Here is a 243,963-nt window from a genome sequence, read left to right on the forward strand (position 1 = left end):
ACTTGAATAAAAATGTATAGTTGCGATGTTTTATTGTACTTTCCTCTGCTTGTTACAACTACATTAAATAATGATGCTCACCCAACTAATGAATTTCATTTTCATATCTATTTTATATACTTAGGAGCGCATCGTGGTCGCGGCCAGCCGCACTTCCGCGTTCCACGATGCGTTCCATAGTCCGGAAATGGGCTGCGATCACGTGACCGCTGCTTCCTTTCTCACAAGGAGCAGAGTGGCCGATCAACGTGATCGCGCCCTGTTAGCTTCATGCGCCTCAGGATGCGTTCCAGCACCCGGAAATCAGCCGCGGGCACGTGACAGACATCCTCCCCTTTCACGGGGAATGATGCTTACCGTGTCCCGGTTGCCAGGCAACAACAGAAACAGAAAGGGGGATATAATGATGGATCTCGCATTGCGTTCCAGTAACCGGAAATAGATAGTGAACACTGCTCCTTCTTACCCTTTCACAGCAAATAAATATACATATATGTCTAAATCACTTTCATTCAATATAATACAATTGTGAGCCTTGCTCTAAGACTGCCGATTATAAAAATAATATTAATTTAAAATAATGCTGTTAAAAATACTATGATAAATAGACACGGCAAGATTACATGCACCTCTAATTGATATACAGTATAATTAAAATGGAGATATATTCTACAGATGTAAACATACAACCTATCAGTGAACATACTTTATGAGCAGTTTAAGAAGATGATGGTGACAGGACAGATTAATTACATAAACCATTTAAGCTCGAAGTCTGAATTCAAGCCGCAAGGGACAAGTGTATTTAATTTAAAAATCCACTGCATCTCAGCCTTTGCGAGGTTAGTCTCTAAGTCCCTGTCCCTCCAATTAGATTTAATTTGCTGAATTCCCATAAATGATAATATTTTTGATGTTGCACAGTTATGTTTTTTAGCAAAATGGTCAGAGAGGGAGTGGGTCTGCAATCCCTTTTTTACATTACGTATATGCTCAGCGATCCTTGTTTTTAATGCTCTCCCTGTCCTGCCTACATACAACAAACCACAATCGCATTTTATTAAATAAATGACATTAATTGTGTGGCACGTAATGAAATTATTTATCTCGTAATTTACGTTATTGACTGAAAAACTGGTTATTTTTGATTTTTCTGAAGATATCGTTCTACATGCGATGCATGTGCCGCACCTATGAAAGCCTTTAGTGCGTATGGGATTGGAAGAGGTGAATGGTAATGCACTTCTTACCAATGCACTCTTTAGGTTATTTCCTCTTCTATAAATAAATCTCGGTTGGGTAGGGATAATGTCTTTCAACACTGGATCCCTTAAAAGCAGATGCCAGTGCTGGCGAATTATATACTCCTGTTTTTTATAGTTCGCCCCAAAACCGGATATAAAGGCCCATTCCGCATGGTTATTGGTGGATTTATTTTTTTCTTTTTTCAAGATTTCTTTCCTGTCAAGCCTTTCTACTTCTTCTTCCGCCTTCAAAAGCAGCTTTGGATCATAGCCCTTTTTCAAAAATTTATTTTTCATTTCTTTCTTCTGATTAATGTAGTGCTGGGGTTCGCTGCAATTCCTTTTTAACCTCAGGAATTGTCCTTTTGGGATTCCTCTAATCCATTGAGGATGATGTTGACTTGAAAATGGTAGGAGGCTATTTGAGTCCGTTGGTTTCGTGTAACCCTTTGTATGTATGGCGTCATCCTTAATATAGATGGTCAAGTCTAGGAAATTGATTTTCTCTTGACTTATATCAAAGGTTAACGTTATATTCACAATGTTGGTATTCAAATCTTTGCATAGTTTTTCCAAATTCTCTCGATCTCCTTTCCATACAAAGATGATATCGTCGATGTACCTAAACCATGACACCAAGTCCGCACCGGCCAGCGAATGGTTGTATACTGAATCTTCCTCCCACTTAGACATGAAGAGGTTCGCATAGCTCGGTGCGAACTTGGTGCCCATGGCAGTCCCGACTTTCTGCAAAAAATATTCCCCATTGAAAAAGAAATAGTTATTTTCAAGTACAAATTGAATACTTTCTAAAATAAATTCTATCTTTTCTTGTTCCATTTCAGATTTTTCCAAATGCCATTTTACTGCATCCAGACCGTCACTGTGGTTAATTATGGTATACAGTGACGTGACGTCCGCTGTAACCAAAAAAGAATCATGTTGCCACTCTATCTCTGATAATTTATTAATTGTATCAGTTGTATCTTTGAGGTGTGATTTACCTTTTATTACAAGTGGTTGTAGGTAGAAATCGATCATCTCTGAGAGATTTGTGGTTATACTACCTACCCCAGAAATGATAGGCCGACCCGGCGGTCGTGCCGGGTTTTTGTGTATTTTCGGAAGAGTATATATGGTGGGGGTTTTTGGATGCTCAACATTCAAAAATTCAAACTCCTTTTTTGTCAAGGTGCCCTTTTCCAGATATTTAGTGATGAGTTTTAAATAATTGCTTTTGATCTTTGTAGTCGGGTCTATCTTTAATTTTTGATAAGTCCCATTTGAATTCAATTGGGCCATGATTTCTTCGATGTAATCTGATTTATTTTGAACTGTTATACCCCCACCCTTATCACAGGGTTTTATGATTATGTTTTTATCATCCTTCAATGATTTTATTGCTAATCTTTCTTTTTTGGTGATGTTTTGTTTCATTCGTGGTTTCTTCGTTTTTGAGGTTTTAATTTTCTTGAAGTCTTCTGCAACTGATTTGGTGAAGCTTTCTACCATACATCCCCTCACATGTGTTGGACAAAAGGTAGATTTTTTTCTAAACGGTGTTTCGACTACTGGATCCACATTAGTGGTATTTTTCTCCGTATTGAGTGCAAAAAATTTTTTTAAGGTGAGTTTCCTTGAAAACTTTTGAACATCAATGTAGGCGTCAAATGCATCTGTAGTAGAAGTCGGGGCAAATTTTAGTCCCTTCTTTAAAATGCTGTGTTCCTCTTTGGTTAATTCGTGAGAACTTAAATTGAATATTTTGATCTCATCAGCACTTCCCGTGTCCTCTTTTTCACATTCTTCATTTTTCTTTTTCTTTTTTCTTTTTTTCTTTCTCTTTTTTTGTCCGCCCCTTTTTCCCCGACTATTTGGTTTGATTATCTCATGTTTCTCCAATTGTCTCGCCGTTCTAAAAAAGGCCCTCTGTTCACTCTAAAGTTATCAAATGCCTCAAATCTATTGTAGGTGTCCACTGGTGGTCTATTATTCCATCTGTTATATCTGAAATTCCTTCTAGCGAATCTCCTTGGGTATGACCAATTGTTTTGTTGGAAATTATCTTCATCTCTATTCCTTAATGGGTATCTCCCTCCTCCTTGTCTTGGATAATTTTCATAGATCGATGGATCTTTATGTTGATGATCATCTATATCTTGATGGAATCTAACTTTTTTCTTTTTCCAATCTTCACACTCTTCTTTATCCATAGACGGTGATTGATGTTCCCCTTTATTTCTATTTTTATTTTTATTTTTTCTGTTTTTTGTTTTTAACTTCTTCTCACCATCATTCCCTCCATTCCTATAGAATTTATGATCCCTTTTTAATTTCTTCTGTTTCTTCTCAATTAACTCTTTCGTATGTTTGCTAATGTTAATTTCCATCTCCTTATCTAGAATTACAAATTCTGGTAGTTGCTGATATGGTTGAACCATTGTTTGTAAAGTTTTTATTTTATCATTAAGATTAAGTAATTTATCTCTCCTTTCTTTTATTATTAATTTTATCAGGGAGAAAGAGCAGATTTCTAGAATTTTTTCCCATTCCCTTTTGAACTGTTCACTGGAATCTGTGAAGCTTGGGGATTTTTTAATCCTCAAGCCTTTTGGTATGATGTCATCCGCTTGATATTTCTCAAGGGTTGCCACCTCCCACCAGAGGGAATTCTCTTTTAATAATAGAGACTCTAGTTTACTCATGGCCGTTTCTAAGTCATCATCCGTTAATTCCTCATTCTCTAAACAACAATCCAATTTAAATACTTCTTTTAAGGATTCTTGTCTTTCTTTCAGATGTCTAAACATATTTGCAGCCTAAACTCACACTCCTGGGAATATGAAACACAAAATTATAAATGTGTGTGAGTTCTGGCGCAAAAGCTAGCTGCCCAATCCTAACCTTCCTATGATCTGCCCAAATCCAGATCACAAAAGGGATACAAGTGAAGAAATAACAAGTGGAAGGGAGATCAAAGGCGCTGCTATACAAGTGACAAATATAATAAACAAAATTTGTATAATATACTTGCAAAACCTTGTGGTCCTTCGTTAATCTTTTTTTCATATAAATCCAGTAATTACCAGATGTTTACATGCAAAGAACAAAAATAAACAACAAATGTGTAGTAATATCTACAATAAGTTCAATTTTTTGTGTGTTCTCCGATGAAGCAGAGCCCTGTGATGTGGAAGTTTTTCTTGATAGGAGATAAGGATAGTTTCTCACCACCACTTCACAAACATAGGTACACGTACCAAAACTCACTTAGAGTTAAATATCACCATACGCATAAAGGTTTCTTTTATACTTCTACTTAAGACACGTGAAACAAGATCCGTTCAACGAAAACGTACCACACTCACGTTTTCAGCAGATGGTATCCCACACGTAGCGGTTTCTTTGAATAGATGAATAACTCTTCTCTTCCATAAAGAATTAGTTTATTGGTGCGTGATAACAAATTTTAAAAATAATTCATAAAAACAAATCTCCTTAAATAATTACCAAAAAAATCAGGATAGAGCAAAATGTGTGTCAGAATGGAAAATGACAATCACAAGTGAATTCCGGACTTACACTTGCGAACACAAATGCTGCATATTACCTTGATTTGGTATCGATATAGGAGAATTAAAAAGCACTGTCTGATATCACCAACGCCGTTTCGACACAAGGTCTTTTTCAAGGTGGATGCTCAGACAGTGACTGACAAACATATTTATACCAGTGAACAGGAAATGGAAATGCATCATGGGTAACTTGAATAAAAATGTATAGTTGCGATGTTTTATTGTACTTTCCTCTGCTTGTTACAACTACATTAAATAATGATGCTCACCCAACTAATGAATTTCATTTTCATATCTATTTTATATACTTAGGAGCGCATCGTGGTCGCGGCCAGCCGCACTTCCGCGTTCCACGATGCGTTCCATAGTCCGGAAATGGGCTGCGATCACGTGACCGCTGCTTCCTTTCTCACAAGGAGCAGAGTGGCCGATCAACGTGATCGCGCCCTGTTAGCTTCATGCGCCTCAGGATGCGTTCCAGCACCCGGAAATCAGCCGCGGGCACGTGACAGACATCCTCCCCTTTCACGGGGAATGATGCTTACCGTGTCCCGGTTGCCAGGCAACAACAGAAACAGAAAGGGGGATATAATGATGGATCTCGCATTGCGTTCCAGTAACCGGAAATAGATAGTGAACACTGCTCCTTCTTACCCTTTCACAGCAAATAAATATACATATATGTCTAAATCACTTTCATTCAATATAATACAATTATGAGCCTTGCTCTAAGACTGCCGATTATAAAAATAATATTAATTTAAAATAATGCTGTTAAAAATACTATGATAAATAGACACGGCAAGATTACATGCACCTCTAATTGATATACAGTATAATTAAAATGGAGATATATTCTACAGATGTAAACATACAACCTATCAGTGAACATACTTTATGAGCAGTTTAAGAAGATGATGGTGACAGGACAGATTAATTACATAAACCATTTAAGCTCGAAGTCTGAATTCAAGCCGCAAGGGACAAGTGTATTTAATTTAAAAATCCACTGCATCTCAGCCTTTGCGAGGTTAGTCTCTAAGTCCCTGTCCCTCCAATTAGATTTAATTTGCTGAATTCCCATAAATGATAATATTTTTGATGTTGCACAGTTATGTTTTTTAGCAAAATGGTCAGAGAGGGAGTGGGTCTGCAATCCCTTTTTTACATTACGAATATGCTCAGCGATCCTTGTTTTTAATGCTCTCCCTGTCCTGCCTACATACAACAAACCACAATCGCATTTTATTAAATAAATGACATTAATTGTGTGGCACGTAATGAAATTATTTATCTCGTAATTTACGTTATTGACTGAAAAACTGGTTATTTTTGATTTTTCTGAAGATATCGTTCTACATGCGATGCATGTGCCGCACCTATGAAAGCCTTTAGTGCGTATGGGATTGGAAGAGGTGAATGGTAATGCACTTCTTACCAATGCACTCTTTAGGTTATTTCCTCTTCTATAAATAAATCTCGGTTGGGTAGGGATAATGTCTTTCAACACTGGATCCCTTAAAAGCAGATGCCAGTGCTGGCGAATTATATACTCCTGTTTTTTATAGTTCGCCCCAAAACCGGATATAAAGGCCCATTCCGCATGGTTATTGGTGGATTTATTTTTTTCTTTTTTCAAGATTTCTTTCCTGTCAAGCCTTTCTACTTCTTCTTCCGCCTTCAAAAGCAGCTTTGGATCATAGCCCTTTTTCAAAAATTTATTTTTCATTTCTTTCTTCTGATTAATGTAGTGCTGGGGTTCGCTGCAATTCCTTTTTAACCTCAGGAATTGTCCTTTTGGGATTCCTCTAATCCATTGAGGATGATGTTGACTTGAAAATGGTAGGAGGCTATTTGAGTCCGTTGGTTTCGTGTAACCCTTTGTATGTATGGCGTCATCCTTAATATAGATGGTCAAGTCTAGGAAATTGATTTTCTCTTGACTTATATCAAAGGTTAACGTTATATTCACAATGTTGGTATTCAAATCTTTGCATAGTTTTTCCAAATTCTCTCGATCTCCTTTCCATACAAAGATGATATCGTCGATGTACCTAAACCATGACACCAAGTCCGCACCGGCCAGCGAATGGTTGTATACTGAATCTTCCTCCCACTTAGACATGAAGAGGTTCGCATAGCTCGGTGCGAACTTGGTGCCCATGGCAGTCCCGACTTTCTGCAAAAAATATTCCCCATTGAAAAAGAAATAGTTATTTTCAAGTACAAATTGAATACTTTCTAAAATAAATTCTATCTTTTCTTGTTCCATTTCAGATTTTTCCAAATGCCATTTTACTGCATCCAGACCGTCACTGTGGTTAATTATGGTATACAGTGACGTGACGTCCGCTGTAACCAAAAAAGAATCATGTTGCCACTCTATCTCTGATAATTTATTAATTGTATCAGTTGTATCTTTGAGGTGTGATTTACCTTTTATTACAAGTGGTTGTAGGTAGAAATCGATCATCTCTGAGAGATTTGTGGTTATACTACCTACCCCAGAAATGATAGGCCGACCCGGCGGTCGTGCCGGGTTTTTGTGTATTTTCGGAAGAGTATATATGGTGGGGGTTTTTGGATGCTCAACATTCAAAAATTCAAACTCCTTTTTTGTCAAGGTGCCCTTTTCCAGATATTTAGTGATGAGTTTTAAATAATTGCTTTTGATCTTTGTAGTCGGGTCTATCTTTAATTTTTGATAATTTTTGATAAGTCCCATTTGAATTCAATTTTTGAAAAAGGGCTATGATCCAAAGCTGCTTTTGAAGGCGGAAGAAGAAGTAGAAAGGCTTGACAGGAAAGAAATCTTGAAAAAAGAAAAAAATAAATCCACCAATAACCATGCGGAATGGGCCTTTATATCCGGTTTTGGGGCGAACTATAAAAAACAGGAGTATATAATTCGCCAGCACTGGCATCTGCTTTTAAGGGATCCAGTGTTGAAAGACATTATCCCTACCCAACCGAGATTTATTTATAGAAGAGGAAATAACCTAAAGAGTGCATTGGTAAGAAGTGCATTACCATTCACCTCTTCCAATCCCATACGCACTAAAGGCTTTCATAGTTGCGGCACATGCATCGCATGTAGAACGATATCTTCAGAAAAATCAAAAATAACCAGTTTTTCAGTCAATAACGTAAATTACGAGATAAATAATTTCATTACGTGCCACACAATTAATGTCATTTATTTAATAAAATGCGATTGTGGTTTGTTGTATGTAGGCAGGACAGGGAGAGCATTAAAAACAAGGATCGCTGAGCATATTCGTAATGTAAAAAAGGGATTGCAGACCCACTCCCTCTCTGACCATTTTGCTAAAAAACATAACTGTGCAACATCAAAAATATTATCATTTATGGGAATTCAGCAAATTAAATCTAATTGGAGGGACAGGGACTTAGAGACTAACCTCGCAAAGGCTGAGATGCAGTGGATTTTTAAATTAAATACACTTGTCCCTTGCGGCTTGAATTCAGACTTCGAGCTTAAATGGTTTATGTAATTAATCTGTCCTGTCACCATCATCTTCTTAAACTGCTCATAAAGTATGTTCACTGATAGGTTGTATGTTTACATCTGTAGAATATATCTCCATTTTAATTATACTGTATATCAATTAGAGGTGCATGTAATCTTGCCGTGTCTATTTATCATAGTATTTTTAACAGCATTATTTTAAATTAATATTATTTTTATAATCGGCAGTCTTAGAGCAAGGCTCACAATTGTATTATATTGAATGAAAGTGATTTAGACATATATGTATATTTATTTGCTGTGAAAGGGTAAGAAGGAGCAGTGTTCACTATCTATTTCCGGTTACTGGAACGCAATGCGAGATCCATCATTATATCCCCCTTTCTGTTTCTGTTGTTGCCTGGCAACCGGGACACGGTAAGCATCATTCCCCGTGAAAGGGGAGGATGTCTGTCACGTGCCCGCGGCTGATTTCCGGGTGCTGGAACGCATCCTGAGGCGCATGAAGCTAACAGGGCGCGATCACGTTGATCGGCCACTCTGCTCCTTGTGAGAAAGGAAGCAGCGGTCACGTGATCGCAGCCCATTTCCGGACTATGGAACGCATCGTGGAACGCGGAAGTGCGGCTGGCCGCGACCACGATGCGCTCCTAAGTATATAAAATAGATATGAAAATGAAATTCATTAGTTGGGTGAGCATCATTATTTAATGTAGTTGTAACAAGCAGAGGAAAGTACAATAAAACATCGCAACTATACATTTTTATTCAAGTTACCCATGATGCATTTCCATTTCCTGTTCACTGGTATAAATATGTTTGTCAGTCACTGTCTGAGCATCCACCTTGAAAAAGACCTTGTGTCGAAACGGCGTTGGTGATATCAGACAGTGCTTTTTAATTCTCCTATATCGATACCAAATCAAGGTAATATGCAGCATTTGTGTTCGCAAGTGTAAGTCCGGAATTCACTTGTGATTGTCATTTTCCATTCTGACACACATTTTGCTCTATCCTGATTTTTTTGGTAATTATTTAAGGAGATTTGTTTTTATGAATTATTTTTAAAATTTGTTATCACGCACCAATAAACTAATTCTTTATGGAAGAGAAGAGTTATTCATCTATTCAAAGAAACCGCTACGTGTGGGATACCATCTGCTGAAAACGTGAGTGTGGTACGTTTTCGTTGAACGGATCTTGTTTCACGTGTCTTAAGTAGAAGTATAAAAGAAACCTTTATGCGTATGGTGATATTTAACTCTAAGTGAGTTTTGGTACGTGTACCTATGTTTGTGAAGTGGTGGTGAGAAACTATCCTTATCTCCTATCAAGAAAAACTTCCACATCACAGGGCTCTGCTTCATCGGAGAACACACAAAAAATTGAACTTATTGTAGATATTACTACACATTTGTTGTTTATTTTTGTTCTTTGCATGTAAACATCTGGTAATTACTGGATTTATATGAAAAAAAGATTAACGAAGGACCACAAGGTTTTGCAAGTATATTATACAAATTTTGTTTATTATATTTGTCACTTGTATAGCAGCGCCTTTGATCTCCCTTCCACTTGTTATTTCTTCACTTGTATCCCTTTTGTGATCTGGATTTGGGCAGATCATAGGAAGGTTAGGATTGGGCAGCTAGCTTTTGCGCCAGAACTCACACACATTTATAATTTTGTGTTTCATATTCCCAGGAGTGTGAGTTTAGGCTGCAAATATGTTTAGACATCTGAAAGAAAGACAAGAATCCTTAAAAGAAGTATTTAAATTGGATTGTTGTTTAGAGAATGAGGAATTAACGGATGATGACTTAGAAACGGCCATGAGTAAACTAGAGTCTCTATTATTAAAAGAGAATTCCCTCTGGTGGGAGGTGGCAACCCTTGAGAAATATCAAGCGGATGACATCATACCAAAAGGCTTGAGGATTAAAAAATCCCCAAGCTTCACAGATTCCAGTGAACAGTTCAAAAGGGAATGGGAAAAAAATTCTAGAAATCTGCTCTTTCTCCCTGATAAAATTAATAATAAAAGAAAGGAGAGATAAATTACTTAATCTTAATGATAAAATAAAAACTTTACAAACAATGGTTCAACCATATCAGCAACTACCAGAATTTGTAATTCTAGATAAGGAGATGGAAATTAACATTAGCAAACATACGAAAGAGTTAATTGAGAAGAAACAGAAGAAATTAAAAAGGGATCATAAATTCTATAGGAATGGAGGGAATGATGGTGAGAAGAAGTTAAAAACAAAAAACAGAAAAAATAAAAATAAAAATAGAAATAAAGGGGAACATCAATCACCGTCTATGGATAAAGAAGAGTGTGAAGATTGGAAAAAGAAAAAAGTTAGATTCCATCAAGATATAGATGATCATCAACATAAAGATCCATCGATCTATGAAAATTATCCAAGACAAGGAGGAGGGAGATACCCATTAAGGAATAGAGATGAAGATAATTTCCAACAAAACAATTGGTCATACCCAAGGAGATTCGCTAGAAGGAATTTCAGATATAACAGATGGAATAATAGACCACCAGTGGACACCTACAATAGATTTGAGGCATTTGATAACTTTAGAGAGAACAGAGGGCCTTTTTTAGAACGGCGAGACAATTGGAGAAACATGAGATAATCAAACCAAATAGTCGGGGAAAAAGGGGCGGACAAAAAAAGAGAAAGAAAAAAAGAAAAAAGAAAAAGAAAAATGAAGAATGTGAAAAAGAGGACACGGGAAGTGCTGATGAGATCAAAATATTCAATTTAAGTTCTCACGAATTAACCAAAGAGGAACACAGCATTTTAAAGAAGGGACTAAAATTTGCCCCGACTTCTACTACAGATGCATTTGACGCCTACATTGATGTTCAAAAGTTTTCAAGGAAACTCACCTTAAAAAAATTTTTTGCACTCAATACGGAGAAAAATACCACTAATGTGGATCCAGTAGTCGAAACACCGTTTAGAAAAAAATCTACCTTTTGTCCAACACATGTGAGGGGATGTATGGTAGAAAGCTTCACCAAATCAGTTGCAGAAGACTTCAAGAAAATTAAAACCTCAAAAACGAAGAAACCACGAATGAAACAAAACATCACCAAAAAAGAAAGATTAGCAATAAAATCATTGAAGGATGATAAAAACATAATCATAAAACCCTGTGATAAGGGTGGGGGTATAACAGTTCAAAATAAATCAGATTACATCGAAGAAATCATGGCCCAATTGAATTCAAATGGGACTTATCAAAAATTAAAGATAGACCCGACTACAAAGATCAAAAGCAATTATTTAAAACTCATCACTAAATATCTGGAAAAGGGCACCTTGACAAAAAAGGAGTTTGAATTTTTGAATGTTGAGCATCCAAAAACCCCCACCATATATACTCTTCCGAAAATACACAAAAACCCGGCACGACCGCCGGGTCGGCCTATCATTTCTGGGGTAGGTAGTATAACCACAAATCTCTCAGAGATGATCGATTTCTACCTACAACCACTTGTAATAAAAGGTAAATCACACCTCAAAGATACAACTGATACAATTAATAAATTATCAGAGATAGAGTGGCAACATGATTCTTTTTTGGTTACAGCGGACGTCACGTCACTGTATACCATAATTAACCACAGTGACGGTCTGGATGCAGTAAAATGGCATTTGGAAAAATCTGAAATGGAACAAGAAAAGATAGAATTTATTTTAGAAAGTATTCAATTTGTACTTGAAAATAACTATTTCTTTTTCAATGGGGAATATTTTTTGCAGAAAGTCGGGACTGCCATGGGCACCAAGTTCGCACCGAGCTATGCGAACCTCTTCATGTCTAAGTGGGAGGAAGATTCAGTATACAACCATTCGCTGGCCGGTGCGGACTTGGTGTCATGGTTTAGGTACATCGACGATATCATCTTTGTATGGAAAGGAGATCGAGAGAATTTGGAAAAACTATGCAAAGATTTGAATACCAACATTGTGAATATAACGTTAACCTTTGATATAAGTCAAGAGAAAATCAATTTCCTAGACTTGACCATCTATATTAAGGATGACGCCATACATACAAAGGGTTACACGAAACCAACGGACTCAAATAGCCTCCTACCATTTTCAAGTCAACATCATCCTCAATGGATTAGAGGAATCCCAAAAGGACAATTCCTGAGGTTAAAAAGGAATTGCAGCGAACCCCAGCACTACATTAATCAGAAGAAAGAAATGAAAAATAAATTTTTGAAAAAGGGCTATGATCCAAAGCTGCTTTTGAAGGCGGAAGAAGAAGTAGAAAGGCTTGACAGGAAAGAAATCTTGAAAAAAGAAAAAAATAAATCCACCAATAACCATGCGGAATGGGCCTTTATATCCGGTTTTGGGGCGAACTATAAAAAACAGGAGTATATAATTCGCCAGCACTGGCATCTGCTTTTAAGGGATCCAGTGTTGAAAGACATTATCCCTACCCAACCGAGATTTATTTATAGAAGAGGAAATAACCTAAAGAGTGCATTGGTAAGAAGTGCATTACCATTCACCTCTTCCAATCCCATACGCACTAAAGGCTTTCATAGGTGCGGCACATGCATCGCATGTAGAACGATATCTTCAGAAAAATCAAAAATAACCAGTTTTTCAGTCAATAACGTAAATTACGAGATAAATAATTTCATTACGTGCCACACAATTAATGTCATTTATTTAATAAAATGCGATTGTGGTTTGTTGTATGTAGGCAGGACAGGGAGAGCATTAAAAACAAGGATCGCTGAGCATATTCGTAATGTAAAAAAGGGATTGCAGACCCACTCCCTCTCTGACCATTTTGCTAAAAAACATAACTGTGCAACATCAAAAATATTATCATTTATGGGAATTCAGCAAATTAAATCTAATTGGAGGGACAGGGACTTAGAGACTAACCTCGCAAAGGCTGAGATGCAGTGGATTTTTAAATTAAATACACTTGTCCCTTGCGGCTTGAATTCAGACTTCGAGCTTAAATGGTTTATGTAATTAATCTGTCCTGTCACCATCATCTTCTTAAACTGCTCATAAAGTATGTTCACTGATAGGTTGTATGTTTACATCTGTAGAATATATCTCCATTTTAATTATACTGTATATCAATTAGAGGTGCATGTAATCTTGCCGTGTCTATTTATCATAGTATTTTTAACAGCATTATTTTAAATTAATATTATTTTTATAATCGGCAGTCTTAGAGCAAGGCTCACAATTGTATTATATTGAATGAAAGTGATTTAGACATATATGTATATTTATTTGCTGTGAAAGGGTAAGAAGGAGCAGTGTTCACTATCTATTTCCGGTTACTGGAACGCAATGCGAGATCCATCATTATATCCCCCTTTCTGTTTCTGTTGTTGCCTGGCAACCGGGACACGGTAAGCATCATTCCCCGTGAAAGGGGAGGATGTCTGTCACGTGCCCGCGGCTGATTTCCGGGTGCTGGAACGCATCCTGAGGCGCATGAAGCTAACAGGGCGCGATCACGTTGATCGGCCACTCTGCTCCTTGTGAGAAAGGAAGCAGCGGTCACGTGATCGCAGCCCATTTCCGGACTATGGAACGCATCGTGGAACGCGGAAGTGCGGCTGGCCGCGACCACGATGCGCTCCTAAGTATATAAAATAGATATGAAAATGAAATTCATTAGTTGGGTGAGCATCATTATTTAATGTAGTTGTAACAAGCAGAGGAAAGTACAATAAAACATCGCAACTATACATTTTTATTCAAGTTACCCATGATGCATTTCCATTTCCTGTTCACTGGTATAAATATGTTTGTCAGTCACTGTCTGAGCATCCACCTTGAAAAAGACCTTGTGTCGAAACGGCGTTGGTGATATCAGACAGTGCTTTTTAATTCTCCTATATCGATACCAAATCAAGGTAATATGCAGCATTTGTGTTCGCAAGTGTAAGTCCGGAATTCACTTGTGATTGTCATTTTCCATTCTGACACACATTTTGCTCTATCCTGATTTTTTTGGTAATTATTTAAGGAGATTTGTTTTTATGAATTATTTTTAAAATTTGTTATCACGCACCAATAAACTAATTCTTTATGGAAGAGAAGAGTTATTCATCTATTCAAAGAAACCGCTACGTGTGGGATACCATCTGCTGAAAACGTGAGTGTGGTACGTTTTCGTTGAACGGATCTTGTTTCACGTGTCTTAAGTAGAAGTATAAAAGAAACCTTTATGCGTATGGTGATATTTAACTCTAAGTGAGTTTTGGTACGTGTACCTATGTTTGTGAAGTGGTGGTGAGAAACTATCCTTATCTCCTATCAAGAAAAACTTCCACATCACAGGGCTCTGCTTCATCGGAGAACACACAAAAAATTGAACTTATTGTAGATATTACTACACATTTGTTGTTTATTTTTGTTCTTTGCATGTAAACATCTGGTAATTACTGGATTTATATGAAAAAAAGATTAACGAAGGACCACAAGGTTTTGCAAGTATATTATACAAATTTTGTTTATTATATTTGTCACTTGTATAGCAGCGCCTTTGATCTCCCTTCCACTTGTTATTTCTTCACTTGTATCCCTTTTGTGATCTGGATTTGGGCAGATCATAGGAAGGTTAGGATTGGGCAGCTAGCTTTTGCGCCAGAACTCACACACATTTATAATTTTGTGTTTCATATTCCCAGGAGTGTGAGTTTAGGCTGCAAATATGTTTAGACATCTGAAAGAAAGACAAGAATCCTTAAAAGAAGTATTTAAATTGGATTGTTGTTTAGAGAATGAGGAATTAACGGATGATGACTTAGAAACGGCCATGAGTAAACTAGAGTCTCTATTATTAAAAGAGAATTCCCTCTGGTGGGAGGTGGCAACCCTTGAGAAATATCAAGCGGATGACATCATACCAAAAGGCTTGAGGATTAAAAAATCCCCAAGCTTCACAGATTCCAGTGAACAGTTCAAAAGGGAATGGGAAAAAATTCTAGAAATCTGCTCTTTCTCCCTGATAAAATTAATAATAAAAGAAAGGAGAGATAAATTACTTAATCTTAATGATAAAATAAAAACTTTACAAACAATGGTTCAACCATATCAGCAACTACCAGAATTTGTAATTCTAGATAAGGAGATGGAAATTAACATTAGCAAACATACGAAAGAGTTAATTGAGAAGAAACAGAAGAAATTAAAAAGGGATCATAAATTCTATAGGAATGGAGGGAATGATGGTGAGAAGAAGTTAAAAACAAAAAACAGAAAAAATAAAAATAGAAATAAAGGGGAACATCAATCACCGTCTATGGATAAAGAAGAGTGTGAAGATTGGAAAAAGAAAAAAGTTAGATTCCATCAAGATATAGATGATCATCAACATAAAGATCCATCGATCTATGAAAATTATCCAAGACAAGGAGGAGGGAGATACCCATTAAGGAATAGAGATGAAGATAATTTCCAACAAAACAATTGGTCATACCCAAGGAGATTCGCTAGAAGGAATTTCAGATATAACAGATGGAATAATAGACCACCAGTGGACACCTACAATAGATTTGAGGCATTTGATAACTTTAGAGAGAACAGAGGGCCTTTTTTAGAACGGCGAGACAATTGGAGAAACATGAGATAATCAAACCAAATAGTCGGGGAAAAAGGGGCGGACAAAAAAAGAGAAAGAAAAAAAGAAAAAAGAAAAAGAAAAATGAAGAATGTGAAAAAGAGGACACGGGAAGTGCTGATGAGATCAAAATATTCAATTTAAGTTCTCACGAATTAACCAAAGAGGAACACAGCATTTTAAAGAAGGGACTAAAATTTGCCCCGACTTCTACTACAGATGCATTTGACGCCTACATTGATGTTCAAAAGTTTTCAAGGAAACTCACCTTAAAAAAATTTTTTGCACTCAATACGGAGAAAAATACCACTAATGTGGATCCAGTAGTCGAAACACCGTTTAGAAAAAAATCTACCTTTTGTCCAACACATGTGAGGGGATGTATGGTAGAAAGCTTCACCAAATCAGTTGCAGAAGACTTCAAGAAAATTAAAACCTCAAAAACGAAGAAACCACGAATGAAACAAAACATCACCAAAAAAGAAAGATTAGCAATAAAATCATTGAAGGATGATAAAAACATAATCATAAAACCCTGTGATAAGGGTGGGGGTATAACAGTTCAAAATAAATCAGATTACATCGAAGAAATCATGGCCCAATTGAATTCAAATGGGACTTATCAAAAATTAAAGATAGACCCGACTACAAAGATCAAAAGCAATTATTTAAAACTCATCACTAAATATCTGGAAAAGGGCACCTTGACAAAAAAGGAGTTTGAATTTTTGAATGTTGAGCATCCAAAAACCCCCACCATATATACTCTTCCGAAAATACACAAAAACCCGGCACGACCGCCGGGTCGGCCTATCATTTCTGGGGTAGGTAGTATAACCACAAATCTCTCAGAGATGATCGATTTCTACCTACAACCACTTGTAATAAAAGGTAAATCACACCTCAAAGATACAACTGATACAATTAATAAATTATCAGAGATAGAGTGGCAACATGATTCTTTTTTGGTTACAGCGGACGTCACGTCACTGTATACCATAATTAACCACAGTGACGGTCTGGATGCAGTAAAATGGCATTTGGAAAAATCTGAAATGGAACAAGAAAAGATAGAATTTATTTTAGAAAGTATTCAATTTGTACTTGAAAATAACTATTTCTTTTTCAATGGGGAATATTTTTTGCAGAAAGTCGGGACTGCCATGGGCACCAAGTTCGCACCGAGCTATGCGAACCTCTTCATGTCTAAGTGGGAGGAAGATTCAGTATACAACCATTCGCTGGCCGGTGCGGACTTGGTGTCATGGTTTAGGTACATCGACGATATCATCTTTGTATGGAAAGGAGATCGAGAGAATTTGGAAAAACTATGCAAAGATTTGAATACCAACATTGTGAATATAACGTTAACCTTTGATATAAGTCAAGAGAAAATCAATTTCCTAGACTTGACCATCTATATTAAGGATGACGCCATACATACAAAGGGTTACACGAAACCAACGGACTCAAATAGCCTCCTACCATTTTCAAGTCAACATCATCCTCAATGGATTAGAGGAATCCCAAAAGGACAATTCCTGAGGTTAAAAAGGAATTGCAGCGAACCCCAGCACTACATTAATCAGAAGAAAGAAATGAAAAATAAATTTTTGAAAAAGGGCTATGATCCAAAGCTGCTTTTGAAGGCGGAAGAAGAAGTAGAAAGGCTTGACAGGAAAGAAATCTTGAAAAAATAAAAAAATAAATCCACCAATAACCATGCGGAATGGGCCTTTATATCCGGTTTTGGGGCGAACTATAAAAAACAGGAGTATATAATTCGCCAGCACTGGCATCTGCTTTTAAGGGATCCAGTGTTGAAAGACATTATCCCTACCCAACCGAGATTTATTTATAGAAGAGGAAATAACCTAAAGAGTGCATTGGTAAGAAGTGCATTACCATTCACCTCTTCCAATCCCATACGCACTAAAGGCTTTCATAGGTGCGGCACATGCATCGCATGTAGAACGATATCTTCAGAAAAATCAAAAATAACCAGTTTTTCAGTCAATAACGTAAATTACGAGATAAATAATTTCATTACGTGCCACACAATGTCATTTATTTAATAAAATGCGATTGTGGTTTGTTGTATGTAGGCAGGACAGGGAGAGCATTAAAAACAAGGATCGCTGAGCATATTCGTAATGTAAAAAAGGGATTGCAGACCCACTCCCTCTCTGACCATTTTGCTAAAAAACATAACTGTGCAACATCAAAAATATTATCATTTATGGGAATTCAGCAAATTAAATCTAATTGGAGGGACAGGGACTTAGAGACTAACCTCGCAAAGGCTGAGATGCAGTGGATTTTTAAATTAAATACACTTGTCCCTTGCGGCTTGAATTCAGACTTCGAGCTTAAATGGTTTATGTAATTAATCTGTCCTGTCACCATCATCTTCTTAAACTGCTCATAAAGTATGTTCACTGATAGGTTGTATGTTTACATCTGTAGAATATATCTCCATTTTAATTATACTGTATATCAATTAGAGGTGCATGTAATCTTGCCGTGTCTATTTATCATAGTATTTTTAACAGCATTATTTTAAATTAATATTATTTTTATAATCGGCAGTCTTAGAGCAAGGCTCACAATTGTATTATATTGAATGAAAGTGATTTAGACATATATGTATATTTATTTGCTGTGAAAGGGTAAGAAGGAGCAGTGTTCACTATCTATTTCCGGTTACTGGAACGCAATGCGAGATCCATCATTATATCCCCCTTTCTGTTTCTGTTGTTGCCTGGCAACCGGGACACGGTAAGCATCATTCCCCGTGAAAGGGGAGGATGTCTGTCACGTGCCCGCGGCTGATTTCCGGGTGCTGGAACGCATCCTGAGGCGCATGAAGCTAACAGGGCGCGATCACGTTGATCGGCCACTCTGCTCCTTGTGAGAAAGGAAGCAGCGGTCACGTGATCGCAGCCCATTTCCGGACTATGGAACGCATCGTGGAACGCGGAAGTGCGGCTGGCCGCGACCACGATGCGCTCCTAAGTATATAAAATAGATATGAAAATGAAATTCATTAGTTGGGTGAGCATCATTATTTAATGTAGTTGTAACAAGCAGAGGAAAGTACAATAAAACATCGCAACTATACATTTTTATTCAAGTTACCCATGATGCATTTCCATTTCCTGTTCACTGGTATAAATATGTTTGTCAGTCACTGTCTGAGCATCCACCTTGAAAAAGACCTTGTGTCGAAACGGCGTTGGTGATATCAGACAGTGCTTTTTAATTCTCCTATATCGATACCAAATCAAGGTAATATGCAGCATTTGTGTTCGCAAGTGTAAGTCCGGAATTCACTTGTGATTGTCATTTTCCATTCTGACACACATTTTGCTCTATCCTGATTTTTTTGGTAATTATTTAAGGAGATTTGTTTTTATGAATTATTTTTAAAATTTGTTATCACGCACCAATAAACTAATTCTTTATGGAAGAGAAGAGTTATTCATCTATTCAAAGAAACCGCTACGTGTGGGATACCATCTGCTGAAAACGTGAGTGTGGTACGTTTTCGTTGAACGGATCTTGTTTCACGTGTCTTAAGTAGAAGTATAAAAGAAACCTTTATGCGTATGGTGATATTTAACTCTAAGTGAGTTTTGGTACGTGTACCTATGTTTGTGAAGTGGTGGTGAGAAACTATCCTTATCTCCTATCAAGAAAAACTTCCACATCACAGGGCTCTGCTTCATCGGAGAACACACAAAAAATTGAACTTATTGTAGATATTACTACACATTTGTTGTTTATTTTTGTTCTTTGCATGTAAACATCTGGTAATTACTGGATTTATATGAAAAAAAGATTAACGAAGGACCACAAGGTTTTGCAAGTATATTATACAAATTTTGTTTATTATATTTGTCACTTGTATAGCAGCGCCTTTGATCTCCCTTCCACTTGTTATTTCTTCACTTGTATCCCTTTTGTGATCTGGATTTGGGCAGATCATAGGAAGGTTAGGATTGGGCAGCTAGCTTTTGCGCCAGAACTCACACACATTTATAATTTTGTTGTTCAAGCTCCTGTCTACAGTACTATGATATTTTCTGACATTGCTGCATTCCATGATTTCCATCAGATTCCCTGTAGCCAATCACAGCCCAGCAGGGGGTTTAAAGGAAGTCCAGCTGCTTCATTCTGGGCCTGAGCAACTCGGTCACAACCCTATTGTGACTACAGAAGTCCTGCTTCCTGAGTTACAGCATTCACCATCTATGCACCAGTCTCTCTCTAGTTCCAGTCCGGTTCTACCAGCCTCAGCGGTTCCAGTCCGGTTCTACCAGCCTCACCTGTTTCAATCCGGTTCTACAAGGCTCACCGGTTCCAGTCCAGTTTTACTAGCCTCACCAGTTCCAGTCCGGTTCTACAAGTCTTTTCGGTTCCAGTCTGTCACGATCCGGGTATCTGTACGCCATTTCTTACCCATCAGATGCCTCCTAAGGCTGGCTCAGCGCTCCAGGACCGGATCCCATCTGTTATCCTGATGTGCATATTCCCGCATCCTCTCCTGTCTCTCTGGACGCTGTCACAGTAACGCCTTATACATCTGGCATGGCGTCTCCCGCGGCCTCCGCCGCCGTTCTTGAGCTTCTGCATTCAGAGTGGCGATTACGTCAGCCGCGGCCTCCGCTGTGTCCGCGTGGTTGGATGTGCACCTGTCAGCCTGGCGTCTCCTGTCTCCGGTGGCCGGCGCCGCCATTACTGTTTTCCAGACCACATGGATTACAAACCAAACTTCCCTCCAAGTGTCTGCATGGGCGCAGCCATCTTGGATTCTGTCATCTGATCATATTCACCAATCTGCTGTCTGTATTATTAATTTGCATAATTGCCTAGCCAATGCCTTCCTTGCTGCAGGTATAAATAGGTTGTGCCTGAGCAAGGAAGGCGTCAGTGCTTTGGTTGTCAAACCTAGTTCCAGTTTGTCTCTCTCCTGTGAATGTCTTCCAGGTTCCAGCTCCTGTCTCCAGACTTCTGCTATAGAGATCCGCACCAGCATTCCATCTGCGGTGTAGCCTGACTCTCCAATCCATTCTGGACTCACCTGTTTCCAGCTACAACATCACCTGCTTCCAGCTCAGCTTCCAGCAGTGTACAGCTTCTCTTAAAGGGCCGGTGTCCTTTCTGCAGTTTACCACTCTCCACCGGTATTATTATTTCTCCGCTCTCAAATTCTACATTTCATCTATATTGCATCGCTCTCAAGCTTTATCTATTATTTAACTGGTTCCAGCCAGTATCCACTCCGTGCCAACACCTGTCTGGTTCTAACCAGTACCCACAGCAGCATTTTATCTACAGCAGTCCAGCTTTCCCTGGAACACCAGCTGGTACGACCCTGGGCTTTCCTCATTGCTACAGTTGAGCCTGGTAAGGACTTTCCATCTTGCAGATAATAAGAACTGTCTCATACCACCAGAGCTCTGTGGCCCCTGCCACCCTGTAGTACCCAGGAACTGTATTATTATTTCTCTGCTGATTTTTATGTTTCTTTTTACTGCTACTGTGATGCATGGAGTTTGTCATAAATAAATATCATTGACATTTACTCAAGTTGTCGTGGTCACGCCTTCGGGCGGTTTCTCTTCATGTTACTTACATGTCCAGGGGTCTGATACAACCTCCCAGGTTCCGGTACATCTCAGCCCCTACAACTGAGGCTGCCTTCCGTCAGCTCAGGCCCTCAGTTGTGACAGTAAGCACTGACCAAATGAATCCAGCCGGAGACCAGGATCAAGCGGCCAGGCCGATGCAAGAACTGGCAGCCCGACTTGAACATCAGGAGGCTGCACAGGGCCACATCATCCGCTGTCTCCAGGATCTCTCTACTCGGCTGGATGGGATTCAGACAACTCTCCGTGGATCAGACGCGTCCGGTGCGTCAACCACAGTGACTCCAGCTATAACCCCATCCACCTTACCCGTTTCTGCTCCACGTCTTCATCTTCCAACGCCAGCAAAATTTGACGGTTCTCCAAGATTCTGCAGGCGATTTCTCAACCAGTGTGAGATTCAGTTTGAGCTACAACCTGGCAATTTTCCCAGTGACCGTACAAAAATTGCCTACATCATCTCTCTTCTCAGTGGCTCAGCCCTTGATTGGGCATCACCGTTATGGGAGAGGTCCGACACCCTGCTATCTTCTTACACTGCATTCGTGTCAACATTCAGGCGCATCTTCGACGAGCCAGGCCGGGTAACTTCAGCTTCGTCTGAGATTCTCAGTTTACGCCAGGGATCACGTACTGTAGGACAATATCTTATACAGTTCCAGATCCTGGCATCCGAACTGGCATGGAACGACGAGGCCCTGTATGCTGCATTCTGGCATGGTTTATCTGAGTGTATTAAAGACGAGTTAGCTACCAGAGACTTACCCTCCAAGTTAGATGAGCTAATCTCACTTTGTACAAAAGTTGACTTACGTTTCAGAGAGAGAGCAACTGAGCGTGGAAGATCATCTGCTCCAAAATCTTCTGCTCCTCCTCCTCGCCAACTGTCACCAACTAAAGATGAGCCCATGCAAATTGGCCGTTCCCGTTTAACTCCTGCTGAGCGCCGAAGACGTCTCTCCGAGTCTCTCTGTCTTTATTGTGCAGCTCCGTCTCACACCATTAATGCTTGTCCCAAACGTCCGGGACTCCAGACCCTAGCTCGCCAAGGAGAGGGCCGGCTAGGAGTAATGATCTCCTCTCCATCCCCTCAAGATTGTAATCTCCCAGTCTCGCTTCAAGTTGCTCAACGTTATCAGAACGTCATTGCCCTCCTTGATTCCGGAGCAGCTGGGAACTTTATTACCGAAGCCTATGTTAAACGGTGGTCCCTACCCACCGAGAGACTTCCTTCCTCCTTTTCCTTAACTGCCGTGGATGGCAGTAAAATTTTTGATACAGTTATTGCTCTAAGGACTCTACCAGTTCGTCTGAGAGTGGGAGTTCTTCATTCCGAACTTATTTCACTTTTAGTGATTCCAAGAGCCACACATCCTGTGGTCCTGGGCCTTCCATGGCTCCGTCTTCACAATCCTACAATTGATTGGACGACTACGCAAATCCTGGCATGGGATCCCTCCTGTGCTGAGACATGTTTGTTTAAAGTGTTGCCTGTCTGTTCTTCCTCCCCCAGGTCGTCTGATGTTCCACCTCCTCCATATCAAGATTTCACGGATGTGTTCAGTAAGGCTTCTGCTGATATCCTTCCTCCTCATAGAGAATGGGACTGCCCGATTGATCTCGTTCCAGGGAAGGTTCCACCTCGAGGCCGAACTTATCCGTTGTCTCTGCCCGAGACGCATTCTATGGAGGAATACATTAAAGAGAACCTAGCAAAGGGGTTCATTCGACCTTCTTCTTCTCCAGCCGGCGCAGGCTTCTTTTTTGTAAAAAAGAAAGATGGTGGTCTGCGGCCGTGCATCGACTACAGAGGTTTGAACGACATTACCATCAAGAACCGCTATCCTTTACCCCTGATTACTGAGCTCTTTGACAGAGTTAGCGGAGCTACCATCTTTACAAAGCTGGACTTGAGAGGTGCATACAATCTCATCCGGATCCGTGAGGGTGACGAGTGGAAGACCGCATTTAACACCCGTGACGGACATTATGAGTACCTCGTCATGCCCTTCGGATTGAGCAATGCTCCAGCTGTCTTCCAGCATTTCGTCAATGAGATCTTCAGAGACATTCTATACCGTCATGTCGTGGTCTATCTAGATGATATCCTCATTTTTGCCAACAATTTAGAGGAACATCGTTTTTGGGTAAAGGAGGTTCTGTCCCGTCTCCGTGTCAATCATCTCTATTGCAAATTAGAGAAATGCGTCTTTGAAGTCAAGTCCATTCCGTTTCTAGGGTACATTGTGTCCGGTTCCGGACTAGAGATGGATCCTGAGAAACTACAAGCAATCCAGAATTGGCCGGTACCCTTAACCCTCAAAGGGGTCCAGAGGTTCTTAGGGTTCGCCAATTATTACCGAAAGTTTATACGAGACTTTTCCACCATTGTGGCGCCTATTACTGCTTTCACCAAGAAGGGTGCTAACCCGTCCAAGTGGTCTGAAGAAGCCATGCAAGCTTTTCATCTTTTAAAACAGAGGTTCATCTCTGCGCCTGTCCTGAAAGAGCCTGACATCGACTCTCCTTTCATCTTAGAGGTGGATGCCTCCTCCGTTGGAGTAGGAGCGGTGTTATCTCAGAGGGCTAAAGATGGCCATTTACATCCTTGCAGTTTCTTCTCACGGAAGTTCTCCCCAGCGGAACGCAACTATGCCATTGGCGACCAGGAGTTGCTAGCCATCAAGCTCGCTCTAGAGGAGTGGAGATATCTGTTGGAGGGAGCCTCTCATTCAATCACCATCCTTACAGACCACAAGAACCTTCTATATCTGAAAGGCGCACAATGTCTCAACCCTCGTCAGGCCAGATGGGCACTTTTCTTTTCCAGGTTCGACTTTAAACTCCAGTTCTGTCCGGGCTCTCAGAATCGCAAGGCCGATGCCCTTTCCCGCTCATGGGAGCAAGAAAATGAGTCAGAGTCTTCAGACAAGCATCCTATTATAAATCCGTTGGCATTCTCCACGGTAGGGATGGACTCTACGCCCCCATCAGGGAAAAGTTTTGTGAAGCCGACACTAAGGAAGAAGCTCATGCATTGGGCCCATGCTTCCCGCTTTGCCGGACATACAGGTATCCAAAAAACCCTGGAGTTTATCTCTAGGTCCTATTGGTGGCCAACTCTGAAAAAGGACGTTTTAGAGTTTATTGCATCTTGCCCAAAGTGTGCTCAACATAAAGTATCCCGCCAGTCGCCTGCGGGGCAACTGGTTCCACTATCTGTTCCCCGTCGACCATGGACCCATTTGTCGATGGATTTTATTACTGATTTGCCCATGTGCAACAAGTTCAATACCATCTGGGTGGTAGTTGACCGGTTCACCAAGATGGCACACTTCATTCCTCTCACCGGTCTTCCGTCAGCTTCCAAGTTGGCTCAAGTATTCATACAAGAGATCTTCCGACTCCACGGTCTTCCAGAAGAAATTATCGCAGATCGAGGAGTTCAGTTCACAGCCAAATTCTGGCGAAGTTTATGTCAAGTCCTCCAAGTCAAGCTAAAGTTTTCCACGGCTTACCATCCTCAGACCAATGGTCAAACTGAGAGGGTGAATCAGGACTTGGAGTCCTTCCACCGCATCTATGTGTCCTCCTCTCAAGATGACTGGGTTCAATTACTTCCCTGGGCCGAGTTCTGTCATAACAACCAGTATCATTCTTCATCTTCTTCAACACCATTCTTCACCAACTTTGGATTCCACCCTAAAGTCCCTGAGTTCCAACCGCTTCCAGCAACTTCTGTTCCAGCAGTGGATATCACCTTGCATCAGTTTGCCAATATCTGGAAGAGCGTACGATCAGCTCTGCTCAAGGCATCGTTCAGGTACAAGAAGTTTGCGGATAAGAAGCGTCGAGCAGTTCCTGCTCTCAAGGTGGGTGATCGGGTATGGTTATCCACGAAGAATTTGAGGTTGAGAGTTCCCAGTATGAAGTTTGCACCTCGCTTCATCGGTCCTTTTAAAATTGATCAAGTCATCAATCCTGTTGCTTACAGACTCCAGTTACCTCCTTTCTTAAAAATACCCAGGACATTCCATGTTTCCCTGTTGAAACCGTTAATCTTGAATCGGTTTCATTCCTCACTTCCTCCAACTCCGAAAGTCCAAACTCAACGAGGCGTTGAGTATGAAGTGGCCAAGATCCTGGACTCACGTCACCGTTACGGTCAACTTCAGTATCTTATTGACTGGAAGGGTTATGGCCCTGAGGAACGTTCATGGACCAATGCTTCTGATGTCCATGCTCCTGCCTTGGTCCGGAGATTCCATTCCAAGTTTCCTCAAAAGCCAAAGAAGTGTCCTGGGGCCACTCCTAAAGGGGGGGGTGCTGTCACGATCCGGGTATCTGGACGCCATTTCTTACCCATCAGATGCCTCCTAAGGCTGGCTCAGCGCTCCAGGACCGGATCCCATCTGTTATCCTGATGTGCATATTCCCGCATCCTCTCCTGTCTCTCTGGACGCTGTCACAGTAACGCCTTATACATCTGGCATGGCGTCTCCCGCGGCCTCCGCCGCCGTTCCTGAGCTTCTGCATTCAGAGTGGCGATTACGTCAGCCGCGGCCTCCGCTGTGTCTGCGTGGTTGGATGTGCACCTGTCAGCCTGGCGTCTCCTGTCTCCGGTGGCCGGCGCCGCCATTACTGTTTTCCAGACCACATGGATTACAAACCAAACTTCCCTCCAAGTGTCTGCATGGGCGCAGCCATCTTGGATTCTGTCATCTGATCATATTCACCAATCTGCTGTCTGTATTATTAATTTGCATAATTGCCTAGCCAATGCCTTCCTTGCTGCAGGTATAAATAGGTTGTGCCTGAGCAAGGAAGGCGTCAGTGCTTTGGTTGTCAAACCTAGTTCCAGTTTGTCTCTCTCCTGTGAATGTCTTCCAGGTTCCAGCTCCTGTCTCCAGACTTCTGCTATAGAGATCCGCACCAGCATTCCATCTGCGGTGTAGCCTGACTCTCCGATCCATTCTGGACTCACCTGTTTCCAGCTACAACATCACCTGCTTCCAGCTCAGCTTCCAGCAGTGTACAGCTTCTCTTAAAGGGCCGGTGTCCTTTCTGCAGTTTACCACTCTCCACCGGTATTATTATTTCTCCGCTCTCAAATTCTACATTTCATCTATATTGCATCGCTCTCAAGCTTTATCTATTATTTAACTGGTTCCAGCCAGTATCCACTCCGTGCCAACACCTGTCTGGTTCTAACCAGTACCCACAGCAGCATTTTATCTACAGCAGTCCAGCTTTCCCTGGAACACCAGCTGGTACGACCCTGGGCTTTCCTCATTGCTACAGTTGAGCCTGGTAAGGACTTTCCAACTTGCAGATAATAAGAACTGTCTCATACCACCAGAGCTCTGTGGCCCCTGCCACCCTGTAGTACCCAGGAACTGTATTATTATTTCTCTGCTGATTTTTATGTTTCTTTTTACTGCTACTGTGATGCATGGAGTTTGTCATAAATAAATATCATTGACTTTTACTCAAGTTGTCGTGGTCACGCCTTCGGGCGGTTTCTCTTCATGTTACTTACATGTCCAGGGGTCTGATACAACCTCCCAGGTTCCGGTACATCTCAGCCCCTACAACTGAGGCTGCCTTCCGTCAGCTCAGGCCCTCAGTTGTGACACAGTCCGGTTCTCCAAGCCTCACTGGTTCCAGTCCTGTTCTCTAAGTCTCACCAGTTTCACTCTGGTTCTGCTAAGTCTCATCAGTTCCAGTCCAGTTCTACCAAGCTTCACCAGTTCCAGTCCAGAATTTCCAGAGTCTCATCCAAAGTGTCATCATCCCGGTACTAGCCCGGTCAGCACTTCAGTATTAATCCACTTCAGCTCGGAACCTCTTTAAAAGTGATCCAGTATCTCTAGTATCACCTACTGCAATACCTTACCAGATTCCTCAAGCTTAAATATTAAAAGGTAGTTTTCACTGCCACCACCCATTCATGCAAAAGAGCTATATTCTGCCTCATCTTTTCATTCCAGTTCCGGTGTCCACAAACCCCATGCCGAAGCCACTCACAGGTAAGCCTGAGTCACATGTCGTGACACTGTACTTAGAGTACCACTGGACTCGTGGAATTTTGTTTGCAGCCCCATAGGGCTGTGTAGAAAAATCTGTGAATGCGGGGTGAGATTGAGCAGCGTGAGATTGTGGAAACTGCAGAACTATATATTAATGGCAGCATGATTAAGCAAACCAAGGATAAATGGTAATTGCAAGGAATTTTCTTAAAGCCAGCTTGAGTGATTTAAAAACATTTTTTTTCCAATGAGATTGCTGATTTGTAACTAGCTGAATACCCATGCTTCTCTACGGAATTTCAAGTATTTCCATGCGTGTAACTAGAATTCTGAAGGACTTTCTGGTAAACTAAATTTTTTGTCTTTCCTTCAGGCTGGAGAATGGCCATGCTGCCAGAGGAACTGACTCTGGAACAGGCAACATGTATCTTGACAGACGAAAGGATGCTAAGAAAGTGATTAGACGTGCAAAGGCAGAAGCTGAGGAGAAAATGGCCCAGTCAGTAGATAAAGGGGGCAAAACTTTTTTTAAGTATATAAGTGAAAGGAGAAAATCAAATGGAGGAATAATAAGACTTAAGACAGAGAGTGAGTATTTGGTGGAGGGAGACAAGGCAATAGCAGATCACCTAAATAATTATTTTTGCTCAGTATTTACTACAGAAGAAGGAATGGGGCCACCGTTAAGTTGCAAGGACATTCATAAAAATAAGGTAGATGAAAGTACATTAACAGAGGAGAAGGTCCTAACAGAACTTTCAAAATTAAGAGTGGATAAATCAATGGGACCAGATGGGATACACCCAAGGATACTCAAAGAGTTAAAAGATGTGCTGGTTACACCTTTAACAGAATTATTTAACCAGTCACTAAATACAGGTGCTATTCCAGAGGACTGGAAAAGAGCAAATGTAGTTCCACTGCACAAAAGTGGAAGCAGGGAAGAAGCAAGTAACTACAGACCAGTAAGCCTTACATCAGTAGTAGGGAAAGTAATGGAAAAACTATTAAAAGAAAGAGTTGTGGAATATCTTAAATCAAACAACTTTCAGGATCCAAAACATGGATTTACTGGTGGGAGATCATGTCAAACAAATCTTATTGACTTTTTTGACTCTGACGAAATAATAGATCAAGGGGTAGCTGTAGATGTAACATATCTAGACTTTAGTAAGGCATTTGACACTGTCCCACATCGCAGACTGCTAAATAAACTTGAAAGCGTGGGGTTGGATTATAAAACAGTTAAATGGATAAGAACCTGGTTGCAGAATAGGAAACAGTTGTAGTTAATGGAGTGCAATCTATGGAGGGAAATGTTACCAGTGGAGTACCCCAGGGTTCTATACTTGGTCCAGTTCTCTCTAATATCTTTGTTGGTGACATTGCAGATGGTATTGAAGGGAAGGTATGCCATTTGGTATCTGTTCACATGGTCGACCACTATTGGTCGACATTGACATGGTCGACATGGGCACATGGTCGACACATGAAAATGGTCGACGCATGAAAATGGTCGACACATGAAAAGGTCGACATGAGTTTTTTAACTTTTTTTCCTTTTGGGGAACTTTTCCATACTTTACGATCCACATGGACTACGATTGGAACGGTAAAGTGTGCCGAGCAAAGCGGTAGCGGAGCGAAGGCACCATGCCCGAAGCATGGCGAGCGAAGCGAGCCATGCGAGGGGACGCGGTGCACTAATTGGGGTTCCCAGTCACTTTACGCAAAAAACGACACCAAAAAAAGTTAAAAAACTCATGTCGACCTTTTAATATGTTGATCTTTCATGTGTCGACCATTTTCATGTGTCGACCATGTCAATGTCGACCAATAGTGGTCTACCTAATGACTGTCGACCATAACATGGTCGACCATTCATACCGGAACCATGCCATTTTGCAGCTGATACAAAGATATGCAACAGGGTAGACACACCGGGAGGGGTAAAACAAATGATTGATGACCTAGGTAGACTTGAGAAATGGTCAAGAACGTGGCAACTACAGTTTAATGCTAAAAAATGCAAAATCATGCAATTGGGTCTCAAAAACCCAAAGGCTAAATATAGTATCAAGGGTACTATAATGGAAATTACTGAGGAGGAAAGGGATGTAGGAGTCACTATTTCAAGTGACTTGAAGGCAGGAAAGCAATGCAACAAAGAAATGAGAAAGGCAAGTCAGATGCTTGGTTGTATAGGGAGAGGAATCAGTAGCAGGAAAAAATAAATGATAATGCCACTGTATAGGTCATTGGTGCGGCCCCATCTGGAATACTGTGTCCAGTTCTGAAGACCATATCTCCAGAAAGATATAAATACATTAGAGAGCGTACAAAGAAGGGCAACTAAAATGGTGCATGGCCTACATCACAAAACTTACCCGGAAAGGCTAAAAGATCTTAACATGTATAGTTTGGAGGAGAGAAGGGAAAGGGGGGACATGATAGAAACTTTCAAATATATCAAGGGTCTTAAAGTTCAGGAGGGAAACATTCTTCAAAGGAAGAGAAGTATTAGAACTCGTGGACATACACTGAGACTGGAGGGGGGGGGGGGGAGGTTCAGGGGAAATTTAAGGAAAAACTACTTCACCGAAAGGGTAGTGGATAATTGGAATAGCCTCCCATCAGAGGTGGTAGAGGCTAAGACTGTAGAGCAATTTAAACATGCTTGGTATAGGCATATGAATATCCTTACAAAGAATTAAGGTTCAAAAAGGGTTGAGATTGCCTAAAGGATTAAAAAAAGGGGCAGACTAGATGGGCCAAGTGGTTCTTATCTGCCGTCAAATTCTATGGGGTAAATTTACTAAGATGGGAGTTCTATTTAAGATGGGATGTTGCCCATAGCAACCAATCAGATTCCAGGTATTATCTTTTAGAAGATGCTAGGTAAATGAGAAGTAGAATCTGATTGGTTGCTATGGGCAACATCCCATCTTAAATAGAACTCCCATCTTAGTAAATTTAACCCTATGTTTCTATGTCCATGGGAGAAGCAATCACTCCTCAAATCCACACTGTCACAACTGAGGGTTTTAGCTGACAGGAGGAAGCCTCAGTTGTAGGGGCTGAGAAGAACTTAAACCGGGGAGGTTTAATCAGACCCCTGGACATGTAAGTGTTAAAAGGAAACCCGAAGGTGTGACCATGACAAACAGGTAAAAGTAAATTAAAAGTTTATTGACAAACTCCGTGTAACAACAGACAGCAAATGATGACAGTGGCAATAAATAATATTCCTGGAACACTTTGACCATGGAAGGTGTAACAGAGCACTGGTAGGTTAAGAACAGCTGTTAAAGTCCTTGATGGAAAAACCTTACCAGGCCTGGCTATAGTAGTGCAGATAACCAAGGAACATGCCAGTAGATGGAATAGATGAAGTTGGTAACTTGAATCAGCTGTTGTGTTTGCTGGATAGAACCAGCCAGGTGGTAAGAAACGGAGTGGATGCTGAGTGGGATCAGCCAGGTGATAAAGTCACTGAGTGAATGCTGGATGGAACCAGCCAGGTAATGATACACGGAGTGGAAACTGTAAGATGCTAGGGAGCGTGGAAACAGAGGAGTTAAAGGAAGGTTACCGGTGGTAGTGGATACTGCTGATAAGTAGGAATCCGCTGGAACAACACCGGCACTTTAAGGATACTGGAAACTGCTGGAAGCAGATGGGTTAATTGCTGGAAGCTGGATCAGCCACGGAGGACTGCAGAGTCAGGCTGCACCGCAGGATGGTAGGCAGGTGCGGGTCTCTTAGTGGATGCTGGAGACAGGAGCTGGAACCTGGAAAAACAACCACAGGAGAGAGACTGGAACAAGGTATGACAAACAAAGCACTGACCATTTCCTGGCCCAGGCACATGATACTTATACCTGCAGCAATGCAGGCATTGGCTGGGCAATTATGCAGATTTCCAGAGGCAGTGGATTGGTGGAACTGAGACATGTGATTGGATCCAACATGGCTGCGCCCATGTTAGAACTTGGAGGGAAAGCTGGTTTGGAAACCATGTGGAAACATAACAGTAATGGCGGCCCAGGCCGCAGAGGACAGGAGACGCCATGCAGGATTCAAACATGGCGCCGCTGTGACAGCGTCTCAGCGTGACAGGAGGGATATGCAGAATGTGGACACAGATGAGATCCGGCCTTGGAACGCTGAGCCAGCCTCAGGAGACATCTGAGGATCAGGAGGACAGAGCACCCCCCCCCCCTTTAGGAGTGGCCCCAGGACACTTCTTAGGCTTTAGAGGAAACTTCGAGTGGGAATTCCGGACCAAGACAGGAGCATGGACGTCTGAGGCATTGGTCCAAGAGCGTTCTTCAGGACCATAGCCCTTCCAGTCAATAAGATACTGCAACTGACCGTAACGGAAACGTGAGTCCAGAATCTTGGCCACCTCATACTCGACTCCCCGTTGAGTCTGAACTTTAGGAGCTGGAGGAAGTGCAGAATGAAACTGATTCAGGATCAGCGGTTTCAACAGGGAAACATGGAATGTCCTGGGTATTTTCAAGAAGGGAGGTAACTGGAGTCTGTAAGCAACGGGATTGATGACTTGTTCAATTTTAAAAGGACCGATGAAACGAGGTGCAAATTTCATGCTGGGAACTCTCAACCTCAAATTCTTCGTGGACAACCATACACGATCACCCACTTTGAGAGCAGGAACCGCTCTACGCTTCCTATCGGCAAACTTCTTGTACCTGAATGAGGCTTTAAGCAGGGCCGCGCGGACATTCTTCCAGTTATTTGAAAACTGACGCAAGGTGACATCCACTGCTGGAACAGAAGTTGCTGGAAGCGGTTGGAATTCTGGAACTTTAGGGTGGAATCCATAGTTGATGAAGAATGGTGTTGAAGAAGATGAGGAATGGTATTGATTGTTGTGGCTAAACTCGGCCCAAGGAAGGAGTTGAACCCAGTCATCTTGGGAGGAAGACACATAAATGCGAAGGAAGGCCTCCAAGTCCTGATTCACCCTCTCGGTCTGACCATTGGTCTGAGGATGGTAAGCTGTAGAAAACTTTAACTTGACTTGGAGGGCTTGACACAAACTTCGCCAAAATTTGGCTACGAATTGTACTCCACGATCGGAGATGATCTCTTCAGGAAGACCGTGAAGTCGGAAGATCTCTTGGATAAACACTTGAGCCAACTTGGAAGCTGACGGAAGACCGGTGAGGGGTATGAAATGTGCCATCTTGGTGAACCGGTCAACTACCACCCAGATGGTATTAAACTTGTTGCACATAGGCAGGTCTGTAACAAAGTCCATCAAAAATGGGTCCACGGTGAACGGGGAACAGATAATGGAACCAATTGCCCTGCAGGCGACTGGCGGGAGACTTTTGTGTTGGGCACACTTCGGGCAAGAAGCAATAAACTCCATGACGTCCTTCTTCAGAGTTGGCCACCAGTAGGACCTAGAAATAAATTCAAGGGTTTTCTGAATGCCTGTATGTCCGGCAAAACGGGAAGCATGGGTCCAATGCATGAGCTTCTTCCTTAACACCGGGTTCACAAAACTTTTCCCTGGTGGAGGCGTAGAGTCCATCCCTACCGTGGAGAATGCCAACGGATTAATAATAGGATGCTTGTCCGCAGACTCCGACTCATTTTCTTGCTCCCATGAGCGGGAAAGGGCATCGGCCTTGCGATTCTGAGAACCCGGACAGAACTGGAGTTTAAAGTCAAACCTGGAAAAGAAAAGTGCCCATCTGGCCTGACGAGGGTTAAGACATTGTGCACTTTTCAGATATAAAAGATTCTTGTGGTCGTTAAGTATAGTAATTGAATGAGAAGCTCCCTCCAACAGATATCTCCACTCCTCTAGAGCGAGCTTGATGGCTAGCAACTCCTGGTCGCCAATGGCATAGTTGCGCTCAGCTGGGGAGAACTTCCGGGAGAAGAAACTGCAAGGATGTAGATGGCCATCTTTAGCCTCTGGGATAACACCGCTCCTACTCCAACGGAGGAGGCATCCACCTCTAAGATGAAAGGAGAGTCAATGTCGGGCTGTTTCAGAACTGGTGCAGAGATGAAACGTTGCTTTAGGAGATGAAAAGCTTGCGTAGCTTCTTCAGACCACTTGGACGGGTTAGCACCCTTCTTGGTAAATGCAGTGATAGGCGCCACAATGGTGGAAAAGTCTCGTATAAACTTTCTGTAATAATTGGCGAACCCTAAGAACCTCTGGACCCCTTTGAGGGTTAAGGGTATCGGCCAATTCTGGATTGCTTGTAGTTTCTCAGGATCCATCTCTAGTCCGGAACCGGACACAATGTAACCTAGAAACGGAATGGATTTAACTTCAAAGACACATTTCTCCAATTTGCAATAGAGATGATTGACACGGAGACGGGGCAGAACCTCCTTTACCCAAAAACGATGTTCCTCTAGATTATTGGCAAAGATGAGGATATCATCTAGATATACCACGACATGGCGGTATAAGATGTCTCTGAAGATCTCATTGACGAAATGCTGGAAGACAGCTGAAGCATTGCTCAACCCGAAGGGCATGACAAGGTACTCATAATGTCCATCACGGGTGTTAAAGGCGGTCTTCCACTCGTCACCCTCACGGATCCGGATGAGATTGTAGGCACCCCTCAAATCCAACTTTGTAAAGATGGTTGCTCCGCTGACTCTATCGAAGAGCTCTGTAATCAAGGGTAAAGGATACCGGTTCTTGACGGTAATGTCATTCAGGCCTCTGTAGTCGATGCACGGCCGCAGACCACCGTCTTTCTTCTTAACGAAGAAGAAGCCTGCACCAGCTGGAGAAGAAGAAGGTCGGATAAAACCCTTCGCCAGGTTCTCTTTGATGTACTCCTCCATGGAGTGCGTCTCAGGCAGAGACAACGGATAAGTTCGGCCTCGAGGTGGAACCTTCCCTGGAATGAGATCAATTGGGCAGTCCCATTCTCTTTGAGGAGGAAGGATATCAGCAGAAGCTTTACTGAACACGTCCGTGTAGTCTTGATATGGAGGAGGTGGAACATCAGACGACCTGGGGAAAGAAGAACAAACAGGAAGCACTGTGGACAAACAGGTCTCAGCACAGCAGGGATCCCATGCTAGTATCTGCGTAGTCGTCCAGTCAATCGATGGATTGTGGAGGCGGAGCCATGGAAGGCCCAAAACCACTGGATGTGTGGCTCTTGGAATCACTAGGAAGGAAATAAATTCTGCATGAAGAACTCCCACTCTCAGACGAACTGGTAGAGTCCTTAGAGAAATAACTGCGTCAAATATCTTGCTGCCATCCACGGCAGTCAAGGAGATGGACGAGGAAAGTCTCTCGGTGGGTAGGGACCACCGTTTAACATAAGCTTCGGTTATGAAATTCCCAGCTGCTCCGGAATCAAGGAGGGCAATGATGTTCCTGTAACGTTGAGCAATTTGAAGCGAGACTGGGAGATTACAATCACGAGGAGATGGAGAGGAGAGCATTACTCCTAGCCGGCCCTCTCCTTGGCGAGCTAGGACTTGAAGTCCCGGACGTTTGGGACAGGCATTGATTGCGTGAGACGGAGCTGCACAGTAGAGACAGAGGAACTCGGAAAGACTTCTTCGGCGCTCAGCAGGGGATAGACTGGAATGACCAATTTGCATGGGCTCATCTTCGGACGGAGACGGTTGACGAGGAGGAGGAGCAGAAGATTTTGGAGTGGATGACCTTCCCCGCTCAATTGCTCTTTCACTGAACCGTAGATCAACCTTCGTGCATAATGAAATTAGCTCATCCAACTTAGAGGGCAAGTCTCTGGTAGCTAACTCATCCTTGATGCGCTCAGATAAGCCATGCCAGAATGCAGCATACAGGGCCTCGTCGTTCCATGCCAGTTCGGATGCCAGGATTTGGAACTGTATTAGATACTGTCCCACAGTACGTGTTCCCTGGCGTAAACGGAGAATCTCAGATGAAGCAGAGGTTACCCGGCCTGGCTCGTCGAAGATGCGCCTGAATGTTGCCACAAAGTCAGTATAGGAGGACAGCAGGGGATCAGACTTCTCCCATAAAGGTGATGCCCAGTCAAGGGCTGAGCTGCTGAGAAGGGAGATGATATAGGCAATTTTAGTACGGTCACAGGGGAAATTGCCAGGTCGAAGCTCAAAATGGATTTCGCATTGGTTGAGAAATCCCCTGCAGAACCTTGAAGATCCGTCAAATTTTGCTGGCGTTGGAAGATGAAGACGTGGAATGGAAATGGGCAAGGTGGGTGGGGTTACAGCTGGTGTCACTGTGGTGGACGCACCGGACGTGTCAGGTTCACGGAGGGTCGTTTGAATCCCATCCAGCCGCGTAGAGAGATCCTGGAGACAGCAGATGATATGGCCTTGTGCAGCCTCCTGATGTTCAAGTCGGGCTGCCAGTTCTTGCATCGGCCTAGCCGCTTGATCCTGGTCTCCGGCTGGATTCATATGGTCAGTGCTTACTGTCACAACTGAGGGTTTTAGCTGACAGGAGGAAGCCTCAGTTGTAGGGGCTGAGAAGAACTTAAACCGGGGAGGTTTAATCAGACCCCTGGACATGTAAGTGTTAAAAGGAAACCCGAAGGTGTGACCATGACAAACAGGTAAAAGTAAATTAAAAGTTTATTGACAAACTCCGTGTAACAACAGACAGCAAATGATGACAGTGGCAATAAATAATATTCCTGGAACACTTTGACCATGGAAGGTGTAACAGAGCACTGGTAGGTTAAGAACAGCTGTTAAAGTCCTTGATGGAAAAACCTTACCAGGCCTGGCTGTAGTAGTGCAGATAACCAAGGAACATGCCAGTAGATGGAATAGATGAAGTTGGTAACTTGAATCAGCTGTTGTGTTTGCTGGATAGAACCAGCCAGGTGGTAAGACACGGAGTGGATGCTGAGTGGGATCAGCCAGGTGATAAAGTCACTGAGTGAATGCTGGATGGAACCAGCCAGGTAATGATACACGGAGTGGAAACTGTAAGATGCTAGGGAGCGTGGAAACAGAGGAGTTAAAGGAAGGTTACCGGTGGTAGTGGATACTGCTGATAAGTAGGAATCCGCTGGAACAACACCGGCACTTTAAGGATACTGGAAACTGCTGGAAGCAGATGGGTTAATTGCTGGAAGCTGGATCAGCCACGGAGGACTGCAGAGTCAGGCTGCACCGCAGGATGGTAGGCAGGTGCGGGTCTCTTAGTGGATGCTGGAGACAGGAGCTGGAACCTGGAAAAACAACCACAGGAGAGAGACTGGAACAAGGTATGACAAACAAAGCAGTGACCATTTCCTGGCCCAGGCACAGGATACTTATACCTGCAGCAATGCAGGCATTGGCTGGGCAATTATGCAGATTTCCAGAGGCAGTGGATTGGTGGAACTGAGACATGTGATTGGATCCAACATGGCTGCGCCCATGTTAGAACTTGGAGGGAAAGCTGGTTTGGAAACCATGTGGAAACATAACAGTAATAGCGGCGCCGGCCGCAGAGGACAGGAGACGCCATGCAGGATTCAAACATGGCGCCGCTGTGACAGCGTCTCAGCGTGACAGGAGGGATATGCAGAATGTGGACACAGATGAGATCCGGCCTTGGAACGCTGAGCCAGCCTCAGGAGACATCTGAAAGGCAAGTAATGGCGTCCAGATACCCGGATCGTGACACACACCAGCCAATTTTAAATTCTGCCCATGAGCTTTATTAATGGTCCTGGCGTAGCAGACCTTTACCGGGAACTACAGCCGTTTGAACTGGAAAGGGTAGTCTAATGGGATCAGGGGAATTCTCGGAATGAAGACAGTTTCTCCCTGGCCAACATTTGTGAATATTGTAACTTCAATTACATGTTTGTGCAGAGTCTTCACCTGCAGCCTGGTACCATTGCACAGTTTGGGTGGATTGAAATTACGTAAAAGCATTTAAAGGGGTGCCGACCTTGAGATAGAATACATGAGGTGATATTTCCAGTGGGTTCAGAGTAAGTAGAAGCTGTAAAGGGTAATAATGAATTGTGTCCTCCACCTCTACCACGGAATCAACCGACTTGTACCTAACCATTAGTAGCCAGCTTCTTTAACAGAGTGTTGTTGATGTTAACTGTTGAGTCATTTGTTGGAGTGATACTAGCCCTCCCCCTCAGCCAGGAGATGCTTTTACCTCCATGCTCATTCAAGCCCAGGTAGATCCTCTCAGTCAAAGCATTCAAGTCATAGACTAAATCACAGACGGTTTCCAGAATATGGACTCTTCCCCATTCCCCCTCCAACAACTTGTCATCCCATATTTTCAGAAGTAATTCAGAAAACGCCTCTGCTTTCAAGTCGCCTTTAAAGTGCAGTCGCATGTTGACCCTCAAGGAAAGGACCGTAACTCTCTGCCATGGGTAGGATGACTTGAGACATGCCTTGACCTCGTCTGCGCGTGTCCCCTACAGCGCAACAGGTACTTAGGAACTGAACTTGGTAACGTCTGTATGCAAAAACCAAATGTAAATCTTATCTGGATTAAGAGATAATGAAGAATTTATTTAAAAAAAACACATTTTACCCCTTTGGAAGTTGAATTTTGACAAATCCCTGTCCAAATTTCAAGTTCCTAGTCCTCATGGTTCCAGAGATTTCGTGATGAGTCAGTTAGGGGTATTTGGCTTTTATATATGTAGATAAATGGTATTATGAATACATTTTAAAATAATAATAATAATGTTATTACGTTATTAGGGCTGGCCAGTTTGAAACAAAAAAATCTATCTACCCAAATTGCCACTGAAGTCTAAACATAGAAGAATACATGAATTTATAGAGCCAGTTACTTTAAAATCAAACCACATTGGGTGACATATCCTGGATTAGAATGAAGTAAGATGCTGTCGCTAATAATATCCTTATTGATGGCCTCATTCAGGGCCTGATTCTGATTTGCACACAATGCCAATGTGAGATGTAGTTGAGAATTTGTATTACTACACATGTGTCTAAGTTGCACTGTGCATGCATCCCAGTTGTGTTCTTACAGAGTCGCTGATCAAAATTATTGTGTGACTTACATAAAAGCTCTGTGCCTGAGATGAGCAGCTCGCTCACATGTCAGAGAAGGGGGGCCTCCTCTCCTCCAGCTGGACCACCTCCTGTTCTTCATTAGGGCCCACAGTAGGCTGCGGTGTACTGTAATGAGTCATTTTTCATTACTACGGGCCTAGGTGCAATACAATGGCTGCACCACCACTGGTTCCGACTCTGATTTAATTTGATGCAGTACTGCCAACCCCAGGCACCCTTGCAGGTGCCCTGTGGCAGCCAAAGGTGCCAAGTTGGAGAATCCACTTAAGAAATATTATACTTATCTTTTAAATCGGCATACCAAATATATTTGGAATCTGCCAGAGAATTACAGGCAATTTTCAGTGGCCCAAATTCTGCAGGCCTGTGTTATTGACCATTAACATTTTATTACACAAAAAAATAGCATGTAGCATTAGTAAACAGAATTAGCTAATTATTAAAACAGGACATACATAAAACAGAGACATTTAAGATCTAGTTTGAAGATAGCTTAAACAAGAGAAGTGAGTGTGGTTCAGTTGAGATATTTTGATGGATGTGTTTTAACTAGTATTACAGAACGTACACACTACACTATGTTTATTGTCACTTAATTCTTATTACTTTTTCTTTATTTTGGTAACTTATGATCCTGTTAGCATGATGAATCTTATTGATAGTTCCATAAGCACAGCTATTTACCTGCAGCCTATTCCTTAGCTCGCAGTCATGTTCTAAAACTCGAGAAAATGGTCTACCTTTGAAATATAAGAATGATATAGAGTAACATATGTAATTCTGGGAGGGGGGAAGGGGGCGGGGAGACAAATTCCCTGTTGCTTGTGTACTTTCACCTAAATCTATGTGCAGTTCTATGATTACTATTGTTGGGAAATAAACCACTTAATCTATAGGGTTTCATCATTTACAACATAATACAAAATTAACTATGTTATATAATTTGTTTATATTAATTGGCCACTGTAAAAAAAATGTTGAATAATAGATTGCATTTTTTCCTCGAAGAGCAATAGCTATTATCTTCTTTTATAACTTAGTTTATAGGTTTCAGCTAGAGATATCAAGTAATATTTCCTGTTAATCATTCTTATTGCTGTTATACTTCAATATTTAGTCCTTCAAACACATTCGCTGTTCACAGCTATCCTAACCTATTCTTTACCTGCTAATTCAGAACTTTCTATGTGCATTTTATTATATTATTCTAGCAACTTTTTGCTATGGACACTTGACAAACGTAGAAACCGTTGACTTTGAAGCAATGTATGGAGATGCTTGAAACTGCTTTTAAGTTGTTCTTGAAAACATATTAAAGTTCAAAATCTACAATAAATTCTTACACTAGTGACCAAAAAGGTCAATCTAAAGTTAGGCAACTAAATTTGAGCATCAGTATATAAAATGGAAAAATATACAGATATGGGCGCTGAGTGGTAAAAACAATGACTGACATATAGTAAATAAAAGGACACTATGGGGTATATTCAATTAAAGTCTGATCCATTCCGACATGCATTTGTCGGAATGGATCTGACAAGCCCTATTCAATTGAGTGGCCAAATTCGACTGTCGGATTTGAGCCTAATCCGACTGTCGGATTTGGCCGGCGTCCATGCCGCTGCTGTCAGCAGCTCTCTGTGTGTGAGATCACAGGGAGCTGCTGATGGGAGCCGCACATCACGGCACTCAGCCATGTAGCCCAGTGCCGGCCGGGGGGCACTGCAGGGAGAGAGGTGCCTGGCCGAGGGGATGCCCATCAGGTACCTGCCTGCCCTGCTACCCCGCCGCACCACTACCCTGTCTCCTCACCTCAATCTGACTTTTTTTAAAGTTGGATTGAGATTGTTGGTCCCGTTTCCGACAGAAGCAAGTGGATCGGCGGCTGTTCCGCTGATCCACGTGTTTTCCGACAAGTCAAATTTCCCGACTTCTTGGAAAGTTGAGGGGAAATTGAATAGGTCAGAACCCCTTCCGACCTTAAAAAGTCGAAAACTGCTGACTTTCAGACAAGATGGCAGTTTTGACTGTAATTGATTATACTCTTATAGATTCCTTGTTCGATAACAATTGTATCCCTGAGTTGTCTTTTTCTTCACCATTTACTCCATGTAACCTAACAAGATAATTAAAATAACCAATGTGTAGTATTCAAAAATATTTCCGATATTGGTCAAGCATAAAGCTCCCACCAAATCAGGAGAGTAACCCGCACCGAGATAGAATCATTTAATTTATACTGTTGGGGTGCCTTCCATAATATCAATTCCACCCTTATTTTGGGGTCTCATATATGTATATGTGAGACAGGGATTAAGGCTCACAAGGTGCTACCAATTGGTTTGAACAGGGATATAGAATCAAATCCCCATAGAGAGGGGAAAGGAAGGAGAAACCAGGTACAATTTAAGGTGCACTCAACCCAACTTAACAAATTTCAATATATTTATTCTCAAAGATGTATAGCCACACTGTAATATCAAATAAAGGCTCAAATGCACATTACCTAAATGAATACTGAAGATTATTGTTATTCATGGGACAAAGAAATGTCCTTTATTAATAACAGAGCAAAATATTAAAATCCCCCCCAAAAAAGGGGGGGGGAGAGAAAAATTAGATGTGACAGAAATACAACAAATGTGAATAAAGATTCAGAAACAATGCTAATGTGTCGTGTCCTTTATATATTTCCTTGGGAATTGTTCTAAATGTACATGAACGTATGTATATTTATAATGCACTGTAACAGTGCTAGATTTAATCGAGATCAATATTTTCCGTATTATTGGAGCTTGTATCATATGCCACAGAGGGAGATATGTTATCTTGCTTTTTAAATCACAAGCTACTGCAATGAGTGGCAGCAAATATAGCGAGATGATACTTAGTATTATATTTTAGAATAAATGAAACACTGTTTCTAAATATGTGACTCCTGCATTGAGTCCAGAGCACAGTATGACAGAGAGAGCTAGTTAGAGATGTGTCTGATGAAGACAGAATTTGTCAAATCATGTGCAAGTACGTGAATAAATATCCTGTTTGTAATATCAATACTGGATAATTGGCTGCCTTGTTACCCAATATTAGATTATATCTGCCCTGTGAATCACAGCAACATTAAATAGCTATGGATCTTGTTAGTAATTAACATGTAGAAAGGATGAATTGATGTTTCCTATATATTGTAGGGGTGTGGTTCGTTTTATCGACAGTATCTAGGTCGACAATGTTTAGGTCGACCACTATAGGTCGACAGTCACTAGGTCGACATGGATGGAAGGTCGACAGGGTTTCTAGGTCGACATGTGCTAGGTCGACAGGTCTAAAGGTCGACATGAGGATTTTTTTTTTGTCGTTTTCTTCGTAGAGTGACCGGGATCCCAAATTAGTGCACCGCGTCCCCTCGCATGGCTCGCTTCGCTCGCCATGCTTCGGGCATGGTGCCTTCGCTCCGCTACCGCTTCGCTCGGCACACTTTACCGTTCCAATCGTAGTCCGCGTGGATCGTTAAGTATGAAAAAATCCCACAAAAAAAAAAAGGTGAAAAACTCATGTCGACCTTTAGACCTGTCGACCTAGCACATGTCGACCTAGAAACCCTGTCGACCTTCCATCCATGTCGACCTAGTGACTGTCGACCTATAGTGGTCGACCTAAACATTGTCGACCTAGACACTGTCGATCTTCAGACCGGATCCCATATTGTAGATCCACACTGATTGATGGTTAAATTACACTGAATTAGATTATATCTAATCAGTGTCTCACAGCAGCACTATATATGTGTTTGCCACACTTCTAATAATATGCAAAAATGCCTTGTAAGTGTGCAAGGTAGGTATAAACCATTTATTTAAATATTGCCTGTGTACGTGAGCATTTAATATACAGCACGAATCAGCAATGGTTGTTTCTCATACCCTGAGGTATCAAATTATGTTTAAACAAGGCATATAAACAGCCCGTCAGGATCACTGACCGTACTTGAATGTATGTACACCTGTAACACTAATTGTGGCTACCAGAGAACAATATCCCTTAATGTAGATTAATAAACCGGGAAGGTTTGTATATATATACAGCACTATGTATTGCAGGTATGTAGTTATAAACACATAGACAATCACACTAAAGGTGCATACACACGGAGAGATTTTGGCTATGAGAGATTTTGACTAACTTTTCCCTTGAACTGGCAGTAGGAGATTTTGACTAACTTTACCAGAGATTTTGTCTAACTATGCAAGAGATTTTGGCTATGGGAGATTTTGGCTATGGGAGATTTTGACTATCTCATTTAAATAAGGGGATGAGTGTCATATATAGGACGATTTTACAGGGTGGCTGGTATTTAAATAGCTGAAAGTTAAAAAAAAAATTTGCGTGGGGTCCCCCCTCCTATGTAAAACCAGCCTCGGGCTCTTTGAGCCAGTCCTGGTTGTTAAAATACAGAGGAAAAAATGAGTAGGGTTCCCCCATATTTAGACAACCAGCACCGGGCTCTGCGTCCGGTCCTGGTTTAAAAAATACGGGGGACAAAAGACATAGGGGTCCCCCGTATTTTCCAAACCAGCACCGGGCTCCACTAGCCAGGGAGATAATGCCACAGCCGGGGGACACTTTTATATTGGTCCCTGCGGCCGTGCCATTACCCCCCCAACTAGTCACCCCTGGCCGGGGTACACTGGAGGAGTGAGGACCCCTTAAATCAAGGAGTCCCCCCCTCCAGCCACCCAAGGGCCAGGGGTGAAGCCCGAGGCTGTCCCCCCCATCCGTGGCCCGGTGGATGGGAGGCTGATAGCCTTTCAATAGTAATATTGTTCTTTACAGGAGGCCTACAGGTCCCAGCAAGCCTGCCCCAGCATGTTGGCACTTGGAGAACCACAAGTGCCAGCATGCCCGGACATAAAGGGCCCGCTGGCACCTGTAGTCCACCTGTAAAGAAAATATAAAAAAAAAAACCACAACACATTCTTTTAAAAATCCTTTATTAAACTGGGTCTTCACCTGGGGGCGGCGGCCTTTAAGCTCTTTTGCATGGCCACCGCCTTCCCAGGGCTTCCGGCGTCTTCACCTGGGGGGGCGCCACCTCCCCAGGGCTTCTGGGGTCTTGCTCCGGCGTCTTCACCTGGTGGGCGGCGGCTGCTAAGCTCTTTTGCATAGCCGCCGCCCATCCAGGACTTCCACGACGTCTTCACCTGGGAGGCGGCGGCCTTTAAGCTCTTTTGCATGGCCGCCGCCTTCCCAGGACTTCCAGCATCTTCACCTGGTGGGCGGCGGCTGCTAAGCTCTTTTGCATAGCCGCCGCCCATCCAGGACTTCCACGGCGTCTTCAGGAGCTCTTCTCCGCTCCTCCTCCGCCGTCGGACTGACAGCCGCTGCCTCGCGCTGACTTATATAAGTCAGCGGGAGGGGGCGGGGCGATGACGCGGCGAGCCGTGATTGGCTCGCGGCGGCCATTTTGAATTTCAAAAATGACGCTGAGGCGCCATTTTTGAAACTGGTACCGCTCCGCTGCCAAACTCTGCAATAGAAAGGTAAATTTCCCCCGCCCGCACCGCTGCCGCAACCCGCCGCCGCCCACACCGCCACCGCAACCCACCGCCGCCCACACCGCCGCCGCAACCCGCCGTCGCCCACACCGCCACCGCAACCCGCCCCCGCCCGCACCGCCGCCACAACCCGCCGCCGCCCGCACCACCGCCGCCTGCACATCGCTATCGCTGGGAAAAATCGCTGGCCTCTTCAAGTGTTAGCGATTTTGACTAACTTTTGCAGCGACATAGCCAAAATTGACTTGCCTGCACTGACTATTTTTCCCAGCGATAGCAACCTAGCGGGGACGCGCATCGCTATCGCTGGCTGTGTACACACGGAGCGATCTGCACTAACTTTCTGAGCGATTTTGACTATATAGTCAAAATCGCTCAGTTATATCGCTCCGTGTGTATGCACCTTAAGTGATTGCTAGGCATAGAGGTGGTGGCATGACATACACACAGTGTTTGGAATAGAGATTACGTAATTCTCTTTTAATAGCGTAGCTGCACAAAAAATTACCAAAATGGAAATCACTTAGTTCTCATTTACATTTAATACATTCTCTAGCTATCTCTCATATAAAAGCTTTGAAGGATCGTAATCCACCACACGTGTACAGAGTGCTAATGCTTATGAAAAACACGCATTCAATTGTCTCTCTATAATTGTGGCATATTTGGCTCCTAATAGAATCTCTAAAGTCTAAAATACATTCATGTATCATTGACATATTGGAATATTTTTATATAATAACAAGGGGACACATAGCAACAGCCTATGCGCATCTTCCTCAGGGCACTATAGTTGCAATGTGCAATGTGTAGTATTGTCATCCATAGGCGTGCGCAGAACATTTTATTAGTGGGTACACCATCGGAGGGGTGTTTAGCACCACCTACTGGGCCTGTCCAAGACCACCTATTGGGCGTGTCTAGCACCGCCTATTGGCACTCAATGCAATAAAAATCATATACCACAAGGGGCATGGCCACTGCAAATGGCCAACTGTTTCTAATCACTCTGGGAGCATTCATTTCCATTCTATATGCACCTTACCTATATGGTGGTTTCTTACAACAGGGAACCTATGAAGAAATGTGCTCCCTGGGGAGACAGCATCTTAAGTCAGCAAATCACTATTCATGAAGGAAAATACATGGTCCAGAAGATGCCTGTTTGTGTAGGAATATAACCAAGCTCATCACCATGCAACAGAAATTCAACCGGGCTCGTGTCACCTCCTGCCCCCCTGTGTCTCTAAGCCCCACCATCATCTCCTCCCTGTATCTCTTAGCCATACCCTTATCTCCCGGCTGCATCTCTCAGCCACACCATCTCCTCCCCTCCCTGCCTCATCTCTCAACCCCACCATCATCCCCTCCCTATGTCATCTCTCATCCACTTTATCATCTCCCACCTGCGTCTCCCTGCCAAGCATCTCTCACAATCCACCTCACTTTGTGTCTCGGAGTCTCCCCCTTTCAGCCTCCACCTTCCTTTTTTCTGTGTCTAGTGCCACCTACAGACAGTGCCCACAGTAGTAGTGCCCCTTACACAATACTCACAGTGGTTGTGCCCCTTACACTATGCCCATAGTTGTGCCCATTACACAATGCCCATAGTAGTAGTGTCACTTACACAGTGGCTATAGTTGTGGCCCTTACACAATGCCCATATTAGGGCCCCTTTCACAATGCCCAATTGTAGTAGTGCCCCTTACACAATGGCCATTTGTAGTAGTGCCCTTTACACAATGCCCAGAGTTGTGCCCATTACACAATGTCCATAGTAGTAGTGTCACTTACACAATGCCCATAGTTGTGTCCCTTACACAATGCCCATTTGTAGTATGTGCCCCTTACACATGCTAATTTGTAGTAGTGCCCCCTTACACAATGGCCATTTTTAGTGGTGCCCCCTTACACAATGCACATTTTTAGTAGTACCCCCTTACAAAATGCACATTTGTAATAGTGCCCCCTTATACATGCTAATTTGTAGTAGTGCCCCCTTACACAATGGCCATTTGTAGTGGTGCCCCCTTACACAATGGCCATTTTTAGTGGTGCCCCCTTACACAATGCACATTTTTAGTAGTGCCCTCTTACAAAATGCCCATTTGTAATAGTGCCCCCTTACACAATGCACATTTGTAGTAGTGCCCCCTTACACAATGCACATTTGTAGTTTTGCCCCTTACACAATGGCCATTTGTAGTAGTGCCCCCTTACAAAATGCTCATTTGTAGTAGTGCCCCCTTACACAATGCCCATTTGTAGTTGGGCCCCCTTACAAAATGCCCATTTGTAGTAGTGCCCCCTTACACAATGCACATTTATAGTAGTGCCCCTTACACAATGCTCATTTGTAGCAGTGTCCCCTTACACATGCCCATTTGTAGTAGTGCCCCTTACACATGCCCATTGGTAGTAGTACCCCTTGCACACTGCCCATTTGTAGTAGTGTCCCCTTGCACAATGCCCTTTGGTAGTAGTGCCCCCTTGCACAATGCCCTTTGGTAGTAGTGCCCCCTTGCACAATGCCCACTGGTAGTAGTACCCCTTGCACAATGCCCTTTGGTAGTAGTGCCCCCTTGCACAATGCCCACATTCCCAAGTGTAGACCGCACAATACTTACTTATTCCCCGCTCCAGCGCCCGCCGCCTTCCGTCCTCTGAAGCTCCTCGTGCTTGGTACGATGGGAGAGATGTCATGACGTTATGACGTCTCTGTCTTCACTGACTCACTGCGGGAGCCGGAAAGTGGAAAGCTCCAGCCTCCAGCAGCGGCTGCAGTGCACGGAGTGGCGGGAAGGAGCCGGAGGAAGGGAATCGGCACACTGCTGCTGATCACTGCGTGCTACGTGTGTGACGGGGGTGCCGGACATTAGGGGTTGCCTGTGCGCATCAGGAACCTCCCGTGCGCACGCCAATGTTCATATCATTGAACAGTTAAAACTGTGTCTAAAATGAAGAGTGTATGTTAAACAGATCCAGGTGGAACTTGGATTCGGACCCAGGTTGGAATAAGATAGCGTACCCAACTCACAATAAGACCCCAATCTTTATGTGTATAAAGGTTTCTTTATCTTCTATTTGTGTATAAATTCTTCTCCAAATATAAGAGGGAAGATTGCATACCCCACTCATTTAAAAAAGAGGAGAGTTAGATAGGTTAGGCTTCTTCAATACATAGGTCTATGGCGTAATGGCTAATGGTTGGCGTACCACACTCACAATTCTGGATGTGTTTGTACTCCTATCTCTTTTTCTTTAATCCAACAGATGTTTAATCACAATTTCCCAATGTTTCCAATTTGGTGCATAAAATCCAGACCAGAAAATCTGAGTGTAATCCAATATGTATCGATAAAAAAATTTTTGAGCATTAATTTGAGTTAGTTTGAACCTGCCCAATCTTAAAAAGCTGTTTGGCTTAATTTTTTTTTTAACACTTTACCGAGTGAAATTCAAACTTGAACTTGAACACAGTAATGGTCACTATTCAAGAAAAACTTTTTCTAAAAGATAATCATTTAAACTTGAATAGGTAGAAAATATATTTAAGTTAAACAATGCAGATAACAACTGTTGGGTAATAAAAATAGATTTGTTTCACTCTAAAGGGGGGTACTCACGGAGAGATCCATGCTTAAAATCTAAGCAATCTGATTAGATTGCTTAGATTTTAAGCACAGATCACTCGTGTGTAGCCCCCTCAGCGATAGCGATGCGCGGCCCCGCACATCACTATTGCCGGTGCTAGATTGGCCTGCATGCAGGCCAATCTAGCACGTCGCTCATTTCACCTGCTGGGTGAAATGAGCGGCCCCCGTCCTCCCCCGCATCGCTCAGCACACATCGCGTTGTGCTGAGTGGCGGGAGAGATGTGTGCTGAGCGGCTCGCTCAGCACACATCTCTCCTGTGTATATTGGGCTTAAAGGAGGGTACACACAGAGAGATCAGTGCTTAAATTCTAAGCAATCTGACTAGATTGCTTAGAATTTAAGCAAAGATTTCTCCGTGTGTACGCCCCACGGCAATAGCTATCGTCGGTGCTAGATTGGCCTGCATGCAGGTCGCACATTTCACCGCTGGGTGAAATGAGCACCCCCTACCCCATCCGCCCCCCTCACTCAGCACACATCGCGCTGTGCTGAGCGGGGAGAGAGAAGTGTGCTGAGCAGTCACTGATAGATCGCTCAGCACACATCTCTCCCCATGTGTACAGGACTTAAAAGTTTTCTGGGTAAAAAGACTGACACAGAGTGGAATGTGTGTCTGCATGTGCAGCATATCTTACGGTCTTTATGCAGTACTCTAAAACAAGCATGTATGGGCAACACATAGCCATACTCCTTTTGATCACATTTAATCCTATTAACGGAGAGCTGTAACATGTAAGCACTTCGGCAAAATTCAGGAAGGATGTGTTTTTTTAAATGCTTCTTATTCAGACCTTAATGTAAGTGAAAATATTCCGGTGTGGCATATCTGTTGCACCTAGTATTCATAGCACAAGTGCTCCATGATGTTGATATGTCTACAGATATGCAGGTATTTTTTTCTGTGCACTGTTATTTTGAGCAATTTACACCTGATAAACTGCCACCACTAATCATTTGTAGAGCCTTAGTCCCAGCCTGTGGTTACCCTTCACCTGAAATGTTTGTAAATCATGACTGATATGTGCCCCCCGATCATATTATGCCACATTATAGTGCCTCCATTTCATATTGTGCCACATTAACGTGCCCCAGTTCAAATTATGTAACATTATAGTGCCTTCTGTATTACAATGAGCAGATCAGATTATGCTACTGATAATGTCGATATTATCTTAAACCATAAAGCTATACCTTTAAACACACCTTTACCATTGATAAAGCCTAATATTTCTCTTATTTAAAACATTCTAAAAGGTTAAAGAACACAGTACGCAATTGGCGCACGAGGTACCGTAAGGGTACGCTCTTAGCGTAGCGGACGCTGTATCGGGAGCGAGCCGCTCGAGCGACACAAACGCTCGCGAGAATACGCTGTTGGTATCGGGCACACTATAGGTGAGCGACTACCGTAATGCTACGCTATCAGCGTAGCGGACGCTCGAGACCACGAGGAGATCACGAGCGGCGCAGACGCTCACAAGATAACAATCAGTAGACCTTGAATGTAACACACAGAAAGGATTTTCTTATACTGTAGACCTTGTACTGAAACACTGTAGCGATATAACGCTGCTTAACCTTGTTTACACTAAAGCTGTTTGAGCGATAGAGACGCTCCTATTACCCTCTGCAATATAATGAACACACAATACCGGTCTAAGGGTCTAACGCCTTTTAAGGAAATGAATGAACGTTCAATTGCAAAAGAATAATACAATACAAGTTATACACTACCAAGATAACATAAAATACCTAACCAAGTAACTACACATAAAATACAATAAAGATACAATTACTTTAAAAAGGGAAAAGAAGAGAGAGAGAGAGAGAGAGAGAGAGAGAGAAAACGAGAGAGAATGGCTTATAACAATAAAGACAATATGATTGCAGAGAAACATACGCACAAAGGGAAACAATCGCATGCGCCTTCTGGATATCCAGCTCCCGATTATCAGCAATGAGAACCGTTGAAGAGAATAGAGAGCTGGCCCAGATCGGCTTGTCCTTTTATACACTACACACAATACAGTACAATGGTCCCTATATTCTTATTGTTCATTGGACACAGGAATTCGTCTTCGCATTATAACAAAAGGTCATAGGTTGATTCATACAGGTGGGCTGTGACTATTTCCAACTGCTCAGGTGGGTGGGAAACTAGGTTTCCCGCCGCATGGATAATAAAGTGCAAATAATAGTAAATGTCCATAAACTTCTTATGTCCATAACTATTCGCACGAGCGTTTAATCTGCTTCAAACCAACACCGGAATATTGCTAATTAAATACTCTTCCGATGGATACTAAACACCACTGTATAACCCCTGTCTGACCCTTCGTATCAAACAAAGAGGGATCTCTTTGTCTATGAACATGCTACATTAACTAAACTTTCAGATTCTATCAAAGGGACCATAATTTACAAAATACATTATATGGTTAAAATATGTTACGATTGAGTCGCACGCTAGACGCATACAAACTCTACCGTAAATGTGCATACCGTGCCCCTGCGGGTGCACGCAACAGCAAGTATGCGCACGCACGGGAGAGCTCATGCACACGCAGCGGGGACACGCATGAGGTGCAAATATGGCAGTGTGTAGCGTGATATTTTTCTGACTTTGACAGTCCACCCTTTGGCAGTCACCAATAACTGCCACCTTCTAAAACATTTCAAAAAGAGAAAAATATATGTCATGTATAATACATTTCTATGATTGGGTAGGGGAGGAGAGGAGAAGGTAGGAAAAGGGTATGACCTAGTGAGATAGCAGAAGCATGTGTGTATGAATCCATGTTTGGGGGGGGTCATGTATCATCGTGCCGTACGTGTTTTAAATCAAGCTTCGAGGTATTGCGAAGTATACATTTGAATTCCTTCTTATCCCGTATTAAGGGTCTGTGGATGGGCTGTCAAACTTTACCGAGCTCTTTACGGCTTTTGGTTGCAACAAAATGGGGGAGCACATTTTAGTTGATGATACATGAATGGGGGAATATGTGAGTGCTGATATCTGTGCCTGTATTCCCTATCGACTATGTGTGTCATTACCTGATGGTTGCAGAGATGAAGATAAGAAACAATTATGGTAAATGCAGTGATATTCTATGTGAGGTTAATATACATTTGTTGATTGAAGTCTTGTCTGAAGTCTTGTCTGATGTACATGTTGACTGTAGTCTCTTTGTGCTTTTGCCAATAAACGCAAGCAAAGCTTTATCAATGTCCATAGACTTACAAAAAGTGTTGGGCTAGCGTAAAATTAAAAGTACTAGGGATATGGGGGTCTATGGCATAGTCCATCAGTTGTCTGTGTACAAGGTTGTCAGACTTCTTCTTTAGTCCATCTGTTGTCTGTATACAAGGCTGTCAAAATCCTCTTCCAAGCGGGTCTTTTTACCTTGGAGAAAAACAAAGGAGAAACGGGTGAAAGAAACGGACCGTAGAATCACATTTTCATCACATCATTGTCTCTATCGTTGGGTCATAAATCACATCAGTCGTTGTTATTACAGTATCTTCACTCCTTAAACTCATCACTCGGGCGCTACGTTTACACTTTGTTAAAACCCGAACGCATCTAAATATCAGACCGACTAATATGATGACACCCAGAACACACAAAAGGAATTTCCCTACATCCATGATAATACCTTGGGTCCATTCTCCTAAACCAGAGAACCAATTTCGCGGGTTCAACCATGACACCCAACTGGTCAGCTCATTACCCACAGCGGCAAGGGTGAGATTGTGTTTCCTTCGGAACTCCCATTTTAATTGGAGAATGTCGTCCATCTTTTGGTCTATGACCTCGACCGGGTCCTCGGTGCTGTTTGTGATATACGTGCAGCACTTTATTCCATACTGAGTTGCTAGGGTGACACAATACCCACCCGTCACAGCTGTGAGATAATTGAGAATCATCCTATGCTGAACCAGTTCTGTTTTATAAGCTTGGAGCTCCCTTCCAGTATACCTGAATGTGTCATCATACATTTCAGTGATGTTGTCTAATAAATTTGCAAGCGCAGATATATATTTATAATTTATCACTCCTCTGGCGGTACGAGTGATATCTAACGCGATTAGGAATTGAATCCCGGTGGATTCATTGATCAGGTCAGAGGCCGGATGCTCTGTTCTCTCTATCAGGTGCCGTTTCACGATGTGCTCGTAATTAGTGTGAGTATAAGGAGCTTGGGCACTGCGGTGAATATCTTTCATTTTAGTATGTGATACAGTCATTACTTCAGGCAGTACTTTTCCAATATAACACAACCCTTCTGAGTTTGGGGCAAGCCACTTATACGCCTTCCTCCCGCATATGAAATATGCATCATCGGGGAGAACATATGGGACGGAGTAGGACATTACCATATTACACATTTTCCATATGAAATTTCCTAACCCTAATTCTCCCATCTGTTTAGTACACGTATCGGTTTGTACGATATGTGCACAGTATCCTGGTGATACCTCCCCAACTCTCATGGTTCTACTTCCTAGGGTATACCTATATCGGAATTTTTTTTTTTTCACTACCGGCTATGTGGCGTATAAGTTCTGTATCTGTTGGCATTCTATCGGCTCTGTATGAAAAGGTCATGGTTTGGTTATTCCATGACACTTCCCAATTTCCCGGCTTTCGGGGATTGGAAATGTTAAAACATACTAGGGATCTATCCACATGATATTGGTGGAGCTTCAAACTAGGAGGACTGGAGATATTAAACCTCCTGTCCACCGGTCTCCCACCACTTAGCTCAAGTACCTCCCCTACCGTTAAAGGGAATGGTACTAAGCCTGATTTGCTATGGCCTTGAGGTACTTGAGAGCATACCCAACAATCTGTCTGATTTAACACTTTACCCACTAAGGAGTGATAGTCACTCAATGGATGCCGGTCCATGTGGATATTAAAACTGGACTGACATTTCTTGATGCACCCATCCTCAACTATCACAGTGTCTACAGATACAGTTCTCTTTTCAGCTAACAATCCTTCACAATGTTTACAAATAACATGGCTGTTAGATCGTTTCCAGGTACTCGCCTTTGCTTGGTGATTGTGTTGCTATTGGAAATTTACACCTCCGTCTCAGTCATCAGAAATCCATTCTGGATCCTTTCTCGACCTCACTGGTACTCTCACCGAAACTGACTGCTCTGGTCAACATCAGGGTCAACATGAAAACGCGGCTCACAGTCTCTCGAGGCGAGTCCATCTTACAGGAGGAGAAAGGAGAAATTTGTAATGGGGGTACAGGAAAACAGTTTGAGGGGGGGAGAGAAACTTGTTACGATAATTAGTTCTCTAGTCTTGTTGTTCTTCTTGTTCTGCTGTCATCTCAAAGGTGCTGTCTCTCAGTTTTCCAACCGAACACTCCGGTGATACAATATTTCTTCCAAACCAGCGATCTTTCTGTAAGGAGCAAAAATCTTGCATTACCATTTGTCTAACTGATGTGTGACATACCATCTTTAAAACATGAAAACATGAATGAGAAGAGAGAAAACAAAAAAAACAAAAGAGAGAGAGAACAATTCATATACATATATATTACATAAACCAACAATAAACAACAACAGGAAAAACATTTTTCAAACATTTTAAAACATTGTTCATCAGGCTGTCATATCTACATGTCCAATGGTATCCTTGCGCAGTCCCTCCCACCAGCACCTCCATACTCCACCCTTTGTATCTGGCCAGGATACATTGATGCGGGTAGGTCATGCTGGGGTTTGGTAGACTTCTGCAAGGACCAAGTAGCTATGCAATGTTTGAGTCCTGCCGATGACTGTCAGAGATGGGGAGAAAGAAATCATTTCACAGATACATTACAAATTTTACCCGGTCATTCCTGTGTCTTCAGGGAATGACCTCCCAATTTGTTAACAATAACCTCAGGCTTACCATCAGTCCTAATGATCACCTTTCCTGACTACATATCATGGGTGTGGGCCAAAATTCTTCCTATCTGATCCCTGATTACAATTTGGTGTGTCATAACTTTGCTCATATCTTTGTCTGGGGGTCTGACTTTATGTGGGCTGTTACAGTTACTGGCATAATGCCCTTCTCTTTTACAAAGATAACAAACCCTGGGCTTCCTCCAAGTGTCAGTGACCTGAGGTCTTGGTTGATTTGATGCCTCCTCAAACGCTCGGATGCTCATCACCATCAACCGTTTTCCCTGTACTTCCCTGCTTCCTTGGATATCATGGTTATGTTGTTGTCTAGGGGGTTGATATGACTTTTGTCTACTTCTTGATCTACAATCTCTTGCAAAGTGTCCCTCTTTATGACAATTGTAACAGACTTCCACATTTGAATTTCTCGCAGGGGTTTGGGGCTTATGCTGGGGTGGTCTTGTGGTTAGGGCCTGTATACTTACGGCCATTAACTTATCACTTTGTGACTCCCGGTGTCTGGTGATATTCCGATCATGATCAATAGCGGCCTCTCTTAATGCGGCCACCGAGATATTTCTCCAGTTTGGGTTGGTGGTCTGTACCCTTGATCTCAATACCTCCTTTAAACCATTCATTAACACAGATACTGCTACTTCTCTATGATTTACATTTGTCTTGATGTCCGTGATCCCAGTGTTTCTAGCCATTACTTGCAGTGCTCGATTAAAATAATTGGAAATACTTTCCCCTTCGTTTTGTCTTATGGAGAAAATTTCATTCCACTTGACAATGGCAGGGAAATATACTCCCAACTGTCGGTTGATCCGCTTAAAACACTCCTGATTGTGTTCCTCCGTACAAGGTACCTCCGTGTCTAATTGACAATCAGCAATAAATTTCGCAGGGTCAACACTGGAGGGCAAACATGCCCTCAGCACTGTCCGCCAATCTTTGTTGGTGGGTTCTGTTGAGTTTCCTAGTTCTTTAATGAACCTTTGACATGCGACTAGATTTTTCCTAGGATCAGGAAATTCAGACATACTTGCTCTCAATTCCATCCGGGACCAGGGACGGCGCATTGCACTGTCCTTGACGGGAATGCTTCCCTGATCGTCAGTCTTCCCATTGGGGACTGTGATCACCCTGACAGGACTAAATTCAATTACATCACCTTGTGTTGGTCTTACAATATGAGGTACATTTGTTTGTGCGTGATATATAACACCGTACGTACCTGTGGACACGACTTCACCTGACCCTCCGTTAGGGGGTTTGATTACTGCCTTTACCGATTTGGTCGCGTCCACCTGGATGTCTTGTAGGATGGCTTCTGGAAGAGGTACCGACATCGTGCTGGGCTCACTTTCTTTCTTGTAGTCCTGAGGGAAGTTTAACATGGGGTGCGACTTGCACAGGTTAACATTTGTAATTTTTTACACTTTCATTTTCATAAACATTATTACATTTGTTACTTTCATTCTTAATACAGTTACTAAGTGCATTTTTATCGTACAACATTGCGCCATTCTCTGCAACCATAATCCTCTCCATTGCCATGTCTCTCTTCCCAAGATGAGAGTCAGATATGTAAGTTAAGTTTCTTTGTATTTCACTTTCCTTTTGCCATAACTTTAAACAATCATAATGTTTGATCCGTCTCTTTGCTGATTTAATGAGACATATCCTTCTCCTAAGATTTTGTAACACATCTGGGCTAAAGCTACCTACCCGGGGAAACTTCTCCTCGTCATGCACAGTCATTCTTTCCCATTCATCACATAAAACCTCTGTGTGTGAACCGTATTTTTCACACATTACATACCTTGCCGACCCGATTGGTCGGTTCACTAAATCAACCCGAACCAAGGTTGATCGCCCCCTACCTGAACAACTGGCCCCCATACTTGCAGGTGTTGCTTTCTTCAGCGAACCCTTACAAAAACCAAGATGTCCGGGGCAGGCCGGCGGCGAAGTTTACCGAGTACTCCACTCACTCCTTGCCCACGTTGGCCAGTACTGCAATCACTGATTCAGAGCTGCTGTACCCAACTTAGGGCCCCTATGAACCTTTACTTACTGGGGCGTGTTGGACCTACCAGTCCCCAGCAAGTATCGGTTGTTGGATAGTTCCCGAGTGACCAGCGAACCTCCCTTAAAATAAAAAAAAATTACACAAATCACGTTAGAGTGTACAAATAGCGTTTATGACCCCTTTTGTACGCAAATGGTACTTGTCAGGTTACTAACTAATGCACACAATCACGTGCGGTACAATCGTTCTGCACATAAGCAACTAATCTTATGTGCGGAGCGACCAGTGGAATCGAAAATTGTGGCTGCGAATTCCTTCAGCCTGAGCTTCAATGGCCTATATGGGTTCCGCACCAACCCTTCCTGGTGTTGTGCTACTTCTCTATAGCGGACTTCTTAGTCTGCTGTACCTAGACCTCCTGGTCTGTTCCGGACCTCCTGGTCTTGTGCTACAGTAGACCTCCTGGTCTGCTATACTCTAATGCTCAAATTTATGTTTAACAAGGGATGCCTCCCCAGCCACCATGCACGTCACTTACATGTATGTACCTCACGAGAACTCGACTTCTTGTGGTTCAACCCAAAAATTGTAAAAACTTATATATGCAAACACTCACCACATGTACACTTTAATTTTTATTTCTGCGCAGAAATTCCTTTCATTCAGTAAACAGTCTAGACCAGATGAGTCGCAAATTGGAGAAGGATCTATTAGCTTAAAATTTCGGACACTAAAATTGACTTGCGCTATTTATCGCGTTGCCTCCTTTTCGCCTGTTAAAAATAATACTACCGTGTGTTTTGAATTATGTGGGCGTACCCGGACGCTCCGTTGCGTAATATACGCTCCGTGAGTCGGCCTTTGTGTTGCGTACGCTTGTCTCACCCTTTTGTTAGAGACACGTGTATGCCAGCCAGATATGTCCACAGAAATACAGTTAACACGTTTATCAATGTAGATGATCTTTAATTGTATTCATCTACCGAGCACCACACAGGTCTCTCAAAGCTGTGTGCGTGCTTTACAAATTACCCCTTAATGTATTACTTTTACTCTTTAACTACTAATAGCAACAAATCTTTCCTAGCACGTTATCAATTGTGAAATGGCAAACAGGAGAGTGATATGTGAAAATACACGAATGAAAAGAAATGCAGATATATGCGTGCGTGCGTACGCAAGACAGAACAGAAAAAAAAACAGTTTTAAAAGACACTAGCGTATTGTTCTTACCTCCGGTTCCGGATTCCTTCAGCACCCTTTACTAAGCGAAGCAGACGCTTATCTTGGTCAGCACTATGAGGAATATTACCTCCCGCCCTTTGCTGATCGATAATGTCTGCTGGAATTACCTAGTACAGATATGTGAAGGACGGACGAGCCCTAATTGATAAAGCCTAATATTTATCTTATTTAAAACACTCTAAAAGGTTAAAGAACACAGTACGCAATTGGCGCACGAGGTACCGTAAGGGTACGCTCTTAGCGTAGCGGACGCTGTATCGGGAGCGAGCCGCTCGAGCGACACAAACGCTCGCGAGAATACGCTGTTGGTATCGGGCACACTATAGGTGAGCGACTACCGTAATGCTACGCTATCAGCGTAGTGGACGCTCGAGACCACGAGGAGATCACGAGCGGCGCAGACGCTCACAAGATAACAATCAGTAGACCTTGAATGTAACACACAGAAAGGATTTTCTTATACTGTAGACCTTGTACTGAAACACTGTAGCGATATAACGCTGCTTAACCTTGTTTACACTAAAGCTGTTTGAGCGATAGAGACGCTCCTATTACCCTCTGCAATATAATGAACACACAATACTGGTCTAAGGGTCTAACGCCTTTTAAGGAAATGAATGAACGTTCAATTGCAAAAGAATAATACAATACAAGTTATACACTACCAAGATAACATAAAATACCTAACCAAGTAACTACACATAAAATACAATAAAGATACAATTACTTTAAAAAGGGAAAAGGAGAGAGAGAGAGAGAGAGAGAGAACGAGAGAGAATGGCTTATAATAATAAAGACAATATGATTGCAGAGAAACTTACGCACAAAGGGAAACAATCGCATGCGCCTTCTGGATATCCAGCTCCCGATTATCAGCAATGAGAACCGTTGAAGAGAATAGAGAGCTGGCCCAGATCGGCTTGTCCTTTTATACACTACACACAATACAGTACAATGGTCCCTATATTCTTATTGTTCATTGGACACAGGAATTCGTCTTCGTATTATAATAAAAGGTCATAGGTTGATTCATACAGGTGGGCTGTGACTATTTCCAACTGCTCAGGTGGGTGGGAAACTAGGTTTCCTGCCGCATGGATAATAAAGTGCAAATAATAGTAAATGTCCATAAACTTCTTATGTCCATAACTATTCGCACGAGCGTTTAATCTGCTTCAAACCAACACCGGAATATTGCTAATTAAATACTCTTCCGATGGATACTAAACACCACTGTATAACCGCTGTCTGACCCTTCGTATAAAACAAAGAGGGATCTCTTTGTCTATGAACATGCTACATTAACTAAACTTTCAGATTCTATCAAAGGGACCATAATCTACAAAATACATTATATGGTTAAAATATGTTACGATTGAGTCGCACGCTAGACGCATACAAACTCTACCGTAAATGCGCATACCGTGCCCCTGCGGGTGCACGCAACAGCGAGTATGCGCACGCACGGGAGAGCTCATGCACACACAGCGGGGACACGCATGAGGTGCAAATATGGCAGCGTGTAGCGTGATATTTTTCTGACTTTGACACCATGGAGCTGCTGCGGTCGCTAGCTCACGCTACGTACTTCCTACGCTATTTGCGCACTCAGCGTACAAACGCCGCACTGTGGGTACAAAGCACACACAGCGTGCGCACACACAATTAATACACCTTAAAACCTTATACAGTTATACAATGCAATGATATGATTACACTTTAAACCTTATGCAGCAAAGCTCTGCAATGATGTTATACCTTAAACCTTAAGTAGCACTGACGGTATAAAGTAACCGCAGTGCGTACACCTTATCAATGCTTATACACCTTATACAGATAAATCTACTTTAAAACCCTTGCAGGAAAGTGAAGGCACAACACAGTTTTGTAGTTGAATCCACAGGGTTCTAAGGCCACTGTGGATTTGTTCCAAAAGGTAAACAGTACAGATTATACACTACAGGCTAACAAGTAAATCTAAACAGAATAATGGCTGCAGAGAATGTACATACGTGAGAATGTTCGCAAGCGCAACCCGAGTCGGTCCTCCGCTGGTCATACAGATAGCGTTCAGAGTCTTGTGTGTCCAAGCCTGCTGCAAGCTCTCTTTATTCACTTCATCCAAAACAATACAATGGTCACTGTAATCCCTTTGTCTATTGGACACAGAGATGTACCTTTTCATTACGGGAGAGGTCATAGGTTGATTTGAAAAGGTGGGCTATGTCTTTCTCAACTGCTCTCGTGGGTGGTCTCCTCTGGATTCCCCCCGCATACATAATATACAGTAAATAAAGTTTAAACCTATATTCTGCTTCTGCATCTAACTATCCTCAGGAACATGCGATTTTCCTCAAACCAACACCAGAATGTTTCCCTTAAAATACCCTACAGCTGGATACCAAACACCCCCTTGTAACCTTGGTCTGTCCCCTCCTATCCTGTAAAGGTGAATCCCTTTATTCCGTTATCATTTTAAACAGCTATTTCTTTCTGATGTGGTGCAGGGGGCTATGTGTACAATGTGCACTATTTGGGTTAAAATATGTAATGTTCTAATAACCCTCTATGCGTTCACAGACTCTACCGTAAACGCGCATACCAAGCTCTAAGGCGCATTGCCGTGGGGAGCTACGTTACGCAAATTGCGGATATGTCCACGCATGGCAGACTGAGTGCACGCGCAGCGGGCATGTGCATGGGGTTAGTACATGGGGCATGTATTACAATATTTTTCGACTTTGACAGTCCACCCTTTGGCAGTCAACAATAACTGCCACTATCTAAACATTAAACAGAAAAATATACAATACAATATCTACAGATTGGATGGTAGGAGGAGAGGTGTAGGTGGGAAATGTATGACCTACTGAAAAAGTAAAAGCATGTATGTATGAAATCCATGTCTGAGGGGCATGTATCATCGTGCCGTATATGTTCTAAATAAGCTTCGAGGTATTGCGAAGTATACATTAAATCCTTCTTATCCCGTATTAAGGGTCTGTAAGTGGGCCAACAAACACTACCGAGCTCTTTTCGGCTTTTTGTTTCAACAAATGGGGTGCACATTTAGTTGATGAAACATGGAGGGGGGACACGTGTGAATGCTAATATATATATGGATATTACCTATCGACTATGTGTGACACTACCTGAAGGTTGTAGAGACACGTATCACAAATACATTCACATAACATTTGTGCAATCGTTCTTGGGTGTTGATTGAAGTCTTGTCCGTGTGGGTGTATCTTTGCCGTGAGTGTCAATCAAAATCTTTAGAGTGTCCATTAAAGTCTTTAGAGTGTCCATTAAAGTCTTTTCCAGATGGATGTATTTTCGCTGAGGGAAAACAAAGGAGAAACGGGTGAAAGAAACGGACCGTGGAATCACGTCTTATCACAACATTGTCTCTATCGATGGGTCATAAATTAAATCAGTTGTTCTAACAATGCCCCCGCTCCTCAAACTCATCACTTTGGTACTGCGCTTGCGCCGCGTTAAAACTCGAACACACCTAAATATCAAGCCAATCATTATGACAACTCCCAGGATACAAAGGAGAAACTTTCCTACACTCACGATAACATTTTGAGCCCATTCTCTTAAACCTGAGAACCAATTGCGTGGGTTCAACCATGAGACCCAGCCGGTCAGTTCATTACTCACAGCAGTAAGGGTAAGGTTGTGTCTCCTTCGGAACTCCCACTTCAACTGCAAGATATCGTCCATCTTTTGATCTATGACCTCGGTTGGGTCGTCAGTGCTGTTTGTAATATACGTGCAGCACTTCACACCATACTGAGTAGCCAAAGTGACACAGTACCCGCCTGTCACCGCTGTGATATAATTTAGAACCATCCTGTGCTGGATCAGTTCCGTTTTGTAAGCTTGCAATTCCCTCCCTGTATACCTGAAGGTGTCATCATACATCACGGTGATATTATCTATCAGGTTCGCTAGCGCATGAATATACCTATAATTTATAATTCCTCTGGCGGTACGGGTGATATCTAACGCGAGTAGGAATTCGTGGATCAAATCAGAGGCTGCGTGCTCTGTCCTATCTATAAGGTGTCTCTTAACAATGTGTTCATAGTGAGTATGAGTGTAAGGAGCTTGAGCATTGCGGGGAACGTCTTTCATCTTATTATGGGTTATGGTCATAACTTCTGGCAACACTCTTCCAATGTAACACAATCCCTCTGAGTTTGGGGCAAGCCACTTATACGCCTTCCTCCCGCATATGAAATATGCATCATCGGGGAGAACATATGGGACAGAATATGACATTACCATATTACAAACCTTCCAAGTAAAAAATCCTATCCCTAACTCTCTCATCTGTTCAGTACACGTATCAGGCTGTATGATATGCGCACAGTACCCTGGTGATACTTCTCCAACCCGCATGATCCTACTTCCTAGAGTATACCTATACCGAAAATACCTTCCACTGTTGGCTATTTGGCGTATAAGTTCAGGGTCTACAGGCATTCTGTCAGCTCTGTGTGAAAATGCCATGGTTTGGTTATTCCATGTCACTTCCCAATTTCCCGGCTTTCGGGAATTGGAAATGTTGAAACATACTAAGGACCTATCCACATGATATTGGTGGAGCTTCAGACTAGGGGGCTTAGAAATATTAAATTTCTTGTCCACCGGTCTCCCACCCCTTAATTCAAGTACCTCATCTATTGTTAATGGATACGGTACTAGTCCTGACTTGCTCTGACCTTGAGGTACTTGTGAGCACACCCAGCATTCTGTTTGGTTTAAAACCTTACCACTAATGAGTGATAGTCACTCAATGGATGACGGTCCATGTTGATATTAAGGCTGGACTGACATCTCTGGATGCACCCGTCCTCAACTATGTTTTCACAGTTTCTACAAATACAATTTTCCTCAGCCAATAACCCTTCACAGTGCCTCCTAGTTTCTTGACTACCAGATCGTTTTCTGATACTCGCCTTTGCTCGATGGATGTGTTGCTCTTGGAATTCTACAAATCCGTCCTTGCCATCAGAACCCATTCCAGATCCTTTCTCGACCTCTCTGGTACTCTCACCGAAACAGACTGCTCTGGTCAACAACAGGGTCACCAGGAAAACCCGGAATGCAGTCTCTTGGGGGTAAGTCCATCTTGTTAAGGGGAGAGAAAGGAAACAAGAAGGGGGAGGAAAGGAGGGTAATGGGAGATGGAGAAAATAATAAAAAGGAAAAAGAAAACTGGTACGACAACCGCCTCTAGTCTTGTTGTTCTCCGTGCTCAGGTGCCGTCTCAACAGTGCTGCCTCTCAGTCTTCCCGGAACAGACACTCCAGTGATACGTTATTCTTTCCGAGTCCGCGACCTTTCTGTAGGGAACATAAATCCTGTATTACAATGTGTTTAACTGTTGTGTATAATAAACCATCCGTAGAAAATGAAAAAAAGAGAGAGAGAATAATAAAAAGAAAATTTGTCAGATTTGCGTTCACCATCAGGCTGTCACACCATCATGTCTATCGGTATCTCTGCACAGTCTCCCTTCACCAGTATTTCCACTCTCCACCCTCTGTGCATGGCCAGGCACAATGATGCTGGTGAGATATACTGGGGTTGGGCAGACCTCTGAAAAGACCGAGTCGACATGTGACGTTTGAGCTGTAAATCCGTCGGTGAACGTCAGAGATGAAGAGGAAACTTTTAAAGATAAATCACAGAGTTTACCTGGCCGCCCCTGTATCTACAAGAAATGATCTACCAACTACATCAACTGTGACCTCAGGTTCACTACCAAGGCTAGCAATCAACTTCACTGGCTGCAGACTACAGGTGTGGCCCAAATTTTTTCCTATGTGATCCCTGATCCCACTTACGTGTATCATAACTATGCTCGTGTTCTTGTCTAGGGGGTCTGAATTTATGTGTGCTGTTACAATTGCTGGCATAATGCCCTTCCCTTTTACACAGATAACAAACTCTTGGTTTCCTCCACGTGCCAGGGGCCTGGGGTTTTGGTCGAGTTGATGCTTCTTCCAGTGCTTGGATGCTCATCACCATCAACCGCTCTCCCTGTGCTTCCCTGGTTCTTTGGATATTACGGTCATGCTCGATAGCGGACTCTCTTAATGCAGCCACCGAAATACCTCTCCAGTTAGGTAGAGAGGTTTGTACCCTGGTTCTTAGTGTGTCTTTTAATCCGTCCATTAATACGGACACAGCTACCTCTCTATGATGTACATTTTCCTTAATGTCCTCGATCCCAGTGTATCTAGCCACTTCCTGCAGTGCTCGATGGAAATATTCAGAAGCCGTTTCACCTTCTTTTTGTCTAATGGAGAAGATTTTATTCCACTTGACAACAGTTGGGAAATATACTCCTAATTGCAGATTGATCTGTCGTACATTCTCCTGAGTGTATTCATCAGTGAGTGGTACTTCTACATCTAATTTACAATCAGTAATGAATTTCGCAGGGTCAATATTGGAGGGTAAACATGCCCGTAGCACTGTTCGCCAATCTTTGTTTGTGGGTTCGGTGGCGTTACCTAGTTCTCTAATAAACCTCTGACATGCGGCTAGATCCTTTCTGAGATCGGGAAATTCAGACATAATTGTCCTCAATTCTGTCCGGGACCAAGGACAATGCATAGCAATGTTCCTGACGGGAGTGATTCCCTGAGCGTCAGTCTTCCCATTGGGGACTGCGATCACCCTGACAGGATTTAGTTCAATTACACCATTTTGTGTTGACTCTACAATCTGAGGTGCTATTATCTCTGCATAATGTACAGTACCGTACTTACCTGTGGACACGACCTCACTTATCCCTCCGCTAGGGGGCTTTACTACTGCTCTTACCGGTTGGGCCATGCCCACCTGGGTGTCCTGTATGGTGGCTGCTAGAGAAAGTGCCGATATCGTGCTGGGTTCTTCTACTTGCTTGTAGCCCTGAGGGAAGTTTAAAATGGGATGCAACTTGCACGGGTTAGAATTAATACATTTATCAGTTTTACTCTTATCGTCATTAATACATTTATCAACTTTACTCTTATCATATATCGGTATGCCATTGTCTGTAGCCACTTTCTTCCCTGTAATATACTGTGGTGGTGGTGCGGTTGCCATCAGTTTCCTGCTAGGGTTGGAACCGGCTGTGTAAGCTAGTTCCCTCTGCATATCGCCCTCTTGTTGCCATAAATGTAAACAGTTTGTGTGTCTGATCCTTTGTTTTCGGGACTTTAACAGACATATCCTAATCCTTAAATTCTGCAACACCTCTGAATCAAAACTACCTATCCCAGGAAATGGTGCTTTATCCCCCACAGTCATTCGTGTCCATTCATCACAAAAGGTCTCAGTGTGGGGACCATACTTCCCCCACATTACTAACCGAGCTGACCCCCTGGGTCTGAAATCTGCAGTCTGACTCTGAACCCTGACTGAGGAACGTCCCTGTGTTGTGCACTTGGCTTCCATTGTGGACCTTTTTAACACGGGAAAACTTCCTAAAATGCACCAAACACAGTAGTCTACCGGTGGAAGTCCTCAAAGTTCTTCCACTAACTTCTTCTGCTCCGAGTATCACGGATCCGCCTTATTTAGCAGACACGTGTAGCTGTTGCAGGCCCTACTTCAGCCTATATCCCCTGGGCCTTTTAGGAGTAACTTACCGTACCCAGTGAATATCTGCCTCTGGAGATTTTCCTGAGAGACCAGCGAAAACTCCCTAAACCTTTACTTTACACAAATCACGCTTGCATGTGCTTCCTATAACGCGTATGATGATGAGATTTACGCACAAATATGCAAAACTTCGTATCACGTTGCGTCACGTATTGCCGATACAACCGTGCGGTCCAATCGTACCACTTATAGACACTTGCTATCTATAAGTGGTAGGATCACTGGAGTCTCCACACTGTGCTCCAAAACAGCTGGAGTGTAATACCACGAAAACTTTATCACACTCCGTTGCACGTATTCACCTAGACCGTGCTCACCACGTTTTCACCTAGACCGTGCTTCACCAATTTTCACCAAGCTTCACCAAGATCACCAAGTTCACCAAGCGGGATTCAATACATTCACACCTTATTCAGCCCACACTAACATTCTATAGTTTTCTGATCAGAAAAATATATTTTCCTTTTAACTGATAGCTTTCCCCAGAGGTACTACAGTAAAAAAGGTTTTTAAACTAAATATTGGAAACTGAACAAATTTGTGCTATTATCGCGTGGCTACCGTCTCGCGCCTAAACTAAAACAATGCTTTTGTTGTGATTTGTATTTAGCGGTCGTACTTTTACGCATATTGCGTGAACACGCCACGTGCGTACGTCCTTACGTTGCGTACACAGTCCTGTACACTGTCCGAGACACGTGTACAAAGGCCATACGTCCGCAATACTACAAATCCCACACTTCTATAAATGTAAACGATATTTAACTATAATCACTTACTTAACACACACACAGTTTCTACTGTATAAACCTTTACAACTAGGCCAGGCTGCATGTGCGTCATACACTTACTTCCTTAAATATTAACTCTATATTTTAACTAAATAGCAACAAATTTTTCAGTACAGGTCAAAATGAATCTAGTAATCGCTAATTCAAATGGTATGATTCAGATTGGATAGCTATCTTACAGAACATACATTGATATAAACACACACATAATTATAATATTATATGTATGTACCATTCACTGGTCTCCTGAGACTCATTTACCCATTAAGTGCTTCTAATTTGCATATGAATGCTATGTGCTATTGGTTGCCTGTAAAGGTGTTTTTTTTTTTTTTTTCACTGTTAGGAAAAAGCAGTTACACCGGTTAATTTGCATTTCAATTGCTATCTTACAGCAAGCAGAGTTAACTGAATCCTAGAGGTAAAAGGAAAAAAAAACTTTGTTTATATCTGTGTGTCGTTCTTACATCAAGTATTCATCTTACTATTAACTTTCATTAAGCCCCATCTGAAACTATTTGTAATTGACTATGGCATGGGTAAAATAAATGCATTGGTAACTCATAAATGGTGATTTCTTTTTGACCAAGGACGGCTGATTATTCCGGGCAGTGAAAATCAGCCATTTAGAAAAATGACCTTCCCAACATGGCCGCTGCTCCTCCCCCTTCCACATCCATGAGGGTTAGACAAAATGGAGGACAGACCATGCGGCTTCCTTTGTCACAAAGAAATCACACACCATGCAAGCCCCTGAAGTTATTTTAGGCCTGAGTTTAAAAAAAAACACTATATCAAGGCTATTGCAGCAACTTTTAAATGTACTTTTACCCTACTTAACAGATAAGCAATCCACTCTGAATCAAACACAATATGACTCATTTGAACCTTGTTTTGCAACAATATGATCAGATATGCAGAGTACAGGTGTATGCTTGTATTGCGTGCGCATGTGGCGCCAAAACAGAAATTTACAGATTTTAAAAAGGAAAAATAGCTTTTGCGTTCTTACCTTACGGATCCCTCCAGCATCCCTTCAAACCATGCAGCGCAGACGCTTATCTAATCAGCACTAGTGTATTCACCGACCAAGAGAAGGCTTACAGGGGATACCTTTCCGCCCTTTGCTGATAGATAAAGTCTGCGAAAATCTGCTAGGCTGCGGGTATGAGAAGGAACCGGATGAGCTCCCATTTGATAATGTCGATATTATCTTAAACCATAAAGCTATACCTTTAAACACACCTTTACCATGGAGCTGCTGCGGTCGCTAGCTCACGCTACGTACTTCGTACGCTATTTGCGCACAGAGTCCTATACCGTGTACGCACTCAGCGTACAAACGCCGCACTGTGGGTACAAAGCACACACAGCGTGCGCACACACAATTAATACACCTTAAAACCTTATACAGTTATACAATGCAATGATATGATTACACTTTAAACCTTATGCAGCAAAGCTCTGCAATGATGTTATACCTCAAACCTTAAGTAGCACTGACGGTATAAAGTAACCGCAGTGCGTACACCTTATCAATGCTTATACACCTTATACAGATAAATCTACTTTAAAACCCTTGCAGGAAAGTGAAGGCACAACACAGTTTTGTAGTTGAAATCATAGGGTTCTAAGGCCACTGTGGATTTGTTCCAAAAGGTAAACAGTACAGATTATACACTACAGGCTAACAAGTAAATCTAAACCGAATAATGGCTACAGAGAATGTACATACGCGAGAATGTTCGCAAGCGCAACCCGAGTCGGTCCTCCGCTGGTCATACAGATAGCGTTCAGAGTCTTGTGTGTCCAAGCCTGCTGCAAGCTCTCTTTATTCACTTCATCCAAAACAATACAATGGTCACTGTAATCCCTTTGTCTATTGGACACAGAGATGTACCTTTTCATTACGGGAGAGGTCATAGGTTGATTTGAAAAGGTGGGCTATGTCTTTCTCAACTGCTCTTGTGGGTGGTCTCCTCTGGATTCCCCCCGCATACATAATATACAGTAAATAAAGTTTAAACCTATATTCTGCTTCTGCATCTAACTATCCTCAGGAACATGCGATTTTCCTCAAACCAACACCAGAATGTTTCCCTTAAAATACCCTACAGCTGGATACCAAACACCACCTTGTAACCTTGTTCTGTCCCCTCCTATCCTGTAAAGGTGAATCCCTTTATTCCGTTATCATTTTAAACAGCTATTTCTTACTGATGTGGTGCAGGGGGCTATGTGTACAATGTGCACTATTTGGGTTAAAATATGTAATGTTCTAATAACCCTCTATGCGTTCACAAACTCTACCGTAAAGGCGCATACCATGCTCTAAGGCGCATGGCCGTGGGGAGCTACGTTACGCAAATTGCGGATATGTCCACGCACGGCAGACTGAGTGCACGCGCAGCGGGCATGTGCATGGGGTTAGTACATGGGGCATGTATTACAATATTTTTCGACTTTGATACTACATTACAGTGCCCCCTTACCATTATAACATCCACTGCACACTCCTCTCACTAAAAGTTTAATGTCACACAATGCAGGCTGGACAATGGATCAGACCCAATGCTTAGCAGCAAATCTGGGAAATTAGTGTGCAGATTTAATAACCTGGGTCCTGGCCCCCCTAAGCCTTAGGGCCCCATAGCAGTAGAACCCCAGTGCACCCACTGTAGTTACGCCCATGGATCCAATGCCCAACCAGACTGTTGACACAATCCTACTGGAGACCTAGGTCACAAATATAACACCCATATGTGTACACACCTGTCCAAGTTTGCTGCAGATCTCCAATCTGCATCTGCAGAAACCATCAGCCAAAAGAATTGTGTCACCATACATACTCTTCCAATATTTTGCAGGCCAGCTTTCTCTCACAGGGATTAATTGGATAAACCAGTCTCAGGAGCGTACACACTGGTGATTGGCCATCTGGTCTACTGATTTTTCAGCAGGTTTAAAAATCTTTTAACAAGACAAGCCACACTGGATGAAACCGGAGGTTGTGTGAGCGTACACACTCTACCAGTGTCTTAGGAACTGGTAGGTTGGAAGTTGGATTGGATGAGAATTGGACAAGTGTGTACCCAGCTTTAGTGTAGTCTTCATCCGGATCCCCTCCTTAGCCAGCAACACTGAGCACTAGTAGGGGTAAATTAACCAAGTTCCATGTTTGGGCATTTTGAGCAATCTCGGAATTTTACTAAAGAACAAACACAGGAGTGTATTTGTTCAAATAGAAGTACAAAACATGGGTGTACAGGGACATACAATTGAATGCAACAGGGATGGGGAACCTTTGGCCTTCCAGTTGTTGTTGAACTACATATCCCAGCATGCCCTGCAACAGTTTTAGCATGGCCAAATAGCAAAATATGGAATACACCATCAGCCACACTCGGATGTAATTTGCATAGACAAGACTGAAACACTGGAATTTACCTAGAATCGTTTCCAGAAACACACCATTGAATTGTATTTCAAATAGACGTCCCCCCTCAGCAGCGTGTTTGCAGAAGCCTGCACAGATCAGTGAGATCTGTGCAGTGCTTTTCTGTGTAAATATGTTGAAATGGTTAAAAGATGGAAAAACACAAAATGTTGTGCTCCCCCCCTTCCCTCCCCCGTAAGCATAACCAGCCCAGAGCTCTATGCGCCAGTCCTGGTTTTAACATACAGAGGAAAAAATAGGTGTGGTCCTCCCATATTTTAAAAGCCAGCATCAGGCTGTTGGACCAGTCCTGGTTCCTAAATATGGGGGGGGGGAAGACGTAGGGGTCACCTGTATTTTTGAAGCCAGCACTGGGCTCCACTAGCCAAGAAGGTATTACCACAGCCAGGGGACACACTTATATTGGCCCCCCACCCAGGGCTGACATGTTAGAGAGTTAATGTTATGGCCAGGAGCCGGGGGAGCACGCGGCTCCTGTCACTGAGGTCCGCACACCTGAAATTTTGCCACTACTAAATGGCATGATGTGGACAAGAGGATGTTGGGTAATGTAATCCCCACACCATACCCCTACCCTGAAAAAGGACACAGTGCTTGACCCGCTGCCAGCATTCTGGTGGGCAGGATGTCGCTGTCAGGACATTGACAGCCAGCATCCCCTCCGCCGGTAAAACATACTGAAGTTAAAATAATTAACATATTTCTCTACCACTCTGTATGGGATGCAGTGAAGTTGCCGACGGTCGGGATCCCGGCGGTCAGGTATATCATACTGATCCCCTCTGTACATTATATTGTTTTTGGTTAAAAATGGCAACCATGATCCCTGCCAGTTACCTTGACCACTTGCCTGGCATAGTTGCCTATCTGATCTGGTCGAAAACAATGCGACCAGTCAGATACTTAGTGTGGGCGGCTGCTGGAAGGTAATCTTCATGCAGCCATCACTCACAGAGGGACCTCCCGATCCCTCTGGCTCCGTACACTCTCCCTCAGTGTCTCCCATGCTGTCGATCACTGCTGATTGGTCAGCACGGCAGGACCCCCACTCGGCTGCTGCACAGAGGAGCAGCCGCCCAGGAAACATAAATTAACCCCCTCAGCCCCACCAGTGTGTATGAGCAGGGACATCAAAGTCACAACGTTCACAATGTTTTCTGATGGTCCAATGTTGTTGATCCGATATCCTGATGTTTGGGAAGAAAAAAAATATGTTTTTTTTTTACAAATATTTAACCTGACAATTTCTGAACTATTTTTGGAGAGAAAAAAATTGTCAATTAAGTGGTTAAAGATCTGTGTTTCTTAATTTTAAGAATACATTACCATTTAAGACCTGTTCAGAACTTGGTTAAAACATAATCTCATGGATCAAAGGTAGATTGTTTTGTATCCACATGTGACTTAAACATGGACATGAAGGGTATAATCTAATTGTTATATAGCACTATTTTCATAATCAGTTACATGGGGATACCGAACAATATGCATCCGCTCACTGCATGACCTCTCTAGCATTTTATCATGTTCAAAGAAGCTATGGGTAATAAAAAGTAAATTGCACTATAATAAATACTGTAATAATTATATTTTATTCTACCAGCTTTGCAAAGGGGCAAAGGATGAATTTGGATCATTAAGCAAAATGTTGTATACTCTATCTTGATAATATGTAACCTGACTTAATAGTACTAGACTGCACTTATCTGGAGACTTATCTAGACCCAAGGTCACAATTAGATAGAGCTTGAATAAAATGCTCAGGACAAGAAAAATCTCTTTTGGAGATTGTCTTTGATCATTGAGGAACAATGAATGTATGGAAGATAGTAGGTGGTGTAGTCGGTGGGGTAGTGATACTAGCCATTGGATTACTTATTGGTCACTTTGGAATCTCCAAGACACCATCCTGGGCTAAGGAGCTTTCTAAAGATGTTGATGAAAATTTCATTCGAGAGTTCATGAAAGAAGTAAATAATCGAAACATTGAAGAAAATCTGAGGTGAGCGAAAACCATGCAATATGAGAGAGAACACAATAATGGTTAATTGGCCACTTTTTACACTATTTGTACACTCTATTTTAGCTTGTATTTCTTTATGATAATGATGACACAAGCTAAAGGAAGCCTTAGATCTGTTAAGGGGGGTACTCACGGAGCGATGACTAGATTGCTTAGATTTTAAGCAGCGATCACTCCGTGTGTACCCCTCACAGCGATAGCGATGCGCAGCCCCGCACATCACTATCGCTGGTGCTAGATTGGCCTGCATGCAGGCCAATCTAGCAGGTCGCTCACTTCACCCGCTGGGTGAAATGAGCGGCCCCCCGTCTCCCCCCGCACGCTCAGCACAGATCGCGCTGTGCTGAGCGGGGGGAGATATGTGTGCTGAGCGGTTCTCTCCCCACATCTGCCAGTGAGTACAGGCCTTTAGTGTTTCGTGTTTCTGACAAGTTTAGGGAAACTTTAAATCTATCTTTCTGCAAATTATATATATATATATATATATATATATATATATGTATGCACACAGGCCCCTGGGTCCAAGGGAGCCCACAAGGCAACAAATTGCACTCATGTTTTTATAATTTACCTTCTGGATTCCTGCATTGGAGCTGCACCCAAGGTACAGAAATCACTGCGCAGTAGAGATTTAGACTCCAGAACATGGTGGGTGCCATGTTTCTGGAGTCCGCGCATGCGCAGTAGACTCTAGCATAATACCTGCGTCTACTGTGCTGCTAAGAGGAGGGGGCCCACCCGGAGCCTGCACATGGGCCCCCTCCCCTGTTGAAACGCCCCTGCATGAAGAGGTAGCATTGTGATTGATTTTTAGTATTATCTCTTCCCCTTCTATTTTGTTGCAGAGTGAAAAGAGGAAATAAATAAAATAAAAAAAAACCTATCATCCTCACAATTATCAAAAAATTCTTAGGGGTCTATTTATTAACATTATTTTTACTAAAATAATGTGAAAAAGGGTGTTTTCACACCCTTTTCACATTATTTTAGTATCACCTCATGTATTTTCATGAAAAACTGCTTCAAACCCTTTTTTCACTTTTTTTTATAGTAACCCACATCCATACTTATAATGGGAAATGTGATGTGGCCAAATTTACTTTAAAAAAAAAAGGGGGGGGGGGAGGTGTGCCCTGTGATAATCTCGCCAGCTCAGGCTGGCGAGTTCACAGGGTAGCACTGCGATAATGTGGCATTTGCCCAGCTTTCTCTGCCCCTGGCAGAGAAAGCTGAGCGGGGACCCGGCAGAGTGATCAGCTATGTGCGTCCGATGGACACACAAGCTGATCACAGTGTAAAAAGTAAAAAACAAAACAAAACCCATACTCACCTGTCCAGGGAGCCGGTGAGCGCTGCTCCAGTGAATGCTGCCAGGCGCCAGGTCCCCCATGTGCTGCAATGTGACCACGGTGCAGTAAAGTGACGCCGCAAAGCGGCAGCACACTTTACAGCACCGGGTATCACCACAGCGCACAGGATCCGGCGCTGAGCAGCCCAGCAGAAGCAGCACGGACCGGCTCCCTGGACTGGTGAGTATATTGATCTTCTTGGGGGGGAGGGGGGGCGCGGCGTGCGGGGGTAGTCGCGACGGGGGGGGGTTGACCGGGCAGGGGCGGGGCATGTGCAGCAGGACATTGGGGTATTTTTTCCGAAAAATACCTGGACGATGCTGTGGAATGTCATTGCAGGGACAGAGTTTGACCGCAAGCTCTGTCCCTGCACGTGATAATTGATACATCCCTGCGATGTAATCAATTATCACAGTGCGAGTTTGGGCGATTTTATCACCTGTCATCCGCATCATGCATGCAGATGGTGATAAGGCCCCTTATTCTTTTTTTACTCTTTGAGGGAGCTGTGTGAGGGGTTGTTTTTATTTGTATATATTTACATATATATACATTTGTATATATTTAGTTGGTCCAATACTGCAACATGTGTGGCCCCACAAACAACCCCAATGCCCAAAATGAATCAGATTGTTGTTGGTCATGTTGAGAAATGTATTTGGAAGTTGACTGTTATTAGCCATTCTGTGTCATCTTCCAACAGCAGCAGATGCTTGGAAAGCTAGAAGTGATCCAACTGTGTGGGGCCAAACTATGCAATGATGTTATCACACAAGGGAGGTCATTCCGAGTTGTTCGCTCGGTAAAAATCTTCGCATCGCAGTGATTTTCCGCTTAATACGCATGCGCAATGTCCGCACTGCGACTGCGCCAAGTAAATTTGCTATGCAGTTAGGTTTTTTACTCACGGCTTTTTCATCGTTCTGGCGATCGTAATGTGATTGACAGGAAATGGGTGTTACTGGGCGGAAACAAGCCGTTTTATGGGCGTGTGGGAAAAAACGCTACCGTTTCCGGAAAAAACGCAGGAGTGGCCGGAGAAACGGGGGAGTGTCTGGGCGAACGCTGGGTGTGTTTGTGACGTCAAACCAGGAACGACAAGCACTGAAATGATCGCAGATGCCGAGTAAGTCTGAAGCTACTCAGAAACTGCTACGAGGTGTGTAATCGCAATATTGCGAATACATCGTTCGCAATTTTAAGATGCTAAGATTCACTCCCAGTAGGCGGCGGCTTAGCATGAGCAAATCTGCTAAAATCCGCTTGCGAGCGAACAACTCGGAATGAGGGCCAATGCTCAGCCCATGTAATAGCTTACTGCTGTATTTGGCCACATTTAGTTTTATTAGTTTGTCACTTTTTCCAGTTACAAATAATAGATACTTAGTTTTATTACTAATTATTGACATAATTATTGATAGCCTAGCAAGCTAAGCCACACTATGGCCCAAATGTAACAGTGTGCAATTTGTGTGTACTGGCAGGATTTGGCTAGAAATTTGCTAGATTTAAAGGGGAAATTAGTTTTAAGGCAAAACCAAGTTTGGTACTGCCTTAAAATAAATCCATCAGCTATCCAATGGAAGTTGCAGGTGGTGCATGCAAAACACAAGCTATTACATTTGGACCTATATTTTTCACTGGAGCAATGAATACTGTAAAAATAAGATTTTTGGTCACTTACCGTTAAATTATTTTTTCTGAAGCAGGCTGTGGGACATTAGGCTATGGTATTCAGAGCTAGATGTATATCACATGAGGCACTAAGCAAGATATCAGTATGCCCCCCCCACTTCCCCAATTACATGCAATTTCACACACACTGCCCCCACAGCTGCACACTCACATACACACTTCCCCATAGCCGCACACACGCACACTGCCCTCATAGGGGGACACGCACACACTGCCCCCATATATGCACACACGCTGCCCTCATAGTGGGACACGCACACACTGCCCCCATAGCCACACACCGTGTCCACATAGCTGCACACACACACTCACTGCCCCCTTAGCTGCGCAGACACACACACACCACTGCCCCCATAGCTACACACACACACACACACACACACACACACACACACTGCCCTTAAAGATGCACACAGTGCCCTGAGCTGCAGCGTGCTGCAGGAAGGAAGAGAGGAGAGGACTGCCGACTTGTCAAAGGTAAGTATAACACACACACTCTCACTCATCCTCTCTCTCATGTAAAAAGGGGGACTCTGCTGCCATATTGTGTAAAAAGGGGGATTCTGCTGCCGTAATATGTCAAAAGGGGCTCTGTCTACTGTAATGTGTAAAAAGGTGGCTTTGCGTGGGGTAATGTGTAAAAAGGGGACTCTGTCTGGCATAATGTGTAAAAATGGGACTCTGGCATAATGTGTAAAAAGGGGACTCTGCCTGGCGTGATGTGTAAAAAGAGGACTCTGCATGGCGTAATGTGTAAAATGGGGGCTCTATCTGGCATAATGGGGGTCATTCCGAGTTGTTCGCTCGGTATTTTTTTCTCGCAACGGAGCGATTAGTCGCTAATGCGCATGCGCAATGCCCGCAGTGCGACTGCGCCAAGTAAATTTGCTATGCAGTTAGGTATTTTACTCACGGCATTACGAGGTTTTTTCTTCGTTCTGGTGATCGTAATGTGATTGACAGGAAGTGGGTGTTTCTGGGCGGAAACTGGCCGTTTTATGGGAGTGTGTGAAAAAACGCTACCGTTTCTGGGAAAAACGCGGGAGTGGCTGGAGAAACGGAGGAGTGTCTGGGCGAACGCTGGGTGTGTTTGTGACGTCAAACCAGGAACGTCAAGCACTGAACTGATCGCAGATGCCGAGTAAGTGTGGAGCTACTCAGAAACTGCTAAGAAGTGTCTATTCGCTATTTTGCTAATCTTTCCTTCGCAATTTTGATAAGCTAAGATTCACTCCCAGTAGGCGGCGGCTTAGCGTGTGCAAAGCTGCTAAAAGCAGCTTGCGAGCGAACAACTCGGAATGACCCCCAATGTGTATAAGGAGCTCTACCTGGTGTAATGTGTATAAGTGGCACTACTTTGTGGAGTAATTTGAATAATGGAGGCTACTGTGCGATGTAATATGAATTGGTATTATTTTGTGACTACGCCCTTTTCCCATTAAGCCATGCCCCTATATTTTTTGCATATGCCTTTGATGCGCATTGTCCCGATTTTAAGCATAGGGGGGCACCAATTCTTGTCTAGTTACAGCACTGGGTGGGGGTTATGTTTATGGAGAGGGTTGTGTAGTGAATGAATAGTTTGATTATATGTGACATGTGATATTCTGTATTCATCGCTGTGCTTGGAGTGTGCATGTTAGGGGTCCATTTATCTCACTGCACGTCCCTGGTATGTAGTGACTTTAGTGTGGTGTGATATGAGGAGGAGACAGATATAGGTAGGAAATCAGTGCTACACCTAGCGTCATGTACAAATTTATACTTTTTTTGTGACTACGGGGGTGTGCTGCATTGTCTTAGCTATTAATAGTAATTGTATTAGTAAAAGACAAAGACAAATGTAGTTAAAAATGTGTAGTTAAAAATGTTGGAGCAAACTATGCCAAATATACTGTATAAATGTAGTTGAGCCAGAGGTGAGGGGTATAATGATATGTTCTAACTGGGTTAGTGAGATACAGTTTAGGGGGAATAGGGATAGGACGTGACAATAATCGGTCAGGAGGAGGGATGGAGGGTCTCTGGGGGTCACTCATTAAACAGCAGGTCAGAGGGGACCCAAACATATATCTATATGAGCCATGGGGCAGTGGGAAACCACAGGAGGATGGAGAAACTGAACAGCAGCTTCATATCAATGGAGAAATTGAGAGAGGCCCAGGGAGCTGAGATTTTTACAACAGGCACTTGCCCAAGATGTCAGACAGGGCACTAGGTTGGGACAGAGGAGGCTTTACTACAGGAATCTGAGGTAGGGGAACAAGGAGAACAGTGAAGGAACTGGAAGGGATTGGGAGGTGAAGCAGAAAGCGGACTGCAGAATGGCGTCACCGGGCTCAAACCCCCAGCCATATCGAAGAAGTAGATAAGCTACTGCTGGCCCATCATTACAGTGTAGACCCCAGGATTACAGGGAGCTGCCGGCAGGAGTAGCACATGCCAGAAAGGCAACTGTAGAGGGGCCTAGCAGGGAACAAAGTACCTTGGAGTTGGGTGTCACCATGGGGGCCGGTCTGGTTAAGCCAAAGGAGCCACGCCAGAAGATGTGTCCAGGCACCCCCAGGAGCCGCATGCGATGAGAGACTGCACTCAACTGGGGAATGAAGGAATGTGTGTGTGCGCTGCGATCAGGAGAGGCACAGAGAGAGAGATGGAAATCTGCCAGAGGGGTCTCGCATATAGCATTGAGGTCGACCAGAAGGCGGGAGTCAGTGAACTAGACTTCCCACATAGTGGAGACAGGATGCTAAGCAAGTGAGTGTAGTGTGACAGCGATCGGCCCGGAGGCAAGCAAAACTGCCCTCCATTATACAGCCCTGTCTTCAAGCTCCCTAAATCCGCTTATGATGGTATTGCAGGTTAGGGATGGCGCTAGCACTTAAACTGCTGTAGCTAAACTCCTCCCCTCTGCAACAACATAATGCCAGTACTTCTTTAAAAGAGTCAGCTAAGGAATAGCAGTAATCCAGTGAAACTGGAACCAATCAAGCAAACTAGTAGGGAAAAGATGGTCAAGAACCACAACCTCACATGACTGAGTGTGAGGGAACGAACGCAGTGTTCTACAGCCTGCATGAGAGAAAAAGATTCAATGGTAAGTGACCAAAAATCCTATTTTCTCTGACAGCAAGGCTGGTGGCACACTGGACCATGTGACATTCAAGAGCAACCCCTTGGGGAGGAAACGCTAAGCCTGTCTGACTGGAGAACTGTACGCCAAAAGTGGCCACCAACAGAGGCAAAATCATGAAAACGGTAAAAACGGATCAACGTATGGGCAGAGGACTAGGTAGCTGCATAGTGGCATCCACTGCGAAAGCTAGTAGGTCCCTTACAAAACTGTGGAACTTTGAAATTGTTTTAACAAGCCATGAGATCTACTGTATTTGTGGAAGGTCTCACTTCCAAAGTAACTGTTAGAAGACCTCTGGATTGAGTGGCCACTCTCCCAGAAGAAACATGGTAATGCTGGAACAAAGGTTCCCAGGAAAGTGTTTAGGCCACTCGGCCATCACTGCAACACTCTTTGTGCCTCCTTGATGATTTACATATGTCACTGCCGCGGCACTGTCCTATTGAATATGAGCTGGCCGGCTGGCCAGGATGAATGGTGCTTTTAAGAGAGCCAGAAAGATGGTTTGGAGTTCAAGCTCATTGATCAGCACAGCCGTCTCTGACAATGACCAAAGGCCCTGGAGTAATGTTACGGCTCCACATCCTAGGAGACTCACGTCCATGGTTATAATGACCCAATATGTAGTGACCAAGGATCGTCCTTGGAGGAGATGATGGGAAACCAGCCATCAATACAGAGACTGTCGGATAGACTGAGAAACTGAGACGAGGGATGCTGAACATCCCATCCAATTTTGGAGAATTCCCCACTGGAATTCCCATGAATGGGACCTGGCATACAGAATGGTCTCAAAAGTGGAGACCATAATGCACAAGATTGACAGGCGAGGTACTGAAAGTACTGACGAGACAAAATTCTGCAGTATCTGTGCATTGGACTCCGGCAAAAAAACTCTGTGGGGAGAGAGGTCTTGAAGACCACCCACAAAAACTGAAGGTGCTGCCAAGGAATTAGGCATTACTTTTTTAAATTTTTTAAGTACATAAACAGTATCACCTAGATGTTGTTGTAACTGCAAAACTGAATCTGCTTTCATGAGCAGATCGTCCAAATGAGGTATGACCGAGACACCGCCTGTGCACAGAAAGCTCGCTATCACGGACATTATCTTAGTGAAAACTCGCAGAGCCATTGCTATTCCTAATAGTAGGGCCTGGAATTGATAGTGATCGGAACCAACTGCAAAATGGAGGCGAGAATGATGACCTGTTCTTATCGGAACATGAAGATAGGAGTCCCTGAAATCTAGTGAGGCCAAATATTCCTTGGCCTCTATGCTGTGGATCACTGATCAAAGAGATTCCATACAAAAATTATTTACCCACAACCTGGTATTCAAGGTGCGAAGATTTAAGATCGGCCTAAAAGAACCATTTGGCTTTTGAAAAAGGAACAGATTGGAGTAAAACCCCAGTTTCCATTCCAGCGGAGGAACTGGAGTGATGAAGTAACCTCTGTAAATGATGCCCAGCACCCAGACGTCTGAAGCAGGATAACTACTTTGTGACCATACTGGGTGGAGAGGGACCCAGTGAGACAATAAGTTTGTCTGGAGTCTTGGCTCCTGTGTGTCGGCTAGCACCAGAAAATCTGCCCTTCGATGCCGAACCCCTGCCAGGGAAGATGCAGCCTCTGGCCAACTGGCCTCTAGTGGACACTTTACCTCGAAAGGAGGAGAGAAAGGTGCGGAAATATGGACCCCGCTGTTTAGAGACAGACACCAGAGGAAAAGCGTTTTTATCCCTGGTAGCCTGGGTGATAATGGTATCCAGTACTGGTACAAAAAGAACACCATAACCAAATGGAAGAGATACCAAGGAACATTTTGATTATGAATCTGCAGTCCAAGAGCAGAACCAAAGCCTTTTGAGCTGAGACAGCCTTAGTTGAAACTTTGTAAGCCATATAAACGCCGTCTTGCACGACCTCACATACATATTCAGCTGTACTGCAAAGCTGTTCCACCAATTCCAGAAGGGAATTCCTGGACAAATCACTGTGAAGGCCCTGAATGAGTTTGTCAGCCCAAATCTCCATCCAATCCAAGGCTAATAAAGGTTGGATAATGACCCCAGAGTCTATAAAAATGGACTTGAGATAACCTTCCAACTTTTACTGAGTTGATCTTTAAAGGACATGGAGCCCTGAACGGGAAGCCATGTGTGTAGCTAAATGTGGAACTGCAGCATCAACTCTGGGGGGCAGTTCCCACTTGGAAACATGATGCACTGGAAGTGGGTAAACAAAGACAAACTTGGTGAACTTTTTATCCGGGGCCATCCATGCCTCCTTGATGAGAGATAAGAAGAAGATAAAGTAAAGATCTTTTTGCATCGACGCCACTGCATGGGAATCCACGTGTAAACAGTACAGCGACTGGTGCACAGCTGCAATGAGGACTACACCAGGACTGGAGGAAGACTCTAGGTCCTCGCCCCCCAGGATGATGTCCATCTCCGGAAGTTCATCCAACTCCTCCTACTCTGAATCAGAAAATTCCCACAGAGCACTGGAAGGAAGAAACGTATGCACCACAAGCAATTGAGGATCCTTGATAAAGCGTTCCAGATAAGAGGAAACTTTTTTCCAACCCCAACACTGTCTGCTCCATGGTATAGAGCGAACATGGATCAGACACCAATTTAGGAGTCGCACCACTTGGAGCATATGACTTGGAACTAAGCATCAAGGAACCAGGCACAGCAGTCACCATAGCTTGAAGCGCTACCAGCTTCACTAAGACAAAACCTACTGGCCTATGCATGAAACCTATGCACATGCCAGCTCCGTCAGATATGGCGGTCCCCAGCACCTGCATGACATGAGGCCCTGCCTGACAGTCCACGCACAACACCCTAGAGTATACCTATCCACTCTGTAATTTGCCATTATGCTAGGTGCAAGTGTAATACAAAGTAATAGTAGCAGTATTGCTTTCACGGGTTTGTCCCCACAGGGCCTCGCTATATATAGTGGACGCAAGGCAGACAAATTCCCAAATCCAGTAAAGTAAAGTAAAGCACAGGTCATTTAGCAACTGCACAATCCCCGGCAATAGAAGTGATATAAGAAAGAAAAAATACAGATACTTAGCGTTCCTGATAGGCTTGACAGCTGCAGAAGAGAGTAGCCAAGGAGAAACCATAGGATCCAGCAGAAAACAGGAGTTTCAGTTCCTTTTCATGTGAAGTAATACTAGGAATGTACCATTGTTGCAGAAAAGTAGAGGGGAGACCAGCAGCACCAGACTCCACCCCCCCCCACTCCATGGCTTCACTCCCTGTCTAAGGTGCTACTGCCGTCTTGAGGGGAAAGCCCCTAATATGCTCCAACAGCCGGCTGGCAGTGTGCTGTGCTCTCTCCTAAAGGAGCACCTGAGACGAAAACCCGACAAGATGGCGCCCACCATACAGGACAGTGCTGCCACCTGGCACCATCTAAAAGTGTGAGCGCTTGCCCTGTTCCTGGGTCCCAGGGGTCTCAGAGTCCGTTGTGTTGTGTGGAGTCCATGGTTTCAACCCTGGTCACTGTGCGCTGTGAACCGGTTGAAGGGTCGATGCGACCCATTTCCCGTTCACACTGTGTGGACTGGCAGCACTTGGAGGTCATCTGATCTCCAAGCACCGTCACTGCTGACATCACCAACCTGGCAATATACTGGGCTGCTGACAGCGGTGTGAAAAGGGCTCAGGCGGGTCACACACGGGAAGCACACGTGTATGGCTCTCGGGTGCGAACCACCTGTTGGGGTCTTAGAGATGTGCACAGACTCCGTGTTTTGGTTTTGGTTCTAATTTATTATCGTGTTTTGGTTTGGCCAAAACCACCCTCAAGAGTTTTGGTTCAGGTTCGGTTTTTGGTTCAGTTGAAAAGCAATAATCATTGATATAAATTCCGACCCGCTGGAAGATCCGAACTGGGACTTGGTTTGGATTGGATCTCCTCAGAAGATCCAGAATAGGTTTTGGTTCGGTTCAGATCCACAAATTCTGGTAGATTCAGATTTCAAGAGGACTGAACTGTATATCTGTGTTGTGAATCACATGTCCAGGAATATTACCAGTCTATACGTCACTTATACTTACCTGAGGTGTGGGAGATCCGTGCCAGATTTTAACTGGTAAAACTCCTGGACGGGATTACATGTAATTCACACAAGTGTGTGGCAGTTGCATAATGTTATGTGGGGGCTGATGCGTGTTGGGGGTTAATCTTATATGGAGACTGATATGTGTGGGAATATTATTGTTATGTGGCTACTGCTGTGTGGGCTATTAATGTGATGTGGCTGATTAATTTATTATTGGAGCCTTTAAGGCAGTTTTGGTCCTTTTATTACGTGTGTGCTATTTATTTGAGGTCAGCACTTATTGATGGGAAATAGACCTAATTATGAAATGTGAATACTACTGATCTAATGTTGTGGTTGGTTGAAAGGAATTAGTCTTATTTATTCATCTGAATTATATTGATATAACCTTTGAGCTGTTTGGAAGGGAAATTGGACAATTTAGTGTCAGAGATGGCTAGGAGAAGGGATGCCTAGATTGTTCCCTCCTTGCTTTGCTGTCAAGGAAGTATATAGTAGCTACAGTATTTATTTTCCAAACAGCTCTACCACTCCAGATGCATAAAATTAGAGCTGCTATTATAAATTGTTTGGCCAAGTACAAATGAACACCCACCCTCTTTTACCTCCTTCCCCCAGTAACTTGGTTGAAGTAAAGTTGTAGTGCAGAGCCCTTACGCTTGGAACAAATTCATGCTTTGTCCCCACTGCCATATTGCTGAAGTGTGCCAATACTTCAAACCTCCACATATGACATCAGCCTTTCCCATGGCCACTTGCTCCTCAGACCTAACCAGATGCCATTAAACTGTACTAAGTTCCGGAATGTGATACGTTTTGGAACTTGGACCCAATGGGCAATGCCATCTTCAGATGATGGTTCCTAATACTGTAGAAGACTGTGGGCTTCTCTTCGCATTTTCTTCTGAGAGGGATCCATTCGGATCACTCCCAGCATCCCTCACGTCATGCGCCCGCTTGCTCAAAAGGACTCCCAGATCATAAACCCGGAAGTTCTTGTATCTCAAAGGACAAAGAAAGTTCTTATCGGGAGACCTTAAGTTCATAACATTTTCTGACCCTGATGTACTGAGTGGCGACTTTTATAAGTTGTTCCAGCCCATGGTAAGGACTCACTGTTTTCTTTAATGCCATCATTGGCAGTGGTCTACCCCTACACTTTAACTCTACTTTCATTAAAGTATTATCAAAACCCAGCCATGATTCCTTCCTCTCATTTGTAGTTAGGCCCATATCTCTAGTTAATGTAGACTACAAATTATTCACAAACATTTTGGCAGAGCACCTAAAAGTGATTCTTCCTTCTATTATCACCCCGGACCAAACCGATTTCATTTGGGGTTGTAACTCTGTTACCAGTATCCAGAAGGGTCTTACCATCTTACAGTCATTGGCTGACTCTTCGCAGGTTGGGTCCAGGTTGTTACTTTCATTAGATGCTTAAAAAACTTTGATTTCATTACCTGTGACCTTCTGTTTGAGACAATCCCAAGGCTTTGGTTTCCCAGACCTTTAAATACAGCAGAGTTGCTTTGTTATGCTCTATACCAACCCTTACACATATATTATGACTAATCATGTGTAAGCCTCTTTTTGCATACGACGCAGCACCCACCAGGGCTGCCCCCTGTCCCCTCTCCTTGTTGCGGTAGAATTTGAATCTTTGGCAATAGCACTGAGTTAAACACATCGCTACAGTGAGAGACTGTGAAAGCAAGCTAGTACTATTAACAGATTTATAGCTAACCCACTGGGCTCCATAGCTGCTATCTTGTATAACAATTTGGATTATGTAGCGAATCCATGTCTATCCATGTTTAGTTCTTTTGCCTCAATTATAAACAAAATGCAGACACAATTACACATATCTCCCAATACCACATATCGCATATTCTTTGCCTTCTGGCCAAACAGGTTATCTTAAAACAAAATGCCCTCCTGCCAGGGTCCGGGTCTTGGTGGTGCTGTGGCGGAGAACGGCTGGTCACTACTCACAGTGAGGGGCGTGGTGGGGCTGGCGGAAGTGGCTGGTGCAGGCCCTGCAACTCTAGGGTCGGGGACTCAGCATGTAAAGGAGTGCTTCCTCGTGGGTAACAGCCAATAGCAGCTCTGGTGCTTCAGCCAATCCTGGATCATCTCCCCTTTTAAAAGGGTCTGGATCTGGGTTAAATGCTGCCAGTGCTTTATGTTGCTCTTCTTGACAAGTGCGTCAGCTCTGTGCTCCTGCAGTTGTGCCTGTTTTGCTCCGTGCTCTGAGTCTCTGGAAGCCTTATGCCCTTCTCATCAGTGCCTAGCTCTGCTCCCTGCTGCACTTCAGTCCTGAGCGTGGGGTCGGTGCTGCCTGACAGGGTTCCCGGGTGTCATGGTGCTGTTGGTGGTGCCTTTGGGCCAAAGTTATCAAGTATTCAGTATTTTGCAGTCAGTGTTTTCAAGCCACAGTTATCAAGTATCCAGTTTTTTGCAGTCAGTGTCTTCAAGCCACAGTTATCAAGTATCCACTCTTTTGCAGTCAGTGTCTTCAAGCCTCAGTTATCAGTATCCAGTCTTCTGCAGGCCGTGTTTTCAAGTCTCAGCTATAGTGTCCAAACTACTTTCTTCAGCAGTCCATGTTTTCAAGCTTCAGTAAACCAGTCTCCATTCTTCTACAGTTTGTGATTCAGTATAGGTATAGGGGCTCATGAGGAGGAACTACATCCATCCTCCATGTCTACTCCCACCGGTGGTCTTTGCTTCCAGCTCAAATCCATTCTTCAGATACCTCTCTTCATCCTGACCTGACAGCTTCTTACCTTATGGAAAGTGCATTGTTGCCTTATGTCCACTTTTAATACTGAAAAGGGTGTTAAATTATTTACTAAGAAATGGGGTTGATACATTGCTTGTTTACCACGCTGCACCCAGGAGAACATTTGAAAGGTATTAGAATACACTGAAGCAATCCTATTATGGCAGGTCAATACTGTAGTGTATTTGCCCCACATATCTGGTTATAACTTTTGGGCACCCCTTGCCTTTTAGTGAATTTTATGTATGTTGTAATTGTCTTTATTCTGTACTTTTTTGTTATACAATAAAAAGATTTCTTACAAAAAAATAATATTTTGCCTTTCCTATGTGCAGAGTAAGAACAGAAATACTGATATTATGATCTGCCTCTAAACTAGGGGTGGATTTCTAGTGACAGTGCAGTTCCTTATTTGCAGATATTAAAAGTATAATGATTAATCATGTAGGAATTTTTCTTGTGCTTCCACAAAATAGTTTTCAATCCTTTTTGTTAAAATAAAAGCAGCTTTTGCAAAGGTAGAGGGTGAGGAGGCAATGGGGGTCATTCCGAGTTGTTTGCTCGGTATTTTTTTCTCGCAACGGAGCGATTAGTCGCTAATGCGCATGCGCAATGTCCGCAGTGCAACTGCGCCAAGTAAATTTGCTATGCAGTTAGGTATTTTACTCACGGCATTACGAGGTTTTTTCTTCGTTCTGGTGATCGTAATGTGATTGACAGGAAGTGGGTGTTTCTGGGCGGAAACAGGCCGTTTTATGGGTGTGTGCGAAAAAACGCTACCGTTTCTGGGAAAAACGCGGGAGTGGCTGGAGAAACGGAGGAGTGTCTGGGCGAACGCTGGGTGTGTTTGTGACGTCAAACCAGGAACGACAAGCACTGAACTGATCGCAGATGCCGAGTAAGTATGGAGCTACTCAGAAACTGCTAAAAAGTGTCTATTCGCAATTTTGCTAATCTTTCGTTCGCAATTTTGATAAGCTAAGATTCACTCCCAGTAGGCGGCGGCTTAGCGTGTGCAAAGCTGCTAAAAGCAGCTTGCGAGCGAACAACTCGGAATGACCCCCAATATTGGGCCTACTTCTGAGTTGATCGCAGCATCAAATTTGTTAGCAGTTGAGCAAAACCATGGCCCTCATTCCGAGTTGTTCGCTCGCAAGGCGATTTTAGCAGAGTTACACACGCTAAGCCGCCGCCTACTGGGAGTGAATCTTAGCTTCTTAAAATTGCGAACGATGTATTCGCAATATTGCGATTACAAACTACTTAGCAGTTTCAGAGTAGCTTCAGACTTACTCGGCATCTGCGATCAGTTCAGTGCTTGTTGTTCCTGGTTTGACGTCACAAACACACCCAGCGTTCGCCCAGACACTCCTCCGTTTCTCCAGCCACTCCTGCGTTTTTTCCGGAAACGGTAGCGTTTTCATCCACACGCCCATAAAACGCTGTGTTTCCGCCCAGTAACACCCATTTCCTGTCAATCACATTACGTTCGCCGGAGCGAAGAAAAAGCCGTGAGTAAAAAAACTATCTTCATAGCAAAATTACTTGGCGCAGTCGCAGTGCGAACATTGCGCATGCGTACTAAGCAGAAAAACGCTGCGATGCGAAGAAAATTACCGAGCGAACGACTCGGAATGAGGGCCCATGTGCACTGCAGGGGAGGCAGAAATAACATGTGCAGAGAGAGATAGATTTGGGTGTGGTGTGTTCAATCTGCAATCTAAATTGTAGTGTAAAAATAAAGCAGCCAGTATTTACCCTGCACAGAAACAAAATAACCCATCCAAATCTTACTCTCTCTACACATGTGATATCTGCCTCCCCTGCAGTGCCCATGGTTTTGCCCAACTGCTAAAAAATTTCCTGCTGCGATCAACTTGGAATAACCCCCATTGGGGGTCATTCCGAGTTGTTCGCTCGTTGCCGATATTCGCTACACTGCGATTAGTCGCTTACTGCGCATGCGCAAGGTTCGCAGAGCGCATGCGCTTAGTTATTTTACACACGGCATAACGAAGCTTTTTCATCGCTGTGCTGATCGGAGTGTGATTGACAGGAAGTGGGTGTTTCTGGGCGGAAACTGGCCGTTTTATGGGAGTGTGCGGAAAAACGCAGGTGTTCGAGTTGCAAAACGCAGGAGTGGCTGGAGAAACGGGGGAGTGGTTGGGCAAACGCTGGGTGTGTTTGTGACGTCAAACCAGGAACAAAAAGGTCTGAGCTGGTCGCAATGGCTGAGTAAGTCTGGAGCTACTCAGAAACTGCTAAGAAATTTCTATTCGCAATTCTGCTTTATCTTTCATTCGCACTTCTGCTAAGCTAAGATACACTCCCAGAGGGCGGCGGCTTAGCGTGTGCAATGCTGCTAAAAGCAGCTAGCGAGCGAACAACTCAGAATCACCCCCATTGTACTGAATGTTAGAAAGCATCAAGTTATGGTACAACATAAACAGCACTGAAGGTTCTCAGGGGCTAATTCCAAGTTGATCGCAGCAGGATTTTTGTTAGCAATTGGGCAAAACCATGTGCAGTGCAGGGGAGGCAGATATAACATGTGCAGAGAGAGTTAGATTTGGGTGTGGTGTGTTCAATCTGCAATCTAATTTGCAGTGTAAAAATAAAGCAGCCAGTATTTACCCTGCACAGAAACAATATAACCCACCCAAATCTAGCTCTTTCTGCACATGTTATATCTGCCTCCCCTGCAGTGCACATGGTTTTGCCCAGTTGCTATCAAAAATCCTGCTGCGATCAACTTGGAATTACCCCCTCAGTTAGTTAAGTCCCATTATAATTTTTTTCTCATTACTGTCCAGTGTAATGCAAAGCATCTTGTTTTTCCACAGACAGCTCAGTAAGTCTCCTCACATAGCCACATCTAGGGGAGATGAGGAAACTGTGAATTTCATCCTCAGTAGGTGGAAAGACAAAGATTCAGGTCTTGATGATGCGAAGGAGGAACGATACAATGTGTACCTATCATTCCCTAATCCAAACAGTCCCAACAACTTCACAGTTGGTAAGTGATAGTCAGACATCTGGGAACAAGTTGTCAGTGACACTAAATAGCCCGGAAATACTGTTCTAGCTGCGTACAAGCAGGTACTAGATGGAATAACGGAAATGGACGTGTTTGTGACTCCAATTTGGAGGTGACTTAATCTAATGATTTCAATCAGTAGTGGATTTTCCACTAGGCACGGGAGGCACATGCCTAGGGGCAGCACTTGCTAGGGGGGCAGCAGACCTGGCTGATAAGGGCCAGATCAACTTTTCTTCTCTCTCTCTCTCTATATATATATATAATTTAGCAAATGATGGGTATAAGACAATGGGCAGCAAATTGTGGTCCATGTGTTGGTAGTAGGATGAGGTTGGGGCTGCTTTGGTGGTTTTTAGGCATCCGGACTGGCACCCGATATGAAGGGGGCCATCACATGATGAAGGGGAGGGGGAAGCGGAGCCCAATAATGTGCCTAGGGTCGGTCTGACCCCTAAATTCGGCCCTGATTCCAATGGAGTACCATTTGCAGAACCTAGTCTTACTTTATGCAACTGATCAACTGTATAGATATGAGTGTGCGTCTAAGGATATCTGTTCTAGGAAAGCATGTGAAAGATATAATTCCCTGGCACTATCAGTATGTTCGGACATTCTCTAATTACCACTTCTGTATGGAAACTGTAACCCTCAGTTTGTGGACAATTGCACAGTCCTACTTCTTGTCTTCTGGATACTGTAATGAAGCCCTTAATAACAGCAATCACTTGAGACTGTGCATACTGTACACAGTGGCTGATTTTTCCAAGGGTTACTACCAACGCTAACAGGTCTGTGATAACATCCTCTGGCAGAAATGTCAGCCAGTGAAGGCTTCTGCATGAGTTTTAGAAATAGGGATTCCACTGACAGTTATTATACTGCCCTATTCCTCCTTAGATCTGTGAAGCTACAAGTGGTAATGTCCATACTCCATATTAAAATGTGCATACATGCTTAGGGCTATAATTCACTGACTGCCACACCTGAGATTCACAGTTCCTGTAGCTTTATTTTAGTGACTATAAGAAACTACTTTCTGCATGGTAACAGTGTGTGTTCTGTATTTAGTCATAATGTATCACTGGTCAGTAATATGTAGCATTATTCTCTCATCAATGCCCTCTGTCACCTCTTTTTCCTAATTAGTAACATCCAGCGGTGACATAAGACTGACATCACAGCTCACTGAAGAAGGTCTACACAGTGACCAGAATGACGCAGAAGTAGTTAAGCCATACGCTGCTTATGCTCCCAGTGGGAATCCCAAGGTATGTAATATAGGACATTATATCTATGCAGTCTTACTGTGAACATGATTATAATACATGTTCACTGCACTCAGAGGTGTAGCTAGGCGCCATGGGTATGTTTTGGCGGCCCCCTCCCCTGTACTGAATTGAAGGCCCAACCAACATATGGTGGCATGTTACATTTGAAATGAAACAATATTTAAAAATCCTAAATTGGTGACAGGGCCGGTTTAGACCTTGTGGAGTGCAGGGCGAGTTTCCTTTGGATGCCCCCCCCATGTTTAAAATAGGGTCAGTGCATGCTGAAGGCTTGCAACATCAATATAGGGCGGGGCATGGCAGTATTGATGGCGTAATGGTTAGCCTTGCTTCCTCACAACACTGAGGTCATGGGTTAGATTCCCACCATGGCCTTAACTGTGTGGAGTTTGTATGTTCTCCCAATGCTTGAGTGATTTTCCCCCGGGTACTCCAGTTTCCTCCCACAATACAAAAATATACTGGTAGGTTAATTGCCTCACAAATTAACCCTCTTATGTGTGTGTGCTCTCATGGGGCAGGGACTGATGTGAATGGCGAAACATTCTCTGTAAACCGATGCAGAATATGTGAGTGCTATATAAATAACTGCTAATAATAAAAAAAAAATGGCTTCATTGGGAAGGTGTGTGGCCACAGAATATTACCAATTCCCATTACACCGCACAGTAGTGTCCTATATTCACATTACACCACATAGAAGTACCCCTTATACACGTTATGCCACAGAGTAGAGCCCCTTATACCTCTTACACTATGGTTGAGCCCCTTATACACATTGGTCCATGGTAGAGCCACTATGGAAGTAGCTGTATTTAACTATTCACTTGTTTCATTCAAATAAATGCAAAACACTATATACTCTATGCCCCGACTGACCTGACATCACAACCAACCAATTCATACATGAAAATAAATGTGACCCCCACACACACACAGACCTGATAACTGCCCTGATCTGTGAATGAAAATAATGCCCCAAAACTGACCTCCCAGATCTGATAATCTTGCAATGCCTCAATGAAAATAATGCACCAAAATTGCCACCCCTCAATTTGATTATCCCCCAATGCCTTAATGAAAATAATACCCTAGAACTGCCATCCCAGACCTGATAATCCCCCTATGCCTAAATGAACAAAATGTCCCAGAATTACCTGAGGGACAGAGAAAGAGCTGCACTGCAGCAGCCTGAGGGGCAGAGATAGCTGTGCCGCAGCAGCCTGAGGGGCAGAAAGAGCTGTGCCACGGCAGCCTGAGGGGCAGAGAGAGCTGTGCCGCAGAAGCCTGAGGGGTAGAGAGAGCTGTGCCGCAGCAGCCTGAGGGGCAGAGAGAGATATGTACCCCAGCAACCTGAAGGACAGAGAGAGCTGCTTCACAGCAGCCTGAGGGGCAGAGAGAGATGTGCCGCAGCAGCCTGAGGGCTAGAGAGAGCTGTGCCGCAGCAGCCTGAGGGGCAGAGAGAGATCTGTACCCCAGCAACCTGAAGGATAGAGAATGCTGCGTCACAGCAGCCTGAGGGGCAGAGAGAGATCTGTACCCCAGCAACCTGAAGGATAGAGAATGCTGCGTCACAGCAGCCTGAGGGGCAGAGAGAGATGTGCCGCAGCAGCCTGAGGGCTAGAGAGAGCTGTGCCGCAGCAGCCTGTGGGGCAGAGAGAGATCTGTACCCCAGCAACCTGAAGGATAGAGAATGCTGCGTCACAGCAGCCTGAGGGGCAGAGAGAGATCTGTACCCCAGCAACCTGAAGGATAGAGAATGCTGCGTCACAGCAGCCTGAGGGGCAGAGAGAGATGTGCCGCAGCAGCCTGAGGGCTAGAGAGAGCTGTGCCGCAGCAGCCTGAGAGGCGGAGAGAGGTGCTGCAGCAGTCTGAGGGGCAGAGAGAAGTGTTGCAGCAGCCAGGGCAGAAAGAGGTTCTGCAGACATGGGTGCTGCAGCTGGGGCAAAGAGAGATTCTGCAGCATCAATGTAGAGAGAAGTGCTGCAGCAGCCGGGGCAGAAAAAGTTGTATATAGTGAAATAATGTTTTAATTTAAACACCTATATACACAACACACAATAGGATCAGATTTGACACAATCCTTAGGCAGCGTATGAAGCGAGTAATTACCAGAATCAGTGGGAACTGTAATCAAACAGTCCCTATCAGCATATGTGTCCCAATATGGGTGCTCCGGATCAGCCCACACTTCAACACAGGTCGTAACTGCTGGATCCAGGTCATAGAACTCCACTCACTGACGCCTCCACAGGAACACCAACGCGCTTCTACCCCTTGCTGGGGTCTTTCTCAAGGTTCAGGTCAGAATGCTAATCCTTCCATAAAAACCCAAATTTAAATGACGATCCACCAATCAGAAACACTACACACCTGCCTGCACTCTGTACAGACATGGGACTTATACAGAGATGTACGCAAACCAATGGTTTACATACATATCTGATGTTAGCTGAACTGCGCATTTGCTGAACGGGTCCTGCGTCAGACGCTGTGCCCCTGTATCTTTGGCAGTGGGGAGGTGATGGCGAGGGAAAGCCTTTCCCAGAATGGAAGTATTTGTGACCTCCTTTTCATGGGAGTGCTGAGGCCAAAGTCTGCGTCTTCCCACAGAATTTCCCAGCCATCGTTAGTAACCTCCCACTGTATTAACATATTTTAGCACAGCAGCAGCTGTGATTACTGCATCCATATTTTGCTATAAGAAGACTCTATACTGGGCTCACTCTTAACTATAGTAGGAAAAAGAATCCAGAACGGTTTCAGTGTTGATCAGTCTAAAATCTACTATTTATTAGATATGCATTAAAATAAAGGGAACAACACAAACACACATACACATAAAAAAAGGGAAAACTATGTTCCTGGACGGCGAATAAATGCCATACAGGTTTCAATAATTTATAGATTAAACCTATGCAGGTACTTTATAAATAATGCGTGGATTTTATGGACCAAAATATTATTCGTACTGTAATGAGTCCTGATTGTTAGATTAATTGCATGCGCTTAGTGAGGACACTCCTATATTATGTAATAATCACTAGAACGCCCATTGGGCTTGTTCAATATACACTGCAGATAAAGAAGTCCCTGAAAATGCTATTTTACAAATAAGATAGGGAAATATTACCAGTATCAGACACATGTGATGATTATTGTTATGGTTCTATCTAGAACAACATTCAGCTTAGAAACAAAGTGTCAAATCCCCTATAAGTAATACAGAGACAAAATTGTCTCACTCCTTGAATGCAGAGGCGTAACTAGGGTTTTTGGAGCCCAGGGCAAAATGTAAAATGGCACCGCCCCCCCAAGGAAAAAAAAACCAAAGCAAAAGAAGCATGTGCGTGCGCGGCGAAAAAATGGGTGTGGCCACACACCAGAAGGGGTGTGGCCACGCTCCAGAAGGGGTGTGGCCACTGAAAATGGCCCACAGTGCCAGTTACATTGCCCCCCCAGTGCCAGATACAATGCCCCACAGTGCCGGGTACATGCCCCACAGTGCCAGTTACATTGCCCCACAGTGCCGGATACATGCCCCACAGTGCCAATTGCATTGCCCCCCAGTGCCAGATACAATGCCCCACAGTGCCAGATACATGCCCCACAGTGCCAGATACAATGCCCCACAGTGCCAGTTACATTGCCTCACAGTGCCAATTACATTGTCCCACAGTGCCAGATACAATGCCCCACAGTGCCGGATACATGCCCCACAATGCCAGTTACATTGCCCCACAGTGCCAGTTACAATGCCCCACAGTGCCAGTTACATTGTCCCACAGTGCCAGATACAATGCCCCACCGTGCCAGTTACATACCTCACTGTGCCAGATACATGCCCCACACTGTGCCTGATACATGCCCCACTGTGCCAGTTACATGCCCCACTGTGCTCTCCCCCCCCCCCCCCCGGTCACTTACCGAGTCACCGGCGTGTTCTATGTGAGGGGAGGAGGGCGCCTCTCCTTCCCCTCACCGCTCCAGGACAGGTCTCCGGCGGCTGTGTGGCGCCGGTTCGCTAGCCAATCAGGGCTCGCGGACCGGCAGCCAATCAGTGCTGCTATGGCTTTCAGCGGCGGTGAGGGGAGGGAGAGACGGTGCGCTCTCCTCCCCTCACATTTCGGCTTTCGGTGTGACAGGGGCGAGTGGGGCATGATGCCCTGGCCGCCGGCGGCGCCCCCCTCTCCTGGGCCTGCAAAGGCGCCCAGGGCACGTGCCCCACTCGCCCTACCCTAGATACGCCTCTGCTTGAATGCCAGAGAATAATTCCCTTTAGTGGCAGAATCGCTGTTCCTGTATCAGACAGCAATGTATCAAGTATACCTTCAAGTTGTAAGGTACAGCAAAACAGTATAAAGTACAAAATCTTTAACTGACACTGTACCTCTTAAGGCACTTATCCTGTGCAATCGCTGCTCCTAATTCAACAGTAAGATACAGCAGAACAGAATGAAACACAAAATCTTTAACTGACACTGAAACTATTTGGGCTCTTATCCAGTGCAATCTCAAATAGTAATTGGAATGATAGAGCATAAAAGGGCACAGAAATCATTTGCAAATCTGGTGGTTGTGCAGAAAACTAATACCACTGTATCACATATATTAATCAAATCAAAAAGTTCTCATAGCATTGCTTATAGTCCAAATAATATCATGTGAGCATCCAGCAAATAATATTACCAGCAATATAAGCTTAACGACCTTGATGCAAATGGTATCAAAGAGAGACTGAGAAGAGAATAGTCCAGCAAATCTTGTCCCTGCTGATATCTGCTTTCTCACCCTCTTGATCACCTGGCAAATCTGGTTAAATCAGCGGAAGGTGGATGAGAGTATAGCCAGACCTCTGCTGGTATGAAGGAAAGTAAAAGGCCCTTCTGCTGTTTCTGTTAGAGCGTAGCTGATACCCTGATATCAGCTGACATTGCAGAGTGACACGCCGCAATTCAGAAATGAGAGAGGGCTGAAAGAGAAGAGAGTGCTACCTCCGTCTGGGTGTAATAGCTGGTGGAGTGTGCATTTTCATTCAAGCATGCTGGTCCTGTTTAAGGTAATGCTGCCAGCATTAGAGATGTGAACAAGCCCTTGGGTGAAACCGGTTATCTGACCACTGAATATGTGTTAATGCCGCTGGTCAGTTTGGATAAACAGGACCAGCATGCTTGAATTTCCTATTATAGTTAAGAGTGACCCCAGTATAGCGTCTTCTTTTTCCCTCACACCAAAATACATTTTTTTCTGACTCTGGGGAGCACCAATCCCTGTATTATTGAATTTGCTGACGTAACAGCAGCCATCAAATGAAATGAATTTGGTTATTCATTTGTATTTATATCTCCTTATGCAATTTTAAGCATTTCTACTCACCCTAGAGGGTTAATAGGGCTAAGAGTGATCCAATAGGACACTACATTTAACTTGGCCTATGAGCATGCCCATAAGATAATTATATAACATTGTATGCCTCATTGAAAACTACACCACCTACATTAACTACTGGACATGATCATAATACAAATCTACTACAATCTATAAACATAGAATACAACAGTGCCCAATATAACCGAACTATACAACATAATTATTACATTCTTACTTTATATCAGCTGCATAGTGACTGTTTGCCACTTTCCTCATCTGCAGGTTACCTATCCTTGTTTCTTTGCTAATTAGGCACAGTCTAGTAAGAAGTGACCTGAGCCTTTTTTTTTACTATTTATAAACCCATGCTGCCTTCCCCTGACCTTTGGTCCAGGGACGGACTGGGGCTGTTGCCATGGCACATCATTATGGAAGGGGACGTGGCCTCGACTCAAGGGGGCATGCCATGACCCGCAGGTGCCTGGCCACATGGCACGCCAACTGTTTCTCATATACCAGGTGGCCGAGCACAGCGCCAGGAGGCGGAGCTGCTCGGCCAGCCCTGGGGGCAGATGTATTAATCCTGGAGAAGTGATAAAGCAGTGATAAGTGGAAGGTGATAATGCACCAGCCAATCTTTACGGATTTGAAAAATAACAGTTAGGAGCTGATTGGCTGGAGCTTTAGCACCTTCCACTTATCACTTCTTTATCACTGCTTTATCACTTCTTCAGGCTTAATACATCTGTCCCCTGGTCTTTATGCATGGCTGGATCGGCCCATCAGGCCTTCGACCCTTCTGGCAATTGCCAAAAGTGCCAAATGAGCAGTCCAGCCCTGCTATGGTCACTTTTGATGATTGCCATCACCCAGTGTTTTTAGCCACAATCTCAGATGCTGCTTAGCGAGACTAGCCTGGGGCCCATGAACTGTGAGTTTCCCATTGTGAATTCTATCATTCCCATGCTACTGGGGTCCCCGGTGAATAACAGGGTTCCCATTGTAAACCATGCCACAGATTAACCTGTGAAAGTTGTTAGCAGCACAGCAGGTGCACAACTGGTTTAATCATTAGAATGATCTTAGCACAATTCTATTACACTCTTTTCTGACATAGGACACTAAGCCCTACATGACATGACCACTGGACATGACTATGCTGCAATTCTATTACAATATATGAAACATACTACATTACACACCCAACATGACATAGCCATTGTACATGAGCGTTATACAATTCTGTTACACTCTACACAGATACAGAACACTACATCTAAAATAACATGACACTGGACACATTTGTAATACAATTCTATTACACTCTGTGTAGACATAGGATGCTACAGCCAATGTGACATGAACACAGGAAAAGATTATAAACAATTCTATTACACTCTGTGCAGACATAGGGGGTAATTCAGACCCGATCGCTGCTGTGCGTTTTCGCACAGCAGGCGATCAGATTTGAACTGCGCATGCACCGCAATGCACAGGTGCGACTGACCGCAGCACCGGGCATCGGTGCCTAGCGGCGGGATGGTGCAGAAAAAAGCGATCGCACAGGCGATCGAAAGGTGATTGACAGGAAGTGACCGTTTGTTGGTGGCAACTGGCCGTTTTACAGGAGTGTCCGGAAAAACGCAGGAGGGACCAGGCGCTTTCAGGGAGGGTGTCTGACGTCAGCTCCAGCACCGATCAGCAGCAATTGCAGCAGCAGCGTAAGTCCTGGGCTGAGCAGAGGCTGTACAAACTGATGTTTGTGCAGCTCTGCTACAAAAGCGATCGCACTCCTGCACAGCACTTTACACCTCCCCCTATACGCGGCGACTATCTGATCGCAGGGCTGCAAAAAAGGCACCCTAGCAATCAGGTCTGAATTACCCACATGGGACCCTACAGCAAACATGACATGAACACTAGAGAAGATAATAATACAATTCTGTTACACTCCTTCCCTTAAAACTGTTATGTCCCAATGGTTAGAACATTTCCCCTCCCTATCTATAAAAGACCTTTTATGAATGTTATTGTTCTTCATTACCACGTTCCCTGCAGCCAAATATACTGAAATGTATCTCAATATATTTTATCTCAATATATTTCACCATTTGTGTATTTCTCCTCACAGGAGTTTCCTAATGGGTATTGTTGATGACTCTACTTGTCCTAAATGTCAACAACCCTCGGCCGATCTTTATCATTATTTCTGTGCTTTCCCTATTGTTAAGCAATTCTGCCTGGTGATCTGGTGTTTTGCTACTACTCACTTACTAGATTATGCCCCCTTCACTCCAGAATTACCAATTTTTTACCTTTTACCTTCAGGTACTTGGGTTCCTAGAGATGTTGAGAAATTGCTGCTGACAATCTCTTCAGGCTGCTCACAAAACCATTCTAGAAAGCGTTCTCTACCAACCCTACAAATGTTTAAGGAGAAACTTTTTTTTATTTTCCACAAGTATTTGTTGGAAACATCTCTCGATATAGAGATCAGTACCGAGCAACTTTTTTGCCACATGGGAGAGTTTCCTACTACCCCTGAAGAGGCTGTTTTTTGTTGTTTTTGCAGTACTCTGTGGTGAGACACGTACCCTTCTCCTGGATCCTCCAATTTCTTTTTAAGAGACTAGGTAGTAAATGTAATAGGGTGCGAGAAGCCGGAGGTCCGGGATTTTGTCCGAGAATGTCCGTATTTTTAAGTGTCAGTCATTTACAAGGCAAATCCAGATAGTTTTTTCCTTGTAAATGATAGCCGCTTTAAAAATATGGCCATTATTGGATGAAATCCAAGACTTCTGGCCTCTTGCACCCTATTACATTTATCATTAGGGCTGTTTGGCTTGATTCCAGATTCTCTCCATCTAATGTATCTTTATATACATTGAATTTGTCGTTGTTTTGCTGTTAATTTTTACTTTGCTGTTGTTATGGACTCTGGTGTATTTCTTCCTATATTGTCTTGTTCCTACATGAATGCATCTATTGTATTTTTTTGATGCTTCAATAAAGTCAATATTGTTTAAAAAAAATTCTATTACACTGTGCTCACATTCTGGAGTTTGGTAAATCCAACAGTCTAGCATATAATCTAAAGGGGAAAGCTTTGCAGTCGGAAATGGAGGGAACGAAAGCCAGTCCTGCTCTGTTTTCTGGGGATCCTTAATATTTGCATTTACCTTCATAGAACGGTTGTTTTTGAGAGCTATCCCACAAATATGCATTATTAAGCATGCTCCTAATCTGTTAATTGTAAATACAGTAGCTAAAATGTCTGCCTTGTGCCTTAGAAAATGCCATGACACAATCCATAAACCTCCAGTCATGTCCATTCCTGTCATTCTGGAAAAGCTGCATGTTGCTCCTGGCTGTATGTTGCTCCTGGCTGTATGTTCCCCTTTCCAGGAGAAGCTCAGATGTGAGATGCAGCTGACTATTTTTGGGCAGGGTCCGGGGCCTCACTTCATAAGGCCCCACTCCTGTCATGCCAAGATGCAGCAAATTACGTGTCCATGGAGAAGGAGTGTGGCTAAAATGGTGCAATTTACATCCTTTTAGCCCTGCCTTCTCCATACATACCTACAATTCCTTCATTAGGAAGTGGGCGGGATGCGTGATACCCAGGGGCGGATTGGGAAACAAAAGTGGCCCTGGAAAATTTTCTAAAAGTGGCCTCATGTGGGTGGCACCAAATCAACTGTAGGCGGAGCCAATACCAAAGTAGGTGGGATTAATACTTCAAAATGTAATGTACATGGAGTTACACCAATAAAAGGAAGAACATATTATATTAGCCGGATGTAACACATTAAAAAGTTTAGAAAGTATTGTGCTGTAGCAGAAGTAGTTAAGAAATTAAAACTGGGGTGACATTTAATCCTCTGCACACTAACTAAGCCTGATATCACTATTAGCCCCACAAAGATCCTTCCTATACCAAACTAATTTAGTCCCGCAGGACTACATCCTACCCTACAGTACAATAATACAGTATATTAAATGAGAATGAACAGGGCACAGACAGGTGTCAGGGATGGGTGTGGTTCATCAAATCGACAGTATCTAGGTCGACAATGTTTAGGTCGACCACTATAGGTCGACAGTCACTAGGTCGACATGGATGGAAGGTCGACAGGGTTTCTAGGTCGACATGTGCTAGGTCGACAGGTCTAAAGGTCGACATGAGTTTTTTTTTTTTTTGGTGTCGTTTTCTTCGTAGAGTGACCGGGATCCCAAATTAGTGCACCGCGTCCCCTCGCATGGCTCGCTGCGCTCGCCATGCTTTGGGCATGGTGCCTTCGATCCGCTACCGCTTCGCTCGGCACACTTTACCGTTCCAATCGTAGTCCACGTGGATCGTTAAGTATGAAAAAATTCAAAAAAAGAATTTTTTTTTGAAAAACTCATGTCGACCTTTAGACCTGTCGACCTAGCACATGTCGACCTAGAAACCCTGTCGACCTTCCATCCATGTCGACCTAGTGACTGTCGACCTATAGTGGTCGACCTAAACATTGTCGACCTAGATACTGTCGATCTTCAGACCGGATCCCGTCAGGGATACAGTGGGACAATCTCAGAGGGTCCCTCATCTACGTGAATGTGTGTGAGCGGCTATATGCTTCTGCCAACATGGCCTTATTCTAGACAGATAGATTGTGTGTGTGTATACAGTGTATTATTTATATATATATATATATATATATACACATACATACATACACACATATATATTAGTATAATAATTTAACTGAATTTGCAACGCTAAAGACACATGTACTGTAGTAATGTATGGGATACTAGATTTTTTACATGTACATTTTACTAGTACATTATTTGAGTGTATAAATGTGTATAAATGTGTGTGTGTGTGTGTGTGTGTGTACATACACACACTGCATCTGTAATCGCCTACCATATGCAGACATGAGAAATATAATAAGATTTTAAACCTACCGGTAAATATTTTTCTCCTAGTCCGTAGAGGATGCTGGGGATTATACCAAAGCTCCAAAACGGGCGGGAGAGTGCAGATGACTTTGCAAGTTTGCAGCACCGATTGAGCAAACATGAGGTCCTCATCAGCCAGGGTATCAAACTTGTAGAACCTTGCAAAGGTGTTTGAACCCGACCAAGTCGCCGCTCGGCAAAGCTGTAATGCCTAGACACCTCGGGCAGCCGCCCAAGAAGAGCCCACCTTCCTAGTGGAATAAGCCTTTACTGAAGTTGGTAACGGCAAGCCAGCTGTAGAATGAGCCTGCTGAATCATGTTACAGATCCAGCGAGCAATAGTCTGCTTAGAAGCAGGAGCGCCAACGTTGTTGGCTGCATACAGGATAAACAGTGCCTCTGTTTTCCTAACCCGAGCCGTTCTGGCTACATAAATTTTCAATGCCCTGACCACATCCAGAGACTCGGAATCCTCCAAGTCCCCCGTAGCCACCGGCACCACAATAGGTTGGTTCATATGAAAAGAGGAAACCACCTTAGGCAAAAAGTGAGGACGAGTCCGCAACGCCGCTCTATCCACATGGAAAATCAGATAGGGGCTTTTGTGAGACAAAGCCGCCAACTCAGACACTCGCCTTGCCGATGCCAAGGCCAACAACATGACCACTTTCCAAGTGAGATACTTTAGGTCCACCGTTTGAAGAGGCTCAAACCAGTGAGACTTAAGGAACCGTAACACCACGTTAAGGTGCCATGGTGCCACAGGAGGCACAAAAGGAGGCTGGATATGCAGCACTCCCTTCACAAAAGTCTGGACTTCTGGGAGAGAAGCCAATTCCTTCTGAAAGAAAATGGATAGGGACGAAATCTGAACCTTACTGGAGCCTAACTTTAGGCCCAAATTCACTCCAGTCTGTAGGAAGTGAAGGAAACGGCCCAGATGGAATTCTTCCGGAGGAGCATTCCTGGACTCACACCAAGACACATACTTCCTCCATATACGGTGATAATGTTTTGCTGTCACGTCCTTCCTAGCCTTTATCAGAGTAGGAATGACCTCATCCGGAATGCCCTTTTCCGCTAGGATCCGGCGTTCAACCGCCATGCCGTCAAACGCAGCCGCGGTAAGTACAGGAACAGACAGGGCCCCTGTTGCAACAGGGGGAGGATTCCCACCGTATCCTGTCCGTAGCCGGGAAAGGATACGCCATAAGCATCCTTTTGGGAATCTGCAGTTTCTTGTCTGGAGTATCCCAAGCTCTTTCAAACAACTCATTTAGCTCATGTGAAGGGGGAAAATTAACCTCAGGCTTCTTTTCTTTAAACATGTGGACCTTCGTGTCAGGTACTGAGGGGTCATCTGTGATATGCAATACATCTTTTATTGCAATAATCATATAATGAATACTTTTAGCCAATTTTGGCTGCAACTTCGCATCATCATAGTCGACACTGGAGTCAGAATCCGTGTCGGTATCCGTGTCTACTACTTGGGATAGTGGGCGCTTTTGAGACCCAGAAGGTCCCTGCGACATAGTGAAAGGCAGGGCTTGACTCCCTGTACATTCCCTGGACTCTGCTTTGTCCAATCTTTTGTGTAATAAATTCACATTTGCATTTAAAACATTCCACATATCCAACCAGTCAGGTGTCGGCGTTGTCGACTGAGACACCACACTCATTTGCTCTACCTCCTCCCTAGAAGAGCCTTGCGCTTCAGACATGCTGACACACACGTACCGACACCCCACACACTCAGGGAATCTCTAATCTGGAGACCGTTCCCCCACAAGGCCCTTTGGAGAGACAGAGAGAGAGTATGCCAGCACACACCCAGCGCCAATGACTATGGAAAAAAAATTCCCAGATATAGCGCTATATATATATATATATATATATATATATCGATTGCGCCAAATTATGTGCCCCCCCCCCTTCTTTAAAACCCTCTGTCACCGTTCAGCAGGGGAGAGTCCAGCTTCTCAGCGTGTGCTGTGGAGAAAATGGCGCTGGTTATTGCTGAGGGATCAAGCTCCGCCCCCTCAGCGGCGGGCTTCGTTCCCGCTCGAATCCATTCAAAAACTGGCGGGGGATACCCATATACCGTCCTCAGAGCCAATATATCTATTTTTGCCAGTCCTAGAGGTGTAAATTGCTGCCCAGGGCGCCCCCCCTGCGCCCTGCACCCATCAGTGCCTGCCGTTTGTGTTCTGTGTTACCTCAGTGAAGATCTGAAGTCTTCTGCCGCCTCTGAAGTCTTCTATCTTTTTATACTCACCCGGCTTCTATTTTCCGGCTCTGTGAGGAGGACGGCGGCGCGGCTCCGGGACGAACAGCGAGGAGAGACCTGCTTTCCGACTCCATCTGGAGCTAATGGTGTCCAGTAGCCTAAGAAGCAGAGCCTAGCATTTAAGTAGGTCTGCTTCTCTCTCCTCAGTCCATCGATGCAGGGAGCCTGTTGCCAGCAGGTTCCCTGAAAATAAAAAAACTAACAAAATTCTTTTCTTTCAGGAAACTCAGGAGAGCTCCCTGTAGTGCACCCAGTCTCCTCTGGGCACAGTATCAAACTGAGGTCTGGAGGAGGGGCATAGAGGGAGGAGCCAGTGCACACCCATATCTAAAGTTCTTCTTAGTGCCCATGTCTCCTGCGAAGCCCGTCTATTCCCCATGGTCCTTACGGAGTCCCCAGCATCCTCTAGGACGTAAGAGAAATTTTATATATATATATATATATAAAAAAAAACCCTGGTATTCATCTCTGTGCTGTGTAACTGTGAAATGCTTCGGTGCCCTCCTAACGTATTATAATCCATATGCGGTGGATCAACTGAGGCGACACTCACGAGTCTTGTTGCGTGTGATTACTTTATTGACTTAATCCGACATGTTTTGGGCAGCAGCCCGTCATCAGGGATCAACATGTGCATTGACAAAACAAACATTTATACTCGCATGATACCTCCCCCAGCTTTGATTATACTCACCTGTCCCCCGCCGCCGATGCATCCCACCGTGTCCATCTGGATGAATCGGTGCGGTGGTCTATGATGTCATCCAGCTGCACAGGGATAGGCTAGCAAATCAGCTGGGTATGATCTGATGCAGGGGAGCCCCCAGGGTCTATGAGTCTATGACTGATATGTGCAAGGAAGAGATGAAATCACAGCAATACAGTATCGGCTCTGTGTGTGTGTGTGTGTGTGTGTGTGTGTGTGTGTGTGTGTGTGTGTGTGTGTGTGTGTGTAATATATATATATATATATATATATATATAGTGGTCGAAGTGCAAATTTTGAAGTGTGGGGGTACGGAAAAGTGAAGGTCGAAAGCATGCGCATCATGTCCATAAGTGTAGTATACCACACCATATACCCCTTATACACATTATGCACCATAATAGTAGGACCCCTTATACTATCTAGTACTGGTGCCCTTTTCACATTATACCACACAGTATGTGCTGAAATTCACATAGCACACGGTATGAGCCAAAATTCACATTATAGCACACGGTATGAGCCGCAATTCCCATTACAGCACACAGAATGAGCCGAAATTCACATTATAGCACACGGTATGAGCCGCAATTCACATTACAGAACACAGAATGAGCCCAAATTCACATTATACCACACAGAATGAGCCGAAATTCACATCATAGCACACAGAATGAGCCAGAATTCACATTTTAGCACACGGTATGAGCCGCAATTCACATTACAGAACATAGAATGAGCCCAAATTCACATTATACCACACAGAATGAGCCGAAATTCACATTATAGCACACTGAATGAGCCGAAATTCACATTATAGCACACAGAATGAGCCAAAATACACATCATAGTACACAGAATGAGCCGGAATTCACATTATAACACACAGAATGAGCCGAAATTCACATTATAGCACACAGAATGAGCCGAAATTCACATTATGCCACACAGAATGAGACAAAATTCAGGGAGAGTGACAGCAGGGACATAGGGACAGGGAGAGTGACAGCAGGGACATAGGAACAGAGAGTGACAGAGAGAGGGACAGCAAGGGCATACAGTAGGGACTAGGGAGAGAGAAAGGCAGCAGGGAAAGATTACCTATTTGGCGGTGCTGAGGATGCTGTGGTCTGTGGAGGCTGTGGTCAGCATGGTGCGGAGGTGCAGAGGACTGAGGGGGGTGGCGGTGCAAGGAGGCTGTGGTCGGCAGCACTGTGGGCGGCGGCATGACTGGGGGCAGTGGTGGTGGTGGCTGTGGTTGGCGGCACTGCGGCGCTACTGTTTCAAATCTGACGCAGTCAGGCAGCCAATCAGGAACGTCTGTGCGGCTGCTCCTGATTGGCTGACGGTCCGTGGCAGATTTGAAATAGTAGCGCCGCTGTCATAGGAGCAAGACGAGAGCTCAATGTGGCGGCGGGGCGGGGGGCTTCAGCGGTCAGTGCTCGAAGAAGTGGCTGTAAAATAAATATATATATATATATAATATATACACACACACGTATGTATATAGACATACTCACACACACACACACATATATATATATATATATATATATATATACATATACATATATATGTAAAAACAATCCAAAAGAGCCGACACTGTAATACCACAGTATATTGCTGTGAATTCATCCCCTCCTTGCACATATCAGTCATAGACCCTGGAGGCTCGCCTGAATCAGCTGCTGATGGGCATCGGTTTATCTACCTCAACAATAACTCCCTACATTAATTTACATATCCAGAGTGCTGAGTGCATGGAGCCGGCCGGCCGGCCGCACATTGCGACAGAAGCGCCCGCAAAGCAGCACGGGTATTTCACAAGAGCTCGCCTGATTGCCAGTGGGTTAGTAGACTCATACTCACGGTCACCGAGATGGATTCGCCGCTCCACAGCCGCACTCTCTTCCACCGAGGTCCGCGCCGATGACGTCAATGACGTTTGGCGCACAGACCTCCTCTTCCAGACAGCCGGGTGGGGGCGGGCCTCTTCTAATAGTTGCTGGTGGTCACGGCGCGCAGTAGTCAGGAGTCTCAGGACACATTGCGTTGGTAACGTGCAGGTGGCTGGGCCATATATAACAGGCGGCCCCGGTAAACCTAATGGCCAGTCCGGCCCTGGTGATACCCACCCACTCTTCCAGGAGTGTGAGGGACTACCAGAAAAATAGGGTAGTCCCCCATACCTTCCGGGAAAGTAGGTAAGTATGCATAAGTCTAATATGACAGAAATTCAGTACATTACAGAGTTACTGGTGGATACTGTCAGAATATGGACACTATTAGTAACACAAAGTCTGGTACCTTTGTAATTTGCAGGAATAGAGTTTTTGGAACCCCTGCAGCTGAGCCACCATGTCATCAGTTGCATTGATTAAAAATGCATCATATGTGATTGATATTAACATACATATGACTAATAAGTTTGGGGTTATTCCTGAAGTACCAATGATATGTTTTGCTATGATACTTGATCAATGTATTCCTTATCTTCTATGTGTCTCACAGGGACTGCTGGTATATGCCAATCAAGGGAAACTTAGCGATTTTGAAACCCTCAATAAAACCATATCGCTATCTGGGACGATTGCTATTGTGCGCTATGGAGGAGCCGGCAGGTCGACTAAGGTGTATTTCTATATATTTTATTACTTGTAAGAAAAGTGTGATAAACAATGACTTTCTAATTAGCAAGGCCATATTTTGGGGTCAGGTGTTTATACTTTTATACGAGAGAATAAAGGTAAAGTATATAAAATCTAGATAAGTTGATTATCTAAGATAAGATAGTAAGATAATTTTATGAGATATCTGACTCATTCTGAAGACATCCTCCCCTCCTTATCCTTATTTCTCCTTACTTTATGGTTATATTATGGTTCTCTCATGTACTTAAGACCACAGCTAGCCTGATGCACACAGCAGAACACTTTGCTTTTCCTCAGTGCACCTCTATGCTCTTCCCTAGGCATATGTATTTACAGGGATCCAGTCTGAAAACAATGTTTAGGTCGACAGTCACTAGATCGACATGTTATCAAGGTCAACAGGGTTTCTAGGTCGACCTGTTCTAGGTCGACAGGTCAAAAGGTCGACATGCGTTTTCCACATCTTTTTTCTTTTTTTAAACTTTTTCATACTTAACAATTCACGTGGACTACGATTGGAATGGTAACCTGTGCCGAGCGCATATCGACCTAGAAACCCTGTCGACCTTCAAACCCTGTTGACCTAGTGACTGTCGACCTATAGTGCTCGACCTAAATATTGTCGACCCAGACACTGTTGATCTAATGATCATTGGACATCTTGAGTAATCAGAGGGCAAATTCATGTTTGTATGCAATGCCGATATTCTCGCAATGGAGCAATTATCAGCAGACTGTGCATGTGCTGTGACCACAATGCGCATTCACCCAAGGTGCCGCTGCAATTCTGTGGCAGTCTCACTTGCAAAGAGGATTTCATGAAAACATTATTGACAGGAAGTGACCGCTTGGAGGTGTTAATGGGGAGTGGTTGGAAAAACGCAGGCATGTAATGGCCGTTTATCAGGACATGTATCTGCTGTCAGCTGCTGGCTCGTATGTTCAGCTGGCGCCTGTGTCTGTACTGCCGTGTCCAGTCTGCATAGCCAAAGGCCTACCCTTACCCTCAATGTTCCTTGTTTTGTGTATAATTTGTGATTTCATACGCAATTGCAAATGAGTTGCAATAGCTCCAGTGGGCGTCTCTTGTCATGTCTAGGGGCGGCAGCTTCACTTGCTAACATTAGCAGCTCCGTAGCCTGAAAACTCACAATTGTGATTGCATGTGCGTACAAACATGAATTAGGCCCAATGGCAGAGCGGCTGTATCCATCTCTGGACCAGGCCCTATGTCCCTTATCACTAAATAAATATACAGACAGGTTCATATTCCCATCAACCTCAATATGTGCCCATGTCCCCCACCATTTTAGTTATAAGGTTAGTAATGCATTGAGTTAAGATATTAGATACTTAGAAACTACTATTTAAAGCAGTAAACTCAAACATTCTATGCAATCCAATAAGCGTGTGATTGTGATGTGAGGCGGTGCACATCACTGCTTTACATGTTACTCCAGCATGCATACCTCTATGGGGTACGAGGAAAGATATGTGATCTTGGTAGTCGTGAGCTGCTGGAGAGCCAGGTAGACCGCTGGTATTTTGCTGACTCTGCTAGCAAATTAAATGGATTTCCCTGGATTTCCTAAACACATTCAAGGGAAAAGGTTTCCAACAGTGGTATAGCCGAATATTCCTTTTCTATCATGCAGGATTCTGTCTCCCTACCAAATATCACATTTCAGTGTATGACCCCTAATTCTTTCCATTGTTTGTCCTATGTGTGTCCCCCTTGTATGTCTGACTTGGCTGTCCCTTAGAGTCCTGACTGCCTGGTCTTATCTCATGTCTATTGCATCATACCTTCTGCCACAGGAGCTAACTTTTAAAAATGCTTGGCGATGCTCTTGTTACACCCCCTTCCCCCAGTAAATTTAAAAATGCCATCCCCCAACACCACACCTCAGAGCTGACTCCTATGTGTCCTTGCTGTTCATATCTGTTTAACCTCCCTCTACACCATGTTTGCTCCCTCTTTTCTAATGTTTACCTCCTTATATCTTAACTTTTCAAGTCTCATAGCTGTTCCTGTTTGTATCAAGTCTGTCTCTTTCTATGTCCACAGCCATTTTTTCATGTCTCTATTATTTCTGCTATGTGCATAGTTTTAGCTATCCACCTTCACCCTTTCCTTGATACATCAGAAGCAATATTATTACTAGCACAGCCTATGTGCAAGACTTGGAGGATTAATTTTAAGAGTCATTGTACTTTGAAATTACTATAAACACAATTTCACAGGCCTCCATGTCTTGGAAACAAGCTGTACTGAAAATGGGATGGCACCAAGGACAGATTGAGGGCCACATGGGCCTGGTCTGGAAATATTCATGGTCCTATTATGAGAAGCAGAGAAGCTGCGACCAGTGTTGTGTGGGGGTGGCTAGGGTAGTGTGCATATGAACCCCCCACCCCTACACTATGAGCCCCAGTGTTTGCTTACAGCATACTTGCCTATGCTCCTGGCCGCCCAGAAAGGTGGACATATCTCCCACACCCCCATCCAGCTGCTTGCAAATCCCCCCCCCCCCCCCCCAGCCGCCCATTTGCTGAGCTCAAATGGGTGGGCCGAGTAGGCCCAATAATGCAATTCATGCTAGATCGTGTCACCATAACCCCGCCCCCGCTATTCAATGTTTGTTTTCTTGGCACTGTATAGCGGGTAGTGGAGCCACGATAATGCAATTATGCCATCACTCCTCCCCACACAGCACATCTTTGCGACCACCACACACCCTATGTGCTGACCGGGCTGCCTCCTCCTAGAGGATCGGGCAGAAAAGTTGGCAAGTATGCCCTACATTTATGGCTGACCCATGCTATCATGATGATGGGCCTATTTTTACACGGAGGCCTGGAGCTGGAGCTCCATCCATTCCATTGTTAATATGGCCCTGGATGGTACTCATTGTCATTCAGCGATGGCTCAGTGGGGCTACGGGTCACAAAGTTTAGGTTTAGAGGTCTATAAGTATCTTCATGGCGGATAAAGCTTATTTTAGCACTCAGTGCACCATCTCAAGTATGAGAAATAGGCAAATGATATGCTATGTATAGTGGTATATCAGTGTGATACCATTCTTCCTACTATTGCAAGAATAACTGACATGGTATACCGTTAGCCTTTTTGAGCAATAGTAGAACCCATTTAACCCCTGATAGAAGTGTCATGCTATGTTTGCCTCTTGTAATAGTATTTGAAAATTCTCCAGCATATGTTTTAACAGGTTGCTGATTTGACTAGTACTGTATTGATTAGTTTGTGGCCAATTCATTATGACTTCAACTAGTCCTTTTGCATATATGTTTTTAGGCAATAAATGCTGCCCAATTTGGAGTGATTGGTGTCTTGGTGTATACAGACCCAAAAGATATTAATGATGGTATTTTTGATCCTTCTAAAACATACCCTAACTCATGGTACATGCCCCCATCTGGGGTAGAGCGAGGAGCCTACACTGATGACTTTGGAGATCTGCTCACTCCATATTATCCAGCTAAAGGTAAGCATTATTGTTTCCACTCTCATATTACCATTTTCTTCTTTATTTCTATTTGCCGCTATTGTCCATTTTCACATTTATTTTTTTAAGTATCAATGCAGCGCCACTTCATCAGTGACAAACCTCAAATTCTGTTTCACCCACAGCTCTACCACCCTTTATCTTTCCCCATGTATGTATGTATGTATGCATTGTATGTATGAGTCCCTCCATATTCACACTATTAGGGGCCTGGGAATTAGAACACAGTAGAAACATGTAATAGCACTTGTCACACTTTGGCCACATTTCAGTATTCAAAATTGCTTTCAGTCTCTCTATGGGTTTGGTATGAAATACCGATGGTTGGGATACCGGCGGTCACATGACCAACTGCGGCATCCTGACAATGAGGATCCCGACACCGGACAGGAGTCAGTATTTTACCCCTCTCCTGCCCCCTATTCTAACCCTAACCCTTGGGGGGGGGTGAAAGCTAGGGCTAATTTGTGGGGGGGGTGGGGTGGCTAGGACTAATCCTCGGGGGTGGCGGCTATGGCTAACCATCCACCTAGTGCCTAACCCTAACCCCCTCCTAGTGGCTAACCCAAACCCCCATCCCCCCCCCCCCCTCAGACCCTATCCCTAAATCTAACCAATACTCACCTGGTGGTCGGAGTTCCCGTGCCGCTTTCCGAGTGGTGTCAGGATTCTAGGATCGGCCATATGACCGATGGCATGCAGACCGCCGGTATGCCAAACACATCCCCTCTCTATATCTCTTGTTTTTATAATATATAGCCATTTAAACTAACTTGGCATGTGATCTTTACCTATACCTTTTTTTAGAATGTTTCCCTGCTCCCCATTGTGATGTATTCAATGTTCTTCTTGCTACATCAATGGCCTTGCTTATTAATAAGGAATTATGCTCAGTTGTGCTCTTTACTCTTTTACTCACAAGCCTGCACTGAAACTGGTTGCAATCTGCTATGTTACCCAAGCAGACATCATTGATAATTAATGGACCAGCGAATGTTTTTGCTTGCGCCCACCCCCAGAGCCTCTCAACTTAACCTGTGAACGAGCTATGCGGCCTTCTAACCTGATAAAGCCTATATCAATTAAGTGAATGAGGCCCTTAGTCCCCTCAGTTTCTGCTCCAGTAAATATAATAATTGAACTGTATCAATATTTATGCAGAAGAATGTTGGCACCATATATGGGCTGTCCAGGTTTTCTGGTGCTAATGTCATTCAGACTCCCTGTAAATGAAGGCTTCATCTGGGCCCATAAACAGAAAATAAACACCCTGCCAGATTACTTCAACCACTACCACAGGTCCTTTAAAAACATCTCCATGGAATTCATTACTGAATAACCCCTTCAAATGGTATCCCCACAATCTTTGTTTTCATGGAGAGATTTACTAAGATTACACATTTTATACCTTTCAAAAAGTTACATTCAGCACCACCAACAGTCTGTCTATTTCTAAAGCATGATTGCCCGTAATCTATGGTGTACCATAGAGGGATACAATTTATATTGATACAGCAGCATCAGTCAGAAATTTTAGTCAAATCATCATGCATAGGAGACCACAAATAGGTTGAACTCGATGGACAATTGTTTTTTTTCAACCTCAGATACTATGTTACTATGTTACTGTCCATTTTTGGAATGTTCTTGTGTAAATCCTTATACACACATCTAGATTTGTCCTCTATATACCATCCTCCATCAAATGGCCAGATGGAAAGAATCAACAAATGTCAACTAACGTTTAGAACAGAACAGTATCATTGAATTGACACAAGCTATGGCTATCATCTTCAACTTACACCCTCTATTGTTTCTTGAAGTAATATGCCTATGACTACTGAAAAACTATGTCATGTTTGGAAACGCTTGGCCAATGGCAGGAGTAACTTAAAAGATTATAGATTCTGGCAAGTAAAGATACATTACCTACACCAGTTCATTCAGCAGGAGGCAAAGATTGGCTATGTACTAAAAAAAATTGTTATGTTGGACCATTGCTCATCCTAGCCATAGATTTACCTCCTATAGTCAAACTCCATTTACCTTCTACAATGAATAGTATATGTCCTTTTTTTTCCTATTTCACAAATAAAGCCTGCATTGTCATCTTCTTGATGAATTCATGCCCCACCACCCATACTTTGTTAGAATGAATATATAGTGGATAAGATTTTGGACTTTTTACTTAAACCAGGAGTTCTCAATAACTATCCTCAAGTACCACTAACACGTCATATTTTTGTGGAATATTTGTAGGAACCTGCAAAAGTGCTCCCAAGCTTATACAAACTTTTATCTCCAGCACCCCACTAAGCCTAGGGTGCCTGGAAGTCGATCTTTGTGGATTGGATGACTGGAGCACTTCCTGCTTTAGATGGGGCACTTTGAAACTAATTGGCTGAACAGATTGTGTGGTATGCTGAATGCTGATTGACTGAGCAAAACATGTGATGTAATTCCAAGATAATGGCACCTATACTTTAGAATAGTGGAAACATCTTGAAGACGGACTCTAGCCACTTTTTCAGCTGAGTGACTTGAGGACTTTGGCATCACTGTAGGTGGCCAGCAGGGGCACAGATGGAAATTAAGTGACAGCTGGACCCAGTAATGGGGCCCCGGGATCTGCCATGTGACTGTACCCTCCAAGGAGTGGCCACTGGACACTTTGCTTGAGGCTTTTTAGAGAATTGATGATGGAATCTCCTTACCAATGCTGGAGCGTGTCTATCAGAGGCATTGACCCAGGTTCTCTCTTCAGGACCATATTCCTTCCAATCTGTGAAATATTGTAGATGACCTTTACAAAACCAAGACTCAAAAATGGTTTTGACCTTAAAATCTTCCGCATGTTGAGTACAGATTGTTAAGGCCAATCCATTAGGTTGGTACCCTTCCTGGTGAGGGCTGTGATATGAGAAACAACTGTGTAATACCCAATCAATTTGCAGTAATAGTGTGCAAACCCCAGTAATGGATGTATGGCTTTCAGGCTGGTGGGCTGTGGTCAATTGAGGATAGCCTGGACCTTTTCAGGGTCCATCTTTAGACCTGAAACAGATATGATGTACCCCGGTAAGGAAATGGAGATGACATTGGAAGATACATTTCTCTAACTTGCAGGGCAGATTGTTTTGTCTTAAGTAAAAAAGAACTTCTTTTATATGTATGTAATAATTCTCAAGATATTTGGTAAAAGAAAGAGCATGTCATCCAGGTACACGACTATGATGAAATATATCAAATCCTGGAAGAACTCATTTACAAAGTTTTTGAAAAGGGCAGGAGCATTGCATGGACCAAAGGTCATCATGAGGTACTCATAATGCTTGTTCCGGGTACTGAAGGCCATTTTACATTCATCATCTTGGCAAATCCTGACAAGATTGTACACTCCTCTGAGGTACAGTCTTGTAAAGATAGTTGCTCCTTTGACTCGATCAAATAATTCTGAAAAAGCATACAGATTTTTAAATATAATGTCATTCAGGCCTCAATAATCAATACACAGGTGTAGGCTACCATCCTTTTTATATATGAATATATATATATATATATATATATATATATATATATATATATACCCATAGAACAAAAACAACAGTGGCACTCCATCTCATCAAACAGAAGTTGTATTATATAACAACCTTTGTCAAGATCCAGTGTTACAAATGTAAAGCATATCTCTAAATATATAAGAAGTTTGCCAAACGGTGTTTCCCAGGAGCCACGACAATTGCGTCCTGTCAAAATTACATCACCGCGCTCTGTGTCCGGTAACCAAGGCAACCATCAATGCTGGCCTCTCCATAGTCGCAGCTTACCCTATGGGAAAGTACAAAAAAGATCAACATAGAAAAAACGTAATAAAAGGAACAGCCCAAACATAGACATTAGACAGTATTCTACAGTGCAGAATACAGATACCTAAATCACCCAAAGAAGCAGAAAAAAGAATACAAACAAAAGAACAGAAACATAAAATTGCATAAGGGTACATCATTTGAATCAAACTCCTTCCTAATCATTGCAAAGGCTTACAGTTAACCCATCCTTGGGCTTCCAGGGTTACGCTACCATAATTTCCATGTTCACTGGACTTATGTACCAGTCTCAAATAAGTTCTTTCTCACTGGACTACCTAACAACAACTCCAAACTTAGAGCCAATGTCATTACGAACTATCCTCGGTGTAAAGAAGAACAAGGAGTCCTGGAAGTGATGATATGGCCCCCACAGAACCCTAATCTTAACATCATTGAGTCTGTCTGGGATTACTTGAAGAGATAGAAGGATCTGAGCAAGCCTACATCCAAAGAAGATCTGTGTTTAGTTCCTTCAAGATGTTTGGGGGGGGGGGGGGCTTGATGCCTTTGCTGTTAATCAACTCATGTTTCTTTAAATGTCCTTGAGTTCTTTAGTCAAGGTTTGTTTTTTTGAGAGATGGGAATCAAACTGACTTTCAGGTAGTTTCCAGGTTAATCTGAAACAAGGACCCTCATATCAGAGTACACCCAGAAAAGTACATATCAGTCAAATTGTTATCTCATTGTAACATTTTAATAGAAAACTTTAATTTTAAAAAATCAATCAGGATCTTACATAACACATATAATATATATCTCTTGACCTTTGTGGGACTGATGGTATAGAAGAGCATACCCCTAGTAGCGGAGAGCTCACAGACAGTTTGTTCCAAACCACTTCGGTCAAGTTGATATCTCCAACGTGTTTTGTCAATCACAACTTCCTCAGGGGCATCTTTAAATAGACTAAAATGGGTGTCTCAGAAAATGGCCACTTTGTATACATATATTGTGATTATACAATTATTGGCACATAAAATTATTATTATTATTCAATCAGTATTTAAGCAATATAAGGATAGTTAAAATAGCAAACTGGTCTTGGCTGATAAAGTCAACTTAATGCGATAACATTGTAATGCAACAACTTTTAATAATCAAGTATTGGTCAACTGTACTCCTCTTAGCAGCCTTACTTATTAAACGTGCGTATTGGTGCGTATTGATCTACTCTAGCTGTGGTCATAGAGCCGCTAGCTGCAGTAACTTCTTCTGTAATTAAAAAATGCAATTTAGAGTCCCCTGATTAGCAAGCCTAATTAATCACCTATTGGAATTATACTTACAGTAAATGGTTTTTAGATTTAATATTTTAGATTCCATTTCTCATACGTCCTAGAGGATGCTGGGGACTCCGTAAGGACCATGGGGTATAGACGGATCCGCAGGAGCTTGGGCACACTATAAAGACTTAAACTGGGTGTGAACTGGCTCCTCCCTCTATGCCCCTCCTCCAGACCTCAGTTAGACTTTGTGCCCAGGAGTGATGGTTCACACACTAGGGGAGCTCTCCTGAGTTTCTCTAAAAGACTTTGTTAGGTTTTTTATTTTCAGGTAGACCTGCCTGCTACAGGCTTCCTGCAGCGTGGGAGTGAGGGGGGAGAAGCAGGACCTACTTCTTCTTAGTTCAAAGGCTCTGCTTCTCGGCTACTGGACACCATTAGCTCCAGAGGGTTCGATCACTTGGTGCGCCTAGCTGCTTGTTCCCGGAGCCGCGCCGTCAACCCCCTCACAGAGGCCAGAAGACAGAAGCCGGGTGACAGAGGTACAGCGGTCGCGCTGCGCTCCATGCTCCCACACAACGGCACTCACAGGGTGCAGGGCGCTGGGGGGGGAGAGCGCCCTGGGCGGCAGGTTACTGTTGTTTTTAATAAGACTGGCTTTGAAAGTGTCTTCGGTGCCTGGGCACCATGTCTCATTCCCCGCCAGCATGTTAGAGCGCAGTACGCGCCATTGACCCCCCGCCGCAGGCTTCCACGGGTGCAGGGCGCTGGGGGGGGGGAGAGGGGAGCGCCCTGAGCAACAAGTTACAATTTATTTGTTGGGGCAAAAGTGTTTTATGTTGGCGCTGCCGGGGCTCCATGTCCCGGACCCCGCCAGCGCGTGTTAGCGCACTGCGCGCCTTTTTCTCCCCCGCCGCCGGTTTCCACGGGTGCAGGGCGCTGGGGGGGGAGCACCCTGAGTAGCAAGTTACAATTTATCTGTTGGGGCAAAAGTGTTTAGGTTGGCGCTGCCGGGACTCCGTGTCCTGGACCCCCGCCAGCGCGTATTAGCACACTGCGCGCCTTTTTCTCCCCCGCCGCCGGCATCCGTGGGTGCAGGGTGCCAGGGGGGGGGCGCCCTGGGCAGCATATATTATATGTAGATATAAGCCCCCGGCGCCGCGCGCGATACCGCCAGTCATAGCGGCGGTCGCGCGCCGCGTCGGTGCTCCCACACACCAACGTTTTACTTGGGTGCAGGGTGCAGGGGGGGCGCCCTTAACGGCAGTTTCGATGGTATATAGTGTATCTACACTATATACGAGTACAGCCTGTATATTATGATAATCAGCTAGAGCGTGCCGGGAAGGGGCGGAGCTTAGCCCTCACAGAGGAGTCAGCGCCATTTTCCTCAGATCCCCGCCAGGACTTGCTGTTTAGTAAGATGGAGGGGGGCACAGTGTTTTTAATGCTATATGGGTGTCATATAGCATTATGTTTGATAATGGACGCATAATTCTTGTGGTAATACATAAATTCACTGTTTCCCTGTTTGTTTACCCACTATCGGTTAGTCGACAGATGTCGGCAGGTGTGAGAGCTTTGTCACGAGCTGCTGTGGGGATAACTGTCGGCTTCGCTGGCGCATGGTGATACTTGTTTCGGAAAATTAAGTATTAGCAGATTGGTGTTTGTGTGCTTAAAACAGTAAACACGATAGGGAAGATACAGTTTTTTGTGGATGCCCTGTCGGCATCAACGATATTTCCTGGGTAAAAAAATTATCAGGCTGTTATTGCCTTGTACCTGTATATATATGTATATTTATAGGTATATGTGGGGGGAGTGTTATCAAAATTGTATTTGTATACTTCCCTCAGACCCCTCGGGGTTCCAAGATCATTATTATTTTTTGCCTGCTTATTATTCCTTGCTGTCGACATTTCCTAAGTTTCTGTCGACCATAACGTTCCTGGTAGATCCACATCGGGGGCATGTCAGTACATGGTCATACACACAACACATTACTGTCACTAGGGACCTGAAAGGTCTGGACAATCCACTTGCGTATAGATTATATCTATATGTGTATATATGTAGATATAGGTTTATATATGCATGGTTAGGATATATGTGTTTTATTGTGTATTACATGATGTATATCCATGAATGCTGAAATAATGGTATTCTTATCATGTGCTGGTCGCTCTGTTGATTAAGCTCTAGATTGGCCATGACGAGTTGGTCTTCGATCCTCTCAAGGAGTCCGAATATTATTCTCTTCACAACGCTGAGAGAAAATTATGACAGTCAACTCCTGGTCGACGCAGAGCCCGGTCAAAAAGGATCATACACAGGCAGCTAAGTGAAATTTGGGTTTCAGAGTAGATAATGACCGGTTAAAGTTCGGTGTTTTTCCATGTGAAAAGAGGTCTGAAGATCCAGAGTTCGATCGGCTTTACTGTGACACTTCATCAATGTGTTCCGTTACTAAACCGGTTGGGTGCGGCCTGAGAGGCCTTTTTTGGTGAGCAGGTCTAATGCCAGAGTGGCTTTCCAGAGACAAGTTGGAAATAAGGTCCGGGTCTCACCTGCACAGGCACCTGAATATAATCCTAACGGCCAGGACATCGCTCCTGTGGTGTCTGCTTGGTTCTCTCCTTTTAGGGGGATGAAGGTTCGGGTTCCGGGTGTAGATCCTGGTGTCCGTGCATACAGATCTCCGAGACGGGGGAGCAGTGCTTGCAAGGGACGTGTTTTCAGGGGATAAGGTCATGTTGGAAAGCTTGTCTGCTATAAGCTCTCTTTGATTAGGAGTGTAGTTTCGACAAAAGTATTCTTCATGTTCTGCCGTGTTAGTTCTGCTAGACGACTTGTCAGCAGTGGCGTAAGTAAACCGCTATGGCGGAACAAGGAGAAAAGCGGCAATGGCAGAAGATGCAGTTTTGCCGTTAGGTGGAAAGTCTGGTAAACGCTATATTAGCAGTCTTCGTTCCGGAGGTGAACGACGGAGAAATTGATTTCCTCTGCTGACGCGATCTCCATCTGGGAGAAATTCAGTCGTCATCGAGAAGTTTTCACAGACGGGACAAGTCTTTGAGGAATGTCGCAATTGGATATGTTGGCGTCTCGCCTGAACGAGAGGCCTCAGGGATATTGTTCCAGGTCAAGGGACGCTCAAGCTATAGCTGTGGACACCCTCGTGATACCGTGGGTGTTTTTAGTCGGTCTATGGGACCTCTCCGCTTTCATTTTTTCTGACGGTGATATACGTGAGATGATCAAGGGTTCAGGCGATCCTCTTGGATCTGGTCTAGCCAAGGAGGGGTTGCTATCCAGTTTTTCATGACTTACTCATAGAAGATTCCTGCCCTTTTCCTCTACGTGAGGATCTGTTACAACTAGATCAGGGCCTGTTGCAAGACTTACCGCGGCTGCGTCTGACGTCGTGGCGGTTGAATGCCATATCCTAGGCCGAAAGGGTGTTCCCAGTGACGTCATTTCCTAAATTTTTCAGGCTAAGAATGAAGTAACGGCTAAGCTTTACCTCCGTAGTTGGCATAACTATGTGGTTGGTGTGTATCCAGGAAGGCTCCTATGGAAGGCTTTCAACTAGGTCGTTCTTGTCCATACTTTACAAACCGGTGTGGCTGCAAGCCTAAAGTTGGGCTCCATTTCAGTGTAGTGTGGCCTAATAATTTCTTTACAAAAAATTTCTCTCTTGGAAAGTGGTCATGCTCTTGGCTTTGACATCCGCGAGGCGGGTGTCGGAAGTGGTGGTTTTGTCTCACAAGAGCCTTGTTTGATCTTTCATGTGGATAGAAAGGAATTGAGAACTCGGTTAGTTGTTCTGCCAAGAGTGGTTTCTGTGTTTCACAGAAATCGATATATTATGATGCCGGGAGTTACTTAGGCATTAGCTGTTTCAAATTCTCTCGATGTAGCCAGGGATTTGAATATTTAGGTCTCCAATTTGGCTCAGTTGGAGAAACAGAGGCTCTGTTTGTCTGGTATGTTCCCAGCATGGTTTGGGTGACTGTGTTAGGCAGTCTGTTACACGCTGGATCTGTGATGCTATTTGGCATGTTCGTTCTACGGCTGGATTGCCGTTACCGAAGTCGGTGGAGGCCCGTTCTACTGGGAAGATGGGTTTTTTCTTGGGCGAATGCCCGAGGAGTCTCGGCGGTTCAACTTTGCCGAGTGGATACTTGGTCGGGTTCAAACACTTGTGCAAAATTCTACAAGTTTGATACCCTGGCTGATAAGGACCTCCTGTTTGCTCAATCGGTGCTGCAGAGTCATCCGCACTCTCCCGCCCGTTTTGGAGCTTTGGTATAATCCCCATGGTCCCCAGCATCCTCTAGGACGTATGAGAAAATAGGATTTTAGTACCTACCGGTAAATCCTTTTCTCTTAGTCCGTAGAGGATGCTGGGCGCCCGTCCCAGTGCGTACTGTGTCTGCATTTATTGTTTTTGGTTACACTCTAGTGGTGTTTCTTCTCTGTCAGACTGTTGCTGACGTTGTTCATGCCATGGCATGCGGTGTCTTATTATTGGTTGTGTTGGCACACAGGTTGTGTTACATATTCTCTCAGCATGTGGCTGTGTATTTTTCAGGCCATAGGCGGGTTTTCTATTGAATGCCACGTTCTGCGGTATGTTCGTGGTGTGAGCTGGTATGACACTCACCGTGTTTATAAAGTCTTTCCTCGAAATGTCCATCTCTCCTGGGCACAGTTTTCTAACTGAGGTCTGGAGGTGGGGCATAGAGGGAGGAGCCAGTTCACACCCAGTTTAAGTCTTTATAGTGTGCCCAAGCTCCTGCGGATCCGTCTATACCCCATGGTCCTTACGGAGTCCCCAGCATCCTCTACGGACTAAGAGAAAAGGATTTACCGGTAGGTACTAAAATCCTATTTTCACGTTTATCTTGTGGAATACTTTCACAGTTTTGTTGATCCTAATGGAATAATTAATTGTATGTTATAATTTATCAATCTATTCCTATCTATGTGTGTACCTGCTTATTTACTTTCAGTGTGGTATGTAGTAAATAAAAATAAAGTTTTTAATTGGAAAACATTAAATGTGGGTTATACCCAATAACACCATACATGGTTTTGCCATCAATGGCAAAACTACTCTCATAGTGCAGCACTAGTGAAAGAAACTTTTATGGTCCTTAATTAGTGGCTTTGCATTCCAGGGGTGGCCTCACCCACTTCCTGGAAGTGTTCCACCCCTATTTCTAGCGCTCAGATGCTTCCGGTCCAGGGACATCACTGTATTATGCATGCACTGACCCCTCCTCAGGGTGACTCTGCCGTTCTGGGTGGTGCACGCATGGGTCTGAGTGTTACTTTATCAAACTAAAAACAAGCTGACAGTTTCTGACCAGTTTTTTGGGGGGAAATGGTTAAAGAGCTATTGACCCCTAATATAAAAATTACAAAACATATATGAATGATACACCTATTACCATACATATATGACTGGAAGAGAATTTTAAAAGCACCTTGAGTCCAGTTAAAAAAAAAGCGCTATATAAATAAAATTATTATTATTATTATCATTATTATTTTTTTAATTTATCCACCAAAACTACTAGTAAAAAAAATACTTATGTTCCAATACAAAAACTATTTCAACTCAAAATCTAAGTTTTAGCCATTAGGACTCAAAACTTCTAGCTCAAAGATCCAGTGCATTTCAATCTTAACCAGGATTGTTTCTATATTTCTCTAATGTCCTAGTGCAGGCATGTCCAAACTGCGGCCCTCCAGCTGTTGTGAAACTACATATCCCAGCATGCCCTGTCACAGTTTTGCTATCAAAGAATGCTAAAGCTGTGTCAGGGCATGCTGGGATGTGTAGTTTCTCAACAGATGGGGGCCGCAGTTTGGACATGCCTGTCCTAGTGGATACTGGGAACTGCACTTTAGTACCATGGGGTATAGATCGTGTGTGCTGGCTCATCCCCTCTATGCCCCTCCTGCAGACTCAGTTTAGAAAAATGTGCCCAAGGGGCCAGGTGCATTCTTCTGGAGCTCCAGAGAGTTTTCTTCAGAAATTTTATTTAGTTGTTATTTTCAGGTAGTACTGGTTGGCAACCAGTCTGCCTGCGTAGTGGGACTTAGGGGGGAGATGGGGGGGACCAATATCCTGAGGGTTAATGGCTCCATAATCCCCGCTGACAGGACATTAAGCTTCTGAGGCATTAATTCACATACCACACTGTGTGTGCCCAGGCCAGCAGCGCACAGCCACCCCCTAACAGATGCTGAAAACAGACGACCAGTGCGGTGAGTGTTTACACCAGGGTCCTGGTTAGCGGGTCCCTCGGTGTCATGTGGCGGCTAAAGGGCGCAAAGGTCACGGGCTGTGAGCTGCAGTGCCCGCCGCGGACCCAAACACTGGCGGTATGAATGGGGTGAAAGCTTCGGTATCCAGTTGATAGACAGTCTAGTTAGACAGTCAATAGATAGACACCATATGTTAGACAGACATTAGGTCGACCGGGTCAAAAGATCGACAGGGTCAAAAGGTCAACATGAAAAAGGTAGACAGTACAAAAGGTCGACAGGGTCAAAAGGTCGACATGAAAATGGTTGACATAAAAAAGATAGACATGGGGGTATATTTACTAAGGTTCGTATTTGTAGTAATTTGGTGGGAGATTAAACTCGAATTACATCGTTCGCGGTTTTTTTCAACTTTTTGACTAAAGTGCATGTAATTTACTAAGCTGCCGAGTTGTCTTCTTTTGTATTTTCCAATGTCGATGTGATTCGTATTGTCGGGCAGTGTTTTACGGGAGTGATTAGTAAAACACTGCCGGACTTAACACAATGAATCCCGGCCGGATCAGTGAGATCCGTGCAGGGCTTCATTGTGTACATTGGGGGTCATTCCGAGTTGTTTGCTCGTTATTTTTTTGTCGCAACGGAGCGATTAGTCACTAATGCGCATGCGCAATGTCCGCAGTGCGACTGCGCCAAGTAAATTTGCTATGCAGTTAGGTATTTTACTCACGGCATTACGAGGTTTTTTCTTCGTTCTGGTGATCGTAATGTGATTGACAGGAAGTGGGTGTTTCTGGGCGGAAACTGGCCGTTTCATGGGAGTGTGTGAAAAAACGCTACCATTTCTGGGAAAAACGCGGGAGTGGCTGGAGAAACGGAGGAGTGTCTGGGCGAACGCTGGGTGTGTTTGTGACGTCAAACCAGGAACGACAAGCACTGAACTGATCGCACTGGCAGAGTAAGTCTTGAGCTACTCAGAAACTGCACAGAGAAGTCTTTTCGCAATATTGCGAATCTTTCGTTCGCAATTTTGATAAGCTAAGATTCACTCCCAGTAGGCGGCGGCTTAGCGTGTGCAAAGCTGCTAAAAGCAGCTTGCGAGCGAACAACTCGGAATGACCCCCATTATACGAAGTCTGTAAAGTGTTAAAAATCCTAAAAAATTTTGCGTGGGGTCCCCCCTCCTAAGCATAACCAGCCTCGGGCTCTTTGAGCTGGTCCTGGTTGAAAAAATACAGGGGGAAAAATGACTGGGGTCCCCCATATTTTAACAACCAGCACCGGGCTCTGCGTCTGGTCCTGGTTCAAAAAATACGGGGGACAAAACACGTAGGGGTCCCCCATATTTTTTAAACCAGCACCGGGCTCCACTAGACAGAGAGATAATGCCACAGCCGGGGGACACTTTTATACTGGTCCCTGCGGCCGTGGTATTACCCCCCCCCCCCCCCCAACTAGTCACCCCTGGCCGGGGTACCCTGGAGGAGTGGGGACCCCTTAAATCATGGGGTCCCCCCCTCCAGCCACCCAAGGGCCAGGGGTGAAGCCGAGGCTGTCCCCCCCCCCCCCTATTCGTGGGCTGTGGATGGGAGGCTGATAGCCATTGTGTAAAATAAAAGAATATTGTTTTTTGTAGAAGAACGACAAGTCCCAGCAAGCCTTCCCCGCAAGCTGGTACTTGGAGAACCACAAGTACCAGCATGCGGGAAAGTATCGGGCCCGCTGGTACCTGTAGTTCTACTACAAAAAATTTACCCAAAGAAATACAATGTAGCGTAGCGGCGCTCCATTGTAACCAATGATGGGAACTTTGCGGTCTGCGGTTAACAGTAAAGTTAATTGGGGTCTACGCTACATTGTAACCAGTGCACTCCTCCTGATTGACAGTGCAGGAGCGAACAGCCAATCAGGAGAGTGCCATGACGTGGTGCTCCCTGATTGGCTGGCGGGACCTTCACTGACAGGAGTCACGGGGGGTCCCGCCAGTCGAGGAAAGGGGTTCCATGTGTAAACATGGAACCCCTTTAGTTGCGTGGACCGGGTTCTTCATTTTTTTTATTTTCAACAAGTACGTGGATTACAAAGATAAAGAAGAGGACAGATCTACACTGGATTGTTTGTAAGTATAATTTTTATTTTCAGGTACCCCGTGGACTCTACTGGACAAGAGGACCGAGGTGCTCCGTGTCAACATAGGTAAGTATGTGTGTGTGTAAGTGTGCATGTATGTAAATTAACGTTATACTGTCACGGTGTGTGTGTTGTGTATTTTTTGGGGTATTTTTTTGTAGTAGAACTACAGGTACCAGCGGGCCCGTTATTTTCCTGCATGCTGGTACTTGTGGTTCTCCAAGTACCAGCTTGCGGGGGAGGCTTCCTGGGACTTGTAGTTTTTCTACAAAAAAAATATTCTTTTATTTTACACAATGGCTATCAGCCTCCCATCCACCGCCCATGGATGGTGGGGACAGCCTTGGCTTCACCCCTGGCCCTTGGGTGGCTGGAGGGGGGACCCCTTGATTTAAGGGGTCCCTACTCCTCCAGGGTACCCCGGCCAGGGATGACTAGTTGGGGGGGTAATGCCACGGCCCCAGGGACCAGTATAAAAGTGTCCCCCTGCTGTGGCATTATCTCTCTGGCTAGTGGAGCCCGGTGCTGGTTTAAAAAATACGGGGGACCCCTACGTATTTTGTCCCCCGTAATTTTTGAACCAGGACCGGATGCAGAGCCCGGTGCTGGTTGTTTAAATATGGGGGGACCCCAGTAATTTTTTCCCCTGTATTTTTTCAACCAGGACCGGCTCAAAGAGCCCGAGACTGGTTATGCTTATACGCAAAAATTTTGGGGGATTTTTAACCCATTCACACCCCTTTCCACTGATAAGCATGCACGGATCTCACTGATCCGTGCATGCCTATCAGAATACGGATAAAAAAAGCAGGTCTATTTGAAAACTGCTTTTTTTTACAAATTGAAACATTTACCGGCAGTGTTTGGCTATTAGCGGCAGTGATTGTGAATACGAATTCTTGATAAATTACCGAGTTGTATACCTAAACAGGCGTGTTTGACCGATGGTGTATTCATTCGTATTTGTGATCTCTGCCGTCAAAACAAATACGAATGCCCTCATCACTGCCGAGATTTCTGTTTAGTAAATTCCCGAGATGACACTTTGAAAGAAAAAAAAACAAATCGGTCAAAATCGGGAGCTTAGTAAATATACCCCATGTTCTTTTTTAAATTTTACATGTTTTTGGACTATTTCATACCTTCTCTATCCATGTCAGCATAGAATTGGATATAAACCTTGTGGCGAGTGCAGCGAGCCACAGAGCCTGAAGCGTGGTGAATGGAGCGAGCCCCGTGAGGGTACGCCTTTCTACAACTGGGGGTCCCAGATGACAAAACTATCCACACAAACCACAAAAATGCAAAAACATGGTGTCTACTTTTTTTTGTGTCGACCATTTTCAATTCGACCTTCTGACCCTGTCGACCATTTGAACTGGTCAACCTTTTGTACTGTCTACCTTTTTCATGTTGACCTTTTGACCCTGTCAACCTAATGTCTGTCGAACATATGGGGCCAAATGTAATAGAGTGAGAGTTTAAAAAAGTGAGAGATTTGGTAAGATTTAGCTTTTTTTTTTTTAAGTGGTAATCATTTACACGGCAAGATCAACCTGGTTTTGCAGTGTAAATGATTGGCACTTAAAAAAAACAAAAAAACCTTACCAAATCTCTCACTTTCTGAAACTCTCACTCTATTACATTTGGCACATGGTGTTTATCTATTGACTGTCTAACTAGACACTATCTGTCAACCCACACCCGAAAGCTTCCTTATTATTATTACACTGATATGTATGTGTAAAATTGTGTAGCCAGTATAAATACAACTGTAGGGGCCGCGTGCCATTGAAGGGGCGGGGCTTCCCGGAGAGCTGGACCAGCAGACAAAAGTTGCCATTTCCAGCTGCTGCTGACTGAAAGGCTGCATAACAGAGCTCCTCCACAGACCCTGCTGAACACCAATGGTACTGGTACTGGAGGTTATAGAGAAGGGGGAGCATATCAGCGGTGATTCACTGCTGCATCTACTGTTTATCTATATTTATTATTTCCAGCTTGTCTGGATATTGTGTGCTGGTCCAATTCCTCTCGGTGTCACTCCAGTGGGGCTGTCTGGGGTGCGGGTGCTGTCTCACTGTTGTGTTGTCACTGCACCGTATTTCTCATAACTCTGTGTGTTTCTGCAATAACATGTCTGGGGAAAAAGGCTGTGTGTCCTTCATGTAGTACTAAGTTTACTCCCTCACCAGACGGGTCTGTTATGGGTAATCAATGTTCCATACCCTCTCAGGAAGGTAGTATGCAGGAACCAGAATGGTTAGAATCTGTCAAAAACATGATTCATAACATAAATGCAGAGTTGTCCTCAACTTGATTAGAACTACAGTCAGTGGCGTAAGTTTGTCCCAGTTGCCAGGAGGCAAGAAAAATATTGGTGCCCTATAGATATATATATATATATATATATATATATACATATATACATACATACACATATTTGCTCCTGTATAGCAAGCCCGCAGATTCTAACTATATGAAGCTACTACAAAACCGTTGCAACTAGGCAGATCTATGTAGGGGTCCAGCCACACACTACATAGATCTGCTCAGTCAGTCACAATGCTGATTATTTCTCTGACAATTAATTTGCAAGTGACATATCCAGGATTAGAACACACAATCTATTACACTGGAAACATGCACCTTAGTGATGGAGATATCTGCTCTTGCATAGTTTGAGAATTCTAACTACAGTATATGAAGTTACTTGTAATTGTCTGAGAAATAACTTCATATAGTTAGAATTCTTATGCTTCCCTTATAGGGGCAAATAGCTTCATCAGTAAGATATCTGCTTCCAGTGTATCTATAATAAAGAGGGTGTGATTTGTAAGGTGTAGTGGTTAGTGGGGAAGTCGGCTACGGAAGAGATACCGGCTGCTGTCAATTAACTTAATTGATTAATGTCGCTGAACACATGTAACAGGAGGATAGGTGCCCCCCTTGAAAGCAGGAGCCCGGCGGCAGCTGACTCCCAGAGTTCTGCCTCTGACTACAGTCCCTGAAACAGTCGGTAGATAATATGTTTATTAAGACTGCTGGCCTCAGACAGGCTCCGCAGCCCCCTCTGTTGGTCTCACATAAACGCTCACTTCCACAGATTCTCTGATACTGAGTTACCAAAGCTGGATGAGGGGGAAATTGACATGGAAGATGACAATGCTCTGTCCCCGGGTGTTGAGGCTCTGATATATTTCATTAGGGGTATACTCAACATACCGGATAAGGAATCAGAACCAGAAGAGGAATTATTTTTTTTTATATAAAATCCTCGGCTACCTTCCCTGTCTCTAAGGAGTTAAACTCACTTTCCAGGGAGGCATGGGTCAATCCTGACAAAAAATTCAAGACTCCTCAGCCGTTATTGAATTCCTTCCCTTTTTCCTTCTGAGGCCAGAAAAATTGGGAAACTTCCCTGGCGGTGGATACATCAGTGTCCAGACTGTCACGTAAATTGGTATTACCTGTACCTGGGGCTATCTCCCTCAACGAACCTATTGACTGCAAAATTGAGACTACTCTAAACTCCATATATACTGTGGTGGGCGTTGCTCAGAGACCCACTATTGCATGCAACAGTGGCGGAACTAGCGAGCGGTGGGCCCAGGTGCGACAAAATGCTTTGGGGCACCCCCCCCCCCCCCCCATCCAAGTCCACCCCCTCACCCCTGGAGAGGATCTGGTGAGGGAGACCTGCTCAGGGCCAGAGAAATGGATACCTAGCAACAGTGCCTTAACTAGACATTTTAGCACTGTGTGCAAGAAACGGCATCGGAGCCCCACCCCTGCATGCAAAACAGGGGCAGTGCGCGCCGTAGGCGCGCGCAAAAATACATAGTGGCGTGTCTTCGTGGGGAAGGGGTGTGGCCACAAAATAATACCAATTCATAAAATGGTGCACAGTAGTCTCCATTATTCAAATTACACCGCACAGTAGCACCACTACCCCAGGTAGAGACCCTTTTGCACCTTACAGCGGACAGATTCCTCTTTTTATACATTACGGCAGACAGCGTCCCCTTTTTACACATTATGGCAGACAGCGTCCCCCTTTTTACACATTATGGCAGACAGCGTGCACCTTTTTACACATAACGGCAGACAGCGTCCCCTTTTTACACATAACGGCAGACAGCGTGCCCTTGCTACACATAGCGGCAGACAGCGTACACTTTTTACACATAACGGCAGACAGCGTGCCCTTGTTAAACATAGCGGCAGACAGCGTACACTTTTTACACATTACGGTAGACAGCGTCCCCTTTTTACACATTACGGCAGACAGCGTACACTTTTTACACATTACGGCAGACAGCGTCCCCTTTTTACATATTACGGCAGACAGCGTGCCCTTGTTACACATTACGGCAGACAGCGTCCCCCTTTTTACACATTACGGCAGGCAGATTCCCCCTTTTTACATATAGCGGCAGGCAGATTCCCCATTTTTACACATAGCGGCAGGCAGTCCCCCATTTTTACACATTGCAGCAGGCTGATTCCCCCTTTTTACACATTGCGGCAGGCAGATTCCCCCTTTTTACACATAGCGGCAGGCAGTCCCCCATTTTTACACATAGCGGCAAGCAGATTCCCCCTTTTTACACATTGCGGCAGGCAGTCCCCCATTTTTACACATTGCGGCAGGCAGTCCCAACAAAGACAGAAAGAAAGACAGAAAGAAAGACAGAAAGAAAGAAAGAAAGAAAGAGAAAGAGAGAAAGAAAGAGAGAAAGAAAGAGAGAAAGAAAGAGAGAAAGAAAGAAAGAAAGACAGAAAGAAAGAAAGAAGAATTATACTTACCCTCTCCGCTGGCTCAGGCTCCTCAGTGCAGCTTGACGATTCCCGGGCAGGAGAGAAGGAGGAGGAGGGAGGTGAAGGAGGGAGCCGCAGCAGCGCTGTGTTATTGGTGGAGGCACTGCTGCTGCTGCCCCTCTGCTTCACTATAGGCTGTTCTCGGAAGACAGCCTATAGTGAAGCAGAGGAGCAGCAGCAGCGCCTCCACCAGCAACAAAGCGCTGCTGCGGCTCCCTCCTCCTCCCCCCCCCCCCCCCCCCCCCCGTACCGCTGCTCCTCTTCTCTCTCCGGGCGGCTGTGCGCTGCGGGCAGCGGTTGCCCGCAGCGCACAGCGGCATGTAATGAGTCAGTTTGACTCATTACCTACTTTGGGCCCCTGGACAGGGGTGGGCCCCAGTGCAACGCACTGGTTGCACTGGCGGTAGTTCTGCCTCTGGCATGCAACTAGATTTCAAGGGCCATGGTAAAATGGTCTGATAATCTTATACAAGGCTATGACTTGGAGGACATCATGACACTACTGCATCATATCTAAGATGCTGCTCACTTTATGGGTGAAGCTATTACAGAATTGTCTCATCAATGGCCGTGCCACGGCTATGGCAGTCTCGGCCCGCAGGGCCTTGTGGCTGCGACAGTGGTCAGCGGATGTTGATTTAAAAAAAAAAAAAAAAGGCATAGAGAATATTCCTTTAACAGGCAAGGCCTTATTTGGGAAAGAACTGAAGAAATGGATTTCTCAGGCAACGGCGGGGAAGTCTACCTATCTGCCGTCTGCTGCGCCTCCTGCTAGACGTCCCTATCCCGGGCCTTCTCTGCAGTCCTTTCATGTGGCTAGATTCCAAGGCAGAGCCAAAGGGGCCTCAAATGCTTCTTGAGGCAACAGAGGTAAGTCCCGTGGGTCCGCAGCTGATGAATCCCTGGACCAGGCCTCTGGATCATCCCCCACTAAGCCCTCTGCGTTGGCCCCAACAGCAAGGTGACTTTCAAGTAGGTGCTCGCCTACAACACTTCGCCCATGTGTGGGCAAAATCCGGCCAGGACCCTTGGGTGAGGGACCTCATATCACAAGGGTACCGGTTACAATTTCAAGAGCTTAACCCTCTCAGTTTTTCAAGTCAAGCTTACAAGCTTCACTTGTAGCAAGGGTTACCTTGCAAGACGCCATACCAAAACTGCTGCTAACAGGGGTTCTCGTTCCAGTACCTCCCCTGTCTCACAACAGGGGTGGTTTTTATTCAACTCTGTTTTTTGTACCGAAAACTAACGATTCGGTACGCCCAATACTGAACCTCAGATCTCTGAACCCGTACCTACGTGTGTTCAAGTTCAAGATGGAGTCCCTATGGATCTACGGCTTGGAGGAAGGGGAGTTCCTGGTATCCTTAGATATCAAGGATGCGTGTCTACACATCCCCATATGACCTTCTCCTCAGGCTTACCTCAGGTTCGCTATACTGGACCGCCATTTCCAATTTCAGGCATTCCCCTTTGGTCTTTTCACAGCTCCAAAGGTGTTCAGTTCCCTGTTTGGGCGTTCTCCTGATAAAAGCTGTGTCCAGAGAATGTCGGCGGTACGCCATAGTCTCGACTACGGGTGGATCCTAAATTTGCAGAAGTCTCACCTGGAATCATCATAGATAATTCAGTTCCTAGGTGTGATACTGGACACAGTATCTCGGAAGGTATACCTTCCCATGGACAAGGCCTTGGTAATCCAAGCTACGGTTCGCTCGGTCCTCAAACCTCGCAGGATCTCGGTCCACCTTTGCATTCGTCTACTGGGCAGGATGGTGGCATCATACGAGGCAATCCAGTATGGCAGGTTCCGTGCCCGCTCTTTCCAACTGGATTTACTGAACAAGTTGTCAGGGTCTCACCTACACATGAACCAGCTTGTGTATCTGTCGCCAAGAGCACGGATTTCCCTGTTGTGGTAGAAGATGTGATTACCTGCGCACTGGGATCTATTTGTGTGGACGAGCTCACGTGATCGGGAGAAACCCGGAAGCGGACCAGGTTGCCGAGCAACAGAAGACTGAGAAGCCGGTGACGGGACCTGGTGAACACAGGATAAGGTAGGAAGTGAGTCTCCGTGTGCGGCGAGAGTCACTCAGTAGGCGGCTCCGGAGAGCGCTGTCTGAGTTTCTCCCTCGCCCCAGACGAGATTACCGGTGCGGCGCCTCGGCTCTCGGGGGGTGTCTGTTCCAAGGCGCACCACGAGAAGCTGAGGCCGGCCTGTAAGACCAGTCCGGAGCCTCCCTATCATACCCCCCATGTGTTTTCGCCATATGCCCACACTGTGAAGACTTATAGTGTGACATATACAGAAAAAGCGCTATATGAGAGACTGTGAAGATTTGAGTGCACTCTAACAGAGACTATAATTTATACATGCGGGACGCCGCAATTTGAACTAAATCCTGACCAAGAGTGACATTTCACATCAGTGCGATCCAGCACTCATCCCCACATTATTTAGTTTTATTACAATAAAGTGCTATAATAATACCAAATTCTATATGAGTATCACTTGGTTTCAATTACATTGCAACTTTGGAACATAGGACCACTAAGCACCCAATTGTTACATATTTTGATTATTTATTTATTTATTTATTTATTCATTTATATATTCATTCATTCATCTAATCATTTGTTTCTCATTTATTTATTTTATACATCTATTATTTCACCACATCCGCACCCATTTTTTCTGACATTAAGGGTTCATATTCGATTAACCATTCATTAATCCAATCATTATTCATTTATTGATTCAATCAGCACATCCTCATCCATATTTGCTGAGAATAAGGGTTCATACTTATTAACCTACTAATTGAGTAAACAGACCAATCATCCGGATTGAGCGCAACACCGCTCCCATCATTCCCTGTTGTGGTGGCTACAAGTCCCTCACCTTGTGGAGGACTAGAGTTTCTGACCCCAGTCATGGATACTGATGATAACGGATGCCAGCCTTCGAGGTTGGGGGGCAGTGACCCAAGGGTCCGAATTTCGGGGTAAGTGGTCAACTCAGGAATCTGCACTTCCGATAAATGTACTGGAACTCAGGGCAATTTACTATGCCCTTCTGCAGGCCTCCTCTCTTCTCAGGCATCAAGCCGTCCAGGTACTGACGGAAAACGCCACAGCGGTGGCATACATAAACCGACAGGGAGGAAAAAGAAGCAGGGCCACTATGTGAGAGGTGTCAAAGGTGCTCCTATGGGCGGAGGCCAACGCAAGGGCCATCTCAGCCATATTCATTACAGGAGTGGAAACTGGGAAGCAAACTTCCTCAGCAGGCACGACCTCCACCCGGGGGAAATGTGTTTCAACAGCTGGTTCACCAATGGGACTGTCCGCAGATAGACCTGATGGCTTCTCGTCTCAACAAGAAGCTCCGGCGTTTCTGTTCCAGATCAAGGGATCCGCAGGCGGCTGCTGTGGACGCTCTGACGGTGCAGTGGACTTACCTGTTCGTGTACCTGTTTCCTCCAAGCCCTCTCATTCCAAGGGGTATATTTACTAAGATTCGCATTTGTGACGATTTGGTGGGAGTTTAATCTCGAATTGTATCGGTCGTGTTTTTTTTTTCAACTTTTTGAATAAAGTGCATGTAATTTACTAAGCTGCCGAGTTGTCTTCTTTTGTATTTTCCGATGTCGATGTGATTCGTATTGTCGGGCAGTGTTTTACGGGAGTGATTAGTAAAACACTGACGGACTTAACACAATGAATCCCGACCGGCTCAGTGAGATCCGTGCAGGGCTTCATTGTGTACATTATATGAAGTGAGGAAAGTGTTAAAAATCCAAAACAAAAATTGCGTGGGGTCCCCCTCCTAAGCATAACCAGCCTCGGGCTCTTTGAGCCGGTCCTGGTTGAAAAAATACAGGGGAAAAAATGACTGGGGACCCCCCATATTTAAACAACCAGCACCGGGCTCTGCGTCCGGTCCTGGTTCAAAAAATACGGGGGACAAAAGACTTAGGGGTCCCCCATATTTTTTAAACCAGCACCGGGCTCCACTAGGTAGAGTGATAATGCCACAGCAGGGGGACACTTTTATACTGGTCCCTGGGGCCGTGGCATTACCCCCCCCATCCCCAACTAGTCACCCCTGGCCGGGGGACCCTGGAGTGGGGACCTCTTAAATCAAGGGGTTCCCCCCCTCCAGCCACCCAAGGGCCAGAGGTGAAGCCCGAGGCTGTCCCCCCTATCCGTGGGTGGTGGATGCGAGGCCATTAGGTCAGTGGGTTCTTCCTGGGTGGCTGCCCAGGATGTCTCGGCCTTACCGTTGTGCCGTGCAGCTACTTGGTCTGGTTCGAACATGTTTGTGGAGTTCTACTGGTTCGACATCTTGGCCAGGGATGACCTTCAGTTTAGTCAGGCGGTTTTGAAGGGATCTCAGCACTCTCCCACCCATTTTGGGAGCTTTGGGACTTCCCCATGGTACTAAAGGACAGTTCCCAGTATCCACTAGGACGTTAGAGAAAATAGGAATTTGATACCTACCGGTAATTCCTTTTCTTGTAGTCCATAGTGGATACTGGGCGCCCATCTCAGTGCTTTGTTTTCCTGCTTATTATGTTGTAAGTGGTCTTGGTTGGGTCTGCTGTTGCTGTCCCTGTTCCATGTTTGATTAGCCTTGCTAATCTTGTTGTTGGTTAGCATTGCTACCTTCTGTTTTGGTTAGCATTGCTATCCTTCTATTGTCGTGTGTTGGTTCGTTACCGCACCACTGTTTATGTGTATATCCTTCTCTCAAGATATGTCCATCTCCTCTGGCACAGTTTTCCTAGACTGAGTCTGCAGGAGGGGCATAGAGGGGAGGAGCCAGCACACACTGTTGGTTTCTATACCCCAAGGTACTAAAGTACAGTTCCCAGTATCCACTATGGACTACGAGAAAAAATTTTTTATAAAAAAAAAATATATATATATATATATATATATACATATATATATATATATATATATATATATATATATATATACTGTGTGTGTGTATATATATATATATATATATATATATATATATATATATATACACTGCTCAAAAAAATAAAGGGAACACTAAAATAACACATCCTAGATCTGAATGAATGAAATATTCTTATTAAATACTTTGTTCTTTACATAGTTAAATGTGCTGACAACAAAAATCACACAAAAATTATCAATGGAAATCAAATTTATTAACCCATGGAGGTCTGGATTTGGAGTCACCCTCAAAATTAAAGTGGAAAAACACACTACAGGCTGATCCAACTTTGATGTAATGTCCTTAAAACAAGTCAAAATGAAGCTCAGTAGTGTGTGTGGCCTCCACGTGCCTGTATGACCTCCCTACAACCCACACAAGTGGCTCAGGTAGTGCAGCTCATCCAGGATGGCACATCAATGCGAGCTGTGGCAAGAAGGTTTGCTGTGTCTGTCAGCATAGTGTCCAGAGCATGGAGGTGCTACCAGGAGTCAGGCCAGTACATCAGGAGACGTGGAGGAGGCCGTAGGAGGGCAACAACCCAGCAGTAGGACCGCTACCTCCGCCTTTGTGCAAGGAGGAACAGGAGGAGCACTGCCAGAGCCCTGCAAAATGACCTCCAGCAAGCCACAAATGGACATGTGTCTACTCAAACGATCAGAAACAGACTCCATGAGGGTGGTATGAGGGCCCGACATCCACAGGTGGGGGTTGTGCTTACAGCCTAATACCGTGCAGGACGTTTGGCATTTGCCAGAGAACACCAAGATTGGCAAATTCGTCACTGGCGCCCTGTGCTCTTCACAGATAAAAGCAGGTTCTCACTGAGCACATGTGACAGACGTGACAGAGTCTGGAGACACCAAGGAGAACGTTCTGCTGCCTGCAACATCCTCCAGCATGACTGGTTTGGCAGTGGGTCAGTAATGGTGTGGGGTGGCATTTCTTTGGGGGGCCGCACAGCCCTCCATGTGCTCGCCAGAGGTAGCCTGACTGCCATTAGGTACAGAGATGAGATCCTCAGACCCCTTGTGAGACCATATGCTGGTGCGGTTGGCCCTGGGTTCCTCCTAATGCAAGACAATGCTAAACCTCATGTGGCTGGAGTGTGTCAGCAGTTCCTGCAAGACGAAGGCATTGATGCTATGGACTGGCCCGCCCGTTCCCCAGACCTGAATCCATTTGAGCACATCTGGGACATCATGTCTCGCTCCATCCACCAACGCTACGTTGCCCACAGACTGTCCAGGAGTTGGCGGATGCTTTAGTCCAGGTCTGGGAGTAGATCCCTCAGGAGACCATCCTCCACCTCATCAGGAGCATGCCCAGGCATTGTAGGGAGGTCATTCAGGCACGTGGAGGCCACACACACTACTGAGCCTCATTTTGACTTGTTTTAAGGACATTACATCAAAGTTGGATCAGCCTGTAGTGTGTTTTTCCACTTTAATTTTGAGGGTGACTCCAAATCCAGACCTCCATGGGTTAATAAATTTGATTTCCATTGATAATTTTTGTGTGATTTTGCACATTCAACTATGTAAAGAACAAAGTATTTAATAAAAATATTTCATTCATTCAGATCTAGGATGTGTTATTTTAGTGTTCCCTTTATTTTTTTGAGCAGTGTATATACTGTGTATATATATATATATATATATATATATATGTCTCAGGGTAAAGGGGTGCTTCTTCTACTGGTTCTATTTATGTACATCAACTGCAGCAGATCACGGTGCACCAATCATTTTCCGGTGTGATCACCGGAGTTTTCAGAGTAAAGGCGGAACTAATGCCATGGTCCCTACTACGGTCATGACCCACTGACTGACTCCTAGCAGGTGCTTTCATTTCTCAAACAGTCTTGCAAGTTGTCATATTACAATCTCTATTTCTTCTTCATCAATATACGTGTTAACTTTATAATATACATTTATAGATTTCACATATAGGAGAAATGTGACTGAAATTAAAGGACTTCCACCAATCCCAACTCAACCAATAGGATATGGGGATGCTCAGAAATTAATTTGGTAAGAGACAATGTAGTATTATTATTATTATTATTATTATTATCCTTTATTTATATGGCACCACAAGGGTTCTGCTGTGCCTAGCTAAGTACATAAACAAATGAGCAAAACAAGAAAAACAGCGACTTAGACTTAACTTGCTTCCTTCAGGCAGGTATTACAGGGCCGTCCCCGCCAGGTCCACCAGAAGCCTCAAAAGTTTCTTTCCCAAAGCGGTCCACCTGCTGAACTCCTGAACATTGACTGACTAGACGAACATGTAACTCACTTGTGTCCCTATGGTATTCCTATTTGTATGACTATACTTGCCCCCACCACCTGCTTATCTGTTGTATAGCAAACCGAAGACAAATTCCTAGTATACGCAAGTATACCTGGCCAATAAAGCTGATTCTGATTCTGAAGACAATGTGGTACAATCACAAGGTATATAAACATTGCTATATCAGCAGACATGACACTGACATAAGCATCGGGGTGGCCTAAGCCAAGGGCTAGTTGCCGAAGTAAGAAGTATAGAATAGAAGATAGTCTAAGTAATAGATGGAAAAGCATATGAGGAGAGAGGGCCCAGCTCATGAGAGCTTACATTATAAAGGCGAAGGGCAGAAAGGAGATGCAGCGTGGATTTGTGGAGCGAAGAGGACAGGCGGGAGTGTAAAGGGAGATAAGGTCAGAGTTGTAAATGGGAGAGGAGTGGGTGAGGGCTTTATAAATGAGCGTGTGAAGCTTTAATTGGATTCTGAAGGGGAAGGGGAGCCAGTGTAGGGCTTGTAAGAGAGGGAAGACGGACATGGGGGCTCATTCAGACCTGATCGCACGCTAGGTTTTTTCGTTGCGCTGCGATCAGGTCAGAACTGCGCAGGTGCATTGCACGGGTACAAAGCGGATCGTTGATGTGCGATGGGTTTTACGAAGAATCCATTTGTACGGGCAATCGCAAAGAGATTGACAGGAAGAAGGCATTTGTGGGTGGCAATTGACCGTTTTCAGGGAGTGGTTGGAAAAACGCAGGCGTGTCAAAGCGTTTGCAGGGCATGTGTCTGACGTCAATTCTGGGACCGGACAGGCTGAAGTGATCACAAGGGCTGAGTAAGTTCTGGGCAACTCAGAAACTGCACAAATATTTTTTGTACCGCTCAGCTGCACATTCGATCGCACACTTGCAAAGTAAAAATACACTCCCCTATGGGCGGCGACTATCTGTTCGCAGCAGTGCAAAAAACCCCTACCGAGCGATCAGGTCTGAATAAGACCCATAGTACGTACGTTTAAAAAGGAAGATGAGACGAGCAGCAGCATTGAGGATAGATTGGAGTGGATACAGTGGCGGATCTAGACTTAACTTTTAGGGGGGGCGGTTTAAGAATGATGACTCCTCCCCCTAATCATAGCCCCTCCCACTTAGTAATGCCCTTCCCTTTAGCTTCTAAAATTTCCTATTGTTGCCATTACTAATAAAATTTTGTCAGTTAGTGGAGAGAATCCTGCACACTGGTGATACAGACTGGCGAATCGCCATTCCTTCCATCAGGGGTGGTAGAGGATAAGACAGTAGGGCAATTTAAACATGCATGGGATAGACATAAGGATATTCTTACAAAGAAATAAGGATCAGATAAGGTTAGAGATAAAAAGATGTAACATAAAAAAAAAAAAAAGGGGCAGACTAGATGGGCCAAGTGGTTCTTATCTGCCGACAAATTCTGTTTCTACAGCACACAGAATGAGCCGAAATTCACATTATAGCACACTGAATGAGCCGACATTCACATTATAGCACACTGTATGAGCTGAAATTCACATCATAGCACACTGAATGAGCCGAAATTCACATTGTAGCACACTGAATGAGCCAAAATTCACATTATAGCACACAGAATGAGCTAAAATTCACATTATAGCACACAGTATGATCCGAAATTCACATTGTAGCACACTGAATGACTCGAAATTCACATTATAGCACACTGAATGAGCCGAAATTCACATTGTAGCACACTGAATGAGCCGAAATTCACATGATAGCACACTGAATGAGCCGAAATTCACATTGTAGCACACTGAATGAGCCGAAATTCACATGATAGCACACTGTATGAGGCAAAAATGACATGATAGCACGCAGAATGAGGCAAAATTCACATGATAGCACGCAGAATGAGGCAAAATTCACATGATAGCACGCAGAATGAGGCAAAATTCACATGATAGCACGCAGAATGAGGGAAAAATCACATTATAGCACGCAGAATGAGGGAAAAATCACATGATAGCACGCAGAATGAGGGAAAAATCACATTTTAGCACGCAGAATGAGGGAAAAATCACATTATAGCACGCAGAATGAGGGAAAAATCACATTATAGCACGCAGAATGAGGCAAAATTCACATGATAGCACGCAGAATGAGGGAAAAATCACATTTTTGCACGCAGAATGAGGGAAAAATCACATTATAGCACGCAGAATGAGCCGAAATTGACATTATAGCACACTGTATGAGGCAAAAATGACATGATAGCACGCAGAATGAGGCAAACATGACATGATAGCACGCAGAATGAGGCAAACATGACATGATAGCACGCAGAATGAGGCAAAATTCACATGATAGCACGCAGAATGAGGCAAAATTCACATGATAGCACGCAGAATGAGGCAAAATTCACATGATAGCATGCAGAATGAGGCAAAATTCACATGATAGCACGCAGAATGAGGGAAAAATCACATTTTAGCATGCAGAATGAGGGAAAAATCACATTATAGCACGCAGAATGAGGGAAAAATCACATTATAGCACGCAGAATGAGGGAAAAATCACATTATAGCATGCAGAATGAGGGAAAAATCACATTATAGCACGCTGTATGAGGCAAAAATTACATAGCACACAGAATGAGGCAAAACTCAGCCAAATAATGCAGGGAGAAGAGGGGTGGGGGGGTGGGGGGGGGGGGAGAAATGGGACACACACACTCACACACTCACACTCACACACACTCCCACCTCATAGATGGAGGCCGGGTCCCGCCGCGGTATTGGGAACGGGGTGCAGAGCGGTGCAGCGCGGCGGTCGACGAAGACAGAGAGAGAGCGTCTTGACGCGCGTACAGGAAGGAGGGGGCGTGGTCAGAACAGAGGTCGCTGTACGCGCGTCATGACGCTCCTCTCTCTCCTCGTACCCCGCTGCGCTGCACCGCTCTCCACCCCGTTCCCAATACCGTGCCGGGACCCGGCCTCCATCCCGGTGCCGGTATATGTAGGGGGGGGCGTTCGCCCTAATCGCCCCCCGCTAAATCCGCCACTGAGTGGATAGAGGTGGTTGTCAGGGAGGCCAGATAGGAGGTTACAGTAATCCAACCTGAAGACCAGTGAGTGAATGAGGGTCTTAGTAGCATCCAGGAAATATTTTTGTGATGGAAAGGACAGAACTGCAATGGGTACTGAATGTATGGTTTAAAGGAGATGGAGGACTCAAGGATAACTCCAAGACAGTGTACTTGAGGGCCAGAGAAGATAATTGTGCCGTCAATAGATAATGAAATTGTGGGAGGTGAGGTTATACGGGAGGGTGGGAATGTCCTTCTCTCCAGAAACAGGGAAGAAAGAAGTCAGGGTTGGTAGGAAGGATGGGGAGGGGTGGTCAGTGAAAAGAAGGGTAGGGTTGTTGAGAGTCTGGTGGGATGTGCTTTCCTGATGTATGGAATCAATTTTGGATTTGAAGTAGTCAAGGTTAGAGAGTGAGGAGGGTAATTGAGGTGGAGGTAGGTAGAGGATGGAGTTGACAGTGGCAAAGAGATGCCGGGGGTTCGAAGACTGGGTGGAGATTAGGTTCTTGAAATACGACTGCTTAGAGCAGGGGTGGGGAACCTTTTGTCTACCAAGGGCCATTTGGATATTTATAAAATCCTTTGGAGGCCGTACAAAAATTATCAACTTCAAAATTAGCCTGCCCCCAGTAGTTATACCCCAGTAGTTGTGACCCCAGTAGTTATGCCCCAGTAGATATGCCCCTTAGTGGTACTGTGTGCGCCCGCCAAAAAATGGTTGTGCCCACATGCCACATGGGGCATGCCAATTAAAATGGGGCGTGATACACATACAGATGGGTCCATGTTTATCTTGACCTTTAATAGGATTAACTGAGACTGGGCAATCAGATTTATTCCCCTGCTGTAATGACTTAATCCCCTGCTGTATTGTTCTCTGTATTGTATTGCAGCTGAGAACAATAGATAAAGGGTTTATGTTAATAAACCATGTTGTGCCTAGGTGCAGCAAACTAGCCAAGATAACCGTGGACCCATCTGTATGCCCCCAATAGTGCAGTGCCAGATACACATATACCCCCAGTAGTGCACTGCCAGATACACATATGCCCCCAGCAGTGCAGTGCCAGATACAAATATGCCAACACAGTGCCAGATACACATTGCCCCACAGTGCCAGATACACATTGCCCCACAGTGCCAGATACACATTGCCCCACAGTGCCAGATACACATTGCACCACAGTGCCAGATACACATTGCACCACAGTGCCAGATACACATTGCCCCACAGTGCCTGATACACATTGCCCCACAATGACCCCCTCCCTGCTGCTCACCGCTGCCTCTGCTATGTGAGGGGAGGAGAGCGCAGCGCCTCTCCTGCCCCTCAATGCTCTGTTCAGTCTCTGGCGGTGGGTATCTTAAATGAGGTGCCGGTTCGTTAGCCAATCAGAGCTTGCGGTCCGGCAGCCAATCAGGAGCCGGGGCTGCCGGTCCGCGAGCTCTGATTGGCTAACAAACCAATGAGATTCGCCCTGCCACCGCCATGGACCGGAGAACCGGACATCACTGAGCACATTGAGGGGTAGGAGAGGCGGTGCGCTCTCCTCACCTCACATAGCAGCAGCTGCAGCACTGGCCACCGGGCCAGATGAAGAGGCTGTGTGGGCCGGACATTCCCCACCCCTAGTTTAGAGATAGAAAGGGCAGCATTGGAGGATGAGAGTATACATTTTAAATGGAGGAAGTCTGCATTAGAGCGTGATTTCCTCCTCTATCGCTCGGCGGTACGTGAACATTTTTGCAGATATTTGGTGAGTTTGGAATGCCAGGGTTTAGGTTTTGATCTGCACGGGTGAATATTGCTCGCCAGAGCAGCAGAGTCAAAAGACAGAAAATGAATAGGAGAGAGAAGTGAATTAAACAGGGAGGACAAGGAAACAGTGTTGATAACATTAATGTTACGCTTAACGATGGTAGCATTAGGAGGCGGAGGTGGAGAAGCAGAGAGGGATCATTTAAAGGCAAGCAGGTGATGGCGATAGAGGGGGAATGGGGAGTTGGAGTAGTCAGAAATATAGAATGGGGAGTGAAGACCAAAGCAAATGAGTGCCCACTCATTTGGGAGAGACCAAGCAATGATGTAAGATTACGGAGTTTAGCGGCACAGGATTTTGTGGGGATTGGGATGTTGAAATCACATCCCAAGATAATGGAGGGAATGTCTGAAGAGAGGAAGTGAGGAAGCCAATGTAAAACACATACAGTACCTCGTTAACACATCACTTGGCAGGTAAGAGATTTGATACAAACCTTACTATTCAAAGCAGAGTTCAAATATATGATTTGTATTAACAGAATAAAGGAAAAACAGAACTGTGAAGCTACTCAATTAGCCCAAAAGGCAGGCTGGAGTTAATGGGGTTTTTCTTTTCTCTTTAAGCCTCAGCAGGCTCAAAAAGAAATCCCCGATAAATGGCCCATTTTCAAGTACTGCAGCTGTGATAACGCATACTGAATAGCTCTCGGCGTTAAAGCCCAAAGCTACCACCCTTTTTCACTCCCGGTAAATTAACAGGGCTGAATTCCCCCATAGAGTTGTCACAAATAAATACAGGGCGAGGCAAAAAAAAAAATTCCCTGATTTTAAAGGTTAACAAAAAGCCATGGTAAATGCTATTCAAAATTTTAGTTCATAATTCTAATAGTATATGAATACAATTTAATTTCAAATGGTTTTTGACTATGATATAGTCTGGATGGTGGCCTTCATACGTGTCACACGTTGTTAGTCGATTACTGAAATTTTACATCACTCGGCGGGTCATATGTTATCGATGCAATTGTGTGACAAAGATCACTCTCATTTATCTGGCTACGTTAACAAGCAGAGTTTTCGTCACTGGGTGGATAACAATCCTCATCTTCATGAAAGGCCTCTACACAGCCAACGGGGCCATCTAAAAGCTGAGGTCTACCAAGAACAGTTAATGAACTGAAGGCTGCTATATAAGAAATTATATTATATTCAAAACCAACTGAAAATAAACTGTATTCCATGCACTTATAGATCATGTACTGAAATTTTGAATAGCATTTACCATGCCTTTTTTTGTTACTTTAAAACTGGCCATACACCTAAAGATTTATCTGTCACATCTGGCTGGTTGGAATGAAAATCTGGTAATGGATGAGAGCAAATGACAATTACCATTTGCTCCCAAACACTGGAAAACAGGCAAAAATGGTCAGACAGATTGGTTAAATCCATTTCATTTAACCAATTTGTCTGAACGACCTTTTTGTCAGTTTTTCTGCATTTAGAAGCAAATGGTAATTGTTATTTGCTCTCATCCATTACCAGATGTTCATTCCAACCAGCCAGATAGGGAGGCCAATCCCGGGCCATTTTTTCAATCCCGGGTATCGGGTATCCCGGGTATAAAAAAATGGTCAATTCTGGGATTCCTGGGATACCCGGCATTGGCCTTTCCCTATGTGTCCGCCCCCTCACCCTGCCCCGCACCCGGCCATCCTGCCCGCACCACGCACATAACTAACCATAAAACAGGGGCGGGCAAGTGGGGAACATCCATCTCTCTCTCTCTGCGGTCAGCGCCGGGTGACTGCGTACGGCGCAGTGTGACCTGTTACTGCACATCATGCTGCACTGGGAAGCTGGTAGGAATGAGCCGGGCAGCGTCTGGCATCCTGAGGATGCTCAATGCTGATCCCTCAATCCCTGGGATTGGAGCTTCCAATCCCAGGATTGAATCCCGTCCGCTTTTGGGCCTAAATCCCGGGATCCCGCCGATCCCGGGATTGGCCTCCCTACAGCCAGATCTGACAGATAAATCTTTAGCCGTATGGCCAGCTTTGTCTGGGAGTTGTTGGGTTTTTTTTGCCTCACGCTGTATAATCAAGCCTCTAGGCCCAAAGTACAAACTTTATACTTGTAATGTGGAATGCATTCTGCTTCAGCTTTACTAAAATCTAATTGTAGAAAAGTACCCTGATAAACCTTCAGATGGCGTTATTAGGGCTACCCCCATTTTCCCTACTCTAGCACAGAGAAGGCTGAGCTATGTATCAGTGCCTGTGATCAGCTATGAGGGTCTTATAAACCAAATGCTGTTCACAGGGTAAAAAAAAGTTAGAAAAAAATAAGTTACCTGTACGCAGGGACTCGTGATTGGTGATCTGGTGAGGACAGCCGGCCAGCTGATCACTGTGCTCTGGAACACTGGGTGGTAAAGTGAGCTCAGATGCTCTGAAATCTCACTTTGTTGCACCGGGGGTCACAGCAGGAACACAATTTCAAATTATTGGAGCTCAACATTCACCAGCCCTTGGAGCAGGTTAGTGTAAGCTTAGCAGAGCAGGGTGGGGTTGCGTTCAGGAAAGGGGGGGGAGTCACCTTTGTTATAGGTGACTTCATCAGTGACTTCACACCCACTGATATAGTCACCTATGACTAAACCGGTTTGGAGCTGAGCCAACAGACACCAACACAGTGACGTCATGGAGTCCAGGACAGTGTGAATGCACTGCCTCACCTGTCATAGACTCTTTACTAGATAAATAGGATAGACAGTATTTCCAGTAAAACCACTGTTTTCACCAGAGTGAGGGCTTTGTGGAGCTTCAGAAATATGCACCTAAGTGAGAAGAGCAGACAAAATAACTCTGAACTCTTTCTGATTAGTAGGTATGTTATCCACATGAATAGATGCAAATACATATGTGCTAAGGGGTATGCGGTTAAAATACTACCCGTCGGGATCCTGTCTGTTTCAGTACCGATGTCGGTATCCCAACAGGGTACTATACTGCCGCCGGTATACCGGCGAGGTAGGTGATTCCCCCTCTATGGGTGTCCACAACACCCATAGAGGGAGAATAGAACCTGTGGTGAGCTAAGCTTGCCACCGAGCCCGCAAGGGGCTTCATGGCATTCGCCCCCCCCTTGCCAGCATTCTAGCGCCCGGGATGCCGATGTTGGTATACTGACATTCGGTATCCCATGTGGCAGGATCGTATATAGAGCCCTGCTAGGGGGATGGATTGAAATTCATTAAAATACTGTTTTTAAAGATTTGTCCCAGAAAATGCCCTAGGAGTATAATATTAACTAATAAACTATACTATGTTTTAGTTGCTGGAATCAGTAAATGTCCTTATGCTTTATTCAATATATATTAAAATGTGTTAACACAATAGAATTATATAATGATTATGCACAATGATTATGTATACTGTATGTAAACCTATGTTTATGTAGAGTGTTTTACACACATGTATAGAGCTATATGTCTAACATCAGTGTCCCGGAGTATTAGCAGAACAGTGTAAAGACCTAAGTACCTGTAGAGCAGAGATTTCCATAGCATGTGCTAGCAGACAGGCATGATGGTGAATGTATCTAACCAGCAATAATACAGAATAGGTAATACATTTACACAAGAGACCCTTTTGAGGCTATTATGGCCTCTTTGGAAAATAAGTGCCCACAAGGGTAGACTTACTATATGTTGTACACAAACTGATATAAGTGCATAACTGACTGTTGTTTGCTAATGTGCCACATTTCTTCTGTCTTAGTCAGCTGGGTGGTGCAGAAGCAGAAGGATCCTGGCAAGGGTCTTTGCAGTGTACGTACAGGGTGGGACCTGGTTTTCTAGCAAGCGGAGAATACAGTGGCTGGTGAGATTTATTTATTTTTTATCAGGTTTTTTTTCCCAAGAGTGTTATGAAAAACAAAAATAGTGGATTGTGACAATGGACCTGATGCTGACTTGAACATAAATAGTTTGTAAATGTGCATGAAAATAAATGTGTGTATTTGTCCATAAGCAAAGTTGTGTGCCTCTTCCACCTGCTCCATATTCATATGACTGATTTACTACTAGTTATCATCATCACTTACACCAGCGTAAACATGGACCAAAAGATGCGGCTGGGAACAGAGGCATTTACACTTACATCCAACTCTGCACTGCCCGCGGTTGCACTGACTTGCCCTCAGTGGACTTTGAGGAGGTGTAACTAGGCAGTCATGGGGTGTTCTCAAGTAAGCAGTTACAACTGGAGATGCAATTTAGATGTGTATGGCTCTGCACTGCCGGTGCTTCCATACGCTAGGCTCCATGTAAGACAAAACACGTAATATTTGCGATCAGGTATACATTCACCTCTGTGTCATACCCAGTGAATGTGTGGAAGTTTCTGGGGTGGAGTGGTTTGTGTAGATGTGATGGTCCCAGTGTCACTATTCTCAGTCAAAATTAGTGGAATCACCATATCAACTGGGACTTGCTATACAAACAGCAGGGATGCAGAGTCTAATTCACTGGTGGTTTTCACCAGGGACCCCTGCAAAGAGGTTTGGGCTTTGCTGCACCCAGTATGCACTGCCGACTATGGTGGTTCCTGGTGTGATAGATTAGGGAAGTCAACAAGCCGGGTAAGGTAACAGACAAGCCGTGTAAGGTAACAGAAGCAGATACGTCAAAGCCAATAGAATAATGTAAAAGAATATTCAAGCCACAAACCAGCAGGGCTGGGCAATGCCAAGGGCTAATGCAGGAGGGAGAGCTAAGAATTAACTGGGCCATACACAGAAGAAACTATATCAAAGATCTGGAATCCTGGTTAGTGAATATAATACTCCTGCCAGAAGTTTAAATCGAAGAAATTTGAATCTCCCATCCCCAAGATGTGAGCGTTCACTTGACCTGATCACCAGTGCAAATCGGCACATTTGGTACACAGCCAATCCTCTAGGGAGCTGGGGACGAAGCCGACACAGATTCTGTGTGGGACCAAGAGAAGGAGAGCGAGACAAGCGTGGAACAGCTGGTTGAGGCAGGTAGAAGCCAGGTGCACCGGCTAGTACCCCATGATGTCTAGGATGAATAGATAAAATATAAAATTGTGACATGAATTACTGTACCCACTCATTGTTTGGACATGTCCGAGATCAGCTGTGTGGATTGGAGGCTAACATACAGTTGAAAAGTGGTATATGAATCCAAATATTGGGCCCGACTCAGAGGGGATGCTGCTGCATTTGCGCTAGCACCGACTGCAGGAACAGTGTGATCGTTAATATGAAAATGCTTCTGCATTAGCATTTGCCTCAGTGTGTAAGCCCTGAGATGCTCACTTTCTGCGTCCCTAACTGCAGTAGCACCGCTGGTGGTGCAAAACAGTCCATGGGCACACCATCGCCTCCACCATCATCACTTGCAACTGCTCAGTACAGTGCATCTGGAAAGTATTCACATCGCTTCACTTTTTCACATTTTGTTATGTTACAGCCTTATTCCAAACTGGAATAAATTCATTTTTTCCCTCAAAATTGTACACATACCCCATAATGACAACGTGAAAAAAGTTTTTTTTTTAGATTTTTGCTAATTTATTAAAAATAAAAAACTAAGAAATCACATGTACATAAGTATTCACAGCCTTTGCTCAATACTTTGTTGATGCACCTTTGGCAGAAATTACAGCCTCAAGTCTTTTTTAATATGATGCCACAAGCTTGGCACACCTATCTATGGGCAGTTTCGCCCATACCTCTTTGCAGCACCTCTCAAGCTCCATCAGGTTGAATGGGAAGCGTTGGTGCACAGATGTTCAATTGGATTCAAGTCTGGGCTCTGGCTGGGCCACTCAATGACATTCACAGAGGTGTCCTGAAGCCACTCCTTTGATATCTTGGCTGTGTGCTTAGGGTCGTTGTCCTGCTGAAAGATGAACCATCCAGTGGCGGAACTAGTGAGCGGTGGGCCCATGTGCGACAAAATGCTTTGGGCCCCTCATCCCACCAAGTCCACCCCCTCACCCCTGGAGAGGATCAGGTGAGGGGAGCCTGTTCAGGGCCAGGGAAATGGATACCTAGCAACAGTGCCGTAATTAGACGTTTTAGCGCTGTGTGCAAGAAACTGTATCGGAGGCCACCCCCCCCCCCCACTCCATGCTAAACAGGGGCAGTGCGCGCCATAGGCGCGCACAAAAAATAGGGGTGTGGCTTCGTGGGGAAGGGGTGTGGCCACAAAATAATACCAATTCATATAACGGTGCACAGTAGTCTCCATTATCCAAATTACACCGCACGGTAGGACCACTACCCCAGGTAGAGCCCCTTTTACACATTACGGCAGACAGCGTCCCCATTTTTACACATTACGGCAGACAGCATCCCCATTTTTACACATTACGGCAGACAGCGTCCCCATTTTTTACATATTACGGCAGACAGCGTCCCCTTTTTTACACATTACGGCAGACAGCGTCCCCTTTTTTACACATTACGGCAGACAGCGTCCCATTTTTTACACATTACGGCAGACAGCGTCCCATTTTTACAAGGCAAGAGATGCAAACTCAATATAAAAAATATATTTGTGTTTATACATATGCAACACAATTAAAGACATTTAAAACAACTAATTCCTACTAGGGGCTGTTGCTGCAGGCAGCAGTGCAAGCAAATGGCTGACTCACCATGCACATAGGGAATGACCAGCAGCTCCTGCTTCTCTCCCTCCCTCCCATTATGACAGTGGGCGCCGGGGACGGCCACGAGATCTTGGCGTGATGCTGTCAGATCCCCAGCGCCCAAACACAGAGAGAGAGAGGAAGCTGAGGGGCGGAATATAAACAGGAAGGGGGAGGAGCTGAGTTAGCTGCCCCTCCTCGCTTTCCTGATGGACAGCTTGCAGCAGCATTTTATTACAATGCAGGAGGACGTGTGGAGGAGGAGGCGCTGGAGAGAGGAGGAGATAGGAGAGTGTTCCCTCCTTACAGCAGCAGCCAGTGAGACCAGTAAGTTTGTATGAGGGAGGGATGGCCCCTCCTCCCTCTCCGGCCGGGACCCCTCCTCCCCCTTCAGCCGGGCTGCCGCAGGTGCTGACTGTGTTAACACAGGCGGCGGGCGGCAGCGTAGCTGGTGCCTGGTTTGTGTGTGACACGGGCGGCGGGCCGCGGGCGGAGTGTAGCTGGTGCCCCTGGTCTGTGTGTGACACTGGCGGCGGGCGGGAGTGTACTGTAGCTCGCGACGGCAAGATACAATGAGTCATTGTGACTCATTGTAATGCCGGCGGCTGTGGGCCCCTTGAGTGCGGCGGGGCCCCAGTGCAATGCACTGGCTGCACTGCCAGTAGTTCCGCCCCTGGAACCATCACCCCAGTCTGAGGTCAAGAATGCTCTGGAGCAGGTTTTCATCCAGGATGTCTCTGTACATTGCTGCATTCATATTTCCCTCTAGCCTGACTAGTCTCCCACTTCCTGCCACTGAAAAGCATCTCCACAGCATGATGCTGCCACCACCATGCTTCACCCTGTGAATGTAGGGATGGTGATGAGCGGTGCCTGGTTTCCTCCAAACATGACGCCTGGCATTCACGCCAAAAAGTTCCATCTTTGTCTCACCAGACCAGAGAATTTTGTTTCTCATGGTCTGAGAGTCCTTCAGGTGCATTTTGGCAATCTCCAGGTGGGCTGCCATGTAATTTTTATTAAGGAGTGGCTTCCGCCTGGCTGCTCTACCATACAGGCCTCATTGATGGATTGCTGCAGAGATGGTTGTCCTTCTGGAAGGTTCTCCCCTCTCCACAGAGGAATGCTGTAGCTCTGACAGAGTGACCATCAAGTTTTTGGTTACCTCCCTGACTAGGGCTCTTCTCCCTCGGTTGCTCGGTTTGGGACGAGTCCTGGTGGTTCAGAACGTCTTCCATTTACGGATGATGGAGGCCACTGTGCTCATTGGGACCTTCAAAGCAGCAGATATTTTCCTGTACCCTTCCCCAGTTTGTGCCTTGAGACAATCCGGTCTCGGAGGTCTACAGGCAATTCAAGTGACTTCATGCTTGGTTTGTGCTCAGACATGCACTGTCAAGTGTGGGACCTTATATAGACAGGAGTGTGCCTTTCCAAATCATGTCCAACCAACTGAATTTACCACAGGTGGACTCCAATTAAGCTGTAGGAACATCTCAAGGATGATCAGTGAAAACAGGATGCACCTGAGCTCAATTTTGAGCTTCATGACAAAGGCTGTCAATATTTATGTTCATGTGATTTCTTAGTTTTCTATTTTTAATAAATTTTAATTTTTACGTTGTCATTATGGGGTATTGTGTGTAGAATTTTGAGGGAAAAAATTAATTTAATGCATTTTGGAATAAGGCTATAACATAACAAACAGTGGAAAAAGTGAAGCGCTGTGAATACTTTCCGGATGCACTGTATGTATGTCTAAACATACATGATTCCATCTGAGAATGTGTGCTGCTTGCAAAGACATGCCTGTGACACTCCCATAACATGCCTGTGAGGGGACATTTTTTTTTGCGCTCCTTTCAGACCATCTCCCAGAGACTGTCCAGGAACACCCATTGCTTTGCCTTTTCAGTTCTATTGCCAGCTTCCCCGTATGCAACAGTGCATTTGTACGTACACTCAGGTGAACGCATGCTTGATAGGGGTTTTATGAATATTTTCCACATGTGCAGTAGCAAATAACCGCTCAACTGCATGCACTGCATGAATGTAGTTGCATTTTCATAACTTGAGACCCACAGCAGACCAAAAGCAGTATTTGCAATGTGGTGCAGCCATATTACCTCTGGCAAATTCCATCCACAGAATAAACTGCATTGCGCGTAAAGTCCAAATCTTACAATCTGTTACGTTGTTCTTTCATTCAAAAATTGCAGCAGAACTTTCTTCCACTAAAGATGGCTGATGCTATCGTTGTGAAGCATAGCATATGGAGATTGGCACTGTAAAATGGGTGTTTTCACTATGGGTACTGCTTTTGAAACCGTAAAGAAAGGGACTGCAGTTGATATCTCTTACAGTTGCTGAGGTACTCACTGTTAAATTGGTCACATACAAAAATACTGCAGTTTTATTGCAAAAAAAACAGTTTAATGCACAGGCCCCTAAATCACTAAACTGGAAAGATCTATGACTTCTAATCTTAGTCCAATACTCATTTAAAAAGCCTAATGATTTATAATTCACCCATTTCCTCCAGTTATGTTCAAGTGAATGTAGATAACCATGAAGAAATTAAGCCTTCTGCAAACGTGATGGGTATTATCAGAGGCAGTGTGGAGCCTGGTGAGTGACTTCTCTCTCTCCCCTCCCCCCCCCCCCCCCCTCTCTCTCTCTCTCTCTCTCTCTCTCTATACAGTATGTATGTATGTATGTATGTATGTGTGTGTGTGTGTGTGTGTGTGTGTGTGTGTGTGTGTGTATATATATGTGTTACCAATTATTAAACTATTAACTAGAAATGTTTTTATTTGCAACTCAGATTTCACAAATTCTAATAATTTTTTTTTAGATTTTTATTAACTTTTTATTTATAACCAATCTACTTGTGAATCAGAAATTTCAGCTGCCATGTAATAAGTATGTTTGGAAAGAGAGTAGTCTAGGTTCTAACATCTACCTTTTATGCACATATTAATCGCAGGCCCCACCACTACCTTATTCCCATTATCAATGCTGATTAATAACCTGAATGAAGACTTTTCATACTGCAAACTTTCACTCATAGACTACCAGTTATTAAACTGTTACAAAGAGTTAATACAGAGTTTGTTATTTTCCATGTATTTACAGACAGGTATATAATGTATGGTAATCATAGAGACAGCTGGGTCCATGGAGCAATAGACCCCAGCAGTGGAACTGCAGTCATGCTGGAAATCTCTAGGGTTCTTGGAAGGAAGGTCAAACAAGGTAAAGTAACTTCTATTTACTAACACCTTCAAAGATTATTCATTGCCTACAGTAGCAGAAATACTGCAACTATGGGGCCTTAAAGTGATGGGAACCCAGCAATTCTGATTTATCCACTATCAAAGACCTCACTCAGAGCATGAATAAGGGCTAGCTCATAGGCAGTGAAAGCTCAAATGGGGTTTCACGTTGTATGCAACGGGCTGGCACATGCACAGTGATGCGGATTGTAACTACCATTCTTTAGAATCAATAGGGGCCTATTTACTAATAGCTAGCGCACCATTAACTGCCTTCTATTTGATGTGCTACCCTGGCATGATGTTAATGGTAAATTGCCCTGTGAATTAATATGTTATTGATGCAAATAGCAGCAGTCTTTTCCCAATCACATCACAAATCAGTGTTGTTTCTCAGTTCGATTGCGGTGCTCCATATGCCAGCTCATATAGCTTGCTAATTCATGTGCAGCATAATTACATTTGGCAACAATTATATATATATATATATATATATATATATATATATATATGTGTATCACTTTCAGTCTTCCAAGGGGAGATAAATGTTCCTTGTGTTGCAATATTCATCACCCTCGGCAGGCACGGATTTGTAATATACACTCAGTGTGTCTCAGATTAGACAGCTTGCAATTCAATGTGTAATGTAACTTGTATCTGGTAACAATCTTACACATGCATTACTCGCTGTCTTCCAAGAGGAGACAAATGTAAATTATGTAGCAACACTTACTTGTTCTAGCAAATACTGAGTCCTAATATATAAACACTAATCCTAAGGAAGGGGGAGTAGTACACAGTGTAGTAACAGCCCTGGCATTGAACTAAATAAAAATAAATCGTAGCCGTGCAGCTACGATCAGGTCTGAATTAGGCCCTGAGTACGATTAATAGAAATGTGAATGTCACTGAATACTGATTGAATATAGATATACACTACAGTATATGAAGGAGACAGCTGGAATGAAGATATAATTAATCTCTGCTATATACATATTGGTATACAGAATTCTATGTTTTATATAGGTTAATATTTATTTTACATCTAATGTGAGAAACATGTGGAACATATCCCATTTGCATTATAGACGCGACAGTAAAGATCACAGTCAGCAAAGGAAGGGATAATAACCCATCCACATAATAAATTGACCTATAATCTATTTGATCTCCAAGGTGGGAGATATACTGAACATTGGATCTCTAATGTGAGAAATATATGGAACATAACCCATTTTTCCTATAGATGAGACAGTAAGGATCACAGTCAGCAAATGAAGGGATCATAACCCATCCACATAATAAATGGATTTATAATATTGTCACCAGTGAGAGAGAGAGAGAACATCTAATATTGGGATCTATACGTCTAATAATTTCTTAGAGTCTACAGAATAGACATGATTGCCTATCATTGTCAGCAGACATAGAATATATACCAACTGTATTATATAGAAAGATAGCTTACCATCAATTCCAACAGTATATAGGGGGTCATTCTGAGTTGATCGCTCGCTAACTAGTTTTAGCAGCCGTGAAAACGCTATGCCGACGCCCACTGGGGAGTGTATTTTAGCTTAGCAGAAGTGCGAACGCATGTGCAGCCGAGCTCTGCAAAAAGTTTGTGCAGTTTCTGAGTATCTCTGAATCTACTCAGCGCTTGCGATCACTTCAGCCTATTCGTGTCCGGGTTTGATGTCATACACCCGCCCAGCGAACACCCAGCCATGCCTGCGTTTTTTCAGACACGCCTGCATTTTTGCAAACACTCCCTGAAAACGGTCAGTTGACACCCAGAAACGCCCCCTTCCTGTCAATCTTCTTGCGGCCGTCAGTGCAACTGAAACCTTTGCTAGAACCTGTGCACAACCACAATGGGCTTTGTATCCGTACGTCACGCGTGCGCATTGCGGTGCATGCGCAGAAATGCTGATTTTTAGCCTGATCACTGCGCTGCGAACAACGGCAGCTAGCGATCAACTCGAAATGACCCCCATAGAGTGAAATGCCTAACACTTTTGAGCTAATTGGAATTTTGCTTTGTGAAGTACACAGTGACACACATTTATTGATGAACACATCACACAGATATATTACATACTGCAGGATTTTCCGGATTTTGGGGATAATAAATACATGATGTCAAATTCGTTGTGATTGAGACTACCTTGTCCCACAGCTGAATTTACGTAATTCAATAGGGTACAGATGTTACACTTACATCATCATTGGATGAATAATAGAAGATGTATCAAGAATAATTACATCTGAAAATTGAATACCCCCTTTGGTAGATCGCAGAACGTCAACAAGAAATTAACATTACGCATAGTAATACACTATATAATCATATTTTATATACAAACAAATACTGTATATAATAAAAAGACAGTGAGACACAAATTTTAATTATCACTTTATTGCACTTAATTCTATCTATGTTGTCTTACAGTGCGTCCAGAAAGTATTCACAGTGCTTCACTTTTTCCACATTTTGTTATGTTACAGCCTTATTCCAAAATGGAATAAATGCATTTTTTCCTCACAAAATTCTACACATGCCCCATAATGACAACGTGATAAACGTTTTTTTCGAGATTTTTGCAAATTTTTAAAAAATAAAAAATGAAGAAATCACACGTACATAAGTATTCACAGCCTTTGCTCAATACTTTGTTGATGCACCTTTGGCAGCAATTACAGCCTCAAGTCTTTTTGAATATGATGCCACAAGCTTGGCACACCTATCTTTGGGCAGTTTCGCCCATTCCTCTTTGCAGCACCTCTCAAGCTCCATCAGGTTGAATGGGAAGCGTTGGTGCAGAGCCATTTTCAGATCTCTCCAGAGATGTTCAATCGGATTCAAGTCTGGGCACTGGCTGGGCCACTCAAGGACATTCACAGAATTGTCCTGAAGCCACTCCTTTGATATTTTGGCTGTGTGCTTAGGGTCGTTGTCCTGCTGAAAGATGAACCATCGCCCCAGTCTGAGGTCAAGAACGCTCTGGAGCAGGTTTTCATCCAGGATGTCTCTGTACATTGCTGCATTCATCTTTCCCTCTAGCCTGAGTAGTCTCCCAGTTCCTGCCACTGAAAAACATCTTCACAGCATGATGCTGCCACCACCATGCTTCACTCTGTGAATGTAGGGATGGTGATGAGCAGTGCCTGGATTCCTCCAAAGATTACGCCTGGCATTCACGCCAAAAAGTTCAATCTTTGTCTCATCAGACCAGAGAATTTTGGTTCTCGTGGTTTGAGAGTCCTTCAGGTGCATTTTGTCAAACTCCAGGTGGGCTGCCATGTGCTTTTTACTAAGGAGTGGCTTCCGTCTGGCCACTCTACCATACAGTCCTGATTGGTGGATTGCTGTAGAGATTATTGTCTTCTGGAAGGTTCTCCTCTCTCCACAGAGGAATGCTGTAGCTCTGACAGTGACCATCGGGTTCTTGGTCACCTCCCTGACTAGAGCCCTTCTCCACCGATCGCTCAGTTTAGACGGCCGGCCAGCTCCAGGAAGAGTCCTGGTGGTTCCGAACTTCTTCCATTTATGAATGATAGAGCCCACTATGCTCATTGGGGCCTTCAAAGCAGCAAATCTATTTCTGTACCCTTCCCCAGATTTGTGCCTCGAGACAATCCTGTCTCAGAGTTCTACAGACAATTCCTTTGACTTGGTTTGTGCTCAGACATGCACTGTCAAGTGTGGGTCCTTATATAGACAGGTGTGTGCCTTTCCAAATCATGTCCAATCAACTGAATTTACCATAGGTGGACTCCACTTAAGCTGTAGGAACATGTCAAGGGTGATCAGTGGAAACAGGATGCACTTGAGCTCAATTTTGAGCTTCGTGGCAAAGGCTGTGAATACTAGTGATGTGCACCGGACATTTTTCGGGTTTTGTGTTTTGGTTTTGGATTCGGTTCCGCGGCCGTGTTTTGGATTCGGACGCGTTTTGGCAAAACCTTACCGAAAATTTTTTGTCGGATTCGGGTGTGTTTTGGATTCGGGTGTTTTTTTCAAAAACCCCTAAAAAACAGCTTAAATCATAGAATTTGGGGGTCATTTTGATCCCATAGTATTATTAACCTCAATAACCATAATTTCCACTCATTTCCAGTCTATTCTGAACACCTCACACCTCACAATATTATTTTTAGTCCTAAAATTTGCACCGAGGTCGCTGGATGGCTAAGCTAAGCGACACAAGTGGCCGACACAAACACCTGGCGCATCTAGGAGTGGCACTGCAGTGTCAGGCAGGATGGCACTTCAAAAAAATAGTCCCCAAACAGCACATGATGCAAAGAAAAAAAGAGGCGCACCAAGGTCGCTGTGTGACTAAGCTAAGCGACACAAGTGGCCGACACAAACACCTGGCCCATCTAGGAGTGGCACTGCAGTGTCAGACAGGATGGCACTTCAAAAAAATAGTCCCCAAACAGCACATGATGCAAAGAAAAAAAGAGGCGCACCAAGGTCGCTGTGTGACTAAGATAAGCGACACAAGTGGCCGACACAAACACCTGGCCCATCTAGGAGTGCCACTGCAGTGTCAGACAGGATGGCACTTCAAAAAAATTGTCCCCAAACAGCACATGATGCAAAGAAAAATGAAAGAAAAAAGAGGCGCAAGATGGAATTGTCCTTGGGCCCTCCCACCCACCCTTATGTTGTATAAACAGGACATGCACACTTTAACAAACCCATCATTTCAGCGACAGGGTCTGCCACACGACTGTGACTGAAATGACTGGTTGGTTTGGGCCCCCACCAAAAAAGAAGCAATCAATCTCTCCTTGCACAAACTGGCTCTACAGAGGCAAGTTGTCCTCCTCATCATCATCCTCCGATTCCTCACCCCTTTCACTGTGTACATCCCCCTCCTCACAGATTATTAATTCGTCCTCACTGGAATCCACCATCTCAGATCCCTGTGTACTTTCTGGAGGCAATTGCTGGTGAATGTCTCCACGGAGGAATTGATTATAATTCATTTTGATGAACATCATCTTCTCCACATTTTCTGGAAGTAACCTCGTACGCCGATTGCTGACAAGGTGAGCGGCTGCACTAAACACTCTTTCGGAGTACACACTGGAGGGAGGGCAACTTAGGTAGAATAAAGCCAGTTTGTGCAAGGGCCTCCAAATCGCCTCTTTTTCCTGCCAGTATACGTACGGACTGTCTGACGTGCCTACTTGGATGCGGTCACTCATATAATCCTCCACCATTCTTTCAATGGTGAGAGAATCATATGCAGTGACAGTAGACGACATGTCAGTAATCGTTGGCAGGTCCTTCAGTCCGGACCAGATGTCAGCACTCGCTCCAGACTGCCCTGCATCACCGCCAGCGGGTGGGCTCGGAATTCTTAGCCTTTTCCTCGCACCCCCAGTTGCGGGAGAATGTGAAGGAGGAGATGTTGACGGGTCACGTTCCGCTTGACTTGACAATTTTCTCACCAGCAGGTCTTTGAACCTCTGCAGACTTGTGTCTGCCGGAAAGAGAGATCCAATGTAGGTTTTAAATCTAGGATCGAGCACGGTGGCCAAAATGTAGTGCTCTGATTTCAACAGATTGACCACCCGTGAATCCTGGTTAAGCGAATTAAGGGCTCCATCCACTAGTCCCACATGCCTAGCGGAATCGCTCTGTTTTAGCTCTTCCTTCAATGTCTCCAGCTTCTTCTGCAAAAGCCTGATGAGGGGAATGACCTGACTCAGGCTGGCAGTGTCTGAACTGACTTCACGTGTGGCAAGTTCAAAGGGTTGCAGAACCTTGCACAACGTTGAAATCATTCTCCACTGCGCTTGAGTCAGGTGCATTCCCCCTCCTTTGCCTATATCGTGGGCAGATGTATAGGCTTGAATGGCCTTTTGCTGCTCCTCCATCCTCTGAAGCATATAGAGGGTTGAATTCCATCTCGTTACCACCTCTTGCTTCAGATGATGGCAGGGCAGGTTCAGGACTGTTTGGTGGTGCTCCAGTCTTCTGTACGCGGTGGCTGAATGCCGAAAGTGGCCCGCAATTCTTCGGGCCACCGACAGCATCTCTTGCACACCCCTGTCGTTTTTTAAATAATTCTGCACCACCAAATTCAATGTATGTGCAAAACATGGGACGTGCTGGAATTTGCCCAGATGTAATGCACGCACAATATTGGTGGCGTTGTCCGATGTCACAAATCCCCAGGAGAGTCCAATTGGGGTAAGCCATTCTGCGATGATCTTCCTCAGTTTCCGTAAGAGGTTGTCAGCTGTGTGCCTCTTCTGGAAAGCGGTGATACAAAGCGTAGCCTGCCTAGGAACGAGTTGGCGTTTGCGAGATGCTGCTACTGGTGCCGCCGCTGCTGTTCTTGCTGCGGGAGGCAATACATCTACCCAGTGGGCTGTCACAGTCATTTAGTCCTGAGTCTGCCCTGCTCCACTTGTCCACATGTCCGTGGTTAAGTGGACATTGGGTACAACTGCATTTTTTAGGACACTGGTGACTCTTTTTCTGAGGTCTGTGTACATTTTCGGTATCACCTGCCTAGAGAAATGGAACCTAGATGGTATTTGGTACTGGGGACACAGTACCTCAATCAAGTCTCTAGTTGCCTCTGAATTAACGGTGGATACCGGAACCACATTTCTCACCGCCCAGGCTGCCAAGGCCTGAGTTATCTGCTTTGCAGCAGGATGACTGCTGTGATATTTCATCTTCCTCGCAAAGGACTGTTGGACAGTCAATTGCTTACTGGAAGTAGTACAAGTGGTCTTCCGACTTCCCCTCTGGGATGACGATCGACTCCCAGCAGCTACAACAGCAGCGCCAGCAGCAGTAGGCGTTACACTCAAGGATGCATCGGAGGAATCCCAGGCAGGAGAGGACTCATCAGACTTGCCATTGACATGGCCTGCAGGACTATTGGCTTTCCTGGGTAAGGAGGAAATTGACACTGAGGGAGTTGGTGGTGTGGTTTGCAGGAGCTTGGTTACAAGAGGAAGGGATTTAGTGGTCAGTGGACTGCTTCCGCTGTCACCCAAAGTTTTTGAACTTGTCACTGACTTATGATGAATGCGCTGCAGGTGACGTATAAGGGAGGATGTTCCGAGGTGGTTAACGTCCTTGCCCCTACTTATTACAGCTTGACAAAGGCTTGACACCTGTTGTCCGCATTTGTGTTGAAATAATTCCACACAGAAGAGCTGATTTTTTTTTGTATTTTGACCAGGCATGTCAATGGCCATATTCGTCCCACGGATGGCAGGTGTCTCCCCGGGTGCCTGACTTAAACAAACCACCTCACCATCAGAATCCTCCTTGTCAATTTCCTCCCCAGCGCCAGCAACACCCATATCCTCATCCTGGTGTACTTCAACACTGACATCTTCAATTTGACTATCAGGAACTGGACTGCAGGTGCTCCTTCCAGCACTTGCAGGGGGCGTGCAAATGGTGGAAGGCGCAAGCTCTTCCCGTCCAGTGTTGGGAAGGTCAGGCATCGCAACCGACACAATTGGACTCTCCTTGGGGATTTGTGATTTAGAAGAATGCACAGTTCTTTGCTGTGCTTTTGCCAGCTTAAGTGTTTTCATTTTTCTAGTGAGAGGATGAGTGCTTCCATCCTCATGTGAATCTGAACCACTAGCCATGAACATAGACCCGGGCCTCAGCCGTTCCTTGCCACTCCGTGTCGTAAATGGCATATTGGCAAGTGTACGCTTCTCATCAGATGCTTTCAGTTTTGATTTTTGGGTCATTTTACTGAACTTTTGTTTTTTGGATTTTATATGCTCTCTACTATGACATTGGGCATCGGCCTTGGCAGACGACGTTGATGGCATTTCATTGTCTCGGCCATGACTAGTGGCAGCAGCTTCAGCACGAGGTGGAAGTGGATCTTGATCTTTCCCTATTTTAACCTCCACATTTTTGTTCTCCATTTTTTAATGTGTGGAATTATATGCCAGTATCAATAGCAATGGCCTACTACTATATATACTGCGCACAACTGAAATGCACCACAGATATGGATGGATAGTATACTTGACGACACAGAGGTAGGTAGAGCAGTGGCCTTCCGTACCGTACTGCTATATATAGTATACTGGTGGTCACTGTGTCAGCAAACTGCAAAACTAAAATGCACCACAGGTATAGAATGTAGATGGATAGTATACTTAATGACAACACAGAGGTAGGTACAGCAGTGGCCTTCCGTAACGTACTGCTATATATAGTATACTGGTGGTCACTGTGTCAGCAAACTGCAAAACTAAAATGCACCACAGGTATAGAATGTAGATGGATAGTATACTTAATGACGACACAGAGGTAGGTACAGCAGTGGCCTTCCGTACCGTACTGCTATATATACTGGTGGTCACTGTGTCAGCAAACTGCACAACTGAAATGCACCACAGGTATAGAATCTAGATGGATAGTATACTTAATGACGACACAGAGGTAGGTACATCAGTGGCCTACTGTACTGTAATGCTATATATTATATACTGGTGGTCACTGGTCAGCAAAACTCTGCACTGTACTCCTCCAATATAATATTATACTGGTGGTCCCCAGTCCCCACAATAAAGCAGCACACTGAGCACAGATATGGAGTGTTTTTCAGGCAGACAACGTATACTGGTGGTCACTGTCAGCAAAACTCTGCACTGTACTCCTGCTATATAATACAGCTGCTCCCCAGTCCCCACAATTAAGCAGTGTGAGCACAGATATATGCAGCACACTGAGCACAGATATGGAGTGTTTTTCAGGCAGACAACGTATTACTGGTGGTCACTGTCAGCAAAACTCTGCACTGTACTCCTCCTATATACAGCTGCTCCCCAGTCCCCATAATTAAGTAATAAGCAAGCACAAAATATTTGCAATGCATCAACATAAACGGAGAGGACGCCAGCCACGTCCTCTCCCTAACATTTCCAATGCACGAGTGAAAATGGCGGCGACGCGCGGTTGCTTATATAGAATCCGAATCTCGCGAGAATCCGACAGCGGGATGATGACGTTCGGGCGCGCTCGGGTTAACCGAGCCATACGGGAGAATCCGAGTATGGCTCGGACCTGTGTAAAAAGGGTGAAGTTCGGGGAGGTTCGGTTTCCGAGAAACCGAACCCGCTCATCACTAGTGAATACTTATGTACATGTGATTTCTTAGTTTTTTATGTTTAATAAATTTGCAAAAATCTCAACATTTTTTTTTCATGTTCTCATTATGGGGTATTGTGTGTAGAATTTTTAGGGAAAAAATGTATTTATTTTATTTTGGAATAAGGCTGTTACATAACAAAATGTGGAAAAAGTGAAGTGCTGTAAATAATTTCCGGATGCACTGTATTTCACAAACCAGTTGTTTTTAATGAAATAGATTAAAAGTTATATTTTCTCCTACGTCCTAGAGGATACTGGGGTTTCATTTAGTACCATGGGGTATAGACGGGTCCACTAGGAGCCATGTGCACATTAAGAATTTTATAGTGTGGGCTGGCTCCTCCCTCTATGCCCCTCCTACCAGACTCAGTTTAGAAAATGTGCCCGGAGGAGCCGGTCACGCTTATAAAAGCTTCTGAAGAGTTTTCTGCATTTATTTTATATGTTTGTTATTTTCAGGCAGGGCTGGTTGGCACCATCCTGCCTGCTTCGTGGGACTTAGGGGGGGAACACCCCAACCTCTTGAAGGGTTAATGGTCCCGTTCCCCGCTGACAGGACACTGAGCTCCTGAGGGAACTATTCGCAAGCCCCACCACGGCGAGCATACATTCCTGCAGCACGCCGCCACCCCTAACAGAGCCAGAAGAATGAAGAGTGGTGAGTACTAAGCTGGCATCCTGGCTAGCGGGTCGCCAGCCATTATGGGGGCATGAGGGTATAGAGACGCACGGCTTCTAACTGGGGCGGAATGCGTCCCCAGACACAGTACACAGCTGCTTCTCAGTACACTGTACACAGTACCCACACTTGTAAAAAGAGCCTTAAAACGTTTTACTCTCCATTTTAAGCACCAGATTACCTCAGCCAGTAAAAAAAAAAAGCAGGAAGACCGTGCGCCACTGAAGGGGCGGGGCTCCACTATGAGAGGATCCAGCAGCTCACCAGTGCCATTTTCCCTCTGCAGTGGACACAGACGCTGACTGACAGGGATGCGCAGCTCCTCCGGAGTGACTCCAGATTACTTCAGTAGTACCAGGGGGTCACAGCAGGGGGGGAGCAATTATTATTAGTGTACTAAGTCCTCTATCAGGGTACTTAGTCTGTGACCCGGCTAAGCTTGGCATTAGCGATAAGGGCGCGGTGGGGGGCTGGCTCCAAATAACTCTGTGTCTCCCTGAAGGGCTCTTTGTGGGTTAATTGTGCTTAACCTTTTCCTGTGTGTGTGCTGTCACATTTACATTATGTCAGGCAAAGAGTGTGTTTCTTGTATAGCGGAGTGTTCCTCTTCACCAGGGGGCTCACTACTGGGTACTCAGGGCAGTGCACCTTCCCAGAATAGCGGGGCTGAACCATTAAGGGAATGATCTCAAATATTTCAACAAAACTATCCCGCAATGAGAAAGAGATGCAATACTTAAGACAGACTGTGGATGAGTTTATGAGTAGAGACTCAGTCCCCAAACCAGCGTCTCAATCCCCTCCTATTTGTCTGCAAAAACGATCTCTGACCCATATCCTGCAGTCTGACTCTGACGCTGACGGGTCAGACATGGAGGAGGGCGAGGTGAATTTGGAAGGGGGGATGCTACTCTGTCACAGGGAATAGAGGCTCTTATAGAAGCTATCAGAGATGTTCTGCAAATTCCTGATAAGGTTTCAGAGTGTGAGGGTCTTATTTTAATGTAAAAAAGAAGTCCTCAGTCACTTTTTGTGCGTCAAAGGAATTGAATACCCTGTTGGAAGAACCGTGGGTTAATCCTGATAAGAAATTTAAAATCCCTAAAAGGTTGCTCTCATCTTTTCCTTTTCCTCTGGAGGATAGGAAAAAATGGGAAAATCCACCGATGCATCAGTCACTAGGCTGTCACAAAAAAATGTATTGCCTGTCCCTGGTGCAGCCTCCCTAAAAGATACGGCTGATCGTAAAATTGAGACTACACTCAAATCATTGTACACAGCTGCTGGAGGAGCCCAGAGACCCACTATTGCATGTGCGTGGATCACAAAAGCCATTGCTAAATGGTCAGGTAACCTAATTAAGGGGTTAGATTCCTTGTCTAGGGGGAATGTTGTTTTACTCCTGCAGCATATACAGGACTCTGCAAACTTTATGGTGAAAGCCAAAAAAGAGATTGGTTTGCTTAATGCATGCACCACCACTATGGCTGTGTCAGCACGCAGGGGCTTGTGGCTACACCAGTTGACTGCTGATGCGGACTCTAGGAAAGGCGTGGAAGGCCTACCATTCACAGGAGAGGCCTTGTTTGGAGACGAACTAGACAAATGAATCTCCAGAGCTACTGTGGTCTACGTATCTTCGTTCCGCAGCTCCCCCAGCCAGGAAAGCTTATTCAGCTTCAAATTTACAGGCCTTTCGGACAGCCAAGTTTAAGGGAAAATCCAGAGGTGCTTCTATGGCCTCCAGAGGCGAAAGAGGTAAACCACGCAAACCAGCAACTGCAGGTGCTCAGGAACAGAGCTCAGGCTCTGCTTCCTCAAAGCCTTCAGCATGCCGGTGGACCGTGAGGCATGGAGGACTGTCATGTGGGAGCCCGGCTAAAATTCTTTAGTCAGATCTTATTTCCCAGGGCTACAGACTGGAGTTCCAAGTGCTCCCACCTCACAGATTCTTCAAATCCGGCTTACCAGCTTCACAAGAGGAAAGTATAACTTTACAGCAGGCCATCCAAAAACTGGTACAGACTCCAGTCATTGATCCAGTTCCACCTCATCTACACAACAAGGGGTACTATTCCAACTTGTTTGTAGTACCGAAACCGGACTGTTCGGTTTGACTAATTCTGAATCTTGAACCTGTTCTTAAGAGTGTTCAGGTTCAAGATGGAGTCTCTGAGAGCGGTGATCCCAGGTCTGGAGGAAGGGGAATTCCTGGATATCAAGGATGCATACCTTCACATTCCGATCTGGCCGCCTCATCAGGCTTATCTACGGTTTGCACTGCAGGACTGTCACTACCAGTTCTGGGTCCTGAGATTTGGTCTCTCCACGGCACCGACGGTGTTAACCAAAGTGATGGCAGAGATGATGTTTCTACTCTGCAAGCAGGGAGTCAACATAATTCCGTACCTGGACGATCTTCTGATAAAGGCGCCGTCTAGTGAGAGGTTGCTGGACAGCATTGGCCTCTCAACCAAACTTCTCCAGGATCACGGGTGGATTCTGAACCTTCCGAAATCTCACCTAGAGCCAACACGGAGGCTCCCATTCCTGGGAATGATACTGGACACGGAGTCGCAGAAAGTGTTCTTTCCGTTGGAAAAGGCATTGGTAATCCAGTCGATGGTTCGGGATGTCCTGAAGCCAACCCGGATATCGGTGCATCTATGCATTCACCTTCTGGGGAAAATGGTGGCCTCTTATGAGGCGCTTCAATATGCAAGGTTTCACCAAGACCCTTCCAGCTCGATCTGTTGGACAAATGGTCCGGATCGCATCTTCACATGCACCAGAGAATTCATCTGTCGCCAAAATCCAGGATCTCCCTTCTGTGGTGGCTATAGACCTTTCACCTTGTCGAGGGTTGGAGGTTCGGAATTCAGGACTGGATCCTGTTAACCACGGACGCAAGCCTCCGAGGTTGGGGAGCAGTCACCCATGGGGTGCAGTTTCAAGGAAGATGGTCAAGTCAGGAAGTCATCCTTCCAATCAACATTCTGGAACTCAGGGCCATATACAACGCCCTGCAGGCCTCTTATTTTCTTCAGGATCGGGCCATTCAAGTACTGTCAGACAATGTGACAGCAGTGATGTACATAAACCGACAGGGCGGAATGAAAAGCAGAGCAGCAATGTTAGAGGTGTCGAGAATTCTCCTCTGGCCAGAAAAAAACGCTCTGGCGTTGTCAGCGGTCTTCATTCCGGGAGTAGACAACTGGGAAGCAGACTTCCTCAGCAGACACGACCTGCACCCAGGGGAGTGGGGCCTTCACCCGGAAGTGTTCAGGTGCCTGATACATCGGTGGGGATATCCACAAATCGACATGATGGCCTCTCGTCTCAACAAGAAGCTCAAGCGGTATTGTTTCAGGTTGAGAGACCCACAGGCAGTGGCGGTAGACGCTCTGACAACTCCATGGGTCTATCAGATGGTATACGTGTTTACTCCACTTCCTCTGATCCCAAGAATTCTCAAAAGAATAAAAAGGGAAAAGGTTCAAACAATACTCATTGCTCCGGACTGGCCAAGAAGGGCCTGATACGTGGACCTTCTAGAGATGCTCCTCAAGGATCCGTGGCCTCTACCTCTTCACGAGGATCTTCTGCAACAGGGCTTGTTCATCTATGACAGGGATGGGGAACCTTCGGCCCTCCAGCTGTTGTTGAACTACACATACCAGCATGCCTTGCTACAGTTTTGCTATTTGGCCATGCTAAAACTGTTGCATGGCATGCTGGGATGTGTAGTTCAACAACAGCTGGAGGGCCAAAGGTTCCCCATCCCTGATCTATGAGGACTTACCGCGGCTACGTTTGACGGCATGGAAGTTGAATGTCTGATTCTAGCCAGAAGAGGGATCCCGACTATGATCCAAGCCAGGATTGGGGTAACGTCTAAACATTTCAAACGTATTTGGAAGAAATACGTCTCTTGGTGTGAGAGCAGAACTTATTCTGTGGTGGAATTTCACCTGGGACGTTTCCTGCTTTTTCTGCAGGCAGGTGTGGATGTAGGCCTACGTCTGGGCTCAATAAAAATCCAGATTTCGGCCTTGTTCATTTTCTTTTAGAAACAATTGGCTTCTCTCCCTGAGGTCCAGACATTTTTGAAAGGTGTTCTGCGCATCCAACCTCCCTTTGTGCCTCCCACGCAGTGGCAAACGCAGGATTTTCGTGGGGGGGTTTCCATATATGTATGTATCTATGTGTGTGTGTGTGTGTATATATATATATATATATATACATATTCACACTCAAATAGCATAGTCATTTTGGTAATTATTGAGTAGCCAGCACACAGCACGAGCTATATATATATATATATATATATATATATATACCCACACACACAGCAATCTGTACATAGACATACTGTACAGTAGTATACTTGCAAACACAGCAGACAGTACATATATCTACATGCTAGCACAGTGTACATGCACACACAGTATACATGCACACAGCATCTATACACACGCCATCCATACATACACAATACACACACACACACCATACATACTATACATGCACACAGTATACATACATACATACATAGTATACATACAGTATACATGCACACAGCATACATACATACATACATACATACATACATACATACATAGTATACATGCACACAGTATACATACATAGTATACATACATACAGTATACATGCATACATAAATACATACATACACAGCATACATACATACACACACACACACACACACACACACACACACACACACACACACACACACACACACACACACACACAATACAAGCACACAACATACATACAGTATACATGCACACAGCATACATACATACATACATACATACATACATAGTATACATGCACACAGTATACATACATAGTATACATACATACAGTATACATGCATACATAAATACATACATACACAGCATACATACATACATACACACACACACACACACACACACACACACACAATACAAGCACACAACATACATACAGTATACATGCACACAGCATACATAAACATACATACACAGTATACATGCACACACCCATTAACAGGAAGCACAGCCCCCACCCCTGCACCTATACACATGCTACTCACAAATTGATGCAGTAATTGGTACAGCATTTAATGTACCTCACCTGGCCAGCACAATTTATTATAAACTACACCTCCTTCGCCAGGCTGCTGTGCTGCATAATCACTGTGAGAGACGAAGACAGCAGCCACTGCTTCCCCTGGCTCTGTCTCAAAGCCCGATGTACTGCCTGTGAGGAGCTGCCTGCTGCCGCTGCAGCTCCCCCTACAGGCACGAGCAGCCAGCTTCTCACTGTCACTCGGACACACACAGTGTAAGGAGGACGGAGCTGCTGCAGCCTGAATAGCTTCTCCTAAAACGAACTACCTGTAACTCGGACAGCAGCGCAGATGGATTGGCGGCCCGGGTTGGGTTTCTAGGTACTCAGAAACCCCCCCTGCGTGCGCGCCTGCCACGGCACCTTGGGATCTCAATTTGGTGCTGCAGTTCCTCCAATCGGACTGGTTTGAACCATTACAGGAGGTGGACGTAAAATATCTTACGTGGAAGACCGTCACACTGTTGGCCTTGGCTTCAGCAAGATGTGTGTTGGAGCTGGGGGCTTTGTCTCACAAGAGCCCCTATTTAATTTTCCATGAGGACAAAGCTGAACTCAGAACTCATCAGCAATTTCTTCCGAAAGTGGTGACTGTATTTCACATCAACCAACCTATTGTGGTTCCGGTTATCACTGACACTTCCACTACTTCAGAGTCTTTGGCTATTGTGAGGTTTTTGAAGGTATACGTAAAGAGGATAGCTCGTCACAGAAAATCCAACTCGCTGTTCGTCCTATATGATCCCAATAAAATTGAGTGTCCTGCTTCAAAGCAGCACACTGGATCAGGCTCACTATCCAGCATGCTAATTCCACGGCAGGCTTGCCAGTTCCAAAATCTGTACAGGCCCACTCTACTAGGTCGGTGGGTTCTTCCTGGGTGGCTGCCCGGGGTGTCTCGGCTTTACAGCTCTGCCGAGCAGCTACTTGGTCAGGTTTGAACACGTTTGCTAAGTTTTACAAGTTCGATACTTTGGCCTCTGAGGACCTTCAGTTAGGTCAATCAGTTCTGCAGGAACCTCAGCACTCTCCCACCCAGTTTGGGAGCTTTGGTACATCCCCTTGGTACTAAATAGAACCCCAGTATCCTCTAGGACGTAAGAGAAAATAGGATTTTAATTACCTACCAGTAAATCCTTTTCTCGTAGTCTGCCCAGTGCTTTATTCTTCCTGCACTGTTACTTGGTTAAGTATTGTTGGTTCAGCTGTTGCTGTTCCTGTTTAAAGTTGGGTTAGCATAGCTTTCCTATGTTTTGTGTGTGCTGGTTCGGAATCTCGCCACTATCTTTATCTATCCTTCTATCAAAGTATGTCCATCTCCTCGGGCACAGTTTCCTAGACTGAGTCTGGTAGGAGGGGCATAGAGGGAGGAGCCAGCCCACACTATCAAATTCTTAAAGTACCCATGGCTCCTAGTGGACCCGTCTATACCCCATGGTACTAAATGGAACCCCAGTATCCTCTACGGACTACGAGAAAAGGATTTACCGGTAGGTAATTAAAATCCTATTTTAAATAATTTACTAGTGCACCAGCAAAAAAGACAACCCCTTGTTTTTCTCTTTTCTGTTTATTAGTCTGGTATTTTTGTCTATGGCAGCACCTCTGCCTATATAATTTGACAATTTTTGTCTTTATGAATAATTGGGGCAATCGCAATTTATTATTAATATCTACTGGTGCAGAAGATATGTATCGTCTCTTTCCTTTCCTGATTCCCTTGTACTCTAAGGATATCAGTATTGCAGAAACCTAGATATTCCCTGACACCTCCAGCTCCCCTATCCTATGAGAGCATGTCCTTATCCCACATCCCAAGATCAGGGGTGGGATGTAATGAAGTCCGAGTTCAGCGGTCGTGCGTGATGCAGTCCGAACGCTGACTATTTTTAAAGGGACAGTCATTTACAAGACAAGGTTTAGCCTTGTAAATGACTGCTTCTTTAAAAAATACATCCAAGTTCGGCCGGCATCCCTCATGGCCACTGAACTCGGACTTCATTACGTACCACCCCTGATCCACTAGTTTCTCATTACCATCATTATTCATTCCCTATGGTCCAGGCTCCTAATTTCTTGATTAGGTCTCTGCCAGGCTTGAACATTTTATCTCCTCTGACCTCTCCTCCCTCTTCTTGTGGGACTGTAACATCTCAATAGACAATATCACCAACCTCACAATCCTCCAAACTTCTCTCCTTCTAGTTTGGCCTCTCCCAATGGACCTCCTCCTCTTCCTGTCACATCAAGGTTCATCACCTAATCTCCTTCCCACCACTCCACCCGCCTCCCTTCTCTCCCCCATTTCAACCCTTACCTGCCCTTACTAAACTGTATCTAGCTATGACCATGCCATTACTTCTGGCTTCGACTTTCCAGTACCAACTATTACCATCAACCTTTGATGGTCCCTACCCTAACCCTAAATAAAGAGAAAGTAGGTCAGATGGGTTTGTTTATGCAGTTAAAAGTATTTCAGAGAGCGTACAAATAAATAAATATAACCTCCCTTTGTGGTATATGTCTCTATGGAGCTCCGTATCTTTTCTCTGCATATATACACTCACCAATCCATGACATATGGAGACACAATTAGAGGCAGAAAGTAGTGTAATTCAAAATTAATATATTTTTTTCAAAATGGTGCAGTAAAACAATGCAATTAGCAATAAAAACATGCAAGGTGGATGATTACCAGATTCTGGTGAAAAGTTGGCCAAATAGATGTTATTGAACAAACAGGCTCCATATCCAGTTTCTGGGACCTTCTCTCCTCCAGAATCTAGGTCGTCCTCCAATGTGTACATATGTTAGCACTCCTGCCACCTGCTCCAACGCGTTTCGGGATGTAATTCCCTTCCACAAGGCAATGTGACAGGAGTGATGGTTGAGTGCTATTTATGTAATGGTGGTCATTTACATCCAGGTCAAAGGTGACATATACTTTAAAACGGAAATATACATATAAAATCATAAAATGTGCATATAATACTATAGATATAAAACATGCTTCCTCAATTTAACTTATACTTGCAAAACTGGAACATTTATTAGATAAAGTCTTTTGATGTGGAACAGGAAGTGTCTCACATCTGGAGAGGCATTTATGATAAGGAAAAGTTAAGTTTATATAGGAGTCCTGGGATAGTTAAAAGTCCTCTGGGTCTCCCATATTCCTGGTTTAGCATTCAGAGTTAGTGAATTGTATATACAGGTTGAGTATCCCATATCCAAATATTCCGAAAATACAGAATATTCCGAAATATGGGCTTTTCTGAGTGAGACTGAGATAGTGAAATTTTGTTTTCTGATGGCTCAATGTACACAAACTTTGTTTAATACACAAAGTCATTAAAAATATTGTATTAAATGACCTTCAAGCTGTGTGTATACGGTGTATATGAAACATAAATGAATTGTGTGTATGTGCACAAACTTTGTTTAATGCACAAAGTGTATTATAACATTGGCTAAAATAACCTTCAGGCTGAGTGTATAAGGTGTATATGAAACATAAATGCATTCTGTGCTTAGACTTGGGTCCCATCGCCTTGATAATGTATCTCATTTTGGTTTGCAATTATTCCAAAATACAGAAAAATCCGATATCCAACATACTTCTGGTCCCAAGCATTTTGGATAAGGGATACTCAACCTGTATAATACTTTAAACAGTGCTTGCGGACATCTTCCGGTCCGTGGAACACATGTGGAATGTATCAGACTTCCAGGAATCATGCCTACTTCTAGTTTCACAATTTTGCACAGGCACAGCAGAGGAATGTCTGCAATTTATTCAGGATATTTCGTTTTAGATGAATTGTAGAGTTTGTTCCATTATTTCTGTGAATTGATATATGTTGTTTAGTAATAAACACAATAAATGTGCATGGTGCATAAAGCCTATATGTGAAATCTGGCTTGAGAGTAGTAATGATAAATCTTTTTAATGGTGGTAAATGGATGAAATATAGGCAAAATGCATATAAAAGTGCATATAAAATATATAGAATATATTGCAAATAAAATACAATATATATAGACTACAGCATGCATACAAATATGTAATAAGCTTAGTGAAACGATAGGTCTTCTTCTCTTACCCACTTTCTACAGAAGTGCTCTCACTCTTCTGAGCACCTATGGATGTAGCAGCGATCTCTTCCCAACTTCCTCCACTTCTAGTTTATACTCTTATCCTAAAGATCTGCTTTCTCACTCACTAAACAGTCCTACTTCAAAGTGCTCATGTCCTGCCAGGCTTCCAACCCTCACTGTCTATTCACTACCCTCATTACCCCCCCCCCCCCCTTCCCCTCGTCTCCACTTTCCCTCCTATCTTAGTGTGCTTGATTATACTATTATGGTAATTTATCACTTCAGACCTCACCTCCTTCTCCCACTACTTTTCTACCTGGACTACCAACTTTGTTCTCTTTCACCTTGGTCTCAGGAACTGAAGTCCATGCCCGTCTTATTTCCTCTCCATCTGCCCCCTTGATCTTATTCCCTCTAACATCATACAATCCCTCTCATGAAGCATGCTCCCACATTGTACAACTTATCTTTCTCTTCTGGCACCTTCCCTTCATCCTTAAAGCATGCCATGGTCTCCTTCATTCTTAAGAAACCCTCTCATGACCCCTCCTCACTCACTAATTACTGTCCCATTTCTCCTCACATTTACCTACTAGACCCTCTACAATCGCTTCTTTTCATCAAAGCTGACTTCACCAATGACGTCCTTGTGGCCAAACCCAAAGAAGAATTCTCTATTCTTATACTCCTTGACATCATTCCACTCCAATGGGCTTTGTGACTCAGCTCACTTATGGTTCATGTCTTACTTGTCCTTCTCTGCATCTACACCAAACTCAAATACCCTTCCACTTGTCCTTCCCATTGGGGTCCCCTAAGGCTCTATCCTTGGCTCTATACGTCTTCCCTTGGGCGCATGTTCTTCCTTTGGGCATTGCTACCAACAATACTCAAGCTTACCGCTCTTTTCTGAACCTCTCACTCTGTCCTATCCCATGTCATCTCATTTTCCTCTCTGGTCACTTAACTCTGCTACCATTCACTGCTAGTCACTATACTGGCTTCTTATACTAATCAAAATCAAATTCAAACTCCTACAAAGCTCTCAATACTGTATCACCATTCCTCCCTACCTATCCAGCCTAATTTCCTCCCATACATTCTGTTAATGATAACCACTTCCCATTCTCACATTCCACATTTCTTCCAGGCTGCTACTTACCCCTGGGAGGCCCTCATAAGCTCCATTAGACTGTCATCCGGTCTTCAAGTGTATCCTTTAAAACTTATATTTTCATTCTAGCTTACTTTCCCACCTCTCCTCTCTACTCTATTCCTTTCCTCCTCTCTACTCTGCAGATTCTGCCCATTCCTCCCCATTGTGTCCAACCATAGGCCTTATTAAACAAGATCTTCTCCCCTTTGTTTTCTCTTTACAGATGTATTTATGTGAATTTATATACGGTCTTATTTATATTTCTTGTTGATAATTTTATGCTCTTGTAAGGCGCTACGGAACACATGTGCTGCCTTATAAATAAACAATAGTAACACAGTACTTACTGGTTGGTACATTGGGGGTAATTCTGAGTTGATTGCAGCAGGAACTTTGTTAGCAGTTGGGCAAACCATGTGCACTGCAGGGGGGGGGGGCAGATATATCATGTGCAGAGAGAGATAGATTTGGGTGGGGTGAGTTCAATCTGCAATCTAAATTGCGGTGCAAAAATAAAGCAGCCAGTATTTACCCTGCACAGAAACAAAATAACCCACCCAAATCTAACTCTCTCTGCAAATGTTATATCTACCCCCCCTGCAGTGCACATGGTTTTGCCCAACTGTTAAAAAATTTCCTGCTGCGATCAACTTGGAATTACCCCCAATGTCTCAGCTATTCAGCATCTGGATGCAAAGTGAGCCAAATTTAGTTGAAAACTATAATGTTACTGTTTTTAACTCTTACCAATCAGAAAACATTTTAATGTTATACAATATAAACAGGTAAATGGCGTCCACGTAGAACAATTATATTTGGAAGCTGGGGAGCAGAGGAGTTTGGTTTAATCGGATCTACTGAATTTTCAGAGGTAAGAACTATGAACACTTGCTTTGCAGTATTGCCAAAGTTAATACTCCTCTAGTATTGTGCTGTGTAATATGCTGGCACTATATAATAAGCCATCCATACTTTCCAATGTCCACTATCGACGTGGTCAGAGCCGTAACTACGTGTGTGCCAGGTGTGCTGGCACACAGCGCAGTCAAATTGACTCATTACAAGCCGCCTGTTCTGTGCTGTGTGCGCCGCGCTGGCGGAGAGCAGCAGCGCCAGAGGCAGGGGAGGAGGTTGAGGGAGGGGTACTGGAGCTGCAGCAGTGCTATATAATTGGTAGAAGTGCCACTATAGCAGTCCTCTCTGCTTCCGCATTGGCTGCCCGGCGCTGCTGTGAATGCTGGGATGTGCTTCCCTCATCCCAGCATTCACAACGGCGGCGGGCAGCCAATGCGGAAGCAGAGGGACAGCTGCAGCAGCGCCTCTACCAATTACACAGCGCTGCTGCAGCTCCAGGCCCCCTCCTTCCTCCTCCTTCTCCCCTGCCAGGGATCTGCCAGCACCGAGGAGCCTGAGCCAGCGGGGAGAGATGGTAAGTATCTATCTCTGTCTGTCTGTCTGTCTATCTATTCTGTCTGCCGCAATGTTTAAAAAGGAGGACGCTGTCGGCTGCAATGTGTAAAAAGGGGGACGCTGTCTGCCGTAATGTGTAAAAAGGGGGACGCTGTCTGCCGTAATGTGTAAAAAGGGCACGTTGTCTGTCGTAATGTGTAAAAAGCGGATGCTGTCTGCCGTAATGTGTAAAAAGGGGGACTGGCTGCCGTAATGTGTAAAAAGGGAGACTGGCTGCCATATTGTGTAAAAGGGGGCTCTACCTGGTGTAGTGGCGCTACTGTGCGGTGTTATTTGAATAATGGAGACTACTGTGCACCGTAGTATGAATTGGTATTATTTTGTGGCCACACCCCTTCCCCATGAAGCCACGCCTCTATATATTTTTCATGCGCATACGGCGCGCACTGCCCCTATCTTACATAGGAGGGGGCACCAAAGCCGTTTCTTGCACACAGCGCTAAAATGCACTGGACGTGGTGGATGAATATGGAGCCTGATTGAGGGTTGTATGCTAATACTGCCACAGCTGAGAATTTGTATGCAGCAGCTACAAATATGCAAAAGTGACAGCCACCCCCCTTTTTCATAGGCCACACCCTTTTTTGGCTCGCGTGTGTCCCTCTTCCTATAATGAGAAAGTTGGGAGGTATGGTAAAAGGCCTAAACACTTTCTCTTTTGGCTACTTGGTTATGAATTGTATTTTCTGCATGTGATTTTATAACAAAATAATAACTACAGTACATTTCTCCTTTCTTCCTTATAGGAATACTATAGCAAACTGAGAGACAGAACAGCAACATATATTAATGTGGACATCTCAGTATTCGGTAAGGCCCTGATAAATCATTATTTCACATTAGTTACTTATGTGAAATATTTTCCTATCTGTGTTTTGTTTCTTTAAATAAATGTTTTGACTCTACTTCCTCCGTTGCCTTCTTTTGGTATTTTGTGTTACAGGTATTCAGCTGTTTTTCAGAAGTTATGATCTATACTGCTGTTGTACTGCGTAGATTCGTGATTATTGCAACATCATCCAAAATTTATAAAACTGCAAAATTCCTGCTGTGGGAAAAATACAGATGCTATCAAACATAGGGGGTAATTCCGAGTTGATCGCAGCAGGAACTTTGTTAGCAGTTGGGCAAAACCATGTGCACTGCAGGGGAGGCAGATATAACATGTGCAGAGAGAGTTAGATTTGGGTGTGGTGTGTTCAATCTGCAATCTAATTTGCAGTATAAAAATAAAGCAGCCAGTATTTACCCTGCACAGAAACAAAAAAAACACCCAAATCTAACTCTCTCTGCACGTTATATCTGCCCCCCCCCCCTGCAGTGCACATGGTTTTGCCCAACTGCTAACAAAGTTCCTGCTGCGATCAACTCAGAATTACCCCATGATTTTTAAATATTGATGTAAATTTAAATATAATCAAACCTTGCAATTTATTTAATTAGAACACAATTGACAAATTAAATGTTTGCTGTTTAGGGCTGAATTCAATCCGTAGCAAAAAGCCATTTTTGCGGTAAAAAAAAAAGTGAATTTACTGCTAATCGCGAGAAAGTGCCTATTCAATAGTTTGTCAAAAAATGGATTTGCAGCAATTTTACCTCAAATTTCAATTCACCACCTCTGAGCAGGTGAATAGTTCAGAAAAATCCATATTTGAAGTAAAAAAAAAAAAAGGGTAAGATTTAGGCCTGTATTTATCAAGCCTTGGAGAGTGATAAATAGAACGGTGATAAAGTACTAGAGAATCAGCTCCTAACTTTCATGTCACAGGCTGTGTTTGAAAAATGACAGTTAGGAGCTGGTTAGTTGGTACTTTATCACCGTGCTATTTATCATTCTCCAAGGCTTGATAAATCTGGGCCTTGATTCTAAACCCCTAGGACACCCCCTTTAATGACTAATTAGGCACTTAGAAGTTTTTTAATTGGCCAATAATGACATGTCATTTTTGGGTCGAAAAAGTGCAAAATGATGGAAATTGGGGTACAAGGTATGGGACAGGTATATTGGGTTGCATTATGAGTGGGACACGTCTTTTTATGCTTGCAGGTAGGAGTAATCAGGTTTTTTTTTTTTTACTTTTTCAAAGTGGCGTGAAATGACCCAAATATATACTTACACCCATTTCCATGTACCCCAAATTTAATTTTAGCACTTATTTTGATGAAAAACACTTGCCTTTTTTCCACTAAAAAAAAAATGGCAATAAGGAACTTCTAAACTGTTATCTGATGTTAGTTTACCTTTTTGGGGGGTACAGGCAGATTTAGCCATTTTCACTTATCACTGCCTGCAACAATTTTCGCGATAATCCCATTTTCGCAATTTTGCAATTGAATGGACTAGTCCCGGGAATGCGCATACCAACAAAACGCCCATTTGAAGAAAAAAACTGCAAAAGCTGCGAACAACAGAAACGTGGTAAATTATTGCAATTTGACGGGTAATTGAATTTGGCCCAAAGTGTTTTTAGCTGTGTAATTATTGTTTTATTTATATTTTAAGTGTTTGCTTATTATCAATTATTAACATGTTTACTGTTCTGCTCCCATAATTTAGTCCAGTGATAGAAATGGGTTGGGACTGGGAGACCAGCGCTTGGGATCCCGGAGGTCAACATACCGAGCCTGGGATCCTGGCAGCAGAATGGCGGGAGGGAGGGGAGCGCAACAAAGCCGCTTGTGGGCTCGGTGGCTCGCTGCGCTCACCACAGTTTCTGTTCACACTCTATGGGTGTCGTGAACACCCACGAGTGGGAATATTTTCTATGGGTCGGTATTCTGTCTGCCGGCACTTTGATTGCTGGGGATCCCGGCGTCGGCATGGTGGCCGCATCCCACCTAAATGTGTCACTACTGCAATTGCTGTGTAAAGATATTATGTAATAAATAAAAAAAATTAAAAAACATAAAAAAAATTTAAAAACATAAAAGCAATGTACTTGAATTGTAGTATCCTTATTTTAATCAGTGGAGAACGCTTTAAAATATATGTATTTCCCTATAACAGTGATATCAAACTATGAAAATTATTCAGGTAACATAACCCAAAACACCTAATTACAAATGCCATAGTAAGCAGTGCAGAATAAATGGATACTGGTATATAGGGAATGCTCATACAAGCCCATTCTATCTAAACCAGGAACACAGTTTGCTTACATAAAAACAAAATGGGTTAAACAACCAGGTGTAAACTTTTAGGTATATCAAACAAATATACTTAGCCATTTGTAAGTATGGGGCTCATTCCTTGTGTTTTATTTTGCATAAAATAATGCATTTTTATACTGTGTATTTGCACAGAAAAGACTTGAGCTTACGACCATATGCAGATTCAGTTGCATCATATGTATATGACTCCCTACACTTAGAAAGGTGTAACTGGGGCAGTAAAGGAGGGGCTGGTGTCGGCGTACCAAGGGGGTCATTCCGAGTTGTTCGCTCGTTATTTTTTTGTCGCAACGGAGCGATTAGTCGCTAATGCGCATGCGCAATGTCCGCAGTGCGACTGCGCCAAGTAAATTTGCTATGCAGTTAGGTTTTTTACTCACGGCATTACGAGGTTTTTTCTTCGTTCTGGTGATCGTAATGTGATTGACAGGAAGTGGGTGTTTCTGGGCGGAAACTGGCCGTTTTATGGGTGTGTGCGAAAAAACGCTACCGTTTCTGGGAAAAACGCGGGAGTGGCTGGAGAAACGAAGGAGTGTCTGGGCGAACGCTGGGTGTGTTTGTGACGTCAAACCAGGAACGACCAGCACTGAACTGATCGCACTGGCAGAGTAAGTCTTGAGCTACTCAGAAACTGCACAGAGAAGTCTTTTCGCAATATTGCGAATCTTTCGTTCGCAATTTTACTATGCTAAGATTCACTCCCAGTAGGTGGCGGCTTAGCGTGTGCAAAGCTGCTAAAAGCAGCTTGCGAACGAACAACTCGGAATGACCCCCCAAGAGAACAATGTAAAAAATAAAGTGCACATAAACAGATAACAGGCACACGGTAACATTCAATGCAGTAAACAAATAAGGACGGTAACTGCTCAACAATCCAAGTCCCAGTCAGCAGGAAGGAGCTTTCTGTATAACCTGACCGCTGGGGAGGTATACAGGGATACCAGGAGCCCAGTGCTACTCTCCAGGGACTTGCTGAAGCAGACGCTGGAGAGAAATGGTCGGTCGGCGTCTCTGTGAGGTAGGGGAGAGGAGGAGGAGTCACCCTATGATAGGATGCTTCAGGGAGGGAAAGTGCCATGGGATGGGTAGGAGCTAATGAGGAGAGCCTACTTCCCCCTAGGTAGAGCTCTACTATTTCCAACCCTCTGAGGAAACGACCAGTGTTTGTCGGTCGAGAAACGCGTCAGGACATCAGAGATCCAGACATCCGCCAATCCCTTGTACCACTGTTCACTTTGAAATCTTGCTGGAAGTGTTTGATCAGCTCCGGAGCCACCTGCATTTGGTCCCGATTGCTATACGGGAACCGTGGCGAGTATACCCGGACCTCGGAGAGCATTTTGATCTATTGCTAGACACCTGTGGTTGCAATATCCTGCTTTGCCAATCCAGCAGGTACACAGGAGGACGGACCGTGGAGAGGAGTACACAGCGTTTGATTCATGACAGTACCGCTGAGACACCTGTGGAAGCGGTAAGCAAACTCGCTCCGGTCAGCGGTCACAGTGAGAGAGTGATGGACGGAGCAGTTAAACTGCAATCCATTAACATCTCCATGTGAAACGGTACCATTAACAAACAAGTTGATCAGTGGTATTTCCATTTATATCATTTGACTTGAGGATCACTTTATTCAGATTCTAATGTCATGCCGGCTATTATGTTATCTACTAGTGCACTAGTAATACGGGACTATTAGATATGCGGAGTGTGGATTCTCTATTGGATTAGTTTTATCATCAGCTCTATAAAAATTTTTAAAAAAAATTTTTTGATTGTAAATTTTACTACTATATATTTTATGAATAAATTGGTGTTAATACACATTTAGTCTGTCTGCGCTCTCTTTTCCTGTTTTCTTGTTTCTGGGCGGAAACTGGCCGTTTTATGGGTGTGTGCGAAAAAACGCTACCGTTTCTGGGAAAAACGCGGGAGTGGCTGGAGAAACGAAGGAGTGTCTGGGCGAACGCTGGGTGTGTTTGTGACGTCAAACCAGGAACGACCAGCACTGAACTGATCGCACTGGCAGAGTAAGTCTTGAGCTACTCAGAAACTGCACAGAGAAGTCTTTTCGCAATATTGCGAATCTTTCGTTCGCAATTTTACTATGCTAAGATTCACTCCCAGTAGGTGGCGGCTTAGCGTGTGCAAAGCTGCTAAAAGCAGCTTGCGAACGAACAACTCGGAATGACCCCCCAAGAGAACAATGTAAAAAATAAAGTGCACATAAACAGATAACAGGCACACGGTAACATTCAATGCAGTAAACAAATAAGGACGGTAACTGCTCAACAATCCAAGTCCCAGTCAGCAGGAAGGAGCTTTCTGTATAACCTGACCGCTGGGGAGGTATACAGGGATACCAGGAGCCCAGTGCTACTCTCCAGGGACTTGCTGAAGCAGACGCTGGAGAGAAATGGCCGGTCGGCGTCTCTGTGAGGTAGGGGAGAGGAGGAGGAGTCACCCTATGATAGGATGCTTCAGGGAGGGAAAGTGCCATGGGATGGGTAGGAGCTAATGAGGAGAGCCTACTTCCCCCTGCTGATGTGGATCCACAGGGCAATGGCCACCTACTGTGACCATGGTGCTGTGAAGTGCCCCACTGCCTGCTGCTCTGGTGGTCTACTGAGGGTGCAAGAGACCTGGGTGCCCTGGAGGAGGTGGACCCCTTTATTCGGGCTCCCCACGCCCCCAGGAAACCCCAGCCTGGGATGACTAGTTAGAGGGGTTAATGCTATGGCCACAGGGACCAATACAAGCGTGTCCCCTGGCTGTGGCAATACCACCCTGTCATAGCCAGATTAAGGTGGGGGTGCAGGGCATACTGTACCCCGGGCCCCCCTTTATCGGGGGGCCCCCCAGCCAGAGCACACTGACATCGCTAGTTTTCCCTCTTATGCAGCAGCAGAACCAGACAGCCAGAATGTGTATAAGTAGTACAGAGGCTGCTGCTATTCTTGCATGTGACAAGATAAATGATAGATTTTATTTTTCTATGTGTATTTTAAGGTTGTTTAAGTTGTCTTTGTTCCACTACAAATTATTTTTATACAATAGTTGTCTTTCAATTATGTGACGTTATAACAGTGCCCATGCATTTATTAAACTACCAGTATAAATCTAATATACACCATTGGGTTAAATTTAATATACCTAATGCATACATCCCAACATGATCCATACCAGGAGCGATAAAATGCTTCCTACCTGGACTTCCTTCTTAAGTTACGATTGCAATCACCTGTGTTGAGACACTTTTCTTATCAATTAAATAGTTCAACACAGGTGACACCAATCATATATTATGAGGGAAGTCCAGAGAGAGAGCATGTTGTCCCTCCTGGAATGGGTCATATTAGGAGGTATGCACAATCTAATATACACCCCCCACCCCCTCCTCTACAATCAGGGCCCCCCCTGTCTTAAGTGCTCCTGGCACCCCCAAGGCTTAATCCGGCCCTGCACCCTGCTAGTGAAGCCCGGTGCTGGATATATGGGGGCCCCTTTTGTCTTTCCCCCCCAGTATTTTTAGAACCAGGACCAGTCCAGGAGCCCAGTGCTGGTTTATAAAATACAGGGGAACCCTATTAAAATTTTCCCCTGTATATTTTTTTTTAACCAGGACTGGTTTAAAGAGGACTGGTTATGCTTTTTGGAGGAGGGAGCCCCACCCATTTTTTTCGGACCTTTAACTATTTAGACACATTTACACATAGAAGCATTGCCAGACCTCACTGATCTGTGCAGGCTTCATATTCGGGAGTGTTTAGCTGCCGGCAAACACAGCAGCCAAACATGAATGCATAAACTATTGGAAAACACGATCCAATCAAACACGGCAGCATAGTACATACTGTACCTGTGCTTCATTTTAACAAACAAAAGCGTGTCCAATCGATCACGTCCATGGGTTTAATCTCGAACAAACACAAGTCAAACATGGAGCTTAGTAAATTTGCCCCTGAGAGTGGATTTTTTTTATATTTGCAAGGCACAAAAGTAAAATTATTTTCATCAGAGTTGCAGAGTGCAGCACTGAAATGAATCTCTCCATTTTATTCTGTAACAAATGTTTAACTTTATGTGTGCATGAGTTATTGGTCAATCTTCTGAATACATATTTCTCTCATCCACCAGCAAATACATCGCTGCGGGCACAAGGGACACCTCCAGTTCAGAATGTTATCTTCACTGCAGCAAAACAGGTATAATAAGCAGATAACGTAGGGGAAACTAGAAAAATAATTTCACCTGTCTGCTTGACAAGTGATCCATAGGCTGATGAGTGGACACATCTCCAGTGATGGTGCAATAACGGTTGTAGTAGCAAGTGCAAAAACTGCCCTAGTGGAAGTAGATTTGGCAATGAGTTGATACTAAGGGGGTCATTCTGACCCGATCGCACGCTGCGTTTCTTCACAGCTGTGCGATCGGATCAGAACTGCGCATGCGTGGCGGCCGCATTGTGCAGGCTCGTCGTTGCCTGGCGCCAGGCAGCAACGCCGCTACCGAAGAAAGCAGTCGCAGCGGCGACCAAAAGATCGACAGGAGGAAGGCGGATCCGGGCGGCAACTTACCGTTTTCGGGGAGTGGTGAGTCCAATTTAGAAATACACTCCCCCATAGGCGGCGTCTAGTAGATCGCACAGACAGCAAAAAGTTGCTCTTGGTCAAAATCAGCCGAGGCTCAAGTACACAGGAAATCCGTTAGGTTTGGAAGGATCAGGCAGAGGCTGAAGTAAGAATCCAGACCAAGTTCAGAGCACAGGTGTCCAGTAGAAAAAGGGTTAAAGAAACAAACAAAGGAAGTAATAAATTTCAAATCCAGGTTCAGTGCACATGTACCTGCCAATTTCAGGGATCATAAATACTGTATGTAGTGGTCAAAGGTCTTTTATATTCGGTGCACAAGTATCCAGTAGCAGATAATCCAAAAAGGATCAGGCAAAAATAAGAATCAATAATCCAGTCCAAAAATGAGGTACCAGCAGGGCCAGATTAACAATGGGGCGGATGGAGCGACAGCTCCAGGCCTCCACATAAAAATAGGCCCATCATCATGGCAGCATGATGATCACTAGCCACCAGCTGGCCACATGGTCGACCATAAATCAAAACTATTAAGATTGCATTTATATTTTTCTCACAAAATGATGCAATTTTTTCATATTTTTACATATTTAGGGAGACATTGGCGGTAATAGTGTATGGGTGTACACACCCACATGGCTCTGGCCACACCCACACAGCATTAATCACTCCTCCCCATTTCTCACAATAGGCCCTTGAATATTTTCAGCTCCAGGCTCATGTGGCCCTTAATCCGGCCCTGGGTACCAGCAGTAACCAAGTATCCAGCAAGTCTCAATTCCACAAGTGTAAACTAATTACAGTACCTTGCAAGGAGCACGGTGGTGAGCAGGTTGCAATCTGTGACAGGTTAACCCTCAACAGTAATACTGTACCTGGAGCCGCAACTAGCCAACAAAACTATCACAGAGTGTAAGATTCACACAGGCCAATCTTGCCAGTGAGCCTGAGTTTAGCCAGATTTGATAAATCTGGCCAAATGGCTGGATCAAGTAAGCGTTTGTCAGTATGGGATCCGGTCAGCATTCAGGATGCCGACAGTCAGAATTCCGACACTGGTCAGGAGACCAACGCTGGGATCCCGACATCGATCTCCATTAGTGATGAGCGGGTTCGGTTTCTCGGAAACCGAACCCCCCCGAACTTCACGCTTTTTACACGGGTCCGAGGCAGACTCGGATCTTCCCGCCTTGCTCAGCTAACCCGAGCGCGCCCGAACGTCATCATCCCGCTGTTGGATTCTCGCGAGGCTCGGATTCTATCGCGAGACTCGGATTCTATATAAGGAGCCGCGCGTCGCCGCCATTTTCACACGTGCATTGAGATTGATAGGGAGAGGACGTGGCTGGCGTCCTCTCCGTTTAGAATAGAAATAGATAGAGAGTGAGAGTGAGACACTTGATTTACTGGAGCTTAGGAGTACTCAGAGAGTGCAGAGTTTACTAGTGACTGACCAGTGACCACCAGTGCAGTTTTATTATTATTTAATATAATCCGTTCTCTGCCTGAAAAAAAACGATACACAGTGACACAGTATACCATATCTGTGCTCAGCCTCAGTGTGCTGCATCATCTATGTATATCTGACTGTGCTGAGTGCTCACTGCTCACACAGCTTAATTGTGGGGGAGACTGGGGAGCAGTTATAGCAGGAGTACATTAACAGTGCACACTTTTGCTGCCAGAGTGCCACTGCCAGTGTGACTGACCAGTGACCACTGACCACCAGTATATTGTGATTGTCTGCCTGAAAAAGTTAAACACTCATCGTGTGGTGTTTTTATTCTATAAACGCATTCTGCTGACAGTATCCAGCAGGTCCGTCATTATATAATATATACCTGTCCTGCAGTAGTGATATATATATATATATATATATATATTTTATATCATTATCATCCAGTCTATATTAGCAGCAGACGCAGTACGGTAGTCCACGGCTGTAGCTACCTCTGTGTCGGCAATCGCTCGTCCATCCATAATTGTATACCACCTACCTGTGGTGTTTTTTTTTTTTTTTCTATCTTCTTGATACTAGTAGCTTACTTTAGGAGTCTGCAGTGCTGACAGTGTCCAGCAGGTCCGTCATTATATAATATATACCTGTCCGGCTGCAGTAGTGATATATATATATTTTTTATATCATTATCATCCAGTCTATATTAGCAGCAGACGCAGTACGGTAGTCCACGGCTGTAGCTACCTCTGTGTCGGCAGTCGCTCGTCCATCCATAAGTATACTAGTATCCATCCATCTCCATTGTTTACCTGAGGTGCCTTTTAGTTGTGCCTATTAAAATATGGAGAACAAAAATGTTGAGGTTCCAAAAATAGGGAAAGATCAAGATCGACTTCCACCTCGTGCTGAAGCTGCTGCCACTAGTCATGGTCGAGACGATGAAATGCCATCAACGTCGTCTGCCAAGGCCGATGCCCAATGTCATAGTACAGAGCATGTAAAATCCAAAACACCAAATATCAGTAAAAAAAGGACTCAAAAATCTAAAATAAAATTGTCGGAGGAGAAGCGTAAACTTGCCAATATGCCATTTACCACACGGAGTGGCAAGGAACGGCTGAGGCCCTGGCCTATGTTCATGGCTAGTGGTTCAGCTTCACATGAGGATGGAAGCACTCAGCCTCTCGCTAGAAAAATGAAAAGACTCAAGCTGGCAAAAGCACAGCAAAGAACTGTGCGTTCTTCGAAATCACAAATCCACAAGGAGAGTCCAATTGTGTCATTTGCGATGCCTGACCTTCCCAACACTGGACGTGAAGAGCATGCGCCTTTCACCATTTGCACTCCCCCTGCAAGTGCTGGAAGGAGCACCCGCAGTCCAGTTCCTGATAGTCAGATTGAAGATGTCAGTGTTGAAGTACACCAGGATGAGGAGGATATGGGTGTTGCTGGCGCTGGGGAGGAAATTGACCAGGAGGATTCTGATGGTGAGGTGGTTTGTTTAAGTCAGGCACCCGGGGAGACACCTGTTGTCCGTGGGAGGAATAGGGCCATTGACATGCCTGGTCAAAATACCAAAAAAATCAGCTCTTCGGTGTGGAAGTATTTCAACAGAAATGCGGACAACATTTGTCAAGCCGTGTGTTGCCTTTGTCAAGCTGTAATAAGTAGGGGTAAGGACGTTAACCACCTCGGAACATCCTCCCTTATACGTCACCTGCAGCGCATTCATCATAAGTCAGTGACAAGTTCAAAAACTTTGGGCGACAGCGGAAGCAGTCCACTGACCAGTAAATCCCTTCCACTTGTAACCAAGCTTACGCAAACCACCCCACCAACTCCCTCAGTGTCAATTTCCTCCTTCCCCAGGAATGCCAATAGTCCTGCAGGCCATGTCACTGGCAATTCTGACGAGTCCTCTCCTGCCTGGGATTCCTCCGATGCATCCTTGCGTGTAACGCCTACTGCTGCTGGCGCTGCTGTTGTTGCTGCTGGGAGTCGATGGTCATCCCAGAGGGGAAGTCGTAAGACCACTTTTACTACTTCCACCAAGCAAGTAGAGGAAGATGAAATATCACAGCAGTCATCCTGCTGCAAAGCGGATAACTGAGGCCTTGGCATCCTGGGCGGTGAGAAACGTGGTTCCGGTATCCATCATTACTGCAGAGCCAACTAGAGACTTGTTGGAGGTACTGTGTCCCCGGTACCAAATACCATCTAGGTTCCATTTCTCTAGGCAGGCGATACCGAAAATGTACACAGACCTCAGAAAAAGACTCACCAGTGTCCTAAAAAATGCAGTTGTACCCAATGTCCACTTAACCACGGACATGTGGACAAGTGGAGCAGGGCAGGCTCAGGACTATATGACTGTGACAGCCCACTGGGTAGATGTATGGACTCCCGCCGCAAGAACAGCAGCGGCGGCACCAGTAGCAGCATCTCGCAAACGCCAACTCTTTCCTAGGCAGGCTACGCTTTGTATCACCGCTTTCCAGAATACGCACACAGCTGAAAACCTCTTACGGCAACTGAGGAAGATCATCAAAGAATGGCTTACCCCAATTGGACTCTCCTGTGGATTTGTGGCATCGGACAACGCCAGCAATATTGTGTGTGCATTAAATCTGGGCAAATTCCAGCACGTCCCATGTTTTGCACATACCTTGAATTTGGTGGTGCAGAATTATTTAAAAAACGACAGGGGCGTGCAAGAGATGCTGTCGGTGGCCAGAAGAATTGCGGGACACTTTCGGCGTACAGGCACCACGTACAGAAGACTGGAGCACCACCAAAAACGCCTGAACCTGCCCTGCCATCATCTGAAGCAAGAAGTGGTAACGAGGTGGAATTCAACCCTCTATATGCTTCAGAGGTTGGAGGAGCAGCAAAAGGCCATTCAAGCCTATACAACTGAGCACGATATAGGAGGTGGAATGCACCTGTCTCAAGCGCAGTGGAGAATGATTTCAACGTTGTGCAAGGTTCTGCAACCTTTTGAACTTGCCACACGTGAAGTCAGTTCAGACACTGCCAGCCTGAGTCAGGTCATTCCCCTCATCAGGCTTTTGCAGAAGAAGCTGGAGACATTGAAGGAGGAGCTAACACAGAGCGATTCCGCTAGGCATGTGGGACTTGTGGATGGAGCCCTTAATTCGCTTAACAAGGATTCACGGGTGGTCAATCTGTTGAAATCAGAGCACTACATTTTGGCCACCGTGCTCGATCCTAGATTTAAAACCTACCTTGGATCTCTCTTTCCGGCAGACACAAGTCTGCTGGGGTTCAAAGAACTGCTGGTGAGAAAATTGTCAAGTCAAGCGGAACGCGACCTGTCAACATCTCCTCCTTCACATTCTCCCGCAACTGGGGGTGCGAGGAAAAGGCTCAGAATTCCGAGTCCACCCGCTGGCGGTGATGCAGGGCAGTCTGGAGCGACTGCTGATGCTGACATCTGGTCCGGACTGAAGGACCTGACAACGATTACGGACATGTCGTCTACTGTCACTGCATATGATTCTCTCCCCATTGAAAGAATGGTGGAGGATTATATGAGTGACCGCATCCAAGTAGGCACGTCAGACAATCCGTACTTATACTGGCAGGAAAAAGAGGCAATTTGGAGGCCCTTGCACAAACTGGCTTTATTCTACCTAAGTTGCCCTCCCACAAGTGTGTACTCCGAAAGAGTGTTTAGTGCCGCCGCTCACCTTGTCAGCAATCGGCGTACGAGGTTACATCCAGAAAATGTGGAGAAGATGATGTTCATTAAAATGAATTATAATCAATTCCTCCGTGGAGACATTCACCAGCAGCAATTGCCTCCACAAAGTACACAGGGAGCTGAGATGGTGGATTCCAGTGGGGACGAATTGATAATCTGTGAGGAGGGGGATGTACACGGTGATATATCGGAGGATGATGATGAGGTGGACATCTTGCCTCTGTAGAGCCAGTTTGTACAAGGAGAGATTAATTGCTTCTTTTTTGGTGGGGGTCCAAACCAACCCGTCATTTCAGTCACAGTCGTGTGGCAGACCCTGTCACTGAAATGATGGGTTGGTTAAAGTGTGCATGTCCTGTTTATACAACATAAGGGTGGGTGGGAGGGCCCAAGGACAATTCCATCTTGCACCTCTTTTTTTCTTTCATTTTTCTTTGCGTCATGTGCTGTTTGGGGAGTAGTTTTTGGAAGGGCCATCCTGCGTGACACTGCAGTGCCACTCCTAGATGGGCCAGGTGTTTGTGTCAGCCACTAGGGTCGCTTATCTTAGTCACACAGCTACCTCATTGCGCCTCTTTTTTTTTTTGCGTCATGTGCTGTTTGGGGGGTGTTTTTTGGAAGGGCCTTCCTGCGTGACACTGCAGTGCCACTCCTAGATGGGGCAGGTGTTTGTGTCGGCCACTTGGGTCGCTTATCTTAGTCACACAGCTACCTCATTGCGCCTCTTTTTTTCTTTGCGTCATGTGCTGTTTGGGGGGTGTTTTTTGGAAGGGCCATCCTGCGTGACACTGCAGTGCCACTCCTAGATGGGCCAGGTGTTTGTGTCAGCCACTAGGGTCGCTTATCTTAGTCACACAGCTACCTCATTGCGCATCTTTTTTTTCTTCTTTGCGTCATGTGCTGTTTGGGGAGTAGTTTTTTGAAGGGCCATCCTGCGTGACACTGCAGTGCCACTCCTAGATGGGCCAGGTGTTTGTGTCGGCCACTTGGGTCGCTTATCTTAGTCACACAGCTACCTCATTGCGCCTCTTTTTTTCTTTGCGTCATGTGCTGTTTGGGGGTGTTTTTTGGAAGGGCCATCCTGCGTGACATTGCAGTGCCACTCCTAGATGGGCCAGGTGTTTGTGTCGGCCACTTGGGTCGCTTATCTTAGTCACACAGCTACCTCATTGCGCCTCTTTTTTTCTTTGCGTCATGTGCTGTTTGGGGGGTGTTTTTTGGAAGGGCCATCCTGCGTGACACTGCAGTGCCACTCCTAGATGGGCCAGGTGTTTGTGTCGGCCACTTGGGTCGCTTATCTTAGTCACACAGCTACCTCATTGCGCCTCTTTTTTTCTTTGCGTCATGTGCTGTTTGGGGGGTGTTTTTTGGAAGGGCCATCCTGCGTGACACTGCAGTGCCACTCCTAGATGGGCCAGGTGTTTGTGTCGGCCACTTGGGTGCAAATTTTAGGACTAAAAATAATATTGTGAGGTGTTCAGAATAGACTGAAAATGAGTGGAAATTATGGTTATTGAGGTTAATAATACTTTGGGATCAAAATGACCCCCAAATTCTATGATTTAAGCTGTTTTTTAGGGTTTTTTGAAAAAAACACCCGAATCCAAAACACACCCGAATCCGACAAAAAAAATTCGGTGAGGTTTTGCCAAAACGCGTTCGAACCCAAAACACGGCCGCAGAACCGAACCCAAAACCAAAGCACAAAACCCGAAAAATTTCCGGTGCTCATCACTAATCTCAATGCCGGCACTGCGGAATCCTGGCTATCAGCATCTTGAAGGTAAGTATAGTGGGGCTGGTTAGGGTTAAGCTGCGTGGCACGTGGGTGTGTTAGATTTAGGTAGGGTTAGGCAGTGAGGAGGAAGTGTTATGGCTGGGGGGTAGAGGGGGGAGGGTTAGAATACTCAACTAGCAGATGTCGGGATGCCGCTGTCAGTATTCTGACCACTGGCATTCCAAGCACCGGGATCCCAATACCATCCCTTCAGTTGGTGCACTGTGTCGGGCATTGCATGCGATGATACTGGGAAATTTGCTGATAATTTATCAGTGCTTGTGTAAGCCAGCATAATGTGTGTGTTGCTGTGTGTAAAACATTATCTATACACACACCCCGCCACAATCACCCGTTTTATATTACTTACAATGATAATCTGATAATCTTCACTTTTACATTATTATTTGATCTCTGAGGAAAGAGTAAGTTCTGAAACGTCAGACAACACAAACCGTGGTTGCTGTAGTTTTAACACGTCCCTTTGAGTGCCGCCTCTGTTGGAATTACTTTACATTATTGCATATATAATTATTTATGTTTTTGCAAATATAATTATGTTTCTTACTAGCAGATTGTATTATGTATTAGTTAACCCTGGCCTAATAGAACACGTCTTTCTTTCATTTACAAATATAGTCCTTTCTTCCCCAATGGCTTTTATAGTACACTAGCCTCTATATTTTATTTATATGTTCATGAAGCAACAACAGCAGTTTTGAATTTCATCCATTAATTGCCATAATAATGATCATCGTACATCTTCTCCCATCATTTTATAGGTTGAAACACCTGTGAGTTCTCTGAGTGTATATGACAACTGGGTCAAGCACTTTAATCGATCCAGCACACTGTATGGAGGAATAATACCCAGGTAGACCACTTGTTAAGTTAATTTCAGTATCATTGATATAAGTAAAAATAAGATTTTAAACCTACCGGTAAATCTATTTCTCCTAGTCCGTAGAGGATGCTGGGGACTCCGTAAGGACCATGGGGTATAGACGGGCTCCGCAGGAGATAGGGCACCTAAAAAGAACTTTGACTATGGGTGTGCACTGGCTCCTCCCTCTATGCCCCTCCTCCAGACCTCAGTTAGAGAACTGTGCCCAGAGGAGATGGACAATACAAGGCAGGATTTAGCAATCCAAGGGCAAGATTCATACCAGCCCACACCAATCATACCATGTAACCTGGAACATACATAACCAGTTAACAGTATAAACAAACGACAGTAACGGTCCAAGACAGATGTCAACTGTAACATAACCCTTATGTAAGCAACAACTATATACAAGTCTTGCAGAGTTTCCGCACTGGGACGGGCGCCCAGCATCCTCTACGGACTAGGAGAAATAGATTTACCGGTAGATTTAAAATCTTATTATCTCTTACGTCCTAGAGGATGCTGGGGACTCCGTAAGGACCATGGGGTTTATACCAAAGCATCCAATCGGGCGGGAGAGTGCGTATGACTCTGCAGCACCGACTGAGCAAACGCTAGGTCCTCATCAGCCAGGGTATCAAACTTGTAGAATTTAGCAAAAGTGTTTGACCCCGACCACGTCGCCGCTCGGCAAAGTTGTAAAGCCGAGACGCCTCGGGCAGCCGCCCAAGAAGAGCCCACCTTCCTAGTGGAATGGGCCTTAACCGAATTTGGTACCGGCAATCCAGCCGTAGAGTGAGCCTGCTGAATCGTATTACAGATCCAGCGAGCAATAGTCTGCTTTGAAGCAGGAGCGCCAATCTTATTGGCCGCATACAGGACAAACAGAGCCTCTGTTTTCCTAATTTTAGCCGTCCTGGCTACATACATTTTTAAGGCCCTGACCTACGTCCAGGGATCTGGAATCCTCCAGGTCACCAGTAGCCACAGGCACCACAATAGGTTGATTCATATGGAACGACGAAACCACTTTAGGCAAAAATTGCGGACGTGTCCTCAATTCAGCTCGATCCACATGAAAAATCAAGTAGGGGCTCTTGTGTGAAAGAGCCGCCAATTCTGACACTCGCCTTGCTGATGCTAAGGCCAACAACATTACCACCTTCCAGGTAAGAAGTTTCAATTCAACCTTGTTAAGCGGTTCAAACCAGTGTGATTTTAGGAACTGTAACACCACGTTCAGGTCCCATGGTGCCACTGGAGGCACAAAAGGGGGCTGGATGTGCAGCACTCCCTTTACAAACGTCTGGACTTCTGGAAGAGAAGCCAATTCCTTCTGAAAGAAAATCGAGAGGGCCGAAATCTGTACCTTAACCGAGCCTAATTTCAGGCCCATATCCACTCCTGTCTGTAGGAAGTGGAGAAGACGACCCAAATGAAAATCTTCCGTAGGTGCATTCTTGGTCTCACACCAAGACACATACTTTCGCCAGATACGGTGATAATGTTTTATCGTAACCTTTATTAAAGTAGGGATGACCTCTTCCGGAATCCCCTTTTTTGCTAGGATTCGGCGTTCAACCGCCATGCCGTCAAACGTAACCGCGGTAAGTCTTGAAATACACAGGGCCCCTGCTGCAACAGGTCTTCCCTCAGGGGAAGAGGCCAGGGGTCTCCTGTGAGCATCTCTTGTAGATCCGAGTACCAGGCCCTTCGAGGCCAGTCTGGGACAACGAGTATCGTCTGTACTCTTCTTCGTCTTATGATCCTCAACACTTTCGTGATGAGAGGAAGAGGAGGGAACACGTAGACCGAGTCGAACACCCACAGTGTTACCAGTGCGTCTACTGCTACTGCCTGAGGGTCCCGAGACCTGGCGCAATACCTCCGAAGTTTTTTGTTGAGGCGTGACGCCATCATGTCTATTTGAGGAGTTCCCCCAAAGACGTGTTACGTCTGCAAAGACTTCTTGACGAAGTCCCCACTCTCCTGGATGGAGATCGTGTCTGCTGAGGAAGTCTGCTTCCCAGTTGTCCACTCCCGGAATGAAGACAGCCGACATAGCGCTTACATGATTTTCCGCCCAGTGAAGGATCCTTGTGGCTTCCGCCATTGCGACTCTGCTTCTTGTCCCGCCTTGGCGGTTCACATGAGCCACTGCTGTGACATTGTCTGACTGAATCAGAACCGGAAGGTTTCGAAGAAAACTCTCCGCTTGTCGAAGGCCGTTGTAAATGGCCCTGAGTTCCAACACATAGATGTGTAGACAGGACTCCTGGTCTGACCAAAGACCCTGAAAAGTCTTTCCCTGTGTGACCGCTCCCCATCCTCGGAGGCTCGCGTCCGCGGTAACCAGGATCCAGTCCTGAATCCCGAACCGGCGACCCTCCAGCAGGTGAGGACTCTGCAACCACCACAGGAGGGACACTCTGGTTCCTGGGGACAGAGTTATTTTCCGATGTAAATGCAGATGGGACCCGGACCACTTGTCCAGAAGGTCCCATTGAAAAGTCCTTGCATGGAACCTTCCGAAGGGAATGGCCTCGTAGGCCGCCACCATTTTCCCCAGAACTCGAGTGCATTGGTGAACTGACACCCTTTTCGGTTTTAGCAGGTCTATGACCATGTTCTGGATGTCTTGGGCTTTCTCTATTGGGAGGAAGACCTTCATTTGTTCCGTATCCAGTATCATACCTAGGAACGGTAGACGAGTTGTCGGAATCAACTGTGATTTCGGTAGATTTAGAATCCAACCGTGTTGCTGGAGCACTCTCTCTCTCTTGATCTCGCTTTTATCAGGAGATCGTCCAAGTATGGGATAATTGTGACTCCATGCTTGCGCAGGACCACCATCATTTCCGCCATTATCTTGGTGAAAATCCTCGGGGCCATGGAAAGTCCAAACGGCAACGTCTGAAATTGGTAATGACAATCCTGTACAGCGAATCTCAGGTATTCCTGATGGGGGGGCATATATGGGGACATGAAGGTACGCATCCTTTATGTCCAGAGACACCATAAACTCCCCCTCCTCCATGTTGGCTATTATCGCTCTGAGTGATTCCATTTTGAATTTGAATCTTTTTATGTACAGGTTCAAAATCGGTCTGACCGAACCGTCCGGTTTCGGGACCACAAATAGGGTTGAGTAGTAACCTCTTCCCTGCTGGTGCAGGGGAACCTTGATTATCACTTGCTGTATACACAGCGTTTGAATTGCAGCTAACACTACATCCCTTTCCGATGTGGAAGCTGGTAGGGCCGATTTGAAAGATCGGCGCGGGGGCACCTCCTCAAATTCCAGTTTGTAACCCTGTGAAACTATTTCCAACACCCAGGGATTCAGGTCCGATCTGACCCAGGCCTGACTGAAAAGTCGAAGACGTGCCCACACCGGTGCGGACTCCCTCAGGGGAGCCCCAGCGTCATGCTGTGGGTTTTGGAGCAGCTGGGGAGGACTTTTGTTCCTGGGCACCTGCCGAAGCAGGTGCTCTCTTGCCTCTGCCCTTACCTCTGGCGAGGAAAGAGGATCCCCGACCTCTTTTGGACTTGTGCGACCGAAAGGACTGCATCTGATAAGGTGTTGCTTTCTTTTGCTGTTGGGGAATATATGGTAAAAAATTTGATTTACGTGCTGTAGCTGTGGAAACCAGGTCCGTCAGCCCATCCCCAAACAATACATCACCCTTATAGGGTAGTACTTCCATATGTTTTTTGGAATCCGCATCACCCGTCCATTGGCGAGTCCATAAGGATCTTCTCGCGGAGATAGACATGGCATTGGCCCTAGAAGCTAGCAATCCAATGTCCCTTTGAGCATCCCTCATAAATAAGACTGCGTCTTTTATATAGGCTAGAGTTAGGAATATAGTATCCTTATCCATAGTATCAAATTGATCTGTCAGCTCATCTGTCCAAGCTGCAATTGCGCTACACACCCATGCCGACGCAATCGTCGGTCTTAGCACAGCACCCGTATGAGAATAAATACCCTTTAAGGTAGTTTCTTGCCTGCGATCTGCAGGGTCCTTAAGGGCCACTGTGTCAGGAGACAGTAGCGCCACTTTCTTGGACAAGCGCGTCAGGGCCTTGTCCACAGTGGGGGGTAATTCCCAAATCTCCCTATCCTGCTTAGGGAAAGGGTATGCCATAAAAATTCTTTTGGGGATCTGCGGTCTCTTATCCGGAGTCTCCCAAGCTTTTCCAAAGAACTCATTTAATTCATGAGATGTGGGAAAATTAATAATCTGTTTCTTTTCCTTAAACATGTGTACCCTTGTGTCGGGGACCGAGGGTTCATCCACAATATGCAACACATCCCTTATTGCCACAATCATACACTGAATAGTTTTAGTCACCCTAGGGTGCAATTTTACTTCGTCATAGTCGACACTGGAATCAGAATCCGTGTCGGTAGTAGTGTCTTGTGTTAAGGGACGCTTTTGAGACCCCGACGGGTCCTGTGAGTCGGTCCAATCTGAGGATTGACCGCCTGATGTCCCCCCTAAACCAGCCTTATCAAGCCTTTTATGTAAAGATGCCACACTTGCATGCAACGTATGCCACATGTCCATCCAATCTGGAGTCGGCACAACCGACGGGGACACACCACTCATTTGCTCCACCTCCTCCTTGGAGAAGCCTTCCGCCTCAGACATGTCGACACACACGTACCGACACCCCACACACACAGGGAGTTACCTATAAGGGGACAAAACCCCAACCAGGCCCTTAGGAGAGACAGAGAGATAGAGTATGCCAGCACACACCCAGCGCTTAAAAACACTGGAATATATGACCAGATAGCGCTGTTATATGTTTATAATTGTAATCTCCACTCACTGCGTCGCCAAAGTGCCCCCCTCCTCCTTTTTCCAACCTGTGAAGCTCAGCAGGGGAGAGAACAGGGAGCCAGCGTTTTCTCATGCAGCCTCTGTGGAGAAAATGGCGCTGGTTAGTGCCGAGGATCAAGCCCCGCCCACCCGACGGCGGGCTTCGGTCCCATCATATACTAATAAAATGGCGGGGGTCCGCGGATTTACTGTCCCACAGCCTAATCCATCGTATTTATGGCCAAATTGAGGTTTATTGCTGCCCAGGCTTCCCCCACCCCCTGCGCCCTGCACCCTTCAGTGCCTGCTTGTGTGTGTGTGACTGGGAGCAATGGCGCGCAGCTTATCACTGCGCGCTTACCTCATGAAGATCTGATGTCTTCTGCCGCCTGAAGTCTTTTCCTCAATACTCACCCGGCTTCTATCTTCGGCATCTGTGAGAACGGCGGCGCGGCTCCGGGACGAACCCCAGGTGAGACCTGTGTTCCGACTCCCTCTGGAGCTAATGGTGTCCAGTAGCCTAGAAGCAGTGCCCAACTTTACAAGCCAGCTCTGCTTCTCTCTCCTCGATCGCACGATGCAGGGAGCCTGTTGCCAACAGGACTCCCTGAAAATAAAAAACCTAACAAAATTCTTTTTCCACAGAAAACTCTGGAGAGCTCTCTGCAGTGCACCCATTCTCCTCTGGGCACAAGATCTAACTGAGGTCTGGAGGAGGGGCATAGAGGGAGGAGCCAGTGCACACCCATAGTCAAAGTTCTTTTTAGGTGCCCTATCTCCTGCGGAGCCCGTCTATACCCCATGGTCCTTACGGAGTCCCCAGCATCCTCTAGGACGTAAGAGAAACACCATTTTTAATATACAGAAATATGTTAAGATTAATATTTTCACTGGTCTGTGGAAATGCTTTTGTTGTACTTTCCTCTAATGACAACTTCTCAGAGTTCCACAACACGAAACACCAACAAGTTGAGCTGTCTCCAATTAAGGAATGGTATAAACAAAACCCACATTTAAGGATTCTGCTGAATACAGTCCTATAATATTTACAAATATTCAGGAGGGGTCTAAATAATTCCAATCTTACGTAACGCAGCAAGTGACAACTCTGCCATAAATCTAGATTCGAAGTTGCTTGAATAGTCATATTTCAGAACACCTTTGCTATAAACCTCAGGATTTAACTGGATTTACTGTAGAATGGATTCTTGGATCCATATTTTGCTATCATACTTCTCGTAAATAGAGATCAGGACTTTCTAAACCATTATTATACATTAAGGGTGCTGCAATAATATTTGTGTAGCCTTGCTTTGCATGCACATGGCACTACTCATTTACCCCGGAGTGTCTTTTGTGTCAATCACATACTGTACATTACATAACCACGATGTTTCTCATGTACACATGGTAACAATATATGTGCTGGTAACACAAATTTGTTGTGTAATCCCATTTGCCTGGTAGTGGGTGGTGGGTTAGGTAACTGTAGAGAGGTAATAAGCCTTCTAGATCCGCTTCTCGAGGTCTTCAGTTACTGTAAATAGCCCATAAAGCTCACCTGTACCTGTATGCCCCCATGTCTCCAAGCTACAGATAGGAATGACTTATTATCTCAGGATATTGCCTGTGGTACTTAGATTGTGGATGTACCATGTGCAGGATACTGGGAGACTCAGAACAGCAAATGGAATTAGCATTGAACTAAGGAGTGATTCAGACCTGATCATAGATGTGCTAAATCTAGCACATCTACAGTCAGATTCTTTGACATGCAGGGGACCTCCAGCACAAAGCTAGTCCACCCCGGATGTCATGCCCTACCCCACCCCCATGTGCGAAAGCATCCCACTCCAGCTATGCTTTTGCACCCGCCAAGTGGCTCCCTGTCTGCGCAGTTTAGCTGTGCTGGCAGGTGGCTACCCGCCAAGTTCTGGATTGCAGCGGCTGCGTGTGACATCACACTGCCACTGCGGCCCGCCCCAGCAATGGTCCGTACACACCTGCGTTGTCCAGACCGCCCCCCCCCCCCCCCCCCCGTGCGCAACGGTGTTCTAAGGCCGTTGGCACACCCCCTCCCGTCCCGCCTCTGCCTATCAATCAGGCGAGTGCACTCCACAAAGGGCATCAGGCTGCCATTGCTGCCGTTGCAGCGATCGGGTCTGAATTAGGCCCTATGGTCAGGACAGGTAGCTCAGTAAAAAACAATTCAGGGTCAGGGCTGGTGTCAGACAAGGCAAAATCAGTACACAATCAGGGGTTAGTATTGGTTGCAGGAAAGGTAAAGTCAGTACACAATTTGAGGTCAGGGCTTACAGTAAGCAACCCATAATCTAAAAGACAATTTGTGGTAAGAACAGGAGAAAACAGTGAAATCTAAGGTCAATTCATGTCACAAAAAGAAAGTCAGAAAACAGATTATGGTTATTCAGCAACTATGCAGCATAAACTATCACTAGCACACGTGTAATAGGTGGGAAACTATTTAAAAAGATGGCAAGTAGGAGGAAGACTAGAGCTCAGCTGGCTAATCATATTACCAGTGGAATCTGTGAGAAGTTCAGGAGTCCTGGGAGAGTAGCTTCAGTATTACCTAAAAACAAACCCTGAAGGTCGGTAGAGCGTGGGCGCCGAGTCAGGGGCGTAAGTTCATAGTAGATGCCCGGAGGCGAAATAGATGATGGTGTCCCCTCCAACTCCGCCACATACACACACACACATGTATACAAATACACTTACAGCATCCATATATACACACAGCCATACACACACACACACACACACACACACACACACACACACACACACACACACACACACACATATATAAATACACAGCCACATACACACACATACAAATACACACACACAGCCACATACACCCCAATCACATATATGCATATACACACACGGCCACATATATACTATACAAATGCACACACACATATACATATGGACACACGCATATACATTTACACACACACAGGTGGGTCAGAGACATTGCCCCGGGAGCTGTCTGCTGTCACACTGGAGCAGCACAGCACTGCCGGTTTTAAAAAAAACAAACCCTGCTCCTCTGTAACTCCTTGGCGCCCTCTCAAATCCTGCACCTGGGGCGCATGCCCCCTTAGCACTCCCTAGTCAAGGCCCTGGCCATTGTCACGACCCACCAGTCGTCAGTCCCCTCTTCTCACCAGTTTCTCCCCACATTGCAGCAGCTCCTGGACAGTGGAGGGGAAGGAAGTGGAGTTAGTTGGTTCCACAGGAGGTAGCCGGACAGCCGCGGTATCAGCGGGAGCCTGTGTGTCTGCGGGAGGGAGCCGGGCAGCCGCGGTGTCGGGGCGGGAGCCGAGGTGTTAGTGTGAGAGAGCCGGCCCGCCGCAGCATTGGGGCGGGAGCTGGGGTGTCTGCGGGAGGGAGCCGGTGTCATGGGCATACCTCTCAATTGTCGCAGGACTGTCCCTTTTTTTGGGACTATCACACTGTCCCCCCCGCGGGCCGGTGTCCCACGGTGGGGGGGGGGGGGGGCAGTTGGGAGGCTCCTGTCACTGCTGCTCTGCTTAGCAACGGTGAATAGATGCTGTGCGCATGCGCACAGCGTCTATTCACAGGTGACAGAGGGAGAGAGGACATGCCAGCAGTTCAGAGAGTGACGGTAAAAGGCCCCCTCAGTGACGGTAAAAGGGGCCATGCCCCCTTTTATATAGGCCATGCTCCCTTTTATATAGGCCATGCTCCCTTTTTGTGTGCACCAAGATCCCTCTTTTAACTTTGACAAAGTTGGGAGGTATGGTCATGGGTGGTCATTCCGAGTTGTTCGCTCGCAAGCCGCTTTTAGCAGCTTTGCACACGCTAAGCCGCCGCCTACTGGGAGTGAATCTTAGCTTATCAAAATTGCAAACGAAAGATTAGCAATATTGCGAATAGACACTTCTTAGCAGTTTCTGAGTAGCTCCAAACTTACTCGGCATCTGCGATCAGTTCAGTGCTTGTCGTTCCTGGTTTGACGTCACAAACACACCCAGCGTTCGCCCAGACACTCCTCCGTTTCTCCAGCCACTCCCGCGTTTTTCCCAGAAACGGTAGCGTTTTTTCACACACTCCCATAAAACGGCCTGTTTCCGCCCAGAAACACCCACTTCCTGTCAATCACATTACGATCACCAGAACGAAGAAAAAAACTCGTAATGCCATGAGTAAAATTCCTAACTGCATAGCAAATTTACTTGGCGCAGTCGCACTGCGGACATTGCGCATGCGCATTAGCGACTAATCGCTCCATTGCGACAAAAAAATAACGAGCGAACAACTCGGAATGACCCCCATGGGGTGAGAGCCGGTCAGCATGGGAGTCAGCGGGAGGGAGCCCGTCAGCACGCAGAGTCTGGGGGCGGGACTCGGGAGCTGGGGTGTTGGTCTGGAAGGGCGCCAGCCAACCCTACACCCCCTTTGCTCATACGTTGTAAGTTGCTGGCGCACAGTAATGGAAGTGCACCAGAGGCAATGGAGAAGGTGCCCCCTTCACTGCTGGAACCCAGCGGCAACCGACTCCATTGCCTCCGGTACTTCCGCCACTGCACCGAGTGCATGATGCTGGCAGTCTTTATGGAGTGATGGCCCTGCACTGCATGGTAGTAGTTCCCTTGGACTTGAGGTGATTCCCAGGCACTTGAATTACGTATTTAAACACTCAGGTACAGTGAACACGTTCACACATGTCCCTGCAGATGGCACACACACTTTAATTACAAAGAACAGCTGATGAGATGAGTTGACTATAAGGGTGATGTGCTCACAAAGCAGATACCTAGGATCCCGAAGCCAAAGTATCAAAAGCACAGCATCAGTACTCAAATATAGTGAAGGCTGCCATGTGAGACACTAATTCTCTAAAAGAGCAGGCGCATGGTAACTAACACAGCTACAGCCTTGCTATGCTAAGAGAGAAGGCACATTGGCCCTCATTCCGAGTTGTTCGCTCGTTATTTCTCTTCGCATCGGTGCGATTAGTCGCAAACTGCGCATGCGCAACGTTCGCAGTGCGCCTGCACCAAGTAAATTTGCTAAAAAGTTTGGTATTTTACTCACGGCTTAACGAAGAAATTTCTTCGTTCTGGTGATCGGACAGGAAGTGACAGGAAGTGGGTGTTTCTGGGCGGAAACTGACCGTTTTATGGGTGTGTGCGAAAAAACGCAGCCGTTTCTGGGAAAAACGCGGGAGTGTCTGGAGAAACGGGGGAGTGTCTGGGCGAACGCTGGGTGTGTTTGTGACGTCAAACCAGGAACGAAACTGACTGAACTGATCGCAGTGGCAGAGTAAGTCTCGAGCTACTCAGAAACTGCAAAGAAATTTCTATTCGCAATTCTGCTAATCTTGCGCTCGCAATTCTGCTATGCTAAGATTCACTCCCAGTAGGCGGCGGCTTAGCGTGTGCAATGCTTCTAAAAGTAGCTAACGAGCGAACAACTCGGAATGAGGGCCATTGTGACTGACACAGCTACAGCCTTGTATGCTAAGAGAGCAGGCACACTGTGACTGACACCGCTACAGCCTTGCTATGTTAAGAGAGAAGGTACACTGGGGGTCATTCCGAGTTGTTCGCTCTGTATTTTTTCTCGCAACGGAGCGATTAGTCGCTAATGCGCATGCGCAATGTCCGCAGTGCGACTGCGCCAAGTAAATTTGCTATGCAGTTAGGTATTTTACTCACGGCATTACGAGGTTTTTTCTTCGTTCTGGTGTTCGTAATGTGATTGACAGGAAGTGGGTGTTTCTGGGCGGAAACAGGCCGTTTTATGGGTGTGTGCGAAAAAACGCTACAGTTTCTGGGAAAAACGCAGGAGTGGCTGGAGAAACGGAGGAGTGTCTGGGCGAACGCTGGGTGTGTTTGTGACGTCAAACCAGGAACGACAAGCACTGAACTGATCGCAGATGCCGAGTAAGTGTGGAGCTACTCAGAAACTGCTAAGAGGTGTCTATTCGCTATTTTGCTAATCTTTCGTTCGCAATTTTGATAAGCTAAGATACACTCCCAGTAGGCGGCGGCTTAGCGTGTGCAAAGCTGCTAAAAGCAGCTTGCGAGCGAACAACTCGGAATGACCCCCACTGTGACTGACACTGCTACAGCCTTGTATGCTAAAAGAGCAGGCACACTGTGACCGACACAGCTACAGCCTTGTATGCTAAGAGAGCAGGCACACTGTGACTGACACTGCTACAGCCCTGTATGCTAAGAGAGAAGCACTCTGTGACTGACACAGCTACAGCCTTGTATGCTAAGAGAGCAGGCACACTGTGACTGACACTGCTACAGCCCTGTATGCTAAGAGAGAAGCACACTGCGACTGACACTGCTACAGCCTTGTATGCTAAGAGAGAAGGCACACTGTGACTGACACTGCTACAGCCTTGTATGCTAAGAGAGCAGGAACACTGTGACCGACACAGCTACAGCCTTGTATGCTAAGAGAGCAGGCACACTGTGACTGACACAGCTACAGCCTTGTATGCTAAGAGAGCAGGCACACTGTGACCGACACAGCTACAGCCTTGTATGCTAAGAGAGCAGGCACACTGTGACTGACACTGCTACAGCCCTTTACGCTAAGAGAGCAGGCACACTGTGACTGACACAGCTACAGCCTTGTATGCTAAGAGAGCAGGAACACTGTGACCGACACAGCTACAGCCTTGTATGCTAAGAGAGCAGGCACACTGTGACTGACACTGCTACAGCCCTTTACGCTAAGAGAGCAGGAACACTGTGACCAACACAGCTACAGCCTTGTATGCTAAGAGAGCAGGAACACTGTGACCGACACAGCTACAGCCTTGTATGCTAAGAGAGCAGGCACACTGTGACTGACACTGCTACAGCCCTTTACGCTAAGAGAGCAGGCACACTGTGACTGACACAGCTACAGCCCTGTATGCTAAGAGAGCAGGCACACTGTGACTGACACTGCTACAGCCTTGTATGCTAAGAGAGCAGGCACACTGTGACCGACACAGCTACAGCCTTGTATGCTAAGAGAGAAGGCACACTGTGACCAACACAGCTACAGCCTTGTATGCTAAGAGAGAAGGCACACTGTGACTGACACTGCTACAGCCTTGTATGCTAAGAGAGCAGGCACACTGTGACTGACACTTCTACAGCCTTGTATGCTAAGAGAGCAGGCACACTGTGACTGGCACTGCTACAGCCTTGTATGCTAAGAGAGCAGGCACACTGTGACTGACACTGCTACAGCCTTGTATGCTAAGAGAGCAGGCACACTGTGACTGACACAGCTACAGCCTTGTATGCTAAGAGAGCAGGCACACTGTAACTGACACAGCTACAGCTTTGTATGCTGAGAGAAGGCACACTGTGACTGACACAGCTACAGCCTTGTATGCTAAGAGAGAAGCACACTGGGACTGACACTGCTACAGCCTTGTATGCTAAGAGAGCAGGCACACTGTGACTGACACTGCTACAGCCTTGTATGCTAAGAGAGCAGGCACACTGTGACTGACACTTCTACAGCCTTGTATGCTAAGAGAGCAGGCACACTGTGACTGACACTGCTACAGCCTTGTATGCTAAGAGAGAAGCACACTAGGACTGACACTGCTACAGCCTTGTATTCTAGGAGAGCAGGCACACTGTGACTGACACTGCTACAGCCTTGTATGCTAAGAGAGCAGGCACACTGTGACTGACAGCTACAGCTTTGTATGCTGAGAGAAGGCACACTGTGACTGACACAGCTACAGCCTTGTATGCTAAGAGAGAAGCACACTGGGACTGACACTGCTACAGCCTTGTATGCTAAGAGAGCAGGCACACTGTGACTGACACTTCTACAGCCTTGTATGCTAAGAGAGCAGGCACACTGTGACTGACACAGCTACAGCCTTGTATGCTGAGAGAAGGCACACTGTGACTGACACAGCTACAGCCTTGTATGCTAAGAGAGCAGGCACACTGTGACCGACACAGCTACAGCTTTGTATGCTAAGAGAGCAGGCACACTGTGACTGACACAGCTACAGCCTTGTATGCTAAGAGAGCAGGCACACTATAACCGACACAGCTACAGCTTTGTATGCTAAGAGACAGGGCCGGTGCAAGGTTTCTCGGCACCCTAGGCAAAACTTCTGCCTACTGCCCTTTCCCCCTACCCGTCCTTCAGGTGAAAGGCATGCTGCTGCTCTCTCCCACCCCCAGTCTATTGCTTGGCTGCTCTCTTCTCCCCATATCCCCAGTCCGTGTGGGTGCCTGCTACTCTCACCCCCTCCCCACTGTGTTAAATGTCTGCTTTTCTATTTCCCCACTATCTGTGTGCATTCTGCTGCTCATCTCCACCCCCCACCCCCTTCCCGACTGCTGTTCTCCCCCTCTTTCCTTATCAAATGCAGAGAGTGCACTGTGAAGCCACCTTACCTGCGGACTGCGATGCAGAGTTGGGACTGAGTAGTCTGTGAAAGTGCCTGGAATGAAGAGCAGCGCCGCATGTCACCCTCAGCCAGAACTCCAGGAACTGTCAAAGTTACTGCGTGTGCCGAGTGGAGCAGCAGGTGGAGGCTGCAATACGGGAGCTTGGCAGTCACGGCTACTGTAAGATATGAGTGCCGGGGCAATTGTGGTGGTTGTGGCAGGTAGGACCACGCTACCTCTTTCAGGCATCTGTAGCAGGCCGCCCCCTTAGGTCCCGGCGCCCCTAGGCAGCTGCCTAAAGCTGCCTAGTGGAAGCTCCGGCCCTGCTAAGAGAGCAGGCACACTGTGACTGACACAGCTACAGCTTTGCTTTACAGAAATGCACAATGTGGAATTGTTGATTCTTTCATAGGTAGGTAGGTTCAGGGCTAAGTCTGCAGCGACTGAATCAGGTTTTGGTCCACCTATATCAAATCCAGTCAGGACATTGTACTAAAACTAATGGAGGATCGTTGATTATGCCTGTCATGGAGTGGGCTGGCAGTACTTTACTTCTCCGCATAGCTGCAGGTGACTGTCATGGTAACACTATATTTTTGACTTTCATGGTTCATATATGAAAATGTAAACTCTTTGTTTACGCTGTTCTTTCATACAGGTGATTTCATATTACTATATAGGGGTGCTGCTGCTTTACATTTGGTTTTGGAAATGCACCTTTGGTAGAAATGAACTGTCGTACTATGGAGATAAAGTAACACACAACATTTGCATTTACCCTACCTATCCTCCTCCCCTTTCATATGTAATTTGTATCTATTTGTTTCTCACAGGCTGGGAACACTGGGGGCAGGCAGCGACTACGCCCCTTTCCTGCACTACCTGGGGATTTCTTGCATGGACCTTGCATACACCTATCACAGTGTAAAGGACTTAATATATAAATGAGAGACAAATAGCTATATGTATAAATAAAGCATTCTGCTAATATACATTTAGATACTGTGGTAATAATATGTTATAGTGTGGTTGTATTCTAGAAAATGTGCATGAAATCATCTCATTAAGCAAACTGAATAACATTGATTGACAGAGGCCTGATTCATAGTTGGACACAAATTCTGCTGCAACTGCAGTACTGAGATATTATGCTAATGCAGTAGCCACTGTATTCTGTACAGAGACGCCCATCTCTATCTCTATCAGGATCCCCGCGCTTGGGATGCCAGCATTCAAAATACCGACAGCCGCATCCCGAAGCTCAGGATCCTGACACCAAGGTGGTATGTAAACTAGCCCAAATCCCGAACCCCCATAACCCTACTTACCCTAAGCCTCCTTCCCCACAGCCTGACCCTAACCCTCCCCGGTGCTACCTTACCCCCATCCCTCCACCCCGCAGGCTAAACCTAACCCTCCCACCCCTGCAGCCTAACCCCAACCCTCCCCGGGGGTGCCTAACCCTAAGTCCCCCTCCTCACAGCCTAACCCTGCCCCCCCTCCCCAGCGGCTTACCTTTCAGTTGGCCCGTCAAATCCTTATTCCAGATCTTGGTGCCAGAATAGTGATGAATGTCTGGATCAAGGCACCAGCATTCCAAATAGTGTTGGTATTCCAGCGTCTGTATTTTGACTGCCGGTATCCAGACAGCTGGGATCCTGACTGGATCCCATCTATACACAGAACCAAAAGATGATGCTAATGCCACAGCCGCTGTATTCTGTACGGAGATGCCTATTTACACACAGTGGAACTGAGAGATGATGCCAATGCCGCTGTATTCTGTACAGAGACGCCCATCTACACACAGTGGAACCGAGAGATGATGCCAATGCTGTATCTAATGTATTCTGTTGAGACGTCCATCTACACACAGTGGAACCGAGAGATGATGCCAATGCTGTATCTAATGTATTCTGTTGAGACGTCCATCTATACACAGCGGAACCGAAAAAGCTGATGCCAATGCTGCAGCCGCTGTATTCTGTACAGAGACGCCCATCTATGCACAGTGGAACCGAGATGATGCCAATGCAGCAGCCACTGTATTCTGTACAGAGACACTTATCTACACACAGCAGAACCGAAAGATGATGCCAATGTCGCAGCTGCTGTATTCTGTACAGAGACACCCATCTACACACAGTGGAAGTGAGAGATGATGCCAATGCTGCAGCCGCTGTATTCTGTACAGAGAAGCCCATCTATACACAGTGGAACCGAGATGATGCCAATGCAGCAGCCACTATATTCTGTACAGAGACACTTATCTACACACAGCAGAACTGAAAGATGATGCCAATGCTGCAGCCGCTGTATTCTGTACAGAGACACCCATCTACACACAGTGGAAGTGAGAGATGATGCCAATGCCGCAGCTACTGTATTCTGTACAGAGAAGCCCATCTATACACAGTGGTACCGAGAGATTATGCCAATGCCGCAGCTGCTGTATTCTCTACCTCACTTGTACTTTACCTCTCCTGCGGCCCGGCAGACACTCGTTCAACATCCTGGTTGTGGGTTTGTGAACCTTGTCGGGATGCCGGCACCAGCATTCTGAACAGTGTCGGGATTCTAGCGTCAACATCCCGGCTGTTGGGATCTTGGAATGGCGATGCAGGGATCCTGACTGGATCCCCATACAAATGTGTATACAAGAATGGGTTAAAATACCTTTGAACGGATACAGTATGACTAATTTCCTCATAAGATTCTGAAGTGTCCACAATCACTTTTTCAGCTCTACTAATAGGCTATTCATTTATCTAAAACCTGGCACCGGTCCACTGATCATTGCAACTGTTACAATGCAGAATACATTTTGCTTTAGCGGAGTCATAGGTGGGGGTGCAGGGCATACTGTACCCCGGGCCCCCCTTTATCAGGGGACCCCCCAGCCAGAACACACAGACATTGCTAGATTTCCCTCTTATGCAGCAGCAGAACCAGACAGCCAGAATGTGTATAAGTAGTACAGAGGCTGCTGCTATTCTTGCATGTGACAAGACAACTGATATATGTTATTTTTCTATGTGTATTTTAAGGTTGTTTAAGTTGTCTTTGTTCCACTACAAATTTTTTTTTATAAAATAGTTGTCTTTCAATTATGTGGTGCTATAACAGTGCCAATGCATTATTAAACTATTAGTATAAATCTAATATACACCAGTGGGTTAAATTTAATATACCCAATGCATACATCCCAACATGACCCATACCAGGAGGGATAAAATGCTTCCTTCCTGGACTTCCTTCTTAAGTTATGATTGCAATCACCTGTGTTGAGACACCTTTCTTATCAATTAAATAGATCAACACAGGTGACACCAATCATATATTATGAGGGAAGTCCAGATAGAGAGCATGTTGTCCCTCCTGGAATGGGTCATATTGGGAGGTATGCACAATTTTATATACACCCCCCCCCCCTCATCATCGGGGGCCAACCTGTTTTAAGTGCCCCGGGCACCCCCAAGGCTTAATCCGGCCCTGAGCAGAGTCCATAGTAACAGTGGCAGGTGACTAGCAATAACTAGATGAAAGGTCAACAGTGCTTAAGGTCGACAAGTACAAAAGGTCAATAGGTTCAAAAGGTCGACATGACAATGGTTGGCCCAGAAATGGTCGCCATTTTTTTTTAGGGGGGGTTTCCACGTTTTTCCAACATTTGCTTGATTTACTAGACTAAGGGGCATATGCAATTAGTTCCAATTACATTTCGGAGCTAATGAATTCGCCCCACTCTTATTCATTTAGGGCCGTTTTCGGCAGTTTTGAAGGCATTTTTCGCCAATGCCTTTTCACCTTCTTTTATTAAGTGAAAGGGAATTGGCGAAAAATGCCTCAAAATCTGCAAAAATTGCCCGCATTTTCGACGGAAAACAAGAGGATTCGCTGATCCACGTGTTTCCCGCCTCTGTCACATTTTTCACCTAGGCGAAAATATTGCATAGGGCGAATCTCCATTCGCCCTAAAAATAGCGAAAAAACTCAGTTTTTTCACCTAGGTGTAAAAACGAAGCTACTTGCATACGCCCCATAGTAGATCTATTATACCACACACCTGATACTATGCGCCTTGTTCAGTTGTAGCAAACGATGGCTGCTGTCTGTTTAGTTTGGAATGTCTGCAGTATTCTTGGCATTCATCTTCATTCTGATTTTATGTATGACACTGAGTACATACTTATATATGTATCTTTCTCCATTCAACAGAGTCAAACATCAGCAAGAATCTATCCTGCTTATCACACTGCATTTGACACATTTGATTATACGGCTAAACATATTGATCCAGGTAACTATAGGTATTTCATTTTGTGTGACATGAATATAAAATACTGATAAGTCACATCAGTAAATATGAATACAATATAACAGACATGTTTACAGTAATGGCTAACCTTGACACTCCAGCTGTTGTTGAACTACACATCCCACCATGCCCTGCATCAGTTTTAGCATGGCCAAATAGCAAAACTGATGCAGGGCATGCTGGGATGTGTAGTTCAACAACAGCTGGAGTGTCAAGGTTAGCCATCACTGTGTTAGGATAAGTATAAAACATGTACAGATATGGTTCTACATCTTTGTGGTGCATTTTTCCTAAATATTATGCTAAATAAAGCAGATGGGAGGAATTTTTTCTGTGAGCGCCCAAAGTAATTTCTTCACCGTTGTAGATATTAGGGTTGGCAGTCCTAATCTGTTTAACATAAAAAATCCAGGTAAAACCAGTTATGAAGCATGCTGGATAGTGACTAATACACATAGACAGTCTGCCTAGTGATAAATATAAAGGTGTCCAACTTCTTGCCACTTTAGAGCTGCCATTTTACTATATAAAACATTTCACTTTTTGGGCCCAATTCAATTGTTTATTGCGCCCGATCTCCCGTCCTTTCACTCATATACCTAAAAACAGTTTTGTCCCCTTTACCTACTGATTTGGTTATTTTCTCTCCATGTTGTGCCTTTGCACGTCTGATTATCTTCAGAGCCTCCGTCTGCCTGACAATGGGGGTTATTCAGAGATGGATGCAGATCTTGTTTCCACAGCAAGATCTGCATCCATTTATTCACATGCTGGGGGCCACCAGCATGTGGGTGGCGCCGCCCCGTGATGCGTTTGCAATTTGATTGCGAATACATCGATTTGTGGTCGACCCCTGCGGTCACATCTTTCCGGGATGCAACTGCATGGTGATGGGTCACTATGGCCAGTGTGCATGCGCAGACCCAATGGACGCCGCTACTGCATGCGAATGCATGTTGCATATGCCCCATGTGCAATGCAGCATGGTTTTGCTAAGTTGTTTGCTTTCTTACTTTACTTACAAAGATGAATCAGGCCCATTGTTACTCTGCATGTGTGTTCAATCATTTCAGTCAAGGCTAATAAACCCGCCCCCAACTACAAAGCCTACAGTAAAACTCCACAAAAACAAACACTGATGCTGGGTACACACCTGCAGATATATCTGCAGATCAACTGATCTGCAGATCTATCTAAAGCCGGACCAGCTCACCCAGTTCAGCTGTCAGTCACCGCCTGCTGCTGCAGCTTGTGTTGTACACACACACACCGACGTGCCAATATATCTAACAATATATTGGCCGTCGGCTGTGCAGCAGGGCCGACGCGATATGTCTGTGAACGACTGAGTTCACAGACATTTTGCTCGTACACACTGGCCAACGGACCGGCAATATATCAGCCGTTCAAGAGAACGGACGATATATCGCCCAGTGTGTGCGCACCTTGCGATAGCAGATTACCAACACTTTGGGAAGTTCCATCTTAGTGCAGACTAATAACTGCTGATATAAATAGTGGCAATTTTACCCAAATATTCAGAATTCTGTCTGCAGCAAATAATCATTATTCAGCAGTTCAAGGGAGCAATGTAATTACCTGCAAATGAAAGGAGAACACAAACGCCACATCAAGCCTTCCGTTTTCTTACAATTGAAGAACACTGTACAACTGATTGGCTGCAGCCTTAGCAGTTCTCAAGACGTGGCTGCTGTCAACTTTGTAACTGTAGACATCCACAATGTCGCCATTTGAGAAAAATGTGGACATGTCAGCATATCATCTGCCAACATTCTGCATATGTGACATCCTGAATTCAGGCTATTATTGTGTCTAAATAATCAATGCTGGCAAATCATGCCACACCCCATTTTATGTACTGTGTAAATAAGGGCCACAGTGTGCAGCTAATGCTGTGTTGATTGTAGTTGGGTTATTAAGAGAACACTAAACTGGACTCCTGGGACTATAGTACGGGTATGCAGTCAGAATGTTGACATGATATTTAGAATTAGGCTGTGGTTAGGGATAGGCTGCGGTTAGGGTTAGGCTACCGTTAGGGTTAGGTTGCAGTTGGGGCAAGGCAGCGGTTAGGGCTAGGCCTAAATTTAAAGTTAATGTAAAATAGCAGTGTCGATATTCTGGTAATGTTGATATTATCTCTATGTCAACATTCTGAATGTAGCTTAACATACCACAGCTCTATAGTACATCAATAATACCATTTACATCACATTTTTCTAATCAGTTATACATTACATTAACATTTAAAATAGAAAATGATATCTGAAAAGTATTTTCATGATATTCTTAATAAAAAGACATTAAAAAGGGCTTCCTATTACAGCCACTGGGAGAGGCGCTGCTAAACAACATTGACGAGAGGACTACCAGTGATTAAACTCATTTAGTATGCTTTAGCTATTTGATATACCAGTTTAAGGTAATGAAACCTGTATTTAAAAATCATGAGTCCCAAGTACCCCATATAATCAGTCATACCTGCACTCTATAACTGATCACAATTTTAGATTTGTATTTATGTCCAATAAGATTCCAGCCTTTTCTATTTCCTTTCAGGATTCACCAGTCACCAGGCGGTAGCCCGCACTGCCGGGAATGTTCTAGTGCGACTGGCGGACAGTCTCATCCTCCCATTAGGACCGAGAGATTACACAGAAACACTGGAGGACTATTACAATACTGCTGAAACAAGCTTTTCTACTGCACTTCAAGCCAGAGGGATCTCTTTGGGTAATGGGATTGCACATTGGTTACCACTGACTCCTACTGCACACACCAGAGTTTAGGAGCTGTGGTCTTGTATGCAATATTATACATGCACAGATAAATAGATGCATGTGACTGGTATCCCCACTCTTTCTGATGTATTGGGGTGGATGCTAAGATTCAATCTAGGATTAGGTTACTATTAATACATCTGATGCTTAATGCAAACATTCTGTTATTTCAGAGCCACTGAGGCAAGCTGTGGCCAGATACAAACAGTTTTCTGAGGCACTTACCCAAACAATAAAAGAGCTTAAGGATACAGAAGAGACGTGAGTTAGATCTAAACTACAAGTTCTTTCCTCTTTCTTTACCTCCTATTCGGTATTGGAATAAATGCTGAAGAGCTTAGGGCCACATTAGAGCTGGACATAAAGATTAGCCTATTGTGTAATGCAATGTTACATGTGTATTTATCTTAAAATATGTGTACAGCAAACTAAAGCCCCGTACACACGGGGGGAGATGTGTGCTGAGCGATATATCAGGGACCGCTCAGCACACATCTCTCCCTGAGTGATGGGGGCCACGGGGGGTCCGCTCATTTCACCCAGTGGTAAAATGAGCGACCTGCTAGATGGTGCCTGTATGCAGGCAATCTAGCACCAGCGATAGCGACGGAGAGATCCGTGCTTAACTTCTAATCTAGTCAGATTGCTTAGAATTTAAGGACGGATCGCTACGTGTGTACCCCCCTTAATAGAAGGGAAGATGTATTAGGCCTGGAAAAGTGATAAAGCAGTGATAAGTGGAAGGTGATAACGCACCAGCCAATCAGTTCCTCAAACCCATAATAATTGGCTGGTGCGTTATCACCTTCCACGTATCACTTCTCCAGGCTTAATACATCTGCCCCAGACTGCATAGATGTACATGGAGCCAAAATATGCCAATCACATTTATCAACCTAAGGATTCACCTGCAAGAGTTGCATTATGCATTTTAAATGTGTTTAATACATATAAACTGCATGTAAGGGAAGCAGACGCTACAAATCATTGTTCCATGTTTAGCCACACCCATTTGCTTCGTTAGATCGTAGCAATGTTTTTGGAATGCTATTTGTTCCATTTCTATGATTTCTCTGTGGTTCATCCTCCTGAAGACTATAATCATCTAAAATGCTAGTACACACTCCGAATGCCAGTGTGTATGTAAGCTAAGGAATAGCCTGCAAGTAAACATTTTGTCAAGAATAGAGCTTAGTGGCCAAGATTGGCAAGTTGTCAGAACGGCCCACACATAAAATGTGTACATTTATTTAACGTCTTTTGTTGTCTACAACAGATTTCATCTTATGGGGTGTACTACGAGATCCTGTTATTCATTATATTTTTCTCCAGGCCTCTTAGAATTCGGATGATCAATGACCAGTTAATGCTGCTGGAGCGGGCCTTCATTAATCATTATGCATTCCCGGATAAAGTTTATTACAGGTATAATGTCTTGTAGGTGATATACTGTAAAACAGATCAATCCTGATTTTCAGGATCAATTAGATTTCAGTTAAGTGCACTAACCTCTCAGGTACAGAGGGTAACATCTATACACAGGATGGCTTGTGGGCCAAACTCAACTATGCCTGTTGATGTTGACATGAATTTGCATGACAATCACTTGGCCTTATATAGCCTTGATTGGAAGCAGCCATGGTAAAAAGGCAAATGTATACATATATGGCATCAATATTGCTATGCAACTGGTACCGCGTACAATATGGGTAAATCTGAAATTTCGTTTCTGTGGTTTCAAATCAATGAAGCCCATATAAGGCAGAGGGTTTGTCATGCAAATCCACACCATCAGGTACCTGTGATAATCTGTGTACATTAAAAATATATATAAAAAAAAAAAAAAAAGATTTTTGAGTGTTTGATAAATCTTTGAGGATTGCATCAAATAAACTGTATTTTATTATGTTATGATGAATGCAGATTTTTAGAGTAACATAGTTCCCACCATACCTGGAGCTATCATCAGGAAACCTATGTGGTTTCCCAAACCACTATGTTAGGGTCACCATCAAGCATTTTTAATGCCCCAGCAGAACCATCAGTTGTTGCCCCAGTTGCTAAATCATTTGGCAGCAGAGAACTTGCCAGTTGCTAGCTAGGAAGGTGATGCATGGCTATGTGCCACACTCCTAGTCTGCTGTCCTCAGGCCGTGCAATTGTACACTGACAGTAATGGCGGTTACATTCACAAGCGGACTGATATGGGCGGCACAGATGCTGTCAGCTCTGAATCCAGGCAATGTGTCTGGGAATAAGCGAAGGCCGGCGACAGGGGGAGGGGTAAAAGGGGACACCTGTACTGGGCGACAAGGATCAGAGCGGCCCGAAGGATATAACGCTTAGTGCCCGCCAGGGATGTGAGCCATCTTTTCTAAATAGGGCAGCGAGCTGTAGGCAGTATGGACGCAGCCTCGGAGTGACAGGATCCTCTCACACACAGTGACTATGCAGCGCAAGTGCACACCTGCTCTTCTGGGTCCAGCTCTGTTGAAGGCAGTTACGGGAGATGGCAGCAGCTTCGCTGGCCAGGATTCCTGTGCTGGACTCTTCTGATTGGGTGTGCGGGCCACATGATTCCTGCTGTGCGGTGTTCAGGCTGGATACTGGGGAGTACAGCGCAGGTGAGCCTCTCCCCGGAGTAAGAGTGGCTCGGTGAAGGGATACAGGGCTTTGGGATGGGGTGGAGGAGCTGGGAATGCAGCATGGAATCATTGGGAAGACAGAGACTGTGGTGTGTGTGGGGAAAGAAGCAAAGATATACATACAGGTTGAATATCCTTTATCCAAAATCCCACATTTTTGGGTCCCCTACTGAAATAATTACATATGTATTATATATATTATCTTTAAATATATATTTATAAATAATATATATAATATTTATGTAATTATCTCAGTAGGGAACCCAAAAATGTGGGATTTTGAATAAGGGATACTCAACCTGTATTTCTAGGTGTATAAATAATATATTTCTTAACAGTATCTTATGTAGTGCAGCAAATTCTGTTGCGCTTTAATATATATATACATATATATATATATATATACATATATATATATATATATATATATTGTGACAAGAACACTGGGATAGTGTTTGAGGGCAGGTGTGTTTGTCCCAGGTTCTTGTCTTACATGTATTAGAAAAATGAAAACTTCTAGGAATATGTTTTGTTTTAACCTTTTCAGTTTGTTGGAAAAGCTGGATAAGGGCCCTGAAAGAGAGATGGGGCAAGTTCCAGACATTGGGCCCAGTTCGGGTCTTTGGCCTCACAGAAGGCTAATCAGGCTTTCAGCTGTGTAAGAGTGTTATAGAGCTGCTGGCCTGATTAGGGTGGGCAGACTGCCTGGGAAGGCTGCAGGATCTCTGTGAGAGAAACACGTTTCCTGATACAAGTGAGCTATACAGTGTTTACTGGAGAACTCTGTTTTTGTTTAGTGATAGTTAGGAACATCTTGTGTTTAGTTAGTGCCGGACAGGCAAGGTATTTTCTTTTGCTGTTTGTTTTATTTTCTGTATAATAAAACTGGCTGGGGCCAGTTGTACCGGAAACTGGACTTGTGTGGTTCCTCAGCTGCTGCAGGCTGCCATTTATCCCAGGAAACGGCACCTTGTACCCTTACAGTGTTACAACACACATATATATATATATATATATATATATATACATACATACATATATATATATATATATATATATATATATATATTTATTATAAAATCTGAAGGGGTCCCAGAAATCTCACTGTACCGAGACCAAAGAGTTCTGTTGCCGGCCCTGGAATCAGCCCTAGTATCTCTGTGGGATCATTTTTAGTTGTAAGGAACAGTAGTAAAGTATTTTACTTAGACTTTGATATATTCTGAAGTTTTAGGCTTCTCTGAATACATCTAAGACTAACCCTACAAGCATAGCAATCTGCCTGCAGCTAACATGTGACTCTCATTCTCTCCTGCAGTCATGTGATATGGGCATCTCGAAGTTCCCCAGTGGTCACATTTCCAGGCCTTGCAGATGCTTATGCAAAGGCAATTTCCACTCAGCTGACAGCAGACTGGGATCTGGTCCACCATCACATCACTGTGGCTGCCACCGCTGTGGATAATGCAGCATCAACTCTGCAGACTGCGGCCTCTATTTAATACATGCCTCAAAATAAAACAGTTTATTTTTGTGCACTTCTAGAGCTGGTAGCCGGCCAAATTTGATGGAGAACAACAAATGAATTACACAGATGGCAGATAATATTTTAGATCTTGAAAATGTAATTAACAAACAGTGGGGCAGATGTATTAACCTGGAGAAGGCATAAGGCAGTGATAAACCAGTGAGATGTGCAAGGTGATAAAGGCACCAGCCAATCAGCTCCAATATGTAAATGAACAGTTAGGATCTCATTGGCTGGTGTGTTTATCACCTTGCACATATCACTGGTTTATCACTTCCTTATGCCTTCTCCAGGTTAATACATCTGCCCCGTAATCTCATGTGGGAGACAATCAAGAGCAATAGCCCCAAGTCTAAACTGGCCAATTTCACCCAAAACTGCTCCCTGAGGGCAGTAAGCACTTCTACCCATACAATGCGGTGTTCCCACATTCAGTAGTATTCCTGAATAGTTACACCAGTAGAAATGAACCCTATTACCGACTGTAAGTAAAACAGAAGCCATACGTGTGTGTTAAACAATAAATGTATCAAATGTTTGTTCAAACAATATATTCAATATGTTAGTGACAGTTACTCTAATCTATCTTCATGGTAATAATCCACATGACAAATCTTACTTGAGTCAGAAAACTGTGTAAGTACGTTAACTAAGTATATAACGTGTTGGAGGAGCGAATTAGCAGCAGAGCTGGACCCAGGCTGATGCTCCCAATGGGGTTGTCACAGTATATTTCGGCAGCAACAATTCCATCAGTTTCTAGACTTTTTTTTTTATTCAATTCTTGCTTCTGTGTTCTCGTTTCCTTTCAGTTGTACAACAGGAAGAAATATTTTGTCACTTTTATAGTAATTAATAATAAAAACCAAACAAAAAAACCCTGCAACTTCTCTTTTCATTCCTAAACATTCCTGGTGAAGGAGTAGCATTACAACACCTAATCCTTTACCAAGATGGGAAGAGTCCAGATAAGACGGTATAGTTACCAAACAAAATGACAATTGGTTCAATAGAGGAGTATCAATATATTATGGGATGTGAATATCGTGAGAGGAAGATGAAATGAAGGTTAATACATATTGGCCCTCATTCCGAGTTGACCACTCGCTAGCTACTTTTTGCAGCCGTGCAAATGTATAGTCGCCGCCCACGGGGGAGTGTATTTTCGCTTTGCAAGTGTGCGATCGCATGTGCAGCCGAGCGGTACGAAAAAGTTTTTTGCAGTTTCTGAGTAGGTCTAAACTTACTCAGCCCTTGCGATCGCTTCAGCCTGTCCGTTCCCGGAATTGACGTCTGACACCCGCCCTGCAAACGCCTGCGTTTTCCCTACCACTCCCAGAAAACGGTCAGTTGACACCCACAAACACCCTCTTCCTGTTAATTTCCTTGCGATCGGTTGTGCAAATGGATTCTTCGCTAGAAGCATTGCACAGCAACAATGTTGTTTGTACCCGTACGACGCACGTGCGCATTACGGTGCATACGCATGCGCAGTTTTGCCATTTTTTAACTGATTGCTGCGCTGCGAAAATCGGCAGCGAGCGATCAACTTGGAATGACCCCCATTGGCTGTAAAGGTGGGAGTACAGTAATTCAGAGACCCTGATACATCACGCATGTGAGCTGCCTCTCTACATAGATTTTATGACAGGGAATATATGGTAACAAGGAGGATTTCCTCTATCTACATCATAGGTTCTCAAACTCGGTCCTCAGGAGCCCACACAGTGCATGTTTTGCAGGTAACCCAGCAGGGGCACAGGTGTATTAATTACTCACTGACACATTTTAAAAGGCCCACAGGTGCAGCTTATTATTTCACTTGTGATTCTGTGATGAGACCTGCAAAACATGCACTGTGTGGGCTCCTGAGGACCGAGTTTGAGAACCTATGCTCTACATGGTCTTGGGTGGATACAAATGGAATCAACATGTGCATAGACCCAAATGCAATGCAATGGGCAAATCAGTTTAGCCAAGAAGGTGGAGGAAGCTGGAAAGGCAGTGCGCATGAATCCAGTTCCTCCGCCCAGTCTCGCTGGTTACAGCTAAAATAGCTATAAATGTGGTCATTAGGGAGTTGTTCTGAATACTCATAATAACTACGATTATGGAAGTAGACCATTTAATTGAATACTATGGAATAAATGGAAGTGAAATAATGTACGCCACACTTAGGACCTTACTAACTTTCCCAACCTACATTCTCCAGACCAGAGTGCTTGGATCATTTTGAACATGTTGCCAGCTCTAAAACCTTTAATTTTGGTGATACCTGGGCAATTAGATGGCAGTAGAAGCTTGTGTGCTGAGGGCAGAAATGTATAGTGTTTCACAACACTCTCCCCTAGTGCAGTCTTTTGTCTATATTCTAAGTTGTGGATGCCTTATAAACTGTGGTTAGAAGCATTCCATAGGCAGCAATAGGAACAGTGTGTCACCTTGATGGTCAGTAAAAAAGGGGGGGGGAAATTGAGAAAACGGAACAAAAACAAAACCATCCTTATAAGTTTTCTGGCCTCTCTGGGCAATCCAGGGTTGGTAATCTGTACCTATTAGAGCCCCTACAGTTATTGTAAAATGCACTCATACTAACTCCTACTCATTAGATGTTCAAATTTACAAAGGAATATGGCAACTAGGCCATGATGCAGTAGTTTTGTAAAATCAAGTCAAGTTCCTACAAAACAAATTGCTGATAATGAGGATTACTGGCAAACTATCCTCAGACTGCAAATCTGCATTAAAGCCCCCAAAACCAATAACAGCTTTGCTTTCATTATCCAACATAAACAAGACAAATAGCTTCTCATTGCTGAGTGGTCACTATGTTTTTAGTGCAGGTTTGTAACTTTCAGCATTAAAGAACTGACCTTCAACATGAAGGATCTGACCATGCTCACAGCAGCTATTATGTATTATTAAGGGGTGGTATTCATGTGACCGCCGGTCAGCTGACGGACAGTCACATGACCTCCTCCACCAGCCCGACGGGTCACTGTCCCGATTGTTGGCATGCCAACCAACAGGGACTATTTCCACTCGTGGGTGTCCACGACACCCATAGAGTGGGAATAGAACCCATGGCGACCGCAGGTCGCCACCGAGCCCGCAGCGTGGCGAGCCCGCAAGGGGCTTGCTGCACTCGCCCCTCCCCGCCGGGATCCCGGCGTCGGTATGCTGCCGGGATCCCGGCGTCGGTAAGCTGACCGGCGGTCAGGAGACCGCCGGTCAGCCGTACTACACCCATTATTAAGGCACATGCAATCACCACTGAATGTCAAACAAAAGTCTATTAGGGTTATTTGCCAGTATTGCTTTGTATGCAATAGTACTTAGCAACTATTCAAGAGTTTTTTTTTCTTTTAATCTGTGTAGGTCAGTGGTTCTCAATCTGGGGTCCTAGCCTCCCCCAGGGGTATGCACTGTGATGTTCAGGCCCTTGAAAATTTTTCTGTCACAGCGGGGGAGAAATCTAGTTGATAATTAGACATATAGGGAAAAATAAGATTTTAAACCTACCGGTAAATATTTTTCTCCTAGTCCGTAGAGGATGCTGGGGACTCTGTAAGGACCATGGGGAATAGACGGGCTCCGCAGGAGACATGGGCACTAAAAAAGAAGTTTAGGTATGGGTGTGCACTGGCTCCTCCCTCTATGCCCCTCCTCCAGACCTCAGTTAGAGAAACTGTGCCCAGAGGAGACGTACAGTACGAGGAAAGGATTTTGGAAATCCAAGGGCAAGATTCATACCAGCCACACCATTCACACCGTATAACATGAGATATACGAACCAGTCAACAGTATGAAACAAAAACAGTATCAGTCCAAGACTGATCCAAACTGAAACATAACCCTTATGTAAGCAACAACTATGGGGGTAATTCCAAGTTGATCGCAGCAGGATTTTTGTTAGCAGTTGGGCAAAACCATGTGCACTGCAGGGGGGGGGGGACAGATATAACATGTGCAGAGAGAGTTAGATTTGGGTGGGGTGTAATCAATCTGCAATCTAATTTGCAGTGTAAAAATAAAGCAGCCAGTATTTACCCTGCACAGAAACAAAATAACCCACCCAAATCTTACTCTCTCTACACATGTTATATCTGCCTCCCCTGTAGTGCACATGGTTTTGCCCAATTGCTATCAAAAATCCTGCTGCGATCAACTTGGAATTACCCCCTATATACAAGTCTTGCAGGATGTTGTCCGCACTGGGACGGGCGCCCAGCATCCTCTACGGACTAGGAGAAAAAGATTTACCGGTAGGTTTAAAATCTTATTTTCTCTAACGTCCTAGAGGATGCTGGGGACTCCGTAAGGACCATGGGGATTATACCAAAGCTCCAAAACGAGCGGGAGAGTGCGGATGACTCTGCAGCACCGAATGAGCACACATGAGGTCCTCCTCAGCCAGGGTAACAAACTTGTAGAATTTTGCAAAAGTGTTTGAACCCGACCAAGTCGCCGCTCGGCAAAGTTGTAATGCCGAGACGCCTCAGGCAGCTGCCCAAAAAGAGCCCACCTTCCTAGTGGAATGGGCCTTTACCGAATTCGGTAACGGCAATCCAGCCGTAGAATGAGCCTGCTGAATCGTGTTACAGATCCAGCGAGCAATAGTCTGCTTAGAAGCAGGAGCGCCAACATTGTTGGCTGCATACAGGATAAACAGGGCCTCTGTTTTCCTAACCCGAGCCGTTCTGGCCACATACATTTTCAATGCCCTGACCACATCCAGGGACTCAGAATCCTCCACGTCCCTTGTAGCCACAGGCACCACAATAGGTTGGTTCATATGAAAAGAAGAAACCACCTTAGGCAAAAATTGAGGACGAGTCCGCAACTCAGCTCTATCCACATGGAAAATCAGATAAGGGCTTTTGTGAGACAAAGCCGCCAACTCCGACACTCGCCGCGCCGAAGCCAAGGCCAATAACATGACCACCTTCCAAGTGAGATACTTCAATTCAACTGTTTGAAGAGGTTCAAACCAGTGAGACTTAAGAAACCGTAACACCACGTTAAGGTCCCATGGTGCCACCGGAGGCACAAAAGGAGGCTGGATATGCAGCACCCCTTTCACGAAAGTCTGGACTTCTGGAAGAGAAGCCAATTCCTTTTGAAAGAAAATGGATAGGGCCGAAATCTGAACCTTAATGGAGCCTAACTTTAGGCCCAAATTCACTCCAGTTTGCAGGAAGTGGAGAAAACGGCCCAGATGGAATTCTTCCGGAGGAGCAGTCTTGGCTTCGCACCAAGACACATACTTCCTCCAGATACGGTGATAATGTTCCGATGTCACCTCCTTCCTAGCCTTTATCAGAGTAGGAATGACCTCCTCTGGAATGCCCTTCTCCGCTAGGATCCTGCGTTCAACCGCCATGCCGTCAAACGCAGTCGCGGTAAGTCCTGGAACAGACAGGGCCCTTGTTGTAACAGGTCTCCCCTGAGAGGAAGAGGCCACGGATCTTCTGTGAGCATTTCCTGCAGATCCGGATACCAGGCCCTTCGAGGCCAATCTGGAACAATGACAATTGTCCGAATCCCTCTTCGTCTTATGATTCTCAGTATCTTTGAGATGAGAGGAAGAGGAGGGAACACATAGACAGACTGAAACACCCACGGTGTCACCAGTGCGTCCACTGCAACCGCCTGAGGGTCCCTTGACCTGGCGCAATATCTCGGAAGTTTCTTGTTTAGGCGTGAAGCCATCATGTCTATTTGAGGCAGTCCCCACAGACTTGCAATCTCTGCGAAGACTTCCTGATGAAGTCCCCACTCTCCGGGATGCAGAACGTGTCTGCTTAGGAAGTCTGCTTCCCAGTTGTCCACTCCCGGAATGAAGACTGCTGTCAGAGCGCTTACATGACTCTCCGCCTATCGAAGAATCTTTGAGGCTTCTGCCATTGCCACTCTGCTCCTTGTGCCGCATTGGCGGTTTACATGAGCCACTGCTGTGATGTTGTCTGACTGAATCAGAACCGGTAGACCTCGAAGTAAGGCCTCCGCTTGACGAAGGCCGTTGTATATGGCCCTTAATTCCAGTACGTTGATGTGTAGACACGCCTCCTGGCTTGACCACAGACCTTGGAAGTTTCTTCCCTGTGTGGCTGCTCCCCATCCTCGGAGGCTTGCGTCCGTGGTTACCAGAACCCAGTCCTGAATGCCGAACCTGCGACCCTCTAGGTGAGCACTCTGCAGCCACCACAGGAGAGATACCCTGGCCCTGGGGGACAGGCGGATCATCTGATGAATCTGTAGATGTGACCCGGACCACTTGTCCAGAAGGTCCCACTGAAAAGTCCTTGCATGGAACCTGCAGAATGGAATGGCCTCGTAAGACGCCACCATTTTTCCCAGAACTCGAGTGCAGTGATGTACCGACACCCTGACCTGTTAAAGCCAGACAGGGTCCAGCAACTGTTCTCTCGATCTCGCTTTTATCAGGAGATCGTCCAAGTATGGGATAATTGTGACACCCTGCTTGCGCAGGAGCACCATCATTTCTGCCATTAATTTGGTAAAATCCTCGGGCCCGTGGAAAGCCCAAACGGCAACGTCTGAAATTGGTAATGACAATCCTGCACAACAAATCTCAGGAACGCCTGATGAGGTTGATATATGGGGACATGAAGGTATGCATCCTTTATGTCTAGGGACACTATATAATCTCCCCCTTCCAGGCTTGCGATGACCCCTCTGAGCGATTCCATCTTGAACTTGAACCTCTAAGTATAGGTTTAAGGAGTTTAAATTCAGGATGGGTCTGACCGAACCGTCCGGTTTCGGGACCACAAACAGGGTTGAGTAATAGCCCATCCCCTGCTGCAGCAGGGGAACTTTGACCACCACTTGTTGAAGGCACAACTTTTGAATTGCTGCCAAAACTACCTCCCTCTCTGGGGAAGAAGTTGGCAGTGCCGATTTGAAAAACCGGCGTGGAGGCACTTCTTCGAATTGCAGCCTGTACCCCTGGGAAACAATGTCTATTGCCCAGGGATCCACCTGAGAGTGAACCCAGACCTGGCTGAAAAGACGAAGACGTGCCCCCACTGGAGCGGACTCCCCCAGCGGAGCCCCAGCGTCATGCTGTGGATTTAGTAGAAGCCAGGGAGGACTTCTGTTCCTGGGAACTGGCTGTAGCTGGCAGCTTTTTCCCCTTGCCCTTACCTCTGGCAAGAAAGGAAGATCCCCGAGCTCTCTTGGATTTATGCGACCGAAAAGGACTGCATCTGATAATGTGGCGCTTTCTTAGGCTGTGAGGAAACATAAGGCAAAAAAAGTTGATTTACCTGCAGTAGCTGTGGAAACCAGGTCCGTGAGACCTTCCCCAAACAATTCCTCACCCTTGTAAGGCAAAACCTCCATATGCCGTTTCGAGAGTAAAACCTCCATATGCCTCTTTGAGTCGGCATCACCTGTCCATTGCAGGGTCCATAGGACTCGTCTAGCAGACGTCGACATAGCGTCTTTGAGCATCTCTCATATATAAGATCGCATCTTTTATATGTCCTAGGGTCAATAAAATGATGGTATCCTTATCTAGGGTCTCAATTTCCGCTGATAAGGTATCTGTCCATGCTGCTACAGCGCTACAAACCCAGGCCAACGCAATTGCCAGTCTGAGTAAGGTACCAGAATGTGTGCAAATGGACTTCAAGGTAATCTCCTGCTTACGGTTAGCAGGATCCCTGAGGGTAGCCGTATCTTGGGATGGCCGCGCTACCTTTTTGGATAAGCGTGTCAATGCTTTTTCCACCCTAGGGGAGGATTCTCACCGTATCCTGTCCGTTGGCGGGAAAGGATACGCCATAAGAATCCTTTTGGGAATCTGCAGTTTTTTGTCTGGAGATTCCTAAGCTTTTTCACATAATTCGTTCAACTCATGTGACGGGGGAAAGGTTACCTTAGGTTTCTTTCCCATATTCATGTGTACCCTCGTGTCAGTGACAGGGGGTTCCTCTGTGATATGCAAAACATCTTTTATTGCAATAATCATATACATTTAGCCAATTTTGGCTGTAATTTTGCATCATCGTAGACAACACTGGAGACAGAATCCGTGTCGGTATCTGTATCTATTATTTGGGATAGTGGGCGCTCTTGAGACCCCGAAGGTCCCTGCGACATAGGGACAGACATGGGTTGACTCCCTGGCTGTACCCTAGCTTCAGCTCTAATCTTTTGTGCAAATAAATTTACATTAGCACATAAAACATTCCACATATCCATCCAGTCAGGTGTCGGCGTTGTCGACGGAGACACCACATTCATTTGCTCCCCGTCTTCTCTAGGAGAGCCTTTTACCTCAGACATGTCAACACACGCGTACCGACACACCACACACTCAGGGAATCCTCTTATCTGAAGACAGTTCCCCCACAAGGCCCTTTGGAGAGACAGAGAGAGAGTATGCCACCACACACCCCAGCACTATATGACCCAGGAAAAAATAAGAATTTACTCACCGGTAATTCTATTTCTCGTAGTCCGTAGTGGATGCTGGGAACTCCGTAAGGACAATGGGGAATAGACGGGCTCCGCAGGAGACTGGGCACTCTAAAGAAAAGATTAGGTACTATCTGGTGTGCACTGGCTCCTCCCTCTATGCCCCTCCTCCAGACCTCAGTTAGGGAAACTGTGCCCGGAAGAGCACAGGGTAAGACTCATACCAGCCACACCAATCACACCGTACAACTTGTGATAACCTTACCCAGTTAACAGTATGAACAACAACTGAGCCTCACTCAACGGATGGCTCATAACAATAACCCTTATTTAAGCAATAACTATATACACGTATTGCAGAAAGTCCGCACTTGGGACGGGCGCCCAGCATCCACTACGGACTACGAGAAATAGAATTACCGGTGAGTAAATTCTTATTTTCTCTGACGTCCTAGTGGATGCTGGGAACTCCGTAAGGACCATGGGGATTATACCAAAGCTCCCAAACGGGCGGGAGAGTGCGGATGACTCTGCAGCACCGAATAAGCAAACACAAGTTCCTCCTCAGCCAGGGTATCAAACTTGTAGAACTTTGCAAAGGTGTTTGAACCCGACCAAGTAGCCGCTCGACAAAGCTGTAAAGCCGAGACCCCTCGGGCAGCCGCCCAAGAAGAGCCCACCTTCTTTGTGGAATGGGCTTTTACTGATTTTGGATGCGGCAATCCAGCCGCAGAATGAGCCAGCTGAATCGTGCTACAGATCCAGCGAGCAATAGTCTGCTTTGAAGCAGGAGCACCCAGCTTGTTGGGTGCATGCAGGATAAACAGCGAGTCAGTCTTCCCGACTCCAGCCGTTCTGGAAACATATATTTTCAAAGCCCTGACTACGTCCAGCAACTTGGAGTCCTCCAAGTCCCGAGTAGCCGCAGGCACCACAATAGGTTGGTTCAAATGAAACGATGATACCACCTTTGGGAGAAATTGGGGACGAGTCCTCAATTCTGCCCTGTCCATATGGAAGATCAGATATGGGCTTTTACATGACAAAGCCGCCAATTCCGACACACGCCTAGCCGATGCTAAGGCCAACAGCATGACCACTTTCCACGTGAGATACTTTAGTTCCACGGTCTTAAGTGGCTCAAACCAGTGGGATTTCAGGAAATCCAACACAACGTTAAGATCCCAGGGTGCCACTGGTGGCACAAAAGGGGGCTGAATATGCAGCACTCCCTTAACAAACGTCTGAACCTCAGGCAGTGAAGCCAGTTCTTTTTGAAAGAAAATGGATAGGGCCTAAATCTGGACCTTTATGGACCCCAATTTTAGGCCCATAGTCACCCCTGACTGTAGGAAGTGCAGGAATCGACCCAGCTGGAATTCCTCTGTAGGGGCCGTCCTGGCCTCACACCAAGCAACATATTTTCGCCCTTATAAGGCAAAACCTCCATGTGTTTTTTAGAATCAGCATCTCCTGTCCATTGCCGAGTCCATAAGACCCTCCTGGCAGAAATGGACATAGCATTAATTCTAGAGCCCAGCAGGCAAATGTCCCTCTGAGCATCCCGCATATATAAGACAACGTCTTTTATATGGCCCAGGGTTAGCAAAACAGTATCCCTGTCGAGGGAATCTATGTCGTCTGACAGAGTATCTGTCCATGCTGCTACAGCACTACACATCCAGGCTGAAGCAATAGCAGGTCTCAGTAGAGTACCAGAGTGTGTATACACTGACTTCAGGATAGCTTCCTGCTTTCTATCCGCAGGCTCCTTTAGGGCGGCCGTATCCTGAGACGGCAGGGCCACCTTTTTAGATAAGCGTGTCAGCGCCTTGTCCACCCTAGGGGATGTTTCCCAACGTAACCTGTCCGTTGGCGGGAAAGGGTACGCCATCAGTAACCTCTTAGAAATCACTAGTTTCTTATCAGGGGAACTCCACGCTTCTTCACATAATTCATTTAATTCATCAGATGGGGGAAAAGTCACTGGCTGCTTTTTCTCCCCAAACAGATAAACCCTCTTGGTATTAACAGGGTTAATCTCAGAAATGTGTAATACATCTTTCATTGCAATAATCATGTATCGGATGGCCTTGGTCATTTTAGACTGTCAATGTGCCTCATCATCGTCGACACTGGAGTCGGACTCCGTGTCGACATCTGTGTCAACCATCTGAGATAGAGGGCGTTTATGAGCCCCTGACGGTTTCTGAGTCGCCTGGGCAGGCGCGGGCTGAGACCCCGGCTGTCCCAAGGCTGCAGCGTCATCAAACCTTTTATGTAAGGAGCTTACATTGTCGTTTAAGACCTTCCACATATCCATCCAATCAGGTGTCGGCCCCAACGGGGGCGACCCCACACTTATCTGCCCTTGCTCCGCCTCCACGTAACCCTCCTCATCAAACATGTCGACACAGCCGTACCGACACACCGCGCACACACAGGGAATGCTCAGACTGAGGACAGGACCCCACAAAGTCCTTTGGGGAGACAGAGAGAGAGTATGCCAGCACACACCACAGCGCTATATAACACAGGGATTTTCACTTATAATAAGTGATTACCCAATAGCTGCCTTATATGTTTTATTTGCGCCTAAATTTATGTGCCCCCCCTCTCTTTTTTACCCTTCTTGTACCTGGATACTGCAGGGGAGAGCCTGGGGAGCTGCTTCCAGCGGAGCTGTGAAGAGAAAATGGCGCTGGTGTGCTGAGGAAGAAGGCCCCGCCCCCTCAGTGGCGGGCTTCTGTCCCGCTTTCTGTGTAAAAAAATGGCGGGGGTTTTTACATATATACATGACCTCCTCCGTGAGCCCGACGGCTCACTATCCCGATGGTCGGCATGCCGACCAACAGGGACTATTTCCACTCGTGGGTGTCCACGACACCCATAGAGTGGGAATAGAACCCGTGGCGACCGCAGGTCGCCACCGAGCCCGCAGCGTGGCGAGCGCAGCGAGCCCGCAAGGGGCTTGCTGCACTCGCCCCTCCCCGCCGGGATCCCGGCGTCGGTATGCTGCCGGGATCCCGGCGTCGGTAAGGTGACCGGCGGTCAGGAGACCGCCGGTCACCAGTACTACACCCTTAGTCCCACGTAGCAGTGAGTCTGTTGCCAGCAGAAGCTCACTGAAAATAAAAAAACCTAGGGGGTAATTCCAAGTTGATCGCAGCAGGAAATTATTTAGCAGTTGGGCAAAACCATGTGCACTGCAGGGGAGGCAGATATAACATGTGCAGAGAGAGATAGATTTGGGTGTGGTGAGTTTAATCTGCAATCTAAATTGCAGTGTAAAAATAAAGCAGCCAGTATTTACCATGCACAGAAACAAAATAACCCACCCAAATCTAACTCTCTCTGCAAATGTTATATCTGCCCCCCCTGCAATGCACATGGTTTTGCCCAACTGCTAAAAAATGTTCTGCTGCGATCAACTTGGAATTACCCCCCTAATAAATACTTTCTTTACTAAAAGCTCAGGAGAGCCCACTAGGAGCACCCAGCTCTGGCCGGGCACAGATTCTAACTGAGGTCTGGAGGAGGGGCATAGAGGGAGGAGCCAGTGCACACCAGATAGTACCTAATCTTTTCTTTAGAGTGCCCAGTCTCCTGCGGAGCCCGTCTATTCCCCATGGTCCTTACGGAGTTCCCAGCATCCACTAGGACGTCAGAGAAAACACAATAAATATATGTTTACCCAGTAGTGCTGTGTATATATGTATATATGCGCCTAATTATGTGCCCCCCCTCTTCTTTAAAACCCTCTTTCACTGTGGTATAAGCAGAAGAGAGTCCGGGGAGCTTCCTCTCAGCTGTGCTGTGGAGAAAATGGCGCTGGTGAGTGCGGAGGGAAAAGCCGCGCCCCCTCGGCGGCGGGCTTCTGTCCCGCTCAAATACACTAAAAATTGGCGGGGGCTCTTATATATATATATATATATATATATATATATATATATATATATATATATACAGTGGCCAGCTGTATACATATATACTTTTGCCAAAGAGAGGTTCATATGCTGCCCAGGGCGCCCCCCCCGCACCCTTACAGTGACTGCCGTGTGAGGTGTATGGGAGCAATGGCGCACAGCTTTACTGCTGTGCGTTACCTCAGTGAAGATCTGAAGTCTGCCGCCTCTGAAGTCTTCTTTCTTCTCATACTCACCCGGCTTCTATCTTCCGGCTCTGTGAGGAGGACGGCGGCGCGGCTCCGGGACGAACTCCAGGGTGAGACCTGTGTTCAGACTCCCTCTGGAGCTAATGGTGTCCAGTAGCCTAAGAAGCAGAGCCTTGAAACTCACAGAAGTAGGTCTGCTTCGCTCTCCTCAGTACCTCGATGCAGGGAGTCTGTTGCCAGCAGGCTCCCTGAAAATAAAAAACCTAACAAATATACTTTCTGACAGGAAGCTCAGGAGAGCTCCCTGTAGTGCACCCATCTCCTCTGGGCACAGTATCAAACTGAGGTCTAGAGGAGGGGCATAGAGGGAGGAGCCAGTGCACACCCAGACCTAAAGTCTTTCTTAAAGTGCCCATGTCTCCTGAGGAGCCCGTCTATCCCCAAGGTCCTTATGGAGTCCCCAGCATCCTCGAGTCTAGGACGTTAGAGAAAGTTAGTTGCTGGGCAACTAAAAGCTGTCAATCATTACCTTAGGGCCCCCTGCCACGCCCCCGCCATCACATCCTATTTCTCCTCTCTACTCCAGAGTGACAGCCGCGGCTTTCTGGAGCGTCTGTCTACAGTTTGGCGGGGAGTTATCGAGCTGACCTTGACCTGCTGGCTGCTGCTCCCCGCTGCTGGTTTCTGACGCCAGACCTCGTCATGCCTGTGTCACCGGAGCATTCCCCTCTGCTTGGAGCATACAGCTGCTCCAGCTCCCTCCTGCTGTGTGCCTGGAAATGCTTTACGCTGCAGCACTCTGCCTGTGCGGTTCTACGGCGTCCCAGACACCTCTCCAGGGACCTTTCAGCCTTCCTGGCCAGCTGGAAAGCGGCAGTGGAGACGGGTGTGGTTCATCAAATCGACAGTGTCTAGGTCGACAATGTTCAGGTCGACCACTATAGGTCGACAGTCGCTAGGTCGACATGGATGGGAGGTCGACAGGGTTTCTAGGTCGACATGTGCTAGGTCGACAGGTCTAAAGGTCGACATGAGGATTTTTTTTTTTTTGTGTCGTTTTTTACTTCGTAGAGTGACCGGGATCCCAAATTAGTGCACCGCTTCGCTCGCCATGCTTCGGGCATGGTGCTTTCGCTCTGCTACCGCTTCGCTCGGCACACTTTACCGTTCCAATCGTAGTCCACGTGGATCGTTAAGTATGAAAAAATTAAAAAAAAAAAAAAATGTGAAAAACTCATGTCGACCTTTAGACCTGTCGACCTAGCAACCCTGTCGACCTTCCATCCATGTCGACCTAGTGACTGTCAACCTAAACATTGTCGACCTAGACACTGTCGATCTTCAGACCGGATCCCGTGGAGACATCACCTGGACACTGCAGCCTCAGTGACCCCTGGGTGAGTCCTCCTGTTATATTTAGGCATTACTTCCCATTCTCCTTGTTGGGCTGTGTGGCTCTTTAGCACACAGTAGAGGGATTTCTGGCAACTACATTACCTGTGCCTCCAGCTCACCCATATTGTCCTCAGAGTAATTCTCAAAGCCTTTTCTGGCTATGTCCCTAGCATTTATATTGCTCTCACTGTGAGTAATATTGTCTAGAAACGTCCTTGGGGACCCCCCACCACCCAACGCCACCAGGTCCCCTGTCTGCATATCCCTGTGTGTACAAAGGTGCAGATTTTGGGCCCACTGTGCTAGGTGCTCAGTCGTAGTGCAACATATTTTTATTACAAAACAATAGAGATATACACTTGGCGCTGTCACCTACAATGTGAAAGCAGCTAGTCTCGGGACACTGATCCCAGTTATCCCAAGAGTTAAAAGAATCAGACAAAGAATGAGACAGCGCTTTTCACGTTGTATAAAAATTGACCTTTACTTTATGTTTTATATAAAAATAAGAATTTACTTACCGATAATTCTATTTCTCGTAGTCCGTAGTGGATGCTGGGCACTCCGTAAGGACCATGGGGAATAGCGGCTCCGCAGGAGACTGGGCACAAAAGTAAAGCTTTAGGACTACCTGGTGTGCACTGGCTCCTCCCCCTATGACCCTCCTCCAAGCCTCAGTTAGGATACTGTGCCCGGACGAGCGTACACAATAAGGAAGGATTTTGAATCCCGGGTAAGACTCATACCAGCCACACCAATCACACCGTACAACCTGTGATCTGAACCCAGTTAACAGCATGATAACAGCGGAGCCTCTGAAAAGATGGCTCCCAACAATAATAACCCGATTTTTGTAACAATAACTATGTACAAGTATTGCAGACAATCCGCACTTGGGATGGGCGCCCAGCATCCACTACGGACTACGAGAAATAGAATTATCGGTAAGTAAATTCTTATTTTCTCTGACGTCCTAGTGGATGCTGGGAACTCCGTAAGGACCATGGGGATTATACCAAAGCTCCCAAACGGGCGGGAGAGTGCGGATGACTCTGCAGCACCGAATGAGAGAACTCCAGGTCCTCCTCAGCCAGGGTATCAAATTTGTAGAATTTAGCAAACGTGTTTGCCCCTGACCAAGTAGCTGCTCGGCAAAGTTGTAAAGCCGAGACCCCTCGGGCAGCCGCCCAAGATGAGCCCACCTTCCTTGTGGAATGGGCTTTTACAGATTTAGGCTGTGGCAGGCCTGCCACAGAATGTGCAAGCTGAATTGTACTACAAATCCAACGAGCAATAGTCTGCTTAGAAGCAGGAGCACCCAGCTTGTTGGGTGCATACAGGATAAACAGCGAGTCAGATTTTCTGACTCCAGCCGTCCTGGAAACATATATTTTCAGGGCCCTGACTACATCCAGCAACTTGGAGTCCTCCAAGTCCCTAGTAGCCGCAGGTACCACAATAGGCTGGTTCAGGTGAAACGCTGAAACAACCTTAGGGAGAAATTGAGGACGAGTCCTCAATTCTGCCCTGTCCGTATGAAAAATTAGGTAAGGGCTTTTATAGGATAAAGCTGCCAATTCTGACACACGCCTGGCCGAAGCCAGGGCCAACAGCATTACCACTTTCCATGTGAGATATTTTAAGTCCACAGTGGTGAGTGGTTCAAACCAATGTGATTTTAGGAACCCCAAAACTACATTGAGATCCCAAGGTGCCACTGGAGGCACAAAAGGAGGCTGTATATGTAGTACCCCCTTGACAAACGTCTGAACTTCAGGAACTGAAGCCAGTTCTTTCTGGAAGAAAATCGACAGGGCCGAAATTTGAACCTTAATGGACCCTAATTTTAGGCCCATAGACAGTCCTGTTTGCAGGAAATGCAGGAAACGACCCAGTTGAAATTCCTCTGTAGGGGCCTGTCTGGCCTCGCACCACGCAACATATTTACGCCAAATACGGTGATAATGTTGTGCGGTTACATCCTTCCTGGCTTTGATCAGGGTAGGGATGACTTCATCCGGAATGCCTTTTTCCTTCAGGATCCGGCGTTCAACCGCCATGCCGTCAAACGCAGTCGCGGTAAGTCTTGGAACAGACAGGGTCCCTGCTGGAGCAGGTCCCTTCTTAGAGGTAGAGGCCACGGGTCCTCTGTGAGCATCACTTGAAGTTCCGGGTACCAAGTCCTTCTTGGCCAATCCGGAGCCACGAGTATAGTTCTTACTCCTCTCCGTCTTATAATTCTCAGTACCTTGGGTATGAGAGGCAGAGGAGGGAACACATACACTGACTGGTACACCCATGGTGTTACCAGAGCGTCCACAGCTATTGCCTGAGGGTCCCTTGACCTGGCGCAATACCTGTCTTCCACTCCCGGAATGAACACTGCTGACAGTGCTATCACATGATTTTCCGCCCAGCGAAGAATCCTTGCAGCTTCTGCCATTGCCCTCCTGCTTCTTGTGCCGCCCTGTCTGTTTACGTGGGCGACTGCCGTGATGTTGTCTGACTGGATCAGCACCGGCTGACCTTGAAGCAGAGGTCTTGCTAGGCTTAGAGCATTGTAGATTGCCCTTAGCTCCAGGATATTTATGTGAAGTGATGTCTCCAGGCTTGACCACAAGCCCTGGAAATTTCTTCCCTGTGTGACTGCTCCCCAGCCTCTCAGGCTGGCATCCGTGGTCACCAGGACCCAGTCCTGAATGCCGAATCTGCGGCCCTCTAGAAGATGAGCACTCTGCAACCACCACAGGAGAGACACCCTTGTCTTTGGTGACAAGATTATCCGCTGATGCATCTGAAGATGCGACCCGGACCATTTGTCTAGCAGATCCCACTGGAAGGTTCTTGCGTGGAATCTGCCGAATGGGATTGCTTCGTAGGAAGCCACCATTTTTCCCAGGACCCTTGTGCATTGATGCACTGAGACTTGGCCTGGTTTTAGGAGATTTCTGACTAGCTCGGATAACTCCCTGGCTTTTTCCTCCGGGAGAAAAACCTTTTTCTGGACTGTGTCCAGGATCATCCCTAGGAATAGAAGGCGTGTCGTCGGGATCAGCTGCGATTTTGGAATATTGAGAATCCAACCGTGCTGCCGCAACACTATCTGAGATAGTGCTACCTCGACTTCCAACTGTTCCCTGGATCTTGCCCTTATCAGGAGATCGTCCAAGTAAGGGATAACTAAAACTCCCTTCCTTCGAAGGAGTATCATCATTTCGGCCATTACCTTGGTAAAGACCCGGGGTGCCGTGGACAAGCCAAACGGCAGCGTCTGAAACTGATAGTGACAATTCTGTACCACAAACCTGAGGTACCCTTGGTGAGAAGGGTAAATTGGGACATGTAGGTAAGCATCTTTGATGTCCAGAGACACCATATAATCCCCTTCTTCCAGGTTTGCAATCACTGCTCTGAGTGACTCTATCTTGAATTTGAACCTCTGTATGTAAGTGTTCAAGGATTTTAGATTTAAAATTGGTCTCACCGAGCCGTCCGGCTTCGGTACCACAAACAGTGTGGAATAATACCCCTTTCCCTGTTGCACGAGGGGTACCTTGATTATCACCTGCTGGGAATACAGCTTGTGAATGGCTTGCAATACTGCCTCCCTGTCTGAGGGAGACGTCGGTAAAGCAGACTTTAGGAAACGGCGAGGGGGAGACGTCTCGAATTCCAATTTGTACCCCTGAGATACCACCTGAAGGATCCAGGGGTCCACTTGCGAGTGGGCCCACTGCGCGCTGAACTTCTTGAGACGGGCCCCCACCGTGCCTGAGTCCGCTTGTAAAGCCCCAGCGTCATGCTGAGGACTTTGCGGAGGCAGGAGAGGGCTTCTGTTCCTGGGAACTGGCTGTGTGCTGCAGCCTTTTTCCTCTCCCTCTGCCACGGGGCAGAAATGAGGAGCCTTTTGCCCGCTTGCCCTTATGGGGCCGAAAGGACTGCGCCTGATAATACGGCGTCTTCTTATGTTGAGAGGCTACCTGGGGTAAAAATGTGGATTTTCCAGCAGTTGCCGTGGCTACCAGGTCTGATAGACCTACCCCAAATAACTCCTCCCCCTTATAAGGCAATACTTCCATGTGCCTTTTGGAATCCGCATCACCTGACCACTGCTGCGTCCATAACCCTCTTCTTGCAGAAATGGACAGCGCGCTAACTCTTGATGCCAGTCGGCAAATATCCCTCTGCGCATCACGCATATATAAAAATGCATCTTTTAAATGCTCTATAGTCAGTAATATACTGTCCCTATCTAGGGTATCAACATTTTCAGTCAGGGAATCCGACCACGCCACCCCAGCACTGCACATCCAGGCTGAGGCGATTGCCGGACGCAGTATAACACCCGTGTGAGTGTATATACATTTTAGGATATTCTCCTGCTTTCTGTCGGCAGGTTCCTTTAGGGCGGCCGTATCAGGAGAGGGTAGTGCCACCTGTTTAGACAAGCGTGTGAGCGCTTTATCCACCCTAGGGGGTGTTTCCCAACGTGCCCTATCCTCTGGCGGGAAAGGGTATGATGCCAATAACCTTTTAGGAATTATCAGTTTTTTATCGGGGGAAACCCACGCTTCATCACACACTTCATTTAATTCCTCGGATACAGGAAAAACTACAGGCAGTTTTTTCTCACCAAACATAATACCCTTTTTAGTGGTACTTGTATTATCAGAAATATGCAAAACATTTTTCATTGCCTCAATCATGTAACGTGTGGCCCTACTGGAAGTTACATTTGTCTCATCATCGTCGACACTGGAGTCAGTATCCGTGTCTGTGATCTGAGGTAACGGGCGTTTTAGAGCCCCTGATGGCGTTTGAGACCCCTGGACAGGCACATGCTGAGTAGCCGGCTGTCTCATATCGTCAACTGTCTTTCGTAAAGAGCTGACATTGTCACGCAATTCCTTCCATAAGCTCACCCACTCAGGTGTCGACTCCCTAGGGGGTGACAACTCTATTATAGGCAATTGCTCCGCCTCCATCTCATTTTCCTCCTCAAACATGTTGACACAATCGTACCGACACACCGCACACACACAGGGAATGCTCTGATAGAGGACAGGACCCCACTAGCCCTTTGGGGAGACAGAGGGAGAGTATGCCAGCACACACCAGAGCGCTATATATAGACAGGAATACCACTATATAACGTGCTTTTCCCTTTATAGCTGCTGTTATCAAAACTGCGCCAAATTAGTGCCCCCCCTCTCTTTTTTACCCTTTTCTGTAGTGCAGGACTGCAGGGGAGAGTCAGGGAGACGTCCTTCCAGCGGAGCTGTGATGGAAAATGGCGCCCGTGTGCTGGAGATAGGCTCCGCCCCCTTCTCGACGGCCTTTTCTCCCGCTTTTTGGTGAATTCTGTCAGGGGTTAAAATACATCCATATAGCCCTGGGGGTTATACGTGGTGTATTTTCGCCAGCCAAGGTGTTTTACATTGCTGCTCAGGGCGCCCCCCCCCCCTAGCGCCCTGCACCCTCAGTGACCGGAGTGTGAAGTGTGCCTGAGGAGCAATGGCGCACAGCTGCAGTGCTGTGCGCTACCTTGTTGAAGACTGATGTCTTCTGCCGCCGATTTTTCCGGACCTCTTCTTGCTTCTGGCTCTGTAAGGGGGCCGGCGGCGCGGCTCTGGGACCGGACTCCGAGGCTGGGCCTGTGTTCGGTCCCTCTGGAGCTAATGGTGTCCAGTAGCCTAAGAAGCCCAAGCTGGCTGCAAGCAGGCAGGTTCGCTTCTTCTCCCCTTAGTCCCTCGATGCAGTGAGCCTGTTGCCAGCAGGTCTCACTGAAAATAAAAAACCTAAAACTAAACTTTCACTAAGAAGCTCAGGAGAGCCCCTAGTGTGCACCCTTCTCGGCCGGGCACAAAAATCTAACTGAGGCTTGGAGGAGGGTCATGGGGGGAGGAGCCAGTGCACACCAGGTAGTCCTAAAGCTTTACTTTTGTGCCCAGTCTCCTGCGGAGCCGCTATTCCCCATGGTCCTTACGGAGTGCCCAGCATCCACTAGGACGTCAGAGAAATACATATATCAAATTACCACATATATATATATATATATATATATATATATATATATATATATATATATATACACACATATAGATATCACACTACGATACCGGCCAGTATCAATTTAATCTAAAATATACATCATATTAAAAACAACTCCACATCAGAATTAATTAATCTAAAATTATCTAACTGAAATAGCAAACGAGCAAACGACCTACAGCTCTATAATACTCTTATACCCCTTTCACACCGCAGCTTTAACCCGGTAAATTGCAGATTTTTAAGCCTTCCAAAACGATTCTAGCTGCGGTGTGAAAGGGCCACCTTGAATTTACCGTTTTCAAAATACTGGTATTTTGAAACGGTTAAAAAGCAGGGTCCTACACGGTTCAGACCCGTTTCATTGTGCAGTGTGAAAGGCTCAGAAACGGTATTTCCAAGCCACAGAAGGTGATAGGCTGTCTCCAAGCGTGATGTCACCAGGCAGAAGCAGGAAATAAACTGGAGGAAACACATGAGAGTGAAGGGAGTGTTGTATTATACATAATACAGTTTAAAATGGCAAATTGGAGTGATAAGGAGGTTAGGGAGCTGCTTAGGATCAGAGGGGATGAAGAAATATGTAGACAAATCACTGGGACAGTGAAGGATGCAGTAATCTACAAAAACATGGTAAAGATGCTTGAAATTGCTGGGTTCCATCGTACGACTAGCCAAATTATTAATAATTATTAATAATGTGTGGGCCAGAAAAGTCCATTTACAATGACAACCACTGTTTTCTATGGGTGAAACGGGTTCAGTGTGAAAGGTACCAAAACGGTAATGAAATGGTAATATACTGGTTACAACATGCGATGTGAAGGGGGTTTAACTGCTCAGACCCGTTTTAAGAAACGTTTTAAAAGCAGGGTTTGCGATGTGAAAGCAGCATTAGTGAGGCTCTGAGATATGGATTCTCTAACTTTTTAATATACCACAGTCTGCGCAATTAGTAAGCATGTAAGTCAATCATGATATCAGGGCCGGTTCGAGCCCTCTCTGCGCCCCGGGCAGGAAATGGGGGCGTGGCTTAATACAGGGGGCGTGGTCAGTTACGCCCCCTGTACAGTAGTAGCGCCGCTTAAATGCTGAGCGGTGCGCGATGACGTCATCGCGCACCGCACAGCAAAAGGTCCTCTCCACGAAGGGACACTAGACGCGTAGTGTCTAGTTCCCTTCGTGGAGAGGACCTTTGCTGTGCAGTGCGCGATGACGTCATCGCGCACCGCACAGCAAAGGTCCTCTCCACGAAGGGAAACTAGACGCGTAGCGTCTAGTTCCCTTCACAGGGGGACACAGCCGGGGGACACAGCGGGCAGCGGAGGGCACAGCAGTAGCGGATCTTGCCGGAAGGCGGCGCCTCGGGCAAAAGTCTTGCTTGCCCGTGACAAAATCTATTACTGCATGAGATCCTCATACAGATGATAGTCAAGCAGAAAAGATGTTAAAGTAGAAAGATTTGCCCATCAATTAAAGCAAGCTGTCTGTTCATGCACTATAAATGTGGTTGATGGTGCAGCTGTTAGTTTGCAATCAGCTGTTAATATTTTAATCAGGTAGATGGTAAACTTCTGCTATATACCGTCCATAAATATACCAAGCTTAATGTTAGTATGCTGAATGAATAAATGTATTGCTTATAACGTTGTTAATGTGCAATCAGCTGTTTATGCTAAAAAGCAATACTATGTGGCAAAGAACTGAGAATCTGAGAGTCCACAATTCACCATGAGTACAAATGCAGTGTACTCTAATAGATACCTCTCCTCAGAGTGCTTGTGGGCATGGCAGCCTCTCCAGCAAGTGACAGTGGAAACTGGAATCTGTGACTCCTCCTCCGGTGTATGGATTCTCCTCCTCAGTGCAGCATAACCTTGTGGCTGCGGCTGGTACTTTATCTTCGTCCACTTTATGTCCATCCAAGGTTTAGTACCCCTAAACGTTGTATTTAATATCAATTCTGCTGATGACATATGTAATGCTTTGCAAATGTTGGGAGCAAACATAGCAAAAATGAGCTGCCAGCGGTTACCCAGGTGGAAATACATTGAAAATGACAACAATAGTCTGCTTGGTTGCTGTGGCATCTAATTGCAGCATTAGCAAGTAGCCTGCGTGTCATCATTTTCACATCTAGGGTCAGCTGCTGGAGCACATGGAGTATTTTCCTTTTTGTTAACCATATAACCTTTAAAACCAATTAAATATCCTCAAGAGTGATATGGCAGGAAAACTCATTCAGAAATAGATGCCTCTACCGCTTTTCATATGTTCAGCTCAATAGAATTTACAGAGAGGAACCCTTAAAAAGGTAACATATACAGTTCCTAAAACAATTTGCAAAATGGTTATTTTCTAGAGACTTGATTTTAATAATTGCTGGTAAAAAAGAAACGCTAGTTTAGTTATTCTTTACTGTGGATGAGTGAAGAGAACGTTTCTCCAGTGCTAGACATTTCTCAGCTGCACACCAGTATCACAGGGGGAGAATTATCAAGGCTTGGGGAAAGATAAAGTGTAGAGAGAAAGTACCATCCAGTCAGCTCCTAACTGCCATGTCACAGGCTGCATTTGAAAACTGACATGAGCTGGTTGGTTGCTAGTTTATTGCTCTTCAAGGTTTGCTAAAACTCTCTATCAAGAGTTTATCTTGCAGCATCACCTTTGGCAGTCACTGGCTAGGGAGCACAGTGAATGACAGCAAAGATAAAATAGGATTTTAATACCTACCGGTAAATCCTTTTCTCTTAGTCCATAGAGGATGCTGGGGACTCCGTAAGGACCATGGGGTTTATACCAAAGCTCCAGACCGGGCGGGAGAGTGCGGACGACTCTGCAGCACTGATTGAGCAGCATGAGGACCCCATCAGCCAGGGTATCAAACTTGTAGAGCTCAGCAAAAGTGTTTGAACCCGACCAAGTATCCGCTCGGCAAAGATGAATTGCCGAGACTCCTCGGGCATCCGCCCAAGAAAACCCACTTTCCAAGTAGAATGGGTCACCACCAAATTCGGTAACGGCAAACCAGCCGTAGAACGAGCACGCCGAATCGAATCACAGATCTAGCGTGTAACCGACAACAGAGACGCAGGCGCCCCAATCCCGCTGGGAGCCTACCGTACAAACAGAGCCCCTGTTTCCGTAATCTGAGCCAAATTGGCAACATAAAAATTCAAAGCTCTGACTACATCGAGAGAGACCTTGAATCGGCTCAAGTAACCACAGGCATCAAATAGGCTGTTTTCTGCGAAACACCTAAACCACTGTTGGCAGAACTATTATCTGAGTTCTCAATTTCGCTCTATCCACCTGGAAGATCAAACAGGGGCTCCTGTGTGACTCAGCTGCCACATCCGACACCCACTTTGCGGACGCCAAAGCCAAAAGCATGACCACTCTCCAAGAGAGAAAATTTTACACAACCTTTCAGAAAGGTTAGAAAACTCAACACCACGTCAAGGTCCCACGGTGCCAATGGGGGCACAAATGGAGGTTGGATGCGCAGCACTCCTTCCACGAAGGTCCGAACTTCCGGAAAAAGGTCGCCAATTCTTTCTTGAAAGAAAATTTATAAGGCCAAAACCGCACTTGAATGGAGCCTAACTTTAGGCCTGCACCAACACCTGCTTGCAAAGAATGGAGAAAAACGAGCCAACTGAAAGTCTTCCGTAGTAGCCTTCTTGGATTCACACCAAGACACATATTTTCTCCAAACACGGTGGTAAGGCTTCGCCGTTACTTCTGTTCTAGCCTGAATAAAAGTGGAAATGACCTCAATGGAAATACCCTTTCTGGCTAGGATATGGCGTTCAACCGCCACGCCGCCAAACGCAGCCGCGGTAAGTCTTGATACACGCCCGGATCTTGCTGTAACAGTTCCTCACGTAGAGGAAGAGGCCAGGGATCCGCTATGAGTAAATCTTGAAGAACTGGATACCAAGCCTTCCATGTTCAGACCGGAACAATGAGGATCGCCTGAACCTTTGTTCGTCTTACGTTTATCACCATCAGAAGAGTGAAACCAGAGGGGACACATAGACCGAATGAAAACACCCAAGGTGTCCCGAGGACGTCCACTGCTATAGCTTGAGTGTCCCCTGACCTGGAAGAATATCCCTGAGATCTCTCGTTGAGGTGAGACACCAATATGTTGAATTGAGGCACACCTCAAAGACCTGTCGCTTCAGTGAAACTTCTCGATGACTACTGTATATCTCCCAGATGGAGAACGCATCTGCAGAGGAATCTATTTCTCCGTCGTCTACATCCAGACCGAAGACTGCTAATATAGCGTTTACCAGTCCTTTCACCGCTTTGCTCCATGTTCCGCCCTAGCGGCTTACTTACACCACAGCTGTCCAGTCGTCCGACAGAATTAACACGGCAGATCACAAAGCATATGTTAATTGAAAATAGCTCTTAATTCAAGAAAGCTTATTGCAGACAAGCTTCCCAACTTGACCTTTTCCTCTGGAAATACTTCCCTTGCAAGGACTGCTCCCCAGTCTCGGAGATCTGCATGCACGGACAGCAGGATCTCATCCTGGATTCGAACCTACTTCCCTCTAGGAGGCGAGAATTGAGCAGACACCACAGGAGCGATATCCTGGCCATTAGGATTATATTCCGGCGCATGTGCATGTGAAACCCGGACCACATTTCCAACTGGCCCCGTGAAAACCACTCTGGCATTTGACCTGCTCACTGAAAAGCCTCTTAGGACGCACCATCTTCTTCACCAATAGAACATATTGATGGATTGTCACTGCAAATCCGATCCGACTCTGGATCCTCAGACCTCTTTCCACAGGGAAACACAGAACTTCAACCGTTCAGTAACCACTCTGATACCCACCTCCGACATCTGCGTCGTTGGGAACAACAGCCATTCACTGTGTTGAAGAACAGTCAGAGAGAAAATAAGATTTTAAACCTACCGGTAAATCTTTTTCTCGTAGTCCGTAGAAAATGCTGGGGACTCCGTAAGGACCATGGGGATAGACGGGCTCCGCAGGAGACATGGGCACTTTAAGAAAGACTTTAGATCTGGGTGTGCACTGGCTCCTCCCTCTATGCCCCTACTCCAGACCTCAGTTAGAGAAACTGTGCCCAGAGGAGACGGACAGTACGAGGAAAGGATTTTTATTAATCCAAGGGCAAGATTCATACCAGCCACACCAATCACACCGTATAACGTGTGATAATTTAACTAGTTAACAGTATGAAAACAACATAGCATCAGTCCAAGACCGATGAAACTATAACATAACCCTTTTGTAAGCAAAACTATATACAAGCCTTGCAGAAGTAGTCCGCACTTGGGACGGGCGCCCAGCATCCTCTACGGACTACGAGAAAAAGATTTACCGGTAGGTTTAAAATCTTATTTTCTCTTACGTCCTAGAGGATGCTGGGGACTCCGTTAGGACCATGGGGATTATACCAAAGCTCCCAAGCAGGCGGGAGAGTGCGGATGACTCTGCAGCACCGATTGAGCAAACAGGAGGTCCTCCTCAGCCAGGGTATCAAACTTATAGAACTTTGCAAAGGTGTTTGAACCCGAACAAGTAGCAGCTCGGCACAGCTGTAGTGCCGAGACCCCTCGGGCAGCCGCCCAAGAAGAGCCCACCTTCCTAGTAGAATGGGCCTTGACCGATTTTGGTAATGGCAATTCCGCCGTAGAATGCGCCTGCTGAATCGTGTTACAGATCCAGCGAGCAATAGTCTGCTTTGAAGCAGGGGCGCCAATCTTGTTGGCTGCATACAGGACAAAAAGTGCTTCTGTTTTACTGACTCTACCCGTTCTGGCCACGTAAATTTTCAAAGCCCTGACCACATCAAGGGACTCGGAATCCTCCAAGTCACGTGTAGCCACAGGCACCACAATAGGTTGGTTCATATGAAAGGATGACACCACTTTAGGCAGGAATTGAGGACGGGTCCGCAATTCCGCTCTATCCATATGGAAAACCAGATAGGGGCTTTTATGAGATAAAGCCGCTAATTCTGACCTTACCTAGTCAAAGCCAAGGCTAATAGCATGACCACCTTCCAAGTGAGATGGTTCAACTCCACCGTTTAAAGTGGTTCAAACCACTGCGACTTAAGGAAACTTAACACCACGTTAAGGTCCCAAGGCGCCACCGGAGGTACAAAGGGAGGCTGAATATACAGTACTCCCTTCACAAAAGTTTGTACTACAGGGAGAGAGGCCAATTCCTTTTGAAAGAAAATGGATAAGGCCGAAATCTGAACCCTAATAGAGCCTAATTTTAGGCCCAAATTCACTCCAGTTTGTAGGAAGTGAAGGAAGCGGTCCAGATGGAATTCTTCCGTAGGAGCATTCCTGGCCTCACACCAAGAAACATATTTTCGCCATATACGGTGATAATGTTTAGATGTCACGTCTTTCCTAGCCTTTATTAGCGTAGGAATTACCTCATCCGGAACACCCTTTTCCGCTAGGATCCGGCGTTCAACCGCCATGCCGTCAAACGCAGCCGCGGTAAGTCTTGGAACAGACAGGGTCCCTGTTGCAACAGGTCCTGTCTTAGAGGAAGAGGCCACGGATCTTCTGTGAGCATTTCCTGCAGATCCGGATACCAGGTCCTTCGTGGCCAATCTAGAACAATGAGGATTGTTCTCACTCCTCTTTTTCTTATTATTCTCAACACCTTGGGTATGAGAGGAAGAGCAGGAAATACATAGACCGGTCGGAACACCCACGGTGTCACTAGGGCGTCTACAGCTACCGCCTGAGGGTCTCTTGACCTGGTGCAATACCTCTGTAGCCTTATGTTGAGGCGGGACGCCATTATGTCTATCTGCGGCAGTCCCCACCGACTTGCAATCTGTGCGAAGACTTCCTGATGAAGTCCCCACTCTCCTGGATGCAGGTCGTGTCTGCTGAGGAAGTCTGCTTCCCAGTTGTCCACTCCCGGAATGAACACTGCTGACAGTGCGCTTACATGATTCTCCGCCCAGCGAAGAATTCTGGTGGCTTCCGCCATCGCCACTCTGCTCCTTGTGCCGCCTTGGCGGTTTACATGAGCTACTGCGGTGACGTTGTCTGACTGGATCAGAACTGGTTGGTCGCGAAGTAAGGTCTCCGCTTGACGTAGGGCGTTGTATATGGCCCTCAGTTCCAGGAGGTTGATGTGAAGACAAGTCTCTTGACTTGACCAAAGACCTTGGAAGTTTCTTCCCTGTGTGACTGCTCCCCAACCTTGGAGGCTCGCGTCCGTGGTCACCAGGATCCAGTCCTGAATGCCGAACCTGCGTCGCTCTAGAAGGTGAGCACTCTGCAGCCATCACAGGAGAGATACCCTGGCCCTGGGGGAATAGGGTGATCAACTGACGAATATGTAGATGTGACCCGGACCACTTGTCCAATAGGTCCCATTGGAAGGTCCTCGCATGGAACCTGCCGAAGGGAATGGCCTCGTATGATGCCACCATCTTTCCCAGGACTCGAGTGCAGTGATGCACTGACACCTGTTTTGGTTTTAATAGGTTCCTGACCAGAGTCATGAGTTCCTGAGCTTTTTCTATCGGAAGATAAACCCTTTTCTGGTCTGCATCCAGAATCATGCCCAAGAAGGTTAGACGAGTCGTAGGAACCAACTGCGACTTCGGGATATTGAGAATCCAGCCGTGTTGCTGTAACACCTTCAGTGAAAGTGATACGCTGTTCAGCAACTGCTCTCTTGATCTCGCTTTTATGAGGAGATCGTCCAAGTACGGGATAATTGTGACACCTTGCTTTCGCAGGAGCACCATCATTTCCGCCATTACCTTGGTGAAAATTCTCGGGGCCGTGGAGAAACCAAACGGCAACGTCTGAAATTGGTAATGACAATCCTGTACCGCAAATCTTAGGTACGCCTGAAGAGGTGGATAAATGGGAACATGAAGGTATGCATCCTTTATGTCCAGAGATACCATAAAATCCCCCCCTTCCAGGCTGGCGATGACCGCTCTTAGCGATTCCATCTTGAACTTGAACCTTTTCAAGTATAGGTTCAGGGATTTTAAATTTAATATGGGTCTGACCGAACCGTCCGTTTTCAGGACTACAAACAGGGTCGAATAATATCCCCTTCCTTGTTGAAGCAGGGGAACCTTGACCACCACCTGTTGAAGATACAATTTGTGAATTGCATTGAACACTATCTCCCTTTCCTGGGGAGAAGATGGTAGGGCTGATTTTAAAAACCGGCGAGGAGGCACCTCTTCGAATTCCAGCTTGTAACCCTGAGAAACAATTTCTATTGCCCAGGGATCCACCTGCGAGTGAACCCAGATGTGGCTGAAAACTCAAAGACGTGCCCCCACTGGGGCGGACTCCTTTAGCGGAGCCCCAGCGTCATGCGGTGGATTTTGTAGAGGCCGGGGAGGACTTCTGTTCCTGGGAACTAGCTGTGTTGTGCAGCTTTTTCCCCCTGCCCTTACCTCTGGCAAGAAAGGATGCACCTCGTACTTTCTTGTTTCTCTGTGATCGAAAGGACTGCATTTGATAATGTGGTACTTTCTTAGGCTGTGAGGGAATATAAGGCAAAAAATTTGATTTACCAGCTGTCGCTGTGGAGACCAGGTCCGAGAGACCTTCCTCAAACAATTCCTCACCCCTGTAAGGTAAAACCTCCATATGCCTTTTTGAGTCGGCATCACCTTTCCATTGCCGGGTCCATAGGACTCGTCTAGCAGAAATCGACATAGCGTTTATTCTAGAACCCAGTAGACTAATGTCTCTTTGAGCATCTCTCATATATAGGACAGCATCTTTTATATGCCCTAGGGTCAATAAAATAGTATCCTTATCTAGGGTCTCAATTTCCGCTGATAAGGTATCCGTCCATGCTGCTACCGCGCTACAAACCCAGGCCGACGCAATTGCCGGTCTGATTAAGATACCAAAATGTGTGTAAATGGACTTTAGGGTAACCTCCTGCTTGCGGTCAGCAGGATCCCTGAGGGTAGCCGTATCCTGGGATGGCAGCGCTACCTTTTTTTATAAGCGTGTCAATCCTTTGTCCACCCTAGGGGAGGATTCCCACCGTATCCTGTCCGTTGGCGGGAAAGGATACGCCATAAGAATCCTCTTGGGAATCTGCAGTTTTTTGTCTGGAGATTCCCAAGCTTTTTCACATAATTCGTTCAACTCATGTGAGGGGGGAAAGGTTATCTCAGGTTTTTTTCCCTTATACATGTGTACCCTCGTGTCAGGGACAGGGGATTCCTCTGTGATATGCAAAACATCTTTTCTTGCAATAATCATATATCGAATACATTTAGCCAATTTTGGCTGTAGCTTTGCATCATCGTAGTCGACACTGGAGTCAGAATCCGTGTCGGTATCTGTGTCAACTATTTGGGATAGTGGGCGCTCTTGAGACCCCGAAGGTCCCTGCAACATAGGGACAGGCATGGGTTGACTCCCTGACTGTTCCCTAGCTTCAGCTTTGTCTAATCTCTTGCTTAAAACATTCCACATATCCATCCAGTCAGGTGTCGGCGCTGCCGACGGCGACACCACATTAATTTGCTCCCGCTCCTCTCTAGGAGAGCCTTCTACCTAAGACATGTCGACACACACGTACCGACACACCACACACTCAGGGAATCCTCTTTTCTGAAGACAGTTCCCCCACAAGGCCCTTTGAAGAGACAGAGAGAGTATGCCAGCACACACCCCAGCGCTATATGACCCAGGAAAAAAAAACACAATTTTTTTTTTATGTTTACCCAGTAGCGCTGTTTACATATATATATCTGCGCCTAATTATGTGCCCCCCCCCCCCCCCCCTCTCCTTTAAAACCCTCTTTCTACCGTGGTATAAGCAGGGGAGAGTCCGGGGAGCTTCCTCTCAGCGGTGCTGTGGAGAAAATGGCGCTGGTAAGTGCTGAGGGAGAAGCCCCGCCCCCTCGGCGACGGGCTTCTGTCCCGCTCAAATATAGTAAAATTGGCGGGGGCTCATATATATACACACACACACACACACACACACACACACACACACAGTGCCCACCTGTATATATACTTTTTTTTGCCAAAAAGAGAGGTTTATATGCTGCCCAGGGCGCCCCCCCTGCGCCCTGCACCCTTACAGTGACTGCCGTGTGTGAGGTGTATGGGAGCAATGGCGCACAGCTTTACTGCTGTGCGTTACCTCAGTGAAGATCATGAAGTCTTCTGCCGCCTCTGAAGTCTTGTTTTCTTCTCATACTCATCCGGCTTCTATCTTCCGGCTCTGCGAGGAGGACGGCGGCATGGCTCTGGGACGGACGGCGAGGGTGAGACCTGCGTACCGATCCCTCTGGAGCTAATGGTGTCCAGTAGCCTAAGAAACAGAGCCTTGAAACTCACAGAAGTAGGTCTGTTTCTCTCTCCTCAGTCCCTCGATGCAGGGAGTCTGTTGCCAGCAGGCTCCCTGAAAATAAAAAACCTAACTAAAATACTTTCTGACAGGAAACTCAGGAGAGCTCCGTGTAAAGCACCCAGTCTCCACTGGGCACAGTATCAAACTGAGGTCTGGAGGAGGGGCATAGAGGGAGGAGCCAGTGCACACCCAGATCTAAAGTCTTTCTTAAAGTGCCCATGTCTCCTGCGGAGCCCGTCTATCCCCATGGTCCTTACGGAGTCCCCAGCATCCTCTAGCACGTAGGAGAAATAATTGACAAAGGGGCGTGTGTGCCCCGAAACGTTGGCCTGAACATATTGTAATATGGATTAAATCTTCACATTTTTTTCACCTGTGAAAGCCTCTGAGTGCCGCTGCTTGTGCGATGTATTTGGAATATTGATTATTTTCAGAGGGCACCGGAGCAAGTATCCTGTGAGAGGTGAGTGCCGGTCCTACACGATATATATATATATATATATATATATAGATATATATATATATCTATATATATATATATATATATATATATATAATGCATATAAGCGGATTGTCCGGAACCATCGGGTCCCTAGTGACATTAATGTGTTCTGAATGTGTATGACCATGTACTGAATGCCCCATTTGTGGATCTAACAGGAAACCTTATGGTCGACAGCAGGGAGTAGTAACCAGGCAAAATAACATTCTTGCGACCCCGAGGGGTCCGAGGGAAGTACACATAAATAATTTTAATAACACTCCCCCACACATACTACCATGTCTGTGCTCGAGCTACAGGCCCATGGAACCGTACCATACACATACATATAAATATATATATACAGGTATAAGGCAGTTATAGTATGTTAAATTACACCCAGTAATAACAGTTGGTGCCAACAGGGTCACCCACATACTACTGTGTCTCCCCTACAGTGTTTACTTTTGACAAGCATACAACTACCGACCTGTTGACTCTGCATCTACTGTATCAAGTAGCAACAGGCGTCGGCGATGCCGACAGTGATTCCCATAGCTGTTTGTGACAGAGCACTCACACATGTCGACACATGTGGACTATAGTGGGTCTATCTGACAGGGAACACACAGAGGAATATGCACAACAATTACATGCCCATTTCTAAAAAAAAATAGTGCTATATTCCCTCAATAGAACACTAAAAACACTGTGCTCGTTTGCACTGTACACATTATTGGCGGGGACAGAGAGAAAATGGCGCTGAACACTGTTGTGAGGGCTAAGCCCCGCCCCTTTTCGGCGCGCTTAAGCCCCATTATAACATAGTTTTTATATGCAGGCAGGGCACCGTATATAGTGTCTACGCACTATATACCTACTCAAATAATATATATATTGCCGTTGGTGTGTGGGAGCATGGAGCGCTGCAATTACCTCCGTTACTGAAGTCTTGTGCAGTCTGAAGCCTTCTGTTCTTCTCATACTCACCCGGCTTCTTTCTTCTGGCTTCTGTGAGGGGGGTGACGGCGCGGCTCCGGGAACAAGCAGCTAGGCACACCAAGTGATCGAACCCTCTGGAGCTAATGGTGTCCAGTAGCCTAAGAAGCAGAGCCCTTGAACTAAGAAGAAGTAGGTCTGACTTCTCTCCCCTCAGTCCCACGATGCAGGGAGCCTGTACCCAGCAGGTCTCCCTGAAAATAAAAAACCCAACAATAAAGTCTTTAGAGAAACTCTGTAGAGCTCCCCTAATGTGTGTCCAGTCACTCCTGGGCACAGAGTCTAACTGAGGTCTGGAGGAGGGGCATAGAGGGAGGAGCCAGTTCACACCCATTCAAAGTCTTATAGTGTGCCCATGTCTACTGCGGATCCCGTCTATACCCCATGGTCCTTACGGAGTCCCCAGCATCCTCTAGGACGTAGGAGAAATAATTTTCCCCTCTTACACTGTTACAGCTCCCAGTCATGCAGTGTCTTAAACGGGGTACACAATGATATAATCATTTTGCCAGTCCTTTGATTTAGATCTGATATCGATGAAATGGGCCAACTATTGTATCTGTGTGTATGCAGTGCTGATGCAGGAGTGAAAGACGATAAACGACTTATAACGCTCCTGCAACAACCGGGTTCGAATGTTTAGCTCTTATGTGCTGCTTAATTTGTAGATGTTCGATCATCCGATGCCATAGAAGCCTGTTACATACTGTGCTATCTCTGCACAGTGTGTACGGTGCTTACAGGCAGCCGAAAGGGGGACACACAGTAGAGTTTACCCTGATCAGTCGCTGTGTGTATCCACCTTTATTAAGTGCCTGCATGAGGAAGAACACAGATATGCGTCACTGTAAACTGCAGCTACTTTGGGACATATTTATCAATTATCGGGATTTAGACCCAATAATTGTAATTTCTTATAGGCGCTATTTGCAGCAATAAGAAATAAAATCATACTTACCTACTCTCCCAGAGGTTGCGGGAGACTCCTGACTTTTCAGGTAGTCCCCCGCACCCCTGGAAGAGTGTAGAGATCTCCCACATCCTACCACCCTCTAGGGAAGCATGCACGATAGGGATAGAATACCACAAATCTCGGGTCTGTATGGAGGGGGCAGGGTAATTGAAGCAAAGTCATTTTAGCTCTACCCCATCAACAGACCCGAGATTCATTGCATTTTGATGTAATGGGCGGGGGCTAATGACGTGGAGACTCCGGCCCCGCCCTCTGAAGTGGTAGTAGCAGCTCTTCTCCGGGAGTTATTTAAAGTAGATTAGTATGCAAAAATACTGCCAGAATGTATCAATGTACACCTGAAGGTAGAGGGGCTCCTGTGATGTGCTCAGAGTGAAGAGAACATCAACGTTCTATTCTCTCCCTCTATCGGGACACCTGCCATGTCTACTGACCACGCATGTTTGGCGGCTTTTGGCAGGAAGGGTTCCTTAGGAAACTTCTCCCAGTAGTTTTTGTGAAATGTAGCCCATAGGCTACAACTACTGCCATCTTTAGATGCCATTAGCTACCAGGGCCAAACTCCGGAATACTTAGCATTTTGGGGCTTGGTAAATCGGACAGCTTTGCAGACCCCACAGAAACCTATGGGGGCTGCGGCTGGAAATGGAGGGACTGAGGCAGATATGCAGATATCTGCTATGGTCCCTCTATGGGTCATCCAGGCAATACTCAATATTTACAGGTATCCCTGGGAACATCAAGCATATAATAAAAAGGCTCCTTCACAAGAAAGAAGGGACCGCCGCTAGGCGTAGATGTAGAGAAGTGAGGTAACATTAGGGTTATGCTGAGGGTCAGCATGTTAGGCCAGAACCTCATCTTTGAGATTTTTTTATATTCTGTAGCCTGAGACAAGCATGAAAGCTTTTCAGGTGACATAACTGTACAATACATTAACTGA

General features: G+C 45.1%; 1 protein-coding gene across 1 annotated transcript; it reads left to right on the plus strand.

Annotated features, from left to right (window-relative positions):
* The first annotated feature begins 70,826 nt into the window (after positions 1 to 70,826).
* NAALADL1 (N-acetylated alpha-linked acidic dipeptidase like 1) lies at positions 70,827 to 210,313 on the plus strand. Its single transcript, XM_063946132.1, has 19 exons — positions 70,827 to 71,017; positions 86,940 to 87,112; positions 88,283 to 88,404; positions 104,253 to 104,372; positions 107,709 to 107,898; positions 133,159 to 133,252; positions 142,132 to 142,233; positions 147,578 to 147,663; positions 148,171 to 148,290; positions 169,334 to 169,419; positions 170,765 to 170,828; positions 177,330 to 177,397; positions 185,524 to 185,615; positions 199,719 to 199,809; positions 203,104 to 203,185; positions 205,784 to 205,957; positions 206,178 to 206,265; positions 207,337 to 207,429; positions 209,968 to 210,313. The coding sequence occupies exons 1-19, from the start codon at positions 70,827 to 70,829 to the stop codon at positions 210,149 to 210,151; spliced, it is 2,220 nt and encodes a 739-aa protein (XP_063802202.1). The 3' UTR covers positions 210,152 to 210,313.
* Positions 210,314 to 243,963: the final 33,650 nt, after the last annotated feature.

Source organism: Pseudophryne corroboree, chromosome 11 (assembly GCF_028390025.1).
Source record: "Pseudophryne corroboree isolate aPseCor3 chromosome 11, aPseCor3.hap2, whole genome shotgun sequence".
Classification (NCBI taxonomy): domain Eukaryota; kingdom Metazoa; phylum Chordata; class Amphibia; order Anura; family Myobatrachidae; genus Pseudophryne; species Pseudophryne corroboree.

Bases quoted from the DNA above. Each gene is read 5' to 3' on its own strand.
- NAALADL1 (XM_063946132.1), top strand. From the start codon at position 70,827: ATGAATGTATGGAAGATAGTAGGTGGTGTAGTCGGTGGGGTAGTGATA. The intron at 133,253-142,131 runs GTAAGAGACAAT...CTTCTGTCTTAG, and splicing joins GATGCTCAGAAATTAATTTG to TCAGCTGGGTGGTGCAGAAG. The intron at 142,234-147,577 runs GTGAGATTTATT...CATTTCCTCCAG, and splicing joins AGCGGAGAATACAGTGGCTG to TTATGTTCAAGTGAATGTAG.